The 243793-nt window shown below is 46.5% G+C and overlaps 5 protein-coding genes and 1 long non-coding RNA gene across 11 annotated transcripts in view; 2 read left to right on the top strand and 4 right to left on the bottom strand.

Annotated features, from left to right (window-relative positions):
* Positions 1–614: 614 nt before the first annotated feature.
* Positions 615–81441, bottom strand: LOC119383005 (B-box type zinc finger protein ncl-1). The gene is made up of 11 exons (XM_037650961.2): positions 81340–81441; positions 79860–80080; positions 69206–69538; positions 62365–62583; positions 52286–52495; positions 50745–51477; positions 33526–33804; positions 25614–25695; positions 16058–16253; positions 15392–15697; positions 615–9165 (listed from the first exon to the last, which is right to left on the bottom strand). Exons 1-11 carry the CDS (start codon positions 81353–81355, stop codon positions 8857–8859), a joined length of 2904 nt encoding a protein of 967 aa, XP_037506889.1. The 5' UTR covers positions 81356–81441; the 3' UTR covers positions 615–8856.
* A 570-nt stretch (positions 81442–82011) lies between these two features.
* On the bottom strand, positions 82012–121611 carry LOC119383006 (uncharacterized). Of its 2 annotated transcripts, none has more exons than XM_049412379.1 (19): positions 121426–121611; positions 120984–121174; positions 120715–120803; positions 120521–120627; positions 120238–120422; positions 120014–120140; positions 117980–118105; positions 113508–113643; positions 112541–112677; positions 111529–111630; positions 107909–108198; positions 106590–106713; positions 100092–100199; positions 99863–99970; positions 98410–98507; positions 96326–96488; positions 91089–91230; positions 90122–90267; positions 82012–83389 (listed from the first exon to the last, which is right to left on the bottom strand). In XM_049412379.1, the coding sequence occupies exons 2-19, from the start codon at positions 121169–121171 to the stop codon at positions 83210–83212; spliced, it is 2556 nt and encodes an 851-aa protein (XP_049268336.1). In that variant the 5' UTR covers positions 121172–121174; positions 121426–121611; the 3' UTR covers positions 82012–83209. The 2 variants fall into 2 exon arrangements, with proteins under 2 accessions (XP_049268336.1, XP_049268338.1); XM_049412381.1 differs by having other exon boundaries at positions 99863–99967.
* A 345-nt stretch (positions 121612–121956) lies between these two features.
* Positions 121957–154109, bottom strand: LOC119383004 (protein mothers against dpp). Of its 5 annotated transcripts, none has more exons than XM_049412376.1 (8): positions 154003–154109; positions 145985–146287; positions 145362–145533; positions 144234–144497; positions 143250–143345; positions 130654–130875; positions 130228–130388; positions 121957–128122 (listed from the first exon to the last, which is right to left on the bottom strand). In XM_049412376.1, exons 1-8 carry the CDS (start codon positions 154021–154023, stop codon positions 127883–127885), a joined length of 1479 nt encoding a protein of 492 aa, XP_049268333.1. In that variant the 5' UTR covers positions 154024–154109; the 3' UTR covers positions 121957–127882. The 5 variants fall into 5 exon arrangements, with proteins under 5 accessions (XP_049268333.1, XP_037506886.1, XP_037506887.1 ...); XM_037650958.2 differs by lacking the exon at positions 154003–154109 and adding an exon at positions 152679–152954; XM_037650959.2 differs by lacking the exon at positions 154003–154109 and adding an exon at positions 152679–152930 and having other exon boundaries at positions 145985–146300.
* A 20843-nt stretch (positions 154110–174952) lies between these two features.
* On the top strand, positions 174953–177722 carry LOC119381604 (RNA-binding protein FUS). The gene is made up of 3 exons (XM_037649379.1): positions 174953–175012; positions 176302–176699; positions 177184–177722. Exons 1-3 carry the CDS (start codon positions 174953–174955, stop codon positions 177716–177718), a joined length of 993 nt encoding a protein of 330 aa, XP_037505307.1. The 3' UTR covers positions 177719–177722.
* Positions 177723–184816: 7094 nt separating this feature from the next.
* On the top strand, positions 184817–194202 carry LOC119383003 (nucleoside diphosphate kinase). The gene is made up of 4 exons (XM_037650957.2): positions 184817–185307; positions 185889–185990; positions 188058–188170; positions 192923–194202. The coding sequence occupies exons 1-4, from the start codon at positions 185131–185133 to the stop codon at positions 193044–193046; spliced, it is 516 nt and encodes a 171-aa protein (XP_037506885.1). The 5' UTR covers positions 184817–185130; the 3' UTR covers positions 193047–194202.
* Positions 194203–211664: 17462 nt separating this feature from the next.
* LOC119383001 (uncharacterized) overlaps positions 211665–243793 on the bottom strand; it is a 160423-nt gene continuing 128294 nt past the window's right edge. The window contains exon 3 of the long non-coding RNA XR_005181593.2: positions 211665–211905. This is a non-coding gene — a long non-coding RNA (uncharacterized LOC119383001). The remainder of the gene's footprint in view (positions 211906–243793) is intronic.

Raw genomic sequence — 243793 nt, 5'->3', positions numbered from 1 at the left:
CCACTAGTACGTAGGTGCCAATTTATTTTTTTTTTTTACTTTCGACTGCAGTTTGTCAAAATCAAAAAGCTTTTTGTTTGCAAGAGCTTTTTGCAGTAGTCGCTTCCCTTAAAATTATATAAGTACCCATGTAGGCGGCCCCTTCTGGTGAATGAGCACGAATTATAGGTAAAGAAGTGGGTTACACTTACCAGTTACTCTCTTGTACCTATATAAAAGTCAACTCATGTCATCAGTGCCTAGATGCGTCTATTTAGCCTGCTATGAATATGCTTTTTGAACCCGAAAACCTTATGAAAATGCCTTGTTGGGAGGCAGGTGTTCTTTTACTTGGTACCTTGAGATTTGGTAGCAACTGGCAGACGCTGTTGCTGATAAAGCGACACCTGGCAAGTGGGTGTTTCACACAGAAAGCTGCCGAATTCAGAAAAAAAGAAAAGAATAACAAAGATGTGTACTGCATATTGCAATGTTTTCTATGACTAGGAAATAGGATCCCTTTGTAACTGACAGGCATATGCTCAATGCTGGAAATAAACTTGAACACACAGAAGAGCCAGCTAACTCTCCAGCCACCTCACCAACGGTGAGAGCAGCCAAGAAACACGAGTCTGAAACGGTTGCAACTGCCTTTATTGGAATTAACATGAAACATTGTTACAAATCATTTCCATTTAACTGCTTTCCAAAAATAGTACAAGTAAATGCAATATAACCGAGCATCTCGGACGCATGGTTCAGCAAATGCCCAGACAATAGTGTCTTGAACGCTCACGAGAGCCATGCACACGAGACGAGAAAAAACTGCTTTGTACCAACATATATATGTATATATACTTCAACTTGCTTTTTTCTTCTCCATCACCTCCACTTATGTAATGAACAGCCATGTAGGCACAAAGCCAGCGCGAAAATCTCAACAAGATCCAGCTTGGATGGCAAAAAAATGGCTGCTCCGACTTTTTTTATCATCACCTCCTATTCTCTCCTGCTCAGCATGGTAACATACTTGCAGTACGCAAGCTTGGGTGAACTGCACATCTATTTATTTTTTTTTTGTTATTTTTACCACTTTAAATTCTTGCCATTGTAAAACAGCACCAAAAATATATCAGTGCTCGTGTAAAATACATAAACATTAAACGTCTCAAAAGTGTAAACCACGGAAACATCGGGGGGATTGAAAAGAGGGAGAAAAATAACTTTTTTTTCACGCTTTTTCTTCGTCATTTTTTCGCAACACTTCAGAGAAACTACCACATGACATCACTTGCAACAAGGATGGCCCAAGGAATTTGGTCTACTTTTGGCTTTTACAATGAGAGAGTGAGAGACAAAGCAATAAGGAATCTCCTCCGCCTTGAAGTGCTGCAGTAGGGGATGAGTGAATTCAAGGAATGAGAGAAAAAAAAAGTGTGTATATATAGTATGTATATATATATATATATTTGTTTAACACCCGGAAGCACTGGAAAACGCTAGCAATGCGAAGTCACCCCTCCCCCCCTCCCCTAATATCTGCGCGCACTGCTGCACTGTGGCATGCTGCTAAAGACATTTGCCCCATAGCATTAGCAGCTCATCAGACGCTTTAGCTTGCCTGCCAACTGGCACACCTTTGACGGTGTCAACATTGCCACACCCTGTGCAATCACTACCACACTGTAAAACTTCATGCCAAAATGAGCATTTACTTCACGTCATGCTCAGCTTGTGGCCACGATTCTCGGGTACATTAGTTTCCTGGTAGCGCTACGAGCTGCCTTAGAGCTTGCTAGGCATGCCTAACGCTCTGCACAGTAAGAGTCGTGTGCCGAACTTCACTGTGTAAAACCTCAAACATCCCAGACAAACTGCGCGACTGATGGCAGCTCCGACAACTGCTACTTTCACATACAAGTAGTAAACAAGTTGACGGCACATGCGTAACAAAGAGTACCCTAGAATCATGGCAGCAACAACCGATACACTGACTTCGGCATAATGCTTTTTTGCAGTGTGGCCAAACGAGACAGCCGCTACAATGCCCAGGTGGCTTTTGTCTTCAATGCTGCATGCCATCTACGTGAGACTCGCCTCTCCCATTGCAAATGCCAGGACAACAAGCGTCCCTGATTGCAAGAACCAGAGAAATGGGAAGCAGAGTGGGGAAAACCCGGTCACGGCAGTGGCGGCAACTGTGCGGGTGGCGCAAATCAAAGTGGTTTTTATGGCCTGAAAAAGTGACTGCTCCCGGGGAAGGGGGCCTCGCTATGTAGCATCTAGCACGCCTCTTTATTGCTCTAGGATTATTTGAGTGTCAAAAGGGGGTGGGCGCTTGTCCTTTAGAAAGCGGGCGATGCCCCGCTGCAGAAGGAGGGCGCCGGGAAAAAAGAAACGGGCAGGGAGGGAAAGGATGCCACAACAGCAGCGAGCAAGACTGGGCCCCTGGAATACTGACTGAGCTCTTCCAGCAAAACCGCAGCGGCCAAACAGTGTTGCAAGCGTGTGCCACAGGCAAAATAACATCTTTGCATAGATTAAGAGTGGAAAAAGAAAAACACAAAAAATAGGCTCTCTTCCTACACACACACACACACACACATACACACACATGGCCTCTTGTTCACTGTGTGGTTAACTCTTGACACACCTGACACGTCTGATTTCTGCTATACAAGGAGGACCCAATGACAGACAAGGGGTGTAGTGCATGTGTGGAGCTACTGAGGTAAAAGGCAGTAAAAAATCAAAACAAAAACAAGAGGAATTAGGGGGAAGGGGGGAGGGGTCAGCACAGTGGTTACCGGTTCTCTCTCTTATCCCTAAATCTCACTCATGCAGTCTAAGTTTGTGTAAGCTTCACTTCATGCTGTCTCAATATAAATGGACTAGTCTGGTAGTACAAGCTGCGGAAACAGCCTAAGCAGTAAACAAGTGTCACAAAAGACAAAAAATGTATACATATATCTCATGAAGAGTGGGTAATGTGTGGACTGAAGAAAAAATGTGCAAGGAGAGATGGAATTCATACAGACTTTTCTACGGACTGCTCATTTTTTTTTCCCTTTCCAATGTTACGGCAAGGTGATTGGGGAGATAACGGATATACGCTGCCAATAGAAGAGCGATGGTGTGCATAGTTGATGAGTCGTGGCAATCGCAGTGAACAGCAAGTGAGGAAAATGATAAGCTGCACGAGCTAGTCTTTGCTCAATATCAACAGAAAGGCACTAGCAGATATGGTGCAAGACAGTACGACATGACCTTGCGAAGGTTAAGAACAGTAAATGTTGTGAAGCAGTGCAATGTACCCTAAGCTACTTGCCAACAAAGATTATGCGACAAAAAAAAGAGACACTAAAACAAATTTTGTATGGCTTGTAAAAGTATCGACAAGAAATAAAAAAAGGCCTTGTTTCATCAACCCTATCAAGTAGATGAGCGGCACGTTCTATCTACTCCACAAATGACTCTCTTCGCTGAAAGACACAAAAATAAAGACAGAATATTAAGGACCCTGCAAAAAAAAAAAAAAAAAACATTGCAAAAAATACTGCCCTTTCCCCAGAAAACAATCCCCATTGGGTAATGTATAATATACAATAGTATAATATTCATGTTGTACAATAATAATATTGGCAGACTACGTGCAAATAAAGGCTTGTCAGTTGGGGAAAAATGTCTCATCCCCGACAACTGAGAAATACAAAATGAGTGTCACAGTCTTGTCACAGCGATTTGTAAAACAAGCGGATTAAAAAAAAAAACGTATCACAACACATACACACAAGACACCATTGCAAAAAAACAAAGCCTTACAACAACTCTCAAGCTTATGAAAAAAAAAAAAAACCACACAGACAAGAAGAGAGAAGAAATTCTTGTAAATGTGAGAAGTTCTATTATGCTTCACTTTGTTCCTCCAAGTTGATACCTGCCAAGATACTTTTCCTTCTTTCTTTGTTACCGATCGGATACTTCCAAAGCATTACGTAGACATTTTTTGCTTCAAGCACGCATGACATGCTCCAACTTTTGGGGGCACTTGTTGCAAGCTGGCAAGAAATGCCCAAGGAAATGCCAAGCACTTAACAAAACAGTCGGTGCGCCCTACAAGGTAAGACACTAATTGCAAAAGCACTGGAAAAGCACTTTCCAGAGCGAGGTTCACATGCAGACACTGCCAAACTTTTTTTTAATAGGCGTAAAATACCTCAAATAAAAGTAACATCACATAAAAGAGCAAACAAGGGGGAAAAAATGTGGAAGTAATGATAATAAACCAGCAAAGCCAGAGGATCAGCTTCCAAAAGGAAAGCAGGGTACACTTCTTTCAAACTGTCAACACCTTTCTAATAAGCTCACACAGGGGGAAAAAAAAGAAAAAAAAAAAGCACACAAGTGCTCAAGATTCTGACTAGATGCATTTAAATGTATGCACACATGGATGCCTTGCAAAAATTTGCAAAGGAAAACAAGAAAGGCACAGAACGAGAGAAAAAGGCAAGGGCTCTTTAAAAAGAAGGGAGGAGAAAAAAAAAAGTTATTTTATAAAAATGAACACCGTGTAATATGGGTTTTGCCGCCACATGTTACTGGGAAAGATGCATTGTACTGTCTCTCAATCAAAGGCAACGAACAAGCTGATTTCCCCCCCCCCCCTACCTATCTGCATCGAGCAGCACGCCGCTAGTGGCAAGACTCCTCAAAACAAACATGAAGGGAAGAATGGGAAGTTATTCAAAAAGGACGAGGTTGTATAAGATCCAGTAAAAGAAGGCAATTTCCTCTCTCAACAGTTTCTTTAAAGAAAAATATATAGAGCGCCTAAAAAGTGGCTGCCGTGGAATGTTGGCGAAAAGCGCTCACACTTGGCTGCTGATGCTGCTTGCTGCCCGTACCCATCCCTTCATAATATTGCTGGCAACACACGCACGCAAAACTTTGCAAGAGCGCAAAGCGACAACGCAGCGCAGCACGTTAAGCGCCACACGGGAGTAGAACACGTGGCAGCAAACTCTCCATCACCATTAATAATAACATGGTAAGTATATGTGTGTGTGTATACATATATATGTGTATATATATATATACGTGTGTACGTAACATCAGGCACGCTAGAGATGCAAATGCACTGTGAATGAAGAAGAAAATGGCAATGAAAAACTGAGAGGAAAAAAAAGCTCTAAAGGTAAATTGTCTTTTCTTCTCAGAACGTACACTCGACAAATAAAGGCAAAAAGATTACTGCAGGCAGCACGCTACACAAGCCAAATGAAACAACACACGAAGACGAGCTAATTGTAAAATCACAAGACACGAGGGATCGGGAGAAATCTACACCGTCTCGTTTGCAATGAACGGCTGCATGCGGGAAGAACAAAAAGCAGGAAAGAAAAATGTATAACAAAGGGAACTGCGCTTCCACAGTTTGGGGCGCGTGCTGCGTAGCTGCACGATATCAAAATTAAGATGATGTAAAATTGAGGTATGCGTAGAAAATGTGTACACACCAGGCAAAAGTGTGTGCAGTATTTAACTGTGCCAAGCAAATGGGGCTGGAATAACTGCACAATGCGACGACAAAAAGGAGAGAAAAAAAAAGAAAAGAAACAAACAAGGGATTGGCGGGGAAAGGGGTCGCGAAAGCAGTTGAAAATGAATGAAAGTGCACATCTAGGAATGAAAAGTGAGCAGCGAAAGTCAGCTGGCTCGACAACAAAACCTCTGTGACTACGGCTCATTAATATGATCTCTTTTTTAAGGCGAAGGAAAAACCAAACGCATTGGTGCCAACAACAGAGAAAGGTGGTGCCAAATGCAGCCACCGCACTTCGTTAATGTTGCACAAACGGTGCACACACGTGCACACACACAAAAAAAGAGGAAAACCTCCGCAAACACACACACAAGTCAAGCCCCAAATAATGCAGCACATGAGAGACCACAAGTGCCCTCATGAAAAAAAATATATATATATAAAGCACAACAAGCTCGTCCCATGGACGAAAAAAAAAAAAATTATACAGGAACTTTTGGCTGCAAGTATTTCCCCTCCCTTTGCTCTCTGCACTGCGAGACGCAGTGCATACCACAGCCCACTAGACAGTGTCCCACCTCCGAAGACGACGCAATCGCGCAATGCACCCTCTTCCTCCACATTACTCCACCAGCGCAAAGCAGAAGCAGCGAGACTCTTATACAACGTGCTACCGTACGCGAGGAACCGCAAATCAGGACCACACCGAGCGAGCTGTGACACTCGTCGTACAATCACCTGCCCCACATGCAGTTCTAAAATCAAACAACCAACGAGAATGAGAGAGAAAAAGCAATGACGGCGACGCACACAACAAAGGCTCGAAACGCGAAAACAGCGACAAGACGCGGTATTGGTGTCCGCAGCGAAAGCGAGAAAGCCAGTGGGGTGAGAGACGACTGTAGGAGGAGGAAGGGACTGGGCGTGAGAAGACACAAGAGCCGCTTGAGCATCCGTTTTCCTTTTTTTTTTCTTTTTCGTTTGGCTCTCAAGGGTGTGGAGGGGAAACGTGGGAGGACGTAGAAGTAGTAGTAGTAGTCAGTACAGGTATATGAGTGCTCACACTGAGAGGAGATGAAGAAAAAGTTAAAGAGTGGAAAGATTGTGTGACAAATCTCCTCGGACGACAATGGCAATGCTGTTGCAGTGGTGGCGGCTGCTGCTGCTGCTGCTGCTTGTGTGTAAACACCGTTTCAGCCGTTAACACTCTTTTGTGATATACCTGCGAGTAATGGTACATAGTGCAACACATACTGTTTTTTTTTTGTTTTTCTTTTGCTTCAGAATAGAGCTGGGAGTGAACCCACATGGCACGTTCGCTATGTATGTATATACTATATATATATATATGTATAAAAAACCACTAAATCATAGTAAAAAGGACTAGGCACGAGGGTATATATATGTTGTGTGTATACATATATACTATATATATATATATATTTATATGATCCTTCTAGACCGTTGGTGTCTTCAAATAGTTGACGCTAAACCTGAGAATACCTAGCAGGAGTGGAAAGAAGGCCTAATCTGTATCCAATGTTTTCTGCTTTAAAATGTTAAGAGAAATTATGAGGGGGCTCGTGTCATTGAAGGAAAATGGCTGTTAACCGCAAGACTAAATAGAAAAAAGTAAAAAATGTTCCTATACAGGTTAATTTCTTTACCTTTAGAAGAAAAATATTTTTAAAAACGGGGGTGGGGGTCACGTCAGCAGCAGTAAAGCTGGATGCTCGTGATCAGGCTCGTGTAAAACCACCACTGCAAATATAGCAAAAATGCAACACACGCGAATGGTGAGCACACGAGGCTTCTAAACTGCTCCGTCTGTGCTTGCAGACTCGCACATAGCTGCTATAATGGTGAGAGAACAGCCATGTTAATAAACATGCTTTCGTTTCGCCCATTTTTCAAACGCTAAGTAGACGGCTACCCAGAATACTAACAGGAGCACAAAACAAGCTCCTAGCTAAGGCAGGGAATGTCGCGCCTCAACACGGCGACGCGCACTGAAAAATATAGAGAAAAAAAATCACTGAAGAAAAAAGAAACAAACGTTTGTACTGGAATAGCTTACAAGACTGTAATGCTCACTTACACTTGCAAAGAACAACTGGCCAGAATACTTCAGAGTAAAAAATGGAAAAAAGACGACTGAACCTTAAAGATGAGATTACAGGCCAGGTAAGAAAACTGTTTTGACGAGCTGAAAAAAAAAAAAAGAAAGAAAGAAGTGAAGTGTTAACAACACTAATTACACAGCAAAAAACATTTTAAGAATATCACAGTTAGCAATTTGTGTGTCTTCTCAAGCTCGTGTGCGAAAACAGTAGGTAGCTGGGAAACCGAAAGCAGGAGTGAGGAACGCTGCACTGCAACGCGACACCGTTCGAACACTCGCTCTCTCTTCGTAAATGAGAGGGTAGGAGGAAAGGAAAGCTAAGTTGTGTAAACACCAGGAGGTTATTACTTTGTGTGTCTTTGGGAGCCTAGCTATAACTGTTAACACACAGAGGAGGCAGGCGAGAGACGGGAGTGCAACTGAAGAAAACGGTAGTAAAGTTTAAAAAAAAAAAGACGATGACGTGGAATGACCGATACAGTGCAGAGCAGTTGCCAACCCATGAGGAAATGTTGGGGAGTACAGACTAACCTTTAAAAATAAAACATTTCATTAATGATTAATGAAGTGGGGGAATTAGGGTGAACCAGCTGTGCTGGTGTGCCTTGAAAACAGCACTCGTGTCGAGTCCTTCTAGAAAGAGTAACAATGCCCAGTAATAGTTCCAAAGGAGCTGCTGCTTCGCAATTCGCGAGGAAAAAAAAAAAACGAAATGTAGAGAAATGAAAAAAAGCGAGAAGCAGCCGAGCAAAATACAGGCAGGTGTGTTCTATGCAAAATGGCAAAAAAGGAAAGAGGCAGTGAAGGTAACAAGCAAAAAACAAAAACAAAAACACAGTATAAGGCACCTAATGAAATGAAGGACAATAACGCATGTGTGGCAAACGACGAATGATCAACCGAAGGCAGAGAGCCACGCTACGAGGAGCAGGCCTCCTCCCTGGTGCGGCCAAACACAGCCGACACGCATGCATCAAAAGGATGCCGGAGGAGGTCGGGAGGAGGGGGCAGGCGCGCAGCGAAAGTCAGGGAGCACATGGGAGGCTGCCCAGAGGTACTAACTGGGGGAGAAAAAAAATATTAAAAAGGAAAAAAAAAGGGGGGGGGATGCAGCCAGACAAAAATGCACCGCTTCGGAGGTAGGGCAGAGACAGTGGTGCGCACGACCAACGGTGGCAGCAGGTGCCAACGATATCCCATTCGCCAACCCCTTTCAGACAATGTAAAGAGTGTTGAGCACAAGCACATGGTGGTTGTTCTTTGCCAGTGTGACCACATAGCCCTCCGAGGTGATCTTGAGGCCACAGCAGCGGCTCACTTTCACGTAGGGGCACTCAAACTCGGACAGGAGCAAGCCGTCGCGCGAGAAGACCACAACATGAAAACGATTGCCATGGCTGTCCCCCACGAGCACGTCGCCTGCGTCGCTGATGTCGATCCCGTTGGGGAAGTTGGTCATCCCGTCACATCCAATCTTGCGGATGAAGTGACCTTCGTCATTGAACACTATGACACAGTGGCCCTGACGAAAAGAGAAGAAACAACACCTAAGGAGGGGTACAAGCTTCAATAATGAGGCCCTCATTAACTTAGAACATCGTGCGATTAGAAATTGCACTCCGGTCTTGGCAAGTGTACGCATTATTAAACGGTATCAAACTCTCATTAATGATGTCATATCTGGCCGCACCTTAGTTTGAAATGATCCTCGCAGCACACCGAGCACAAAGTGCCACAAGAGTAAAAACGATGCTAGTCCCAACCAAAGCTAAGTGGTGCAGACCCCGTTGTCATAGACATCAGTGCAAACCATATGGGGTCATTCCATGCCAAACGTCCCAAACATTGCGCTCGACCCGCTCCAATTGTATTCTAAAAAATTGTGGACGTTCATATCAGTGCACTATTTGCCCTCGGAAAGTATTTGTTGGAAAAAAATTTTTCTTGTCTGTTACAGTGATTTGAATTTTGCCGTAGTGGGTGAAACATAGGTTGCGAAAAAAGCTAAAAAATACAATACTTTACGGAACGCCTTAGACATCTGCTGTTTACTTGAAAAGGAATGGCACTATCTTATTATCGCCCATTGACGACCACTACTTTGTCTCACGATGTGCTTTGTGGTGAAGCAACGCTGCAATTCTGCGCCCATTTTGATTATTTTTTTAAAATTCTACGAATATTACAGACAAAATAGGACTATCCCACATGGCTGGATAATTGGCAGTAAGCATGTCAAAAAAGTATTGAAGTCGATGACCAAGTAGTTTCGAAGTGGAAGGGGCGCAAACATTGAAAAATGTGTGAAATGCCCCACATTCAGGCACATGTAGAGTGGTGATGCGGTCCAAGTAAAAATGCACGCTTGGTCTCGTTGGGAAGAGTAAACAAAGGAGATTTATTTGTGAAAGTTTAATCGGAGTGTTTTTTGTTTTCGGCAAGAAACAAAAGTTTATGTTGAGCGTTCGCGGCGTGCCTGGGCGCGGGCCCGTAAGTCCGTTTCACTGCGCCGCCACTGTTCCTTGGGGCAACAGAAGTATGCAGCGCCCACGCGGGTGGCACGATCGTGTGCTGTTTTGAGTTTTCACGTTGCTGAAAACTTGCAAACAGTGTATATGGCTGGCAGAATGCTTCGGAAGGGCACTAAAGGCTGCCGGTTAGTAGTCTGAGCAGAGCACGATTTCATTGCCACGTCACTGCATGCACACGTACGACAGGCGCAGAGCTTGGGTTGTGTTTTCGATCTCTGCGGAGGTTGCAGTTCTTACTTCCGTTGCCGACGTTTGGTCTTCGTCACTTGAAATACCTGTCACTGAGTAGGTAGTGAGCCCGGCATTAAGAGTGGTCAGTGATGATGGCACGAAATGGTGAAACGTGCGCGCACCTTTGAAGGAGATTGTAGACTCAAACCTTGCTAAGAGCTCAACTTTCTTTCACACTGCATGCGATACCTTCATCTTAGTAATCACCTTGCGATTACTAAGCGAAGGCAATAGATATTTAAAAAGACGAAGCCGAATTAAAGGTGGCTTCGTCCTTTCGTATATTTATCGTTTTCGGTTTCCGTTGTACAGGCTCTCCGTCTAAAATATGACACGATAGCAGTATACTCACTGTTCGAAATGTTTATCATACGCGCTTCCAAGGGATGCGGCTGAAAGACGAACCTTTGAGTGCCGCGTGCTCCTCTGCCGAAGATCCGAGCGTAAGAATACGTAGCACCATTCGGCTCCGAGGCACGAATGGCGCGGGTCACGTTCAAGCGAGCTGCCCATAAAACAGAATTATAAGTGTATTCCCGGTGCCTGTTAGCCACTTTTATTATATAATAATATATTTTAAACCAACCATCACTCGTTTTTTTCTGACACTTCGTCGGCAGCACTGCGGAAAGCCGAAGAATGCGTGTCGAAACGAGAAAACTCACAGCAGCACACGATCGTGCCACCCGCGTGGGCGCTGGATACTTCCGTTGCCCCAAGGAACAGTGGCGAGGCAGTGAAGCGGACTTATGGGCCCATGCTCAGGCACGCCACGAATGCTCAACATAAAATTTTGTTTCTTGCCTAAAACAAAAAACACTCTGATTAAACTTTCACAAATAAATCTCCTTTGTCTACTCTTCTCAACGAGACCAAGCGTGCATTTTTACTTGGACCGCATCACCACTCTACATGTGCCTGAACGTGGGGCATTTCACACATTTTTCAATGTTTGCACCCCTTCCACTTCGAAACTACTCGGTAATCGACTTCAATACTTTTTTGACACGCTTACTGCCAACTATCCAGCCATGTGATATAGTCCTATTTTGTCTGTAGTATTCGAAGAATTTTTTTAAAATAATCACAATGGGCGCGGAATTGCAGCATTGCTTCACCACAAAGCACATCGTGAGACAAAGTAGTGGTCGTCAATGGGTGATAATAAGATAGTGCCATTCCTTTTCAAGTAAACAGCAGATATTTAAGGCGTTCCGTAAATTATTGTATTTTTTAGAGTTTTTTTCGCAACCTATGTTTCACCCACTACGGCAAAATTCAAATCACTGTAACAGACAAGAAAATTTTTTTTTTCTAAGAAAGACTTTCCGAGGGCAAATAGTGCACTGATATGAACGTCCACAATTTTTCACAATACAATTGGAGAGGGTCGAGCGCAATGTTTGGGACGTTTGGCTTGGAATGACCCTATAGTAACATCAGGAAGGACACAACGCTATGTGCATATTCACATTTACCACCACATGCTCAAGATGCCTTCAGAACTGCGCGACTGCCATTTATATGATTGCATTTTTATAGATGTAGGGTGCATCCGCAGTGGTCGAGGCAAACAGTATACAGTTGACTCCCACTAGTATAAGCTCATTACAACAGACCTTCATAGTGAAGAGGATTTTGGTCTGTTGAAAAGGGAGTATGTAAAATCCAAGTACTGTTACAACAGGCTTTTATGTAAACAATGAATGGGTCTGTTATAACCAGAGAGAATTATGAGTCACAAACATGGTCTTATTCTTAAGGGTGGACCAAAAAAAAAAAAAAAAAGATTTTTGGAAAATTACATTTTCAATTCCTGTAGCCTTTTTTCTATCTGATTCCAACATATCTTCACTGAAAACTATGTAGAAGTGCTACAAAAAAATTTTTTTTGCGTATGCTGACTTGGCGAAAATTGCGGAAATAGCAAAAAAAAAAAAAAAAAAGGAGCGAGAGAAAAACGAAAAGAGAGGAAAAAAAAAAACGCATTTTTCAAGATTACAGCTCTGCAAGTCCTCAGATTCAGCTAGCTCCCCCATTCAGTAAAAGTGTACGAAAAGCACATGTTTGAAGTTCAATTCGAGGCCTCTGATTGGCTGCTTCTGCCATGATGCTCGCTTCGGGAGCGTCGTCAGCTGCTTGTGCACCGCGAGGTCATGGCTGTCGAAAATTGCGCTACTTAGTGGCACGTTCGCACTCATTCTGTGTTCACGGGCCGACGATAATTTAGAATATAATTACTCTTTAGTTTGGCAGCTGCAAGCGGAAGCTCAATTATCAGATTACGATAGCACGTTGCACTCGTCGCGAACTCATTGGACCCGCTGTTAGATGTTCTGCTTATCAGCACTTCGGAGGTTATGACGAAGACCACCGTGGGACAACTCTTTGTACTCGCGACGGAGCATGGCGTACTTTTAAACATTGAGCACTGTGGCCACGCACATCGCAACCGAGCTTTCTACTCGATGTCATGGTTAGGCCTAACTCCGCTCACGGTGCCGATGTACAAGACGAATCCGAACTTTGCGAGCAACATTGCGCTAGTGGACATGCGAAAGCCAAGAAGCCACAACGCTACAGCTAGGCATAGCCTATCATTGACAGACGGGAGATCGCCGGCCTTCTTTTTCAAATCGGTATGTCGACATCTGCGGCGCACTGTTCCCGTCCCAAAAGTATGCCAAGTGATGTTCGAAGTCGGAAGTTATTCAATTTGGGATGTCCGTGGTAGAAAAGTCCACTGTAAAGGGGTCCTGACCACCTTGCTGGCCTGACATTTTAGTCAATTATATCTGAATGTCCGTTGCACCAGAATCCGTTGTAAATGAAGCTCAATCAATAGAACAAATATGGAGGTCGGCATAGCGCCGCAAATTGGTATGTAGTATCCGGATGTCTGTTGTAAACAGATCCATTGTAACGAGGTTATACTGTACAGTAAAAGCTCGTTAATTCGGATTTCTAGGGACCGGAAAAAATGTCTGAATTAACTGAATGTCTGAATTATCGAATGGTCGAAATAAACACAATAAATGCAAGAGTTTTTTTCAACATACCTTTACTTTACAAAGTAATCGCGGATGTGTGTCTGTTTTCGAGCAGAAATTCGCGTGGACACAATTTTTCTGAGCCCTTCAAGGTGCTCAGCAGCTCGCATGCTGTCTGCAGTGCCAAAACGAAATTCTTCAAGGATGACGAGGGCCTCCGCGACTTCCTTCACAGTGCGAGGGGGCCCATGTGGCTCGTGGTGTGGCTGCTCCTCTTCAGGCTCTTCGTTCTCGGATTCGTTGCCATGCATCACTTCCTTGACGATTTGCTCATCAGTCAGACAGCCGGCAGTGGCAACGCCATCATCAATGCCGATATAATCCTCTAGTGTCACTGCATCAGGCATAACACTTCCGAAATCCTGCCCATCGTCGGCACCATCGTCCGCCGACACTTCTGCATCACTGGAGTTGGGTACAACAAAGCCACTGTGCCTGAAACAGTTGGCAATGCCGTGCGCAGACATGTTCTGCCACACATACGCAAGAATGCTAACTGCGCTCAGGAGACTCACGTCGTATTGTTTGCCGACGTCATGGCACAGGAGCAACTTCTTGTCGGCAGAGCGCATTTTTCAGGGCACGCAAAATTCCTACTTTGGTGGTGAAGTCCTTCGCCTCGTACTTGGGCCGCTTCGCCGGCTTTGCCATCGGCGGAGAGTGCGTTCACACGAAAAGTCAGCACAAAAGCACCAGCAACAATCAAGCTAAAGGAGCCGTACTGAATCGTTCCTCAATAAAACGACGTTCAACGATGCAGCACACCAATGGGAACAAAGCAATAAAATGGCACCGCCAACAACACACGCGAAGAAAAGGCATTCAACCAGTCTCAAGTCAAGCCAAGTCGACAATTGATGTCCATGGCGATGCTGTGTTTGAGCTTCACTTCTGTTCTGAATTGTTCTTTTTTCGTTTTCGAGCCTCGCCAGCGGCCCGAAAGTCGCCGAATTATCCGATTTGCGGTCAAATCTGTCCGAAATAACGAGCGCACAGTCTCATAGAGTGATGCGTATATTTACAGGGATCAGATGACGTGCCCGAATTAACGAGCTTTTACTCTATAACAAATTCCGTAACAACGAAATTTCCCCCACAAAAGATTAATATTTTATTCCCCATCAGCCTCCCATAGAAAATGACGAGAAAAATCTCTCGTCACAACAAATACTTTTCCTGGGTGCTTCCGAAGCTTTTCATGAGTGCTACCACATAAGGAAAAAGAGCTTGCCTAGGACTGCCGCAAAATGTCACTAGCAACTCGACGATTCGTAGGCTAGTGACTTCCAAAGGCATGCAGCCGCATTGCAAGATCAGTGTCTTCATCAAAGACACGCTTTCGGACACCACACGCACATAACGGTAAATTTTTCGCCACTCAGATGCTCGGCGACAGATCGCCCATCCACCATGATGCTGCTGGTGGGTTTGATGCGTGTGCACACTGCGGTAGAATCTTTATTCAAGAACTCCCGCCATGTTTTTTGACACAGTGCTCAAGACAAAACTATTGCTCATTGTCACTAGCACTGCAATTGCGAATGACAACCACAGGGTTATGAAGGCACATGAGCAGTCAGCGCGCACCTAGTCCAAGCCTAACTACATTCTGCCGCAACAGCTGCGAACACAAATGTGGTCGTGTCGCTGGCGGTGCGACCCTCCTAACACAAGTCTATACTAGCACTACGTGGGAACAGTAAAACCTGCCATGCAAGCAACAGTAATAGAACAATGCCCAGTGCAATATCTAAATAAAAACCTCAAAATACATCATACGGGCCAGCCTTTACAATGCTAAACTGGGGCATCCAAACAGAACAAGAGACATGTGCCGAAAAGAATCGGAAAAAGAGCATGAGTGCTTTGTGTTAGTCAAAACTGACAATTGCAGTGAGTCTACAGTGGCAGCAAGCATGGTAACAGAGAAGCCCACCTTGAAATCGCAGATGTAGTACTCCCGGCCACTGATGGCTATGTCCGAGGGCTCTCTCATGTACTCGCTGCAGTCGAACCACAGCAGAAGCTCGCCTGCCTCTGAAATGACGAATACAGTTGGCGACACACTGTCCACAGCGACTATCTTATTCTCTGCAGTGATGGCCAGGCCAGCTACAATGTCGATGTAGCGGATTGCAATCTTCTTGATAAAGTGGCCACCCTTGGTGAAGATCTGCATACGTGACCGCTCGTTCCCTCGATCGCAAATGACGTACTTTCCACTGCTCTTGATAACAGCCACCTGAAAAGACGACATCCAAACTTCGTTGGTTAGCGAAACATGCAAGCTGTTCAAAGCATAAAGACATCGTTCAGAGTTAGTCCTCCGACCATCCCCTATCTTGTCAATCCTAACTCCATGCCATCAGTGGCGTTCCGTCACGGCTCACACTGACCAATCGCGTGCAGCTAGACGGAACGGACCACCTCCGTTCCATTTTGGAACATGTACAAGATCATGCCACAGGTTCACAAGGTTACTTGTAAATGAAACTGTTTGGCCGCGATGTAAGAATTCTGTACACCAATACTTTTTGGTATAAAAAAAAGTGCTTCCCTTTCTAAACGATATGGAGTCACAAGTATGATATAAAAGCAGCACCTTTCGTGGATACCACAGCTGTCCTTCCTCCTTTCCGGCCACTCCAAAGGTGTACTTAAACTCTCCAGACTTGTCAAACACTTGGATACGATGATTGTTGGTGTCTGCCACTATAATCTCTTCTTCGAGGCCCAAGCAGAAGCCGTGTGGCGAGCTGAACTGGCCCTTGCTCGGGCCCAATTGGCCAAATTTGCACCTGTTGCAGTTGAAAGAAAGTCGGATGACACCATTACACCACCAGTCTGAGATTTGCTCTCAGGCTTATCGTACAGTCCATGCAACAGTTCGATTGTATAAGTCCACAAAATGAGCTCTGCGCACTTAAAGTGGGGAAAACTTCATGCTGAATTTAACGTAAGGGGACACCAGCCTGTGCTTTGTGAAACTCCAGGGTTACAATAAACAAGGGTAACCCAGTTCTATGCATGCATGTCACACCCTCCAATTTCTTCCAGTTGCTACACCAATGCTTGCGGAATGCAGTAGAATCTCGGTGACACGAATTTATGTGTGGTCCTGGAGAAGGGCAACGAGCCCACAATGTGCTAGAGTGCGGTTCTTAAAAACCAATTTTGATCCCACAATGTTTGATGCAAATGTGCGTTGCCTCTTAGACACGAAAAGCCAGTGCTACCTGCCAAGGCACAGAAGTTGAGGCAATCACACGGGCACAAAGAACTGAGAGCCGACTGCGTGAATATACAGTATTTCCTCGCATATAACCAGCACAAAAAAAAACAGAAAAGCATGTTTAAAAAGTGGGTGTGGGTTATATGCGAGAAAGTACATTTCTTGATCCCTCAAGTCTATTGGCGGCGAGATCGAGCAGAGTCGGCACCTAGCGGCGAGCGGACGAAACGCCGCGGTGTGGATGGCTCCTTGCGTCGTCTGCTAGCCACACCGTGTTTGCGTGTGTGCGTACGTCATGCGCATCCTCAGATTACAGCTTATTCCGTTGTGCTAGCACAGTATCGAATGCTTGTACGTATGCCTACACGACGTACATAAGCATTTCGCCTTACGAGACTTGTATGCACTCTAATAAGTGAGTACACGCCCGTGTCGGTATGGCGCTAGGTCTAACCATCGTGCCGTCCATTCGCCAAAAATCATTTCAATGTGGGTACCGCTTTCTCGTTCAAGCACGTCGCCTAGTTCATTCGGCGCCGTCCTAAACGAAAGAAAGTACTAAATGTCGAGGTGTGAATGCAGAATTTTAGTGACACCATCTCGTGATGTGTTGGCGATTTGGAAATCCTTGTGATACCTCAAAGCATGAACAAGCGTCTGCAGAGGATGGTAAGCGGTAAAAAAGACCTGAAGCCACGCATTTCTACAGCGATATGCGTATTCGTGCAACCAGAAAAGCAGAGTGCACAAAGTTCTACTTCATCTAATTACGCAGAAATAGAGGTTCTCTTTCTTTGTAGCCGCTAGAGCAAGAAGTAAATACTTCAATGTCTCAGTCACGCAACACAGCTTATATTGTGGTATAGGCAAAACACAATTAAAACACGTGCAAATGAAGCAAGAAAACACATCGAGCACAGGGTAAAACACGAACGTGACTGAAGGCCAGTATCCCATTGATTGGCAGATTGCACTTCTCTCACAATTAATAGGTACATTAGGACGGTTTCGTGCATTGATGTGGCAATGCGGGGCGCATACATCACCATTAAGGCTGCAGTCAACGCGCTTTACTCGCCAACAATCGACTCAAACCGCATACGGCGAAGCGCCGCTGCGTACATTTGTATACGCGCCGCCGACCGCCTATCCACACAAACGCGGCGACGGTGCTGCCACCTATAGCCCGATCTCGCGGCGAATAGTTTCACTGAGATTATAAACTGTATAACCAAAGCGTACAGAATAAGCGCGTCGAAACGTTGGAAGTGGTTAGTGCATTCCTGTGGATACTACCTGCATCTGCACATGACCGAAATTCCTAACTGCAGCCATTAGAAAGAGGATAGCCATGCACAACTGCATACGGCATTCAAGCCATCACAAAAGCAACCCTGCACTAATCTTGAGACAAAGCTAACATGGGAAAAATGAAGACATTTTGTGTGGGAGAGCACACGCGCCCATTTCCTTTCCTTAAGGCTGGCGCGATCGCGAACTGACGGTGGTAGCCATGGGACCACTAGGAGAGGAGCACCATCGCCCTTTCCTGCCGGACAACCCCTTCTTCCCCGTCACTCCGCGCGCCAATCCTCGCATCCCGGCTCGCGGGAAAGGGAACTCGCCCTGCGAGGGAATCAACCCTCGCGGTGGGGAGGGACACGGGAGGTGAACAAAACTGCCGACCAGGCAGGGAGACGGTCTCTCGTACCCTGCTGACCGGCGAAGGAACAGCTCACCGCCCCGAGACCCGCGAGCCGATCATCGACCGAAGGTGTAAGCCATACCCTTTGTTTTCTACGAGAGCGGACTATCCCTCTACGCGACATTTACGCGTTATTGCTAGCGTAGCAATAAAGTGTTGTTTGTTGTTCTAGCCTGTTGCCTTATTCGCCCGAACCCGTCGTAGCTGCGATGACGCGCGCTACGGGAAGGGGACGTTGACACGGTACGACTATTTGCGGCTGGGACCGGAGCTAGGCTTCTGCACCAGCCGTACGTAGAGCGGACACCCCCCTCATCTGGCGCCCAACGTTAACGAATTTGGCAACGCGGCTAGTTTTGTGGACGCGAGCGACTACCGACGCTCCGTCAACGTAGGACAACGGGCATGTCTGAATTCCAGGATTTGTTCATGTTGTCTGATGTCGCGTCGCAGAATGTCGATCCTATGGCTAACGCGGGGGCATTGTTTGGACTTTCCGACAGCGTAAATTTTGGTTGTTTCACGCGGGACAACCAAGGTGTTGCAGCGACCGCGTTAGGAGAGATTAGGCCTACGACGGAGAGCGCCACGCCGGGCACCCCGTCACCTCGCGACGCGAACAGCGAGATGCCACCACATGTTGCTTCGGCACAAGCCGCAGATGTGGTCGCGTCTTCGGGCAATAGTGTGCCCTCGAGCGAGGTACTCTTGCAGAATGCGCTGTCAGTTATGCAGAGCTTAGCCAGCGCATTGCAAAACACAGCGCAGCCTCCTTCGCAAAGTGCGGGACCACGTGTCAAGGTAGACATGCCTACCTACAGTGGCTACCACGACTGCAGGAGCGCGAATGAGTATCTCGACCGACTGCTCTACTATCAGCAAGCAATGGGGCTTCCCGACGCCGAACTTCTCGCGCGTGTGGTCCCGGTGTCGCTGACAGAGCAAGCGGCCCGATGGTTCCGACTGACCGGACATCGTGCCCGCACGGTAGAAGAGTTCCGCGAGAGCTTCCGCGACGAATTCCTTCCGGCGAATTACGAGTGGCGTTTGAGGAGGGAGTTGGAGCTACGCACCCAGCATCCGGACGAATCCTTGCTGGAGTACGTACGGGCGATGGACGAACTGTATCGCCTCGCTAACCCTCTTGCCACCAACGCGGAGAAAGTCGAGCGCGTTACACGGCAAGCGCACCCGACTTTTGCGGCTCACTTCAGGGGATGCAAGTTCGCAGACCTAGAAGAGCTCGCCGCCGAAGCGAAGCGCATACAAGGGGACATCCTCGCGGCGCGAGCGTACCGCCCGCCTCCACCCGCAGCGCAGTCACCCGAGCCTCGCTGCGCGTGGAACGGTGGCGCGGTCAGTTCAGAGGCGTTTAGGGGTAACGCGTCAGCATCGTTCGCTGATGAGCACGTACCGCGCGGTTGGGAACTGTCAGACCGCGCTTTGGACCCCTACGCTTACGCGCTTCGTACGGCCCGTGCTGCGCCTGCACGTGACGTTCCGCGGCAGGAGCACGTGGTCGAGACGAGCCCAGACGAGCGGCGCAACGCGGAGCGAGGCCCGCCGGATCGTGGCGACGAACGCCCGGGCCGGCGTGGTTTCCGCGGTCCTTGCTACCAGTGCGGCGCACCGGGGCACATCGCCCGCGAATGCGGCCGCACGCCGGTTCAAGAGCGAACGCGCGGTTCGGGAAACGGACGACGCCGCCGGTGAACCACGCCGGGCACCGCGCGGCGATCAGTAGTCCTACCGATGCGCTCGGATCACTAGCACCTACGGTCTGTCGCGCAGGTGATGCCGTAGACTCGCCCGCACCGTTAATCGAGTTAACAATAGCTCGAAAGAAGTTTGTAGCACTTTTGGATACTGGGGCAAGCGCTTCTTTATTTGGGGACGAGGTGTTGCACCATCTCTGCGAGAACAATATCCGCTTGAGACAAAGCAACACCACTTTCCGCCTTGCTTCGGGCACAGCGCAATCGAGCGGTGCGGCTAGACTTGTGATCCGCTGGGAAAGACGCGTGAGGCGACAACGCTTTGTCCATCTTCCCGGGTTGTCAATGCCTCTAATCCTGGGTCGAGACTTTCTCGCCAAGTCAGGGATTGTCATTGATATTGCAAGAGGAGGTTACCGAGAGCGCGACGGAGACGCGCTAAAGCTTTTCTCGAAAGCACCCGCATTGACAACGGCATGCCAATCGCAGGGAGCAGCGCGAGTGAGAGAGGAGGAAAGCGCGCAGAGTAAGCGAGTAACCCCGCCAGAGCAATGTGCCGCAGTACAGGGAAGGTCAGTGCACCCGCTTTTGGCAGAAGCACACAGCATGCCAGAAAGGGAAAAGGTGCAGCTGTCGTCGCTGTTGTACGAGTACGACGCGATTTTCACTGACCGCCCGGGCCGCACTACGCTGGTCAAGCACACAATCGACACGGGTGACGCACGACCTTGGAAATGCAATCCCCGACCGATTAGCTTGGCTAAGCGGAAAGCACTTGACGCCGCCTTGGACGAACTCATCGACACAGGCGTGGTCGAAAGGTCAAACAGCCCATGGGGTTTCCCGGTGGTTCTAGTTCCAAAGAAGGATGATACATATCGCCTTTGTGTAGACTACCGCAGGCTGAATGAGGTTACGAAGAAGGACGCATACCCTCTTCCATCCATTTCATCGTTAGTATCCAACCTAGGCGGGGCGAAGTACTTTACGACGCTCGATGCTAGTCGCGGATATTTTCAGGTCGAAATGGACGAGCGGGACAGAGAGAAGTCAGCTTTCACATGCCACAGGGGACTTTTTCAATTCAGGAGAATGTCTTTGGCTTGGTGGGGGCTCCCGCTACTTATCAGAGGCTAATGGACCAAGTTCTGGGAGATGCAAAGTGGCAGCACGCCCTCGCATATCTAGACGACATAGTGGTTTACTCGAAAACGTTCGATGAGCACTTGCGCCACTTAAGAGACGTTCTAGAAAGGCTGAGGTCTGCGGGCATCACTCTGAACCCGAACAAAGCTCAGATAGCGGCGACCCGAATAACATTGTTGGGATTCACGCTTGACGAGGGTCGCATTTTGCCGAATAAGGGTAAGCTTGAAGCGATAGTCAGCTATCCGTCGCCGAAAGACATCGGCGAGCTGAGGCGCTTTCTGGGGATGGCGAACTTCTATCGCCAATTCATTCCAGACTGCGCGGCAGTGCAGGCGCCTTTGACAAAGCTCTTGAGGAAAGGCGAGCGTTGGGCTTGGGGTCAAGAGCAGGAGGCCGCACTGCGTCGCCTCACTAAGTTGCTGGCTAACACGGCTGAACTGCAGCTACCCGATTTGAACAGGGAGTTTGTGATTCAAACAGACGCAAGCGACCTGGGCTTAGGAGCAATTTTGCTTCAGGAGCATGGAGGTGCCCTCCGACCGATTGCGTTCGCGAGCCGTTCGTTAACGCCGGCGGAGAGGAACTACTCGGTAACAGAGAAAGAGTGTCTCGCGATAGTTTTCGCTCTCCGTAAGTTTGACTATTACATAGACGGAGTGGCGTTTGTTATTGAGACGGACCACATGGCGCTCACGTGGTTGAGGCGCTTGAACGAACCAAGCGGCCGCCTGGCTCGTTGGGCATTGCTTCTGCAGCGTTACGACTTCACCGTACGCTACCGCAAGGGCAAGAACAATGCCGCGGCCGACGCATTATCGCGTGCTCCAGTCCGTCACGAGACTGACCCGGAACGGACTGTGAGCGAGACACTCGAAGTAGCGCTAACGGAAACAGTAGAACAAACGTCAGTTCAAGGCACGAGCGTGAACCACGTAGAGGCTGTTGTTAGCGCGGGGATTGTTTTCAGCAGAAGGGAGCTGTTAGAAGCTCAGCAGAAAGATCCGTTTTGTCGAAAGGTGTTCGACGGGCTCCGGGAGCCGGGTGGCGAGGCCACCGCGCACACGGGGGCAGCTGGTATTGCTGTCGGTGCGGAGCGCTCGGCAACAGCTGGTAATGCTGTGAGCGCGCTGGATTCTTATCTGCTGGATTCTGATGGCGTCCTGCTGAGGTACATCCCATCCGACGATGACACAAGTGAGTCATTCAAGGTCGTTATACCGCGCAAGTTGAGAGGAGCACTGCTTCGCTACTTTCATGACTCGTGCATTGCTGGGCATGCGAGCGGCCCTAAGACTTATGCTAAGTTGTGTCGCCTCGCTACCTGGCCAGGCATGAAGCGGGATGTGATTCGTTACGCCCGTTCATGCCAAGTGTGCCAAAGCGTCAAGCCCCGAGGCGGACGACCGCCCGGCCTCATGCAGCCGATCAACAGCCAGACTCCCTGGCAAATCGCGGCATGTGACGTAATGGGACCGTACCCCACAACTCCTAGCAGAAACAAATTCTTGCTGGTGATCACGGATCACTTCACTAAGTGGGTAGAACTTTTCCCCCTTAGAAAGCTGACGGCTCGTGTGATCTTGGATAAGTTGATGGAGGTTTTCACCAGGTTTGGTTTCCCTGAGCAGTTGATAACAGACAACGCGTCTTATTTTACTGCGAAGGTGTTTGTTGACACGTGCGCCGCGCTTGGCATTAAGCACAAGAAAACAACCACCTACCATGCTCAGTCGAACCCCACGGAACGAGTTAATCGCAACATCAAGCACATGCTTGTCGCGTTCTCTGAAAGGCACAAGGACTGGGATACCTACCTTCCAGAGATCGGGTTTGCGTTGCGATCGACTGTGAACCGCTCGACTGGGTATGCGCCTTCTTTTCTAAACCTGGGGAGAGAACTGCCGAATCCGATGGAGACTGTACTCGCGGATCGCAGTGGAGTGCCAGTGGCGTCATCAGCACGAGCTGAATACGCAGCGCAGTTGCGCGAGAAGCTAGCGGAAGTTTTACGTAAAGCACGCAGTAATCTCGGCACTGCTAGGGCACAACAGAAGGCGCAGTACGACCGCTCGCATCGGAACGTACACTACGAAGTGGGCGATCTGGTGCTGCGACGCCATCATGTTCTTAGCGACGCTAGCAAACAGTTTGCAGCCTCGCTGGCACCGAAATGGTCCGGGCCGTACCGAGTGCGAGAGAAGGTTTCCTCGCTTGTTTATCGGCTCGCGAACATGAAAGGCAAACCGAGCGGCGGACCAGTGCACGTATGCGACTTGAAACGCTACGTGTCACGGGAGGAGCATGGGGACGACTATCAGTCCCCCTCCGAGCCACAGGCGGCGGCTGAGAACGCTCGAAACCGAGTGAAAAGCCCTGAGCCGCGGTACTTCTTGCGAAACAGGCGGAGACAACTCTGCATGTTGGATAAGCAAAAGGGAAATAGGTGCCGCCGGGACGGCTTGGAGAGGAGACCGCCTCCTCACGGCGAGCCCACACCCACATTACGTCGTCGTCGTCGCAGCCCCACCACCACCGGCAAGCATCGGCATGGACGCCTGACTGGAGATCGACCGGCACATCACGCCGCCACTTCCACGCTACCCCATCGCCGCACCGCCCGGCCTCCACAGAAGAGGCCCGAAGACCAATGCCAACCCAACTGCGAGAGCCAGCTGCCTGTGGGCCGCAGCCACCGGAATGTGCCACGGTTGTGTGGACACACCGACGGCCTATGCTCCCTCAAGGCCATGGCGCAGTACGCCGAAGACCCCGAGCCCGAGCCCCGCCAGACCGGAGGAGCCCGAACCATGCTGGAGAAGCCGCCTGGAACGAAACACTTCGTTGACTCGCTGCTCTCAATCGCCACCAACGACCAGAGAGGCGGGGCCCAAGGAGGCGCGGTCCGGACCACGGGGCTGCAGGAGCAGACCAGACCTACCGCAGCAGTGACGGCGGAGGCGACGACTGGGGAAGCCATGACGCAAGTGGGCACGGCAGCGAAGACCGCAACGAGGCCGGTGGTGGCTACTTCGGAGGCAGCGGCGACGCCAGTGGGGGCACCGGCGACACCCACGGCAGAGGGCCGACCGCAGGAGGGCACGGACCTGGACCGATCCGTCCTAGCCTTCCTCGATGAGGAATAACAATATTACTTCATGGTGCAGTCTCTGTCGTCCGAGGGCTTTCTTAAGGGGAGGAGGATGTGGGAGAGCACACGCGCCCATTTCCTTTCCTTAAGGCTGGCGCGATCGCGAACTGACGGTGGTAGCCATGGGACCACTAGGAGAGGAGCACCATCGCCCTTTCCTGCCGGACAACCCCTTCTTCCCCGTCACTCCGCGCGCCAATCCTCGCATCCCGGCTCGCGGGAAAGGGAACTCGCCCTGCGAGGGAATCAACCCTCGCGGTGGGGAGGGACACGGGAGGTGAACAAAACTGCCGACCAGGCAGGGAGACGGTCTCTCGTACCCTGCTGACCGGCGAAGGAACAGCTCACCGCCCCGAGACCCGCGAGCCGATCATCGACCGAAGGTGTAAGCCATACCCTTTGTTTTCTACGAGAGCGGACTATCCCTCTACGCGACATTTACGCGTTATTGCTAGCGTAGCAATAAAGTGTTGTTTGTTGTTCTAGCCTGTTGCCTTATTCGCCCGAACCCGTCGTAGCTGCGATGACGCGCGCTACGGGAAGGGGACGTTGACACGGTACGACTATTTGCGGCTGGGACCGGAGCTAGGCTTCTGCACCAGCCGTACGTAGAGCGGACACCCCCTCATTTGTAATCTACTTTGGAAAGACTGTAGCAAAGAAAGCACAACACTCTCCAAGACAACTTGCACCCCCCCCCCCTCCATCCAATTTAACATAAGAGTGTTTTTATTAAACTGTTTTGTAACAAAGAGTGACTGCCTCTCACACCGTTTTCATGTGAAGCAGCGTGCAGCTCCACACATGTGTGAAGCACATTAATTCGCGAATTCTGCTTTCAGCTGCGCCTCCGCAGCAAAACAAAATGTGCGGTTAGTTACAGTTTAAGGCACAATTCTTCACAATGGCCAATCCAAAACAAAAATTCTTGATAAAGTAGGCCCCTTCTCCATCCCCCCATCCCCTTGTTCTCACTCCACTGCTACTAGTGTTAGTACTTAATGTTCTGAATTTACCATTTCAGGTTACTCATGCAAAAGTAGCACATCTTCACAAACACGTGCATGTTTCCCTGCCTCTGTTAGTCTCCTTATCGCAGCATCAACTTTGAGCGCACAGTCAGGTTAATGGCAAACGCTTCATGTAGCAGCACTGTGTTTGCACACCAAGCATATAAAACAGAATGGGACGCACACAAGTGACAGGTACCTTATCTGCATCGTGTTCAACTTCGTGCTGGCACTGCGTGGAGGAGGCACATACCCAGATTGCACTGGTAGTGATGGTGACACTGTAAGCAGAGCAAATGTGAACAAGAAAATCCATTAGCATGATTAGTCAGTCCATAAATACCGGGATATCTCAGCAATAGGCTTTCGCAGAACTCGAGCAGGTATTACGCACATTCCTGAGAAATTTTATTTGCCACTAATTTTCTTCCCAGCCTCCAAATTTCGGATACCAAGAAAATGTGCAGTCATGCTTGACCACCATCCTTCCTTTTCTTTTTTTCCTTTCCAACAACCATGATAGTACAAGCAAACATTAAATGTGCAGATGAGTAGACACTGTCGACTACTTCACTGGAAGAAAGAAGTGCTGAAAGGACTAATAATATGCTTTTCACAGAAATTTGAGGTGCAAAACCCATGCAGGGTCACTACTATCTCCACGATGGATCAAAGGGCTTCATAAGGTCCTGGGTCAGCTCACCAAGATGTCATAGATTTTGATGCCATCTGATGGGTCTGCAGCACACAGCATTTTTATTATTTTTTTTTTCCAGCTGTGGCCGCAAGAGTACAGTGGGTTATAGTTGAGTGGCAGATAAGATTCGCAGATATCAGATGAATTATCAGTACAGTGAAAGCTCGTTAATTCACACCTCATTAACTCGAAATTTTGGATAATTCGAAACGGTCGCCGCAGTCCGGTCGGCAGTGCATAGGAGACCATGTGTAAAACGATTCGTTCATTCGAACAGAAATTGCCGCCTCTACGGATAATTCGAAGCGCGCGCCGCCGAGCGTCATCATCGTCAAACACTAGTGGAAGCTTTTACGGCCGAACGATAGGTGGCACGACCGGTTTTTTCGAGCTTCAAGTGGCCTCCGAGCAAAGGGCGAGCAAAGTATGGCCTCCGAAATCCAAGGAGCAATTTTTTTTTTTCCGTAGCCCTCCCGCTATCTCAGCGCCTGGCGCCACTTGTATATGCGGGACCCGCGGGACGCTGAGGAGTTGGCGGAGTAGTCCTAGCAGTCCTAGGCCGCACCCGGCAGCGTCACTTTGTTCCTCGAGCACGTTGTTCGTTCACGCCGTCAAGCCGTCTTATTCCGCATCGAAGTTGCAAGATGCCGCGGGGAAACTACTGCGCGAAGACTGTCAAGGAGAAGGTGGAGATTTTGCGAGAGGTTGACCAAGGGAACTCGAGCAAATATGAAATTGCGAGGAAGCACGGCATACCTCCGAGCACGTTGTCAACCTACATACGCAACAGGACGGCCATTAAAAACACCTATGAAGCCGACGAGGATTTTGGCGCCAGTCGAAAAAGGCTAAGGACAGCGAAGTTCCCGGAACTGGAGTCAGCTTTGATTATCTGGGTTAAAGAAATGAGAGCCCAGAATAACGCATTGAGCGGCCCTATCATCATGGCCAAGGCAGCCGATTTCGCCCTGCGCTTGGACATTGAAGACTTTGTCGCCTCCGAGGGATGGTTTCATCGTTTCAGGGAGCGGCACAATCTCGTATTCCGCACGTTATCCGGCGAGGCAAAGGAAGTGGACGCCGAAACATGCGCTACTTGGAGAAGCGACACCCTGCAGCAGTACTTGGAGAGCTACTCACCACAGGATGTGTTTAACGCTGACGAGACAGCGTTATTTTTCAAGTTGCAGCCAGACAAGACGATCACCTACAAGGGAGACAGCTGTGCCGGCGGCAAGCGCAGCAAAGAGCGTGTCACTGTTCTGGTCGCCGCAAATATGACCGGTACGGAAAAGGTCCCCCTTTTTGTGATTGGCAAAGCACTCAAGCCACAGTGCTTCAAAAACATTCGGTCACTGCCGACGGAGTACGCCGCAAACAAGAAAGCCTGGATGACAGGTGACCTATTCAGGAAGTGGCTACTGAAATTCGACAGGCGAATGGAACTGGGCGGCAGACGCGTTCTTCTTGTCGTCGACAACTGTTCGGCGCACAAAGTCGACGTTGAGCTGAGAGCAACAAAGTTAGTGTTCCTTCCAGCAAATACGACTGCAGTGATGTGATTGACTGAAGCTCTTTTGGAGTAGGTTTTTGGAGCAGCAAAAAGTGCGTTTTGGAGCAGGTAAAACGGCTTTTGGAGCAGCCAAAAACGCGTTTGGGAGCAGGGAAAACAGCTTTTGGATCAGCTAAAAGCTCACTGCCAAGAGGGAAAATGAACCATGTCAAGCAAGACAGTCAAATAAGGAGGAACTGTTCTGAAATGAAAAGTTCTGTCCAATAATGGCTGTTTGCATAACACCATTGGATCACCTAACAGCCCCGTAAGCGTAAACATTGGACAAGGGTGTCAATGCAGGCTGCCATTGGCGTTGCGGTCTTATAATGGCTTAGAGTGGCCAAACTAACAATGCAGGTAGGGTTTCCCATGACCAGGATTTGGGGACATGTGCACGTAGCGCCATCTCTCGTCGGTGACTGCGGTGGCCAGCCATAACTGAGTGGGAAATAGGCGAAAAAAAATCATATCTCACGAAAAAAGACAGTTATCAAAAATGACTCCCAGTTCTATATAGCAGAGACTTATTTGAACATTCTGCTAAAACTACAGTGTCGCACTACAAACCGCCTGGCTTCCCAAAGTGTTTAAAATTTTACAATAGGGCCCCATGTGTTTCCTATGGGCGGTGTTCAATTACCCTGGGAAGCCACATGCTTTGTAGTGCGATACTCTAATTTTACCAAAATGTTTCAGTGGGTCTCTCCTGCATAGAACCCGGAGTCGTTTTTGATAACTAGCTTTTTTCAAGAGATATGATTTTTTTCGCCTATTTCCCATTCAGTTATGGCAGGACGCCGTTGTTGCCGCCGAGAGATGGCGCCACGTACAAATGTCCCCAAATCCTGGGAATGCCAACTACAGTAGAATCTCGGTGATACGAATCTGAAGGGGGAACAACAATATTCGTATCGCCCAAAATTTGGTATCATGCATCGAAAGACTAGCAAGACCTGTTTTCAAACCACGATATACACACAAGACATTATTTTTCTCTCAAAAGAACTCGCGTATGCCTTTCTGGGACACACATGAACGGACAAATGAGGGATGGCGCGGCTGGCTGCCACGAAAGCGCGCGTCAAAGCTTCGCATTAGGCCAACTGAAAACTAAGTGAAGTCCGCTCCACCATAGTGACAAGCGAAGATCGACATGAAAGCCGAAAGGCTGCGTGCCAGGAGCGTAGGCAGAAATTTTTGTCTTGGGGAGGGGGGGGGGGGGGCGGGGGGGAAGAGGTCGGCACCTTCTTTATTTGAAGTGGGGGCCGGGCAGGCAGATGTGGTCAAGTGTCATTTTGGGCTCCGTATGCCATAGCAAAAAAAAAATAATAATAATTTCGGGGGGGGGGGGGGGGGGGGGTGGGGGGGGAGGGGGTGTGTGTGCACCCCTCCTGGCTACACCACTGCTTCGTGCCTTTTTCTACGACTATATAGCCTTTAATCTACCGCTGCATTAGCCGCGTACCTTCGGAGCTCGTAGTCGCTATCGATGATCGCGTTGATAGCGACCGTGGTTTCGTGCGCGGCGGTTGCGGCAAATGGTAGTTCCGTTTTCAATCCGCCTGCGCTGGCTGCGCACGTGCCTTCAAAACTACGTTCTGCGTCGCCTGCATTGCTATCTATAATCGCATCTGCCACCGTTTTGTCCGCGGCGTTTGCGGGAAGCAGCGCCACTTGGACTGGGTGGGCGTTGGACGCACGTGCACTTTCGAAGTCCCGTCAGTTTCGTCGTCGCCATATACAGTCGAACCCACTTATAACGATCCCACATATAACGATCTATCGGTTATAACGACCATATTTGGGTGCACTTACGATTTTCGTATGCTAACCATTGAAGCTGCGTCCAGATATAGCGAACATTTTTCAATGCCTCCTACTTTTACAACGAACACTTCAGACGCGGTCGCGGTAAAAATATGGCGCATACGAAGCGAAAAAAAGTTAAAGCATGCCTTCTAAAGCGTGATCAGGGGCGCGCGCTCGCACGTGCCCCGCTCCCGTTTACTCGAGACTAAGATACCCAGATCGGCGAGCACAGCACGCAGATTTCGGACGCTGCGAGCGAGGTCGCTCACTTTCCAGGCGTTTCTTCAGTGGTAGAATGACAATGAGGAAAAAAAAAAAAAAAATAGTAGGCAGCATGAAGCCTTGCGGTCAGCTTTCGCACGGTGACCTTTCCTGACGCCGTTCTCTGTAGCCTGCAATGAATCAAACAATGCCTTGGAACGCAAGAAGGCATAAGTGCAAGAAGTGATAACCGCGATAACTTTCCATCGGAAAAAGGTTCACTGCGTCTCTAAACGTGTCGACGCCACAATGTGCTGCAAAAAGTCGTCCGTCTTTTTGGCAATGGCAGAGACCGGTCGATCGGTGATTACGACTTCCGCGCGATTGCGGCGATGCCTTTGCAAATAAGCATCAGAAAAGAACAAAGGCGAGGTGGTGGCCGTCGATAAACGTGCCGTTATGCCTATAGCCGACAACCTTATCACAGTCATCTGTAGATATCTGCTCGGCTGAACGTGTGGCGTACACCGTACCCTGCGGATTGACGGCGGTAAGAGCGCGCCATGCTTAGCCATGCTGCCGTTCGCAAGTTTGCCGCCGCCGCGTCGTGCGAGACCATTAAAGTGCGCGTCGCTTTGTAGAAACGAAAGTAGCTCGCTGTTGTTGAGCGGCGCGGGCACCGAGAAACGTCCATGCACTGACAGCGAGCGTATACTGCGTGTTTGACTAGGTGACAACTGAAGTGCGCCGCGCATCGTCGTGCAGGGCCGCGAGAGCATCGCGAAGACGTAGTGCGCGTTGCTTGGAAAATGCTTGTTTTCGCCGCGTTGACCGAAGAGGCTAGTCGCCGCATCCGTGCAGGATCCGGAGTGAAGCAAGCACGAAGAACGTACAAACGCGCGTTCAAACGCGCAGCAAGCGGCCCGGCAGTGACTCCGCGACCCGAGTAGGTGACGCGCTGCACGCAACTAGCCAGGGACGATCGGCTGCATGTCGCGGTACCGCGCTTCGGTGAAGGTGTCAGCTCATTGCAAAGGCGGTTAATTCACTCGTGAGCACGCAGCGGGCGTCGCTTCACGACGCGAAAAGGCTTAGCTTGTCACCGAAGGGGTTGTTAGCACTTTAATAAAAGTGCACAGAGGAAAAAAAAACGGCTTGGCCGCAAAGCGCACGTTTTTAAGGGCGAGTCCATATACAACGAACTACTGATATAACGACCACTTTTCGCGACACTTTCGAGTTCGTTATAAACGGGTTCGACTGTATACATAATAGTGTCAAGAGCGACTGCGGTTTCGCCCACAGCGGTTATGGCAAACAATAACCACAGTTCTGACAGTGTGCGCACTGACCGCGCGTGTACTTCCGAAGCTAACAGCATTCTGCTCTCGGCCGTCGCTCGAGGGATTCGGTACCAAAGTTCGTATCACCCGCCGTGACGCGGAAAAGTGTTCGGAACATCCAAATTTCGGCCCATTCGACACAGTGGAATTCGGCTGGGAATTTCACGAATTCGTATCAGCCGGTTACGTTTACGTCAACGCCTCCTAAATTGGTTTACTTGGGTTCGCAAAGAGCCTGGATCGGATTGGTTTACAATTTTTGTCATGTCCAAATACGTCTGATATGCAGGTCTTTGGAGTTGAAAAGTACACCTGCTGAATTCCGATGCGTCTTCGTGGCCTCAATGTGCCTCTTGTGTAGCATGTCGCTTTATCGCTGCAAAACCATGCTGTTATTTCTACTGTGTAGCTACCCCTAACCGTGGTCAGCCGTAACCATAGTCGGCTTAACCACGGTTAAGGTTGTCCGTCTGACAGGGGTATAACACTCGTTCGAGTAGCGGAACTCAAAAAAGGGTGCAAAAATAAGACAGGCGTGGACGTCGCTGTACTAACTGAAATTTTACTTCTATGTTGCTGCGGCGGTGCGGTCACACCAGCTCGCGGCGAGCCGCTCCTTCCAAGGTGCATTTTGTGGGGTCACGCCAATTTGCAGCAGTCTGGAGAGGGTTATGTCGGTTATGGTTATGTCCCCAGAAAGCGCCGGGCAGCGTGCCGAGAAAAATGATGCACGAACACATTCCTCTCGCGGCACGAAAATTTTGCCGCGCGGCAGCTTCGGAGTGTCGCGTTTTGCCGCCGGCGGCGCGCTGCGTACGTTTTTCCTAGTGTGCCTCGATGTGTGCGCCCCCCTTAGGGTGTTGCCATTCTTTGAAGGGGCTGATGCCGCCACGACGCCATTTTTTGCCCCGCGTCTCGTGCCTCTCAGCGCAGCTGCCGTAGAGGGGTGAGACGCCAGTAAGAAGCCGTGGGCTAAAATGTGGCAGCCGCGCCGCAGTAGACGCCGCAGATGTCCTCACCCTGCACAAAACGCGCATCAAGGCACCCTAGTTTTTCCGCTAGCGTGCTTATAGTTTGGCGCAGTTTTGGCGCAAAACAGCGGAGATGTAGCAGGATGTAGCAGCTTTCACGACTTGGTGCAGTTTGGTGCAATTGGCGCAGCTATCACATCACTGCGACTGCGGCCCTACAGCCAATGGACCAGGGTGTCATAAGGAACATCAAGTGCTTTTATAGGCGTCACATGCTGGAGAGAATGATTTTGTGCGCGGGCGACAGGAAGGACTTCGGCATTACGCTGCTCACTGCCATGCATATGTTGGTGCGCGCATGGGAACAGGTGACCGCGACCACAATCGCAAACTGTTTCCGCCACAGTGGATTTGCAGCTGGAAGTGCGCAGGATAGTTGTGACGTCGACGTGGATGGGGCTGAGGAGCTCATGCCAGTGGCATTGCGCGACACTTTTCGGGGCGTACGTTTTGCCGATTATGTTGAAGTTGACACCGGTGCATCGGTGTGTGGTGCCCTGACTGATGAGGACATTATCGCTCAAGTAGCCGGTGCGCAGCCTGTTGCTGAAGAGCCAGAAGGTGAGGAAGACGAAGATGACGAAGCGCCTGTGCGCCCGTCAGCTTCTGCAGTGATGGAGGCACTTAATGTGGCGCGTCTCTTCTTCAGCTTTGAAGAGGGTGAAGAGGATTCCCTGCGCCGCGTCCGCGTGCTGGAACAGAGAGCCGCAGCTGTGGCATTCAGAGAAAAGAAGCAGATGGTCATCACCGACTTTTTTGGCCAATAAATATTTTTCGTGCCCCCACTCCCGAAATCCACCCATTTTTGCTCACTTTCATTATTTCGAATTTTGTTTAATTCGAAATTGCTGAGCATTCCCGTGGAATTCGAATTAACGAGCTTTTACTGTGTCTTCACTTCGTGCGCCATTCACTCGACAGAGGTAGGGGAGAAAAAAAATCAGCACAAGAGGGAGAAGGTAGGCAAACCGGAGGGGAGATATAACAAACGAAAGGACAAGGTGCGAAAAAGGCACCGTAAACACTCAGTGCCAATACGTGTCGTGGCACTGTTCACATAGCAGTCCACACTAGTCAAACAAAGAGGGATGCACATTCACACCGGTGTGTGTGTGTGTGTGTGTGTGTGTGTGTGTGTGTGTGTGTGTGTGTGTGTGTGTGTGTGTGTGTGTCCCCATTGGAGAGTTTGCAAGGTGAATGCCTACCTACAACACAAAGCAAATCACTTGGTCAATGTAAGATAGCATTTGTCAAGAAATTCAAGGCTTTCAAAGGAAAGCAAAAAATCCCGGACTTTCAAGGGCTTCCAAGGACTCATATGCTCCCCGAGAAAAACCATTTTCCCTGTCCTCAGTGGGCCTAACACATAAACTGCAGACAATGGTCTGATGATGAAGTATCACCGAGAAGACTTCAGAGACAGTTTAGCAAAATGGTTTGCAGTAGTATAGAGCAACATGACTAAGGAGACTGACCGAGACCGCTGCCAGCTGCCAGGATGGGCACCCTTGGTCCCAATATGGAGCTGCCATTGACCAGGCTGTCAAGCATGGGCGATCCTCGGGAAGAGGTGCGTGGGGAGAGTGCCGAGCCATTGAGTAGAGAGTCCAGCAGCTGCTGATGGGAGCCAACGAGGCTGCCACTGCTGCTGCTGCTTGGCCGCCCAGAGGAGAGCAGAGGGGGAGGAGGAGACGTCTGTGGATTTGGCTCCAGAGTGAGACCTGGCACCACTTGGCCATTCAACATGATTTGACCTGGGAAAAAGAAAAAAGAAATATATATATATATATATGAAGCACGCTGCAGTGGGAGACTCCAGATTCATTTTGACCGCCTGGGGTTTACTTAGCGTGCACCGAAATTTAAGTGCACAGGAGTTGCTGCATTTCGATTCCATCAAATTTTGGCCACCGTGGGCAGGAAACTAGCACAGCGAAAGATTTAGCCTGAAAGACATAGGAACAGACCCCCCCAATACATTTTGCCTTGGTTTTCATCCAGTAAATATAGTGCTGTCTTGGGCAGTAAGCAGTCACTAGAAATGTTTTGCCAGTAGCCAGTTGCTCGTTTTATTCAGACGAAAAATTTGTGAACACGGGGTGTCGCTGGGGCCAATGTTTCGAGAAGCGGACTGTCTTCCTCAAGGCTGCAACCGCTTTCCTTACCATACATCGCTAGCTTATTGTATGGTAATGGCTATGTTACTCTGTTACAGTTACTTAAACACATACACTTGCGTCTAACAAATAATGAAGCTTTCAAAAATTCTAACCATGTCTGCGCAAACAAAATTACAGGTGCCCGTCACACAACTCATATTAAGGGTTTCCCTTAATGCTTTCAAAGGGTAATAGCAATTCAAGGCTGGGTATGCAGGAGCTCACGCCAGTCAGTGCGCTTGAGCTCCACTGCCAGGTCGAACACTCTGACACGATCACGAAGAAGTTGAGCATACCGGCATCAGTAGAGGTGCCAGTACGTAGCACTGCCCGCAAGTACGGTGGACTAAAATCTACAGTAATTCCTTGTTATAACGAAGTCAGCGGGATGGCGAAAAAATTAATTGTAAGTGGTATTTTGATATAAGCAACCACTCGAGAAAAGCTAAAGCAGTCGTGCTTTAATTGCATTGCAACAGCGACGAAGTCAGAACACAATGTATTCAGTGAAGCAAAACTTTGATCAGGTGCGAAAAAGGCGGTGAGGTTAGGCTGTTTCAAGTTCTTGCCAGGTGCGAGCGACCCCTGCTCCGATTTGACCAAGCATTGCACGAGGCCGTGGTCGCCGCCCATGCATTCAACATTATTTCGCAGCAGGCATAGATACTCCCACGTATGCATCATAGTTGGCATTTCACATGGCTCTTTGCCCTCGTCCGGGCCACCAACAGTATCAATTATCTCCACATCCGTCGTTGGGGCGACCACTGGAGCAGCAGCGTCAGCCAACGCAAATAACTCGAAGTCGTTTTCTACCTCTTGGCCAGCAATTTTATGAACAGCCTGGTAAACATCACTGCAAGTCCAGTCATCATCAGGCTGGTCATCATCAGGGTCGCTGACAATAGCATGGGAAAAGCCGGCGTTTACAAAGCAGTTGGCGACCTTCGAAGGTTTCTGCAACATCGTGCTCTTCACGATTCAGCCATATTAAAGGCAATAACTGTTGCCCAACTACAATGAAGCTATGTGTGGCTGCGCACACTATAATTGGCACAAATTATAAAGCCAGCATGCAAACTGCATGCTCGCCTGTTGTTTTTCGGAACATGGAAGAATCTTGTGAACTCGATCTTGGAAGTATCCTTGCGCGATTGCATGATGTACGAATGGTGTATGCTGTTAACCATTGTGGTGGCAAAAGCGCACAAGTAAACACCGCAAAAACTGAACACGCCGGCCAACACTCTCTTCTATGTACCAATGGTACATCACGAAACTTTATCAAGGCTGGTGGCTTCAATGGGTGCTGATGGGCAAAGTAGCGCGGCTGCTGGCACTACGAAAAGGGGGAGAGGGGGGGGGGGCCTCAGCATGGCTGCCATTGGCTGCTTTAATTACAATGCGCCGTCGAAGCTAGCGCCACGGGTGCCTTTAGTAATGGCCCTTCAGGCCGGGGCAAGATGGCGGCGCTTACGTCATTAACATGTCCCACCGGAGCCGCGGTTTTTCCAACCACCGGGGGAAGGCAGTGGCCGCTTTGATCGGGGGGGTTTGTGGACTTCACAGAACGTTACGAGCGTTTTGCGCTGGAAAGTGCCGCAAATGCCATGGCTTGAGTTTGAGGTTGTGTTTGTTGTGCTCAAAACAACACTTCACAGCTCACTGTGGGTACACAGCGCAATCGTGAAAACTGAGTCGTTTTGCAGAAGGGGCTTTGAATGATCACTAGGAGATTTCCCTCCTAAGACGCGCAACCGTGAAGTTGGCAAAACAAGTTTTTCAGCACCCCATCGTCGATGAAACTGCCAATTCTACAGTTCAAGTGTCGGGGTTTGCACACCGTCGTGCCCACGCCAATGAAAAATGTCTAGGAACAAAATTCTGAACTTTGCTCATGAGCACCCCATGAAATGCTGTGGCACAAGCAAGCCCACCGTCTTTTGGTCACTTTTTGGCATCCAAGTGACCGCGGTTTTCTGGCATCACAAAGCGCCAGGAAAACTTTATTTTCATGTAGATTCTATCATGGGGTACACCAGCGATGCGATTACGACCGAGATTAACAGTTCAGGCACGTTGCACCGTGAAATTTGACAGTTCCTGTTTGCTCTGCAGTAAAGAGCTGGGAGCACTCGGCACTCGCTTGGTACTCGTTACTAGGCGGTCATCGGTCGTGCGCTTGGTACTTTTGTGGCCTGTTTTGTGCCTGCATGAGATGTCAGCGGCATTAATGGGTACCGACATGAAAATTTTCAGTAGTAATCTTTTGGCGTCAAATTAAAGGCCAAGCTCTTAAGAGCCTAGAAAGTGTACTGCTAAGCGTGAGTGCACCCTGAAAAAGTAATTGCAGTATACTCTTAAAAGCTAATTTCGGTCCCTACTGTACCCTGACATCACATCACAGTATGAGCTTCTTGTCACGTGCTCACGCAATATATCGTGATGTTTCCACGGCCGCTCCGCACCATGGTTCCACTGGTGACGCACTAGCAGCCATTTTGGAAGTTTTGGTACCTGACGTCATCACAACTAGACAGACTGCTGCGTGAAGTCACGAGAATTAGTGCTGTAGCCTGACGTCAAGTTAGTGTCAACGCAGGTAGGTGCGCCATAAAAAAAGAGAATTTAATATCAAAACAAACTATCTGATCAACATTTGCGGAGCTTCACGCTTGCTCAGAGCAGTCTCTGTATACAGGAGATTTGTATGGCAGTGTAAACTCACCTACAAAAAATGGTGTCAGTACCCCTTAATTTGACACTGCATGCAAAGGGGTCACCTCCGCTCGGCAACGCCTCCACTTGCCATTTTGTTCTGAGCGGGTCAAACTATTCGTGCTTTTTGAATAATGCGGCTTAATATGCATGCGTTTGGGTCAGGACTGCAACAAATTTCGAATAAAGCGATATTTTGTGTAAACTGTACTTCAAGTTAACATCCATACGCCATTAGCAGCAGCTCAGAAAGAAAACAAGCTTGGCTTAGCCACTTGGACAACCACCAGTTTCACTTTCGGAAATTTTCCAATTAGCCTGTAGATCAACTTTACACGCCTGCTTCACTCATGTGAGCCTCGAAGCAGGCTTGTTGCAAAATAACATGGCTCATCCCCAGGGATGCAACAGCCGAAATAGGATTTGGAGCAATTTTTGGAGAAGGAAATGTTGCTTTTGGAGCACAAAAATCCATATTTGGAACAGGTTACGAAAAAAAAAAAAACTAAATTTTTTAGCCCGAAATCCCAAATTTGGAGCAACTCCGCTCATACTGAACGGATTCTAAAAATTTTTGCGGCGGTCGATTCCTGAGGCAATAAGTTCCTTCAGTGAAGCCATTCCATGGCTACTTGGAAAAGTGTTGCAGGGCCCCTGAAGCCACCGAGCTCCGAGTACCGCCAACGGTAAATGGTGTATATAAATAGCTCGTCGTTAGTAAGCAGAAAAATGTATGCTCTGTGGCCGAGTGGTTTCACGTTGCGCGCTGCGGAGCAAGGGGTTGTAGATTCGACTTCCGGCACCAGAACTTTTTCTTCTAGTTTTTTTTTTCTTTGCCATCTTTTAGTGTATATTGACGAAAATACGTCAGTGGAGCCATAGCAGACTCCGCCATAAAACACTTTCGTGTTAAAGAGGGGAAAGTGGTTGTTTAGTGCGGCATGTACCAGTACTGGGTGCACCAAAAGTGTACAGCCATTAAACTTCAGCTCCCAGTCTAACTGCACTATGTCACAGCTTTTGCTTGCTCAAACCTTAGCTGTAGGTACAGCAACGAAGTCAACGCCAGCAATGCAAATAGCAAACTGGTGAAGTATGCATGGCCAATGCCACTGGTTCTCTCAGATGAACGACATGTTGCTTACTCATAAAGCTAAGCACTACCTGTCTGAGACATGACAAAGCCCAGGCATGACAGAGTCAGGGTGGTAAGTACAACTAACACTATGGTGCTTGCCAAAACCACTCACAGAAGGTGCAAGATAGTATTTGTGAAATCAAGTTCTCCCATAATTCTTAAGCACTTACAAAACTTTTCTTGAGCCAGTGCATAGCGGCGACTGCAATTATGCGACGCCATAATGTATCCTGCTCGATTCTTAATTTGGGGCATGATGACACAATATAAATCATGGCTTATCATAAACAGAGGTGCCATAATTCAGGTTGTCGCCTTGCCTACATGAGATTTTAGACTACACCTCTTTTGTTTTTGTGACATGCGACGGTTTGCGACGTTGCGCATTCATCATACGAGTAGAGAGCAACTTGCTGAGTTCCATTAGCATGATAGCATCAGCATCACACCACTGCGAGCAACACCCAAGGGTTGATGACAAGAAGTGGCAGCAGAATAGGCGTGATAGCTTACCATACTGGCACAGTGCATTGGATCTGCATTTCTCTCCGTTTTACCCATTGCGTATGGGAGCTGTGAGGATCACGTCACTGGCACGGCATGATGTCATGGTCACCGGATCTTGGGCTCAACAATTTATTTTTATGCAATTGAAATTTTTTTTCTTATGGCTGTATTATCCGAACATTATTGCCACACTTTCCATGTACAAATGAATTCTTCGGCAACTATGTTTTGCATAAAAGGTAGAGTTTCTGTTGAACTCTACATGGATGTTTGTGTAAGTCACCCATCAATATTTGGCTGCCATGGCCTGGAATCAAACCCCTGTCCAAACTTAACAGCGATTTACCTTAGCCTCAAAGCAAACACAGCATGTGCCACTTCACAATAGAAAGAAAGAGTCGACAATAAAGCTCCAAGTACAAGGTGCCGAGTCTCGCAAAACATTTTAAGAGTAGGCTTATGTGAATAGTAAATTTTAGGTTCGAAGCAAATAGTGATTTGGTCAAATAACTTCTAATCGAATTCGAATAGTATATATGACATCATACCTGCCAACCTGGCAACATAGAAATTAGTAATACCCTCAAACGGGGGGGGGGGGGGGGGGGGGGGGGGGGGGAGCCAACTCACTTTTTTGTAGCAGGTTCCGAGGGTTTTGCCTGTAGCGACAAGCTTAATCATGTTTTTGCAACCACAAGTAAAATCGGTCAGAGAGTAATCAGCAACAACTCAATTGGGCAACAATTTATTTTTGCAGTGACTTTGCTGTTGCGGCGCTTCAGAAAGTTCTCGGTGTAGCTTTGCTCAAAGCAAGTTCCACTCTGGTGCCCTTTCACCATCAGCAGGCTCTGAGAGTTTTTCACCGACAGATGAGCGAAAGACCGAGTTTTGTTGACCCCCCCCCCCGCCCCAGTGCTGAATATTCTCTCACATTCCACATTACTGTGGGAAATGGAGAGAATGCCCAGCATAACCACTGAAATTCTGTGGAACCTTAGGGATCCATCAACACTTCGAACAGCTCCCAAACGTGCCCACTGTACGTCGCACCTGGGCTCCTTCAAAATGTCTGCTGGAACATTGTATGCTTGTAAACTAGTAAACTACACTTCGAGCTCATTGACTGCCTTCTCTTTTGATTCGCCACTTTGCTGTGGCAAAAGAGCAGGGAATGCAGCAATGAAATGTCGTACACTGCTGAATGAAGCAGTCTCCAATGACTGCACCTGGGCAACCTCGGCCATCTTGAGGTTGATGTCTTCCAGTGGAAACTTATGTCTAATATAATCACATGATGTTGTAACGTACAGATGTACAGCTGAAAAGAACTGCTCTTTCTCACTTGAGCTCAGTGTTTCGACAACAGAGCGGGTTATGCTGCCAATAACAAGGCCTTCATCACCTTTCTGGTTCTCCACAGCTCCATAGGAAACTTCCAGCAATGAATTGCATTCTTTGAGAACAAAAGGCCGCACAAATCTAGTGAGGAGGTCCTCAAGAAGGCTGTTCAAGAGGCCCCTTAGTACATGAATATGAGGAGCCTGTTCTTGAAGAAGGCAGTTCGCCCTCTCAAAAACCGGCACTACATTTTGCAAGAAGAGACAGCACGCCCTACTTAGCTCCGATGACAAGAAAAAAAACAGGCACTCTTCATGAGTGACAAGGCTGGTTTGTTCGGATTCTGTGGTCTGAAGCTTCATCTTTTTGGCTTGAGGTGCAAGATAAACGCCTTTTCTCTTAAAGGGACACTAAAGGCAAATAACAATTTATGTCAGAGTGAAAGCTCAATGTATGACAACTTCTAAGACGGCAATATTATCAACAGCAGTGCCCTATTTACCGAGAAATTAAGCTAAATGTATCACATGATGAGCGCCACGAATGGGACATTTTCGAAGTGATCCCGATGACGTATGAGAGTCTGCCTACAATAAATCACTAGTAATCAAACTAGCAGCAATAAAAAAAGAACCTTCCACGCATCAAAAGACGTATTAAAATGCCGTTTGTTCGTTTCCATTTGATTCATGGAAAAAAGAACCTCTGTGGCGTTGCCATGGGGAACGGCGCGCGTGGTTCAAAGGTTCCGTTTTCGCCGAACTACACTTCACCCGGCGCCCTGCTTCGCTCACGCGGTCACGTCTCAGTGGTAGTTTCGGGATCGTGTACTGCCGCGTGTGTTTTGCGCACTCGTGAAAGTCGCGCTGACAGAAAGTTCGACAAAATACCGCACGCAACGGCGCCGGCACTACGAGCCCTCAGCAGCATACCGCGTTCGTTGGGGCTCAAGTCGCTGAATTGGAGTCCAGCGTCGCAAGCCAATGTCTCATTGTCAAGTTCTCCGTCCACATCCATTGCGGCGATTGCAGCAAGCGTCGATGGCTTCGATGGCCGTTGTTGCTGCTGTGGGTCCCGCTACTTTCGCTCTGCTGCTACTAGTGTCGGCGGTCGCGCAGTAAAGGCGGGCAACGCTGGGCACTGCAGCAGTGACGTATGAAAGTCAGATTTCAGGCGGGTGATTTGAAGTGCGCTAACGCAATGCGGACCACTAAAACGTGATTTTATTTCAAAATAAGCACTTTCTTGGCATAAAAGTAGAACTACGAGGTTTCTGGACCGCTATTTCAACAATCAACGTTGACTTAATATTTGCCTTTAGTGTCCCTTTAAGTGGGACTTCGTCGGCATCGGTGCTTTTTCCAAGGCCTACAGAAGACTTTTGGGTAGGTGCAGAGTTCTTGGAGGTTTGTTGAGAAGTCTTTGGAATTCGGTAGGACTCCAAAAATAAGCTCTGCTTATTACACTTCTTCGCTTCACACACACAAAAAAAAACTTAGAAGTGGCTTCCACTGATCTAGAAGTCTCTTGAAACACTTTCCCAACGAAAGCCAACATGTTGGCGAATGCTTCATCTTCCTCACCACGACGTCATGCATTTCCTGAAACTCTTTGAATCGGTCTTTCCGCTTCGAACTTTTTTCAAGGTAAAAAAAAAAATGTCAATCAAAGCTTCATCAACCTTTACGGGAAGACATGGCGCTCCTTTTTGCACGGCCAAGTTTATCAGATGGCACGGGCAACCGACCCCAATCAAAGCTGGTTGAGCCTCTTTCAACACCGTTGACATGCTGTTTTTCTTCCCGACCATGACATTGGCGTTGTCCGAGGACATGGCCAACAAGTTCTGAGCAGGTAAATTCCGGGACCTCAACGCGTCCAAAATTAGGTGCCCAATCTTCTGCCCAGTCGCTTCGCCTTTAATTGTCCCGAGGCAAAGAAGGCGGCTTTCCACTCGACTAGTCTCTTTCACAAAATACGTCGCCACAATCGGGTAAAGCTGCGTGTCCCTGTTGTTGCTACCATCCACAGCGATTGAAAATACCTGCTGTTTGAGGGCATCCATCAAAGGAGTCTCGGCGTTGGTAGCCATTTCTCCAACAATTTCAGTTGTCTTTGTTCGGCCACAGGCGTAGCGTTTCACTTCACACTTGGGAAACATTTTTCTGAAAAGTGGCCCAGTGTGATCGCTGACACTCAGCGGAATGTTATGTTCCACTAAGAATGCCGTGAACAGACACTCTGCCCGAATAACACTGAAGTCACTGTCAGCACGCACAAAACTTGCGAGGCTTGGCTGCTTGTCGGCATCTCGCACGTACCCCTGGTGCTTTTTCGATGCGATGTGCACCTTGATGTCGGACTTTCCACCATGGGAAATGTTCACGTCACAGGCACACGTGGTGCAAAAACCAAACTTCTCCCCTTTCTTCGACGGCACGAAGCATGGGAATTCCGTCGTGTACGATTTCAAGAACACTTGGAAGTACTGTCGCGGCTTAGAACCTGACATTGCACTGCGAAGCTGCTACGGCTTAAACACAGCAGTCCTACTGCGTCCGACGCGGCAGCCGGTCATACAAAAAGCGACACAAACAGTGCAGTCCTCACCGCCGATCCGCGAACAAAGCTAACTGCCACATGCTTGCACCTTGCGCTTTCCGTACGCGCCAAGGAGGTATGGATTCGTAGCCACCCCCCGAGAAGACGACAGAAGTCGCTAAATGTTGAAGCTGCTGCTGATGATAACACGAGTATGTATTGTCCTCCCCTAGCGGCGGAAAGTACCACAACACCGCTTCCGCGGCCTCCGCGACTAGCTACGGCAATGTGCAGTAGCTGATCGCGAAGGCCACACTGTTTTAATAGATCTTTAATTTTTTTTATCCGAAATAACATATTTTCTGTAAAATTTCAGGTAACATTCGTAAATTCGTAAGCGAGGTCGAAATTCGTACATTTTACGGAAAATTCGGAAGAGTTGGCAGGTATGATGACATATTATATAGAAAAATGAGCATATTTGTCATGACCTAACTAACTTGCACAATATTTTTTTTTTTAACTGAAACAAGGCATGTGCAAATGTGATTCTTTTTGGTTCAAAGGAAGTGGAAGCAACTTTGAATAGTAGCAGGATTTGACTTTTGGTAGAATGCAAGTGATAATCTGAAAATATTCTAAATTTTAAAATTTACTATAATTAGAGCATATAAGCCGGTATAACAAGCTTTTTAACTTAAAAATTGATGAATCGATGTGAGGGTAATACAGTAAAAGCTTGTTAATTCAACACCCGTTAATTCGGAAATTTGGATAATTCGGACGGCTCTATTGGTCCCAGCCAAAGTGCATGTTAATCTATGGAACTAAACCTTCGTTAATTCGTCAGAATTGGGCTCTGCACCGCTTAATTCGGACAAATGCTGACAGCTGCCGCTACACAATAGTGCTGTAAAGCAGCGCTGGCACGACTGGAGCGAAATCGAAACCTAAGTGACATCGCCATCCTCATCAACTAGTGGGGGCGATTGCAGCGTCACCGAACGTCGGCGTCTTCTTTCTTCGCTCCACTGCGCCTCCGATGCCATTCTCCCTTGTGTTGTGTCGGCACCGTCTGTTCTTGCAGAGTTCTTTTTTTTTCCCCCCGTTGCGACCGTGTTTACATGTGAGGCCCGAGCATGCGGCAGTAGCTGACGATGGCATCCACGAGGTGTCAGCCGAGTCCACCGACGATGACTGCCCGACCTTCGATGCTGTCCTTCCCACAGATATGACCCTTCAGGACTACATCGCGACTGATGATTGGGTCCCCACGACTGGTCTCCTGCCCGATTAAGAAATTAATAATGATGTCGCGACCTCATCGCACCTCACGGGAAGTCTCGGAGGCGCTTATGATAGTATTAGAGGACGTTTGCCTGAGCACTTCTGACAGTTTGCGTGCTGTTGGCCATTTGGAAGAGTTAAGGGGGGACGCGGGTCTTAGAATAATGAAATATGGACAGAAAATCAGTTTTGAGAAAAACGCATTTTAGGCATGTTTGCACCCCTAAGCAGCTGCTCTCAAAATATTATCGTCGATTTCGCCCGGGAAATGGGTTAAAACTTATTTTTAAGATGCCACGGGAGCCGCAAATTGCATCTCAACAGGCAAAATTTGTTCAAACTTCCCGCGCGCGCCGCGGGCGCAGCAGCTGGCTGATCGCCGCCATCTTTGGCTTGTTTTGAAGCTGTTTTCTTTGTGTACATTTTGCGGCGTTTCAAAATGGCGTTGCTGCAACAGAACGGCCGCTATCGGCGCTTTTCCGAAGGGTGGTTGTAGAACGCTCATTGGCCAGAGCGCGCGCGCGCGAGGCGAGCCCCTTCTCTCGCGCCTCCCATTGGCTGGCGTAACCCGAGGCGGCCATTTTGATTTTGTATTTTTGTTCTGCGCTCACGGCTGCCGTGTTGCCGGTGTCGTGTGTTGTTACAAGTGTCATCTTCCTCTGCTTACGCTCGCGTTCGAAGACGCGCCAAGCATACCAGGGCGCGATGCCGAAACTACTTGTCGCTACTGGAGCGTCGAGTCTATGAGAACCGCCCGGTTCCCTTGGTCAAGCTGCAGCCATCGGATCATTAGGCAACGCTTCAGTGGCATTCGAAACCGCGTTCGTATGGCATACTATGCGGGACTGCCGAGTGCGCGGGAAATACGGCGACGGGAGGAGTGCTTGGCATCGCAGCGCGCAACGAAGCAGCGGAAGTTCAAACCGTTGGATGTTGGTGAACGGCGGCAAGGAAAATGGCACAGAATTTATCCGCGTGGACTTATCCGTGATGAAAACGTTCTTTGGACTTGTGCTTCGTTCCGAGTTCGGCTCAAGCAGTGACCTTTTTCAAGGCAGAGGGTATAGGCTGCTTTCAAAGCCTGTGCTTCATTATCATAGGTGCGACTCGCGCGAGGAGCGTTTCTCGTAGAAGGTTGCTGGTGATAGTGGTGCTAAGATAATTAATGTAATCTGAAGTGAAATGCATTAAATTAGGGCCACAAATACTGTCGACCAGGGTGCAACGGTAGTCGCTTCAACCACAACCTGACAGAGCAACACCGAAATTGCAGAGATGCCGTGTTACACTTTGGGAAATTGATTTGTGCTCCACAGCCTTGAGAAGGTTAAAAACTGACATTGGAAGTTGCAAAAGGAACACTTAAGTAGTGACACCAAGCACAGACTTTCAAAATTACACAAACCAGCAGGGGACCCAGAGTACAGCCCTTGCCTGCTGTTGAGCCAAGTGCTATTGCTGGACAATAATAACTGATTTTTGGTTTAATAAATAGCCCACATGCTTTTTAGACTTAATCTCTGTCTATTTTATTTGCCTGTTGCAAAGCCACATTCATAGACAAATTTTGTATTTCTTTAGCTTGCAAGGAATTGGTACAGGCCTATGAATTGCTAAAGGTGGAGTTTATCACTCTGGTACAGGGTGCACTATGTGGCTTTATAAGAAGTTGCCAGTACATTGGCAGATCATGGTCACATATTTGGTATGGCTGTTCTCGTGAAGAAGAAACCTATCAAACGATATAACCACTAGTGCTGTGGCTGCACTTCCACAAAAGTTACAGTTGTCTGAAACTTCAAATGCGTTTTTCTCAGTTTGATATTTTTGCTCAACGCACTCAGCCTTACGGGGTTTTTTTCTATGTTGTTGCTGAGTAAAAATCACAAATTTGGTATCATTTTACTCGTATTGAAACGATCTGGGGGGGTGATGCTATCTGCATTACACTAGCACCATTTTACAAATTTTAATTAAAGATACTAATGAGAGTGAATCAGAAAAAATAACCACCAGTGAGTGTTCATCTGTTTTCTGACCTTCACAGTGCTCTCAAGTGAATAAAAATAGCATCACCCCCTACAGCATGATCTGGGCATTGGGCCCATGCACTTGCATATTGGTTTTAGTAGGTCGAAATTGCTTAAAAGCCCTGTAAGAAGCAGGCACTAATTATTTTTTCGAACCTCAAGATCTTTTTGAACTAGTGCAGCTATTAAAAAACTAATTACAGATTTGAAATCAGCATAAAAAACTGGTCAAGACAGTGAAGTTTAGTTCATATTGACTCAAAAACAAAGAAAAAAATTTAGGACCCACATCCCCTTTAAAGGGGGACCCACGTCCCCCCTTAGAGGGGATGTGGGTCCCCCCATAGAGGGGAACTGGGCGGTTCTCATAGACTCGAAGCTCCGGTAGCGACAAGTAGTTTCGGCATGGCGACCTCGTACGCTTGGCGCATCTTCTTTACACGAGAATCTCCGGATGTGCCAGCACAAAATAAGATAACTGTGTGTCCGCGGGCCCCACGAACGGGAGCGTAAGCAGAGGAAGATGACACTTGTAATAACACACGAGCACACGACACTGGCAACACGGCAGCCGTGAGCGCCGAACAAAAATACAAAAACAAAATGGCGGCCTCGGGTTGCGCCAGCCAATGGGAGGCGCAAGGGAAGGGGCTCGCCTCGCGCGCGCGCGCTCTGGCTAATGAGCGTTCTACAACCACCCTTCGGAAAAGCGCCGATAGCGGCCGGCCGTTCTGTTGCGGCGTCGCCATTTTGAAACGCCGCACAATGTACACAAAGAAAACAGCTTCAAAACAAGCCAAAGATGGCGGCGATCAGCCAGCTGCTGCGCACGCGGGAAGTTTGAACAAATTTTGCCACTTGAGATGCATTTTGCAGCTCCCGTGGCGTCTTAAAAATAAGTTTTAACCCATTTCCCGGGCGAAATCGGCGATAATATTTTGAGGGCAGCTGCTTAGGGGTGCAAACATGCCTAAAATGCGTTTTTCTCAAAACTGATTTTCTGTCCATTTTTTACTATTCTAAGACCCGCGTCCCCCCTTAAGAAAAATTGTAATGTCAGCCGGAATCTGCGCGAAAACGCAGACGACCATTACAAAATACTTCAGCAAATAAAGGTATGCTTCTCCAAGTTGATTTTAATACTGTTTTTCCTGTCCATTCGTTAATTCGACATTCGGTTAATTCGGACATTTTTTTCCCGGTCCTGTCCGAATTAACGAGCTTTTACTGTACACTCAAACCTCGATATAACGAATTATCGGTTATAACGAAGTAAATGTAGAATAGTCTTGTGATAGATACAGTCTTACAAATAAACGTTTATAACAAATTTTTGGATATAACGAAGTTATTTTCGTGGCAGATGTGACTTTGTTATAATGAGGTTTGAGTGTATGTTCATTTAAGGGGAGACGCGGGTCTTGGAACGGTCAAAAATGGTCAAAAAATCGATTTTTCGCAAAGCGTATTTTCGAGGCGTTTGTACTTCTGAGCACCTACTCTCAAATTGCTAACGCTAAATTCGGTCGGGAAACGCGATAAAATCGGCTTTCAAAGCACCCCGGCAGCACTAAAATGTCCCCAAAAGGACGAAATTTGTTCGAACTTCCCGCGCGCGCCATGAGCGTTGCAGCGGGCCGAGCGCCGCCATCTTGGGCTAGATTTGAAGCTGTTTTCTTTGTGCACATTTTGCGCCATCTCAAAATGGCGTCGCTCAAGCAGAACGGCCGCCGTCGCGGGTTTTCTGAAGGTCGTTTCCAGGCCACTGATTGGCTCTCACGCGGCGCGCTTTTCAAGCGCGCCTTTCCGAGTCTCCCATTGGCTGGCGCGACCGACACGTCATTTTTTTTTTTCTTTGTGTTTGGTTCTCCGCCGTGGCTGTCCGTTTGTGTGCGCCTGCTTTTGCGATCGTGCGTGTTTCTCGACGGACCGTGTCTCTACTTTGTGCCGGTAGTTTTTCCACGCGATCGAGATGCCTGGAGACTCTCGTCTGAAACCATCGACGCAACGAGCTTTTGGAAGCCGTAAAAAACGGGCTTGGAACAAGAAGGCGCCGGCTACAAGTGCACCGTCGGCAGCGGAGTTGGAGTCGCGGCCGGACCCTTTGGACCTGCCGGGAACTTCAACTGACGACACCGTGGGACCAAGTTCGACTAGCGAAACACTTCGGGTTGATGCCGCGTACTACTCAACGGCGGAGCAGGCGCAGCGAGTTGAGAGATCGGCGCAAACGAAGACCGTTCTGTCTGGAAAGTCGGCTACCCAGCGCAAGTTCGACCTTCTTGGAGTAAGCGCGGAGTGCCAGACCGGTGACGCCGGGACCGATTTTTTGCTCGTCGATATGAAAGTTTTGAATAACTTTTTTGCACAAGCGAAGTGCGACAAATGCGACGCAAAAAGTCTCAGCGTGAGGAAGGCAACGGACAAGGAGTACGGCCTTGCGGTAAAGCTTATTTTTTCTTGCAGCAGTTGTGATTTCGAGAAGAAGCAATTTTCTTCTCCGAGAGTGAGCGGAACTGCCACCATCACTCCCTTCGAAGTCAACATGAGGGCCATGAAGGGGATACAGATGATAGGCAAAGGTGTTACTGCCCTTTCGGACTTTTGTGCGTGTATGAACCTTTCGCACCGAGGCTTGCACCACAAGACGTTTCAGGGACACCTAAAAAGTTTAGTGAAAGCCTGCGAAAACACAGCGACTGAAAGTGAAGCTGCTAGTGTGGCAGTAATAAAAGAGCTGTATACAGACTTCCTGAACCCCATAGGGAACATCGATGTTGTGTTCGACGGCTCATGGATGACGCGAGGTCGGAGCTCACACATAGGTGTGGGCTGCATCATTGAGCTCTACACTGGCCTTGTAATTGACCATGTTGTTTACTCAAACTTTTGTCTCGGCTGTGCCCTGGGACCACAGCCGCAAGACGAAGGGTACACCGACTGGCTGGCAACCCACGAGTGCCAACGAAACATCGAATGCAACTCTGGCCGCATGGAAGTAGAGGCTGCGCTGACCATGTTTCAGAGGTCCTGGGCCAAGCATGGTCTGCGCTACACGACTGTGCTCTCTGATGGAGACAGCCGCACTTTTCATGCCTTGTCCGAAGCCGAGGTGTACGGCTTTATCCAAATAGACAAAAAGGACTGCATCAACCATGTCCACAAGCGAATGGGTGCAGCTTTACGGAACCTTGTGGACAAAAAGAAGGCTCAGGGTGAGTCTCTTGGGGGTAGAGGAAAGCTCACACAAGAGAAGATCAAGAAGATCGCGAATTACTACGGATATGCCCTGAGGAGCAATATCAATGACGTGCCAGCTATGAAGAGGGCAGTCGAAGCTACACTGCTGCACATGACATCGACAGATGATGCACCAAAGCACTCAAAGTGCCCCGAGGGTGCTAGCTCTTGGTGCAAGTACAATAGAGCCTTGGCCAATGGGGAGAGTCCACCTTCACACAAGAATGCCCTGCCGGCTTGTGTTGGGGCTGCTCTGGAGCCAGTCTTTGCGAGGCTCAGTGATGAGAGCCTGCTGGCACGGTGCTGTGAAGGGAAGACCCAGAACGCGAGTGAGAGTCTTCATTCGGTCATCTGGACCCAAACTTCAAAGAATGGGAACGCTTCGCTGGAAAGTGTGAAGCGAGCTGCCGCTGAGGCTGTTGCCATCTACAACCAAGGAAGAAGGGCAACCAACGAGTCCATTGCTGCAAGTTTGGGCTATATTGCTGGGGATTGCCTTGTTCGACGAAGCCTAGAAAAAGACTCTCTGCGTTTACGCAAGGCAAATGCAACTCATCTGAAGAGCACCAACACAAAAAAGACTCTTGCAAGGAGACACAAAACGGGTGCAACTGAAGATTACAGTCCTGGACTACTTTGAAGGTATTCTCTCAAGCATAGCAACCTATTACCCAGGGTAACATGCTGCCTAACATCTAGAAGGTTCTTCCTAAAGACTGAAAAGACATGAGCAGCCAGTCGCTTGAGCCTCATACCCCATGGCTTTTCCAGAACCCCCCAGCCGCTTGTCATGGTGGGGTTTTGATCATGCTTTGCACATTGGAAAATTTTTTTAGATATGATTCCTTGGGTGGAACAAGACACTTTCTGTTTTGTTTTGAAGGGAAACAGATGGGGAACATGTGAATAAAATTTATGGTTAAAGGTTCCTTTTAGAAATTTATACAGTGCGTGTCAATCTTCAAACGCGATTTTCTCAGCTTCACATTTTTTGCCAACTTGACCAGCCTTACGGATCTTTTCATTATGTTTTTGTAAGGTAATTTTGATAAATTTTATACCGTTGAATTCGTAAGAAATAGGACTGTGGAGCTATGCTATTTTTTTGTGGCTAAGATGAACATATGAAATTTTGTGAACAATAATGTGAGCTAATTGCATTTCAAGATTACACAATGTCAATACAATTGAAAGTTCTTATATGATGATATATCTCAGTGACAATATAAATAGCATAGCTCCACATGGCAGGTCTTTGGCTACAGCTGCATCTTAAACAGAACCTAAAAATACTGAGGGAAAGTGTCTTAATGACCCGTAAGAAATTACCTAATTAGATTTCACTTATGCTCTCACAATTTGATAACTAATTGAAGTACATGAAAACTAATTATATTTTTGAAAATAGGAGGAAGAAATACATATACACACCCAATTTCATTACAATATCTCCAATAATAAAACTTTTCGTTTCGAGACCAGTGTCTCCCCTTAACCTTGAAGTGGGGCTTCGCGGCAGTGCGGATTTTCCCTGAAATGGTGTATTCACAATATAGCACCGCTTTACAGGGAGGAGTTACATGCGGACTAATATACACTTATTTGTTCATTTCAAATACTTCAAAATTTCCAATAACTTCAATTCAAATCAAAGCAAGTTCGAACACTGTAATATTCGTTCAAATATTTGAAGTGCTTGAATATTTGCATAAGCCTATTAAAAAGTGAAGACGCACCTGCATTGTTGAGCGACACCGAGCCAAGCTTGGCAAGGGCAGTCAGATTGTTCAGCACATTCTGTTCCGCTGCCGACACACCCAGTGAGGGGTCCAGCAGCAGGTCTGCCATTGTGACGGTACCATCAGATGACTCCGTGTCGTCGGGGCTCTCAGCCATGTTTGCCAGGCGTGCTAGGTTGTACTGTGCCGCTGCACTTGTCAGCAGACCAACCTCCAGAGGCGCTGCGGCAGAAAGTGCAGCAAATGGGTCTCCGGCTGCTGCTGCATCTTCCAACGACGGCGCTCCCGAGTGGTGAAGAGGTGGCGACAAACTGTCCCCGCCCGCTGCGCCCAGAGACGCACTGGCGTGGATGGGGGACATGCTGGCACATCCGACAACCATGGGTGCACTACTGACACCGCCCACGAGCGACGATGCTGCGGAATGCAGTGGAGACACGTTGCCTCCTCCGATGGACGAGGAGGCAGAATGGATGGGCGAGGAAGAAGTGTTGCCTCCGAGACAACCAACGGGAGAGGAGGAAGGAGTTGGTGATGCTGACAGAGGCGCCTGCTGCGCCGGCGGTGGTGGTGGTGAAGGTACGGATGCGGTGCGAGGCCGTCGCAGCTGGCCACACAGAGAAGGCAGCGCTTTCTCGAAACGCTCAATGTCAAACTCGAATGCCATTTCACCCGGCGCTTCCAGCTTCGGGGTGTCTGCGATAAGGCTCCTCAGGCGCGCGCTCACCACCTGGACAAAGAGAAAACAAACACTGCCGTTTAATGTCTGGAAGGTTATAAACTTCAGTAACGATTGTTGACAGGCTGGTTGGCAATGCATAACTTCGTAAGACTACCAGCGCCAGTAAGAACACAGGACAAAGCACTCTGTCCTGTTTTCTTTCTGGTCTTCATGTCTAGTCTGTGCTGTTAGTCTTACGAAGTTATGGAATATTATGCTGATGTCTAAACATCACGATGATACAGCCAGTGGTTAAAACCCCAGAAGTTGATACAACTGTAGCTCCGTGGCACAAATAGCACTTTTACACTGCGTTTGTACTGAGCTCGCGGAAGAGAGATCGAATTTAGGTGCTGAATTCTAGCCTACCGAGCTACAGTTTCAATACCCATTTGTAGCCACGAAACTTCTTATGGTCATCACAGCCTACATTGCAGTCTGGCTGGGTACTACTTTACACAAAATGGATGTTGTGCAGAAAGAACACTCATGCAAAAATATGTTGAGTAAATTATTTCATAAAACTATCTTCATTTCACAGATGTGTACTTGAGCACTCAGCAGTATTGTGAGAAGCATTCTCCCTTATGAAGGACAGCCACAGGAACTTTTTTCTTTAGGTTTCCATCCTCGCTTTCTTCAATGCTCTCATCTGAGCATACCCTTGCTGATCATCAGAAAACAGAATAGAGTAGACTTGTGTTGACTGTACGTTTGAGTGAATACATCAGCATTTCCCAAGAAGCCCCTCCTGCTTGGGCCAAAACATTGGCTTCCACTTTTTCTAAATAAGAGAGTAATCATAGCAACAACTTGCCTGTTTGAGAGACAGGAGCTCAACATCATTTGCGTGTTCCAACAGACGTTTCCCAAAGTTGCAGGCCTCTTCAATGTGCTCTGTAGTCTTCTCTGCTAGGTGCAGCGAGTCCATTATGTGTAGCTCTTCCTCGGAGTGCAAGCTCTCCAGTTCTTCGAGGAGCTGTTCCTGGCGTCGTTCTAAGAAAGACTTATACTTCTCGAAGGTCTCCTGCAGTTTGAACAAGACTTATGAAGCACAGAACCATTTTGCGCAGCATTAAGTGAGTTGAAATGATAGCTTTTGCACAGGGTCAACATTTTCTTGAGCTGTAACTTTAGTGGATGGGAGCAGGGGGGGTGGGGGGTGGAGGGCCTGAGGTTACTCTGAGAACAAATTTCAGCTCCGATTCTTTCACCTACTGCTACATGTAAAACAATCTCAACCTGTGTCACTGACATTTCATCCATGCCAACTATACAGGTTCAAATCTATTCTCCATTAAAATACATCACACAAAACATACACTTCTTAAATGAAGATACTTTCGATATAAAAGGTAACCTAGTTGCTTACGCAAAGTACACCTACTGTGCAGGTACATACAGGCTGGGACACGTAACAATGCCAAGTATGAAACAGACAACGCAAAGCTGTGGCAGTGACTGAATATGGCTAAATTTTAGGGGTGTGCGAATATTCGAAATTTCGAATATTTTTCAAATAGTGTTTGCTATTCGATTCGATTCGCACTGGCATTTTACTATTCGAACTTCCCTAAAATACAGTCAAGGTCCGATTGAAAGTGACCCCTTCAGATTTTCAATATGCTTCACCTCATTACACTCTCGTATTGCGGCAAAGCTGCCTTTTAATCTCCGTTACGGTCGAACTTAGCCAAGACAGTCAACGTCCGATTGAAAGTGGTCCCTAGATTTTTCAATATGCTTCACCTTATCACACCCCGGTATTGCGGCAAAGCTGTCTTTCAGGCTCCGTTACGGTCGAATTTTGCCAAGACACAGTCAACGTCCGATTGGAAGTGGTCCCTAGATTTTTAATATGCTTCACCTCATCACACCCCCGTATTGCGGCAAAGCTGCTTTTCAAGCTACGGTATGGTCGCAAATTTATTAACGTATTAACTCAAGAAAATGCTGATTCCAACATGGAGGTGAAAGATGTGGCAGAGTTGGGGGCTCAATTAATGCTGTTTTGGGCCTGAAATTTGGGCAGGAAGTCCGAAAAATCGGATGCCGAAGTTTTTTAGCATCCAAAATTTCAGATGTTCTTACATATTGATGTCTACAAGTGAGATTTGGAACTCCGGGCTTGAAGGGAGCACACACTTGTCCGCCACATCAGTTGGGCTTCCACAGAAGTTGAAAGACGAGGAGAGGCTGAGGAAATGGCACCTTTGCCTATCACGTGTGAAGTGTTGTCGACAACACTTTGTTTGCACTGCAATATTTTACAGCGAAAGCTGTTATGAGATCATTTCACCGGCCGTTTTTGGCGCCGTAGTTGTCCGCCGCCGCCGCCGGTGTCCGCAACTAGTATCGCTCGAAATAAGAAAAAAAAAAAAACGAAATAAGAAAAAAATTCCAGGATGGAACGAGGTTCGAACCTGGGCCCTCTGTGTGGGAGCCCAGTATTCAACCTCTAAGCCATGCTGGTGCTTGAAATTGCTTTGCAAAAAGATCCTATACAGGCTTCATGTCGGGAAGGAACCACATTAGCATATGCAATATAGCGTGGTAGAAGAGTAAAATAAGCACCAAGCGTCGCACAACGCGAATTCTGTAACCAGGCGTCACACAATGCGAATTGTGCAACGAGTAGGTTGTTGAATGCTTCCAACCCACTACAAAGGAATCTGCCATAATTCTTCATCGTCATCAGGCACAGCATCAACAAAGTGCGCATAATGCCTTACATGCGTTTAGCAAGTACCAATGCTCTGCGTAGAATGACGAAAAATGGCACAGTGCCTGCTGCCCTACTTCTCAAAAATTACAATGATTTATAGCGTAGTGGGTTCCTCGCAAGTGCACTTGTATTGGTTGCCAAGGAAGCCCATAAGCGCATGATCGTTTTGCTATTCGCACAGCTCTACTAAATTTTTAACTTCTTGTCGGTGCGCAAGGCACCTTTTTGTCTTTTGCAGCTATACAGTGAACTCCCTTTAAGGGGGGAGGTGGCGATCGAAAAAACTTTTTTGTTTGTTGACCTAGAGCAATGAAATTTGGCAGGCACACTGAAGAGTGTCTCGAATAGCTATATATGAAGTTTCATTGCGATATCTCGAGTAGTTTTCAAATTACACTATGTTACATAATCTGATGACATACTCTGCTGGTGAAAAGCCTAGCATTGTAACAAAACATGCCAGGAAGGTCCAAGTGGTTTTGATCTTTACTCAAAAGAACACTACACAGGATGACATTATTAAAAATTGTCTATTCCTTCTAGTTTTTTTACAAATAACATCCCCATCAGCTTCATGTATTGCATCAGAACTTCTCATGCACTAATTATCACATACAAAAAAAGACTATGCCCTAAGCAAGGTAAAGAATAATGTCATCCTGTCAACAAGACTTCAAGGATTAAAAGAAAAAAAAGCGGAATCAAAATCTGTGTAGTAGTTGCCAAGATATCTGCTCCACGAGCTGAGCAACATGCCAAAAAAACAGTATTGAGAAAACTGCGTTTAAAGTTTGGCCTTCTCTAAAACACCTAAAGATTCTGGTCTTTGTTTTTTTTTTTATGGTGTTTCACTTCTTGGACATGTGGCCTTTCTCCATTGTGCCTTTGTTCTTTTTTCATAACCTCCTTCTTTTTTTTATCTACAAAAAACCAGTATGGATTTCAAACAACGTTCTCTGTATGAAGGAGTGGTGTGATAGACATGACAGAAAAGAAGATATTGCAATCTAATAAGGCCATATACTGAAATAATTACACATATTTCTTGTATTTATGCTGTCATTAGCATAATTAAGTCTTGCTTATTGATTACAATTAATCATTGAATATTTTTTATAAAGAGAGAGGTTTGTTGTGACAGAAAATGGCTCACACCATGATAGCCGATGCCTTCATTCCAAATAACAAACAGTTATGGCCAAAACGTTAGTGGCACAGGGATTTTTGAGCAGTTTATTCAGTGACGCGAGTCGGGCAGATAAAAATTCGTCCCCCTGCTTCATACACATTCTTTTGCCATTCTCGCGTATGAAACGTATTATCATTCGGCCGATAGCGGCAACGCTAGTCTACGAGGTTTTCATTGTTTCAGAACATTCATAAACGCCTGCGGCGATACCAAGCACGGCTCCAAGCACGTCTAAATTACATCACTAGTGCTTATTGACAGCACTCTGACCGTGAAATGCTCGGCCGCGGGGTCCGTGGAGCCGGCGCGTGATGTGCTTGGTGGCGGCGTTCGGTGACGATTCGCGAATGCGAAGCTACGATGACGAAAAATCTGCGCGCAGTATACTTGGTCTCACATTTTCGGGTGCCAACGCGCGAAATTGCTACCGCTGCTCCGAGCAGTTCGTGGCCGTGGGGTCTGACGAGCTTGGCTGTGGAGTTCACTGCCGATGCGTAAAATGCCCATCCGCGGTTCCGAAATGCCGGCGAGCGATGTGCTTCTTCGCTTGCGAAGAAGCACATAGCCGCGGGTACGCTAGCGCGTTGTTCTTGCCCACAAGGTTCGCGGTTCGTCTCGCTAAACGGCGCCGTGAGCGGAGTTAGGCCTAGTGACGACTCTGAGCAGTAGGTGCGCAGGCCGTGGTGCCCGTTGCTTCGAAGTGCGTAATGCGTGGTTGTGAGTACAAAGAGTCGTCCCGCGATGGCCTTCGTCACGATGTCAGAAGTGCTGATAAGCAGAAATCAAAACATCTAACCGCGAATCCGACACTGAAGTCAACGCTACAGTCGGTCCGAGACGCGCGTTTGCGATGTTTGCTAGGAGCGCGGCGACCCATCGTAATCAGATCAAACTTCCTCTTGCAGCTCCAAACTAAAGCGTAATTATATTTTAAGTGATCGTCGAGCCGTGAACACAGAACAATTGCGAACGTGTCACGAAGTAGCGCGATTCTCGACAGCCGTGAACTCGCAACGTGCAATCGGCAGACGACGATCTCCCGGAGCGAGCATCGGACCAACGGCGAGGCGAGCTGGGGCAACATGGCGGACGCGGCCAATCGGAGGCCTCGGAACGACTCTCCAGTGTTTGCTTTTTGTGCGCTTCTTTCTGAATGGAGGAGCCCGCTGAAGCGGGGAATTTGAACACGGAGAAATGCCCTTTCGAACAAGCCCAAGAAGTTGGTTCGCGGTCACACCATCGCGGAGCTACAATTTTTTGAAAATCGCTCTTTTTTTGCGATTTCCACAATAATTTTCGCCACCTCGGAGGGCAAAACAAACTTTTCGAAGCACTTCTGGGTGGTTTTCAGTGTAGATATTTTGGAATCGGATAGAAAAAGGGTTCCAGAAACTGAAAACTTGATTTTCAGAAAATCGATTTTTTTTTGCCATTTTTCGCGATACGAAAGCCGCGTCCCCCCTTAAGACGAACTCGAAGGGACCATGAAGAATTGTTCGTCTTATCAGATGTTCGTCTTATCAGAAGCACCCTCGAAAAAAGAATTGGCTACATACCTAGGTGCATGCAAATATCTTAGTTCAAAACAAAGAATCAAGTACACTTACAGTGAAGGAAAAAGACACAAAAATAATTTATTTGAGGGAGTAACCTGATAGGCAACTGCGTTCAAGTGCTCTTGCTCGGCTTGATCCAGTCCATAATGGACGTCTGTCGCTGTTGTGCACATCGGCGAGCAGCCACAAATGACGCCATATCTCCTAGCGATCTCAAAAACACTTCAGTTCCTTCATGCTGCTCAAAACAGTTCCTTAACGAACTAATGTAGAGATCTGCAGCATCATTTGCCACTGGCGCAGGCCCCATGCTGGCATCTTCGTCATCCTCCGACGTCACCTCCGAAGGAACCTCTAGAACCTCATCAATCAATGTGTCCAATGTGTCCTCCCTGCATGTTGGCACATCTTCGTCGACAGTGACATAACTGCCTATGTCCACGACGAGCCCTTTATTGCCTAGCGAGGCAACGAGGCTCACCTCTTCCTCGTCCTCTTCGCAACTGTCCTGCGCCGAGCACTCGGGCACCACAAAACCAGCATGACGGAATGAATTTATTGTAGTCATGTCAGTCACCTGGCTCCAGGCATTTGTGAGGAGGTGATGTGCTGTCAGCAGGTCCACTGTGTACTGTTTGTCGCTCTCCATGCACAGTAACATTCTCTGCAGAAGAGATCGGCGATAGTGCCTTTTCAGGCTGCTGATCACCCCCTGGTCCATTGGCTGGAGCTTGGCTGTGGTGTTAGCGGGCAAAAACTCCAAGCGAATGGCCTGAAGGTCAGCGACGTGCCCGTGCCCAGGGCAGTTGTCCACCAGGAATATGACGCGTCTCTTTTCTTTCTGGAAACGGCGATCTATGTCTCACAGCTACTCCTCGAAAATCGACTGAGTCATCCAGGATTTTGAGTTGGCCGTGTAGGTCACCGGCAGCGTTTTAGCGTGCTTGAAGCAGCGCGGCGATCTTGATTTGCCGATGACCAACAGTTTCAGCTAGTCGCTTCCTGACATGTTTGCGCCAACGAGTACGGTAACCCTCACCTTGCTGTGCTTTCCCCCTGTGCAGTCGTCGCCAGCGAAAGCGAGCGTCTTCTGTGGAAGCAGCTGGTAAAAGAGGGCTGTCTCGTCGACGTTGTAGACGTCGCCGGGGTCATAATCCTGAAGGATCTCCTTCAGCTTGGTCAGCCTCCAATTGTTGCAGGTCACTTCGTCAACGGCGGCGGCCTCACCGGCAATAGATCGGAACACAAGTCCGTGTCTTTTTCTGAAGCGATCGAGCCATCTGTTGCTGCAGGCAAACTCGATGTTCATTCGTAGGGCAATTTCCTCCGCTTTTGCCTTCAGAACTACACCGTTCACAGGCAGATTCACGCTACGAGCACGTTGCATCCATGCGAGCAGAACATCCTCCAAGCCCTTGTGCGCAGCCGTCCGCATCTTCTTTCGCTTCGGCGCGAAGTCTCCATCGCTCAATGCAGCGGTTACCCGCACACTACAGTATAACCTCGTTACAGCGGATCTGTTTACAACAGACATTCGGATATTACATACCAATTTGCGACGTTATGCCGACCTCCGTATTAGTTCCATTGATTGAGCTTCGTTTACAACGGATTCTGGTACAACGGACATTCGGATATAATTGACTAAAATTTCAGGCCAGCAAGGTGGTCAGGACTCCTTTAGAGCGGACTTTTCTACCACGGTCATTAACTTCCGACTTCAAACATCGCTTAGCATACTTTCGGGACGGGAGCAGTGCACCGCAGATATCGACGTACCGATTTAAGAACGAAGGCCGCCGATCCCCGGTCTGTCAATGATCAGCTATGCCTAGCTGTAGCGACAAAAAAAAAAACGGCGCGCAGCGTGCTTGGTGTTGCGTTTGGGACGCTGACACGCGAAATTGCAAGCCGCTGCCATCGCTTCTCCGCGCGGTCGCTGCGCGGCGACCTTGGCCGGGGGGTCCGCTGCCGATGCGCAAAATGCCGATCCGCGGTTCTGAGGAGCCAGCGGGCAATGCGATTCGTTGCTTGAGACGAAGGACATTACGGCTTCTTCGCTTTCGCATGTCCGCTAGCGCGATGTTCTTGCCCGCAAAGTTCGGATTTGGCTCGTACATCGGCACCGTGAACAGAGTTAGGCCTAACCACGACATCTAGTAGAAAGCTCGGTTGCGATGTGCGTGGCCGCAGTGCCCGATGTTTCAAAGTACGTCATGCTCGATTGCGAGTACAAGTTGTCCCGCGGTGGTCTTCGCCATAAGCTTCTAAGTGCTGATAAGAAGAACCTCGAACAGCGGGTCCAACGAGTCAACGCTATTAGTCGCACGTCTGCGATGTTCGCGACGAGTGCGGCACGCTATCGTAATCTGATGATTGAGCTTCCGCTTGCAGCTGCCCAACTAAAGCGTTCCAAATTATCGTCGACCCGTAAACACAGAACAAGTGCGAACGCGTCACTAAGTAGCGCAATTTTCGACAGCCACAACCTCGCGACGCACAAGCAGCAGACGACGATCCCGAAGCGAGCATTAACACGTTTTGGCTGCTTCTGCGGTAATACCTCAGAAGCAGCCAAAACGTGTTTTTCGTACGCTTGTTACTGAATGGAGGAGCCAGCTGAAACGGAGAACTTGAACGCGGAGAAATGCTCTTTACGACGAGCCCAAAATGGTGGCGCCCAGTTGCGCCGTTGCCGAGCTATAATTTTGAACGCTTTTTTTTATATTTCCGAAATTTTCGCCAAGTCGGCAGACGCAAAACAAATTTTTTATAGCACTTCTACATAGTTTTCATTGAAGATATTTTGGAATCAGATAGAAATGGGCTACAGAAACTGAAAATGAGATTTTTCAAAAATCGCATTTTTTTTGGTCCCCTGTTAAAAATAAGACCATGTTTGTGACTCGTAATTCTCTCCTGTTATAACAGACCCATTCAGTGTTTACATGAAAGTCTGTTGTAACAGTACTTGGATTTCACATACTCCCTTTACAACAGACCAAAATCCTCTTCACTATGAAGGTCTGTTGTAATGATGTTATACTGTATCCTTCACGATGCCCGTTAGCGTGCTCTTCGCAATCCCGAACTTGCGTGCAATCTTGGTCTTCGTGAGCTTGCCAGCTCTCACTTCGGACAAAATTTCTGCTTTCCTTGAAAGCTCGATTGGCTTTCGTTGTACAGTTGGCTTGCTGGCCATTTTCAACGAGACAAGCGAAGCAAACAAAGCGCATGGAATAGAAAACGTGCGATCGCAGGCTCGGCGCAGAGAAAGAACTCGTTTCCTCGGCGATGGCAACAGCAGCGACGGCGAGGTCGGAGAGGGAGAACATCCACGTGGAGAGAGCTGTACGACGCGAGCTCACATGTTCCCGCTGAGAAACGGCATTGGTCATGAGAGCTGCTCTCTTCGCGAATAGGGAATCTCGGTCGTCATTTTGTTTTTTTACTTTTTCCTCTGCCTGCTTCTTCGCGGCCAATAACCGATCTCAAAACTCTTTCGCTCTCTCATTTTCTTCTTGTTTGCTTTGCCGCTCGCTCTGCGGGTCGAAGTGCGGGTGATGCCGCGGGCCTTTCTTTTGTCGCTGCCTCCCTCCCTTCCGCCGTGGCGCGAATTCACTTCGAGCCATTGCTGCTTTTGTATTTTCTTTCCCTCCGGCCGCGGGAATGCCCCCCCAAGATTGCCATAATCCCTCTGCAGAATCGCCTCGGTCTCCCGGTCTCCGCGAAAGTGTTCGTCTTAACAGAAGAGCAGGTGCAAGGCTGTTCGTCTTAAGCGGATTTTTTTTGCATTGGGTCTATGGAAAACCAAACAAACGTTCTTACGTTGTTCGGCATAGGCGAGAATTCGTCTTAAACGAGTCCGTCTTAACGGGAGTTCACTGTATTATGAAACTGTGCAATGTGACACCATTATCACACAGCTAGTGAATCAACCTACATTGACCCATTATCCAAACCTGAATTCGGCCGAATTTGCACATGCACACATACACGCACGCCCACGTGAAAAATACCAGGGCTGTTACAGCATAACCTCGTTACAACGGACTTGCTTACACCAGACATTCGGATGCTACAGACCAATTTGCGGCGTTACGCCAACCTCCTTATCTGTTCTATTGATTGAGCTTCATTTACAACGGATTCTGGTACAAAGGATATTCGGATATAATTGACTAAAATGTGAGGCCAACAAGGTGGCCAGGACCCCTTTACAACGGACTTTTCTACCACGGACATTCCAAATTCAATAACTCCTGACTTCAAACATCGTTTGGCATGCTTTCAGGATGGGAACAGCGCGCCAGATATCAACGTACCAATTTAAGAAAAAAGGCCGCCGATCTCCAGTCTGTCAATGATCAGTTATGCCTAGCAGCGGCGAAAAAAAAAACCGGCACGCAGCATGCTTGGTCTTGTGTTTCGGGGCGCTGACGAGTGAAATTGCGAGCCGCTGCCACCGCTGCTCCGAGCTGTCGCTGCATGGTGAGCTTGGCCAGGGGGTACGCTGCTGAAGCGTAAATTCACCCGCGGTTCCGAGGAGCCAGCGGGCGATGTGATTCGTTGTTTGCGCCGGAGCACATTATGGCTTCTTCGCTTTTGCGCGTCCCCTAGCGTGATGTTCTCGCTCACAAAGTTTGGATTCATCTCGTACGTGGCCGCCGTGAGCATAGTTAGGCCTAGCCACGACTTCGAGCAGAAAGCTCGGCTGCGATTATGTGGCTGCGGTGCCCGATGTTTCAAATTATGTCATGCTCGATCGCAAGTACATACAGTTGTCCCCGGATTCTTAGTCACGAGGTCTAAAGTGCTGACGAGCAGAACCTCTACTCGGGGGTCCGACAAGTCAACGCTATTACAGTCAATCCGAGACTTGCGTCTGCGATGAAAGAAAGCCGCACCCCCCATTAAGAATAAATCCGTTCTTTGACCACGTTTGTGACTCGTGATTGTCTCCAGTTATAACAGACCCATTCAGCGTTTGCATAGAAGTCTGTTGTAACAGTACTTGGATTTTACATAATCCCTTTACAACAGACCAAAATCCTCTTCACTATAAAGGTCTGTTGTAATGAGGCTATACAGTACTAACACTCTCAGAGCTAGATCTAGCTAATATACACAAACGGTTAAGACAGGAGAGGGCATCAGCTGCAGTAGCTCAATAACAGAGCATCAGTGAAGTTAGTTGAGGAGGAGTGGGTTTGACTCTTGTCTATGGCGAGTTGTCATAACACCCACTGTCATTTCCTGTTTCTTTTTTTCTTATACATTTCAGTTCCCTGGAGTCTTGTAGTCATAAACAACAAACCAAGCCCCTCAACTTCCCATGTTCTTGCCATAGGTTACATTACAGTAGCTATGTGTAACAAAATTTCAGCCTTGCACCAAGAACACATCCTCAAAAAATCTGTCCACACCTGTATTATTGTCTTGGCTGTGTCCCGCTGCTGCTGGAGGTCTGTAAGACCATTTTGCAGTAATTCGAGAGACTCTTCGAAAGACTGCAGGTGGTTCTTGCTTTCCGTTAGCAACGTCGTCAGCTCTTCCCTCTGTTTGGTGCCCGCCTCAGATGCTCGCTCGCACTCGTGATCGGGGGGTTTGTGCTCGCCCAGTGTGCACTCATTGCAGATAGGTACCTGCACAATGCAGCACAAGATGAATGCTCAACTTTCCAAGCAGCGCCACAGAAAAAGCATGTCAGAGAAAAAAGAAGGATATGGACTGCTCCAGAAAGAGTCAAAAACAATTGGATCCCTGTCGTTAGGGCAGCACCTAAGCCGCTGAAGTACAAAAAAAAAGGGGGGGCTCATCGATCACAGGGCACGATATATTGTAATGATGCCATTCCAATGTTTATTTTTTTCTTTTTTTGTGATGTACACTTGCCTTAAAGTACAAACTCACAATGTGTGCTGCAAGGCCTGTGTTATGTATGAATTGAAGCAGTGTTTCATGCTATCTGTAATCACGTATGAAACAATCATAGCTCGTTGTGGGCGCAGCCCTATAGGCCAACTTGCAGTAGCAAAGAAGAACCATACGGACATATCGCACTTGATGGTAAGTTTGGCCAGTTCTACATAGAAACAGACAATGTAAGGGCCACCCTAGCTCAAAACCTCCTAGTCACAGGTGGGACTTTCTCACTTCGTTAGCTATTACCATAGTCCTTCAATACTTTTTCTGGTCACGAAACTTCGCCGTCACGCTATGGGGGAGCTTCATATGTCGCACAAAGATGCCGCGCCGCGGCGCCGCTGCAGCTTATAGGCCACGATTCGCCGGGTTGTTTCTAGAGAGACCGCACATGCGGCCGGCGCGAGCAGAAAGTCTGCACGGGTGCTTTGTGTTTGTGATTTCTTTTCAGATGGGTGCCGAATTCTAGTATTGTACATTCGAAGCGGCACGTTCGCGTGACGATGCCTTTCAGGTGCTGTGTACCGGGATGCCGTTCCGGCTACAATGGCAATAGCGAAAAGGTATCGCTGTTTGGCATGCCGAGTGTTCGCGAACAGTTCGAGCAGTGGAAGCGAGCCATACCGCGGCAAGAAGCGGACGACTTCAGCTTCGATTCGAAGCATGTGCGTGTGTGCGCGAAGCACTTTGACTCATCGGACGTCATCCGTACGGATGATTTCACGATAAACGGTGACGCCGTGTCGTTGCCAAGGGACAAGCCGCGCCTTAGGCCTAACGCCATTCCCAGTGTTTTTGATGGCCTACCAGCATACTTCACGACGCCGAAGCCCCGACCACGGACAGTTCGACGGCCACTGAAACGGCCTAGAGAGCCGTCGCGTACAAGGGAAGCAGTCGAAGTTCCTGCGTTGCCTACGAGCACGTTGGGTACTGCGCCGGCAGACGACGGTACGTAATCTGCGCGTTTGCGCTAAGACGGCTGTTTGCATTCCTTGTGCGTGCGATTTACTTTGCATGGCGTGTATACTTGTGTTTAGTATGAAGTATGTACATACTGTTGCTGTTTCCAACATTTTCACAGCTGCAGCAGCCTGTGATATTGCCAGCAGTGACCAGAGTTGTGACTCCGCCTGCCAAACGGATAACGAACTCAGCTGTTGCTGCGTAGCGGAAAAGGCAACTCTGCGGTGTCAGCTTCGGGCCGTCAAACAGCAGCTTGCACGGTGCCAAACAATGCTCGCGAAGTTGAGGGTGCAGGCTGGCAGACAAAAAATGCTGGAGCAGAGCCTTCGGAAGCTTACCGATCGCGGGAGGCTTGTCCTAGATCAATGTGTGATGAAAGGAAGCGCGAAGTCTGCTAAAGCTGTCCGGTAAGGAACTTATCTAAATATTTAAATATAGTGTGCCTTTATACTCCTTGAAGGTTGTTAACCATTCCCCAAAGCGTCGACCCTTTTACTGCCTATATTGTAAATTATGTCAGTGCCTTTTCTATTTGTTTGCTTACTCGAAATAGTACCCTATATTAGGACGCCATTGGTCTGACACCTACGCACTTTAACACCTGTCAGTATGTTCATAACAAGGATCACAACAAAACTGCTTTACTGAGCACTGAAAGCAACAAATTTCTCGTAACTGGACCAATCGCTTGATGGATATTTGTAATGCTTGCACGTTTGGCAGCCTGGTTAGAGGCGTGTGATCTATGCAGAGACCTGTGAGTATATATATATATATATATATATATATATATATATATATATATATATATATATATATATATATATATATATATATATATATACTCGGGCATTGTGACATTCTAGTGATTTTCATTATATGGAAGCTGTCTTTACACTTGCAGCAAGTCTCCGCATGGTTCAGTGTGCATGAAAAGCACTATGATGATAAGGCTGTATCTATCGAAACACATTTCAACATGTTTTTAATGGAAAACATTTTTGCAACCTTTTCCCATCAGGTACAACAAAGATTGGCTGTATGACTGCCTTCTTTTGAAGATCAAGTCGACTTCGGTCTACACATTTCTTCATGAGAATGACTACCTGCCTTTACCAAATGTGCGTACATTGTACACCTACATGAAGAACCTTAAAGCGGATTTTGGGTTTGATCCGGACTTATTTTCCGTGCTAAGGGAAAAGCTGCTTGCTTGCCCCGAGAGGGAACGACGAGGTTTGTAACCACTGTGTCCATCACTTCATCATGCTTTCCTTATATTCCTTCAACAAGTTGATTTCATTTTTTTTTTCTTTTTTGTAGGAGTATTAATGTTCGACGAAATGAGTGTACGGAAAAGCCTGCACATAAGAGAGTCTGACATGAAACTCGTGGGAAAAGTGGATTTTGGGGAGCACACCAGACCATCAGACAACGAGCGAGATGCTGACCACGTGCTAGTTTTTCTATTCCGACCTTTCCTTGCAGGTTGGTCTCAGACAGTAGGCACATTTTGTACTTCGAGTGCTGCTCCAGGTTCAATCATTGCAAAACTGCTGCTGCAGTGCATTGTGAACTTGTTCAATTCCGGAGCTTTTGTTGACGCGGTGACGTGTGACAACTCAACAAAGCGGTGACGTGTGACAACTCAACAAGCAACCGGTCAGCTTTGAGATCATTGGGTAATAACTTAAGTGCATGTTTTTATCTAAAGTATACATGGTGAGATAAACTGCCTAACCTCATATGATATATGCTTTTTAGGCATATGCGGTGAAATGGGAAACACAAGAACATCATTCGAACATCCATGTGACCCTTCCAGAGTGATCTATTCAGTGATAGACCCACCCCACATATTCAAATGTATACGAAACAATCTACAGAAGGTTGGGAAGTTTTTGGTAAGCTAGAAATGAGTTTTGCCTGTTTGAAATGAAGTTTCAATGACTGTTTTGTACTAATAAAATTTGTCTGCAGCTCCCACAGGGAAAAGAAGTGTACCACTCTGATTATGCGGATCTTCTTGAATATGAAGAAGAACAGGGCGGTCTTCGTGCAGTGCCAAAGCTTACCAAGGCACACGTATCACCAAATGCCTTTCAGAAATTGAGTGTGAAGCTTGCAGTTCAGGTAAGAAACATTTCAAGTTTGTTCAGCCGAGAATATTTTTGATAATGGTATTTTAGCTAAGAACAATTTCATCAGAATAGCATTTCCATATTTCAGCTATTCAGTGAATCCACTGCTGCAGCAATGGAATTTTACAGTACACAGGATGGCTGCGAGAAGCTCCACAATTCCTCGGCAACATCGCAGTTCACAAGACAAATGAACAGCCTTTTTGACTGCCTAAACTCTCGACGGCCAGAGCACGTACAATATAAAGAAGCCGAGCATATTGCTGTAAGAAATCAGTTCTTTTCATTTAGCAAACATTTTGTTCTCGAGGCTGAAATGTTACCAATTTGCAGACAATGAAAGAAAACTTGATGTGGCTGGATAGCTGCTGCAAGTATCTGGATGAACTGCCAAAGCAGAGAAGAATCTGCTTCCTAAGCAAACCTACGTGCGAAGCTCTGCGGATAACTCTCCTCAGCACCATTTCTCTTGTTGAAAGCCTGCTTTCATATGGTTTTCGTTACGTGCTGGTTGGAAACTTCGGGCAGGATCCATTGGAGGTAAATAACTGTTTTTTTTTCACAAGTTTTCACTGATAACACATGCCTATTCTTCCAGAGATTCTTCGGCATAGTGAGGCATGTTGCTGGTGATGGAGGGCAGCCAACGGTGCAGCAGTTTCTGTTTATATACAGAATGCTCTCCGTTAACAACCTGGTACAACCACCTAAACGAGCGTCAGTGGCTGGAGATGGGCCACAGTTGCTGCTCAAGCTCCAGGACATTTTCAATCGGACAAAAGCTCCCATAAAGCATGTGAGCAAAGCTTTTTTAACAAAATGGCTCTTGGGCGATACATGAGTAGATAATTGTTACCATTTATGGGCACCCAAAGATTGCTTTAATTGAAATATAAAAACTCAGTCATGTCATACCATATTGCCCTACCTATAGGAGAACACCAAATGTGCATTTCTATCATTGTTTACTGTTTACTATTCTAATAAAATTGAGGTTTACATTACAGGCCGACTCTCTGGCCGTCCTCCTGGATGATGTCCTATTGGAACCTGACAACAGTGTGGAGGAAGCTTCAGATTTGTGTTCCCAAGAATCGCCAAAAGAGCACATTCTGGAATATCTTGCAGGCTACGTGGTGAAAAAGTTTTCTTCTCTGAAATGCTCCTCCTGTGTCGCAACGCTAAAGTCTGAACGAGTGCCAGCTGGCCTAATACTTGCAAGATCCAAAGGTCATCTTCAAGTGCCCTCTAACAAGCTGCTCACGCTCCTGAAAATCGTGGAACATCACCTGGAACTCTTCACAATTGAAAAAGTGGCATGTGCCAATGCATACATGAGCATTGTTGAGGGCGTTTTGCTGGACGACCGCACAGCTTCGGCAGCAGTTGGTTGCTCACTACATTTCATTAGCATCACTGCTGAGATCATTCATTTCTTTCTTAGAACTCGTCTGCATTTCTTTACCAGAGAAAAGAATAAGCGCATGCGAGCATCAGTGCGAACAACCTGTCCAGCAAGCGGAGGCAAAAAATCTGCTTGTCCGAAGTAGCAGGCACATGTCGCCCCTGCACTGCTTACGTAATTTGTTTTTGCTTGAATATTGCAAATCACTGCCTATTAGTACCAAAAGAACCCAAGCACAGACAAAAAACTCTGCTTTGTTGTTTGAGCAATAAAATATTTTCGTCCTGTAACCTCGACTGCATTCTCTGTGTGTCAGTATTTATAGACAGCAAATTATTTGCATAACCTCTTAGTTTCAGTTCCTGCATATGCATCTTGTATGCTGACAGCAAAAGCTATTGACAATTTTAACATTTCCTTAAGTTTACTACTGCAGCTCTGTGCTGCTTGCAAAAAGGCCATCCCACAGAAGTGATTTCGTTTCCTGAGCAAAGTAGGCGTTCAGCCGTGATAAATGGGCCATTCGTAACGTATGGCAACAGGAAAAAAAGAAGGTATAAGACTTCTGTGTCAATGCTGCTTTAACATTGCTGTTGCGCTTTACACTACCCCAGTGCTGAGTGAAGGCGAAAATTAGATGTTATTTCTCAAGCATCTGCACGGCCTCATTTCCTTCAACAAACAAAAAAAAAAACTCACTATTACAATCATATTATGCGTCTCAGTTCACCAAGGAAATATGGTACTGAATGCAATCACACGTCAATCCTCGTCACACTGCTCGAGCGAGTTAGAAAGAAAGAAAAAGACGTTATTTCTTCTGTAACATTACAGAAGGGTGGCAAGAGCACAAGGCACCAAAGCCTGACAGAGGCTCCTGCTCCGAATGAGTTAGAGATAAAGAAAAGAGCACACTACTGAGACAGGGGGCATATTAATTCACGAGGTTTTCATTGGGAATATTAACAAAAAAATCGTGTGAGAAAACTTTGCCGCACACTTGGACTGATACGGACGAAAGCTAGCAAAGCTTGCGAGGCCTGATTACGACAATAGTTGCCGCCAAGCAAGCGTTTCATTGAGGGCTACAAGCCGCAAATATACCTGTTCCAAACAGTGTGCCCTCAAGTGCAAGCTCACGTCCTAGGAAAGTTTATGTTGAGCAAAATTAGAGCCCGTCACCACTGCTGCAACGACTCGCGTGCAATCGGAGTTCCGAAATAACAGTGCATGACATTGAGCTCAGGTTGTCATTTACTGATAGCGCCTCTGAGCGTATCACAGTCGCGTCAAAAGTTTTCATTCGAGGCCTGTTGGGCCAACTAAACAAAGACTTCACAGTAGGAGAAGGTCCGTGCGCGTCGTCTGCTGGCACACTGAGCCGCCAGCTGACTGAGATTGTTTACTTTTTTGTACGCGTCTTGTCTTCGGTAAGCAAACATTCTCAGAAGTTCATGTTCAGTTAGTATGTTAGTATAATTGCTGCGAGAAAATATAATGTAAATAATGTCTAGAAGGAGCCGGACTTTCGGCCGCGACGTACCCGAGAAGAAAAAGAATGCAGGCGTAACCTGCGGCGGCCGCTCGGCGAGATGGCCTTTCTTTGACTGCAGCGCCCCTGGCGGCCGGCGGTAGCTCTATATTAAACTGAGGTGGCAGTTTCGTGACCAGAAAAAAGTATTGAAGGACTATGCTATTACATTAAAAAAGAAATTTATCTTATAGACATCACACACTGAAACAGGGCTGGCGTCTCACATTTCTCACTACAGCACATGAACCTGTCCAAGCCGATGTCATCGTTGAACAAGGGAAAAGCAAAGCACTTGCCTGGCATGTGACGCAGTAGTGTTTGAGCAGTTCGCTGGTGTGGGTGGCGCAGGTGAGCGGCCGGTGAACCTGAGCCATCTGTTCGGGGTCTGGTGCGCCTCCCAGCTCTTCAAAGGTCACCACAGCGTGGCTCTCGAAGCAGCGCATGTAGCGATGCGCGGTCACACAGTTGTTGCACAAAAAGGAGGCACAGTCGTTGCAGCGGGCCACCGCTGTTTCCTTAGCCTTGCAGGAGGTGCACACCATGCTTAGATTTTCCAGTGCTACACGGTCCAGCTCATTCACCATCACATGCTCCAGTGGGCAGCTGTCCACAACACCTCGCCCCGCTATCTGTAAAGGGCAGGGCACAGCTATTCTGACTGTTCTCTACAAGCCAGGCCAGACTTCTGGGTGCAAGATTACTGGACAGGTTATTATTATTCGATGTTCGCACATAAAGAGAACAAAAGTGAGAACAAAGAGCTGGCAACTGCCACTAGGTTGGGCGCAACACCTGTCAGCTTTAGTAAAGAAAAAGGTCAATAAGAAAAGAACAGAGAGTGAAGAATAGGAAAAGAAAAGGCAGAGGGGGAGAAAAACATGCATATGTGTCAGGTAAATATTTATCAAGCAGCATTCAACATCCGGCAAATTACTGAAGGAAAAATTAGGTGCTATACTTGCGGACAATCTTTTCCGGCTACAAGGACACGCCTATGTAATTTTGACAGCCCATATGACATTGTTCTTGAGAATAGTGCCACGAGTTTTCATTTGTTTCTTTTAATTATTTTTCTGGTGTTCTGAAAATTGTTTAACAGTAGCAGTTAGAGGCTGAATGTTGCAATGACCACGTCAAAATGACTTTGCTGCAACGAAATAGCTTTAAAATGTTTTATTGGCCGAAATAAGCCAACAGGAAAAAGTTTCATGCAGTACCAGTCATCGTCAGTCTCATTTAACCTCCACACTGTCAACACTTGCACATGCTAGTTCCGCGATTCCCACAACAGAGATTTTTATCAGAGACGCTCAGGAATACAAAGGCAGGTGTGGGTGCCTCAGAAGTGCCTTCATTTTTTTTTTTTGGTGGAGGGGTCAGACATGCAGCAGTCCAGCAGGCAACATGGCAGCGCCCAAGATCCCTTGTAGGAAATGTCTATAGTCAGTGTCTTCCTAAGTACTTGGCGGTGTTTGATTACGATACCTTGCGCTACTTCGACAACCTTTCGCATTCATTAATTTTCTTGATGTCATGGCAAAAATTCCAACTTCATTCAATATTAGCATCTCTTGGAGAAATATGTATTGAGGTTCAGAACCACAAATGGCATACTGTGCAGTGCTGGGGGTGCTAGCACTTAATTATTATGATTTTCACAGAATAATGTAGGAATACTCATGCTAAACTCCAATAGAAACTAAATCCAAAAACCTCTAAAACAAGGTGATATACCGTATTTTCCGGTGTATAAGACGCACCTTTTTTCCTAGATTTTCGCTGGTGCGTCTTATACAACGGTGCGTCTTATATACGCAAAAAGTCATTCTGCGAGACCAATTTGTTTCTATTTAATTTATGAGTACGATAAACAGAGCTCGAGAGCATTCGTAAAAATATATCTAATTTTGTTTTAACAATGAAGCGGCTGCGATCTTAGATGTCAGCTACTTGCTGTTCAAGCAGCGCGGCGACCACGGAGATTACGGCCGCGATAAAAGCCACCACTGTCGCGTGCCCCATTGTACTGTTTGAATTGTTTGTTCTTAAACGAAGAATTAAACCCACAGACCTGAGGCAATAAATAAAAAAGAGCACCACAACGGTCCATTGTAACGTTGTAGCGCCCACGATATCAGTTACAAAAGCGAAAGTACCACTTCATTATCATCATCAGTTTTCGTGTGAGACGTCGCTGCAGTCCAGCAGTAGTCGCAGTAGCCACCATAGTCGCAGCTTCCGGCTTCCGGTCGCCATTTACGTTTTGTATGCGTGTATGCGTGTGTAGGTGGTATCCGACGATCGTGTGATAACCGTGCGGCGCGTTCGTTGTTTATGTGTTCTCGCCAAGTCTGGTAATGCCCTAAAGGTATGGTAGCCACCATAGTACAGGCAGTGCCAGCGATGTGCTTCAAGGTGCTTACAATGCTGCGTAAAAGTTACTCAGAGGCTGACGACGGCAACCCAGCGATGCTGCCAACCGAGGCGGAAGAACTTTTGACAGTGCGCCGGAGGATGTGGCTTCAAATCCAGTAGACTAAATAGTGGTTTTCTGCGCCTTAATAAAACTGCTGCTTACAGATATTCAGTGCCGTGCGTGACTACGCATTTCGCAATCAATGTACTCTGCGTGGGTCATTGTGTTTTATCATGTCGACTGAGTTAAAAATAGATGCGTCTTATACAAAGGTGCGTCTTATATATCATTTTTTCTTTCAAAAGTCGTAAAAAGTAGGGGGTGCGTCTTATACAAAGGTGCGACTTATACACCGGAAAATACGGTAACCTAGTGTGGGGGTGGCACACCAAGCACCCCCGCCCACCTTAAAATTCCCATTCTGGGGGATATTTAGTGCAGTGTCATCTTCATATCCCCAACATTACGTATTGTCTTGCAATGCATGCCATATGGCTTGGATCGCAAGCCACAAGAACCCCCTGGCTCAAGTCAGCTGCATTTGCGTCAATGCACCTAGCCCAAAACAACGAACGACACCTGTCTGTGCACAGTTACACCCCCACACCACCGCAGATACACACCTCAAAATGAGCCAATAGGTCTAGCACCAATATACGGGAAAACCCGCACGTGCAACAGCAGATGCTACCCTGCCCCCAGCATTTCCAGCAACAGCAGGTTGTGTCGCCATAGCGCATGCATCTCTACAGCGAAGGATAGATACCTTGCACGTAATGGAATTCATCTGGGGGATGACCGCCTTCCTTACCCCTCACGAAAACTGACAGGACTATCACTTCACCTCCATGATTTCATATACACTCAAACCGATAAGCATTTATTTGTAACACTAACTATCATGAGTATTCTATTCTTCCTTTACTTCGTTATAACCGATAATTCGTTATATCGAGGTTTGAGTGTACTGCCACAAGTGCTGTTTGTGGTGAAAAGTTTTATCTAATGCAACTTTCTTTCCCTTAAATGAATGGACTGTTGGGCAAGTGGGCAATTCATTATAACATAGAGTGCTAAAAATGACAAACAAGATAGACAAATTTGACAACACAAGTGCTTCTTTTCCCCAATTTCTCACATGCTAAAGGCCCTGGCAGGGATGCAACCAATGGGTGTTGTTACATAATCTAGAATTTTTTTTTGTCTTTGGCTAATGCATACTTGATACCCACAGGGGCTTTCGAACTAAATTCCTCTTTCACAAGAAACAGTTCGTTAAACCTGAGCCATACTGAGTAGGATTTCTAATATTCCCACTGACAATCTAAACGTAACAAAAAACACAATTTGGTGCCTGTATCATTGGCCAACCAAGCGATGCCAAGTGTCATTGTATAAAGCACACCCAATGGCTAAACACACCTTTATGAGACAAATAATGCAATTCCCTTCATTCATCCCAAAATGGCAAAAAAGACTTTTTTAGAACCATTAACCAGCCTTGGTCAGACATCATCGAAGCCTGCCATTTCAAAAATAGCCATTCTGGAAATCCAGTGGTGCCACTACTAATACATTTCTGGCAGAACGAAAATTTTGTAAAATCGACTGATCAATGATGTAGCCAAACTTGGGTTGCCAATAAGTCCCCCATCCAGAACAAGAACAAGGTGAGAATATTTCTGCTCTGAGTAAAAACTTGTAAGTTTTTGCAGAAGTTTCCGCCAGTTAGCCAAAGAAGCCATAGCTGCCCTCACCATTAGCATCATCTGCAGCCTCTTTTATGTCCGCTACAGGACAAGGGCATCTCCCAATGACCTCCAATTTACCCTATCTTGTGCAAGCCAATTCCATTTCATTCTTTTTTTGACTTTGTCCTTCTATCTAACCTGTTGCTGTCCACGGCCGAGTTTCCCATACCTTGGTAACCATTCCATTGCTCTAACTGATCAATGGTTGTTTGTCTTATACGTTACATGGCTAGCCAAGGTCCACTTGTTTCCCTTAATGTCAATTACAATATCGACTACTCGTCTCTCCTCTGACCCATTCTGCTATCTTCCTATCTGTATCCTACTCTGATGAGTGGGCTTCCCAGTAGGTAATTGACCGAGGTGTATTCTTGTACAGACTGCCAATCAAGAACTTTTTTGCCATGCTGTTAAGCATTATCGTTTTCAACATATTCATCACTAGCCCTACCTTGAAGAGCCCCAAACAATCTCCTAAAATTTTTAAAGGGACACTGAAGAGCGAAACTATTTTTCTCGCATTAGTAAAGTAGTCTTCCACGATACCAAAAACACCACCCTTGCTGCAAGACGCTTAATAAGAGAGAAAATGTGCAAAAATAAAATACAGGTGGCGAAGCCACCTTGGAATTCCCGCACCATTTGCCGTGACATCACATATTTTTGACGGCGCCTGCTTGGGCCTACGTAGTTCCTAATCGGTTAAATCGAAGTACATTGTCCTCTGAAGGGGCACAGACTTGACATAACAAGTTTGTGGAAATTTCGTAGAGCCAGTGGCGCCAAGATACGTTAAATGCTCTTTGAAATCTTTTACGTCACGAATTACAAAGTTTGGCGCGAAATTTAAAAATGAAACTTTGAACTTTGTTTTCTCCTCTAATAATAAACCTATGGTGGTGAAATAAACTACACAAGAGTTCTCCGAGCACACTTTATCTATCTAAACCAATTCCTTGTTTCTCTTTAGTGTCCCTTTAACACTTCAAGTAAATGGACGCATTGAGTCCAGAAGGCCATCACGATAAACAATGCTAACGCAGCAGCGCGACGAGCCGCGGGCACCCCAGAAATTCCCAAGAAACAATCCCTTCTCCTCTCCAGGCCTTTCAGCAATCCTTAGGCCCTCAGCGTTCACAGCGGCGTCAACATTCCCGTCTGCTTGCAGGTACGTGCGCTCTTGCTCCTTGCACGGTGAGGAGGAGCACTCAGCCAGGAGGAGAGACAAGCCAACAAACAAAGCATAGCAAAGGAAAGAGCAAAACGAGCAAGGGCCTCTTCTGTATCATCAAAAGCGTGCAATTCCACTATTACGGCACTGTTTCAAAAAATTCTGACGGCTATGTGCTCATTGTAGACTCGTGCACAACTGCAACACCACAATCAAATTTCGGTCTCTTGGTGATTTGGGGGCCCTTTAATACTTTCTCAGTTTAGGTCTTCAACTGTTTCGCAATTTGTTGCCATCACTGCTGAAGAAATCTGCAAGCCGTAAGTTGCTTAGATAGTCGCCATTAATTCCTAATTCTTATTTAGCAACATTGGAGATTCCTATCTCTTTGTTCGACCCCTTTCTCAATCACAATTATTTTGCTTTTCTTGTGGAGAAGCGAGGTAGCTGTAGAGTATATGTAAGTGTTGGCTAAGGTATTTATAGTGTTTTTTTTTTGTAGACAATACAAATTTTTTTATAAAAATCCTATGACTGTTGGGTTTCTGTCATCTTTGCACAAAAACTCTACGTGAAGCTGGAAATACTTTCTCACACCTAAAGTGGCACTGCAGTTAGTAATCAACAAACACCTGCTAGATACATTTTTAATTGACTTGAGGGCTTTTGTTTATATGGAAAAGTTGTAGGATGTCAATACTTATGGCATACCGATTCTTTAGAAATTGCAAAAGTTGCATGCAATTTGAGATATTAATAATAATAATATTCTTTATTCTGGCATGTGTACAAAGACTGAATTTTAATGCCGATATTGAAACTGACTGTGCCGGCGCGCAGGAAACGCAGCTGCTCTCTTACGTCAGACTGGAACTACGTGTGACAAGGAAGTGATGAAATTTGAATCAAGGCGTGTCGCAGCAGAATCTGGTCAGGAAAAACGGGAAGTCGTGTATATTAAACAAGATGACCGGTCATTCTTTGCGTGCGAGATGTGGTGCTTTATCAGTCTTTTTTTTTTCTTAATCTCTAAATAGCTGGAAAAAACTCTTTTGCCTGTCTGCAAGAAATGGTGTCGCAGTGGCTGCCCATGAGTTTTACGCTGTACAGAGAAAGAAAAGGCGGATATTGCAGTTTTCTTGCACAGAGCATGAAAGAAACTTAGGCACCAAACATCACACAGAAAGGTAAGGCAATCCACCGGTGCAAGTAAGATGACTTGCCACTTTCAACGAGACACTGCCGCAATGTGCCTTCATTAAAATTTCCTCACTTCCTCGTCATGGACAGTTCTGATCAGGTAAAACAGCGTGGCCGCATTTCCTGAGCACGCCTGTTGAAAATGCTAATTCAACATCTTAGTATTTCTCTACTTCGTCATCACAGCTGGAGCATAACCCTGTACTACTATCACTTTATGTGTTTTCGTTTTATCACGATACTTGCTGCTCTTTCATTGATACTGCAGAAGCTGCCATAAAAAAATACTAATATTTTGCTGAACATCTCCTTGCTCCCTATGCAAATGGCTACTTCCAAGCTTTTGCCAAGTTCAGTGCATATGCTGAAGTGCAGTGCAGCGCACAGCCATAATGAAGCCTTTGTTACTCTTACTTAAGCATTGCAAAATGCAGCGTCTAACTTTTGAAGATGCGATAGGTCCACTCCTGGGTCACAGTGACAATCACAGCAGTGGGAGACCAATTAGTGTGACCAAGGTTACATCGAATCACATTTATGCACCTTCATCCTTGCAATACGCAAAGCACAGTTTCGGGTCACAAGCACTAGTGTGCTGTGTCACTGGTTCGCAGTAATGTGCAACTCCTCATGCTCATTGGCAATGCTCAAACCTGCCAAACCTTCCCATATAACGAACACGTAGCATAAAAAACTAAAAGCCATAATGACGACATGATGGATGCCTGTGTCATACAATCATGTGTCACTTAATTTTTCTGGTTGTATCCTTTTTCTCCATCCTTTCATCTTTTATACTTTCTTGCTATTTACCTTGTCAATAGGCTTGTTGATGTGCACTGCTGTAAACTCGCCAAAGTGTACCTTTGGGGGGGCACGCGCTAGTCAAACTGCTTCTCAGCTCTTTCTCCCATCCTTCCTCATCTTACTGATGAAAAATAAAGGACCTATTATTATTAAGTCACGCCATAGAGGTAGCTTTCATAGCCCACCATGCATGAAACTTGTCGGCATGCATTCCAGCACACACATAAAATGGTGGGGCCAGCACCAAAGCAAGGAGTTCTTTTTAGGGGGGTAGGGGGTTATAATGTCTGACGTGCCAATCAGTGGTGACGCCACCTCTGAGCCAGTCAGTCACGAAGTTGCCGGAACTGCTGATAAATATATTTCGAACGCCTCAAAAATGAGCCTTGTACATTCAGAATGCAGCGGCTACGTTTCAACACTTAACAATGAAGACAGACATCAGACTCTGACCTAAAGCTACCAGCTTTCACAAATTAGGTGCTTGCACCTTGGTACACGTGTATCAGCTAAGCTCCGCTACAGGTCACTCACTCAATAGTGGCCCCCGTGACTTAGCACTTTCGTGACCGCACCTATTCCCATCGATAGTATGTTATCGATGACTTCAAGATAAAGTTTTGGCACTCTCTGAGCGGTTCTGGACAGCTAACGCAATACAAAGCATCAAATAACATGTTTTTTATCAGTTTTGTTTGCGAGTTTGTTTTTTCCACCGCGGGGAGGTTTTTAAAGCTCGTTTGCAATTGGGTAGGTGAGCGCTCGTTGTTTCAGACTTCGCGTCGACGCCGCTCACGGGTGCTCAACAGAAACGGCGAATTTCGACGGATTCCGATTAATATGAGCGGGAATCTCTGGATGATGGTAGCACCACAGACACGGAAGACGACTTCGATTCGCCAGGCTTCAGTACGGACGGCAAAAGTGCGTCAAACCTCCCCGGAACATAAGCAGCTATCCGCCGGTAGGTTTCGTCTTCTCCTCGGGTCGTTTTATCGCTGCCGCGCGTCGATGTAAACGTATCCAGTGCGTTCTTAAAATAACAGCTGTTATCTGCAAGGTGTTAACTTCATTCGGGCGGTAGCATTTGGCGCTGGCTGCAGAAAGAGCGCAATTCTCTTCGCGAAGACGGCGCGGAGCGGACTTTGACCCAACGCTCCGGTGTGCTGCGCGGCGACGTCTTCAAGGTGTTTTTTACCGCAGAAGTCGTCAGAGGGATATGCAACCACACAGATAAGTATGCATGGATGCATACTTTCGAAAAGCCAATATACAGTGAGAGGGATGGATCCATGCAGGGAGGTTACTGAAGAGAAGATGAGCAAGTTCGTCTCACTCCATGTGTACATGGTAATCGTTCAAATCCCGCGCTTGCATTGGTGTTGGTGTCAACGACACATATTTCGAGGCCTTCGTCCACCGTCAGTGATGCCACGGAAAAGGTTCAAGGCTTCTTGAGTGTGTCTGATCTGAAGACGACGACCGTCGCATCCCACGAAAATCTTCACCACGTGTCTTCTCTATTGCAACACATGAATGATTTTTCTACGCTATCTTTTAACCCCGTCGGAACTTTTCAGTGGATGAGAAAATGGTGAAATGTGAAGGTCGGTATGGTATTCGGCAGTATATGAGCGAGAAAGAGGTCAAATGGGGTACAATTATGGATTTTTGCAGATTTGGAACAGGCTACACTGTTCATTTTAACAAATACACAGGAAAATTGAAAAATACCAGAACTGCAAACTATTCTAGGAAAGTTGAACAGAAAAAATTTTTTTTTTTTCCCGAAATATGCGCAGCCAGCCTTTGTTTCACTGCGTCGAGAACCTGCATCACGCGGTGGCACGATAGGCATTAGTGCCTATATTCTTGTATTATTTAAATAATCGTTGTACTTACAGAGCTTATATTTCCACTATTATTCTACGAGGGCTTTGCGTTCAAAACGTATATTTCAATTTTTTTATGTTTAACCTTTGCAGAGTAGCATTGATGTTTTTATGAATCTATCTTTCTTTTTGATGAATTTTTCTTTGTTTGATAATTTGTTTTATTATATTCGAAATAAATCCGTTGTTTGAAATTAATACTGTTGGAAAGACCAATTCTTCCTCTATCGTTTGATACCCTACACTTTAGCATCAAGTATATTCTGTGGCAGGAAAAAAATATTTCCTGGACTAGCCAAAAACAACCGATTTTTCCGCGGTCACGAGAGTGTTAGACAATGGCATGGCTAGTGTGTGCACTAGAACAAATGCCATGCACTTATTTGTCGCCCTCTTGTAACTACTGGCAGGTGTACAAAAGCTTACTGCAAGTCCCTCAAAAATTAACAAACAGTGCTAGTACAGCAGTGCAACATCCGACTTCAAAGTTAATCTTTATTTTAATTTCAGACCTGGTGGATCGTCAAGCCTCCTTAGAGTTTCAGAGTCGAGTCTTTGGCTACATTACAATACAACGTAGCCCATCCTCAGAAGTGAAGAGGTTGACTAGGCCTATGCAGGCAAAATACATGTCGTCATGACCAGCTGGTATGGGAAGTTGAAGGTGGAAACACCACCATATTCGGTTCTTGCATTATTTCTGGCTTACAAAGCATGTTCTTAAAAGCTGTTTCTAAATTTTGGAAAGGTACTGCTTTACTGATACATATCACATTAGTCTCATCTTTAGTGTGTAACTTTCTCTGCCAAAGAAATGTTCCCAGATATAAAACTCAGTGCCATCCCCTTCAAATAATGTGTTAATTCATTTAATGCAGTCCAGCATTCTATATCCGTCTTACCTAGTTCCTGTTTCTATAATGAACTGTTACCTACGCCTGAAAACACTCTGGCTCTATCAACCCCTTTACTGCCTTTTTTTTTTTCACTAATACTCTAAACATCTCGTGTATGTCATCTGAAAAGCAGTTAATACTTGTGTCCGTCTTGAAATAAAGAGCGTTTAAAGGGATACTGAACAAAAATTTGAAAAGGCTACGAAAACACTTGCATTCGACTCGGACGACACGACTGTTCCTATAAACAGCGTTTATTTCACATAATTTCGAACAGTTGGCCGTATTTTTAGTGGATTGTGAGAGCGCAGCGGCTGCACGCCAGTGCGCTTGTCGACGGCCGTGACGTCGAATGCTCCAGCAAGAGGGGGGCAACCGGCACGTTCTCTCCTGCCCTGCCACTTCCCTTTCTGCATCTCTCCTCGCAAGAACACCTTCCCGACCGTGAGAACACGTTTTGAGAGAGACGCGCGGCAGCGGGTGGCGGCTTGCGATGTCAATTGGTAAGCGATTTTGCAGCGAGTACGGTTGGCGAGTCAGTATCCGCCGAGTTTCGCGTCACTTCCTCTCTAGCTCGCGGCGTGGCCGCTAGACGCGCCAATTTGCGAAAAATGCATTAAATTCATTATTTTCTGCTAGTCTCTGGCTGAAATGAAGGTTGTTTCAACAAATTTCAGCACCCAATCTTTCAATTGGGCCATTTATCTCGGCGGCGAAAATTTTGTTCAGTATCCCTTTAAGAAGTGAGCCGCCATCTAGCAACAGCAAGCAGCATTCGCAGCCTCCCACACGTGTGTGCACTTGCGCAGGCACTTACTTTTGTCTTGTGGCCGCATTCGGGGCACTCGAGTTCGTGTTTCCCAGCACTGCTTTTGTTTGCCGCAGCCTGCTTTTCTAACGTCGACTCGAGACAGGCCTCGCAGTAGGTGTGCAGGCAGGCCAGTAATCTAGGTTGCTTGTAACCAGTGTTGCATATGGCGCAGAGCGGATCGTGCTCCTCGGAACCACCAAGGGGCGAGAGATTGCCGCTCTCCATCGCTGCAAGGCACACACACAAGCGCGCGCACAAGGCCATCAGTGCTTGTGGAGAGTCTCGCTAAATAAAATGGCATGTTCGGGCGGTCGCCTGAACGCAAGCAGCCTGGTAGTGTTACTAAGATGGTGAAAACCATCCTTCAAGCTGCAATACAAGTACGGCCAAGTATAGGCGTGAAAATTTTGCTAGCGCATAAAAAAAACCCTGCTTTGCTGCCTCTAACAATTCAACGTTCTCTTATGACAACTCTACAAACAGAGAAACCGACAATGTCACCTTTATCTTGTACAATGCGCCAAGCAAAACCTGTAACTCCATTCCCAGATTTCCGAGTCTTCCTGTAAAAGCTGCAGCCGCAAAGGGCGCATGGTGCAATTCACATTCACTGAAACGCGAAGCCGTGAGCTCTCGCGAGCAATGATTTGTGGGCTTTCCCGAAAAATAACACATAAGCGTCTGGTATATGCGTAAAAGCTGTATGCACAAACTTCATTTGTCAGCGTTTCCTAAGGCGGTGCTAATAGTGTAGACAATATATTTCTCTCACCCCTCCCCCCCTTTCATGCCATTTCTCATAGCCCTCTCTGCCAGTTTCCAGACGTCATAACACGCAGTTTATTACTTTTTAATGCAAAACACCTTTCTGGTAAGCACAGAATATTTGCACGCACTACAACAAAGGCGCGTGCTTCGCCGTCTGCTTGCATTGCTAAGTGCGCACGCTCAGCTACCAAGGAGAAAAAAACAACCAAGGCAACATGAGCGACATACAGCCTTTTCCGGCCAAGACAGCGCACTTTCTTGAATTCCTCTAGCATTTACACAGACAAATGGGGTTTAAAGCAGGTGATGTTGCAAAACGCGAATACTCAACACTGTACAATTCACGCCTTTCCGCTCCGAAGCATAGTGGCAATATGTGGGGCACCGTACTACGATGCGCATATAAGTGACACTACAACAGCCTATCAAAAAAAGCTTAACGCACTGCTCTTAATGCAGTACGCCAATCAACTGTTTCTCTACGTACCACGTGCACATTTAACGGCGCCTGCATTTGATACATTCCGCAAAAAATTTTGATGTCACCTTCGCTTAAGCCTAACAGAGGTCCACTAGCCCGCCAGCCTTTTGCGGATTGCTGCCTTCATTAGGCTAAAACACTAAACAGTAAATCAGCGTGCCGCAGCACATTATCGTTGGTAGCTAGTGCCGGTGCGCGAAAGAACGTAACGCGCAGAGCACGCAAATTTTTTCCAACCTTTTTCTTCCGTCATGGAGATCCTGCGTAAAGTACAACCGCCATACTCAAGCAAGCCAAGTAACTGGGCGACTGCGATTGGTTGCTGACCCAAGAAACTTCTGCTTGAAATCGTCGACGACAGCGCCACTCTATAAGCAAGCGCTCAGAACTAGACAATAAATTGACACACACACACTTTTCTTTTCCATTTTTTATGCCACGAAAAAAATATATGGCTAAATAAATATGGTACAGAATGATGCCAGGGCGCAATAAAACACTTTACATGGCTTTGTGCAGCAGCGACACACGGCAGACAAACGGGAAACAGAAAAAGACACCGGCGGAGGATCACAACGAAATTTTTTTTTTTTAATTGCATAAAAACAATGTGTCTCCAATCTTTTCTCAAAACAGCCAACGCCTAGCTGCCTTAATTCGGCATCGTCGACGTAGGTTGCTCGTTCACGCGGTTCAACGCCAAGTCAGTCCATTTTTGTTCTTGCTCCCTTAGAGTTTCGTTCACGTTGCTGTTGTCCGGCTCTGGGTCCGGCAGCTCCATCAGCGGTACGGCGATGTCTTCGTCGGGGAGCTTGTCTTCCCGCCACTTCGAGTCGACAACGTCGATCATTATCCCGTCACGAATCACGTCGCTGTCCATCGCGGACCTCCGCAGCGGTTTGCGCTGTTGACGGCACACGAAAGTCTTGATCACAGAGGCGAAAACAAACTGTACAACAAACCACTCTCAAATCACAATCATCGAGCGCCGCGATAACAACGTCGAAACGCAATAAAACCACACTCCCGGGTTTCGAGGAAGGGTGCACAATCAACACAAATCCCGTCCCGAAAACTTACGAAAACTGTTACCGGTCGCCAATTCGGTACAGTGTTGCCAACATAGCCACCACTTAGTGGCTAATTTACGCCTTGTTGTAGATGTGATTAGAATATGGCGGCCATGACGTGTTTCCGCCAAAATCGCGTCCAGCGCTTGCAGTACGCAAAAGCATAGACTTCGAAATTTGAAACAAGGACGACAAGGACACGGGGGAATCAATCGTCGTGGCCGATCCCCCGTAGTGGGTTGGGCTATTCCCCCAAGGAACCAACCAACCAACCAACCTGGGTGCGCGAGTTCTGACACCAGCTGTTTTGTGGTACCCTCCGGCATCATTTCTATTATTAGCTTGCCTTCGTTTAAAAATATGGGAGAGAATTAAAACACAATTGGTGATAAAAACATTCGAAGAAAATCTTTCACAGTGTAAAACACGCTCAACATGAATAAAATTATAAAGTTTGATGAGCAGGATAAAAACATATAAAAGCAGGCTCAACATAACAAGGAAAAGGAATGCCCTCCAAAGAGAAGAGGTAGAAATAATAGTGGTGTAAAACACTTTGGTTACAACTCGTGAAACTGAGTGATGTGTATGCAAACATGTAAAACAACAAAAAGATGACAAAATAATAAAATCGTGAAAAACAACAGATATGAAGATGCCATAACAAAAAAACCGGCATGGGCACGCAGGTCAACTGAATGAGCACATTCAGTTTTCAGGCAGAAATGTTTCACACAGTGTCCTGCATATAATACACGTGAACTGCATCTACCTTTGCTCTTCATGACACTAATCCATTACACACCACTAGGATCATAAAAAATCACTTACGAATAACAACACAAGTTTGTGATCATCAAATGCATCTGCACAAACTATTTTGCAACAAGTTACACAATCACTAAGTGCTGCGCACCTCTCATTGGTTTGTAACAACAAGGCACCTACAAAGGATATTTTGCTAAAAAATTGGGATGTAAATTACTCTCAAGCTTTTTGTAGGTGGTCCCTGTTAAGTGCTACTACCAAGACACGTGCTAGCTGGGCCTACTGACTTTTCGCAAAACCTCCGGAAGTTCAGTTGGCCGTTTTTTGGCTTTTAGGTGACGATGAAGGTTGATAACGATTTTTTTCACTGCTTTTCCGATGTCTTCGGCCGTTGAGCAACTGTTCTTCAGGACAGCCCATGTGTTGCAGTCCACACCAGGAGGAGGATTCTGCATAGGGTTGGTAACAACAATAAAAAAAAAAGGGTGAATAGAAGACTTTGGTTTTACGGTGTATGAGCTCTCTCTTATCTCCCCGAAGCACTCAGAACAAAAATGGCAACATTTTTAACTTTTTACATGAACCACAACAATAAAGTAGCGAGCTTGCATTTTGCACTGCTTATGCTAACCCGTATGCATCCCACAGCAAGCTGGCAAAGCTTGAGTGCATTTGTTGTGGTATAAAATTTGTATTTGAGTTTATTAATGTCACAGTTGAACCGTGAAATGCGACAACGTTCAGTTTCTTTTTTTCATCCCAGTTCAGCTTGAAGTGATCATTTTCGGAGGCCCCGTCTGGAAGTCGATATAGGCACCACTGACTGAATTACACAGCATCGGTGGAGAGCCATCACAGTTTCTGAATGCAGCAACCAGCACGATAAACATAACAAACAAGATGCCTGATGACGTGATGCGAACTAAATGGAACCAGCATTGCAGAGTGTCAAGAGCCCAGGAAAGGTGGGAAAAAATTATATTCTGGCGTTCCACAGGCCAGAACCATGATATTATTACGAGGCACACCATTCTAGGGGACCCCAGATCAAAACTGGGCAGAGATACTCAGAAAAGTATTCCATAATACAGATATCGAAATACACATGCTGGAAACCTAAAATAAAGATACTGAGATACAATTGTCCAGGGTGTAACAGGATATTCTCGAGATACTTTTGCAAAAAGACGAAAAAGTATCCTGGAATACAGATACAGGAATACTTTCTTTATTTCGAGGGTTCTGATACTCCAGAATGGCATTTATTAGTGCAGCATAATATTTTGAATAAACCCTTAAGCGGTGGTACAATTGTACACAAACTTCGGAAGCGCGTCACGCACGCGTGTTTATTCAAATGGCTTGAAACTCGGTGTGCACATTCATGCAGGCTTCCTGGATGGAAAACTAGCGGTCATTTAACTTCATTGTGCTGCATACTGTTGCAGAGGATCACACTGCTGGAGACACTACCATGTTCAACGATCGTTCGACAAGCCACGTTCCAGGACCAACAACAAGACTACGTATTTTTTTTCTTCGCTCGAAACGAATACTACAAGCAAAAAACAAACAAAGCATGCATTTTGGGCCTAATAGTTGAGTCTTTTTATGCAAGGATTGAAGCTGACTGATTGAAGAATAATTAGATATTTAATTAAACACTAATGAACATTAATTATTGAAACTCACACAAAACAACAGATTCCTTCATTTTCTTTCTTGGAATGTGATACTGAGTGCCCTGGAATCACGCCACGCGAATTTGATGGATTTGCAGACAGTGAATCATAATTCGCGCCTGAAAGGGCTAATGTTGCAGCACAATAGACCTTGCATGTCTAGCATATTGCACGAATCACTAACGACTGCCAGTGAATTAGCAAATTACACACAAGATATGTTATGTGGAGAAGGCTGCTGCGTAAATTGCACTTAAAGGGACACTAAAGGCAAATATTAAGTCGATGTTGATTGTTGAAATAGCGGTCCAGAAACCTCATAGTGCTACTTTTGTGCCAAGGAAGTGCTTATTTTGAAATAAAATCACGTTTTAGTGGTCTGCATCGCGTTAGCGCACTTCAAATCACCCTCCTTAAATCAGTCGTTCACACGACACTGCTGCCGTGCCTAGCGTTGCCCGCCTTTACTGCGCGGCGGCGTGCGCCATTCGGGCATCCGGCAACATCACATGCACGCGGCATTTTGTCGAACTTTCTGTCAGAGTGACTTTCACGAGCGCGCAAAACACACGCGGCAGTACGCGATACCGAAACTACCACTGAGACACGACCGCGTGAGCGAAACAGGGCGCCGGGCAAAGCGCAGTTTGGCAAAAACGGAACCTTTGAACCACGCACGCCGTTCTCCATGGCAACACCAAAGAGGTTCTTTTTTCCATGACTTAAGCAGAAACGAACAAACAGCATTTCATTACATCTCTTTATACACAGAAGGTTCTTTTTTTATTGCTGCTAGTTTGACTACTAGTGATTAATTGGGCAGACTCTCATACGTCATCGGGATCATTTTCAAAGCGTGCCGCTCGTGGCGCTCATCGTGTGATACATTTAGCTTACTTTCTCGTTAAGTAGGGCACTGCTGTTGATAATATTGCCGTTTTAGACGTTGCCATACATTAAGCTTTCACTCCGACATAAATTGTTATTTGCCTTTAGTGTCCCTTTAAGCAACAGCAGCTTTTTGAATAGGCTTTCTTCTAGACAGCGTCGGGTGGCCTCAACACAAGACTCGCGAACAAGAATGTCTCAACTGCTACAGACGAGCCCAAGTTTATGTTATAACAAACAAATTTTACAGCCTGCCTATAACTAACCTCCATACAACAAATTCCTTGATATTACGAAGTTTTTCTATTCCCCGCCATTACTCCATACAAGCACATGTATTTGCGACTTCTCTGTAACAAAGTGGCAGCTGGAGACACCCTCAATATAACGAATTTTCGCCGCCAACAACCTAGGAATTTTGCCCCGAATTTTGTTATTTTGGCACAAGCATGCATCTTCCGCGGTTGCCCCGGTGACGACGAAGCGCGAAGCCGTGGCGGCGCGCACAGCACGCTCGAAACCCCGGCGACTGCGAGCACTCGCGCGCGGCTGTACACGAGGCGGGCCTGCACCCCTCAAGCCGGTGCTGCCGCCATTCTTGCCACCGCGGGCGCATGCACGATGTGCCCTCCCCCCTCCCTTTACACCAAAAACAGAAAAAGAAAACAACTTTTGCCTTGGCAGCACTATTTTTCGGTCGCTGCAGAAGTCTCTGAACTGCACTTCGTTAAAGTGACACTAGGTGATGCCACTAAAAAAATTCTTGCTCCATGTCGTTACGCTTCAAGTTCGCGTCGCATATGTGGGGCCTTGCTGCATATGGAGAACACCTTTCCGAATAGTATTCCATGGTATCCGTGTCGTTTGCTCTTCGTTTTCGATGCCGTGCACGCGTGCGTAGTATCACCGCGCGCGCATGGAGTGACCCCCGATGACATTCAGCTTTGAATTTTTCTTTCTTTATGTGGACAACCGTGTGTCGTCACTACCAAGGAGGTGTCAGATAAGGTGCTGGTAGATAACTGTCTGATACCACGGTGACAACGATGGATCTTCAGAGGTCGATTCGTCTTGCCCCGCGCCGTGGGTTCGCCAGACTGTGGCCGTCACGATTAGCCATCGCGTTGCCAGAGCCAATCTCGGAGGCCACGGGTAGACGATGACAGAGCAGCTTTGTATTGATGTCCTACGGACGTTCAGTAGTGCCATCCCTCACGAACAAGCAATAGAGGAAAAAAATCAGTTTCACCGCAAGGGCGAAGTAATGAACGCGATCACAAGAAATTGTGATGTTATACAAAGCAAGGCTGGCAGCTAACTCTTTTGTATCCGATATCGCATAACTCTACAAAACGCTGGTGTCAGAGGATATGGCCACTCCAGGGAGAAATGCTCCTTTGCACAGTCTCTTGGCGTTGAGAGCGTAGCACGTGGAAGGGTATACAGTCGAGCCCACTTATAACGAACCTGAGAGTGACGCGGCATCCGTTCGTTATATGTATTCCGAAGTTCGTAGTAAATGAAAGACAGCTTTAAAAAAGTTGCAAGTGCAAACCAAAACTTAATTTTTTTGCGAAAAAGTCCGTGATGCACGTCTGTTTCAACAGTGCAGATGTGATAAGTACAGTCGTGAGTTTATTTAAGGCGGCAGCATGTTCTTCACCGTGGTCCTTGGCATATATAAGCTGCCTGAGGCTACTATGTAGCCAATTGCAACAGGCACGCTTGTGGGCGCTGGCTCCAAAGTTTCGTCGTTGTCGTCATCCGATTCCTCCGAATCGCTCTTGCCGCGCACTTCATTCACTATGTATCCGTGTACGGTTCTGCAGTGCCGGCATCATCATCGGCCGTAATGAAGTCCTCCCAGCAGATCTCCCGCTCTCCCATGTCGGAGTCAACGACGCGCTGCCACAAATCGCTGCCGGATCAGTCCTCTTCGGGAACTTCAGGCACGGCATCGGGTCCGATGTCAACGAAGCTGGCCTTGCGGAAACAGTTTTGCACGCATGTAACCGTCACCTCCGTCCACGAAGGCTTCAGCATCTCCAAAGCTGAGTACAAAGTCACCCGAAGCGGCAGGTTAGGCGCCTATAATAACTCTTAAATGTGCGAATGATGCCCAAGTCAAGCGGTTGCACTTTAGACGTGTTGGGCGGCAGGAAAAAAGCAGGGTCACTGCCGTCAGAGAGGCTTGTACGTGGTGCGCGGAGCAGTTGTCGACCACGAGCAGCACGCGCCTGCCTTGCTTGTGCGTGTCGCGGTCAAATTCGCTCAGCCACTCTACGAATAAATCGCGCGTCATCCACGTTTTTGCATTATGTCTGTAACGCACAGGCACATAGCCCCAGAAGCAACGCGGCTTCTTCGACTTCCCGATTATGAAGGGCACGCGTCGGTCGCTGCCATCCATATTAGTGCACAAAAGTGCTGTGACGCACACTTTACTGTGTTTGCCGCCAGCACACGTGTCGGCTTTCATGGCGCGAGTTTTTTCTGGCAGCAACTGATAGAATAATGCAGTTTCGTCTGTGTTATAAACGTCTCGCTCCGCATAGCTTAAAATGGTGTCTCGATTTGTTTCAAGCCACGAAGCAACGTCTTGGTCGCTTGCCGAGGCCGCCTCACCAACTATCGATTTGAAAACGATGCCATGGCGCACCTGGAACCGATGTAGCCAGCCATTTCAGGGGCAGAAATCGGGAAAGTCCAGCAGGAATGCTAAGTCTTTCGCTTTGGCCAGCATCATAGGACCACTTACCGGAATGTTCCGAGCCTGCGCGTCGATGAACCATTTTAATAGCGCATCCTCCACGTTCGCATAGGTGGCCCTCCGCTGACGCTTTCCGTCAGTCGAGTTGGCATCAGCACTGATGATCTTGTCCTTGTTTTTTAGGATCGTCGATATGGTTGACTTGCACACGCCGTACTTTTTAACCAACTCGCAGTTCTTCACACCTTGAGAGAGCTCTGTTAAAATGGCTCGCATGGTAGCAATGTCCAGTGCTTTTCACTTCATGCCACCGTCCGCCATTCTGACCACACGCTACGCGAACACCAACAGTGAGCAAGACACGCACGTGTGATAAGACAAGCAAGCATGCGTGTAACTTCTCTGGGCTCGTTTGTAGCCAAAAAAGCCGGATGCGGCAGCGTCGCCGAGCAGTGGAGGCTAGCGAAAGAGCTGCGAGGGAGGGTAGTTCGGGTAGCTTGCTTGGGAGAGTAGCCAGCGCCGGCTGTGCGCGTGTCAGAAAAATTTAGGGCCCGTTCACGCTCAGTCAGCATGCACGTGGAATGAATTGCGAATTGTCAAAGTCAGTGGGGATGCGTGACAAAGGACGGAGGGGTGCATAGCAAAACAACGGTCAGGGAGAGCTACAACTAGATGGCAGCGGAGGCAGAGTCGGCGTTTAACAATAGGAATCTATGGGCACCTCGCCGGTGGCTTATCAGTGCTCGAAAGTGGTGTTCCGAGAAGTCGATGGAGCGCCGACTCCGTTCACTGTAACCGATCGGCAGGGTTCAGAGATGTTCGTCGTAAGTGCAATTTTGCACCACAGAGATAATGTATATTTCCACGGTCACGCGGGCATCGTTCGTTTTAAGTGGGGCCGTTATATGTGGGCTCGACTGTACTAGCCGTGTACTGATGCTTGCCAAGACAACGCACGCGCCAGCGATCGTGACTGTGCCCTTAAAATCAAAGTTCACTGTCGCTGCTTGAGCAAGCATTGGCAGGGGCTGACAACACTGCCTCCGCAATTTTGCCGTCAGCGGCGTCGGGCGCTTTAGCACATGTGCTAATCTGTGCATCTAGAGAACCTTTTGCTGCCTTTCCTGTGTCACCGCCCGGTGGCACGCATTTGCTTGGCTTAGCACAAAAAGGTCTTCTTTTCCCCTTTCAAAACATGTCAGCTCATTTCCGACAAAAAGTAACGAGATGCCCGTGTCCTGCACAGTATCGTGATACAATCGATACATCATAAAAGTATTTCACTACTGAGATACAAATACATTTTTCAAATGTACACCCGTGAGCAAAAGTATACGGACCACGGGAGCGCATGCCGAAGTTGCGGTTTGCGCCATCTAGTGGCGAGCTGTCTGTTGTCGAGAGCATTGCTCTGGCAATTGCGCGGCCAGACCTATGCTCTCGACTGCAGACGGTTTGCCACTAGATGGCGCAGAGCGCAACTTCGGCAGGCGCTCCTGTGGTCCGTATACTTTTGCTCACAGGTGTACCTCGATACAGATATACAGGTACACAAGAGTATCTCTAAGATACTATCACGATACTCTTGTACCACAATAATGCCCAGCTGTGCTCCAGATTAATTTTGACCACCCGAGGTTATTTAATGTGCATCTAAATCAAAGAACACTGGTGTTTGTGTCTGAATATAGCACGAGCTTCAATTAACATTCCAGGAAAATTGTGCAAAGACAGAAACTAGCGTTCAGGGTCCTGCAGCAAAATTACGCAAACAATGTGGCACGACGAGTCTTGTCAATTTACGACCCCGCATCATCACGATGTGAGCACCGTTCTTATGCACTCAGATGCAAGGAGCAGCCCATAATCCAAAACATAAGCAAACAAATGGCTGTTCTTACCTCCCATATCGCATTCAATGCATTAGTGTCAACACCAACACCGGGGTTGAAATTGCCAGCAGCAGCTCTTCCAGTGCACACAATTGGGATCACTGGTTTGTCATTCCACACAAACTCGGCTACTCTTCTCGCTGTGTTAAGACCACCTATAAAAGAGAATGCACGCTGGAGAAGCCACTAAATTCTTCGCACTTAATACCATGCATTTCCCAGACTCATACTCACAAATGAAATATCTGTTGCTAAGTCAAAACAACAAAGTTTACAGTTCATGCGGAAAAGCGGAAAATGGTAATTACGTTTTCATTTCATTTTTACTACCATCCAAGTTCTAAAGCGCAGAAAGTAGGATGCTTATTCTTTCAAAACTGTTACTCTTGCTAAAATGGCTGCTTGGGCGAGTTGGTTCGTGATTAAGATAGATTTCACAGCACAAAAAAAGACGGAACATTTAGGAAGGGCACACACAGATGTGGCAGCGCTGTGTGTGTGTGTGTCCTTCTTAAATGTTCCGTCTTTTTTTACGCTGGTAAATCTATCTTAATCTTACTCTTGCTTCCCAATAATTCAAGCTAATCAGCAAGGTCCTGCTTTTGTGGATAAATATCTAGGGACAAAACAACTACAATTTGATTTGTGCGTAAATTGAACTTGGCTTTGATTGATATGCCATGCTTGTAGCATATTCAAGCTCTTTAAATGATCACTACTGCTGCATCACCAACACTGCAACAAGCCAGACTCTCGGTTAAAACAGATGGCAGAGCAACTACGTAAACCAGAAAATCTCAACCCTGGAATGGGCCAATTTTTTTTTAACAGTAATGGTTCCCGAGAATCCCATACTGCTTTCCTTTATAGTCCTGCCTTACTAACAAGAGGTCCAAAATTTCTTCCAGTTCATCAAAATTCCTTCACCTCTTGCAGATCTCCGAACGTCTTATCTGATCTATCAAAGCTGCCATACCTTCTATCAGAATGCAGACATCAAACACACGGGCAATCACAGCATCCCTCTCGGCCATGGAGCTCCCCACGACTTTCACTTGGCCATGAGTGATGCCACCGAATGTGCCGTCAGGTCTCTGGTAAGCTTTCTTGCTCCAGTCCTATGAAAATATAAAATGCACAAGATGCTAACTTAGCCCAAATACCTTGCCAGCTCTACAATGTGTAACGTCACAGACATCCAGCGACTTTCACAGGCAGGAAAAGGAAGCCACGAAGTAACATGGCTTGCCTGCAAAACAGCACCAAGGTGGAGCACCAATCAATGACGCAGAAGCAGCACAAACAGAGTGACTTTACAGGCACTAGGTCTCAGAGATGAGTGACATACTATTACAGTTAACCTCAACATAACAAAATCCTCAAAAAAGGACCAGATTATGCTATCACGTTCTACCCTTGAAGGGGAAACTCAAGCATCCTTCAAATTTTTGTGCCGTGCAATGATTTTCGATGTTGTGCATTCACCGGAGCTAATGAAAAGCAATTAAGTGGTTCAGTTCAGTAAACACAATGGGATCAGTGTCGCACCACTCCAGGCAACACCTATGGCTTTAATGACAAACCGTAGTGGCAGAATAGGAGCTATAGCTTCACTTAACCCATATTACCACAGTGCATTGGAACTGAATTTCTTTCAGCTTTACATGAACATACGGCCACTGTGAAGAGGACTTTACCGGCGCACCATCAAGTCATGGTAGCTAGAGCTCAGTTTCGAGAAAACTTGTTTTTTTATGTTATTGAAGTTCGTTCTTCGTACTGCCATTTTATTCAATCATTCTTCCAGCACTTTCTGTGCAAGAGAGAAAGCCTTTGGATATTACTCTTTGCATAAAAGGTTGAATTTCAATTTTACAAAATTTCTGTATAACGAAGTAAACTGCTGATTTTAGAGACTGTTATATCGCATGGTATTTCAGAAGCAAGAAGAACAATACTATTAAAACTAGGCTTGAGCGAATATTCTAGCACTTCGAATATTTGAACGAACACAGTCAACGTCCAATTTTGCGGACTACCTAGGGACCGCGAAATCGTCCGAAAAAACGAATTCATGCTTTTTTATTCTGCTCAAGAGTGAAATCGCCACAGCCACGTACAAAATAGCTTTAATGCCTCCTAGTACACTTGTCAGGCATTTTGGTGTGCGCCAAGGCTCTCGCAAGTAGATTCGGTACTTGCCGCAAACCCCGCTAAACTACGTACCAACTGCCACTTGCAAATTTGCGTCTCATGATGAGCGCTGCAGATACCAGCAAAGCGCGGAATAGATTACGGCTCTCCCTCATGGAGCATTTGAGAACAATGACGCGGAACACAAAGACTGTGGCGGAAGAGCGGATGACTCGTCCAGCTTTCCCCGATGCGTGTGCACACGTAAACAATGCGCACACATCGCCTAATCTCCGCCAATACGCAGCATGTGCTGCCGTGTGAAGCCGATCGTTTCTAGTTGTGTGCAGCACATCGCCAACTAAGCTGACACCGTCACTGTACTGTTGCTGTACCGTACGCACACATCTGTCATGAACGCATTCGTGACGACGCGTCTCTGCAGCGCACTTAGCGGTCTCGCACAAAGCTGCAGCATGAATGGCGGCGCGGCGCGTTTGGGTCCTTGCCTATTAAACACGTGCAGTACACAAGCAACAGCGCTAGGCCACATGCACTACTGAGCAGTTAACTGAAGATGCTTATCGTAAGGGTTGTCAGTGATTAAGCCATACTGGCGCGTTTGCCACCTGCCGCCATCACGTCTCTGTGCATTTCCGCTGCTTATCTGTAAAGACGTCGCCGCACGACGCTGTGATAGCGGACCTTTTGAATTTCTGGTCTGCTTCACCCCATAACACTTCAGCATTGCGGCAAAGCTGACTTTCGGACTCTGCTACTGTCGCAAACAGATCGACTCGCGAAAGCGCTGGTTCGAACCTACGAGATGATAGATGCAGGAGAGGTGGGGGCTCCACTTAATGCCTCTTGGACCTGCAGTTTGGGCAGAAAGTCCGAAAAATTGGACGCCAAAGAGTTTCAGCGTCCGAAATTTCGGACGTTCTTATATATTGACGTCTATGGCGCTGATCACGGTGCCTCGAAAGCGTCCGAATTTTCGAGCATGTCCGAAAAATCAGCAGTTGACTGTATTACAGTATTCGAATTCGCTTCGACACGAATTTAAATTATCCGAAATTTCAAGGTATCCAAAACGAACAAATAGACATAAGCTGCATGAAACCCCCTGTTAGATGGTTTCACTGCAGTGGAGGAGTGCTACACCGTGAATACACCTATCCAGGGAAAATCCGCATTGCCACGAAGCGACACTTCAAGGTTAAATGAACATATACCCTCACATTGCTAATAAGGTGGCAATAGGGGCTAGTTGGTACGTCTTCATGCTTGTGATGCGCTGCAGGTGGACACGGACTAGGTGGTGGTATCAACTTTATTTGACTAAGAGTCAACTGTCTGATGCCTCAGGGTGGCTCCACGCGGGAAGCGACTCTTTCGGCCCAGGAAACGATGGCCAACTGCTTCTCCTGGTCGGGAGTTCTGATAAGTTCATCCCACGTTATTTTTGAGGGAGCTGGTAGGAGTGATTTTGGAGGGGGAAAACCTCCGCATCCCCACAAGATGTGATCTTGGGTAGCTAGTGCATTTTGACTACAATTTTGACAGTTTGGATTGAATTCTTTGTTCGTGATAATTGCCAGTATATGAGGACTGATGAAAGAGTGCGTTTGTATGCGGCGTAGGATTGTGGCCTGCGCACTCGTGAGGTCGTCATCTGGCGGAGGGTAAAGCCTCCGTTCGTTTGTGTAGTACTTTGTGACGTTGTTATAAGAAATCAGTGCCTCACCCAGGAAAACAGGGTCCGAGGGTCGCACCTCCCAGTTTGTTAGACACGGACTAGAAAGAACGAAAAAACAACACAGGGTGATGCGCAACACCCTGTGCGCATCACCCTGTGTTGTTTCCTTGTTTTTTCTGGTCCATGTCCACCTGCAGCACATCACAAGCATGAACCGTCACACTGATTCATCATTAAGTTTAAAAGCTTGTTATACCAGCTTATATGCGCTAAATACAGTCAATTTTAAAATGTAACGTATTTTACAGGTTATCACTTGCATTCTACCAAAAGTCAATGCTGCTACTATTCAAAGTTGCTTCCATTTCCCTTTAAACCAAAAAGAACGACATTTGCACATGCCTTGTTTCAATTTTAAAATAGATTGTGCATGTTGGTTGGGTCATGGCAAATATGCTCATTTTTCTTTAGAATATGTGATGTATATATACTATTTGAATTCGATTAGAAATTATTTGACCAAATCACTATTAGCTTCGAATTCGCTTCGAACCTAAAATTTACTATTCGCACAAGACTAATTAAAACCCAGTGAAGCAAAGGCATAGCACAAATGAATGGGGTTCACTGCATAGATTAGTCCATGAGCAAAGTATAGAACACTTCACTATGGCATTGTGCGTACAAAAGCCAAGTCCTTCTCAAGCCTTGCAAAGCCTTCAGTTTTCTTGCCCAATAATAGAATGAGTGTGCCCCTGAAAAAAAAAAATTCGTGGTTACTGTGCAGATGTCATGTTGATACAAAACATGACATGTTGCTTAGTAACAACATGTCATGTTATTATGTTGGTAGATGTCACGTTACAAAACAAGATGACATCTGTGCAGGAGCCAAGAATACTTTTTTTTCAGTGGGGTAAGGGGGGGGGTGGCACACACTCATCTGGGCAGTGGGGGCTAGAGCACTGCACGGGCCCGGGCCGGGCAGTCCGAAGCGTTTTTCGGCGGGCCCGGGCTTGAAGCCGCGGGCCTGAGCCGGGCCCGGGCCCGTGTTTGAAGCCGCGGGCCTGGGCTGGGCCCGGGCTTGAGGCTGCAGGCCGGGCCGGACTCAGTAAGTCGGGCCTTCGAGCACACGCAAACGTTATGCATTGCATGGTCTAAGGTACACTGTGCCAAGCTGAAGTGACACGTGCAAAGAGCTGGCTCTTAGTAAAGCTTAGCAATAAAAATAGAAAAACAGTTGAAGTGCTATTTCTTTTTCACCAGTATAGATATAGATTGGCACTGTACATTTTCACTAACGTTCCGTCTGCTGGACCAGACTTTGTCAAAGTAACAAGTACATTGTGGTGGGTTTCCTTATAAACACGCCAGATCACGTATATATATATATATATATATATATATATATATATATATATTAACAGCACTAACAATGGGCCAGATCACGGTTGTTCCCATGGGAGGAATAAAGATTTAGGTCTTTTATTCTAGGTTGACACATACGGTACATTTCATTTATATTCCTTGGTATTACGTGCCAAAACCACGATATGATTACGAGGCACGCCGTAGTGGCACCGGATTAATTTCGACCACCATGAGTGCTCTAACGTGCACCTAAAGATAAGTATATAGACGGGTGTTCTTGCATTTCGCCCCCATCAAATTGCGGCCGCCGTGGCCGCAGGAATCGCACCCGCATCCTAGGACTTAACAGCGAAACAGATTAACCGCTGAGCTACCACCGCGGGCAAAGCAACATTTCAATGCATGTACACACCGGATTTTCCGTCCGATCGCCCGCTACAAAGCACACGGCATCATTAATAATCATCATCAACAACTAATATCCTCTAGCAGGCCCGGGTCGGGTCTGGTCATGAACAAGCGCGCCCTGGATTAGTTTAGTGATGAACGCCCGGGCCCTGGCCGGGCCCAGGCTTGGAACCACGGGCCCGGGCCGGGCTCGGGCTGGGTACAGTCAAGTACGCCCGGCCCGGGCTTGGAACCACGGACCAGGGCCGGGCTCGGGCTGGGTTTGGTTATGTACACCCGGGCCCGGGCTGGGCCCGCGCTTAGAACCATGGGTCCGGGCCGGGCTCGGGCTTCATAAAGCGGGCCCGGGCCGTAAAATCCGGCCCGTGCAGTGCTCTAGTGGGGGCTGCAACAGGATCACATTGTCTTGCATCATCCTATGCTAGGTATCCTATCACGGACAGAATTTTTTTTTTATCTTGACCTTGGGAATTACACCAGCCACCAACTTTAACTTTTTATATATTGAGACCTGGCAGCACATGTGTTTTTAACCAATCAGGTAATGAATAGATTTGTCCCGAGCAAGAAGCAAGTTTGCAAAAGGAGCCACACACACGCACCTTCTTGTCTCTCTCGGGCACAACATGAAAGACCCTATGAAAGGGTTTCTCCGTCAAGGATCGCTCTTCACAAAAGCTCCTTGCCACTTGTTCTTCAACACCGAAAAAACCACTCGTACAGAGGCTGACAAACTTCAGTGAGGCAAGTTCCTGTCCAATGGCACTGTACAGAAAATATAAAAATAAACTTAAAATTTGTTACTTTCAACAAAATGTGCAATGAGTATGGCTTAGTATTGAACTGCAAAGGTAGTTGGCATCGGGCGTTTATTTGGGATTCTAGTTCTTGAAGGATAAATAAAATGAAGAGGAACCGAAGGGCTTAATTCCTTTCAATTGCAACCATAATGAAGCTGACAGACAACGAGAACCAAGGAAAGATTTGACAAAATAACTTCATTTTACCTAACTGATAACAAAGATATGATAAAGGAGGGGAATGAAAGTGAGCAAGAGAACAACTAGCTGCAGGTGGCCACAGCTGTGGATGTGAAATGTCATTGACCCTTTCAGGGTCAATGACATTTCTGCAACAGGTTATATGCTCTGTCCAGTACATTCAGTGGAGGTTGGCTGACACACGTCTCGCCCTTTTTTTATTGACTTCTACAATCTCTCATGTTAGCTTGTGATCATTTCCAAAAACAACAGAGGCACCTAAGAGAACAGCTTCACACCTGCATTCATGACAGTGTAGTGCAAGATGAGAATGTGTGGTACCCTTCAGCGAGCTACGGTGCTCCCCGAGCCAAACGTTTAATAATAATTAGAGCTGTGCGAATAGCAAAATTTTGGGTGCGAATTCGAATATTGAAGTGTGAGTGCGAATCGAATCGAATAATTTTCTAATATTTCTCGAATATTTTTCGAATACTTCGAAGTGAAATTGCAGAAAAAAAAGTTAGAGAGGATTCCTAAGCGTATTCTTATAAGATAGCAAGATGAAAGTGTTTCTTTTCGCTAGGTTCAAGCGCAATGTAGAGGCCAAATTGTATTTATGTACATGATTTGGTGCAACCAAAGTGTTGCCGACAACACTTTACACGTGATAGGCAAAGATGCCATTTCCTCAGCCTCTCCTCTTCTTTCAACTTCTGTAGAAGCCCAACTGATGTGGCGGACAAGGGTGTGCTCCCTTCAAGTCCGGAGTTCCAAATCTGCCTCGTAGACATCAATATATAATAACATCTGAAATTTTGGATGGTAAAAAGCTTCGGTGTCCAATTTTTCTGACTTCCTGCCCAAATTTCAGGTCCAAAACAGCATTAATTGAGCCCCCACCTCTGCCACATCTTTCATTGCCATGTTGGAACCAGCGTTTTCTTGAGTTAATACAGTTGCGACCGTAGCGGAGCTTGAAAGGCAGCTTTGCCGCAATGCTGGGGTTTGATGAGGTGAAGCGTATTGAAAATCTAGGGACCACTTTCAATCGGACGTTGACTGTGTCTTGATTATGTTCGACCGTAACGGAGCTTGAAAGCCAGCTTTGCCGCAATACGAGAGTGTAATGAGGTGAAGCATATTAAAAATCTGAAGGGGGCACTTTCAGTCGGACGTTGACTGTATTTGTTTTTGGGAAATTCGAATAGTTCGAATAGTAAAATTCCAGTGCGAATTGAATCAAATAGCAAACACTATTCGAAAAATATTCGAAATTTTGAATATTTGCACACCCCTAATAATAATATAATAATTGTTGGGGTTTTACATCCCCAAACCATGATATGATTACGAGAGATGCCATAGTGGAGGGCTCTGGAAATTTCAGCCACCTAGGGTTCTTTAACATGCACCTAAATCCAAGCACACGGGCCTCTAGCACTGAGCCGAACGTTTTAACACTGGCCCGTTTGTCTGCTGTGACACCTTCCACGGACAAAAGGAACGTTATGCGCAGCCCCCTCACCCCTTTACAGGAAAACAAACTACATCCCATATTTTGTTGTGCATTGAGTGTGTCTCACTCTCCAGGCGTTTTTGTAAAGCTGGCTAGTTCTCGGTTGGAAAGACTGCACTGACTTCAAGTTTGGAGGCCGTCTTTTTGAGATGGCCTAAAAACCCCTTAGCATACGCGTATGACTAACCAGCAGATGCTCTCAGAACGTTTGCAAGACAGATGTGTTCCACCAGTGACGTAGACTCTGTAGTCCAACTGTGGCAGCTCTGTCAGCAGCTTCTTCTCCTGCAATGACATGCACAGTCACAACATCTTGAGTGAGGCAATCTATTGTACTATAAGCATTTTGAAGCACAAGGTCGGACGCCTAGGTAGCATCCCACATGGGCAATAAAAAGTAGAGAAGAAGGAAGGAAACACGTTCTCCTGTCCTGTTTCAAATTTTGCGCTACGTGATCAGTTATGATTTACCAACATGCCCAACTTCATACTCTTACAACAACATTCCATGTCATTCCCTCTTATCACTCTAAGAAGGGAATTTGTGGAGTGGCAAGGGCAGTGAAACACGGTCGCCCCTACGCGGGTTGTTTGTTGAGCAGCCCGACGAATTACAAGGCCATTCAACGAAAAGGTTTATTTGCACCCTTCAACAAGAATCAAAAGCTTACTGCACATGCGGAAAGAGGCAGCTTGCAAACGTGCAAACGCAAAAAAGAGGGAAAAGGGAGAAGTGTTTCGTATGGACATTCGACCGGCGCAGGCAAAAAAGCCAGAGGCGAAATGGCGGCCAGCACCTCTGTCGTGCTTTGTAGTTGTAGTGATCTTTCTTTGTTGCGACGGCTTCTATTTGGAGTTCATTGAAAAAGCACAGAAAAGAAAAACGAAACCCAATAGAATTTCAACTTTGATGCCACGCCACGATCACTTCTAACGTTACATTTATCCAATCATAGGCTGGCGCGCATCGTCGTCATTCCTGCCCGCAATAGTTCTGGTGAGCGCCACTATGCACTATGCGGTCAGCAGCGATGTAGCGCCTTTATTGCATGATTGAAATACTAAATCATTTGATATCGGTGCTTAGACCTATGCTAGAATTATCCCCAGCCATCAGTCTACGGAACCTGCAAGTAAAAAATGAGGGGTTGAATAGTGTTGGAGGGCCCCTTTAAAAGTCCGTGAAATCTATGAAGCTTTTGCAATCAACAAGAACGGAAGCATGTGTCAGTGAACCATCGGTAGTTCTTCTTGGAAAAGAGATTGTGTACTCGTCACAGTAGTTAATGCTGTTTTGACACAAGGCAAAAGTGATGTTGCTGTCTCCCTTTATCAATGTGCAGTTAATTAGCCATGTCCTTTCTTTCTTCACCTTTACTTCCTATATATTTTCTTGCTGAAATAAAGCACACTCAGTAATTAGTCAGCGCTCGTGTTGTGTGCCTCTTTTCTTGCGTCCAGTCTATGCGCTGATTTTTCCCTTCAAAGTAACATGTACCATCTAGCCCTTCAACAAACCCTACCGCAATATATAAACACTTCTGCTATAAAACATAGGTTGATGAAACATTTCCACAGCGAAATCAAAAATATTGAAACATCTACCCTATGGGAAAGGAGCAATTGCAATGTAAGCATACCAAATATGTTGTTTCTTCTAAACTTGCATCAAAAACTGGTTTTTCAGGTTGCTTCAAGAGTCTGCCAATCCTTTCAAGCAACTGGCACTCCCAGTCGTCCAATTCCTGCTACGTCATAAGAGAAGACAGAAGGTGAGACAGTGCGTACCCTCCTAGTTCTAAATGCTTGAAAAAACATGCCTAGATTTATCACTAGACTGAATGCCGAACATTTCATCACTAGACTTACTTTGTTCACGATAGTTGCAAATTGCAAGCGTTTCTGGATTGATATAGGCACTTCTTTTTCGGTGCAGCCCACAACTACCACTTTTTTTCGCAAAAGACAGTAGCAAGCCTGTAAAAACACAAAAGAAATGAAACACAGTGAATCATTCAGTAAGTCGGACAAATCCAAAGATCCCATTTAGAACAAGAACCGGTACTACAGTTCCAACCCACTTATATAACGATACTGGTTTTAACAATATAATGGTTATAACAATGAAAAACTGCTGCACCGTCAACTTTTGTATGTTTTCTATGGTGAAATAACCCGCTTACAGCAATGCCCACATGCCGCATTATCGGTTATACAGTATAGACCGCTTATAACGTAAGTCGCCGGAGTCGCGAATATCCGCACTATAAGCGGTACCGCACTATAACCAAAACAACCTTCTTCAAAGTCTGCACTTGCGCAAAACGTGTTGAGCATGTAGCCTCGCGTGTCCGATTATCGACATATGCGATTTGGGGCGCTTACAACCACTTAAATCTCCGAATGTTCAAAAATTAACCGCCAAAGACTCGCATTGCCAACGAAATGAACACGGGGGAAAAAAGCAAACAAAACAAAGTGCCATCGCGGAAATTCGCCGACTACGTTTCAGGCCACCTCGAGGTATGCGCATTACACAGAAACCATGTCGAATCGCGACCGAAATTTCACGTGCTGAGCGGTACCGATCGTTCGATTTCACGGGCGCGCACGCGATGCCCAAGACATTGCAATCGAATCCGGAACCACCATTCGAGAGTTGCATGTGCCAACCATGCCCTCGTTTTCATTAACGATATGATTCCCTTCCCTTCAAGTGCAGCCATCGGAAAAAGTTTCGTTGATTCCGCACCAAACCGCAACTTTTATCGCCCGCGACCGCTACCGAAAAGCAACCAACGTTGATTAGGCCTAGCCTGCGGTTCAGCATGTTGTCGCGGGAAGTTTGTCCAAGACAACAAGAAGATCGGAGGTCGAAAAGATCGCACTCAAGCACTAACCCAAGAACAGCGCGCGTGATACGAAGTATGTGTTCGCGGCCGGGAGATCAACGGCGACAAAAGCCCGCCAAGCTCGTTTAAGTCCGCGCACTGGCAGAAAAGGCGAAAGCTCGCGTCATGAAGCCGCAAAACTTTTCAATTTGCGGACGAGGTAGCAAACGCGATATCTGCAGAAAGTGTGATAAGTGTGATAACGACGAGTCGACGGCGCTTTTCCCGACAGGAAACTTACTTTTAAGTGCACTTGATGAGGGCGCGATCGTACGTTCCACGCGGAACGCGCTGCCGGCAAGCGGCCGCGGAGCGGCGGAGCCTTGCCGCCGCCGGTGCAAAGGCTACTCCGTCGCCTAGGCAACCACCATCCTTCCCCACTCGGCGAGCCCGCGCAGCGCTGCCGCCGTCTTTTTCCTCCCTCCGCCCCTCGTTCGTTCACTGTGCGTGCCCTCGCCCTTCGTAACGACCTCGTCGCTCCCTCCCCAGCGGCGTACCTCCTTTGAGAACCGCACTCGCTACCGCGTTTGTCAGAAATATTTTCCCGCAACCGCATTATAAACGGTATTTCATCTTGGGGGACTGCACAATAAGCGGTATGCGTATACATGCGGTTCTATGGGAGGGTAAACGGGAGTCGAAAAAGACCGCATTATAACCGGTCCTGCACTATATGCGGTTACGTTATAAGTGGTCTGCACTGTAACAATGAAGTCTGGCTGCTAGATGTCCGTTCTGAAAGGTAATGGAACATGAAATCCTTGAAAAGAAAGAAGAAAGCGAAAAATTCGCGCTGGTACACCCTCACCAATGGCTACAGCACACTCATACAATAGCAGCCATCCTGCAGCCTTCTCAGAATCAAGCCCCGCCACGGTGGTCTAGTGGTTATGGCGCTCGACTGCTGACCCAAAGGTCGCGGGATCGAATCCCGGCCGCGGCGGCTGCATTTTCGATGGAGGCGAAAATGTTTGAGGCCCGTGTACTTAGATTTAGGTGCACGTTAAAGAACCCCAGGTGGTCGAAATTTCCGGAGCCCTCCACTACGGCGTCTCTCATAATCATATGGTGGTTTTGGGACGTTAAACCCCAGATATTATTATTCTCAGAATCAACGGCCTTGCGTGCCTCTCCCGTCACCCTTTCACCCCTACAAACATGAAGGGCCCAAACACGAATGGGCCTCCTCAAGTGCACTTCCTGTGCTGCCTGCGACCAGTCAGCTTGCTCGCCCCTCATTCTGCGCAGTTCTGTGAACTTCGAGTAAAACAAGCAAGGCTTATGGACATGGGATTTTCTCGTGCCAGGCAGTGGGAAGCACGTGGCTTGACACTTATGGCGATCTCAACCCAGTATTTCTTAAGCCGATATGCTGCCTCTGCAACCTGTGTGCAGCACGTCACCTATGAAGGTCACGCCGTCACTGCCGGGGCGCTTGCTGTATCGTACACATGTGTTTGGCGTGGAAGCGTTCATTATGGCACGTCCGCTAGGTTCCTCTCCGCACACGGGCGTGGCGATGGCGAGTCGTTTTTGTTTGTAAAGGCAACGCGTCCGTGCAGCACGCTTAGCGGCTTCGCACAAAGGGGCAGCTTGAACAGCGGCGCAGCGCGTTTGGGTTATCGCTAGAGCTAACGAATCGAATATTTTTTTAATACAGTGAACTCCCGTTAAGACGAACTCTGTTAAGACGAATTCTCGCTTATGCCGAACAACAGAGAACTGTTTGTCTGGTTTCCCATAGACTCAATGGGAAAAAAATTCGCTTAAGACAAACCGCCCAACTGTACTCTTCTGTTAATTGCAGTTTTGGTGGAGCATTCAGGCGACCGAGAAAAAGCAAAAAAGCAAAAAAAAAACGCTTCCCGGAGCAAAGATGCGAAGCAAATAGCGATGCGGAGGGCGCGAGATAAATGCACGAAATTTCAAATATTCGCACACCCCTAGTTATCGCCCATAGGGAACCCAAGCTCAAGTTTGCGGCGCGATGACAGCGCCGCGCCGGGTGCACTGCGGCTCTGTCGGAAAGCTCTGAACCTTATGCGCGGCCGACTCAGCCCTTTTCACGGTAGCGGTAGCCCACGTGCGCACGCGTTCTTCTTTCGGTGCGGGTAACGGGGGGCCGTCAGCTCGGCACGTTGAACCGAGAGGCTTGCTGTGCGAAGCTGCGCATTTCGGCGATGGCAGAAGCGACCCCGCGGAAGCGCAAGCGAGGTCCGAAGTATTGCAGTTTAGTGGCCTGCCACAACAGTGCAGACAACTCCAAGGCACACGATTCACGTGTGAAAGTGTATCGGTTCTCGGGCGTGTTGCACAAGAAATAAAGGCGGCAAGCGTGGATAACCGACAGCGCTGTCTCGCCTTCTATTTTGGCTGTCTGAGTTCATCGCTTTCGTTCGTTCCGACTACCTGAATCGGTAAGTAACGCGGCGCATGCACGCAGCGACTACAGTAATGATTACTTGCTGTCTTCTCGCATTGTGAAAGTCCAGTTATGGTTGTAGGTGAAACAACTTTGTGTTTTGATTCCCCGTGCTCATGAGACCTACCCGTCGTTGCTGAACGTTCACATTCGTGTTATACCGTTAGCGTTGCGCGGTTGGTTGAATTCAACTGAACTCGGCACATTGTCAGAAGTTCGGCGCCTGCAATTCACGCGTCGGGAAGGCTGCTTTATCTCGCCGGTACGGACGTCCGTGCATTTTCAGCAAGCTTTGACATCGTTCTGCAGGTTTGCTTTGTTTTTGTCACTTTATTAGTGTGATATATATTGAAGCCGCTAAATACAACTGGCACTTAATACATGCTTTGCAATTCCAACCTAGAAGTAACCTTCTGTCACCTTCTGACTTTGTGCGATTTTGTAGGCGCGTTCGCGCAGCAGGTTTTATACGCCTGTCAAGTCGATATCATAAAAAGAGACTGCAAGCATGACACGAGAGCCGAAAAAACGAGGCGAGCAGTTCATCTTGCTTCACAGTGGTTAAAGCTCAGCTAGCTGCCTCGCGTCTTAATCGGCGGGTGATTCTCCAGCGGCACGGAGGACTTGACTCTAACCTTCCCAGAAAACGGGGCCATGGCCGTGTAATTTCTTTTTTTCGCACGCCGCAAACGTTTGTTCACGAAAGTACACGGCTGCTACTGTTAAGCATGCCATATCAAAACAACAATCATATGATTCGTAGTACACACCGCAGAACATCCACAGCGTGTACGGCTTCATTTCGGAGTGCACGTGGACCATTATTCATCTATAACACGACAGAATGAGACTTACCTCGAGGTATACGCCCTACACGGTGTAATCATGACTTGGGAAATGAATTTCGCTTTGAGTCGGGCGTCGTTGTCGTCGATCGTCTGCTCTTCACCGTTAACGTGATTGACGAGCCTTTCTCCTTTTATCAAGTTCGCTTTTCGGAAGTGCTTGTCCAGTTGTGAGATCTTTTTGAACCCGTACTGCAGGCGGTACATTGTGAGGCGCCGCGAGAGCTCTGCACGTGCAGAGAAGCGAGCAGCAACGCGGTGGAGAGAAGGGAAAACGCTCGCTGCTTACACTCCAGTTTCTCTTTTTCTGCCAGTGATGGCGCTGCCTGTCAGGAGCAGCAGCGCCGCTAAGCGTTGCTTGGGAAGCCTATTACAAAAAATACACGAAATTTCAAATATTCGCACACCCTTAGTTATCGCCCATTACATGCATGCAGTGCATATACAACTGCACTACGCCACATGCACTACCGAGCAGTTGGCTGAAGATGCTTATCATAAGTGGTGTTAGCGATTAAGCTGTACTCCCACGTTTGCCACCTGCCGCTATCCCGCCTGTGCACATTTCCGGTGCTTATCTGTAAAGACATCGCCGCAACTGGAGTGAAACCTGGCAAATGTCTATTAATTTCAAAAAGACTGTAGCCATGACCTTTTCAAATAAGAAGCTGCCTCTTAATTTTATATATACTAATGATGGTGTCAGTCTAGCTCGTGTCACGGATTTTAAATACCTTGGTGTAACTTTGACAACAAATTTAAAATGGCACACGCATGTCGAGACAATCTGCAACAAGGCTTTTCGAAAACTTTGGTATCTCTGACGTACGTTAAGCAACTTGACAAAAGAATGCTAATTGACAGCGTACAAGACCTTGGTCAGGCCTATACTCGAATATGCGTCGGTTGTTTGGTCACCTCACCACAAACATGACATAGCTACGCTACAATCTGTTAAAAAAAAAGCAACAAGGTTTATTTTTCGTCACTACGACTGGCGGTTCTCGCCTAGTTCGCATGCGCATGTTTTATCGCTGCAGCCTCTTGAACATCGGCGCACTTGTGATCGAATCATCCTCCTGCATAAGATAGTTCACACCGGCTTGAGTGTTCTAGCACCCATTTCTTTTGTTGCAGCTTCTGCACGCCGTACGCGACGATTCAATTCCCTAGATATTATGCCCTTTAGAGCTAGTCTTGATTGTTTTAAGTTTTCCTTTTTTCCGCGGACCGTGGATCTATGGAATGAGCTTGATGGGTCTCTGCGCAGACTCGATGCTCAGCAATTTGAAAAAGAGTTGCGAAATCATTTATTTTGTTAAACTGTATTTTTTTCCATTGTGTTGAACATCTGTATCCACTCCTGCTATGTCTCAATAACTGAGACAGAAGTATTTGTAAATAAATGCACCGTGACAGTGGCTCCTTCAGATTTTTTTTATTGGCTTCACCCCATTACACGGCATTGCGGCAAAGCTACCCTTCAAACGGCCGCAAACGGATCGGCTCGCGAACGCGCTGGTTCGAACTCACAGACGCGGCAGAGCTGGAGGCTGCAATTAATGCCGTTTCGGACCTGCAGTTTACGCAGAAAGTCCGAAAAATCGGATGCCGAAAAGCTTCAGCGTCCGAAATTTTGGACTTGCTTATACAATGACGTCTATGGGACATACAAGGGTGCCGAGAAAGCGTCCAAATTTTCAAGCATGTCCGAAAAATCGGCAGTTCACTGTATTTTGCTTTTTTTCATGCAACCCATTTATAAAAATTATCGGTTATGGTTATAACAATGGAATCTTCATGGCACTTGAATATACTGTTACAAGTGGGTTCGACTGTAGGTCTTCCGAAACAAAACTTTCGAAATGAAATCATATCAGCTTAATCAGCTTAAAGGAGTACTAAAAGGTCATTGTCAAAATTACTTTGTTGTGTTAAATGAAGGAGGACAGTTTCTTAACCATAAACACGCCTATCCACCACATATTACCGCTCAACACATTGTTTAGACCAATCAGGCGCCAGGTATCACCACACAACGCATTGGTAAGACCAATCAGAAAGCTGCACCATGCAGACTTCCCTTACAATGCACAATCTGTGCCAATGCACAATCTGTGCATGCCCCTCTCATTTAACTGTCACAGGCGCAGCAACAAGCAAACCAAGAAAACATTCTAATGAACACAAGGAAGAAAATATAAGTGACCTGCTGTTGAGATGCCTTGGATTCCAGATAGCTTTCCGAGAGAACAATAATAACCACTTCTGCCCGCAACACCTGCTTCCGAAACTCATACTTCCGATTGCTTTCCTTGTTTGACATGCTGTCACTGTCTGGAAGAAAAAGACAAATATATACATTTCCATGAACATACCAGTTTTCACAAGCAGTATTTGCAAAACCAACACATTTGAATAATTGTGTAAGCGTTTGCCTGTTGAGAAAGCTCATGGATTGCAATGACACCTTAGGTGGTGCAAAAACTCGACCTTCTTGCTCTATAACATTCCGAATGGATTACTGTAGTACCAAGAAGTTAATCAAGCACTGAATTTTGCAGCAGCATCGAGTAATTTTTTTCCAGTTATGGGATCAAAGTTTTGTATTCAGCTATACTTTTTAAAAGCAAGCCGTGCTCTTAATACTGTTTTGACCTGCTGCTTTTTAATGAGTCACGTACTAATGTTCTGTACAAAAGGAAAACAAAATTGCACAAAACGAAACATACAGCTGAATTTCATGTTTCAGTGTTGTGACATGCCATACCAGTAACTCAAGGCAATTTGAGTTTTGAGGGTTAATGGAAAAGAAGCCAGTGAATTTTTATAAAATGTGGCGAATGGAGGCTGACCATGTGAACAGTGCTGAATTTGTTGGTTATCTCAAACTACAATCACAGCTGCACGTATCTTTCAAATCTTCGTCTCTTACCCTCTCTATCACTGCTGGGGGAGCCTTTTGCACAATACAGACTTGTAAATACTAACTAGAAATAGTAGCCAGGACGTGCTATGTGCACAAGGTCGTTGAACTATTCCTCCAAATCTACTGATCAAACAAATAGTGCATTTATATGGTCTGCTATATTCTTTCTTCCCATAAATGATACGGGATCGACCTCAGCTGGGGTGGTCGCATGTCGATGGAGGCGAAATGCTAGAGGACCTTCTATTGTGTGATGTCTGTGCACGTTACAGACACACTTTTGAGGAATCGTGAAAAAAATAAAGTTTTCGTTTCCTCGGCATGCAGTGTTAATGCGTAACTAAAGCCTATTTCTGTCGCATACTGGAAGCACAAATATGCACATATAAAACGTTACACATTTGGCAACGCAAGTTGTAGCTGTATGACAGTATGATGTGCAATTATTCCATAGGAGGAGATTATAGAAAGAAAACAACTGTTTAATAAGACGGGACGGGCGAGACATCTACATGTGTGTCACTGGGGTAACATTGATAGCGTTGCCTACTAAGCATAAAAATTAATCGCAGCTCAACACGGAGTGCGAAGGCAGTCACTTGCCAACAGTGTCCATACTGCAAGAAAACTGGAAGGATGGAATTCGAAGCAATGGAGGCGGCCGTGGTTGCCCGTGCCCCATGCTTTGTGAATCTGATGTGCCTCGACTGTCCTGGGATCCGAACGCTGGCACGGAAGAGGGCAGGGGCGTGCTGGGTGTGATGGTGCCCCCGCTGCTGGGACTGGACGCACCACCGGCGCCCGACGGGCCCGAAGGCGTTCCCAGGCTATCCAACGAGCACCAGGCCTCGTAACAGTTGCGCTCAAGGAGACACTGCAGCCGACAACACTGGTACAAAAAAAAAAGGAAGGAGAGAATAATAACCGTTTGGGTTTTACGTCCCGAAACCAAAATATGATTATGAGGGATGCCACAGTGGAGGGCCTCGGAAATTTCGACCGCCTGCAGTTCTTTAACATGCAGGTAAATCTAAATACTACACAGGCCTCTCGCACTTCGCCTCCATCAAAATGCGACCGCTGCAGCCGGGATTCGATCCCGCACACTTTGGGCCAGCAGACGAGCACAGGAAAGACAAGAACACGCCTCAATTTGGCGAAACAGTTGAAGCTTTGACGTAACAAACACCGATATAGTCGTGAACTGCCATATTTAACTAAACAAATATATTTTTAAAAATTGAATGCCCACGCTTTACGTAAAAGGCTACATGCCTGCCAATTCGTGAACGTAAAAGTTACAAAGAAAGAAAAGCTCTGCTGACTGGATGACAAGGAGGGGTACTAGTACTGGCGTTCTTCTGACCTGCAGGGGCATATATATACCCTCACATCGATTTAAAAGCTTCTTACACCGGCTTACATACTCTAAGTATAGTAAATTTTAAAACGTAACATATTTTAGAGGTTATCACTTGCATTCTACCGAAAGTCCAATCCTGCTACTACTTAAAGTTGCTTCCACTTCCCCTTGAACCAAAAAGAATGACATTTGCATATGCCTTGTTTCAACTTTAAAAATATTGTGCACGTTAGTCGGATCATGACAAAGACGCTCATTTTTCATTATAATATGTGATATATACTATTCGAATTCGATTAGAAATTACTGGACCCAAATCACTATTCGCTTCGAACTTAAAGGGACACTAAAGGCAAATAACAATTTATGTTAGAGTGAAAGCTCAATGTATGACAACTTCTAAAACGGCAATATTATCAACAGCAGTGCCCTACTTACCGAGAAATTAACCTAAATGTATCACATGATGAGCGCCACGAGTGGGACATTTTCGGAGTGATCCCGATGACATATGAGAGTCTGCCTACAATAAATCACTAGTAATCAACTAGCAGCTATAAAAAAAGAACCTTCCATGCACCAAAAGACGTAATAAAATGCCGTTTGTTCGTTTCCATTTGATTCGTGAAAAAAAAGAACCTCTGTGGCGCTGCCATGGGGAGCGGCGCGCACGGTTCAAAGGTTCCGTTTTCGCCGAACTGTGCTCCGCCCGGAGCCCTACTTTGCTCACGCGGTCGCGTCTCAGTGGTAGTTTCGGGATTGCGTACTGCCACGTGTGTTTTGCGCGTTCGTGAAAGTCGCTCTGACAGAAAGTTCGACAAAATGCCGCATGCATGTGATGTTGCCCGATGCCCAAATGGCGCACACCGCCGCGCAGTAAAGGCGGGCAACGCTAGGCACGGCAGCAGTGTCGTGTGAACGACTGATTTAAGGAGGGTGATTTGAAGTGCGCTAACGCGATGCGGACCACTAAAACGTGATTTTATTTCAAAATAAGCACTTCCTTGGCATAAAAGTAGCACTACGAGGTTTCTGGACCGCTATTTCAACAATCAACGTCGACTTAATATTTGCCTTTAGTGTCCCTTTAAAATTTACTATTTGCATGAGCCTACTGGTTTACACTCCTAATGTCGGCTAATTTTGGCTGAATGATTGCTTACTATTGGCGAACGCCAGCTGGTGTTCGCAAAATGACAGTTATTGTTCACTGGTGTAGGCTACCCAATCTTAGCAACAAGATTCTTTTTTTTTTTTAATTAACTCAGCGATGCTCTCGCACATACACAGAAAACAACTCGAGTTGGTTCTGCATGAATTGGTTTTCTTTCATTTGCCTCAAGCACACACCTCCTGAAGGACACATATGAACTTCTCTGACAATGATTGAATACACTTTACAACATACAGCCCACAAGCAGTGGCAAACACGAAATAGCAAATAGCAACACGTCAATTTGTAGAAGAGAGCGGCGTTTCTTTTTTTTTCAGCAACACTGCTGTGGCTGATTTCACTTGCTCAAAGCAAGCCCTTTAGACATCCCTTTAACATGACGAGACCTACAATGAAAGTTTCGAAGTGCAACAAGCGAAACTTCGGAGTTTATTTTAGCATAGCTCAATTTCATCAACTTGTGAAAAATTCGGAAGAGTCGGGAAGCACATGACTGCTGTACAGCTTTATAGAGGAAGTGAAAGATACAAGACAATACTAGACGCACTGAAGGAAATACAGTAAAACCTCGGTGATACGATCATGGCTCGCACGAATTTCCGGGTGATATGAATTTTTCTGTGGTCCAGCCAAGGCCCATTATCCTGCAATGTCTTGGAGTACGGTTGTTGCGAACCGATTTGCACCCTGCGAAGTTTGATACGAACGTATTCTAGCGCACAGGTACGAACAGGTGCTGCCCGCGCTGCCGCGAAAGACCCGGCAGTCACGCGCGGGGGCGGGCATGCGCGCTGCGCGACCATCAACGGTGCGTCATTGCCTCCAAGAGAGTGCGTGCGAATCTTGGAGGCCTTTAGGCGCCTTCGCGTTTAGGTTACAGATGACATTGACGTCACGCTTTTTCTTTTTTTTTCCGACGCGTTGACTCGTGCTCCTGTGCTCAAGGCAGCAGCTTCTTTGTACTGAGTTAACATCTTTGTAACGTGTTAACATGCAAGCCATGTCCCCGCAATCAGACGTTCTATGAAACAAGACAAACTTGGGCTGCGGGTCCGTCATGAAGTCCCATTAAAGGTGGACGAAGACTCCAAGAGACGAAGCGAAGGGTCTTGGCGAAGGAGCTTGGCCTCTATCTGTTGTGGGCAAAGCGCTTCTTAAATCACTTTCGCCGCAGTACTCTGGTGTCCAGCAAAAAAGCGTAGTAAGATTAGGAAGGGGCTACTAGCGGTCATGGGGCACAACACATCTGGTTCATTAATTACACACGCGCGCATGCACCGTATATTTACGAGTACAAGTATGATCGATGACGTCTAAAAACTTTACTGGCTATCATTCAGAGCTGTTCATGACGTCACTGCAGCCCTTAAAAACACTAAATCAAAGCGTATGCCAACTTTCTTTTGCCGCATATTGATTTTCCATGTTTTCTGGTGATACGAATTTTGGATGATACGAATATGTTTGTGAACCCCGTGAGATTGGTATCACCGAGGTTTTACTGTATATTTGTTTGCTCAATGCTAAGAGTATGTATTCTGGAAGGGAAATGTTGAAAACTCGGCAAGAGAAACTTAAGATGACACATTCTTTCACAGTAGTTGGCGTCTGAAGCCCTGCAGATTACGTTTTCTTTCTTATTTTTTTTAACCATTTCTTATACAATTCATGCCAGCACTCACAAAGTCTTTGTCCTGGGGGTGAGCACTAATCACGATGAAAGGCCGACGATCTGGGCAAAGTAATGGCGTGGCGCTATCTGCTTGTGCAATGAGGGCCCGTGGCTGAAAACAAGAATAAGAAGCATGTTAGCACCAGCTAGCTAAGCTTTAGGTCTGAGGGACATACAAGGCCAGCTTTGATCTTAAGCCAGGCAGTGTCTCAACCCTGCAGTGAAATTTGAAACTCAAAGCCCTAACCAAGGAGAAGATAGTTAAGGAAGCTAAAGTGAACAAACTTTATCTGGAGAGTGAATTGCCTCAATGTCTTAAATGAAGATTAAGTAGGTCAGTGCATTTCTTAACACATTAGAAAGAAAACAACCACTTTTGTGACTGTTTAAGCAGAGCTATACGTGTAGACTATACATAAACTTCATAGCAGTGTTCACAAACTTAAAAAAATTAAAGCAAATGATATGAACTCCAGCTACCCTTCTTAGAGCCTAACCAGGCGAACGCTAAGAAAGCAGGTTCACTTGTTTCAAGCTCAACGTGGTCAGTTTTGCACTTTGCGTTAAAACACCCTACAATGTTTGTAATGAAAAGGTCGTTGGTTCGGTCCCCACAGTTGGCAAATTGCTTTTCAGTACACTTTCATTCCCCATTGCCTCAAAATTACACTTTAGCTAAAAATTTTACTGCACCCAATGCTCTCCGTGCTCGCCTCAGCCTCAACGTCTCTTGGCTTCAACAGTCATGTCAACCAAAAAACAGGCCCCTAGATCTATTCCCCCTTCTTTACTCCCTGCAATGTTAGTGTTTTAAAAACACCTCCAGGATTTATACTGTGCCAGAACATATGGTGCATATAGTCTTACTTTGTAAAAGTTGCCGCATTGTGCTGAAGCTGGAACCAGAATGATTTACTTTATCTTTAAGAGCAACCATGTGCCAAAAACAGCGCAAGTGAAGTTTTTTTCCAAACTCTCATCCTTCAGGCCATGTGTTTAAAAAAGAGATGCAATAGACTTACATTTACCGCAGTACTGAACGCCACTTGCTCCTTGCACTGCCTCAGGATGCTGTAGATATCATTGGCAACACGCTCTACAGAGCGGCTCTCCCAAGTTCGAACGCCTTCTTCTTCTTCATTGTCGCTTTCACGTGCACCTGGCAGTGTTTGAACGTAAGGAAGTGTTAGTCAACAACTGAGAATCTTGAGACGGCTGGAGAATTTTTCTGACAGCCAAGCATGTTGCCTGCCGATGACAGCAGCCTATCTGAGACAACGTAGAAGAAGGGGATCATTACTAGCTTCTTATGACGACAGCCCGACACTATACAGCATTGTCGTTAATGGCTACATGTTAATCATATGTACAACAAAGCTAGACATGTCTCTGCTAATAAGAACAAGCTCCTGTGTGGGCATTATTAGGATGAGCTTACTCTGTAACACAGAGCTCTTATAGACACAACTTCACTGTTCCAAAGAATTATTTGACAGGCCAAACTATACCCCTCGATTAGAAGTGTGGATATTTGGACATGTTGATACGGCTGCCACAGCAAAATATGTAGTGCAAATAAGCAAAGTGCAAAAAGAAGCTGCCTTTTTTCCTAGTGCACTTTGTTACACTAAGCTGATTTCCAATGGTATTTCTCTTATCCTGGTGGCTACCAGCCACATTCCATGATAATGACAAAGACTATTTGAGACAGTGAGGTGACAGCAATGTTGCACTAAAGATGACCCCTTTTGGAGCCACACTGGCATCCCAGAATCCCCTTCCTCTTGGCTCTCTAAAAAAACTACACAACATTCATAAAAAGAATTACTAACTTAAGACATATTGGTGGTCTAGTTGGCTAGTCATAATGGGAGTGAAACAAGGACGATACTGGAGAATAGATAAATTCCAGCATTCCTGAGTGTCCATCATCTAGTGAGCCTACCAGTACAGTAGATGGCAAACAGAACTGAGCGAATGGACGCATACCTTGTTGCACCTCGTGTGCTTTCCTCCAGTCAATGTACTGTATAGAAGCAAACTGAATGGCAAGATGGTTAGGAGGCCAAGACTTCATGAAGTTCACAGGAATGACAAATTTGCCAATGTAGTCAGCAAGCTTCACCTGAATAAACGAACATTTACATAGTGTTAGAGAAAGGGTTCACAAAGAAACCCTAGGCACGTCCACACTGCAGACAAGATCAACATCTTCCACATAAATTTTTTATATTGGCAAAACATAGCTGCATTTAACTTTTCTTTAGTCAGACTGTGGCAAGTTGCACAACTTCACTCTATGAGCTGAGAGGTGGTCATTATTGGAAAAAAAATCAAAAAGTATCATTTAACTAATCACCAAAATTTATGTAATCAACCTTTAGCACTTTCCTGTCTGCGCCTATACCCATAAATAGCTAAAGTGGATGCATGGGCATGTTGGTACGACATAGCGGAAAGAAAACGGTGCAAAAGATGGAGCAGTGGAAAAAAGGAGGACACAAACAACAGCGCTGTTCTTTGTGTCCTTTTTTTCTGGTGGGTTGTTTTCTTTCTGCCCATCAATAGCCCGCTATCGATGACTTCAAATTCGAATTTTCCAGGTCTCAAGCATGCCTGGACCACTAATGTCGTCCAGCATGTAATCAGAACACTGCTCTTGCCGTTTTGCTTGGTTCTGTTGTTGTTCCGCGGCGCGGGGTTTCTTAAAGGGGCATTGCAATGCTTTTCCAGCATGGTAAGAAAACGCTGCCAATCAGTAGTCGAGGCTACCGAGAACACGCAAGCCAAACATTATAGCGTAGCATGCGGCCTGAAATTTACAATTAATTCTCCAATTCAGCTAGAAATCGCTCCCTCTTCTCTCAACAAATGATGCCATAAACCAAAATTATCGCACCGTAAACACAAAGTCCACAGCCACTGGCTGAATTGAGCATCGTGAGCTGCATAGCTACCACGGCCGCCGCCATGTGCCCATGCGCGCGCACAATTACAACGAAAGCAAGCAAGGCGTTCGAAGAAAAAAAAAAACACAGTGCTCAAGGTCATGACGTGCACTGAGGAACGGATGCACCTTCTTGCCCCCTTGTCATCCTCCCCCCCTCCCGTGTAGCTTTCAGCGCGCTTGCTGGTAAGAAAAGGAAAGAGAAAGTACTTGAAGCATGAAATCTGCACTTTTATGCTGAAAAGCATACACGGAAAGTGCTCACCACATAAACCAGTGACAACACTACAAGAGCGTCCCTTGTGAAGATATTTGCAATGAAAACTTATGAAAATGACAGGAAACGAATACATTTAACTGATCTAGCCATATTAATTTTTTTAAAAATACATTCACGCAGAAACAATGATAGAAAACAAGATGTAAACAAACCCTCGCATCATCAGGAGGCGCGGTTCTTGGTGCCATTCTTAAATGGCTTCGATCGCTCATACACGCTCGCCACTGCAAGATTTTGCTCCTCAGAGTGTAGTATTGTTTAGTAATGAAACCACAAATCGTTTTATTGCTTGATTTACTCTAATATACCCCCTTAAAGCACTACCGAAGTCATCCACCGCAGTTCCCGACATGGTCTCAATGCCAAGCGTGGCAACTTCATCAAGACTGCACGTTTCAACGAAGTCCGGTGCACCTGCGCATAACATTTTCGATACTAGCAGCATCAGTAACCCCCAAGGCAACTTCGGATTGCCAGACTTCAGTAACACCAATATCGAAAGTAGGTCAAACCAGCTGAGAACGTAAGCAGGCGCTCTCCAGCAAGTGTCGCTTCCCTCCCCAGACCGTCTCACTGCTGCCCCGCGCTTATCTCGACATCTCCAGTGTGTTCTAAAGGTCAAAATTTTGATCTGCCACATTTCCACGTCACTTGCTGGTTACCACACAGGAAGTTTTATTTTTCGCGAGAGGGTGGCCAGTTGTTGACCTTCACGTCATACCATCGATCATTCTCCGGTGTGTTACAGCATGGTTCGCAAAAGTTGCTCATTTCTTCCTGTTGTGCACAGAATGCATATTCGGAATTTTTTCGTTATATATTTATAAAGATACATTGATGCTTCTCATGTGTCCTGCAGTTTTTGTGAACTTTTTGCGTAAATAATTTTTTAACATTATAATTAATAAGTATGTTTACCGATTCTAATACTGGTGGAAAGAAGATTCCTTCCTCTATCAATTGGTACTATACACTTTAGTATGCCACATGTTCTACTAATGGCATGAAAAATATTTACTGGACCACCCAAAATGGGCTACTTTTCCTTTGGAGAGGAAAGTGTCAATTGCTTTGTGGAAACATTTTACAGCTTATTCAGGGTTTATTCACTCGGGAACACATTCTGAAAATAGCACCAGTTTTGATAACTGCATTTTCAAAATGTTTAACAATATATCAATACTCCAGTTATACTGCGCTTCAATGTCTAAATCTTACAAAGGTGTATTGCTTAAATTGTTAACAAAGCAAGTATACCAACAACCTTGAGTAATTAGTAGGGGTCTGCGAATATTCGAAATTTCGAATATTTTTAGAATAGTGTTTGCTATTCGATTCGATTCGCACTGGAATTTTACTATTCGAACAATTCGAACTTCCCAAAGACAAATAAAGTCAACGTCCGATTGAAAGTGACCCCTTCAGATTTTCAATATGCTTCACCTCATTACACTCTCGTATTGCGGTAAAACTGCCTTTCAAGCTATGTTACGGTCAAACTTGGCCAAGAGACAACGCCCGATTAAAGCGGTCCCTAAATTTTCAATATGCTTCACCTTGTCACACCCCTGTATTGCGGCAAAGCTGCCTCTCAAGCTTCGCTACGGTCACAAATGTATTAACTCAAGAAAATGCTGGTCCCAACATGGAGATGAAAGATGTTGCAGAGGTGGCAGCTCAATTAATGCTGTTTTGGACCTGACATTTGGGCAGGAAGTCCGAAAAATTGGACGTCAAAGCTTTTTAGCATCCAAAATTTCAGATGTTCTTATATATCGACGTCTACGAGGCAGATTTGGAACTCCGGACTTGAAGGGAGCACACCCTTGTCCACCACATCAGTTGGGCTTCCAGAGAAGTTGGAAGAGGAGGAGAGGCTGAGGAAATGGCATCTTTGCCTATCACGTGTAAAGTGTTGTCGGCAACACTTAGGTTGCACCAAATCATAAATACAATACAAATACAAACATAAATACAATTCGGCCTCTACATTGCCGCATTCTTGATAGGACAACTATGAAACACCACCCCACCAGCGCTTCATCAACCTAGCGAAAAGAAACACTTTCATGTTGCTATCTCATAAGAATATGCTTAGGAATCCTCTCCAACTTTTTTTTCTGCAATTTTGCTTCGAAGTATTAGAAAAATATTCTAGAAATATTCGAGAAATATTTTTCAAATATTCAATTCGATTTGCACTCACACTTCAATATTCGAATTCGCTTCGTACCCAAATTTTTCCTATTTGCACAGCTCTAGTAATTAGTCAAAAATCTATCAGTGAAATTTTGCTGATTTGTCATGTTAACAAAATTCAGTTTGATTTCTTGAACAAGTAATGCCTGCCAACTCCATGTATATTGCGCAAGAAGCATACCTATCCCAACTGCCACAGGCGAACATACCGTTAGAGCTATAAAATTCAAAAAATAAATCACCTGGTGCATAACAAAGTAGTAGTACACACAGTAATGACCTTCAGCTGTAACAATTCATCAATTACATTATTCTAAACTAGTTTACAGAGGTACCTGCTATCAGTGCAGAAACATCTCCCACACATTAAGAAAAAAAAGGGGGCCAAAACAGGGTAAAACCAAGATCTTCAATAAGGCATTATATAGTCAGTCAAGTAATCTACCACATGCAGTGTCACATGCAGTAAAGAACTAGAACACGAGAAGACTTCAGGGGAACATGGAGGGCTGAAGCAATGAATATAGTTGAACAGAGAATGCCACTGGAGGCATTGTTTGGACAAGAGGACTTGCCTTCATAAGGGTGACCCTGATGAATGCCCTGAAAACAAACCATTTTAGAGCATATCTGTTATGCTTGAAGTTTGCCGTGTGTCATAGATAGAAATTATCATCATGCACTGGCACGTGCTCTCTTTGTTCTCCTCTTCATCTAGAAGAGGAGAACAAATAGACAGGTGTGAGAGTAAAAGCCAAGCCAAGCCAAAACCAGCTAGGTGCCCACCAGCTCTGCTGTGACCCAGCCTTGCACGACTTAGTGCAAGCTGCGGTAATTTTTTTCATCACTGTAGTAAAGAAGGAAAGCATGTTAGAAACAGATGAAAGTACCCTATACCACCAAACTTGCAAGCTAACAGATGTGAACAACTTAACCAACAGAGGAGCAAGCAAGTTTGAGGAAAAGCAAACTGCATTTCACCGCTGAACAGAAAAAGAAGTTAGAAAAGAGAAATAAATTAACACGATCACATACCTCTTTGTTGGTATACGTGGTGTTTCCATATCTCGCAGTAACCAAGGGAACAAATATTGTACAGTTCTGAATGGCGTCATTCAGTTTGTTCTGCCAGTCATCACCGGGTACAATGTCATCTTGGTCCTTTCAAAGAGATATTATTGGAATGATTGTTATTGAGCTGTGCAAACAGATAACAATTATCCTGATCACCTGGTGCCACACATTTGACACAAATTACTAACAGCTTGTAGATATCCAAGTTCAGTCTTTTGAAATATTGCAAAGGAAACTACAGCAGCGATGCTAGCTACTATACCACACTAGCTCTTTTAATGGGGTACGAAATCAATTGCTGTAAATTACATGAGAGTATAATCTGTAACGGATTATTCAGATATCAACCTGCTTTTATTATTATGTTTGTATAACAAAGATTAAAGAAGGCATTCTGAGAACCAGTTCTCTTAAACGGACACTAAAGAGAAAAATTATTTCACCAGCATTAGTAAATTACCCCATCAGTAAAAAGCCAAGACATGATTATGAGGCATACTGTAATGGAGTACTCCCCTAATTTATTTCAACTACCTGGGGCTTTTTCAAATGCAGTTCAATCTAAGTACACAGGCGTTCTCACATTTTTGCCCCCCATCAATATGTGGCTGCCATGGTCGGGAACCAAACCCATGCCCTATTGCTTAGCAGCGCAGCAACATAGCCGCTAGGCCACTACCACGAGTCGATGCTAAACGTAGCTACTGCAAGAAAAAATGAAGCATAACTGCATGTGGTTCATCAAAAATGTAAAACTGAAACAAGAAAATTAACACATGCAATGTTACATAAAACAAAAAGAACAAAAGCTATCGTGCAAGTTGATCAGACCTGCACGATAGCTGCTGCTGTGGAAAATATGCCGAGTGTAAAGTTTCACCAAGCGAAAGTGTGCAGTGAAAATATAGTGTGAATCACTGCTGACTACTTTCCAAGCCAAGCGGCAGCTAGGACATGGTATAATTTTCATGACTTTAGAAGGGGGCTGTACTAAGTGTCTCCAACTCTCTCGTGTTGGCGAGTTGTACGGTTTACAGACCCGCTAGCTGTAAGGTAAATAAAAAAAACATTTAAAAAGACCCTGAGAATCATGAAATGGAAAATATGCACACTAGTTTGCATTCATGCAGAATTAATTAAAAAAAAAAGGCTGTCAGCACCAGTGAAGTGGCATCTCCTTGTCTAAGTGATCAAAACGTCAAACATGCGCAATGTTTACCATTCATTGTTTCTTTCTGCAATGATAATCACACCTAACAGCTCCTCTAGAGTTTCCTCTCATATTAGTACTCAAGATGACTCATTGCGAGCTCGAAAGTCTTGAAGCAAGATAGTGTACATCGTTCACAGCAGTTTCTTTGTGCCTGGTGGCAATAGCCACCCCATTTACCCAGACTGTTTCCCATCTAAATTGTAGTTCCTGCAATTCAACATGTTCGAGGTTGTCCGATTCAACTTTACTTGCATAAATCTAAAACTTGCGATACAGTGTCATCTTTTTTTGTCTCGCTGCTCAAGCCATAATTCTTTGTTGGTACGAAAAGTAATCCAATAACTGTAGTTTTTTATTTCACAAATTGAAGCTTACGACTGTTGAAAAAAAAAACGCAATCTGAGTTTGGAAAGAACCAGGAGCGTCGGCAGGATTTTGTCTTGGGGGGTGCAAAGCAGTGTTGCATAGCGGCTGGGGGAGGGGGAGAGTACTGGTGTAGCTTGGGTTGGGGCAAGTGCTGGTGTGGCTTGAGGGGGGCAAGTGCCCCCTTTTCACCCCCCTGCCGACGCCCGTGGAAAGATCCCACAAAGGCGATGAAGTGCATTTCATCGAGTTGTTTTTATGGCCCCGAAAATTTTCGTAGACTCAAGGGCATGCAAGGTTTTCAGGAAGGTCTTTGAAACTTGCAGCGCAGCATCCTTTGCACAATCAAGCAAACAGAATTTCAACACAGATGAAACACAAACTAAAACACATGTTTAAGCAATGCTTTTATGACATACCAAAAAAACTTGCGCTCCCAAAACCTCCAGCTGCGCTTTGAGCTTCCTCGCATGTTCATCAGCTTCGCTACGTGCGTAACTTATCACAATGTCCTTCTTTGAGACCTCCTGTATTGTGAAGCCAGTACTGCAAGTCGAAAGTAGCGTGAGAAAAAAACGTCAATACAGCAGGAAATAGATGGCCGGCGAGGAAAAGATGTTTTACTATATAAGCGTAAATATACCTGTGCTTCTTGCGCTTTCTACAGTCCTTGCCCCGTAAGTGAAGTGGCGTGGTGACCTTGTTCTGTGGCAGCTGAATTGTTACGACGCCTTGACAAATCACATCCCAAGCAAAGAGCACCGGCTCCTGGTTACTGAGCACAGGCCAGCCATTCCTGTCGCAGAAGGCGAACTCTCCATCTAGAAGCTACGTTGACATGAAAACAAAAAGGAAGAACATTCCAGCATCAGCTGAAAAAGTACCACAGAAACAACAGTGGCGCAAGACCACAAATCAACACTTGCCTGTTCGTTTATCTCGGAACGCAGATCTGTTACACTGAGGTTCCGATCAGCAAAGACAAAGCCAATAACAGACCCGCCAGCTTTCTTAATTCCGATCCGCCATCGATCTGAAACAGAGGAGTAGAATATATGCGACGTCTAGTACAAATGCCGATCGTCTTAAGTTGTGCCATGATAGCAACGCATGTACTTACCAAAGTTCCTCGTAATAAACAGAGCGTTGGTACCCTTCAAAACATCGACGGCGTTTATGTGCTCTTCTTGATGCTTCAACACGGGAATCCTAAAGGAAGACAAGCTTTTTTCACTGACTCTCAAACTGAAGCGCCGAGTTCTTCGCCGGCAATTGCTTTGTGATGGCGCAAGAACGATGCACAATTTAAGCATTCACGAGAAACTTAATTTTCCTCCCTTAATTTAACTACAATGTAAGCGCATGTGTGGAAGGGTGATGCATACGCACCTTTCTTGAGTCAGGAACAGAAAGTCGCGGTGGAATGTTGGTAGCTCATGGCCCATAAGTTCCCTTACATCTTTGAGATTCACGTTCACGTCGGGCAACCTAATCACACCCAGGACATCGCTTTTCTGGTTAGATTGATTTATGTCAGCTTCCCCAATCACGTGAACTCCAACCAGAAGGGAGCTCATGATCTGAAAGAAAAAAAAAACGCCCGCGATCACCAACTTTTTTTACGATAAGCCCACGACTGTGTCCATTAGTTAGCGCGGGCCGCTAAACCGGAACCTGCTTTATCACATATCGAGAACGGACAAAGTTAACTTTGATTCACGAGTGTCGGTCCAATATTGCATTATCGCGCGCAAAGCTTCGAGAGAACCGAGTCAATAGGCGGTAAAGAACGTGTAAGATGCGCGTAACGTCGATTTATAGGAGCTCTCACCGGGTCAAATGGTCCTCCTCGGTGTCCAGGGTTATCGTGGCGGGCTCGTTACGAGCACCAGCTTGGGCTAACAGCGCACACAAGTGATTGCGGGCACACCGGGCTGCCAAACACCGGCAACACGCGCTCGGCATACCACGGACGATCACTCTCGTGCGTGCGTGCGGGTTCAGGAAAACGCTAACCTGTGACGTCACGCTTGTAAACACGCCAACGTTGCCAGCCCCAGGGCGGCGAGAGAGGCGACACGTTCAGGATTTCAGCCGATTTCAGCCAATAGAGGCATTGTTTCTCCATCAGCAACGGGCGCATGCGCACGCGCGGTGACAAGGGCCTTCGCGTAGTGTACTTACCCTCCCCAGCGGCCTCCGTACAGGTTTTCCCACCGGATTTTCCCGGACGTCTCAGGCCCGTTCCACTCTGAGCACGCCAAACATCCCTTTCATCAGTTGAACCAGCCTCTGGCAACCGACGGTTTGGCGCACTCGCACGTATCCCACAAAGCACCAAGACAAAACGTGCAGAGAAATGTTTTATTTTCTGCTACAGTCAAATACGAAAGGAAGGGTACCACACACACACACACACGCACACACATCGCTCTGCACTCAACTGCTTCAAATATAAACTGTACAAAGCCGCCAAGCTTGAGGACACGAATGTGACATGCTCCTGCAAAAAAAACGCGGCTAAGGAAAAGTGAACCGTAACAAACTGTTCACACGGTTGGCTAGCACCGAATGTGGCTGTGTTCAGTAGCAGCACGCAAAAATGGCACAAAAAAGTGCGGCACTGAATTGGTAAAAAACAGCTCTTCTTGCTGAAGGCACGTAGCAATAATAATCTCATATAAGCTTTTAGAAAAGAGAAGGCATATCAAAGGCTGCTCTTTGCAAAATCATTTGCTGGATGGAAGAATCCACACAATGTAATGCTCAAGCGTAGTTTGTTTTCTCTGCATAGCACCTCTGATAAACAGCAAAAAGGAGCGGGTATGTGTGCGCAACAACAATGAAGTTAAACTGAAGGCATGCTTTTCTTGTGCCCTCAATCACATTCATGGAAGAAGATTAAAGAAAAACTTTGCGAAGACAGGCCACGCTACAAGGCTGCTCGGGAATCTGGAAACATTTACAAATGATAAGAAACTAAAAGAAAGGCAAGGTCACGCACATTTCTCCCGCATCTTGGTGTGTAAATGTACGCTACACACAAAATGTGTACGACGTGTGCTACATATATATCCATTGTGCTCAGCACCAGCACAGTGAATGACTATACATACGAAAGAACACCTCCGACCACATTAGCACATATGGCAACAACGACCAGCATGCAACAACACTTGCCTTACTAATGCAAACTTGCTACACAGTGTGAAAAGTACACGAGAGCAGTATCAACGCGCTATCGTTAAAAAGTTAAAATGCTACATTGCAACGGAAAAAAAAATGCAAATGTTTATGTGCTATATTACATGCATAAACTTTTTTTTTCTTGTCACAAATGAACAACTGTAGATCTTGTTCAAACATATTGCAGCAAAGAAATCTGACAAAAAACTGTATAATACAACAATAATGCAGCATTCAAGAGTAAGACTTATTGCATCAACCTTCACTTTGTATAACAATGGAACCAAGAACACACACAAACCGAAATGCTCAGTACAATTGCTCAAAGCAGCTCAATCAAAGAGGCGAGGAAAAAATGCCAATGTGAAAGCTGCTGTTGCTGAAATTGGGCCTAAAGCCGAAAATTGTAGTGGCACCCTCGGAGAACATCCACGACAACACATACCCAAAAGTGCGACCCCGATAAAAACTGTGCAGTAAAATATCTGTTGGCAAGGAACAAAACTGTAGCAAAAGCTTGTGCATGTAAAATGAGTCAGGAAATGCGTCAACACACTGCTGTAGGCAGGTCACTTGATGTATGCAAAGCAATGGCCAAAGCCAGGCACCAGATAGCCAGAGTGTGCGTTATGTTTGTGAAAGCCAGCCTTGTCAATTATGTCGAGACCTTGTCAAGCTTGCAGCAATGCCTGAACAGAATAACGGCAAGAATCAATTATTTCTCTGATTAACAGCTTTTTCAACGTATGCCCGCCCACCAATTTGACTAATAATCAATGTTAAAACACACACATTCATTTCACTTCGATGCTAATCACCAGCACTACTGGAGTCGAGAGCTTGTCAGTAGTAAAACGGTAAAATTCAAGAAGTGACTTGAGTTTGTTTTTTTCCAGATGCCTTGCAACGTCTACCTCAGCTCCCCAATCCGGCTATTAATGAATGCTGAAGCACGCAGAGTAACTTTGTTCAATACTAGTCTTTACTATGCAAGAGTTATGAACACTGTTTGCGCAGAAGCATGGAACAGAAAATTGAGAGTACACCGTGCAAGCAAAGCAGGCGTTCACCTCGAAAACAAGGCAAAGTGCCAATCAGATCAGATGCTTCCAGAAAAAAAAAATGGCAACAATATTTACTAAGGACCAAGCTTGTTTTCCAAACGCACTAAACCCAAGGATGGTTACGAAAGAGGAAAATTTTCGACAGGCCTCGCTTCTCCATCCACTACCAAGAGTTTAAAGCCCAGATGCAATGGTAGCAGCAAGAGACGCCTACAGCTAAAGTCACAGCCCTAAAAATCAAGTTCACAGTAAAAGTGCCCGGGTGTAGCAAAAGGGAGAGGTATACAATAGAACCTCACAAAAAAGAAAAAAGAACGAGCAATCCTATCTGCTTTCACAACATAAAGAAAGACACGATAACAAAACTATCTGCTACTGTCACTGAACATGACAACAGTCGCTTGATCCTACGATGTTCTAAAGTAATGTGCCACAGACCTATGTTTTTTACTTCAAACGCATGCTACCAGTGATGTGCACTAGAACCGTAAACATGTTGCTGTCTGGAACAGGAGCAATATTCCTTGGCTGCCACATTCAGGAATACTGCTGCTTTCGGTATTCTTCCAATGGATAAGTCGGTAAACAGAACATGCCTCCTGGCTCCTATGACACACATTCACGCTGTTTGCTACGTCAAGCAAAAGTGAAATCCCAGAAGTTGATTAATCGAAGCCATTGCCGCTGCCGCATTCATTATATCTTGCAACCTTGAACCAGCACTCTCACGCGCCAATCCACTAGCACCTGTAGCAGTTCCCAAACATCAGCTTTGTTGCAATGAAGAACTCTCAAGTGGTCAAGCATATGAAACATATTGCGGTGAAGAACATAACAAGAAAGGAAAGGGGACGCTGTCACTGGAAGTACGTGTTCTATAAACATACACGCATGAACCCATAGTGTCCTGTCACTGTGCAAGAACTGGTACACCTGAAATTGGCTCTGGTCTTCAGAGCTATTTCGGAGGTGGCTGTGGCAATTTGACCCTCAAGGCAGTAAAAAGGCATGCATTTGTTTATCACATTACCCGACTTTTAAAAAAATTTCCTGATCACAGGGGAGTTTGAATTTGAAATACGGAACATTAGCTGTAAATGGTGCCCCATCACTTTAACAGCCACAAAAGAGCAAAATCCTACTGCAGCAACAAACATGTTCCTGCATTTGAAGGGCTGTAGACCGCTGTGGTCCACTTGTTGAAACAAAGCAGTGTTGCCCAGACATACAGTAATGCTTTTTTTCAAAGCTATCTCAATTTAAAAACTGGCAGCTTTCTAGAACCAATTGAAGAGAACACCAGTGTTAAAAGGCGTACTCGAATAAGCAACCTTTTTTCCTTGTTCCTGCATATTCAAGAAGCATAGCTCGCATGACAGTATTAGGAGCTCCAATGGTGGTGGTATACACAGAAAGCTCTGTGGACACCTAACATCTGCGTCACGACTAATCATCTAATCCAAACCTGCTCGCCATTAGCCTTTACCCTTGAAGGCGGGATTATCAGTTTGGCATAACTATGACCAGTAGTAGACAGGGGTGAGTGAAAATAATCTAAGCAAACTTTTTCACACCTGTACTCAAGTGAATTTTCCAAAGGAGAAATTTCAACACAATTACTTTCGGTGATGCTTCGCATATCCCGGCTTACTTTAGCAACGGGCTCCCATTTACATCGCAATCTTTCTGCCACTCATTTTGTCCACGCACTCAGCTGCTACTTGATACAAGATAGACGTCAACAGAAAAGTCTGCCTGGGTGCACAAATTTCTTTCTCTATTGTCCAATCTACTAAAACTTATGCCACTGAAAAAATCACTTCTTTTGGAGTGTGGGTCCTGGCTGCTAAATGTCTCAGAAATGGCTTCCACTCAGGCACCCTGAACAATGCTATTTGCGAAGTTGCAAACAATTTCAGCACAGCAACAACAATAGCAGCGTGACAAAACAAAGTAACCTTCACGGTTATGAGGGCTTCCTTGATTTTTTTTCTTTTTTCGCTTTGCACTCTGAACTGCACAAAGAGAGGATAAAAATCATTGGTCGATGTAGAACCTCCCTAAAATGCAGACACAGGTGAGCATAGATGTCCATGGCAGGCAGGTTTAAAAGAAAAAGAGAAGCTTGCAATACAAAAAAGGATGCAACTGTGAGGGTTACATAAACAGAACAGAGTGCCCAGAAGTTGTCCGTGGGCAGCACTCGGGGTTTTTAGGCCTGCAAGAGGGCAACGAAACCAATTCCACAAAGCCAAAAGTTGGCCTCCACGATACCACCAAGAAACGTGGCATACAAATATTGTGTACCAAGTGTACACAATGCATAATTGTGGCTATAGTGGGCAACAAAACCGAAACAGACCAATTAAAACTCTGCACTAAGATCAAGGAAAGCCCATGGTGACAATATGTGGGTAGCAGCAGCATACAACTACTCGAACAAAAAAAAGATATATGTATAGTATATACAGGGGAGGGGCAGGGAGGAGTGGGGGTAATAAGTGGAAAATATGTGACAGACGTGCAATTTCTAACATTGTTTCTTCCACACCATTTTTACGCACCTTTTTAAAATTCACACTCACATAATTACAAGCAGCATCTATCAAAAGTCGACAATAAGCTGGTGCAAAAAAAAAAATGCAATAATGGTGTGACGGGGAGTGCGTAATCCTTAGCACCTTTACACTCTTACACATGGAAACGGTAGTACAGAATCCCATCCTTGTGTTCCTTGTATCTTGTGCAGATTCTTCACACACATTGCTTGTTAACAAACAAGCAATGCTGGAGACGCATGGTTCAGCACGGCATTTGATACGACGTGCGGGATTCTTGGGAACACCGCTACTCCCAACCTTTAGAACCAGCCCGAAACTTGTTGGATGCGGCTGTCAATACCAGTTGCACAGTTGCATGCAAAACCGTACCACGCGTCCCACTCATGAACCTCACCATGTGAAGGTCGCGTAATCATTTACCTAATCTTAGGTTATAAAACTTTGCTCGGTGCTTCGAGAAAATAAATGGTGTTCGTGGGGCAGCCTCTCAACTTGTCAAAGCTGAAAGTGTCTAACCACGCCTCCTAAAGGCGGTTCACATGTACCATCTTTCACAGGGCACAATCAAAGCGCATCTCACATGAAACTGTTTCCCGTTTTAAATTATAAAGCAGGAGAGAGAATGCTCCATGAATAGCTACCTTTCCTGTGCTAATCGCAACAACAGGCCGCAACAGACTATCCAGCGCTCGTCTTACCAGCACGCACCTAAGACAAAGTCGAAAGCGTTCGCAATTATGGCACTCCCGCTACTCTTTCATCCTTGTCCTCTTTCAATAAACGTTGCTATGCTTTGCACGTGTACTCCGGTCTCTTCTTGGTTTTGTCTGTGTCCCGTCGTTAATCCGTTAGCACAAGAACGACGGAACATCCACCAAACTGCCGTTTTTCGCAGCTTCACATATGTACCGGTGTATGTGCCAATATACTACCACACAGAGAACAATCCTTCAAGGCTCTTCGCATACGTAAAAGAAAAAAAATCCACGTAACACATATGTGCACTCAATCAATAGCAGATGTGACACGAGTCCCCGCGCAGTGGTGAAACCCCCGCGAACTGCGCCTGTCGCTCGGCCTGCGTGTGTTGAGTGCCATGCGTTTGTATAACGCACGAGGGAGCTTGCGAAAAGAACAAAAATTGTCACGGTGGAGCCGAGGGAACCACACCACCACAGACAGGCATCTTGCTTTACGCTCACACTAGCACCCCGAGAGAATGGCACCGACCTGGAGCCAAGTGGCGCAACCAGAGGACACAGTTTCCAGCATACGTGCTGTGCAGCCAACTCCAAAAAACAACACGACACAAAGCATGCCAGAAGAAGAAACGAGACAAGGCGTCGCTCGTGGGAGATGCGTAGGTTCTTGAGACTGCTTGTAAAACATGGAGGGTGGGAGGGGATCTGTGAATGGCAGGGACCAGGTGACGAAAGGGAGTACTGCCGGTAGAAAAAACAAACGAGAAGGGGTCTTGTCACGAAACTGACGAGATGGGGTTGTGCGGTGAGCCCATTTGCGTGAGAACCTTGTCAAGCCATTGCAAGGGCCCGGAAAGGTGCACTTCAATCCAGCATGGTGTCGAGGTCACATCCTGGCGGTGGTACTCGGCACCCCAGCCCTTGACAAAGCTCATGCGGATTATGCACATTTTGGTCAGCTCGTACACGGCTTCGAAGCCATTGTTGACGGCCATGGTCAGCAGTTCGGCGAACTCCTGCACAAGAAGAGTGAGGCAAAAGAAAAGACAGTTGTTATGAATCTATGGCTCATTTCACCTAGCTGAGTTCACAGAGCCCAACATGACAAATGCAAGTACTCGGAGCAACAGTACAGTGCTCCGGATTAAGTACCGGTGCACATACAAATTTAAGTGAGTAAGTACTCACGCAATTTGCCATTGTCGGAACAAGACCATTGCAGAGAGCTATCCAACCCATAAAGTTCCCAGCAGCACAACATCACAAGGATGGAAGATGTTTTAGAATGCGAGGGACAGGTGGCAAGACTGCCAAAGAATTCAGTAACAGCTTGACTTGACGTAATAGACTTTGACAGTGCCTACCGTAAAAACGGAATACAGTAGACTCTCATTAAACGGAACCTGAAGGGACCAGGAAGATGTGTTCCATTTAACAGAAGTTCCATTTACTGAGAGGTGAACAGGGGTGCAGAATACAAGTACGAAACCAGTCTTGTCAGACGCACTTGTTCCACTTAAGCAGCAGTTCCGTTTAAAAGATTTCCGTTTACTGAGAGTCTACTGTATAGGTAGAATTTTTTTTTCAAAAAACAGCCCCTAAAATGTCGACCCCCTCTTATATACCGGTCATTGGCAGAAAAACTTCGCAAGTCTGGCCACTATGGGCAACTGAAGTCAACCGCCTCCACCACCATCACAATCATCGGCATCGCTTTGTTTATCACCAGCCTTGTACTGTGGGCGATCTCATTTTGCGTTTTTGTTGTTGTCTTGTGAATCTATTTGGGCTCCAAGGTGCTTTTTTTTTTCTTGTTCTCGACCAGTGGCCGACGACAGTTCACCGTAGCATTCATGAAAACAGTGATCGAGTTCGCGAAGGCACGAAGAAATCTGGTCTGAAGTGTGTGAAAAGTGTGTTGGGACGCTAGCGCACGTGAACGCGAGCGGGAGCCGTTAGTCACAAACAATAACTGAAAGTATTGTTGCACGGGTGTTCTCGCTTTTCCAATCTCGCCGGATACTGTTTTTTTGTTGCTTCCTGCGATGCCGGCAGCTCTAGTTACAGCGGCTATGATCAGCGGGCAGATCAAGTGCACCACAGAAGCATTCGCTACCGGTGGACGCTGAAGGATCACATCACGACACACAGCGTTCAGAAGAAAACTGTTTCGGTACCAGACCGCAGTGTATCTAGAGGTGGATATGAAGGTTGCACAGTTTAACAGGAAGCCGCACTTGCGTCGTGATTGCTACCGGTGACCTCTAAGTGCATCCAAATTAAGGCTGTCAAGACGGTTGTGACGTTTTACGAAGGAAATGCTTGAGCCCATCTTTTGGCTTTCTGCCATGTGGAACTTACGTGCAAATAAATGGCATTTTCACTGTGCACCATTTCAAATTGCATTTGTTACACGGTAAAGGTGTGCGCCTTCTGATACTTTGGCTATTGCACATACTTTTTTTTTCGATTTTCAGTAGTTAGTAGAGGGGGGTTCGACCTATATTCCGGTCCGACCTATATTCCGGTATTTACAGTATATGGGTTCAAGGTAATTGTTTATAAGAACTACACTGCGCTATAAAGAAAGCCAACACTTAAACCAGCAAGTTTACAAAACTTCTCTGTGCTGAATCTGCCCAAATAGCATGACATACATAATCCAAACAAGACGAAAAACACGGAAACTGAAAGCGATCATAAACTGTTGAACGAGGAACTTCGTTGGAGCTAATGTTTCGACAAGGGAAGATTGGCTCCAGCGTCTGCTCCTTGTCAACAAGGGCATTGGCCCTTGTCGAAACATTGGCTACAGTGAAATTTCATGTTTAAAGATTCCTAATCATGACATATATATATAATAAAATCCTGGATGTCACACTGACATAAGATATTTTGTCTTTTATATGCCAGATAGCTACAGTTCAAAACAACCTGGGACACTCAAATTTAATCTATGCACTGTGGGTGCTGATTGTGACAGATGGGAAATTATTTTGAGCTTACAGACGTAATATCATGCAGAATTAACATGGCGAGGTAACAAACTCTTTAGAACAGAGAACACCTTCTCTGAACTAGAACAACTTTAACCGTGAGAGAAGACGTGCGTCCGACTTACTCTGTTGTTGAAGATCTTCAGGCTGCAGCCCGACGGTATCTTGCAAACAGTGGTTGGATGGAACTGGTGAGAGTGGTTGCAGTTCCTACTCTGTACAAAGATGGCACTGTCACTGAGGCATTCAGCATAGACTTCACCTCCAACGTAGTACAGGTGAACGCCTGCAATCGAGAAACATTGCCATAGTGTGTCATCAGCACACAAAACACATGACAGGCATTTCAGACTACGACTTAATACAACTTCAGCCCAGTCTGAAACTTATCATCTGACAGTTCGTATGTCAGCTGTCAGCGGTAGTAATTACACTGACACAGAGAATATAAAAGGTCACGGAACTCACAAGCCACACTGAAGCCTGTTTGATAAGGTAGCGTGCCACAACCCCACAACTATGTGTTCTTCTCTGCTCAGTCAATGACTCACCTTTCCCAATGTGCCGCCGTGTGTTCTCAATTGTCGAGTTGCGGTTGACGTTGGACAAGAGGCCAAGGCAGAAGCGGTTGCTGTTGTTTGACGGGTCGGTGAAGCCATCGATGACAATGCTGTGGCTCTGTGCGTGGAAGATTTCACCCACCCTCGAGTTCAGCTCATAGTAAGCAATGGTGCACCAATACTGCGGTTCTTGGTAGGTGACCGGGGACACGTCTGTTAAACATGGGAGAAAAAAAAAGGAAACTAGGTGTCACACACACACATGCACAGAGAGAGAGAGACAGAAAGGTAAGGATGGGGAGGGGGGCGGGGCTACCACTGCTGTGTGACGGCTAGCCGCATACAGTAAAAGTTTGCTAATTCGACCTCTGTTCATTCAGGAAATCGATAAATTAGACGAGTTTTCTGGTCCTGGCAAGCATGTGTATTGTTTAATAGCATCAAACTCCCGTAATTCAGCCATATTTGGCCACGACACGGCTAATTCGGACGATCCTCGGAGCATGCTAGGCACGAAGCGCCGCAAATGTGCGACACAAAGGAGCAAAAGCGGCATTCGTGAACAACCGAAACAGCCGTGGGCCTTCAGAAAGGCATGGTTGCCATCCACAATCTTACCACAATCACGTTATCAGCAACCAAGGCTTCAATGGCTGCTTCAAACTTGTTTAATTTTTGTTTTACTCGGCACATGTGAACTGCATGGGTATCTATGATCGCATCGATAGCGACTGTGGTCCAAGCTGACAAGCAGTATTTTCGCTTTCGCCACATGCCTTCAGAACTGCGTAGTCAACATCCTTTTGATCATTAGCGAGCCAGGTTTATTCAGCAGCCAATTCGCTGGTTTTAGCTAGGAGGCCGAATTGCCTAGCAAATTATGAGAAATCCTGATATAGGTGTTCAGTAGGCTTGTGTGAATATTCGAGCACTTCGAATATTCGAACGAGTATTACAGGATTGGAATTCACTTCAATTCAAATTTAAATTATTGGAAATTTCGAAGTTTTCAAAATGAACGAATTGGTGTATATATTAGTCTGCATGTCATCATCATCATCAGCCTGTCTACGCCCACTGCAGGGCAAAGGCCTCTCCCATGTTCTGCCAATCAACCCGGTCGTGTGCTTTCTGCTGCCACGTTATAGAGGGAGACAGGGGGAAACGCGTGAGGGGGAGACAGAAAATTAGGTGGGTAGATGAGATTAACAAGTTTGTAGGCTGCATGTAAACCCCTGTAAAGGTGGTTTCACTGCAGTGGAGGGGTACTATACCATGAATACACCTTTCCAGGAAAAACTCGCACTGTCACGAAGCCCCACTTCAAGGTTAAATGAACATATTACCCTCACATCGATTCATCATTTTTAAATGCAGATCATTTCTTAGCAAACCTAAGGCACTGTGAGCGTTTCTACCTAGGCATCCATCTATCAATCTATCTAGCCGCCTATGTCTGGGTGCTCTCGTGATCGCCTCCTTAGCTTGGTGTAGACCAAAATTGGCGCGGGAGGGCAAGATGGTTTGACGAATATGACCGTCTGGTCATGATATGAATAACATGAAAATCCTGTCGCGTACGTCGTCAACCCCTTTCGTCTAGACATGTGTGGCACATACCTGTATATGACGGGCCACGGTAAGTGGGTATGCGCCACAGGTGATTGAAAGTTAATATCTTCGCAGGAACGGCGAGAACAGACATTGGTAATCTAAATGCGAGAGCATAAAGAAAATCCAACATCGGCAGCGTTAATACGACGAATGCAAAGAATAAAAACCAGGATCCTAGCAGGAATCGAACCCAAGCATTCTGAGTGGCAATCAAGTACATATTCTCATTAGAACTTCTTGTTGGGCTAGTTGGTTACTCGTCATTGGAAGATACTTAGCGCAACTACCACAGAGCTACGCCACGCCTCGAAACTGCTTTGGAAAAAGACCTTATGCAAGCGTAACGTTGATGCAACGTCGATGCAACGTCAATTGTGGTTGCAGTGCTGGCTATCTAATTTTATAACAAAGCAATAAACATAACATATGTACTCCTGTGATACGGGCGTCATGTCGGGTGAACGTCAATCGTGGTTCCAGTGTTGGCACTGCTTATATAGCAGTCTATTAAACATTACATTTGTATTCCTATGATTCAGCAAGCTATACTCAAGCGTTACTTGACCCAGGAGAAATGCGCTAACGAAAGTTATGCATGATATTCCCATCATCACACCGTAAAGTGCCCTTCGTTTCAATAATACTGACGTCTGTGCTCTAAAGTGAGTGCTGACTTCACGTCAGAACATAAGTTACCCTTTAAATGCCAGTGTAGTCGACGTGCCTGGTAAGGCCACGATGTGCACGCAACTACTACGCTTACAAAAATATGTCAATCCACCTCGTAACGTTAGGCTCAAAGCCAAAAAAAAAATGCAGCATAGACAACTGCAGCAATATCAATGAAGCCAAAAAGCAGGAATACTGAAGAGATAAACAAGTTTATTAAAGTAGAGCTGATTTGTTGCTCGCTGCTGAGGGTATTATGGAAAAAGCGCAACCATGCACATCTTGCAGATGAATAGACACTTGCTGATTGCTTCACATGAAACAGATTCCCACAAGGTATGGGACCTGCCAAATTTTTTAAATTTAAAAGCTTGTTATACCGGCCTATATGCTCCACGTATAGTGAATTTTAAAACGTAACATACTTTACAAGTTATCACTTGCACAGGGGTGCAACAGCCGAAATAGGATTTGGAGCAATTTTTGGAGCAGCAAAATGTCGCTTTTGGAGCACGAAAATGCAGATTTGGAGCAGGTTACGAAAAAAAAAATACCTGGATTTTTTCAGCACAAAATCCCAAATTTGGATCAGTATAACAAAGAAGGCTTACTTTTAGAAAACATAAATATGTAAAAACCATTCAAGATCAGCTAATCCATGCACGGTGCACGTGAACACTGCTATTTCAATAAAAGCAGTGTATTGAGGCACCCTACAATGAGAACAATGACTAAGTCCACATTAGCATTTGCATGGTCTGTCAAATATTTCGACAGGCACTGCAAATGCTAATGTGGACCTGCGAACCTGGCAACCTCGAAATTTGGGAGATTCGTAAAGCAGGAGCAAGTTGGTGTGGAGAAAAAAGAAAACTGGCGTACGTTTTTGTCTTATTTGTTTCTCAAGGTCGCAGAAACGCCATACACAGCAGCTCCAAATGATAGCGAATAATTTTTTAGACGGCAGCGATCATACTAGTACTCGTAATTACACGGCATGTGCACAAATGAGTAATTAAGGAACAAAATGTGCTGCGTCCCTGACAGCTAGTACTAATAGCCCCTTCTAAATCTCAGTACACTTTTCTGCAGGAGACCAGTGTACTGTGGCAAACGTGGCCTAAAAAGCGTTCTGGGCTCAATAAAGCAAGCATCAGGAAATTTGAAAACCACTGTCCTTTTTTATTGCGATAGCAATTATATGGACACTCGACAGGTTTTTGCCGTCATGTCGTGTATAAAGTCCAAATTGATAACATCCCCCCGCACATATTATGTTCTACCGCGGGTAAAAGCGCGCGAGTTAGGGTGACGAACGCGGCTGAAGCAGAAATCAAATGAGTCAGCCCATCTCCATCTCTCGGAGGGCACATGCGATAACACCACTCCGCTGGGAGGCCTGCCATCGAAGCAGAGAGGAAACGACCCGTCCGTCTTGAACGTGCATGAAAAGATGTGAGGGGAGTGTCGCTCGAGCAGCAACCTTGAGCTTTGGTTCTAAGGGCTCGGCAGCGATCGCTATCTCGGCAGCCATCAGCGTGCTGCGCTCTCAATGCGAAGACACTGTGCAGAAAAAGCATCTTTTACTGGAGCAGCCGTGTTGTCTTACACCAACGTTTTGTAGAGTTACGCGAGATCGGACACAAAAGAGTTTGCTGCCAGCCTCAATTCATATACATAACATTACAATTTATTGCTATCGCATTCATTGCTTCGTTCTTGCGGTGAAACTGTGACTTTTTTCTTTTCTTTCGCTGAGGGGTTAGGGTTAAGGTCTGCGCATCTGTATTGGATGATGATGCCCACACTGCAGATGACCAACGCGGCCTCCATTTCTCGCTAAAATTTGCACAACTGAGAAAATTTTGAAGCTGTTCAGGCATTCTGGCGCAGCGTGGCGCAATTTCAACAAATTTCACGGTTTTGGCTCACCTTGGTGCAAAAAAACGCCAGGCCTGCGCTGAAACCGCAGCACAGTCACAGCGAAAGCTGGAAGAGCGGCAATTCTAGAGCCCGTTGTAAGCTCTCTTGTGGATACTTAAACAAGTACACTACCAAGGCACCCACTACGCCATAAATCAAAATTTTTTTGAAGTTGGTAGGAACCTACTAAGCCATTATTCGTCATTCTGCGGAGAAGCGAGGCACCAGCTACACGTCCGCAAGGCATTATGTGCACTTCATTGATGCCACGACTGATGACGATGAAGAATTATGGCTCAGCCCTTTGTAATGAGTTGGAAGCTTTAAACAGCCCACCAGTTATGTAATTTGCATTGGGTGACGCCCGGTCGCTATTTCCCTCTCCCGTCATGCTGTATAACATACGTTGACGTGGGAGAGAGACGGGGGGGGGGGGGGGGGGGGCGAAGAACTTTACTGAGACCCCGAGGAAATGGATCATGCGCTTATGGGCTTCCTTGACAACCAATACAAGTGCACTTGCGAGGAACCCACTACGCTATAAATCATTGTAAAATATAATTTTAATGAGACCCCGAGGAAGTGGATCATGCGCTTATGGGCTTCCTTGCCAACCAATACAAGTGCACTTGCGAGGAACCCACTACGCTATAAATCATTGTAATTTTTTAGAAGTGGGGCAGCAGACACTGTGCCATTTTTCGTCATTCTACGGAGAGCGTTGGTACCTGCTAAACCCATGTAAGGCATTATGCGCACTTTGTTGATGCTGTGCCTGATGACGATGAAGAATTATGGCAGAGTCCTTTGTAATGGGTTGGAAGCATTCAACAACCTACTCGTTGCGCAATTCGCATTGTGTGACGCCTGGTTACAGAATTCGCGTTGTGCGACACTTGGTGCTTATTTTACTCTTCTACCACGCTATATTGCATATGCTAATGTGGTTCCTTCCAGACATGAAGCCTGTATAGGACCTTTTTGCAAAGCAGCTTCAAGCACCGGCATGGCTCAGAGGTTGAACACTGGGCTGCCACGCAGAGGGCCCAGGTTCGAACCTCGTTCCATCCTGGAATTTTTTTCTTATTTAGTTTTTTTCTTATTTCGAGCGATACTGGTTGCGGACACCGGCGGCGGCGGCGGCGGACAACTACGGCGCCAAAAACGGCTGGTGAAATGATCTCATAACAGCTTTCGCTGTAAAATAAGGAATTGTATCAAATTGGCGCAATTGGCGCAACTGTTGCACCCCTGCTTGCATTATACCGAGAGTCAAATCCTGCTAGCATTCAAAGTTGCTTCCACTTCCTTTCAACCAAAAAGAATGACATTTGCACATGCCTTGTTTCAATTTAAAAAAAATATTGTGCAGGTTAGTTGGGTCATGACAAATCCGCTTATTTTTCGTTATGTGATATTTACTATGTATTCGAATGCGATTGAAAATTATGTAACCAGATCACTATTCACTTCGAATTCGATTTGAACCTAAAATTTACTATTCGCACAAGCCTAGTGTTCAGTCAAAGATTACATTATGGCCTTGTTTATACCTTTGTGAAAAAAAGAAAAAAAAAGAAAACACAGCAAAAATAATGTCTTATCCAGAAAAACGTACAATCACCGTATTTACTCGAATCTAACGCGCACTTTTTTTCCGGTAAAACAAGTCCAAAAATCGCATGCTCGTTAGAATCAAGTACCGAAAAAAAAAAAAAGAAACTCGGTTATCGTATTGCCATCGGCATTTTAAAATGGCTGCCTCCTACGCGCCTTGGCCATTTCTGCCATTATTGTTTCAGTTCGTACGTGTGCTGAGGAGATTGTCATCCCGTTCTGCGTTCGCATCGACGGCATAGAAGTGCCAACTCTAAATGCCCGACGAGTGCACCACGATGCAGCACTTAAAAGAATAGTTATTACATGTGCTGAGACGGGCGGAAATCGGGCTGCATCGAGGTCGTTCGGAGTTCCCGCAACGTGCATGCGAGACTGGCGCAAATAGAAGCACAAGATTTTTTACATCAAAGCTTCACGAAAAGGTTTCAGTGGACCAAGGCAGGACGGGTTTCCCAAAATCGAAGACCTTTGACAGCGACAAGGAGTTGTCCGACAGCGACGAGGACTGATCCATCATGTGACTCGTATCGCCGCCGTAGTGGTGACAGCTTTAGCGGCAAGGCCTGCTTTTTGACTTTGTGTTTTACTTTTTTGAAACTTTAGTTCTTTAAAACCCAAATACTTGTTCTTATGAATGTGCGAAGTTTGACTCCTACGGACTTTTTTGTTCTTTTCTCTCACGAAAAAATGGGTGTGCGTTACAATTGATGTATTACCTTTTTTTTTGGTGCGCAGAAAACGGGTGCGCATTACAATCGAGGGCGCGGTAGAATCGAGCAAATACGGCAAGTCTCTAAAAAAATCACAAGTTTCACCTGAAAAGCAAAGCACTAATAGAGAAACCATATTGGTGTTATTTATTATTGCACAAAGTTTTAGGCAAGTACTTTTACCAACAGCGTGAATTGCAACGTGAGCTTATTCGCTAAAGCATGTTGTAAAGCACCCAAAGACAGGGGTTCACTCGATGACCACAAGCACTAGTCGTCACGACGTTGGCAGCGCCAGGAGCTGTGACCACTCGTGCTGTCCTTTGCTTCAATATTTAAACTACGCCTTGTCTTCAGGCAGGTAACAAATATATACACTCAAACCTCATTATAACAAAATCACATCTGCCATGAAAATAACTTCGTTATACAGTCGAAACCCGCGATAACGAAATCCCGAGGGAACGAAATTCTCACCGCAACGAAATATTTTCGGAACACCGGCGAACGCCCATAGGAGTCAATGCATTTCGTAACTCGAGACTACGAAAGATATTCATACCGCAGTCTCTCATTAACGAAATTTTTTAAACACGAGTGCGCAAATAATCTACTCTTGCAACATTACCTACACTCGAAAACTGCTGAAATGCATTCATGCTACACTTAAATTGCGCAAAACTATCGCTACAGCGCACTTGAGAAGCAGCCGCCGTAATTGTTTACAAAAAAAAAACATAAAACTGATGTCAATGATGATGATGATGATGGCTTGCCGAAACACCTGCTCGTTATCGCGGACTACGCAGCCAAATCCGCATTCCTCATGGAGTTTCGTTTGTTGGCTTGCCTCTATGCTTGGCTTTGTCGGCTTTGTGCACACATTGTCGCGTGTGTGGAGCCATTTCTGGAGCGTTTGCTTGGTCGCTTAGTGCAACGGGAACTGTGTGTTGCGATTTCTTCATCCGATTTCGCTTCCTGCGAAGATTCCGCCTCCAACGAAAAAGCGGAAATTCATTACGCTGGAAGATAAGACTGCAATCATCAGTGAGGAGGAAAAGGGAAGGAAGAAATGGACATCGCCGAAGAATTCGGCGTTGCGTGCAGCTCGCTGTCCACAATTCTGCACTGATCCGCGCTGATCCAGCGGAGCCGGAAGAACATTCGCTTTTAGGCGCACTTGACGACGGTACTGGTGACAGCGCAGTGCTGCCGTCACTGACCAGTGCATGGGGTGAATTTTGTGCCATGGCAAACGGGATTCCCGACAATCGAGAGGCATGAAATTGCTGCATGGTAAGGCCCGACAAAGCAAACTTACTGGCCTTTTTGTGTGTTTTTTGTAAATTCCATATATTTTCTGCTGCATTCTCGCGCCAACGAAATTCCCGCAAGAGCGAAATTTTGTGCTTTGCCCGCCGATTTCGTTATTGCGGACTCAACTGTATCCGAAAATTTGTTATAATAAACGTTTATTTTTAACACTGTATCTACTACAAAACTATTCTTCATTTACTTCGTTATAACCGATAATTCGTTATATCCATGTTCGTTATACAGTCGAACCCGGTTATAACGAACTGGAAAGCGTCGCGAAAAGTGGTCGTTATATCAGTAGTTCGTTGTATATGGACTCGCCCTTAAAAACGTGCGCTTAGCGGCCAAGCCATTTTTTTTTCTTTGTGCACTTTTATTAAAGTGCTAACAATTCCTTCGGTGACAAGCTAAGCCTTTCCGCGTCGTGAAGCGACGCCCGCTGCGTGCTCACGAGTCAATTAACTGCCTTTGCAGTGAAGCGACAACGTTTCATTGAACCGCAGTACCGCTACGTGAAGCCTATCATCCCTGGCTAGTTGCGTGCAGCGCGTCGCCTACTCGGCTCGCGGAGTCGCTGCCGGGCCGCTTGCTGTATGCCGTATGCGTGCGTTTGTACATTCGCGCTTGCTTCACTCCGGACCGTGCACGGCTGCGGCGACTAGCCTCTTCGTTCAACGCGGCGAAAACAAGCATTTTCCAAGCAACCCGCACTCTACGTCTCCGCGATGCTCTCGTGGCCCTGCACGACGACGCGCGGCGCACTTGAGTTGCCACCTAGTCAAACACGCAGTATATGCTCGCTGTCAGTGCATCGACGTTTCTCGGTGCCCGCGCCGCTCAACAACAGCGAGCTACTTTCGTTTCTACAAAGCGATGCACACTTTAAAGCTGTCTCGCACGACGCGGCGGTGGCGAACTTGCGAACGGCAGCATGGCTAAGCATGGCGCGCTCGTACCGCCGTCAATCCGCAGTGTACGGCGTACGCCACACGCGCAGCCGAGCAGATATCTACAGATGACCGTGATAAGGTTGTCGGCTATAAGGCATAATGGCACGTTCATCGACGGCCGGCACCTCGCCTTTGCTCTTTTCTGATGCTTATCCGCGAAGGCACCGCCGCAATCGCGCTGAAGTCGAAATCACCGATCGACCGGTCTCTGCCGTTACCGGAAAGACGTATGACTTTTCGCGGCACCTTGTGGCGTCGACGAGTTTAGGGACGCAGTGAACCTTTTTGCGATGGAAAGTTATCGTGGTTATCACTTCTTGCATATATGCCTTCTTGCGTTCCAAGGCATTGTTTGGTTCATCGCAGGCGATCGTAGCTGCAGAGAACGGCTTCAGCAAAGGTTACTGTGCGAAAGCTGACATCAAGGCTTCATGCTGCCTACTATTTTTTTCCCTCTGCCATTCTACCACTGAAGAAACGCCTGGAAAGTGAGCGACCTCGCTCGCAGCGTCCGAAATCTGCGTGCGGTGCTTGCCGATCTGGGTATCGTAGTTTCGAGTAAACGGGAGCGGGGCACGCGCGAGCACGCGCCCTTGTCACGCTTCAGAAGGCCTGTTTTAACTTTTTTTCGCTTCGTATGCACCATATTTTTACCGCGACCGTGTCTGAAGTGTTCGTTGTAAAAGTAGGAGGCTTTGAAAAATGTTCGCTATATCTGGATGCAGCTTCAATGGTTAGCATAGGAAAATCGTAAGTGCACCCAAATATGGTCGTTATAACCGATAGATCGCTATATGTGGGATCGTTATAAGTGGGTTCGATTGTATCTAGGTTTGAGTGTATACATATAGTTCACACCAGTTAACTGGGGTTCATCGGAACGGAAGTTAGTGTGCCCATCTAACTAGGTATTACGGAGGTTAAAGGGGTCATGAACCACTTTTCCAATTAATGATCTAATGGCCTCAGTATCGGAGTGTACTGCCTCCCGAATCGATTGCCGCAAAAATTTCTCGAATCCGTCAAGAATCAGCGGAGTTACGGGGGTTTGGCGCACGCTCCCAGCGCTTTCTCTCTTTTCTCGTGCCGACGAGCGCACTGGAAGCTAGACAGGGAGGGATGGCATGGGGGAAAGAAGTTACTCCAGCGCGCGTCATGAAACGCGATCGCTCTCCCGCTGTGATTCGCTTGCGCGAGTGCGGCTACCGTGTACTGAGGAGTGCGGCGCCGGCAAGTGGCGGCACCCCGCGGCAAGAAGCGCATCTGATCCGAACGCCGCTCTCGATTTACGTCGGCTATCGGCCAATAAGCATGCTATGTCTCTTGCGACGTACAGCGGACAGACGCCCCGCCCACCGACGAGAATGAGAACCGGCCTCTGTTTGAAAAGAGGGTGCCTGGGGAAACGGCAACTTCGCGCTCCGCTTGTGGCCATTACGCGGCGCGCACGACTGTAATATTTGGCAGAGCAGTTCATAGCCGTGTCAGCTTTCCGCAGGATGTGTTTTTTCAATCAGCCCAAGGGGTGCTTCATGACCCCTTTAAAGGGGTGATGAACCACTTTTCCAAGTAATGATCTAATGACCTCAGTATCGGAGTTTACTTCCTCCCGAATCGATTGCCGCAAAAATTTCTCGAATCCGTCAAGAATGAGCGGAGTTACAGGGGTTTGGCGCACGCTTTCGGCGCTTTCTCTCTTTTCTCGTGCCGACGAGCGCACTGGAAGCTACACAGGGAGGGATGGCACGGGGGAAAGAAGTTACGTCAGCGTGCGTCATGAAACGCGATCGCTCTCCCGCTGTGATTCGCGTGCGCAAGTGCGGCTACCGTGTACTGAGGAGTGCGGCGCCGGCAAGTGGCGGCACCCCGTGGCAAGAAGCGCATCTGATCCGAACGCCGCTCTCGATTTACGTCGGCTATCGGCCAATAAGCATGCTATGTCTCTCGCGACGTAAACAGGCAGATCCGCGACGTCAACGGGCAGACGCCCCCCGCCCACCGACGAGAGTGAGAACCGGCCTCTGTTTGAAAAGAGGGCGCCTGAGGAAACGGCAACTTCGCACTCCGCTTGTGGCCTTTACGCGGCGCGCACGACTGTAATATTTGGCAGAGCAGTTCATAGCCGTGTCAGCTTGCCGCAGGATGTGTTTTTTCAACAAGCCCAAGGGGTGCTTCATGACCCCTTTAAAGGGACCCTGCAACACCTTTCTTTGTTATATTGGAATAGTCCCATTATTGACGTATGACTCTTCACGAGCCATATGCCGCAAAAATTTTTCGAATCCGTCAAGTCTAAGTGGTGTTACCAAATTATAGAGATCACGTTCCGCAGCTTTCTCTCTCAACTCAATGCAGCGAGCGCGCGGAAAGCTGCGCGCGGCGTGAGGGGAGGGAGGGAGGGCGGAGGTGCGAGGAGGCGACGTCAGCGCCGGCGGCATTTTTTTCATTTTTTTCTCTCTGGCGTCTCGGCGCAACCACGTGGTCTGTGCCGCCACTTCCGGTCGGCTTGCGTCGTTCTCGTCGAGCGAAGTCGATCGCACTGTGTATCGCGCGTGCTTGAAAACTGCGCGTCGGTTTGGTAATGTTGGGTGTGCACCTCGAACGCCGTAGTGTTTTCATCGCTCTGCCAACCATGGAAGCAAACGTGCGCGCTCGTTTGGAACGAATGACAGCTGAGATCGGTTTCGGCCCATACTCCAATACACCGCCTCGTAATACGGCACTGGCAGACGACCCCGAAGCGCCGCTATTACCGGACGCCAGCATTGTTATCGGAGACATGCTGCACGGCTGCATCGGTCGGTCGTGAGAACGTGCCGACGATGCAGTTCTCAGCTGACGAGGCAACACTCGAACGGCTGCCACTCTCAACGGCAACCGGCGATGGTCAAAAGCACAGAAATATTCACGTTTTCGGCACTGCGCATGGCGAAGAAAACGGAACCACACAACTACGAGCAGACGAGCTGTCGGTGAGACCGGAAGTGCTAATATTAATGTTTGTTCGGTGTTTTTAACGCGATAACAGAACATAAACATACATATTATCTACTTATTGAACTCAAAATTAACAACGATAGTAATAATGAGGGTGTTATCGTGATTATAACATCAGCCAATGGTGGAACTGCCGACAATCGCGTCATATTTTGCGGAATAATACATCATTTGTCGAGAGAAGAGGGAGCGATTTTCAGCTGACTTTGAGCATTTATTGTAATTTCCAGGCCGTGCGCATCGCTATAATATTTGGCTCGCGTGTTCTCGGGAGCCTCGACTACCGATCGGCGGCGCTTTTTGAGCATGCTCGAAAAGTGTTGCAGGGCCCCTTTAAGGGCAGGTTCCCCGTGGTTTCGTGGGTGGGGCTTCTACTGAATTCTTTTGATGTAAGCTAGTATACTTTGATATGCTGGTCATTTGATATGAGGGATACAGGCCTCAGGTAGTATGTTTCACTGCACAAAGGTTCTTACTGCTATCGGTATGCTTCACTGCATTACGGAGACGCCTTGCAGCAGGGTTCCTAAAGCAAATTGGCCATCTTGAAGCGCAGCTAAGATCCCTGCTGCATGAGCCATACATATTTTAAACATGCACATTGTTCATTTATCCTCCAAAGCATGCAACTGCCTTCAGAAAGAATGCCTTATTTGGCAGCATCAGCCAAAAGGGTGCTGTTTCGATGGCCTGAACATTGTCGATGACATGAGAACTGATTCAATGGTTCACTATATCGCTTAAAGCAGAGCCCACAGAGTGAATACCACCAAGAACGAGCACTCACCAGGAGGAACAGTCGATGTGTCCATTGATTGGGGCTGGTCATCAGTGGCAGATTGACTGTCGTCCTGAGCTGAATAAGCTGGCGGAGGAGTGTCTGCTGCACAGGAAAACAAGCACAGAAATGTGTTCGTCAGCCATGTCCTCGACAAAACGTCAAGCGCAATCGTCACTTCACTTGTCGCAAGGCATAATATCTGAAGTACGTTTGGTTGTCAGGGGCAGCCAGACAATCTTTTTGAACCAACAGCAATATGCCCTCACTGCTTAAAAAACTATGGAAATCACTAAAATGCATCTAGGTAACGAGAGTGGCGAGCAACTTCAAAGCCATGCCTTGACCATATGTAACAGTTTTAGCAATTTAATCTCATCTGACTCAAACCTACAACGATTATTACATGAATAAAGATAAGATGCCATCATCATTACTGACCTGTTTACAAAAGTTATGGCATTATTCAAGACAAAATTAGAGTGCTCAAAAATGCCCTCTTGAAAGGAAATATGAAGGCCCAAGTGGGTGACAATGGCAAGTAGAGAATGCACAGACATAATGAACTTTGCAAATGCTGTAAGCACATATGACCGTATGCAATTTTTGGAAGCCTAGCCATTTTTATTTGCATCAGTTCCAATAACAAGTGCAGGATGAGGAGCGGAGCTCTCCTGCTCCCGCTACACAGATCTTCTTTTAAGTGACAGAGAAGATATCTTATTGAACCTCTGCCCGTCCAACTCTTCTTCTTTCAGACACGCTTATGTGTTTCAGTGCTTAGTGGTTCGTTTCTTCATTATTGTTGCATGCCTTTGTACAGTTTGGTTGCCCATATAGATGTTTCAGTTCTTGCCAAATAACCTCAGGAGCCAGACTAACTGTTCCAACTTTACTGCTTCGTGCTGTCCCATCCACACATTTTTGACGTGCAAGTGCAACCCAACTAGCCCAGAGACATGTGTTGTGGAGCTGGACGTGGTCCCCACTTACCAGGCAATCCAAACGGGCTGTTAGGAGCGGAGCTGCCAAGGCTGGGGCCTGGTGAGGGAACGCCTGCAGCTGCATTGGTTCCCACTGCAACTGCTACCCCCGTCGTGGCAGAGGATCCCGAAGTGGCTGCACTGAAGCCTTGTGCAGAGAAGCTGACGTTGTGGGGCATGCCAGACTCAGCCACTTGTTGGAAAACCGGGGGAATCATTGTGTGGCCCCCCGGAGGGTACTCGCTGTGACGGGGAACCAGCACCGGCGGCAGAACTGCGCAAAAAGTTTGATCAGTCCTTGTGCGGCATGTTTCTTGACAGACTGCGGAAAGTTTGTTTTGGTTAGGCTGACTGCATGGATTCCGTAAAACATGGCTAGACACAGCAACACTAATGGCACATGGGACAAATGAAAGGAAGAGATGAAACATTCAAAAGTTGACAAACGCACTACTCTCTAAAGAAAGCAGGCTTCTTTCACAAGTACGATCAATGCCGTAGTCAAGATTAGGAGTAACAAGAGTACTGAAGGAGGTCACACGATCTCCAATACAGACACGTAAACTACGGTACAGAATATGCGTAAGCTCCAAATTGTGTACCGTAAAATCCCGAGCAAACGCTCATACTCAATCAAGCTCCCCTTCTTCTTTTCAGATTTCAAATATGCGCCAATGAACGAGCAAGCCCCCCCCCCCCCTCTCGCTTTTTTTTTTTCAAACCATTCTCCGCTACAGAATCCTGCAGCAGTGGTTCCTGGGAACCCAAGTTCTGAGAGTCTTTAGATGTGTGCACGACTTTTTAGTACTTGTACAGTGTGGTGCTTCGGGGTTACATTCTGAGTTGTCACAAATTGTCGGAATATTTGAAGAACGTCTTTCCCCCGTTGACACATCAAATTTCACACGAGGATTCCCTCCAGTTCAGTAAGAACAATAAATGCATGCGCATTAAATAAAGCATTTAATTAGAAGCACTTCTTAGCAGCTCTTTCACTGCCATCTTGAATTTTGGTCCGCGACCGAGCAAGGGCCCACATTCTCTGATTACCTTTCAACATAGGGGGGGGGGGGGGGCTTGCTCGGGATTTCACGGTATATCCACCAAAACAGTGCAGTGAAGGATAGAAGACACTCACCCGGACTTTCAACCCTCTTGTAGTGGTAAGGATTTATGCATACTTCCTTCTGTTTTGCTGAGAAGGGGTATTCGCAGCACTCGAGGGGCTTGAGTTCATGGTGGCTTTGCAGGTCTGGCCATCTCCAGACTCTACAGTAGATAACGTGAGGAAGGCCTTTTCGATGTGAGACCTAAGAGAGCATAAAACATAAAATGAAATTATTACCTAGCAAACAACTAATGATAAGGGTGAGAACAGACAGCCACAACAGCACATGCGAACACAGCCTCGATGGCTCTCTTGCAAATTGAGCTGTAGTACTAGCATTTGCTGGTGCAGCCCTACAAACTCACAGCTAGCTTACAACGTGGTGCCAGTATAAAGCGATGGGAAAAACCAAAATTGTGGACAACTGCTTCTCTAAACATGTGCAAGTAATTCGATTTCTACTTGAATGAGATATACAAGTGGTAACATTCATGTTGTAATCGCTGATCAGTATGACATAAAGCAAGTTCACGGCTTCACCTGCTGTAATGTACTTACATTCGACATCGACTACACCACTTCAGAGAAAAAACTGTGGCGGAACTCCCCTCTACAGTTTTACCATTAAAGCAGATAGAACATGCGCAGCATACCTGCAGCCTTCCGTCCAGGGACCGCGGAATAGTGACACACTTCGATGGTTGACCCGGGCAAGACAGGGCCTTCTCAAGGTCTTCAATGGCCCCCTTTCGCTTCTTCAGCTTCTTGACGAGTGAGTCGACTGCCTTCTCGGCCCATTTTTCCTCCTCGTCACCCTGCTTCCAGCCTAGCAGCTTCTTCACGGCGGGGCTCGTGAAGGAGAACAGGCTGTTCAGGGTTGACATTGCGTCCTCCAGTTTGTCAAACGTACTGCCCCCGCCGCTGCTGGGGCCACTGTAGCCGTTGCTCACCATGCTCTGCAGAGAGAAACTGCACACATCATTCATCAGACGTACACCATTAACCTTTTCCTTGGCGGACTTTTTACACTGTCTAGCCAATGTTGCCACCCGAGCCGCTCGTGTGGTAACAATTTCAGGTGTGGCATACCAAAGAATGTTGTATCGAGACACACTCACTTCCAGGCACTGAAGTACCGTAATGGTCTAGCGCCTGGCTAGTAGCACACTTGAACTTATTTTACCAGCAGTCGCCCCAAGGCAACTCTTAGTCTGCCTTCCACGGTCGTGGTGGATGCTCTACCAGAAGACCATCCAAAAGCGTAAGGGAAGACGACCGCAACGGCTGTTCGTCCGTACACTTTCTTAGCCATTTGTGTAGATATGTACACCAGTCTAGCCAAGGAAGTCAACCTTCACCTTCGCTAAATCAGCCTTTGCTAACACTTCTAAGGCTAGATCCAGTGCACACACACAAATGCCTAAGAAATTAGCTAAATGGTGGAGCATTGCAATTGCACGCAAAATGCCAAATATGCGGATTCATCTTCCACCTACAGCACCTTCTTTTCATACACTCCGCTACCATTTCCTATGCGTTAGTTTTTAATTTAAAAGGCCAGTTAACTTCTTTCCCCTGCTTTCCTCGGCCTGCCTGCACACGTTAACTTCATGTGGCTGGTTTGCTAGTCGAATTGTTCTGTGGAAGACAGCTACAGATTAAAAGATAAGAAAAGGAAAACTGTGACACTCAGTCATGAAGATGCCACTAGTAAAGCCTCCCTGGTATTTGCAAACTTAAAATTATGTGAAATAATTGTAGAGCGGTTCACTGCGGGAAATGTACCACTGTTGCACCATAAAAATGTTATGCATGGTTAAAATGTTCCATGCGTTACTGCAACATTATGCCACATCTCAAACAGAAAGCGCAAGGTGTCAAATGCGTTTGTACTTTTTCCGGCGCACCTTCGGTTATCTGAAGTCTTGCAATGTTATAACGGCAGTAAACAGACTAGACAGTTGACCTACCTGCACTTTTTGTTAAGCTTCTGAGAAATAGAGAACAGGTGTAGGCCAAAAATAGCGTTTAGGTGAAACAACTCTTAACCTTAGCTATAGGGAATGAACAGTACAAGAAAGCTGCCCACGAAGAAAAAAACTTTGATGCATTATGACAGTACCCATTGCATGCACGCACCAATACATCATGGCACGAGGGAACAATGACACACGCATCACTTCATCATTCTGTATGACAGCGAAAGGTATGAGGAGCCATCACACATTGAGGATGCTTGCACAGTCGTTTAGTTTGCATGCTTTCCTAAAGCGTTCAGATTCTGAAGTGGCCACACACAGCCTTAACATTGCACGCTCAAACAAGACCTCACTTCAACCAAAAACTAGCAAAGTGACAAGGTGCACTGAGGGGATCAAAAGTGGTCGACGAGGGATGTAGTCTGAGCAAATGTTTCGATAAGGGGCGCCCGTCTCGACAAAGACAAATTCCTCTGTTCAAATTTCATCTCCAGCTGTTGTATCACCGTTCAGGATGCCGTTATCCTGTGAACCTTTGTCTTGTTAAAGGGTCCCTAAACCACCCAGAGGTCGAAATTTAGTAGTGCTGCAGTTGTGCACAAGTCTACAACAAACATGTAGCTGTGCGAATATTTCCGAAATGGTGCTGTAATAGTGGAGTTACACGCGTTTGATGATCAAAACGTGGCCCTTGCTCGTTTCGATCTTTCCTTCGCTAAGCTCTGTTCAGCGGTTTGTCTCTTCTCCTAGTAGATCGCTCTTCGTCACTGTGCGAGGAGGAAGAGCAGGGAGTGCACATATATCTGCTGCAGACAAACAGGTTCCTGTTGGTGCTGACATGACAAGATGCGGGTGCGGCGGTCACGACCACAATGGGGAAACCGAAAGGCCTGGAGAGGCGTGCAAATAGCTCGCAGCGATGCCATGTTTGGCATTGTTGGTCGTGATGGCATAATATAATAATAATAATTGTTGGGGGTTTTACGTCCCAAAACCATGATATGATTATTAGGGACGCCATAGTGGAGGGCTCAGGAAACTTTGACCAACAGGGTTTCTTTAACGAGCACCTGAATCAGAGTGCACAGGCCTCAAGCATTTCGCCTCCATCAAAATGCGGCCGCCACGGCCGGGATTCAAAACCACAACCTTTGGTCAGCAGTCAAGCACCATAACCACTACATCACGGCGGCGGGTTGGTCCGGATGGCATTGGTCATGCGGCCGGTTGGCCGTGACAGCACAGCTTACTTGACGATGACCATGCATCCCTACTCTTGGTGCTCAGGACAGTCTGCCCCCACAACCTGCCAACTGTGGTCATCACAGGTTCCAAATATTTTTCCTAGGTAAACAATTTTGCAGGCCTTTGCAACAATAGCATGTCAAATCTACGTCAAAAGAAGGTCTGTTTCTGCTTTAATGTAATGCGGGGGGGGGGCCCTCAACACCTCACTCCCTTCCTCACACAGAGATGGACTGCATACTTATTACGAACTTTTTTTTCTTGTTATGTAACCTTAGCGAATAGAGCATTTTCAAAAATGCTTAAGTAGCCTTTCCTGCAAGGTGTTTTCCGACAAAAAGGCCATGGTTCACAGACCACTTTTCAAGCCCCAAGTGGGTTTGCCCCTCCTCTTCCCAGTGAAGGCGCAGGGGCCCCCAAAGGCTTTTCAAAAATTACACTGGGAAAGTCACACCAACCATTTGCAAAAATGCAGAGCCAAAAGTATTTTCTAACCAAATAACCTAGGCAACACACTAGCAGAAAGAGCTACTGTTTGCATTCAGCACTTGTTGCTGCCTGTAGTTTCTCCCCTCTCCACCAAGGTATGCACCTTGTCAACAAAGGCTCCCTGGGCTCCATCATTGTTGCTGATATTCAGTGACCCTCCAAAAATTCACTGGGAGTTGAAAAGGTCTATAGAGGGTAACTGTGAGGCATGACATTCTTGCAGTTGCTTGTTTCGAGGTGGCATCAAAGGCCGCAACATTTTGACAAAGTTTTCGTGGGAGTACCTTCACAAATAAATTTTTATTTTCATGCTAGACACCAAAATACTGCTTTAAAAAGTCTGGAAATTTCAACTCTCTCCTTCCAAAGCTATAGAACTTTTCACAGGAGAGAAGAAACAGCTCCTTTCAGGACTTAGGCACAGGAGTACAAAGGCTGATGTTTTTGGGGGGTCACAGCTATTTACCACTGTCCAGAGGGTATTATGGCAGGCTCAGGGAGCCTTCTGCGAATATAACCTTTAATAAGCTTGACAGTTACACAAGGGGAGTGTTTTCACGACCTACTGTACTCCTGACCTTCCCAGATAGCGGGGGTCCTATGGCACTTCCTATAACCTGTTCGTCTGCTACTCTGCGACCATTTGGACAGCACTGGAGTAAAAATGCCTGTATTATGTGAAGAACTGCCGGCATTATGTGACTGTTTCTGCAAACTTAGACCGAGGGTCAAGTAAGCTATTCAGTGTGGTTAAGCATTTACTGTGCACTGGCTGACTAACGTGAGAAGCCGTAGATTTGCATAGTGTAGGACGGCTGTGTCCTTTTAAATACAAAAAAAGTTCTAATTCACTTTCCGTATTTTTATTTCAAAAGTATTTTGCATTTATGCATAATAATTACACGATATGAGCGCTCTGCGCTGGCGAAACATCACCACGAGCGTTAAAATTGATGTCAGCGAACAGGTGCTCACTAGCACCACAACGCTCGTAGGTTACGTCCCTAGCGGCAAGAGGTATGAACTAGAACGTGGGCGCTGGAGAGGGCACATCTGGGCAGGTCAGGAGTGCTGTAGGTCATGAGTGTTTTAACAGCTTACATGCACTTGAACATGAAAATAGTGGACTCACAATAAATGTTTCTCTCACACATTGCAATAACATGATCTGTTAGATTTAAGTGCTTGTTTTTTTTTTTGTTTGTTTTCTTCTTGGGGGCCTCAAGTGATTATTGGCACTCACTTTCCCATTACCTTGAGATAGCAAAAAAAAATGCTGCTGGTGGCATCAAAAGCAGCAACATACTGAAGAAGTTTTTGTGCAAGTACCTCCACAAATAAATTTTCATTTTCATGCTAGGTCCTTTTCTTACTCATACTACACTGCATATAAGTAACAGACTGTCCTGAAACATAAGCAAGAACTAGAAAATTTGACTGACGGTTACAATCTCATGCAGTGTCATTATGTTTTATCATGTAACTAGGTGAAATACACAGCTCAAGAATTTTAAATATTTAGTAAGAAATTTGCTCATGCTTTCCTTTACAATAGAAGGGCACTGTAGAGCAAAATTTATTCCAAGACTGCATGTTTGCAGCAAGACTATACACAGCAGGATGAAAAGATAAGAAAAACGATTTGCTTGGGGAAACTTGAAATACAAAGCAGTACCACTAAAGTTTCACAATACAGTGAAACCTCGGTGATACGAATTTCATGGGATCACCAAAAATATTCGTATCATCCGAAATTCGTATCACCAGAAAGCATGGAAAATTAGCATACGACAAAAGACAGCTGGCGTACATTTTCATTTCTTGTTTGTCAGGGCTGCGGCAACGTCAGGAAGAATCCTGAATGATTACCAGTTAAGTTTTTAGATGTCGGCAATCATACCAGCACTCGTAAATATACGGCCCGTACGCGCGCATTTAATTAATGAACCAGGTGCGTTGTGACCCGCGACACTCGGAGGCCGTGACGCGTCTCTGAAGGTTTATTCTGACCGTAAGAAAAGTGTTTTTCTTACACCGTGATGCTGACGACTTGGCAGTGTGGCGTGCATGCTCACGCTTGCGTTCCCGCGCTTGCACGTGCTTGGCGCGTCTTCCGCGACAGCACCTTTTCGAACATGGGTGGTAGCGAACGTTCGTATCAAACGTCGCTGGGTGAAAGTCGATTCGCAACAACCGTACTCTATTACATTGAGGCCAGTGGGCCTTGGCCGGGACCAACGAAAAATTCGTATCACCCCAAAATTCGTATGAGCTGTGATCGCATCACCGAAGTTTCCCTGTAGAATGCTAACTGCCACAAAATGTTCACAGTGTACAAATATGACCCATTGTAGCTCGAACACAATAATGTGTTCAATGATTTATATGTCGAAACTGTAAACAAACCCTCCCATTGTAGGTAAAAAAACAACAAAAAGGAATATTTCGCAGCTGGCATTTGGGCCAACAAGACATTTTCCTTCGCAAAAGCAAACAGGTGCACTGTTCATTTCCACTCCTATGTATAAATGGATAGTACGGCACCGCCCCAGAAGAAATTAGCATACATTTACATAGGTTGCACGGAAAGCTTAATGTCCAGACAACTCTATACCTACCACATTAAAGAACGGATCGGCCATTACAGGTCGGAGCGATGTAGAATTGTATCAACACGAGGTTTCTGTTGGAGATAAAACTTAGTACAACACTCCCAACCTTGGGTGCTGGTAACACACCGGAAGAGCAATGACTTTCTAAGAAGCTCTCCGCATTCGCGGAGTTCTGAGGGCGCAGGTCAAAAGCTCGCCTATGGTAAGGCGTTTAAAACACACACACGTGATCGCGTCTGACGCAAATGAACTTATGGCTCAAGCTAAGTGCCGATGACTACATACAGCATGACCGAGTCACGGGACGAGGAATTTCTCACGAACCAAGAAACACGTTACATGCCGTCGCGTAACAGCTGCATTAGAAGGATCACAAAAAAACACAAAAAGACACTCGTCGTCATGTTCCGCTCTTCGGAGAGGTCGATACTGGGGAGAGAAGTTGCGCAACACTCATCATCGAACGCTGGCGGGGAATTTCCCGCGAGTTGTGACTCATAATGGCAAATCAAGGCTCGGGTTGGCGCTAGGCTGGCTAAACATAGCGCGGCAAAGGTGTACCGAGCGTCCGTACGGCAAGCTTGCGGAAACAGCAGCATTACCACACGGTTCATCGGCGATCCGAAGGACGCCAGAGAATTTAAAAGGTTTCAAACGCGCCGTTACAGGGTGCCACTCAGAGTAGAACAAGTCGCGAAAACCGTTAACAGCTGGACAAAAAGCCCGTTTGTCGACGGGGAAGCAATTATAGGGACTAGCGACGGAGCCAATCAGTTCGTCTCTTCCCCTTCGTTACGCGTAAACCGGCCAGTTAGGTCACTCCTTCAAGGTAAAAAAGTACTAACGCCTCAGAAACTAACGCCTTTCAGCGACACGACGACGAAACGAACAGCAGATGATGACGACAATCTACGTCGTGCCGAAGTGGCATTGCAGCAATAGAAGTAATTGACTATTTCTCTTCAACACGTTACGAAAATAAGCCTATTTTCAAGCCAAGGCAAGTAACAAATGACACCCACCTGAATACATTACAAGAACAGCGGTCGTAAACAGGTGATCTTATAGCGTTAATTCCATTCAGAACAAGTTAAAAAGACGACGAATTGGGGTCACAATGTCCGAATAACTGTAATACCAGTCACAACACATCAACAATTTGGCGTCGAGGAGGCGAGCGTTTGTTGTCGTACTACTCCGCGCCGAATGACGTTGATACCCCGATCAAAGCGGCCAGATGGACCCAAAGACGATTCATATATTCCTCGAGTGAGTTACATAGGGTCTGCAATGTTGTCATAGTACAACTAAACAAGCGACACAGCGCGAGAGAGGCGCTGCACATGAAACTATTTTTTTACGCGGAAGCGCCACCGTCGACGAAACGGAGAAATGTGGCCTTGCTTGGCGTCAGCAAGTCTTCCCTCCGCGTCATGCCAACCGCAATGTAACCTTTCTATCTCCGCGATCGGAGACCCAACCGTTATGACCCTGTCTTAAGCACCGTCGATTTGTATGGTGACGCATAGCAAGGTTGGGTTAATTTTTGGTCATTTCAGCTACTGTTCTTTGTCACGAATTAACGACCCCGTCACAGCTTACGCTGCACAAGCGGGCATAAATCTAGTGGAAGCGCTCGTTTCATTGCACCTTTGAGTGAGCGCTGAATTACCGGAAACATATGGGAGCAACACTATATTATTTTGACCTGCTGGAAGGCAACGTTGATGAACAGTTTACATACAACTACAATCGGCGCATCCCAAGCTTTGGCGCCAAAAGTCAGCTTCAGTAACGTCGGGTTGTGCTCATCAACTTCGCGAATTTGTCAGAATATCGACGACAGTAGCCATGGTGAGCGAGCAGCAGATGAGTAGTCGGTTTTACTTCGCCAGCTTTTTGAACATACCTTCAAACACATACCTTCAAACACGGACTACACCGCGATTCGAGCGGTGGTTGCGGCGGAACGGGTGGGAGAACCGCCTCTCCGGACATTCTCGCCCTTTATTTCTTACACGGGCAGCGCGTGCTCTCTTATGACACGAGGCCCGCTGATAAAAGCCCCAGCACACAAAACGAAGGCTGATGAAACACTCGCATACTTTCGCGTGAGTAAAAGCGGAACAATAACGGGGCTTCGAGTCCGGCACAGCACAACCCAGGCGCCCGTTTGACAAACGGAGCGCGATGGTGGTGAGCCCGGCAGGTTTAGCGCATCTCGCTCACGAACATTTTAAGTGTTCGGAAATTGCCCAACCCTACGGGTAAATCGAATACACCGCAGCATAGTTCCACTATGAACGAATACATAACGCGAAGTTTGGTTTAAACAAAAAAACTTGCCTGTGTCTCCATGGACGTCATGTCGTAGGGGACGCCGGCGGTGCCAGCCAGCGAAGCGGCGGTCCGAGGTTGGGCGAGGGCGCAGTTCGACCGGCCCTCGGCGAAGGGTGGGTGGAGGTCCGAGGAGCGTAAAAGCTCTTTTGTGTTCGCGGCTGGGAAAGGGGGCGGAGGGGGGCTGAATTCGCGAAAGTGTGCGCGTTTCGTTCGTCGTCTTGCTGGTTTTTGCTACTGGTGCCGTACGTGGGAGTCGGGGGTTTCCGAAGGGAGGAGAAAGGAACCGATCCTCGTTTCGGCTCCTCCGGGATATTCTGTCTGCGGGTTTTGTTTGTTTGTTTGCCAGCGGCTGACCTTGACAGTGGACTGCTTCCGCTCTCTCTTCGAAAGGTGTACAACGTTTCCTGGTTGTGGTACTCGGAGCCCCAGCGTTTCGGCTCGTCATACAACATCGCGGTGATGCCTCAAGTGGAGATCGAATTTTAGGCCATCCTTCTGCATATCGTGACTTGCCGGCACGATGAGCCTGTTCAATGTCCAGTTTGTGACTCAGTCGTGTTGTTTATTTCTGGATTGAATCTCTTCTCGATCCAAATAAACAACCACCTACCATGAACCGTATTTTTCCTTGAAGCATATTTTTAGGTCATGGGTTGCCTTCGTTTTACTTTCGGTCAATGACTTTTTTTTTTTTTTATGGTGCGTGAATATCAAGAATTTCACGTACGATTGTTTTACTATTCCAGGCGTAACTGCTATATGTTCGATTTTTAATGGTCGTTAATTCTTGTTCGTACACGAGGAATAAAATTCCTTATTATATTTCAACGTAGCATACACACATTTATCAATTAATGAATGTTTATTCGTGTGGCAGAGCACACGAAACAGTGAGAAATAAAGATCATCGCTTACAGGTATAGTTTGACGGTAGCGCCATATTGCACCCTCCCCCCTCCCTCGCTTTCACTTTTGTACTTCGTTTCTGTTCGGTAGATGAACTTCAAGCAATTCAAATATTATGTTCTCAAAGATAAATTTCAATGGGGGTGGGAGACAGTTGCAAGGGGTGTCCCCTTCAGCTTGAACACAAGGTGTGTCAGGAGCCCCGACCCTGACTCTTCCTATGATTTACACCACTGCATATTAGTAACATCGAATAATTTTATATTTTTCGGATAATCAGCACCGTCGAAAAAACCCCACAGGAACGAAACGTTCGAACAGTGAGGGATAATTTTCTTGTTTTAATCATTGAAACACAAATTTAAGACAAATGCAGCCCAATTAAGCGTATACGGGACTCTCGCAAATCCACTATCATCATCACGAGAAGGTAGGGACGGCTGCACTACGCTAGAGTAACTCAGCTTCAGAAGCGCAGTTTTTGTACATGTTTACATGAATAACAACAGACGCAATGTTGTCTTCGTGTAAATTGTTCTTTCAGGTACAGCACTCAACACTGATGTTCCTGCTTACGGTGCTAAGGGCCATGCTGTAACTACATGGTTTATTTGTTTCATAAGTACATTTAACTTTATGTGTGGTGTTCAGTTCAGCATTCTTTAAGTTTTATTGAAAACCTGGTGACAAAGTACCACAATTGAATACACTGTACTCACTGCTATACTTCAACCCACAGACAGACAAACATAGAACTTTATTTGGGTCCTGAGAAACGCTACTCTTTAGAGCAACGCCGCGGGCCGCTCCCACGTGGGGACGGGGAGGCCTAGCCTCACCGCCGTGTCATGAGCTCTCTGGACAGCCCGTAGTTGTGGTAAAAGCTCTGAACTTCGTAAGACAGAGTCCCAGTCCCGTTCTGTGAGCCGACTTAGACCCCGTAACGAGGGGCACCGTCAGAGCATATGTTCAAAGTTACTGACCTCCCCGCATGCAGTCAGGGCAGGTAGACTCGAAAGCCTCCGAAGAGACAGACGATGCTTAGGAAAGATAGACTAGGATACAAGACCTACAATTCAAAAATATCTCGAAAGGTCCACTCCCTGCTGTACACGAGCTTACCTCAGTTTACATAATTGTGTGTGTGTGTGCGTGCGTGCGTGCGTGCGTGCGCGCGCGCGCGCGCGCGTGTGTGTGTGTGTGTGTGTGTGTGTGTGTGTGTGTGTGTGTGTGTGTGTGTGTGTGTGTGTGTGTGTGTGTGTGTGTGTGTGTGTGTGTGTGTGTGTGTGTGTTTTAGTGAAGACCAGGACCAGCGACGTCTGGTGAACAGGGCCAAGCTGTCAGCTCAAGCCCACGGCATCCCGGACTAGGAACACAGTCCACCTTGGGCGACTCAGCCATAGGCTCGATCTACTGAATAAAGTTTATTCCTCCTCCCCCTTCTCATTTAAAGAGGCCGTGCAACACTTTTACAAGTGACCATCGAGTGGCTTCATTAAATTAGGAGTTAAATGCCTCACGAATCGACCACCGCAAAAATGATTTAGAAAAATATCCGGTACGAGCGTATAGTTATAAAGATTTGTAGCACGCTGTAATTGCTTTCTCCCTTCTATCGTCCCGGAAGGTAAGCATGCAGAGAGGGATGGCACGGGGGAAAGAAGTCATGTCACGCGTGCGTCATGACCTTGAGCACTTTTTCTTTTCTTTTTTTTTTTTCGAACGTGGCATCCACACAACAATAATCGTCATCTGACTTGCTCGCGTTTCCTTTCTTAAAGGGTTTCTTAAGGGGAACCACTTTTCCAAGTAATGGTCTAATGACCTCCGTATCGGAGTTTACTGCCTCCCGAATAGATTGCCGCAAAAATTTTCACGAATCCGTCGAGAACGAGCGGATGTTACGGAGGTTTGGCGCACGCTTTGAGCGCTTTCTCTCTTTTCTCGTGCCGATCGCGCACTGGAAGCTACACAGGGAGGGATGGCACGGGGGAAAGAAGCTACGTCAGCGCGCGTCATGAAACGCGATCGCTCTCCCGCTGTGATTCGCGTGCGCGAGTGCGGCTACCGTGTACTGAGGCAATGCCTCCTTGACTAGATTAACTATAGATGCCCGCCGCGTCGCTCGCTTTCCCATTGCGGCGGCGGTTCCCTTAGTTCACCACAAAATCCGTGAGGCAGCGCTCGTAGCCTGACCGACTTCCGGCGGCAGCGGAAATATGCTTGCACCTTCGAGACTGTAACAGGCGTGATGGCAATCTCGGAGGCGGCAGCACGTGACCTTTGTTAGTAAGTAAGTAAAAGTAAGTAAGTAAGTAAGGTGTTTCTATTCCTTTTTAACACAGGACAGGCGTTTTAAGTGCCGCAGGAGGAAAAACCCGTTGCATCCGGTGCAGGCGTGCGCTATAGGGGGTGCTCGTGGCCTGACCGCGGAGAAAAAAAGAGGGAGAGGGTACGGAACCGGGTTACCGGACCACGCGGCGGGCATCTAGTCAAGGAGGCATTGACTGAGGAGTGAGGCGCCGGCAAGTGGCGGCACCCCGTGGCAAGAAGCGCATCTGATCCGAACACGGCTTTCGATTTATGTCAGCTATCGGCCAATGAGGATACTATGTCTTTTGCGACGTGAACAGGTAGATCGCGACGTCAACGGGCAGACGCCCCGCCCACCGACGAGAGTGAGAACCAGCCTCTGAAAAGAGGGCGCCTGAGAAAACAGCAACTTCGCTTTCCGCTTGTAGCCTTTACGCGGCGCGCACGACTGCAATATTTGGCTGAGCAGTTCATAGCCGTGTCAGCTTTCCGCAGTATGTGTTTTTTCAACAAGCCCAAGGGGTGCTTCATGACCCCTTTAAAAACCCGGCCCTCGTCACTTTCCGATCAAGAATGCTATGTCACGCTGATAACGCGCGCGCCGTTCGTGACCGTGAAGTGCCAGGACCACAGTGATAACGCGAGGAAAGTACGCGAGGTGGATGTCGATTATTGCTGTGTAGCAGAAGTACTCCCCAAATGTTTTTTTTAACGTTCACTGACATATAATAATAATATCTGGGGTTTAACGTCCCAAAACCACCATATGATTATGAGAGACGCCGTAGTGGAGGGCTCCGGAAATTTCGACCACCTGGGGTTCTTTAACGTGCACCTAAATCTAAGTACACGGGCCTCAAACATTTTCGCCTCCACCGAAAATGCAGCCGCCGCGGCCGGGATTCGATCCCGCGACCTTCGGGTCAGCAGTCGAGTGCCATAACCACTAGACCACCGTGGCGGGGCACTCCCCAAATACTGGATTTTTTCTTAGTGTGGAAGATTTTGAAGGAGAGATAACTTGTGGGATACATTTATGTGGACGTACACACATGCATCATCTACAATATTGCCACGTCCACTTCTTGTTTTATTTTAATGTATTCGGGTTTGACCAGCAAGCACGCGTTATCAACGCTCGACGCTGTCCGCGCCGCAGTGTTCGAGAAGCTTCGCGATTGTAGTACATTGTTTTGTTAAGATTGCGCGCAGGACGCGAATAGTCTAGATTATTCCAGAGCTTGCGCGACCACCAGTGATAAGACTGGAAAGTTCGATACGTGATGTATGAAGACGGCGCGTCCCAGGCATGAGCAGTTTTATCGACGGCCGACGCCCTGTTCGCCGCTATCAGTGTACAGCGTGTATTGCTGTAGTTTGAGTTTTCATTTCCCGGCCACAAGTTCGACCAAATAAACAGTTTCATCTTGAACACGCCGGCTGCTGTCTTCGTCGACGTCACGACCACGTGACAATATCAACGGCTAATGTAGCCCAGACTATATATAAAATAAATTTCAAAGTGCGTGTCGCGCAACTGCACGCGAAACGCCCCACCGCACGGCATCGACACCAATTGGGTGTCGATGGGTTCCAGTGTAAACATGCATCAACCACCTAACTTTGTGTTGGCTGCCATGCTCCTTTTTCCTAGGAGACCTTTTCTACGGAGAGAGGGAGCATCTCCTTTATGGACTTGCACAGAAGTACAAAGGCTGACGTCGTTGACCTCGGCAAGAAGAAATAGACTTTATTGTACAGAATGGACCGGCAGTTTGGTCTTGGTGGCCTCAGGTGGCGGTTCGGAGTCCCTGGACTCGGGCGGCATCCTCGGCCTACCAGATGGCCCGGAGCTGTTCGTTTTAGCTCCGAGCTTTTGAAGGCCACCTCCCGGCGGCTCCCGCAGCCGGGGCGGCGGCGGGAACGAGTGATCAAGAGACAGAGCGCAAACACGGACACAAGAGAGAAGTCAAGACACCACAAACGCCGTCGTTTGTGGTGTCTTGACTTCTCTCTTGTGCCCGTGTTTGCACGCCCTGTCTCTTTCGAATACTTACCAACTAGCTCAGCTCTTTGTTATGGGAACGAGTGAGCTCGAGGCTTCCTGGGATCTGGCATTCGAACGGCGGCGGTTTCACGACCGTTGTCGCCGACACATTCCCAGAGCATGCATGTGGCGCTCAGCGTTGCTCTGTGCCCGCACGCTTTACAAATATCGGTTGGGTAAAAGTTTGGGTAGCAGTGGCGTAAGACGGCCAGGCTATAGGGTATGAGTGTGTTTGCAGTAAGCGGTAGATTACGGCGTCACGCCTGTTTAATTTATCGTGCGGTGGCGGGAATTTACGTCTTGTCAGTGCGTTTTTTAGGGAAGGGCGGGAGGGGGGTGGGGGTGTCACGCATATTGACAGATTTCCCAGAATGGATTATGGCGGCTTCAAGTGAACCTTCGTTGAAAGGAGTGTTGTCAACGGGGTGCTCACTGCTTTATGTGCTCATGCCAATTGTGCTTACACAAAAACCCCGCTGGGTCGCGTTCACGGTGGTCGCTCGTGTCTCGCCGCTCTCTGAAACCGAAACTGCGACAGGACTATTTTACGGATCGGTTTCGAAAACTAAACGAACAGTGCTAAAGTAGACGCATACGCACGAAAACGGTCGAGTTGGTGCATTCGACGTTTCATATGACTTTATTGATTCCCGTCGCAATATACAAAAGTATAGGTAAACGCTAATTTAACAGCCCAAATGGCCGGCGCCCATGAGTCTTATGTAAAACCGCCTTCCAAATAATTAACCGTCGCGCGCTCGAGCAAGTGAGGTTTCATGCCGTAAAAAGTCGGTCGCGAGCTTACTTACTGCAACAGAAAAAAAAAAAAAACAAGGCGTAAAACTTTTCTCAATGTTCCTCCCTAAAGATCTTTACTGCGAGAAAAAAAAAAAAGACTGAATTCCCACGGTGCTGAGCGATGATATTGATGATATCGTGCACCTGCGTTTAACCACACAGGTATAGAGTCACTGGAAAATTTTCAGAGTATCGCGTCTGTTTTCCGCGCGCCGCCACCGAAGCGATTGGCTTACTCGCATCACGTGACCTCTCGCCGCCATATCCCTTCCAAGCGCTTTGGGTGCAGGCGCGTTCAGTGCAGAGTGTGGCCGGACATTTAGCAGTACCATGGTCTCTAGAAGTACTTCGTCGCATTTTTAAACGCGCCTTGCAGACAGGGGCGTAAGAAATTTTTTTCGGGAGGGGGGGGGGGGGCACCTCCTTGATTTGAAGTGGGGGCCTGGCAGGCAGATGTGGTCGAGTGGCATTTCGTGCTATGTATGCCACGGGAAAAAATTTTGAGGGGGGGGGGGGGGGGGCACGGGCCCCAGTGTGCCAACCCCTGGCTATGCCACTGCATGCACATTCCAGAAGGTAGCTCACCAGCAATCGAACGTTACTGGTGAGCTACTCTGAGAATCTCGTTAATTTTTGCATGCCGTGTGGGAAAAATTAAATGTCAAAGAGCGCCGTACTACGTGGCTGCATATAGTTGGCCGGAATGAATTCGCCCCCTCGAAGAACACACCCTCCTACAGTGAACTACACAAACTTTGCTGGAAAAGATCTCATGCGACAGGATACTTCACCTTTTCGGTTCGCTGTGGTCAGCGATATTGAAAACAATACATACCTTTCTATTTGCTTTATTATTAGATTTAATAAAATAATAACTGTTTACTGGTATACCTTGAAGGAAATTGTGGCATGATCATTTGCCATTGCACAAAACAGAAGCGTGGAACTCTGTTGGTAAACTTAGTATAAGGCAATGTTATTAATTGTATTTTTAAATTAGTGGCCAAAAAAATGTTGCTAATGCTGCATTGCGCCGAGCGTAGCCCTAAAATACTGTTTAGTCGGTGAGAAATGAGTTCAAAAGTGTTGCTTGTTGGGCAAGTTGGGCACTGTCTCTGCTCCTGCCTCTCACTTTTCTTCCTTTTTCGACGTTTTAGTGGCTTTTGTCGAATTTAAGGGTGAGAAATGGTCACAGCAAAAAAAAAAAAAAAAGCAGATCCCACGCATTTCGGAAGTCGATTTTATGCGAGCCCTATGTTTATACTATACGTACTGTGTTGCAGAAGCTTTAAAAATTTCCCGGATGTGCTATTTCTGATGAAAAGAACATGAAGCACCGTGCCGATGAAGTTGTAATAAGAGTGCATTATGAAAAAAAAAAGTGCATCAGTGCAGAAACCGAACCCCAGCTGTTTACGCGCTGGCCACGCAAAAAAACAAAAAGAAAGTGTTTGTCGGAACACAGCAAAACATTTGCAAATGCACTGCAACGTTGGGAATATTAAGGAGAAAAGAAATAGTAAATGAAACAATTAAGTATAGTGATGTCAATCATATTCGATGGCCCATTTTCTACGTATTGCAAGATAACACGCACCTTACCTACCGCACACCGATTTTCCCATGCGTTTGGCTGCTGGCGTTCCGAATCAAGACATAAATGCGTCGCGCACAACTTACAATTACCGTATACACACAACTTCTATTACACATAGCAACCAGTTGAACAGCGAGCATCGTGCGCAAGCAAGGTATGCGTCAGCGATCAGTCGAAGGACGCAATGTTGAATGTTCTCGATGTCGTTCGATAACGTTCTCGAGTGCGGTGAACCTGAACACCGACTGCAAAGCTAGCGCAAACAGTCAAGATTCGTCAAATGTCGAAGTAAATGGCATCTCGCACAATGTCACTGCGCTAATGCAAATATGTTTTCAACTCCAGACCTAGCGAACACATCCGGGCGTGACACGAAAAGAGACCGATGAAGCCATGAAGCGAGTTCGCGAGCACATGGCAGCATTCGCCGCACGTTTCATTAGTTACACCACTAACCGCGCAGTCGATCCATAACTGTCGATGACTCGAAATCACTTCTAATATCCTCTTGAATAAACACACACGCATAATGCCGTTCCGCCGAGCGTAACACGACAGTGAGGCGAAGAGATCGGCCACTTCTCGACACACGATAGCAACGCGCCAGACGGTCTGGAAGGGAAATGGCCGCCGCCGCTCAATGTTGCTCGCGTGCAGCCTACGTTTGCGGTACACGCTCACACGCCCCGTAGGAACCACGGCAAACCTCTGTTGTCTCTCTGCAAGCATGTACAAAACAGTACATCCACTGAAGGCTTCGTTACGCTGCTCAGACGTGTTTCGTGGTGCGCGGACGACTGCTCGTACCCCTTTTTGAGCAGTCTTCATCATACTGAAGCGGCGACAGATACATCGGGGCTTTCACAAAAGACGCTATATAGGTGTGCGCTTCAAGGCACCGTTTTGAAGCGCACGCCTATATAGCGTCTTTTGTGAAAGCCCCGATGTTCAAGGCACCGCCTTGAAGGCACCGTTTTGAAGTCAGAACTCTAATCCTTCTTTAGTCGCACGGTCGCCCGAACGACTGACAAAAGCAATTTTTCTGCGACGTTAATTCTCCTGTTCTTGCGAACCCGTGGCGCTGGTTAATCTCAGCGTCACGGACTCGAACAATGTCGTTCCGTGAGGAGCGCGCGGGCACCAAGGCACCTTAGTTCCGTGACACGGATGGATGCTATGAGCGTCCCCTTTATAACGGGGCGGTGACAAGTGTGCCACCAGGCTCGACAAAAAAAAAAAAAAAAAAAAAAAAAAAAATCCTTCACTCTTCTTTTTCTCAGTGTTGGCCTAGTGTCTCTACTTCAATTAAATCTACTTTACTACAGGGGGAAAAAACCTTAAATTCTCAGCCCAGTTCTCTGCCCTTTACGGCAGAATGTCCTTTTTTTTTTCAATATTTATTTTTGTCATTTCTCTCTAATTTTCTGCCACCAATACTCTAACCGTCGCTTACTCATTTCAATCGCGGGTGTGTTCAGCTTTCCATTGTCGTCTCTAAAAGCCAAGGCTTCATGAAGGCTCGTGCCCAAACGTACACCTGGGTGGATATCTCCACATTCAATCAGAACATGCTCCGCCGTTCCCCTATCTTACCCGCAGCATGTGCATTAATTGTTCTTCTTCTTTACTGAATCTCGCTTTATAACTACGCGTTCTAAGGCAACCCGATCTGGCTTCAAACAGTAAAGCGCTTCCCCTTGAATTATCGTAAAATGCCTCCCTCCTTATTTCATTTTTGCCCTTTCGGTAGTTCCTCAAAGCCGTTTTTTTTTTTTTCTCCATAGCTGCCGTCAGTAAATCCTCTCCGCCTCACTACCAGCCGTATATTTACTAGTGGGCCTCCTAGTTCTTTTTCTCCACTGTGTGTCCACACTCTTTCTATTGGCCGCGAGGCCCACCACTGGAAACGCCGGCACCACCGTCGGCGTGACGTGCTTGGCAGGATCACGTGGTCTCAGCAGCCGCGTCGGCTGCTTGTGAAGCGCTGCCGCGTGCTCTGTAAACGACTTTCAAGTTCCACCTGCGTTGCGGCCTGTTGAAATGCGGAGGTTTTCCCCCGTAAGGGGTGCCCAGGCCCCTTCAGGACCTTTAATAAAGTTAATTATCTCTCTCTCTCTCTCTCTCTCTCTCTCTCTCTCTCTCTCTCTCTCTCTCTCTCTCTCATTTTGAACACAAATGAACCCATTTTAATAGGAGTGGCTGCCTCCGAAGGCGACGAACATGCTTCTCGGTGCCGCAGTTACGCAACCCAGCCGTGTGTCAGCCTGCACTGGTACCCGCGGGACAATAAACTGCGCGAAGCGTGGGTTGTGAAGCTAAAAACAGGCAAGCAGCCATTATTTACGAGTCGTACAAGCATTTCCGCGACGAAGACTTTAGCTCAAGTTTGCGCAGCGCCGTCCGCCGCCCCAGCGGAGAGAGGGGAAAGCTCCGGTAGCTCGGACGGGTCGCTCTTGCTTGGTTTTCCCATTGCGCGCGCACTCGAAAGCAGGCATGCAGTCCTGCTGCATTGTGAACTGTCACAAAAGTTTAAAAATGACGAAGAGCCGAAAACTTCCTGTTATGTTCTACAGTGTGAGGAGCAAAGGCACCAAGAGTGGATTATGGCAGTTCGCCGCGATGCTTTCGCGGTGTCGTCACCTTGAAACAATTTTTGTCGTACACAGTATTACGAACTATTAACGGGGAGAAACGCGATGATCGTGCTCATTTGAAAGTGAAGTGCGTTTGTGAACCCAAGCTACAACAAATAGACAGCCGCTGTACGTTTCGGGATTGCACGCTGGTTTTCCGAGTCAGCCATTTGTAATGTGACAGCAGCGGAGCGTGTGGGCTTATTACACCACAGTTTAAATAACGTAGCGTGAGTACTAAGTGTTTAATTCAGCTGATTGCGGTACATTTCCCGTCGCGGTTCCCTGTAAACAGAATTAAGCTGCATGTTTGCACTGAGCGTTTGTATGGGCCTTGCATGCGACACGCCGTGATTGCTTAGCAGGTGAAGTGTTGCGCTGCTAAGATCGTGGTCATGGGTTCAATTCACGCATACGACAGCTGCATTTCGATGGGAGCGAAATGCAGTAACACCGGCGTACGTACACGTTAAAGACCCTGTAGGTGGCCGAAATTAATCCGAAGTCCCCCACCACAGCGTGCCTCGTAATAATGTCATGCATGCGGCACGTAATATAAGGCCTTGCATGCGCGTGAGCCGCGGGCAATGTACAGTTGCCGCTTTGGAAACGAGCTGAAAAAAGAACCAAGGCGGCAGTTAAATTTTCGATGGCTTCGCGATTTCAGATGCGCTTATCATCAGGCACAAATCTCGGCATAATCATAAACATGCACGATCCCAGTGGGTATTGTATAGTATCAGGGGCGTAGCCAGAAATTTTTTTCGGGGGGGGGGGGGGGGGGGGAGGTCCAACCATAATTTATGTATGTTCGTGCGTGCGTTTGTATGTGTGCGTGCACATATACGCAAGCAAAACTGAAAGTTTTCGGAGAGGGTTTGAGGCCCACAACCCCCCCCCCCCCTGGCTACGCCCCTGTATAGCATGATGCGGAACAAGCGAGCTGTCGAAACAATCAAAGCGACATTCGAATAAGCGAACACGGTGCGTGATCAGGCGCCTCTGCAAGAAACATGCATGGTCGAAGTGGGCATGAATTATTATTGTTTTTTTGCGCGTATCATTATGCTGTCAAAGGGAGCTCTAAAAAGATCCAAGGTGACATTAAACTTGCGACCCGACTTTGTTATCATTCGATGCAAACCTCGGCAAAAGTGAAACTCCCACGAAACTGAACACTGCGCATTGCGATGCAGCCAGTGACTCAACAGGACAGATGTAAATTTATGCTCTTCACACTGAGCTCATAATAAATTTAAAGCTGCACGACAAACTTGGCATCCAAGCAATCGAAAAGTTATCAACAAAAACGCACGCGAAAGCGTGGTGGACGTTTGCTGACAGCTCCGAGTAGACACGACTGCCGCAACGAAGGTGCGTTTCACCGGTAACATAATTACAGAACTCGCGCAGTCACCTCCCTATTCATGTCAAAGAAATGTGCCCGTTCAGCATCGGCACGCACATAGCGCTCGCACAAACAGCATCGTCCTTGACGACCTGCTTGGTCCCGAAAAGGTGGTCGATCAACCGTCCTCGAGGCTCTGGTGAGATTCCCACCGTGAAAACGTTTTTTCCATCTCTGGGATCTTTCTAAACCTTCAGAGCAAGCGACACGTGAAGCTGCACGTGCACGGCGAGCAGAAAACAGCGCGTGCAGGGTGCGTGAACGTCCCGAGACAGCGCAGTCAAAAGGCAGGTGCGGGGAGAGGAGCGACCGGTTTTTGCAAGAAAGGCGGCGAATGGATGGACGGATGGATGCTATGAGCGTCCCCTGGCCCGAAAAAAAAAAAAAAAAAACCTTTACTCCTTTTTTTTTTTTAGCGTTGGCCTAGTGTCTTTACTTCAATTAAAACTATTTTACTCCAGAAGAAAAAAAAAAACCTTAAGTTTTCAGCTCCGTTCTGTGCCCTTTACGGCAGAATGTCCTTATTTTTTTTCCCAATATTTATTTTTGTCCTTTCTCTCTAGTTTTCTGCCACCAATACTCTAACCGTCTCTTACTTATTTCAATCGTGGGTGTGTTCAGCTTTCCATTGTCTCTAAAACCCAAGGCGTCATGTAGGCTCGTGCCCAAACGTACACCTGGGTGGATGTCTCCACATTCAATCAGAACATGCTCCGCCGTTTCCTGATCTTCCCCGCAGCACGTGCATTGTTCTTCTTCTTTACTGAATCTCGCTTTATAACTACCCGTTCTAAGGCAACCCGATCTCGCTTCAAACAGTAAAGCGCTTCCCATTGAATTGTCGTAAAATGCCTCCCTCCTGATTTCATTTTTGCCTTTTCGGTAGTTACTCAAACCCGGTTTTTTCTCCATAGCTGCCATCCAGTAAATCCTCTCCGCCTCTCTGACCTTTCGGTTTACGCTCTTTGTTGACATACTGCTTACACTACCAGCCGTATATTTACTAGTGAGCCTCCTAGTTCTTTTTCTCCATTGTGTGTCCACGCTCTTCCTATACAAGTAACGGAACACATTCTCTGCCCATCTACTCTCCTTCATATTCCTTAGCCTTTCTTCGAACCTTATTTTGCTCTGAGCCTCCCTCGCCTCAAAACCTGCCCATCCCATATCGCCCTTTACAGCCTCATTTGTCGTCTTCCCGTGAGCACCCAACGCGAGGCGTCCCACAGTCCTTTGATTTATATCCATTCCCGATTGCACCTCTGCCCTCATGCACACCACTGAGTTGCCAAAAGTAAGCCCCGGAACCATTACACCTTTCCACAGACCTCGAAGCACCTCGTACCTATTGTATCCCCACAATGCTCTGTGCTTCATTATTGCAGCATTCCTCTTTCCTTTTGCTGCTGAGGCTCTTTCCTGTACCTCCATGTACCTGTCACCCTCATTTATCCATACTCCGAGGTACTTGTATTCGCTCACCCTCGGTATTTCTTGGCCCTGTATTGACACCGCCTGATCACAAGGGTCATTGAATACCATCAATCCACATTTTGTTATACTAAATCCTAGTCCTAGAGCTTCCCCTTCCCTTCCGCATATATCCGCCAGCTGCTGTATATCCTCTCGACTGTCAGCAAATAAGACAATATCGTCAGCAGAAAATAATCCTGGAAGCTTCTGCTCAATCATCACGCCGCCCTGTTTGTGTGACAGATTAAAACCAGAGTTGCTAGCTTCTAGCGCTTTTTCCATATTCACCATGTACAGCATGAATAACAGCGGGGACAAAGGACATCCCTGTCTCAGCCCCTTGCTAACCTCAACGTTCTCTTTGCTACTCATTCCTTCCCATTCTATGCAAACAGTATTTTCTCGGTATATCTCCCTCAAAAGCTGTATACAGTCGTCGCCTATGCCCATTCCTTTCAATATATCCCACAAAATTTCCTGATTAACGTTGTCGTACGCCCCAGTGATGTCTAGAAAAGCCATGTACAAGGGCCTATTTTCTATTTTAGATATTTCTATACACTGAGTGAGAACAAACAGGTTATCGTCTAACCGCCTGTCGACTCGAAATCTATTCTGGAGTTGTCCCAAAATATCGTTGTGTTCTGCCCACTTTTCTATTTTCATTTTTACTGCTTGCATCGCCAACCTGTATAGTACCGATGTAATGGTTAGTGGTCTATACGAGCGAATGTTATCCTTTTCTCCCTTGCCTTTATAGATTAAGTTCATTGTACATTTTCGCTAACTATCCGGTATTTACCTGTCCTTTAAGCATTTTTCTACAGCTTTCAGCAGTGCTTCTTTAGTGCTATTTCCTAGTTCGTTAATGAGGCTAAGGGGAATCCCATCTAAACCCGCGGCAGTGCGCTTTGGAATTTTTCCTTCAGCCTTTTTCCAATTGAAATTCTCCAGCACTAGCTCTTCATCGGTTGCTCTCTCCGCCACACTTTTACTCACCGGGGAAATCCCCTGGACGCTCTTTTTAAACGAATCGGCTGATACCTTTCGAATGTAACCTAGCGCTTCGTACCCTTCCAATTGATTTCCTCCTTCATCGAGAATATGTTGTTGCGTTGTGACAGACTTCCTACCTAGCGCCTTTATGTGGCTCCAAAATATCCAGCCTCCTTTTTTTCGTGAATCTCTGTCACCGAGCGTTCACTTTCGCCTTTAATTTTTGCCTCGACCAATTTCTGTACAATGGATTTTTTTCTCTAGATATATTTCCCATATTTCGTTGACTTCGTCCTGCGGTCTCTTGTCCTTTTTTTGCCCTTCTATGATTCCGTGATGCTTCACGCCGCTTCTCGATCGCTTCCCGGATTTCCTTGTTCCACCAACTTTTTGGCTTCCTCTTTCCTTTCCAGCAAATAGTTTTCTTCTCTCTCCCTATCTCTTTAGTCATTAGATCTAATAGCTCACTGTACTCCCAGTCCTTGCCTGGTATTTTGCCTACTTCTTCGTCGACTCTTGTGGCTATATTTATTATTGCGATAGCAATTATATGGACAGTCTCGGCTGGAAAATGTCCGTCCACGTCGCCGTCATTCACCGTACATGTATAAGTATGTATATATATAGAAAAGCCACAAAGAAAATTAAGTCACAAATTCTTTCCGACGCGCGGAATCGAACGGGCGCCTTCTCGCTTTGCAGCCCGCCGCGCTAGACGTTAGGCCCCGACAGCACCGTCTTTCAGCCAGCTAACGGCGAGCTATTTATATACACCATGTAATTCAGCGTACTTTCTTAGTGGCCACATAGATGGCGCGACGTGCGCACCGCTGCTGCGAACGCCGTTGCTCTTCGCTCTACAGGGCGTGGTCGCTTTCGTGCGCTTATCTCGAGGAAAGAAGGGGCGGCCGGTGGGGTGCTTCGCTTCGCTCGCTGCAGCGGCCGCGTTTGCGAAAGGAGCGCGCTGTTTAAACAGAAATAAGTAACAACTGTGACAATTAGTTCGCGCTCGTCTTGTGTGTACCTGTTCGTTCGTTTCGTGCGTCCTGCTTCATGTTTGAGCAACGCGCTGGCAATTTCGAGCTGCTTTCCGTTCTTCGCGTTACATTACAATTTATTGCTATTGCATTCATTGCTTCGACGTTGCGGCGAAACTATGACTTTTACAGCGAAAGCTGTTATGAGATCATTTCACCGGCCGTTTTTGGTGCCGTAGTTGTCCGCCGCCGCCGCCGCCGGTGTCCGTAACCAGTATCGCTCGAAATAAGAAAAAAAAACGAAATAAGAAAAAATTCCAGGATTGAACGAGGTTCGACCCTGGGCCCTCTGCTTGGGAGCCCAGTATTCAACCTCTGAGCCATACCGGTGCTTGAAACTGCTTTGCAAAAAGGTCCTATACAGGCTTCATGTTGGGAAGGAACCACATTAGCATATGCAATATAGCGTGGTAGAAGAGTAAAATAAGCACCAAGCGTCGCACAACGCGAATTCTGTAACCAGGCGTCAAACAATGCGAATTGCGCAACGAGTAGGTTGCTGAATGCTTCTAACCCATTACAATGGGCTCTGCCATAATTCTTCATTGTCATCAGGCACAGCGTCAACAAAGTGCGCATAATGCCTTACGCGTTTAGCAGGTACCACGGCTCTCTGTAGAATGACGAAAAATGGCACAGTGCCTGCTGCCCTACTTCTCAAAAATTACAATGATTCATATCGTAGTGGGTTCCTAGCAAGTGCACTTGTATTGGTTGCCAAAGAAGCCCATAAGCGCATGATCCATTTCCACGGGGTGTCAGTAAAATTACAATGATTTATAGCGTAGTGGGTTCCTCGCAAGTGCACTTGAATTGGTTGCGAAGGAAGCCCATAAGCGCATGATCCATTTCCTCGGGGTCTCAGTAAAATTACAATGATTTATAGCGTAGTGGGTTCTTCGCAAGTGCACTTGTATTGGTTGCCAAGGAAGCCCATAAGCGCATGATCCATTTCCTCGGGGTTTCAGTAAAGTTCTTCGCACCCCCTCCCCGTCTCTCTCCCACGTCAACGTATGTTATACAGCATGACGGGAGAGGGAAAAAGCGACCGGGCGTCACCGAATGCAAATTACATAACTAGTGGGCCGTTTAAAGCTTCCAACCCATTACAAAGGGCTGAGCCATAATTCTTCATCGTCATCAGTCGTCGCGTCAACAAAGTACACATAATGCCTTACAGACCTGTAACTGGTGCCTCGCTTCTACGCCGAATGACGATTAATGGCTTAGTAGGTGCTTCCCAACATCACAAAAATTGTGATTTATGGCGTAGTGGGTACCTTTCTAGTGTACTTGTATTGTAGCCCCAAGAGAGCTTACAACGGGCTCTAGAAACGCCGCTCTTCCAGCTTTCGCTGTGACTGTGCTGCGGTTTCAGCGCAGGCCTGGCGTTTTTTTTTATTTGTTTGTCATTTAAATACGAGGCGCCGGACTTTGATTCTATGCTCTCATTTCCAGTTTTATATCCCATTTGTAATGGTATTCGTTTATGAAACGCGTGCGACGCAGCGCCCCCTGGCCGAGCTTGGGAGGCCTATGAGACATTATGACCTTCTGAGCAAATATTCTGTAGATATCTGCCTGGTTGCGGGCACGTGAGTTTAAAGGGAATGAATATACTCCTACCAGAACTTATTTAAATATCCCCGACGTGTAGTGATTCTCGTCGGAGATATTTAAATAAGTTTTGGTGGGAACTCACTTGTCCCCAACCAGGCAGATATCTGCCGAATGTTTGCTCAGATCTAGGTACATCTGCCGGGGGGGGGGGGGGGGGGCAGGCAAGGGGGACGCTAGCCTCCCCACTGCGGAAAGTAAGGGGGGCGAAGGACCCCCCCCCCCCTTTCACATTCGAAAGTGGTCAATGTCGGCTGCACACTGGGAAACTAAATGACTGAGGCGAAGTTTTCCTTAAACAGAATAAGCATGTAATTATATAATGAAATTTTATAACGTATTTTTCCGACGCTTCTGCTGTGACGGTTGTGTTCCGTGTCTCACGACCGCGCACTGCACGCTATCTGCGGTGTGGGCCGCCCATGTGACGCTATCGCGCCATGCGCTCCAGTATTGCAGAGTAGGCTACTGCTGAGCAGGGGTGATGTTAGAACACTCTGTTATGGTTTTATTCTGCTCGGACTGACCTGAAAATTACATCACCGGTGACACAAATATGAGCGGGGTGCAGCAAACATTTTATGGACTGATCAAATGCGCTTCCTGTTTCAGAAAATTCATCTGCTTTCTTCGAAAACGCACAGGATCGCCGCTGCTCTATATCCCAGCTGCAGTGAGTCGATGAGTGTGCAGAAATGTTGAGTGTTTTAGCCGAGTCACCAGAGCTGAATAAGCTTTCCGCTTTAGTCTCCGATTAACCTGTTTCGCCTTGCTTATGATATGGCTGCTTGCAGCGATCGCGACTGCTTGCAAAAAGGTTATAATATAAGGCAGTCGACTCGAGCACACTAGGAAAGCCTAGCTTTCAATCTTGCCCTGCAACTTGATCGACCGGACCAGGGAGATGGTCAGGGTCCACTCGTTTCGCCACGGTCCGCGCGCACGGTTCTCTCGCTGCGATGCGGTAGCGCACGAAAGCAGTCACGTGGTTTTATTTCAGATTTCGCGGGATTACTTTAAACGCCGGATACATTCACCACGCAGCACGTGCATTGCCACACAAAGTTGGATCGGTCGTCACAAAGTAACGAAACGCACTTGGCTCTAAAGTAAACATTAAAGATGTGCATAATTGATCATAGTTAATTAACTAACTAATTAGCGCAACATAAGAATTACCCTATCGGGTGGCCACACGACGGCAAACCATATGCCATCGGTTTCATTAAGTTGTGCTTAACCGCTTCTTTTTTTTTTTTAATCCTTGGTTCCATTTACGTGAAACACCCGGTACAGCCATTACATCCATCTGTGTACATATGTAAATAGCTTTCCTGTATTCTCTCCTTCTCTTCCTGCCCTTTCCTCCTCCATCATTCACGGATGATCGCCTTTTATGTATCAGCTACTCGAGCTAGACAGTTACAGTGCGGTCATCAGCAAAATTTTCCCTTGCCTTTTTCCCTTTTATATATATTTTCTCAAATAAACAACCACTTAAGTTTTTAGGCTCTTTTGCACGGATGTTTGATACAGTAGAGCAGTGGTTCTCAGCCGCCGATGTGTCGGGGAACCCTCGTGGACTAGTCGAAGTGATGGCGGACCCCTTGATGTGATGAAACGAAGGGGGGTGCAGGCTTAGCTTTTACTTGAGGCGTTGGGGAAGCCGAGACGACCTTGTTCAGAATGTTGCGGCAGTTCCTGAAGTAGGACCTGGAACTGGGAATAGGTCAGAACTCGCCTCCAAAAACTATTTTTTGTTTCGCGGGCGATGGCGTCGCGGAGGCTCCGCGGAATCCCATTTGAGAACCAGCTGCAAAAGAGCGTTAAAACAGCAAACAATTTTCGCGTAATTACCTCGGTTATAGGCGCTCCTGGCGTTTCTCGTCGTAAAGGAAAAAAGATAGAGTCGCATATCGTGGTGCAGGGTTGGCATGTTGATTTTGAATGATCGTGTCAAGTTACCACAGTTATTCTTAAAGGGGTCATGAACCTATTTGCCAACTAATCACCCAACGACCTCATACCGAATTTTATTGCCTCACGAATCGATTGCCGCAAAAATTTCTCGAATCCGCCAAGAACGAGCGAAGTTACAGGGGTTTGTCGCGCGCCTCAAGCGCTTTCGATCTCTCCTCTCGAACTAACGAGCGCTACACAGGGAGGGATGGCACGGGGTAAAGAAGTTACTTGAGCGCTCGTCATGACCCTGAGTGCGCGTGATGAAACGCGATCGCTTTGTCCCGTTCTGATTCCTGCGCGCGAGTGTGGCTCACTATGTAGTGTTAGTAAACTACAAAGCGCAGCCCCCCTCCCCCCTCCTTATAAAGGCCTCACCAGGGCGGAGGAGCGCTGGCTTCTCCGGCTCTTCACCAATACTGTACTGTGCCGTGCAGTAATTCTGCGTTCTCGGGCGCGTGCCCGCACTGTGAGGAGGAGTTTTCTGACACCTATCACACACTCTAAGAAAAATAGGTGTCCTTTGACTCTCCTTTGCTACACATGTGACTCTCACGTATAACTCTCTTTAGAGAGTCACGTTGACTTTCTCTTGGAAAGTCGTAGAGTTACACATCCCACGACTCTCCCAAAGAGAGTCAACGTGACTCTCTAAAGAGAGTTATACGTGTCAAAGTCCCATGTGTAGCAAAAAAATAGTCAAAGGACACCTTTCTTTCTTAGAGTGCATGGTGTGGGCATGCACCTACCCCCCCCCCCCCCCCTCCCACCTCACCCGAGAGGACAGGGGGCTGTCCTGCTCGGTTGCTCCGACGAGTCCGACCTCCAAGACCGACAGGCATTGATGGCAGAGCCTGGGCCACCGCGGATCCCTTACGGGTGGGCCCTTACGTCTCGCCCCATCCGTAACTCTCAGTGTAAATACATAAATTAAAGTTTTCCACAGCCAGGCGGCTCCCCATGGTAAGAAGCGCATCTGATCCAAACGCTGCTCTTGATTTATGCCGCCTGTTGGCCAATAGCATGCTACCCGCTGTTCGACGTCAAGCAGCGGGCGCCGGCAGCTCCGAAGCGAGCGCTTCTGTATGAAAAGAGGGCAACTTCGCGCTCCGCTTGTAAGCTCCCATTGCCGCACACGAGTGCATGATTTGGCTGAGATGTTCATAGCAGTGTCTGCTATTCGCAAGACGTGTTTTCTCGCCAAGCCCTATAAAAGTTGGTTCATAACCCCTTTAACACACTACACGGGTGTTTTTCACATCCGACGACACAACAGTGTTAATCAAAGGGGTGCCAATTTTTTACGATATCAGCGGAAATACTTTCCCGACAGAAGGGTTCTTAGGTGGGCTAGTTAACTTAGCTCATGAACATTATGGCAGATCAGTCAGCGCTGTGTCCTGTGTTCTCATCGTCCCGTTTTCTGCGCTGTTCTGCCATAAATATCTTGACGTTCCGCATGCGTCCGCGTGTATCGGACTGTACATCGCAGATGAATAGTTTGCGTGATCGGTTTCGAGTTGATCCTTGCTGGTTACACCGGGGGATTGAGGAGGACATCCAAATGCGACTGTTTTTAACATCGACTCAAACTTCAGTCGAATCGTTCCTCAAGGCGATTGTCGTTGCTCCCTTTGAAGACGACGTGGAATCGACGCGTATGTGTAGCGTGCCAGCTCCTTCCGCAGGAAACAAGTGAAGACGCCAGAGAAGAAAGAACCGCCCGGCCGCGACTTACATGCAAAAGCCTCGCGAAATGGTCTTCCGCCATGGGAAGTGAGCGTGTAAACTGCATCCGCTTCCCTGTACGGGGCCTTTGCACGAGCACGCAAGAGTGCTGGGAGTTCGCGCCTCACGGCAGCCGCGCCGTTACGGCTGGAATACGCGCGGTCTTTCTTTGGCCAAGTGGAATGAACCGTATCGAGCAACACCACGCGCGCGCAGGCACGAACGCGCACGCGAGCACTCGAGGCGAGTTGTTAAATAGTGTGGTGGCGCGCGAAGGACCAGTCAATGGCTGACACCCGTTGGTGACCAGGTCGACGCCAAAGGCGTCCTCACCGAGACGCTCTACTTAAAGCTGACGCTGCCGCGCGCCCGCGTTTCGAATAGGGCGCGGGGAAAACACCCGCGGGTATCTCGAGGAATCGGTGCGAAGCGCACGCGGCGAGCATGCCCGGAAGACGTGGCGGGAACAGCGGCCGCTGGCGCACCTGCGCGTTGCTTCTGCAGGTGAGTGTTCGGACGACAACGTGCACGATTGGCAATTATATAACCACGTGGGGGCCGATATGACGCGATCGCGCGATGTTTCGAAATGCAGATGCAACAGCGAAAATATAGAGTCGTATTATTGCACACCTGCGCGTTATAACAAGACAGCTTTAAAATATAATAATTGTTGGGGTTTTAAGTCCCAAAACCACGATATGATTATGAAGGACGTCGTATAGTGGAGGGCTCCGGAAATTTTCGACCATCTGATGTTCTTTAACGTGCACCTAAATCTAAGTACACGGGCCTCTAGCATGACGCCTCCATCGAAATGCGGCCGCCGCGGCCGTCGGGTCAGCAATCGAGCACCATAACCACTAAAACACCGCGGCTGTTACAGCTTCGTAACGAATGGGTGACAAGGCTGATGGAAGACTGAATTGTCCAAGGTATAATTCTCGGTGATGCGTAGATACTTACCATGGATTCCGATGAAGATCTACTTCACGAGATTTAATTAGATGCAGGCTTTAATGACTGTTTTGTGTTTTTGTAATGTGTTGACGGGCAACGATTGACCTAATTGTTTAAAACAGGTCTTATTAGACGGTTAAACACAGGTTAAATATTATACGCATTATGGTTTTATGACACAGCTGAGCCCTACAAAATGACCGCGCTATTTCACCGACCGAACACACTACAAGCTTTACCGCATAATGCACAAGCGCTTTGTGAAGCCACCTTTACAGGCAACTTAAAGCGATAAAACATATTTGCGACTCGACGCGTGGCTTGCCTGTGGTAATAAACAAGAGCTTCGTTCCTATGAAGTCAATAGATATTGGTCATATCACAAAATATAAGCTAGCTACGTCAGCTCAAGACTAGAATGCGAGGTGTATAGAGTAAGAAAGCACAAGAACTGTTGGCAGGGCTGATTTTGCGAAAAAGAAAAAAAAAAGTAGAGGAGGAACCATTTCAGTTTGTAGTGCATGTATGTGCAAGTGCAGCATTGGATTTTCATTGCATGGAGACGCTGTCGTGGTTATTACAACGGATACTATATATTAGCCAACATCGGCTGACATTAACCATCGGAAGCCATCACTTTGCCAACATACAGAATTCACTACCCGAAATTTGCCATTAGTAGGCAAGTCCTAGCCAACATAAGTCACCATTAAGCCATAATTAGCCAACACTAGGCGGCATACCGGCACAGATCGCGGGTGGGGGGAGCATGAACTCATCAAAGTCAGATATTCCGTGTGAGATTGGACACAACCGGCATGTTTCACGTGCAGGTCCTCGCCGCTACGGCAGCTACGGTCGCAGACGCAGAGTCCACCGTGAGGTCACTGACCAACGAGGCCAGCCAGCGAAGAAGTACCAGCGACGCGTCCGGAGACCCACATCGTCAAGGTTTCGAGGCACTAAGACTTCAAGACACGGTGGCAGCACTTCCGTCGGGCTTTGAATTCGCAGAGGCTGTTGCCTACGATGCGATGAACGCGCCTCAAGCTGCTGGGGGCGAAGCCAGGCTCGGGATTGGCGTCCCGTCACAGAAGCTGTACCAAACACAGAATGGTGGCGCTTTTTTGAAACCCAACGGCGAACGGTACCATGCCTCGGCTACGGACCACTACGGCGGCCTCGGAGGTTCCGGTGGTTCAGGCGGATACGGCTTTCCAGATGCCATGAGGTCAGTGCACGTTCACGTACTATTAAGGCGAGAGCCTTATATACCTCATCAAACGCGAAAAGTGACCGTCGGCGGCGTTCACACGAGTGATGCAAAAAGTCATCATCGTGCGATGACGTCACATGTCGCCGAATTTGTGACGTCATGACGTGACGTCACATAATGACATCATCACATGACATCGTCGTTTTGTCAAAGATCACGGAGGCACTCTAAAGCCCCGTGAAATGCACAAAGATTTTAATTCATCCAATCCCGGAGGCACTGCGAAACCACGTTGGGTGGGAAAGCTTTCGGGCGGGATCAATACAATTTACTGAACAGAAAAGAGAAGATGGCTTTCGCCTTCCAGTCGTCTTAAACAAATGCATGAGGGACCGAGTGGCTTTCTTTAAAATTATGTCGCGACATAACATGGTTCGACACCCTTAGGAGCTGTATACTCTTACATTTATAGTTTCAGTCCAATGCACTTTCCTCGCAGGTACTACCACTACGGCTCGGGTCCGAAGGCGTACAACACCGAACACGCGTACGCCTACGAGAAAGTTTACCCGGAGCGCACCTACAGCACCAACCACGCCACGTCTTACGAGAAACACTACGACGATAACGACAACAAGGGCGGGCCGTGGGCTGGTGGCGGCTACGAGTCACGCTTCAGTAGCAGCTATCCCATCAGAGGTGGCGGCGGCGGCGGCGGCTATGGCTACCGACACGGCGACGGTTACGGAAAAGGTAGCGGGAGCGGCTACGGAGCGAAAGGCTACGAATCGCGCTACGACTCCCGGCCCGCGGCCGCTTCGTCTACGAGGAGCCGACGAAGAGGCGGTGCAAGAGCTGGTCCCAAGATCAAACGCTACGTCTACAAGAACCCTTACGACAAGAGTACCACACGCGTTGTGGAGATGCACTCGAGCCGAGGGCGCCCTAGCTGGGCTGCGTCCAATGAAAATCGGCAGATCTGGAAGCCGGACGACATGGAACAGTTCGTGTTAGGACTGATGCGCAATGGCTGATGGGAATGCGTTGCTTACCTTGTTTCTTTCTTTTCATTCGAAAAGGTAAAATGGTAACGCCCTTCCAGGGTGTGCTTTTACATATATTAAAACTGCGCAGAAGACAGGACAAAGACGAGAGACTACAAGAGACAAGCGCTGACCAGCAACTGAATATTTTTTTATTCAGACACTTTATTTTATTCATTTTTTTCTTTGCGATTTGACTGGTGTAATCGAAGGCAATCGGTTGGGAATTGCTGCCAGTCGAATTAAGGTTTATTTAATACCACTTTCAATCCGACATTGCCCTTAGAACTTTTGGCAAGATGCGTTCGCGTGCTTTATTTTACACATATAAAAAGAAGCTTTGTATTTTATTGCACACCTTTCAGGACCTGCGCAGTTCATCTGCAGTACATACATGATGTGTGTATGCAGTTGTAAAAGAGTGCTGAGTTGTTGAGGGATCTACAGGGCTATACTCCCTCCTATGTGATTTTTTCTTTCTTGAGGGGGAGGGGTGATGTCTTGTATACAGACAGGCGAAACATATAAGAATGGGCCTAGAGAACACGATGATGTGTACATGATGGAGACATGTTCTGTGCGGACGGTATGAAGTATGAAATCGGACATTGGTCGACAAGAAGTCATGGGAGAGTCTCTGCGGATCGGCACAATCTTTGCGCAGCTGTCCTCACCTCGGATGCTTGCACTTGCAAACTACAGGCGTTTGTGCTACAAGCAATAACAGTGTTAGTAGAGTCACTTAATCCATAGTGACTGCTGCGAGCTTGGGTAATTAAGATATAGTACCATAAATGAGGCATTTCGAAGAAATAAACTGATTACAACCTCCAGAGGCATCTTGTAAGTTCAATTTTGAATACTTCGTCAGTTTTGCGTGTTCAGTGGAAGCAGTATTTTTACGAAAATCGGCTTGCGCAAGGTGGTGGGGGTGGGGAGGGGGGGGGGGTGCTCGTCCCGCCCCTTGCGCACGCCTATGATCACAGTCACACTAATGCGAAATATATGGCGCCAGTCTATTTGAAACTTTTCTTCCTGTCACCCAAGGCTGGTTATATGCATTAGGCAGCCTGTTCCACAAACAAAAGCGAAGTCAGGCAGAGGAAAAAGATAAACAGCGCCTATTTAACATTTCAATAAAGAAATGAAGGCAACCACTGTGTGCTTCCGGTCCGATGCACCTAACATCAGCGTAATGTGCGACGCATTGACAAGTGAGCAGGGATTAGGTACAGCCAGCTGATACTCGCATTTGTGAAAAAAAGGCACAGGGTCCCTTATGCATTCGCCTAAGACGACTGGAAGGTGAAAGTCATCTTTATTCTCTTCCCAGGCGATGTACTGAACATACCACGGCCCCCTCAGAGATGTTTCTGCACCTAAAGGGGTATTCAGACGGGGGAGGAATGCTCGGGGGAGACGGGGGGGTTGCGGATCACGTGACCACGACGTCACGGATTAGCGAGTGGGCGTGACCCCCCCGCACCTCCTCGGAGGAGACGGGGACGTTTTCCCCGAAAGGACAAACAATCCCCCGGCGGTGGGGGATGTGGCGGAATTTCTGGCTCTTGTTTGGCCACATTGTTGCACTTGCTCCTGCAGAGAGCGGCAGTGGGTGTCCAGTCTGCAGTTGGGGTCATCTGTAGCTGGGGTCATCGTCGTCAGCAGCTGGTGAAACGGGCGGTACAAGCCGCAGGAGTAGTCTGGTAACACTGGTCTCCCCCTCCGTTCGCCCCGTCCGTGTGAGTGGGGGGCATTTGTGGCGACTTCTCCTCGCCAGTTGACGTCACTAGGCTCCGCCTTTACCCCCCGAGCATTTCTCCTCCGTCTGAATACCCCTTAACGTGGTTTTCTTACTGCCTCAAGGATCGGAGCCACTGCAAGCTTTCTACATATCAGCTGGTTATGCACCGCCTCCCTGATCGGCCCACTTCTGACTAAGCGGAGATGTATGTGATGACGTCATCGTGTAACGTCACGTTATGTGACGTCATGATTTTTGGCGATCAGTGACGTCATGATGATATCATAAGATGAAGTCACCACATGATGATTTTTTTGCATCACGTTGACGCCGCTGGAAGCCGCCGTCGGCCAATTTTCGCCTTTGATGAGGCATCTAGGGCTTTCGCCTTAATAGCATGTGTGTGTGCGCGTAGTGCGTGTGTGTGAATAATCAGAAAGCATAATTCAGAAACCACAGCATCAATATCCTACACAGTGATATTGCATGTTTCAGTGGAATAATAAAAATTAAAGATATACGTCTATAAAGGAGCATTATAAACAGAAAAAAAAAATATTGAAAGACGAATAGCTAAAAACGGTCCACAATAATACTCAAAAGAGCGAAAATGTCGGCTCTACTAAAACCTAATGCTTTCCTTCGAAGTTTTAGAAAAGTAAAATGCTTTCACTATACGAGGTCGGAGTAAGTATGGCAGCATGTCACATTATAGTTTATTAGTAGCACCTGAATCGGTCGCCATAAAATATCGCGATTCCTGCAGAATTTCCGACGTCCTCAACGGCGATTAATTTATTGCTGCAAATAGTTTCACAATATTTACTGTTGTTGTCTTAATAATTAAATATTGTTGGTTGTCCTAACCGCATCTTCATGGTTTCAGGTCATGCATAAGACAATCTCTGCATAGCACATCTTACTTTGGTGCCCAACATATAAAGACGAGTGAAAATTAATTACATGACGAAAACACAGAAAAGCTCGAAAAATTAAGCCCCCTTGACGTTGATACGGATGCTGGTTTTCTGGCCTTGCCCATCGAAACAACGCAAAGCAGTGAACTTGTCTGCTAGTGTTGAATCTATAGGTTTTCTCTCCGATTAGTGACTTTTCCACATAGAAAACGTGTGCGTGTGCGTGAGCGTCCCTTTTTTTTGTTTACATTAACTGTCGAGACTATACCTACCCTCTTCGCGTAACAAATTGTCGCAGCACCTCCATCTTCCTAATTTACATATTCTTCTGCCCATATCTCCGTAAAGCACAAAGGCTTTCCCCCTTTCCATCTCATTCCATCAAGTAAGCGATTATACACTGCTTTTCAATAAAGTCTAAAGAGCTCTCCTTTCTCTCTCTCTCTCTCTCAACAAGCATTCTTGCGTCGGTGTGACGATTTCGAGTTGAAGTAAAATTTCACGACCATCACATCGGCCGGCGCATTGGGTACTTCCCTGTAACAAAAGCATGTCGCCCAGGGCCTAACTTACTGGTTGTGTGGTGAAGTCGCTAGGAAGCGCACCGGCCCCTCTCCAAGAGCTTCAGCGGACGAATGTACACATATTTGCAAACTCCCAAAATTTAGTGAAAATGCTGTCCGAAACCGAAACTACCTCTTTGCGAACGAAGCCAAATAATTGCTAGTTGGCATTTAGAAAACACGGTAAGTAATCACTCCCAATTTTTTTATTCGTGCGCATCATTAATAAGTTCACAGGTAGTTCACAACCAGTAAAAACAAAAGATTTATGTAAGCGCGCTTGTTTTACTAAATCCGGCGCGGACCAGTACAAGTGCGCGTTGTTGTAGGCCACGTTGTGCCAAACCGTGTGTATTCGTCCGCGCACTGATGCACGAGACTAAAAAGCCACCTAAACATCGCCCAATGTTAGCGATGTAAGCATGTTTCATGTTGGCTACCTTGTGCTTCCGAGCAAAACTAGCGCTACTAGCGCCTTGGTGTACCCAGAAATTCCCTAGTCAAGTTGACGAGAGTGACGAGAGGCCGAGTTAAAACTTGAAGTTAGAGGCACTTGATGGCGTGTCTTTTTTAAAGATTTTGTGTATCTGTGTCATGCTTTGTTGTGTTACCTCGCGAGTGTTCGCTTAGAAGTGACTGAGATTGCTAAGGCTACCAGCAGCCTCAATTACGACGTCATCGACTCTGCTGTCAGTTTGGATGAAGTGCGAAAGACAGGAACAGAAAAGGCACGCATACAACCACACATACTGCGCTACGTGTGGGTTTATGTGTGCCTTTTCTGTCCCTGTGTTTCACGCTGCTCCCTTAAGTTATGTTGAACCAACTAGCCGACAAGTTCACTCTTCAAGGTATCAGTTGTGTTCCGATGTGTGCCTTTTCTGTCCCTGTCTTTCGCGCTTAAGTTATGTTGAACCAACTAGCCAACAAGTTCACTCTTCAAGGTATCAGTTGTGTTCCGGTGTAAGCGCCTGGTGTAACTCAGTGCGCTCCAGGATGAGGGATTTGCCTTGTTAAGCTTCACCGCTGCACAGTGGCGTTATGCGAAGAAAACTAAACGTCACGCTGTGAACCTCTACCTCTTCGTGGCCGAGAAGGGTTCGCTGCCGCAAAGTGGTTGATAAAACATTTACGGCTTCGAAACAACTTAAATGAATCAGTCATATCTCATGAGACTGTCCGAGACGTGTGAATATTAAAGTTTACAGGCGTATTTTCGATTTGTAATAATGGATATATCGAGTTATTTCGCGATCCCCTTCGAATCCGATGTGTCCGACGGTCTTCAAGTGAGGTGAAACATGAGGCACTCGAGAGCGTGCGTTGCGTTAAAATGTCTGTGTATGCCCTGCTTTATGTTACCTCGCGAGTGTTCGCTTGAATTTATACAGATAGTTAAGACTATCAGCAGCGCTAAGAAATTAATCTACCATTGCGCATTTATTATTTGACCTGAAATGTAGCAGCTGGCGTTTGAAGTAGAAATCCGTAGCGGCGCCTCGTCGCAATTGTGCAGCAAGTTCACTATGCGATACGCTTCAGGCCACCTGATTCATTGGTATCTTGTAATAATCTCTGTTGGCATAATTAAGTTTCTCCATGACACTATTCCAAGCTATTCCAAGAAGTGGCTTGGTCTGTTCTCTAATGTAGAGGTTTGCTGCTAATTTGTTTGCGTGGCAGGTAGATGAATTGAAGAAACCTTTGCTATGCACAATTGCGCATTTATAGACGTTTGGGTGCTCGTACGGTGACTAGACACTGCGTGGGTGCATTTTTTGTAATTAAAGAAGACAAAGCATCAGGTAACGTATGTGGCAGTTACGATTTCCCTGCTGGTGGGCTTCGCTGCACAGCGAAGCGTCGATGCACAGTACATGCTCTCTGGCATAACACAGCTGCAATGCCATAAAGCTCACTATAGTGAATCTGTCATCTTGTAGCACGTATATATAATGTAAATATATAGTGCATTGAATCCAAGGGGCAGTGCAAGCATGGCGTAAACAAGCAGGGTACGAGTCAAAATATGGGCGGCGTGCACAGCACAAATTTCTTTGCGCTCCACAATGAAGGAATTGCTTTGTAAGTTTTACCGCTATACAGGGGTGTAATGCGACGAAAACTAAATGCCACGCTGTGAAGCTTGCTACCTGTGATTGCAATTAGTTGCCGGAAAGATGTATCGCCAGGTTGCTTCAGTGGCGCAAAGTGTTGTCTGGTCCGATACGTACACGTTTCACACGAGCAGGTTGATGAAAAATAAGTAATGGGAAAACTTTAACGGCTTCACAGCAGCTTTAGAACGAACAATTGTCTCGAGGGACAGTCCGAGACGCATGAATATTTTTTTATATATACTGAGTATGTGCAGCACAATGAAGCGAAGACAGGAGAAGACACATAAACGACATAGACTGGCTATGTCGTTTATGTGTCTCCTCTTGTCTTCGTTTCATTGAGCTCCACATACTCAGTATATATCGAGACATGTACCAACTATATTTAAGCTTCAGACAGGCATTTTATGCATTTTTAATTACGGGTATGTCGAACTATTTAGCGATGCCCTTTCATTCCGATGTATGCGAGTTTTACTGTATGTACACTTAGCCGGCAGTGTGCATTTGTAACACATTGGTCGGTTCAGTGAAGTATTATGTGGTGAGGAGCATTGATTTTCCTGGCGTAAACAAATACTTTTTTTTCATTATATGATATTTAGGAGATGTTGGTGCTTCTGTATACACCAGCTACTCCTTTTCACTGATGATAGGATATCGGTTATGAGGATGGCCTAGATCCATCACCACGATGCGTTCGGTAGGCACCGGGAACTCCACTGATCTGATGAGAAAAAAAGCAATTGCATCACTGCGCCTAGTAAACACATACTGTGCTCCAAGTAGGGAGGCCGGCTTCGGCGTGACGCTCGTTCGCGTGGTGGCTCGATCGCCACAAGCATTCGTTTAAAACAAGCAATAATATTGATTATTTGGCGACTATCACGGAATATTGGAGCCAGACGTTTTTCTATGGCACCTTTTGGGAAAAGCTGGCTTTTCTGGAACCACAAAACAAGGCCCAAACAGCAGCTCATATGAATATATAGCTCCGATCATGTCTCAACGTCTCGCACGCACGCACGTAGAGCCACGGGACTAGGCTAGGTACATCTCGCTTGGAATTTCCTAGGGACAGCACCAAAAAGTGGTCTGGCAACGCGGGCATGTTTTGGTGGCTTTTTAGTCGCAACCGATTTTTTTAATACTTTTTAACGGCGATAAAGCTTCGTGGGCCGTGTAACTTTAGTTTCGATTGAAGCTTTCGGGAGATGTCTCACTCACATTCGCCGCTGCATGCTGCAATCGACATTTTTCTGCTTTACGGCTCTCTGCGCTGAAGTACGGCAGCAATGAGCTGAAAAAGAACGTGGATACAGGTGTCTCGCCATTGCAAGTTGAATCAGCGCGCGACCACGGTCTACGGACTTTGCTTCGAGCTGCAAATCTGTCAAGGGACCTTTGGGCCAGCGAACGGAGAAACTTTGGTAGGGAGTGCCTAGTAAAAACCATGCACAAACAGGTGGAAATTTTAACTGTTATCATCCGGACCACCTGCACAGACAACCGTACACTAACACACGGCTTCACGCACCAAAACACAGCTGATGTTCTCTGAACAGCGTGTAGCTGGCTTAAGTTGGTAGATTAAAACTGATTACTACCGTCAAATATAGCGAGCATCTCAGGGTCTGGCAACGTTGGCAACGATCGTTTTGTTCCATCATGGCGGAACGCATGCGGTTATAGGTTTCAATGCATGGGCCCTATGGGGAGCTTTTCCTCTAGAGTCAGTATATTAACTCTATGCTTTTTAGTCGCTCCCTTCGTCCGCCCCCCTTGGCTGCCTTGGCAGTTCACTGCGTTGAATGCCTAATTCCTTAGATTAGACGTTGCATCTGTGGCTATTGCAGGCTACAAAAGCGACACTCAAGTGCTGTATAATACCTATTGCTTGTATATTGCGTAAATTTATGCACTACATTTGTGCGTGCAGTTCCGTATCCGCGCGCACGCACGCACGCTACCGCGCCGGTCTCTGCGTGTACCGACCTTCGACCGGAGCGCTTAATTTGTGGGCAAAAATAGCGCCAATAAAAAGAGACACCCGTGCCAAATGGTAGTAGGAATACTCCTCTCTCTATTCGCATCCATGTCGTCCGCCGTGCAGGCTTTCCGCGAGCGCACGTTCGTTATCGTCAAACCGGACGGCGTGCAGAGGGGCCTGATCGGCCGAGTAGTCAGCCGGTTTGAGAAGAATGGCTTCAAATTAGTGGCTATGAAGTTCCTTCAGGTTAGTAGAACGGTTTGCTCATAGATACCGACGCTGTAGTGGTAAACTGACCCAGCTAATTCCCCTCCGCATGATCGCATGCCCGGCGACTGTAATGCATGGTTTTGGATTGATCTTGCGTTTCCGTTCGGTGATTTTATCGTCCCTAAATTATCACTGTTTGTTCTGTTCGTTGTACACTAAGCCAATTAGTCGGAGAACAAGCAAAGCGGTACAAATGCGTTGCTAGTTTAGTTTAGGATATGTCGATGAGTACAGTCGTACACCGTTTTTTCACGTGTATCACAAGCTTAATTGTCGTTGTTCACATGAAAGGAAAAAAGCTTTTCCTCGGAGCTTGAGCGCACTGGGAAATACGAGATGTCGAAGCTAACGGCGGCTACGAGACCCCTGGTTCCGCGACTTCTGTCGGAAAAACGTATTAGGGCTGCGAGCTGCAACGAGATTAGCTGCCGCCCCCCTTAACCTCGTAATTATAGCACTGTCTTAGTAACAATGTATTATTACTATCGCATATTCCTTGGGCACCTAAACTATACTTGTGTCGCTGTTTCATAATCGACTTGCTTTCGCAATTGCAGGCTACCGAAGAAACGCTAAAAAAGCACTATGAAGAGCTCGCTCAACGCCCGTTTTTCCCCGCCCTCATACAATACATGCAGATGGGCCCCATTGTGATCATGGTAAGGTGTTCAAGATGTTCCATTAACTTTGAAAGTCCGCAATGTTCTTAAATTTCTCGTTGAGCAGTGGCATTCGTGGAATTGTGAAATACGTGCCTCCTTTATGAAATATTAAATAGTTCTGATTAAATTAATATTAATGAAAGGGAAAATTCTCATTCGCCAGCTTGTGGCACGTTTCCTTTTACAAGGGAAAAGTGCTGGTCAGGGTTTTGAGCTCCTGACCAAGCCGAAAAAGTCATCCATTGCGAATGTGGACTTCGGTTGTAGCTTCTTCGGCTTCATGCACCAAATGGGTAAATGGGATTTTTTTCATTTCATGAACCTTATGCCACCTTGTGGGATCTTGCAGAACCAATTGCATGATCGATGTTCGTATGGTTAAACTTGGACACAGTAGTGGAAAAATAATTTGTCATAAAGTGTGGTCATCATGTGTGCATTGAAATTATGATGCGGCAGCGAAGGTTAGAAGGAAGTTCTATGTCTAATTTTGGGCCTCCAATAGTATACAGTTCATGTACCGTTAATTAAATGTGAGAGTCCTCATTCTCAGCTTCACTTGATCCATAGGGTGAAGAAAAACAAAGCATTGCCTGCCACTGTCGCCGTAATTTGAACTCTTATCTCTGCGGCAATGTGTAGTTTAGAGCTGGGCACACTGACCGCCAAGTTATCGTGTAGCTTTTGGTGCTCGTGTGCTGCACAGACTGAATGTGGTGGCATTTGTGCATAATACGTTTTAGAGGCTCCATTGGGCGATATTGTACAGTCAGAAGCTTTATGACAGCATTAGTGTTGTCAATGAGAGCATTCTGGTTGTCACCTTACCACTAGAAAAAAAACCAGCTCTTCGAGAGAGAGAGGGGAGGGGATACTTATACAGGTGGTTGATTTATTTCAGAAAAAAAAATGCAATGTCATGTATTGTAATGTTTGCCTAGTGAGAAGTCAACATAATGTACTGTACCAAAAAAAACAGAGTTAATAACGAACTGTTTTTTTTTTTTTGGCATAAAAATAAATGCCATCTGCATATATGCTGTCCACTCGGGACAAAAGAACCCCCGCAATTTTTATTAGTACATGTCGTCCACAGCCAGGAGCCAGCTCTCGTTCTCAAGTTGTCTCCAGTATTTCAGAACAGACATTGACGTAATTCTCATTGCTTCGAAGTCGGATAATTTACGCTCATGATGCAAGAACGTAACCTCTGATGTTCCTTTTTTGCTCTAGTTAAATAATCGGTGTAACTGGAGGGATCAGTTCACGTTTTTATGGGCACAAGATAGAAATAGGTTGAAAATTGCGTGAGAGTTTTGGTGACTGATGAAAAATACTTGGTATCTTCGAAGTTTCTGAATTTAAGCTTATAAAATGGAAATAAGATAAATAATCGCGATACGATAAGCAAAAAACCGGCCAATGATGGCCGGTCTTAGGTGCGGACCGGCAACCGTCCCACTGTATACAAAACCGGCCCGGCTGGTCTAAAACGGGCAGGTGGCAACCCTAGACAGCAAGCATGTAGCTGTGTGCAGGGGCGTAGCCAAGGGGGGGGTTGGGGGGGTTCAAACCCCCTCCCCAAAATTTTTCAATTTTGCTTGCGTATATATACACACACACATACGAACGCACGCACGAACAAACATAAAGTATGGTTGAACCCCCCCCCCGAAAAAAATTTCTGGCTACGCCCCTGGCTGTGTGCACGCAGAGCATTCCAGTGAGTGGCTGGTGCTCTGTCTTGGTTTGTATGTTGACAAACATGTTACCCATTGAACTGCAAGGATTCATGTAGTGAAAGCAGCATTTGATGTGAACTTGCTTGACCTTGGTATCCTGTTTGTGTCAGGATACCAAGGTCAGTATCCTAACAGTAGAATTCCACAGCCAGTACCACTCGTCTGCTAGTGAATGATGCTGGTAGCGAAACCTGTGCAGTGCCTTTGGCACCATGTAGTGAAACTTCTTATATGTTTTGCTGCTAACAATACACGTAAAGAAGACCTGTTTCCAATAGTTGGTGTGGACAGAAAAGTAAACTGTCCTCGTATGCTTCTCCAGGTATGGGAAGGCAAGGACATTGTCAAAAGGGCACGAGATATCATTGGTGCCACTGATCCACTGAAGTCGAGCCCTGGTACCATACGAGGCGACTATGGAATTGCAACTGGAAGGTAAGAAGACTGTTTTGTCTTGCAAGATTCAACTACAGATAATATGAATGCCAGCTCACAGTTACACATGCTGACCCCATCACCCGCTGGTTTGAAGCACTTCCCATCCCAGAAGCTATAGCTGTGGCTTTTGCAGCCGCTTATATTAGGAGCCGACTGCCTTGTTTCAGCTGTCACACTTTTGTTGCCACTGACTGTGCGGGACAGCTTGAGTCATTCCTTTTTGCTGCTTTCATGGTTCTCTTGGGCATGCACCACGTACATATCACCGCCTACCACCCTTCTGAAAATGGCATGGTAGAGTGCTGCAGCTTATGGTCGCAGTTCAAAAACACTAGACGGCACTCACAGTAAGGATCTCAGTAGAATCATTAACTTCTGTCCACAAACATGCCACTTGGCATTCCACACCTACAAATCCTCTACAAAGGTGAGCACTGTTATGACGAGCATGTGGAAGATGACTGTGCTGACACTCAGTTTCACCACCACCTCAGCCCTCCTAGTGAGGAGGAAGGAGACAGCATGAAGTCTTTATGACATATGATAAAAAAAACCGATTGAATTCTGTGGGGATTGAGGCTTGCCCGTCGCCATTGCGCTGGTTTTTCGCCTGTTTCTGCCATTCCCATGTCCGATCATATGACGCTCCCCTCCTCCGCCGTCTTACGGCGCTGGGCGAGCGGGCCGTCGGCTCCTCTTTTGGGCTCGCTCGGACGGAACTCGCTAACGGTGCCTTGCGCCAGCGGCGAGCGCTTACCTTACGTTGTCCTTTTCCGAAAGCTAGGCTGAAGAGTGGTGCGGTGCATTCGCACGTGGTCATACTACGCCGAAACCATACTTATCGAAGCCAACGCGAGTGGAGTTTGCCCTCACTCGAGCGATCGGGCCATGTGGTCGCGGATCGTAAGAGTACGCAGCATAGTCGCGAGGGACCCGTTTTCCCTCGGCGGCGTGTCGCCGTGAGCCCTTTGCCCGCGGAGACGTGCTAGCGGCACCCTTTGTGTTGTATTTTCGCCCGTGGCGTGGTGAAGCCTGTTTGCTTCTCCCGCCAACTTTGGGAGCGGGCGTTGTACAGCGTTTGTGGTGTTGCCGCAGGCAATAAACTGTTGCGGATCTCGAGAGCAGTACTGTGTACTTGCCGCGTTGCGCTCGGCGCCTTTGCGCTCGAACGTACGTGTGCAGCGGCGCGCTAGTTCACGCGAGGCGACTGCAAACGCGGCCCTGTGGCTCGCTAAGTCCGAACCCACGCTAGTGGCCGTACTCCTGTGAGGTACGTGCACACTACAATTCACAGCGTTTCAAACTTCATATCTTTCCGTTCAGGTCCTGACACACGCAACCGTATAAAGTTGCACTAGTTTGTTTGAGTTTACTGTTGTACTAACAGTGCAACAGAGGCCATAAAGCAAGCCAAATGGTGCAAATTTGATACTAGATTGTTTGTTGCCTGCATAGTTTTGTCCGATTTCCTGCACTGCTATTACACTGTTGGAGAAGTATTTGAACTGTAAATGTTAAGCTTGTTTGCTTGGCTCTTGTCCATGACCTTACTTTTGCTTTCTGTAGCACACATACAGCAGCAGGCATCCAGCAGCTTCTCATTTGTGTTTCGTACTTTCTCCTAAGACACATACTAGGCCTTTGGATGGTAATTTCAGAGGCACACTGGTATTTAACGCTACAGCTTTGTTGAAGAGTGTAAGTCATCCACTAAATCTTAATATGTGTTTCTTAGTGTAGTGAAGAGCTAGTGGACAAATTGTGCTCAATCTGTTATGGCATTCCAGTTGCAGTATGCGCTTGCGAGTTCTGTCACTTGCCTCTATATAGACCTCGTGAGCTGGTATGGTGGCGCTACTGCTCTCACCCTCTATCGGGCTAGCGGCGCACTGTTAGGATTGTCGCCTACGGGCCCGTCTGCATGTTTCAAGGCGGCGGCTATGGTTGCGGCGGCCGCTGTTCTCCAAGAACGGCCACCGTAGTTCTTTTTTTTTTTCTGTCTGCATGTGCAAATACGCTGTGCTAACTTATGTGTATTTATGTTTTTCTTTCTGTCTCAAAAACCTCTCAAACTACAGCCGTTTAAAGCTGTAGCCGAAAAACCAGCAGGCAGCGACTCTTGTTAAAAAAAGCATTCCACAAAACTTCGTCCCCTATTCGCCTCAAGCCATTCGAGAAAGATAGATCCCTCTCAGACATTCTTTTCACTGAAAACCGAACTGCAAGCCCAACCAACAAAAAAAAATGAAAAGAAAAAGCCGACAAACCCAGCTGCTTGCGCCCGAAACAAGTTTTTTTCCATCCCTTGGGCAGCACGCGGGGAACAGTAGACTACCCCCCCCACACACACACACACCAACACGCTCACGAGTCACAACGTGCACACACACTTTACAGACAGTGAGACTGCAAGGCAGTGCAAGCGCCCATCAGCTCGTCACTGGTTGTCGTCTGCTAGGGAAGCGCATCGCCGCCAGCCCGCGCGTGAACGTGAGGACAAGACGCGACGATCGTCTGTTGTTCTGCGGTTTCCATAGGATTGAAATTGCAATAACGTGCGTTTCAAGAGGAGTTCTTGGTCGCTTGGTACGAAGTTGCACGCGAGTGGTCAGTGTGCGGTCTGAAAGAAGAATTGATGTGCGCGATGGAATCTTCCGACATTATTGGGAAATGCAGAGTGCAATCGAAAACCGTGGACTACGACGTACGAGTGGAGGTGAGCTTTTGATTTTTCAGTGCTCTACGTGTGCTGAGCCATACCGAACTGTTTTCGTTCCCAACGAAGAGGACGCGGCAAATTTGTGTCTGATTTCGCACCGGCTAACCCTGCTCGCCGCTCTGGCTGGCAAGAAATCACGCGTGAGAGCAGAAGACGCAGACAGGCACATTGCCCCTCTAGGTGGCCGTTGTTAGCCTGCTATCTTCCTATTTCTTTGTGACCTTGTAAGCTTGTGTGTACATTTAAAATAAATAATAAAAGGCGAAAAAAAAAACGCAGGAGAGTGGGGACTTAGGACGGAATTCGAAGCGTTGCTTACGCAGCCCCACACAGATGCGGTAGAGTTGTCTTTCATTTTCGTCCGACTTCAGAGGTAACCCGCAGAATTTTAAAGCTAGTTGCTTCCGAACGGTGTTCCTACAGCTGTTGTGCCAGCCATGCACGCAGAAGTACGAAAAAGTACCGGACTACTGCGACGTTTTTACGTCCTTTCGGCGAGGAGCCATGCGTTTCTACCGTGACTGCGGGCACGGGAGCAACAAACGACAATCCCAAGTTTTCAGCCGCGGCCGTCCGGTGGCGCTGCCTGTTCAGTTCAAAGCTGCAGCGCACTAGGCCTGTAAAGGTCTCACACTTTCAATTAGTAGTGCGTTCTTTTCTTGCTACTTTCTTCAATGTACTATGGGCTTCACATATATCACTATGAATATGTCTGAACTTGTTCAACTTTCCATATTACTGCAGTGCTGCTGTATTTAGTGAGAAATAACAATAATAAGAACCCTCTCTCTGCTAATTTCTTTTTTATAAAAATCATTAAAATGTAATAAAATGAATTTGGACAACTTTTCATGAACAGTTTAGGTTATTGTAAAAGTAGAAACTAATTTGTTATATTTTCTGTTGTATTATTGGCAATTTTTGTTGCTTTTTTTAGTTGCAGATATGCATGGCAGAGAGAGGCTGTATGATGTTTGAAGCTTTTAAGAATAAAAATGAATCATGCTTTTGTTGTCTTTTCGTGGGACGTCTTATTCCTGGTTCTACGGGGAAAAGAAGTCAGAGACGGGCTGGTGGCCAAGCAACTTTGCCGAGTCACGTCCAAGTAAAACAGGCCACAAGAGGCTCGTACGCTTGGATATGGCAACTACTAATTTGGAGCTCTTGACACGATGCCCTGGCGGTTTCCAACTGTAGTTGTTTACTCGGCCTAAAGAAACATCCGAAAACACCACAATCGCAACATTGAGAAAGTGAGGGTGTGGGGGTCGTTGCCACTACAGTAAACCAAGTGTTTGCTGCCATCCTTAAAACCTAAGGGAAAAACTTCCTTGCATTTCCACCAACTGCACTCAGAAAAAAATTTGTTTGCCGGGAAGCTGGTGTTTTCCACTAGAGCAGAATTTGTATCGAAAAGAAGTGAACCCCAAGCATACAAGGTGCTCAATGTTTCAATGGAACTCCCTGAGTGAGGGAGACTCGTCTTTGACATAAGAAGGCTGGCACAAACTGTATTGGTGTAGTTCAATTCTTAAATGGCAGATAGACAATGTTTATTGGCAACAGAGCTTCGGGTGTACCAGGAGACAATCTAAGCAGCTCCTTCTTACACATCAGAATCCACGCTTTTTCCGCTCATGTTGCAATAATGCGCCTTGGTGGGTTAGCTTGTGCAAGATGCACACTTATGGCGCATTGGGCTGGTCGTTTTCGAGCACTTCGGCAACGTGCGTCACGTTTATTAGCTGGTTAAGATCGATCATTCTGTACACATATACTAGTTCTTCCAAAGCACTGCACTCCAGCTCGGGGTGCTCTGAAGTGCTCTTATTTTTTACCTCTGAACGTGATCGAGATGTAGGAGAGCTCTGATTGTGTGGCTCTGTGCAGAACGGTTGATACATAGTTTGATTACATTACATACCGAATGTTTGGCTTCTAGCCTGAAATTAAAGCAAAAATAAAGTAGTAAATGTGTCCCAACCTTTTTGTCAACTTACGATGCAATTAATTTGTACTTTTAATTTCAGGAATGTTGTTCACGGCAGCGATTCCTTGGACAGCTCGAAGAGGGAAATCAACTTGTGGTTCAGCAGTGCTGAGGTCATACCTTGGCAGCAAGAGCTGGATGACTGGCTGAACAAGGAGAACTAAGGCATATTTGCTGTGACACTAACCATTTACCTCCCACACACAAGCTCTGACCCAAAGGTTGCGCGATTGAATCCTGGCCGCGGTGGCCGCATTTCGATGGAGGCGAAATGCTAGAGGCCCGTGTACTTAGATTTAGGTGCACATTAAAGAACACCAGGTGGCAAAAATTTCCGGAGCCCTCCACTACAGCGTCTCTCATAATCATTTTATGGTTTTGGTGTGCATACGAAATATATGTCCATGCAATTCGTATGCACAGGAAGCAAGACATATTTAGGTGTTCAAACTCTGCTACTTGTAGCAAGCGAACAAAGTCATGCTCCGGTGGGTCAATCATCATGCTAGCGGCGGACAAGGGAATTGCAGCGGTTTTGGATGCAAAGGAGGCTTGTCACGTGTGTTGCTCTTGTTCAGCTGCATGCCACTGTGGAATCTGGCCGTTCGCATTTCTTGTCTTTGTTTGGGTACAGCTGCCAGTAGGCGCCGCTACTGAATGCGCCTCTGTTGGCACATACTATATTTGTGACATTATCTGGTCACCCACGCACACCCGCGGTGATGCGAGTTTCCCCTCCTCTATAGTCTTGCTCTGTGACCAGAGAATAGCTGAGGTCGTCCACGGCAAAATGGCCTTATTTCGCTTAAGATGATCGGAGCAAGTACACATGCATCTCTTTCATGCACAGATGGTGCTGCAATACCGTAATACCATTTTCCACTCCAGTAATACTAGGAAATCTGAGTGCAAGCTGTGCTGGGAAGCCAGCTTTCTCCTATACTTAACTACAAAATTCTGTGTGTTCTTTAATGCATAATGTTAGTTTTGAATGCATTTTTAATTATGTTTACTTGTGCCAATTATCTAGAGCATACAAAGAAAAATCGGTAATTTGTGAATGTTTCTTCAAAAATAACTCGGGAGGTAAAGGTGTTAAGTGTATGAGTAATTTTTATACTTATGTTTCTGGTATTTAACATATTTAATTGTCTATTAGAGCACTGCTGCTTATTTCCACTTTTGTCGCATTTACATATTTTGAAACATTTCTTTTTTTGTTGTTATTCAGTTGTTGGAACCAATATTGTATTTTTTTTCTTCCATCTGAAGATTGTGCTCCTCTTCGGTGCCATTTATAAAAAGAATTGTGTGCAAATACGTCTTTGCAGTGTGTTCTTTATGGCAAAGCTGCTTATTCTTGATAATCACTCCTTTCTCTTTTTGCTATCTTTAAATTGCTGTGTATATATCATGCTCTTGTGTATTTTCAATCTGCCACAATCACCAGAAACAGGCAAGAAAACAGAAGTGCAAAACTAAGGCTACTATGGGGCAAACAAATAAACGGTGGTGGTGTCGGAGCCCATGTATGCAACTGACTTAATTTATTAATCAACCCAAAGATGGCGCCACAGGTACAATCATGTTGGCGTGGCGCACGGAAGCGGGAAAACGAAGAGTCGGCCTGACTGACTGACTAAACGTGCATATCTGAACAAACTGGAGAAACAGTTCGCGTGCTCTCTTTGAAATTGGCACTAAACAATCCAAATCGACTTGGGAAGTTTTCATGGTGCCTCAATGTGGTGCGTGCGGTTTGAGGCGTCTTGTCACCGGCAATGAAGACGTACCAATTGGCGATTGGACCAGTCGGTAATGGCTAGAAGAAATGTCATTTAAAGTGGACTACGTTTCCAGCTGGCAGGTTGGCGTCATACCAGAACGTCGCGGTTGTCGAGTGTTGAGCTTACGAAAGTCCAAGGACACTGCGCTGACGGTGCCGACTAATCGGCCACCGTAACTGAAGTATCTGCGTTACGGGTACTGCTCGGGCGGAACGCGAAAAGAAACTGGTGAAACTGAAGGATTACAGAAAAATATGAAGGGCGGTTGAAGCATCTGCACGAGGAATTTTCGGTGCGCGTTGGAAAGCGGCAGCGGTCATCGCATGTGCGAGAACCGCAATCTCGGAGGCAAATTTGTTTCACAGAATATGAACTAGATGGCGCCAGCTTACTGCGACCACCTACGACACTCTTCGTGAGCGGAGTGTGGTAGGTGGTTTTCTGTGGGTTTTCTTAGAATTTATCAACCGCAGGAAACCATTGAAGACGATCATCATTAAAAATAAAATAATAAAATAAAATAAATGCTGGCGTAAAAAAAAGGACGGATATGAAAAATTACATACGTGGATATTAGAACTTGCTGTTCGGCTAGTTGGTAAGTCGTCATAACGAAGTAACAGGCGCAACTTGGCAGTCTCTCGCGCTGTTTGTGGGGTGTGGCCTGAGTCAGGGGCGTAGCCAGGGGGGGGGGGGGGGGTGGGGGGGTTCAACCCCCCCCCCCCAAATTTTTCAGTTTTGCTTGCGACTATATACACGCACACATACAAACACACGCACGATCATACATAAAGTATGGTTGAACCCCCCCCCCCCCCCCCCCGAAAAAAATTTCTGGCTACGCCCCTGGCCTGAGTATATGCGTGCGTGGATGTGTGCGTGTATTAGGGAGTGCCAAGTTGCACCTAGTTACTTTAATCTTACATACGTGCAGTACACTTCCCTTTAGGACGAACCCGCTTAATCCGATATTACGGATATTGCGAACTATGTGCGAACACTTGCTTATGGTGGTTGGATTGTCAAAGACCAATAATAATAATAATAATAATAATAATAATAATAATAATAATAATAATAATAATAATAATAATAATAAAACGTTCAATACGAGCATCTACTCAAAGTCCCGCGGTCATCCTCCAATGACGCCTGCTACTCTGCATAGCGAGTTGTATGAGAAGGCACGTTGTGTTTCTGCAACGCCATTGCCAGCTCTATGCCCTGGTCGTGGTGGGAGTGGCCGGCTTTTACCTTGCACAGCCTGCATGCGCTCCGCGCCATCCTTGAACAGCGCTCTGTGCGCGCGTGTCGTCCTCTTTTCAAGCGAAGTTTGTTACGACGGCGGCGTTGTACGCGAAAGACCCGCCACCGGCGAGTGTCGAGAAATGCGGCCCTCGATGATGCGCCGCGGCCACATGCGTATTTTTTTTATTTGTGACGTAGACTTGCCCTTAAGGCATAATATTTATTTGTATATTTGTATTAAATGTACGTATTTGTACGTGTCGTTTTCCAATAATTGATGCTCTCTCGATCGCGCGCTTGTCGGCGATAAGCCGTTTCCGATATGGCAGTGTGATCATATATCGAGGGGACTTGTCATTCCGCGTTGCCACATTTCATCGTTGCCTGGATATCTGACCGTCGTCGTTGCCGTTGCCTGTAGCAACTGATGTGTTGCGCTCCTAAGCACGCGGATGAAGGTCCAATTACCGGCACGAAAGAAGGAAAAATTAGGAGGGAGCATTGCGCAATGCGATAGCAAGAAATAAAGAGAAGTAGCACATCAGGTAAGCACACGCAAAGCTTCGCTTGCCCCGCTTTTCCCGGTAGGAGAAAGGCTCCCGAATTTTTATCGTCTCCAGTTCGACCACAATGCGCACATCATGGAGCGTAGTGTTATAGTATTGAGTGCGATTACATAGGGATGTCCGGGTCCAGCCTCGTAGTTTCTGAGCGAAAGATAATTGAGAATGCGCTCAACAGTCTCATTCGTATTGTCCGTATAATCTGCGCCGTGAGGACACGTCGAAAATTACTGAGAATCCATACCACGACTCCTGCCAAATGATTTAGCGGTATATGCGGCGGATCGAGCGCTCTCGCGCGTTGCAGTTTGCATTCGGCAGGTCGAAATATAACGCTCGGAATTAAATTCTCCCATTTCATTCAAAGTGCTCGGAGCTTCCGAGCGCTTTCAACCGAGATTCGGCAGCACTTCCATCTCGTGCCTTTTTCGATTACTCTGGGAGCAACTGAACGTTCGACTTGGGCATGCTTTCTCCAACTCTGCATCGCGGAACCCGGTAGGAACGTGTCGAATGCAGCAGTAGTGCTCTGTCGCGGACACTACTATGTAGCTGCGTAACGAGAAATCTTTTTTTCGGGGGAAGGGGGGATGGTGTGTGTGTGTGGGGGGGGGGGGGGTTCAACCATACTGTATGCATGTTCGTGCGTGCGTTTGTATGTGTGCGTGCACTTATACACAGGTAAACTTGAATTTTTTTTTTTTTGGGGGGGGGGGGTTGAGCCCCCAACACCTCTGGTTAGGCCACATGTAGCTCTCCCGACCCAGGCAAAGACCTCAACTAGGACGTGATACGGAATGTTAGCAGCAGGGAGGCATGCATGCACGCCGCTGGGTAGGAAAAATAAGGGGGGTGAGAGCTAGGCATGATTTAGGAGAACCCGTGAAGAGCTGTGCTAATGAAACAGCGGAGGTGCGGAATACTGTATTTCCTCCGGAAGATTGTCACCAGATTGCAACTCCAACTCTTGCAAATCGATCTTCGTGATAACCTTCCCGTATCTATGCCTCTAAAAAGAGATGCACAGGCTCTCTCTCTCTCTTTCCTGGTGCTTCGAGTGCGCCGACATTGCACACACCGGCCAAACGCGCGTGCGTTCGCCCGCTTCGCGATGACACTCGTCCAAAGTCGGGGAAGAAGCTAGGGACAGTGGCGCGAAACGCAATTGGGCAACCTGATAAGTTCGCCCGGATTATCCGCGATCGATGATCACACGCGCGCAAGCTCCCGCGTCTCCGCCTTCCTCGATCTCCTCGATCTCCATCTTGCCGTTGCACCGGGAGAAACGGAAGGAATGGAGTTATAGGTGAAAGGCGAGGGAGCAGAGGTCCCCATACATAAGAACCGTCGCCCGCTGCCAAGGTGGCCCTAATCCACTTAGCCCCAAATCCACAGACAAGATTCGTAGTGTCCGGGCGTGGATTTCTCGGGCATCTTCGGAGTAGGCGGGCAGGATTGCCTACTGTGTTAATCTGGTTTCGGCGCCTGCGCTCACTTGGAGTATTTAGGAGTACGTAGAGACTCTGTATGTGTTCTTGTCGCATTCAGCAGCCCTGTGATCGACGCTGTTGCCTTTGGCGCGAATCAGGAAGGCTGGTCTTTCCTATAGATGGCTTGCGCTGACGTCACCGAAACCGCCGTGTCGGAGCGCCAGCATGGGGTTACGCAACGTTTGCGACGTCACATTAACGTCATCAAAACGTGACATGCAGGTTCGTTATTCACGCGCAGAGGTGTTCTTGCAACGTCGTTATCACATTGAAGCAGGTTAACCGAAGTTTGTTTGTCATCAAAGCCGCCATCGAGGAGTGCCTGTACGTTCAGAAGCTGCTCCCACGACGTCACGTGCAAGCTATCTATACGCACGGCAAAAAGAGCGATACTACGAATTCGCTGTACAGGAAAGACGAGGGACGCATCGAACGCCGGCTTGTGGCGCACAGAAGTTCATGCAGCATCATCGAACACCCGAACTTTCGGCCGCACGATCGATACAAGCAATATCATCAAGGTGATGACAGGGCGCGAGTAAAGGTTATTAAGTTGAAAGGTGTTCTTGAAAAAGTAAATAAGTGATCGCTATAGGGAACTAAACGAATTGGGAGAAGACGTAGATGAGCGTGAAAGATGCGAAGCGTATCCAGGCCCCAAAGCTGTCATCATTTGTAACATTCAGCGTCAGCAAAAGGTCTCTTTTTTGGTCTGTCTAGGCGCTTCCTTTCTGTTCTCCTATTTGTATTTTATTTGGTCAGCGAGAGTGCGAGGTCGCGTCTGCGTAGTGACTGAGACGTCGCAGGAGCTGTCGACAACCGGTGGTATTTCTGCACTGGAAGAAAGAGAGTTGCCAGCGGGCACAAATAACAGACATTTGCGAAGCCACTTCGTCAAAGGAGGTGACAGTTACCAATTTTCTTCGCCCGTCCGGTTCATTTGCGTCGGTCGGGTGGCGCAGACACGATCGGTGCGATGGGTGAGATCGCTCGAGCCTCCGTCGCTGGCACACGAGTGCCGGACTTCGATTTTGTCTTGTCAGCACAGTCAGCAGCGTACTGCTTGCAAGCGTTGATCGCAGGCAGCGCTGCCTCTTCGATGGCACGCGGTTAAGGACTCGCAAGAAATTTCTCGTCTCCTGCGTGTAGCAGGTGCTGCCCTTTCCGTGCCCTCATCATGGAGTGCCCCAAGGCTTCAGCTTGCTTAAGTGCGTAACAAGTTTACGCCAGGCGGACATGTTCCTTTTTAAGGCGAAAGCCTTAGATGCCTCGTCAAACGCGAACATTGACCGTCGGCGTCAAAACGAGTGATACAAAAAGTCATCACGTGATGACTTCACCATATGACGTCACCATGACGTCACAGATCGCCTAAATGTGACGCCATCATGACGTCACTTGGACGTCATACGATGACGCCATGAAATGACATCGTCTCTTGGTCAAATGTGGGCCGATCACAGAGGCAGTGCAAAACCAGGGGAAGTTCAGAAAGCTTGCTATGGCTCCGAACCTGGAGGCAGTGAAAAACCGCGTTAGGTGCAGAAAGATTTCGCAGGGGTGTGGGGGAGGATGAAACATTGACTGACAAGAAAAAGAAGATGGCTTTCGCCTTCGAGTCGTCTTAGGAGAATGCATAAGGGACCTTGTAAGTATTTATTTAACAGGTTGTTGTGGCGTACAAGATCACCTAGATCCGTGGGATATAAGCGTAACCAATTCGCCCACTCATCCGCTACGGTCGCTCGACTACCACCAACGCACAGCATCAAAAGAAGTCCGATTACACAATGAATGTCTAGCTTTAAACGTACCTCATTCGCGCGTGCCCCGACATGGCGCTACCTATACATGCGCCGACAAAGAGACCACATTTGTCAAACAGAGCGCCTGGTGAGATGGCCCGACTACCAGCCACCCATGTCACGCTGAATACAGCGGTTCTCGCTATAGGTCACCGAACGAGAGCAGCGCTATGCATCGTCATCAGTTGGTTTAGAAAGGCAGCCTTGGAACCGGATGATGCTTTGCTTCCCTTTTACTACCGAGTATAGTCCAGGCGTACTTGTGGAGTGAAACGGTTACCCGGTGTCTGGGAAAGGATACGTATTTCTGTCGTTTTGGGTTGTGACACGATGACGATACTGTTCGTTACGCGACATTCCTCGCACAGATTGAAAGCTTTGCGACCGCAAAATACAAGGAAGATACCGTGGCCGCTGTCCTCACCTACTGACGAGAACACCGACGTAATGCGCGTAACAAATGCGATGCCGCTGCACGCTGCGTAACAAAAATGGCGACGATGTCACTTAAGAGAGAGAGAGATAACAAATTTTAGATAAGGATCATGCGGTAATATTTTAAAGAAACCATACAAAATACAGATATCGCAAGCGTGATAAATTAAAGTAGGAAGACAAGAAGGAAAGCGCGAGCATAGGCATCCTCTTTCCCTCTCTTCCTGTGGCTTTGTCGTCTCCCCTGCGACGTTTCGGAAACGAAAATAAATTAAACCAAAAACACACACACGCAGAACGAAGATACACTAAATCGGCTTAGTGCCAAAGCTCTGCCATAACACGTCGACTCATTGACAATCGCTGCGGAGTCGGAGCGGAACACGCTTCAAACGAAAGCACTCCGCGAAATTGCATAAGAAGCGAGCCCGCTCTCCGCACCGTGCGCACACAGTACGCGCAAACGAGGGGCTTGCAAGAGGCGCCGGAAAGGCCACTTAAGGCGCGACTAACTTAAAAAGCCGCGGCTGCGAGCTAACGAATCTCCTTGCTGCTCACGAGCGCCGAACTCCCAGCAGCTTTTGTGAAGAGAGAAGGGCGCAGAACCTTTCGGAACACTTCTGCTGAATTCCTCATTCGCAGTAGCGGCTGCCTCTTGAGAATATTCGTTTATCGAAAGCGGGCCGCAGAGAAAGAAAAAAAGAAAGAAAGAAAGAAAGAAAGAAAGAAAGAAAGAAAGAAAGAAAGAAAGAAAGAAAGAAAGAAAGAAAGAAAGAAAGAAAGAAAGAAAGAAAGAAAGAAGTACTGGAAGCAGCAGATAGCCAAAGATAAGCCAAAGAAGGGCGCACGCAGGCGGTGGGTGTTAAGATTTTGTGCCCATAGATGACACCGTGGGAGTACGGCGGTCAGAAAAAAAACAGACCTAATGAGATACAAGCCTTCGCATACACTTTAGAAGCCGCTTCTTCAGCTTATTCTCGGTCATATAACGGAAATCGTTACTTTAAACTCCACATCCTCCTCCTCAACTATTTTTTTGTGTGTATTCCTTCCTTTCTTATCGTCGGCTCTTCTTTCTCGCTTTTACGTTTGTTTTCTTTTCTCCGCTCTTTAGAGAACAATGGCGCTCTAATGCATACACTGGCTGACTCGAATTACTCGGATTCGTTCGTTTGTCGAGCGTAGAAACTGCTTAAGCCCGCATATCTTTCGCTATGCTTTTGACGATTAAGTTAAAGTGAAGACAAAACTGGTCATCGCTTCTCTGTTTATCGTGATGCAGCCATTCAAGTGGTTATGGAAATGACGAAGCGTAAATTTGCTCCGCTGACATGTCTGCTTTCTTTATTAATTTAGCAATTAATATACTAGGTTCTCCCGCACAAAAAGAAAAAAAAAACACACTTATTGACTAGTTATAAAGATTGCATTGCCTTTCTACAGGTACTTATCGACTCTGTCACGAATAAAAATTGAACGCGAAAAAAATTTTGAAGCGGTCGTTCTATGAAGGGGCATGTGGGTGACCTTGTGTGCAGCGAACTCGAGTGAAATCTGAAGAAAAATAGCATGCAGATAACAATGAAGGAAATGAATTCTTCGTTGGATTTTCGTAGAATTTACCTAAATTACTGCCTTTGCTCTTAATTTTTGATAAAATCGTCCTCACGTTACCACGAGCTGCGAGTCGTTGATATAGTAGAACCAAGAGGGCGCTGCTCCTAGGTTTATTGAACGGAACAGCACAACGTTTTTATCCGTTCTGAAGTTAATTTTCGAGACACATTGAAATGGCTGCAGTTGTAGTGCTCTGATACTGTTCTGTTGATGACGCGGTGTGCTTTGCTTTAGGAGATGGTTTAAACAAGAAAACATCGCTAAATGTCACTGTAAGATTGATGAACAGCAGGCGTGCTGTCAAATGTGTCTTTGAGCTTCTCATAAAGGGTCCCTTTGCCCATTTCGCTCGCGCTAATGTCGTAGGTGACAGCTTATGTATGTACGTACCAAAAACCTAAACGTAAAGCTGGCTTTACAACAGTAAGATTCTACGTGAGGTGAAGCCCGCTTGTGGAAGTTTTATATACATATATTGAGACGTTACCAACGGAAATACTAATGGTAATTATATATGTACGAGTAAGTGGATAAATAGATGGATGGATAGACAAGAGATCAATTTATTTAGTGGTTTCTGGAATACAAATGAACAGATGGCATCGACAGCGTTTCAAAATGCTGCTCGCTACCTTGCTTGTATCCTGTCATGCTTATTTGCTGCGTCGCTGTTAACTTCCTTACTGTCAGCTTGCGATAGGCTGGAAAGGGTACTAACGCACGCATTGACGCACAAAAATTCTTAAGTATAAAGCGTATCTTTCCATGATAAAGGTTTCGACGAATTTTTTAACTTAAATGAAGGCATTGAAATGTGAACATAATTTCCCGACTTACTGCGCGTGATTCATTCATAAGCACGCCGCGGTGGAACAGTGGTTACGGTGCTCGGCTACTGACCCGATGGTCGTGGGCTCGATCCCGGCCACGGTGGTCGCATTTCGATGGAGGCGAAATGCTAGAGGCTTGTGTACTGTGCGATGTCAGTGCACGTTAAAGAACCCCAGGTTGTCGAAGTTTCCGGACCCCTCCACTACGGCATGCCTCATAACCATACTGTGGTTTTGGCACTTAAAATTTCAGATATTATTTGCAAACGAGTTCTGCGGAATTCCTTATTGCTGCTGAAGGGTTAAGAAAAGAAAATCGACAACCTCCCGTTTGTAGCACGAAGCCACAAGGAAATCTACGCGGATTTCCCAGAAAGGAAGCATCTTAGCTGCCGAAAAATTCGTCCTGGTCCGGAGATCGAACCCGGGACGAACGCCTTTCAGGGGTGGTCGCTCTACCGTAGAGCGACCGCCCCGGGTTCGATCCCCGGGCCAGGACGAATTTTTTGGCAGCTAAGATTTCTGAGAAATCCGCATATATTTCCTTGTGGCTTCGTGCTACAAATGCATGGGTGGTTATGAATTCCCCTTCCCAGATATTATTTATACTTGATTTATTCACGGCTTGAGCATATTCACCGTTTTTAGAGATGCGTTATATTCAGCAGCGCCTCAGCAGAGCCAACTAGTAATGTTTCCTGCGTGTTAGGTTAAACGGCTGTTCTTGTTCAGTCGTTGTTCGTATTTGTCCGTGTCACGCAGCTGCTGTAAGGCGCTGAGCGAGCGTTTTGGTAAACTGCCCTTTGCTCTTTTTTTGTTTGCCACGCTCTCTGAGACAGGTTGCTGTGCGCGTTCAGCGCGGTCAGCGAACGTGCCTGGCGAGACAAAGATCGCGAGAAGGGTGAGACGACGCAAGACGTGACCGTCGGTTGCGCTCAACGAGCGTTTAATATAGCTAACGACATCGCGTCGTAGCTGTCGTAGAGAAACCGGCGCACGAAAACTATTCATCACATTGCAACCAGTGTAGAAACAAATAGAGAAAAAGGAGTGGCGATGTTATGTCGAGCAAGCAGATAGCAAACCTTTGGGAGACACGTCCTTGGAAGCCAGATGATAGGGGAAAAAACAAGAACGTCAAGAACACGTGACTACAAGTAAAAAGCGCTGAAAGTGATGCGGGGTACAAAAAAAAAAAAAGAAACAGTTATGGATAGCGTTGTTGGGAAAGTGCAAAACACGGGGTACGCAACGTTAGGGCAGGTTGAGTTTGTTTAACGTGTGTTTGTTCACTTGAACCTGTTAAAGAAAGATATCTTTAGTTTAATGTGATGGTTTTGGCAAAGCGGTAACCCGTGACGCCGACACGTATTTTGGAAACGGCTTCTCTGGCGTTGACGCCTTGTAGGGCAGTGTTCAACAAGAAGTTGTAACATTAGTTAGAACGCTGCGCGACTACCTTCTGGTGCGATAAAAAATTAAAATTTAGATTTGGACAGGTGAGCTGTGGCCGAAGCCCTTCCGATACTAAAGGATGCCTGCTAAAGAAATATACACAAAAAAAATGTTGCAGCAGAAGGATTTCATTTATAGTGACTTTACTGCTCTTTGCCTTTCATCGAAAATGTGACCTTCAGAAACTTGGGGAACCACGTCCATATGAGGGACATTTGCGGATGCACACACACTATCAACGTGTAATGGGAGGCTGCGCGGATACAGGCTTTGTGCTGTCTGCATCCCAGTAGTGTAGCCAGAAATTCTTTTCGGAGTGGGGGGGGGGGGGGGGGGGGGGGGGGGGGGGGGATTCAACCATAATTTATGTATGTTCGTGTGTGCGTTTGTATGTGCGTGTATATACACGCATGCGCCCCCCCCCCCCCTTTCCCCCCTGGCCCCCCTGGCTACGCCAGTGCTGCATCCAACACGGACTATGAGCTTACGTACGCCATTATATAACAAGTGTTCAAGCTTGCTGACGCTCAAGCTACTCAAGTCCTCACGGAAATATATCGCATGTTTGAGCACGAGGTTTGATCTAAGTCCCGCAAGAAAAAAAAAAAAAAAAGACGATGTATCGGCCCTGGCATATTAACTTTTAGAAGAGGTCACTTGTTATTATTATTATTATTATTAACAATACTGCCAATCTCTTCAGAGATTATAGCAGGGAAGGCACATGAAAAATACTATATGTTTGCACAAGATCATATATGGTTAAAATCACAAAAAAAGTCAATATTACATACAAAATTATGCATTATACATTGCGATAGAAGAACACACAAAAACATTTTTAGTAACAAAAACATGGGCGAGATCATCGCCAAAAACAACTGCAAAAGGATAAGGTATACATTTGTAAACATAGCGTAGGATCAGCGAGTACACATTACTATTGAGAACATTGTTCAAACAATTTTATGAACAACAAAATAATCGAAGAACATGTCACTTAAAATATTACATTCGTATAGGCAGTAGAGAAAAACTATGTATTAGTAATATGACACAGACTCATCGTTAGCGGGTTTACTGATGTTGTAATGTCGTTAGTGCTCTTTGAGAGGCAATCAATTCGCTTTCAATCGCAGTTGTGAACAAGTTTATGGATGATTCGGTCGTTAGGGTAGGCTTCAGTGAATTCCAATCTTTAATGGTTAGAGGGAAAAATGAATATTTGAAGCAATTAGTGTTGGAAGAGTATTCGGCCAGAGTATGGGAATGGTTATGACGGGTTGGTCTGCCTTGAAAATAAGATATATACCTTGAAGTATCTATTTTTATTATGTTGTGTAGTAGTTGAAACATTAATTTTAGTCTTGTTAGTTTCGTTCGGTTTTGTAGTGTTAAGATGCCAGCATTATTAAGTAGATGTGTCGGTGAGTCTGTCTGTCTATACTTGTTAAAAATAAACCTTATTGCTTTTCTTTGAACCGCTTCTATTTTATTAATTTGTTGTTGGGTAAACGGGAACCAGACAGGGCTGGCATATTCCAGTACAGATCGGACGAGGGTTGTATATGCTATTAGTTTGGTATTCGGTGGTGCGTGCTTAAGGCGTCTTTTCAGTAAAAATAGTCTTTTAAGGGCTGTGCCAGTAATGTTATCAATGTGAGCATCCCATCTCAAATCGTTTGAAATCGTTATTCCTAAATATTTGTGGTTAGAAACTGTGATTAAGGCACAGTTGTCAATAGTGTAAGAGAAGTTGGACCTGTTTTTTTTTTGCGGGTTATTGCCAAGGAAACGCATTTACCAACATTGAGGGACATTTGCCATTTTTTGCACCACTTGTGTACATCTTCTAGAGCTCTGTTAAGGATTAGGTGATCGGAAGGAGTATTAATTTCTTGGTAAAGTACGCAGTCGTCTGCAAAGAGCCTGAGTTTTACATTAGTTGAGAGGGGAAGATCATTAATGAATATTGTGAACAATATTGGTGCTAGGACACTGCCCTGTGGCACGCCTGACGAGACTGATGTTGTTCTAGAGGCGGTGTCCTGTAACTGTACAAATTGTGAGCGATTGGTTAAGTAATCCTTAATCCAGTGAACAATTGTACTATCTCCAAGAGTAACTTCTAATTTACTTATTAATTTTGTATGTGAAACCCGGTCGAATGCTTTCGAGAAATCTAAAAAGATTAGATCAATTTGTTTATGGTTATCAATAGACTGGGCTGCATCATGAATTATTTCTAAAAGTTGAGTAATTGTTGAGAGTCCCTTTCGGAAACCATGTTGTACAGGAGACAGGATATGTTTTTTTTCTAGGTAAATATTGATGTGTTTCAATATCATATGTTCTAATAATTTACACACAGAACAAGTTAGTGATATTGGTCTGTAATTTGAGACCACGGTTTTGCTGCCTGCTTTATGTATTGGAATAATTTTGGCGGTCTTCCATATTGCGGGGACAGTGCATAACTGCAGTGATTTATTAAAGATTATACATAAATATTTCGCTACCCACTCCGCATACCATAGGAGATGAGCACCGAGTCAGAAAAGCTCGTTAATGTTTGTTACCAGTGTTTCTGTGAAAATCATCACTGCGTAGTTGAAGACTGCAGTTCTGATTCTTTCGATACGTGAGCTCATGTTGTTCGATGTTTGTTCGATGTTTGTTCGATGTTTTTTTTTAAAGGCGAAGCTCCTTATGCCGTGGGTCTGTCCATCCTCCGTTTGTTTGTTTGTAGTAGCCACCTCTAGTTCGTGAGAAGCGCGCGTTCCGGTATGCAGTAGAAGAAGAAGACGACGTTGACTAGTGAGACTCTCGTGCGTGTTCGCCTGTGTGGCGTTCTTTCTTCTTTACTGCGTCTCGTGTTTTCAACGACGCCTGAAGACAATGATTTCAGAAGTAACGCGCAATGCTGAACGAATTTCAACGTCTAGACCAACATCGACTACCCACGTTGACGAAGCGGTACCTCTGAGCCCTGCAAGAAGACGTTGACTCTACCAACGAGTTTACAATTGCCCTCCTCAACGTTCGATCTGTGCATGCCCACGTAGACGATGTGGAACGGGACCCCATACTTACTGCGGTGGACGTTCTGTCTTACCGAGACGTGGAACGCCAAAAGACCGTATATCAAAGGATACGTTCCAGTCGTGTGCATCGATGATGCAGAGCGTCCTGCAGGTGGTGTGGCCGTATACGTAAAACAAACAGAAAAGGCACAAGATCTGAAACTACTAAGAACGACACAGAGTCACAACGGTGAATATGCTGCCATCGATTTTGATGGATGCATCATCATGACCATGTACCTTGCACCCAATTTGTCGAGTGGAATTGTGTAATTATGACAAGTATAAGAATAGACCACTTGTGTTAGTCGGTGACCTGAACGTCGATATTACCGAAAAGAACAATGAGTGCTTAATACAACATATGGCAGCCAAATATGCTCTCACGTGCACGTCCTTTGATCATATGAAACCAACGACCATCCGAGGGACGTGTATAGACCTGGTATTTTCAAATTTCCAGTTGCAACCCGTACAGGAACCGCTATCCCTTCATTTCTCGGACCATAAAGCCGTGATAATGAAGGGACAACGCAAGCCAAGCATTATCTAATTAAGAAAAATAAAAGTTTGATGTTTGTAATATACACACAGTGTTTCTCACTCTTTATATGATGATTGATGGGGTGTTACACAGAAGATTCACGGTTTACCGATGATTCCCTCTGGAGCTTCGACCCACTCATCATCATTCACCACGTGGATATGCTGTGAATTTTGTTTGTTTTTCGAAACTCTTTCCTGACCCGTTTGCACACAATGGATGTTCCCTCTACATTTTACCACCCAAAGATGGGCGCTTCACAGCGAAAAAAAAAAAAGTCCAGTCTTATCAAAACTGCGGATGGCAAACGTATCAGTAACGTGACTATCCGTATCTTCTCTCTTTCCTTCTTTTTATCCCTTTATCTCCGACTCCATGCGTATACGATAGCAAACCGAACGCGCGACTATTTGGTCTTCTCGCCTTTTCTTTCTTCTCCCTCTCAAGAGAGCTCTCGTTTGAACTGTTCTGTTCGTGTTACACTCATCAATAACTAACAGGGATATTATGGTTATTAATAAAGAAGAAAATATTCTAGAGTGACTATGCCCGCACAGTACTGTCCCTAACAAACTACGGAAATGTGCTTCCACGCGCGTACTTTCTCTCTCGCATCTTCTTACTTGTTCGGAACGCGAACCACATCCGATGCGCCCCACAGTCTGCATCTCTTGTCGGGTTCTCAATCAGGGTGTCCGTTCTGCCGGAAAATAAAGCGACGAGTACAGCGAGCACTGGAGATAAAATCTGAAAAAAAAGAAGAGAAAGAAAGAAAAACGAGCGAGGTAAGCCGATGAAGGAACGAAGAACAAAACGGCAGTAATGCGAAAGCAGCGAGAGGGCAATGATGCCGCAGGGCTTGAGAACGAAGGGGTTGGGGGAGGACCTCTCTGTTTCTCTCACTGAGACTTTTTCCTTCTAATCCAGTGTTTCGGCTGCTGGCGGTGGCGTACTGCGTGACGAGTGCTGCACGGCGGCGGAGGCTGGTGATCTGTTTTCACTGCCGAGCTTTAATTAATTGAGTACGCGTATAATTAACGCTGGTCGAACCAGCTCCTTTCTGCGCTTGCTGCAGCATCTGCATGCGAGTTACCCTGAAGTGCCACCAAATGCGCGCGCTTCCGGATCGAGGGCACCCATCAAAACTTCATTTAGACAGCGTAAAGAAAGTTTACTGAGCACTTTCTGGGAAGCACGCAGAGTGACTGCACAGCATAGGCTCATACGTACTATGTTGGCTACTATCCGTACAACTTGGCGGATTAGTGCGGTGTCCCATTTAGTGAGTATTAGTAGTAGTGTGCACAGGGTGTTGAAAGGAGTGCTCACCCCCGCCACTCTCCGAAAGCTTTCTGCTCCTAACGTGGTTTTGCACTGCCTACGTGAACGGCCCACCTTTGACCAGGCGGCGATGACATACAATGGCGTCATCATGTGACGTCACAGTGACGTCATGGCGACGCCACAAGTTTTGGAGATATGTGACGTCATGATGACGTCTATGGTGATGACATCACGTGATGATTTTTTGCATCATTCGTGTTGACGCCGACGACGACGGTCAATTTTCGTGTTTGATCAGGCATCCGTGGCCTCCGCGATTGGCACCGGGCGCGTTGCCGGTGCCAATCGCGGAGGCCACGAGGCATCTAAGGCTTTCGCCTTAAAACATTAACGCGATAGCGTTAAAGAGCTTGTTTAGCAGAAATTTCGGTGTCGGTGTCGGCGTCGGCGTCATTGGTTGTGAGCGAAAAATCAGTGTTGTCCGTGAGCGAAGCATCGAGAAAGATGCAAATAAAATTAATAATAAAAATCCTAGGTTCGAGTGAGAATCGAACCCAGGACGTTTGCATGGCAAGCAGGTGTTCTACACCAGAGCCACGCCATTGCTTGAAACTGTTTCGAAAAAAAAAAAACACTTTATGAGAGAGAGAGAGAGAGAAGGAATGTAGGAAAGCCAGGGAGATTAACTAGACAATGCGTCCAGTTTGCTACCCTACACATGGGAAGGGGGAATAGGGGAGTAAAGAGAGAGAGAGAGAGAAGGATAGACACATGTCACATCATACACACAGTGCCGGGTTTCACAGGCGGTCGCTCAATAGGGTTCTTTTCAAGTACCGCAGGAGGGCTCGTGTGGCTTTCTGGGCTGATATGCTGCGCGACCAGGTTCCTAAGATCTTTGCTTCATTAAAGGGCCGGTCATCCAGGCTACCGAAGGCACACTGGAGAGTCCGGCGATCTTCATCAAATTGGTCACAGTTGCACAAGAGATGTTCAATAGTCTCTATACAATTGCAGCTTTCGCACATGGATGAATCGGCCATGTCAATGCGATGGCTGAATGAGTTAGTAAAGGCTACACCGATCCACAACCGGCACAGCATTGTAGCGTCACGTCGAGAAATCTTGGATGGCAGTTGTAGCTGGAGTAATGATTCAAGGTTCTTAGGGCGAGAATTGGAGTTAAGCGGAGAATTCCAGTGCGCAAGCGTGGCATTATGTGCGATGCGACGAAGTTCTCTAGTTGCATCTACTCTTGACAAGGGTATGAACAGTGTGGGCGCACCATCGTGGGCACATCGGGCAGCGTCGTCAGCGAGGTGGTTACCACTGATGCCACAGTGACCCGGCAGCCATTGTAAAACAATGTCGTGTCCTTGATTAGCGGCGCGATGACAAATTGCATTGATATCAGGCACCAACTGGTGGTAGTTTCCACGTCGTAGACTTCGCACGCATTGAAGGGCTGCCTTGGAGTCGCAGAATATGACCCATCTACTAGGGGATCCTTGCATAACAAACTCCATAGCGGCTTGAAGAGCGGCGAGCTCGGAGCCCGTAGATGTCGTGACGTGTGATGTCTTGAACTTGACGGTGATTGATCGAGATGGTATCACAAAGGCACCTGTCGAACTTCCCGAGACCGAACCGTATGTGTAAACATGAATTCGGTTAGCATACGACAAATGCAAAAGGTCCAGTGAGATCTGCTTGAGGCCTGCAGATGACAGGCTTGCCTTTTTAGATATCCCCGGCACTTCAAGGTGCACAGTGGGCCGTTTCATGCACCACTCCGGAGATAGTGGTATTGTTGCGGGCGAGAATCTCCATGAGATGGAATGCTGGTTAGCCGCAACAACCTTGGAAAACGCCGCCTTTGGTCTTTCTAGTGGCAAGCTAGCGAGGTAGTAGTCAGGCACTCTGGATATGTAACGGATATGTGCCCGGAGTGTGTCGACAGTTATATATGTAGTGATCGGGTGGTCTTTAGCAATAGCAATCGTTGCTACTGTGTTAGCACACCGAGGTAGCCCCAAGCATGTGCGGAGTACTTGGCCTTGAATGCTTTGCACGACCCGGATGTTAGTTTTTCCGGCGTTGGAAAGCACGGGCGTGCTATACCGCAAATATCCCAAGAAGAACGTCATGTAGCGGTAGGAGCCTCCTTAACGGATGTAATATTGCGTGGCAGAAGCGTAGAATCGTGCCAGGCGTCAAAACATGTGAATTGCGCAACAGTAGGTGCTCTAAAGGCCCACTCATTACAAAGTGCTCAGACATATTTAATCATCGTCAGCAGCAAAAGCATCAGCAAAGTGAGCAGCTACGTTCGCGTGTTGTCTTACGGACACATAGTGGGCCCATCGCTGATTAGCAAAAGGAAGAATTATAGCGTAGGAACTCCGCAACTTTACTTGGCATTCCAGCAGGCCCGTAGCCAGGAATTTTTTTTCCAGGGGGGGGGGGGGGGGCACTTGCTAAAAACCTTGACTATTTAAGAAAAACACTTGTTTTCATTATTTATTTTGGGTAAAAACACCTACTTCACCAAAATTTCGGGGTGCGGGGGGGGGGGGGGGGGCTAGGGCTACGGGCCTACATTCCAGGATAGCTTGAAATGCACAATGGTACGCGCACAGACGTTCGTTTCCTTGCAGCACGGTTGAGGCATCCACCGAGAACCGAAGCCACGTTAGCATTTGAGAAGGCGATGCGCACGGGGCCTGACATAAGCTATAGCGTTCTACTTTTGAAGGCGAAGCTCAAGCGTCCTCCAAGTTTTTTGCGACAATCCCTGGATGACTATTGTCTCCTTATTCCAGGAAACCATGGTTCTTTGCCGACAGCCTGATCCGGTCCAAAATTGCGCTGTTCGAACGCACCTGCGAAAAAAAAAAAAGTTTATCAGAGTAGACGTATCTCACGAAAGAAGCAGGATAGTTGCCAACAGTGGCCCCTGATAATGAAACCATACACGCTTAAAAAAATTGTCGCCCGATAAGAAATGAACAAGTAGGCAACTTATGTATTTTATGCATATGCAGTGTGACGAGGATCCTGAAATAGAAGTCGTGACAAGGATAAACGGCAGCCTGAAACTGTCACTCATGGATAATCGACAGCCACAAGGTGTATATAGAAAAGATGCAATTTGTAATTTGATTCATGCAGACTGGAAAACAGCATAGACATGTCTTGCTATTCTTCTGTGGCCTTTCTCTACAGCGCTCACTATATATATATATATATATATATATATATATATATATATATATATATATATGGAGCACCAGCATGGAGGTACGCGACGTTTTCAATGCCACATTAATGTTGTCAAAACATCGCATGTATTTCGCATTTATTTGAGGTTCGCACGGATATAAGTGAACAATTTGCGGTGTTGTCTCGCGTTGAATGCGAAATGTATGCGCAGATATATGACTGAACGTTTCGCTGTGTTCGGCGCGCATACCTCAGTGACGACTACTTGTGGCTTCGATATTCACTCATTTATGAAGCGGCGCTCTTCGTATTCTCCGGGCTTTTTTTGCTTCTTTTTATCCCTTTAATCCGTTCTCGCTGCGTGGGTTAGTCAACCGGAAGCGCGTCTGGTCGACCTCCCTGCCTTTCCTTCTTCTCGTCTCGTTCTCTCTCTCTTTCGTGTCGAATCGTTATTTGCGTAGCTAATATTATTGCATTACCTAGAGCACGTGCCGGTTTGTTGGCATACCTTACCAAAGAGTTTATAGTGGTGGCAAAATAAAAGAAATAAAAGAAACGAGAACGAGTAAACGCTGGCAAATACGTCTAAAGCAAGTTGTGTCTGACGCAGGGGCCATGCATCGTTAAACAATTTTTCTTCGCGTGCCCTGAAGAAACACACTGTGTCGGGGCTGCGGGTTAAGATTTCGCGCGGAATCGCGTATACCGTTCGCGAACAGTGCCCGTTGCCGCTTGGATCAATTAAGCGCGTTACTCGCCTCATTAGAGCGCTTTGGCGTCTCTATTCAGCTTCTCGCTATAGTCGCTAACGAGATGAACGCAAAGGGGGAGTGCACAGAGCTCACAGTTTGTGTCTGGGGGCGCAGTGAAGTTGCACGGAGATCTCTGTCGAGGTAAATACACCGACACCGTCGTTTCGACCGGATACGAAGGGGGTCCGGGACGCGACGAACGCGTGCTTTGCGTATAACGTGACGAATCGGATAACAACGCTGCCGCCACCGTGGCGAGCGTATCGCTCGCCTTTTATATCGTATTGAGCATGGGTGTGCGGGAAGCCGATACCGCCGCTTCGACTACAAGATAGCTCACTGCCAGGAGGAAATGTCCAAGGCGGGTACGGATGGCTTGCATTGACGTCACTGACACCGCCGTGTTGGAGCACCAGCATGGGGGGACACGACGTTCACAATGTCACGTTAATGTTGTCACAACATCGCATGCAGTTTATCTCTTTATACAAGCACAGAGGCGTTCCTGCCACGTCGTTGTCACATTGAAGCAGGTTAACCACAACTTGCTTGTCATCAAAGCCGCCATCGTGGAGTGCTAGTATGTTCAGAAGCTGTGTCCATGACGTCACATGCAAGATGTCTATACTGTGACGTGATCCACGCGAGCGATCATTTGCGGACGGGATTTGAACGCGTACCTTAGTCAAGACGTGTTTACGAAGCTGTCGATAACGGTGGCTGACGATAGCTGCATGTTTGGTAGTCCGCTCGAACTTGGTGCTTGGTGCATGGACAGACGAGTGAATCAGTCTGAGCACCACGCTTTGTGTGCGCCTGTTTTGAATTGCACTGGCGGGTGCTTATGTCAACGCGCCAGGAGCTTGAGCTACAGTTCAGTTTGCTCTATGACGTGCGCGAAGGAACACAAACTGCATGCGATTTAAGTGCACATACACTATTAGTGGTGCTTGCACCCGGGCAGTCGTGTTTTCATGGCTTGATAAATAACGTTACTTTAGTTCATAGACTATTTTAGGTCTCATCTTTACGATCTTGGAAACTGGTAGTCATTTTTTTTTTGGTATGATGGCTTACTTAATGAAAATGTGCTTGTAAAGCACAAATCACACGTATGTATTCCTGTTTGGATCGTGCGGCTGCGATACTGCGACACCGTGTCGGACCTTCTCAAGCCGGTTGTCACTCACCCGCCTTACGAAGTTCCTTAGTCATATGGAAGCACTTCCTTGCGTCACTTTCAACTCCTTTCATACACGCGTTTCCGCAGTTGCGTTTCTTTGTGCTCACACCGGAATCCGTAATGAGCTTACGCCGTAAATAAGTCATGCAGCGCCACAGCGAAAAATACATAAACTGCGAGGGGTGCGTCTTTACGGCGAATGTCGCAAACAGGCAAGAACAGGCCTACAAGCCCTACAATTCTGCACACTGGAGCGCTTCCTTGAAATCATTTACAACCACATCACCGTGCAGCTTGTGCACTGGCGTGGTGCGACAACGCAGCGGGTGAGGCTCGCTCCTTTGTTCACGCTTGAGCAGCCCAAGTTTATCCACCACGCGTATGCATACACGCTCCACTCTCCGGCAGGCGCACCATTAGTGACCTTTCCTCAAATTAACAACGGTACTGGAAAGGGGGGGGGGGGGGGTGTCGCGCTGCGGGCCGCAGAGGCCGCGATACGTCAACAAACACGTGGTGCTGGCGTTCGCGAACATTCGACGACGTCTGTATCAACAGTTTCCTACAGGCCTATGCGCCCCTTTAGCGCTTCAGCTCTCCTATAGATACATGCATCGCGAACACTCTGGTAGTTTCGGGTGGCAATCAACCAACGGATAAAACGTGCCACTCGCCGCCTGCTCCTTTTGCGTGTGCACTCAGCCGCGCCCTTCGAGCTTAGGCAGCAGAGCGGGGAAGGACCCACTGAGGGTGCACTGGCCATTATGTACGAGCAGTTAAGCCATGAGTTAGTGGCCTGTGCGGCAGTGAAACAGGAGGGCATCCGCGGCGTTCTACGTAGAGAACGAGGCACGTTCTCATGCATATAACGACCGGAGTATAAGTTCGGCCGACACAATGCTCTGTCCCTCGCGCAAACGAGCAGTTTTGTAGCGAATGTTTGCATTTAGAGCGTATAGCATAGATGCCAGTATTTCTCTGAGGTTGAAACGACTTTCACGTGCTTGTAAAAATGTGAGGGTGATCCTAAAAATAAAAATTAAGGCTTGCAATCAGGGGCGTAGCCAGAAATTTTTTTCGGGGGGGGGGGGGGGGGGTTCAACCATACTTTATGTATGTTCGTGCGTGCGTTTGTGTGTGTGCGTGTATATATACGCAAGCAAAACTAAAAAATTTCGGGGGGGGTTTGAACCCCCCCCAACCCCCCCCCCCCCCCCCTTGGCTACGCCCCTGCTTGCAATGACCACGAGCGTATTCGTGAAAGCGACTTTTTTTTTCGAAACGGCGATTTCGCAGCTGAATCGTTTGAACGGCTCGCGAATGATGCGATAAGCAATAATCTATTCAAGGAAGTGCAATATCCACTTAGTTTATTATCGTGGCACTGTTGCGACGATCCTGTGCAATTTCGCCGTCATGGTCGGTATAAAGCCCAAGAGCCGCACGCGCTGCACGCAGCGAGCGCTACGGCTAGAGTGTGCCGAGAAGGAAGGTCGCTTGAATCGCGCCTAATGTTGCATGTCACATGATCAAGCGCGAGAGGAGGAGTGGGGGTCGCGTGGGCAACCCCGCATAATGGCTACTCATGGAAGTCTAACGTTGGCTAAATAAGAGCTAATAACAGGTTGGATTGCTATATGTTGCTTAAGCGACGCAATTAGGAATAATGCTTACGTATTATCTGACAATTTCCCAGCAGAGAGTTCCCGCCAAGTTTTTCGTTTCACACGATGAACGGTAGCTAATATATGGCACTTTCTCCGCCATTTGCAGCGTATTGAGTGTACTCCGGTTCGTTTTTCTCTTCATTCACAAAAACCGCAGTTAGCCGGTCATGTGGGATGTTCTCGGTTCTCCTAACAGCTGAAATGTCGCTGTCATTGAGGGATATTCCTCTAATGCATTTGTCGGTGTTTCACGGTTTCAAGCATATTAAAACATTAAAAAACATTAAAACTTTAGAAACATTAAAAAACGTTGTCCTTACTGCGGCCTACGCTTGACATGAACTTGCGGCTCACGTCGCACAGGCTCCTTTATCAGTGAAGGCAACCGCAGATTTTACTGCTGCAATGTGGCACGATGCGCAACAGCTTTGCAAAACATGGCCGGCGGGGAAAACGAAATGAAAGACGAAGGCCACCGAGCCTTTACGCTAGTCGCATCCACACACCCCTTGTGTGGATGCGAACTACTACACCTAGGGTGCCACCTCCCAAACCTCTTTTCTCCTGCTCCTTGATTAATGGAAACAATGTTGTGAATGCCGAAGTATATACTGTCGGTGATACACAAACACACAGCCAAAATTGCACTGCGGTTGTCAAAAAAAGAAAAAAAAAGAATGAGACATAACTCGGACGCTTCGTGTACCGTACATTAACCCTAGCAGCTGTAGCTCGCTTTGTATACAGAGCACACGCAACACGCTTACCACGTGCGTTGTTTCTGTGAACGAGCTTCATTTGTCATTCTTGCGCGTGCGCTGCGCATTGTGCGCGCCATCTGTGCACGAAAAGCGGGCCATAGCTCAAAGCGGTCAGTCTCTCCCTCCGGCAGTGCAGTTGACGGCGTTGCCATTGCGGAAGGGCCCGCATCGAGCACGTCTGGCGCAAACGACTGACTCGGGGGTATATTTCATCACTGGCGCTGCTGCGCCCGCCATCATTATCCGATTAAACACCGCGCGCAGCGCACCCGTGTTCTCGTCGACAAATTGCTTGCTCCTTCCGTGGCTCCATTCCTCACCGTGGAGCGTTGGAGCCACGATCGCGCTAGGGGCGCTTTAGTACGAAGCCACGGAGTTTCAGCACGGGCCACTAGCCTCGTTCCGCTGTACCCCCGATATTTATAGTTTCGTTTTTGCCTTCTCACGCGCTCTTCCATCAGCATTTCTCGTCTTCCCCTTCCCCGCTTCTCCCAAAGAGACGCGTGTTGCGACAACACGGGCGTGGAGTGATAACAGAGGGTTAGTGATTTGACGAATTGCGTGGTTGATGACGAGCAGCTTGCTGTCTCTCTCTTTCTAAGATAGATAGATAGATAGATAGATAGATAGATAGATAGATAGATAGATAGATAGATAGATCGATAGATAGATAGATAGATAGATAGATAGATAGATAGATAGATAGATAGATAGATAGATAGATAGATAGATAGATAGATAGATAGATAGATAGATAGATAGATAGATAGATAGATAGTGTAAAGGAAGAGAACAGAGACAACGCCCTTGCTGCAGGCCGGCTGTTCTTATTCTCCTCGTCTTTCCCTTCCTCGTGCTGGTCAAGCACGAGGGCCCAAGCTAGGCTGCCGCTCATCGTCATGACAATAGATAGATAGATAGATAGATAGATAGATAGATAGATAGATAGATAGATAGATAGATAGATAGATAGATAGATAGATAGATAGATAGATAGATAGATAGATAGATAGATAGATAGATAGATAGATAGATAGATAGATAGATAGATAGATAGATAGATAGATAGATAGATAGATAGATAGATGACCGCTTTGAGCTATGGCCCGCTTTTCGTGCACAGGTTACGGTGCTCGACTGCTGACCCGAAGGTCGCGAGATCGAATCCCGGCCGCGGAGGCCGCATTTTCGATGGAGGCGAAAATGCTTGAAGCCCGTGTACTTAGATTTAGGTGCACGTTAAAGGAACCCTGGTGGTCGAAATATCCGGAGCACTCCACTACGGCGTCCCTCATAATCATATCGTGGCCTTGGGACGTTAAATCCCAACACTTGATTGATTAATTAATTCATTACTGTCAACGAAGAGCTGCCGCAGAGCTGCGGATCTAAAGGTGAGGGAACGCGAAGACGATGCCATACGTCGACGAAGAGCGGCGGACCCAGAGTTGAAGGAGAACGAACACCGTTGTCTTTCGTGTTTATGCACAAGTGCGAGGAATAGTAGTACGTCAGGTGCAACCTTCTCTTACTCCCCCTTTCTCGACAGGGGAAGGAAGGGCTTGTAACTTTTTTATTTGCCTCTCTTGTGCTTGGACGTTCCATTTTTCAAGAAATTGTGGATTTCAGTGTCATAGAGTGAGTGAGTGGGTGAGTGAGTGAGTGAGTGAGTGAGTGAGTGAGTGAGTGAGTGAGTGAGTGAGTGAGTGAGTGAGTGAGTGAGTGAGTGAGTGAGTGAGTGAGTGAGTGAGTGAGTGAGTGAGTGAGTGAGTGAGTGAGTGAGTGAGTGAGTGAGTGAGTGAGTGAGTGAGTGAGTGAGTGAGTGAGTGAGTGTACTGCGTGTGTGCACTTCCCAGCTGTAGTCCACCTTGGGATCTGAAGCAGGCATGTCAAGTTCTTATATCTTCGGTCCTCGTTTTATGTGCGCTTATAAGCTTTGTGCTTCAAAATGAATGTTCACCAACTAGCCCATCTCACCGTCTTGCTGCAGGCATAGCTCTGCCTTCGTAGAACGCGAAGGCAAAAACCTATTACGTATAAACGAAGAAAGAAAGAACACGCCCATTTCCTTCGCGTGGTTGGGAACACAGAGGAGGCAAACCTCGCGAATTCGAACGAAGCGGAGGTCGCAGTCTCTCTCGCTGGTTTCAGCTGAAAGCCCGAACTGCTTCGCTGGGATGGTTTTAAAGCTGCTCAGTCAGCTCAAATGACCCGTATGTGCTGACCGCCTTTGACAGCCGACGCGTTCTTTTGATGGAAGGCCTCTCCAAATGTTCGCGATTTCTTTCCCGCTTTGACTGTGTTTCCACCTGTGTGGAAACCTTTCAGGTCGCCTCTGTCTCGGTGTGAATGTAGTTTTCTGCTGTAGTGCTTTAAACAAATACGCATAACAGCAGTTTATAAAAAATCTTGGAATAAAGTGATTCTGTAGCGATACCTTCTGTTAGATTACATGCCACCCCTGTTCCTCTACGGTTCCCAGCCGGCTGATTACATTGATAACGCAGGAGATACTTCGCTCTAACCACTGAAGAACGTTAAATAAAAGTTTAATTAAATTACAATGTTTTACGCGCCAAAATCACGGTATAATTATGAGGCACGCCGTATTGGAGGACTCCGCAATAATTTTACCCACCTGTGTTTCCTTATGTGAAGCTAAGTACACGGGCGTTTGTTTATTTATTTATTTTAGACGCCATCGAGATTCGGTCTCCGTGGCCGGGAATCGAACCCGCGTCCTCGTGCTTAGAGGCACAACGCCATAGACGGCAATCCACGACGGCGGGTACTGGAAAATGGCGTCGCTACAAATTACGGCTCAGCTATTATACCGCAAGCGAACACGTTGAATATGTTGTTCAAGTAGACGTCCGAACAAACCTCTGGAGTGGACGGAGTGCGCGACGGATTAGAACGAACAAAAGCAAATAATTGACCGAGTTTTTCGTGCAACTAACTTGCCTACCTTTCTGATGCACATGTACCGCCGTGTAGGGCGACTGATCTGTATTCCTTTTTAGCGTCTTATCTCGTCGAAGAGCCGTACACAAACGTAACCGCACGACCACCTAAGTTCAGTTCCGCTGAGCCTGCACACGCCTACACGCCCATGGACCAAGTGGGGATCATCAATTTCATAACTGTGTACACACGTTGAGATATATCTGGCATGAGGCAACGATGTATCACACACCTACTCTCCACACCTCCCTGCCTCGTTTGTGAGTTATACCTGCTCCCGATGAGCAAACCCATATCATTTTTTTCCCCCTATAGCACGGTTTTCGTCATCAGTCCTCCGGGAAACGTCATTCGTGCAGAGACGCTACGACGGAAATGTGATCAACGGTGTATTAATAAAAAACATTCGCGCATATCTATGAGATAAATTAAGATAAATCCGAGCCGGGGACGGAATAATAAATTGACGAACGCTAACACGGAAGAAAAGGAAGAGCTTAAAGAAGGAAGCGGGTTATGGGTTTCACGTGCTATGCGTCATCCATACGCGTTTTCTAAAGAACGAGAATGTAGTGAGTGAATGAAGAGGACGGGGAACTCTCAATAAATATTATGCGGCTCTTATAGAGTGAATACGCTTGCGAGTCCGCGCGCGCTCGTACGGTGCGCATGTTCGACGCACAATTACTCGAGGCGCGTATACAACGTGAACAAAAAGAAGAGGCTGTCGACCCGTGTCCCAGAGGTGCTCCATCTTCGTCAGATCGCTTGTCTTCGATCGTCTACATGTACGTACGTGGCGAAGCGTGATTTTGGTGGACGTTCTTGGCAAGAAGGGGCGAGCTCTATGGTTGTGTCGGTTATTCCTTAAGTGATGTATAACCCTCGTTTTTTGTTGTATTTTTGATGAACGTGATGTGTAGCTTTGTGAGACTGAATGACTGAAGATGTGTTCAACAGTAGAAGGGGCGGGGGGAGCTGGAGTAGGGGGTTGGGGAGGGGGATGCTTTTCACTCTCCGCCTCCCACTTTTTCGATTCGGGCACGTGGGAGGTTCTCTTTTTGTTATAGGTAAATATCTTTTTTTTTTTGTTAGGGTGATATATTCAGTATCCTAGGTAGATCACTGTCGTCGGCTCTCGTTCTACCTGTTGCTTTTCCAGCACCGTTCTTTTAGACGACTTTTGTTATTATTTTTCAATCTCGTCGTGGTAGAGTATATCGAACGTCTCGAGTGGTGCTTACGTTGTAGGCACGTGACGATTTAAAATACATCGTGCCGCATTACAACAAAATATACTACCTATATACTTGAGCCGACAATATGTAGCAGCTCATGCGGAAAGAAATAAAGAAGAAGCCCATAGTCGTATTTTTTTTTACATTTAAGATCTAACTTTGAACTTTCTGAGAGGATTGAAAAAATTGTTAATTTGTTGTCATGATTATTATGTTATTGCGTGCTAACGTTTCTGTAAACCTTGCTTCATTGCGCATTGCACGTCCAGCCTGCTACTGAAAACGGCTCGGCTAGCAGTAACGCATAAATGAAATAGAAATATTAGTATGCGGAAAACGCTTCGATATACAAGATATTTATTTATCTAGGGCCAATAAGGTTAAAATAGCTCTTGTACGCAATATTTTTGTTCTATTTTTTTTTTTAGTGATACTACACGATTTCTAATCTTGAATGTTTTCTCTCTTGTTTAGATCCCCCTGCCTTTCTCTATACGGGAGAAAAAGACAACAAAGCGAAATTTTCGAGCACTCTCTTTGGTTTAGAACAGCAACGGCACGAAGTTGCGATGGAATCAGTGAAGAACTGCACATACACAGTGTCTCCATAAGATAGACACAACAGAAAAGCACCTACAAAACAAGAATAGCAATACTGTGACGTGAGTCTTGGTGCTTTGCTTAGAGGCAGTCAAGCGAAACGAAGGATTGATCCACTCCCTTTCATCACAGTTTTCGGTGTGGCGATATCAGTAAGGGTTCGTAATAAACACTGTGACCATATAGACGCTTCATACGCGCGCGCCGGGACATGCGCTATATATGTATAACGCTTGTAGATGCGGACACGCCGGAAGGCTAGCGAAGGAAACAAGTACTATGGGGTTTTATGACTGCAGCGTCTACGTCCGCAGCAATTACTAAGGGGCCACAGTTGATGAGAACCCGGATTTTCTTTGCTCATGTTGAAAGATGATGCGCTGCTTGCAAGGCCTCTATGGCAGCAGCATATCTGAGGTGCAGAAAGGAAAGCAAAATGTTTATTGCTCAATTACGTAATGGCGCTTCGAATAGATCGTGTCTGATGGGAGCACGGCGAGGATCTTCGTTATGGAAAGATATGAGGAACAAAAAAAAAAGACAAAGGAGCAACACGGAAGTGGTCAAGTGCACTTCGTACTGTATTAGAGCTCCAAGAGTATGATTACCGAGATATACACCACGCATCGAAGGCGCAGGAAACAGTCAGAGCAGATCAGTGAATGGTGTTCTGACGATGAGTACAGTAATCAGAGATTCGATTCCTCGCCGCGGTGGTTGTATTTCGCCGGAAAACGAACGCCAATACTAAAGTTGCTTAGATAAGGTGTACTAGACTGTCTCGCGGTGGAAGTTGATCTGATGTCTTCCATTAGTTCACCTTCGGGAGAGCTCCCAGCATCGTTAAAGAATGTGTTTCTGATGTGGTCCTTGAGGAGGAGGAGGAGAATGTAACGCCATCTCATGCAGCCCTTGCGGGAACACGGCTCAGCGCCTAAGCTGTCTTCGTGATTAAGGAGAAAGTAATAATGCAAGAGCATGCGCGAACACAGTAGTTTACATACTATAGTTTCAGTAGTATGTAGTATCAACGCGCATGCAATAACGACAGTAATTGCTTCTGTAACCATGAAGCTATACATATCTATAACATATTTATGTATAAAACTGCGCATTCAGTATGGAGAGCGCCCGCATACTTTGCGACGGCTTTGAAAAGACCACGCACTTAGGAGGCCGATCAAATATTCATCAGAAAGAGCGTCCCAATTCCCACGCCCACCGTCAAGTTCCCAATGCCTCGGCTCCCGCAAAACCACCAGCGTATCGGCCGCTAATTGAACCTATCCGAGGCAGCAGTGAAAGTGACCTCCCTCTGCATGGATTTCAGTCATGCTGCTGGATGTCAGTGGTAGCGCCAGCCGTGACCTTCTGGAGAAGCATATATATATATGCTTCTGGATATATGCTTCTGAATATATATATATGCTTCAGAAGCATATATATGCTGCTGGATGTCAGTGGTAGCGCCAGCCGTGACCTTCTGGAGAATCATATATATATATGCTTCTGGATATATGCTTCTTAATATATATATATGCTTCAGAAGCATATATATACTGCTGGATGTCAGTGGTAGCGCCAGCCGTGACCTTCTGGAGAAGCATATATATATATATATATATATATATATATATATATATATATATATATATATATATATATATATATATATATATATATATATATATATATATATATATATATATATATATATAAATATATGCTTCTGAATATATATATATATATATGCTTCAGAAGCATATATATGCTGCTGGATGTCAGTGGTAGCGCCAGCCGTGACCTTCTGAAGAAGCATATATATATATATGCTTCTGGATATATGCTTCTGAATATATATATATGCTGCTGGATGTCAGTGGTAGCGCCAGCCGTGACCTTCTGGAGAAGCATATATATATATGCTTCTGGATATATGCTTCTGAATATATATATATATATGCTTCAGAAGCATATATATGCTGCTGGATGTCAGTGGTAGCGCCAGCCGTGACCTTCTGGAGAAGCATATATATATATGCTTCTCCAGAAGGTCACGGCTAGCGCTACCACTGACATCCAGCAGCATGACTGAAATCCATGCACTATATACAGGGTGTTTCAAGAAATGTGTCCAACCTTCTAAAAAAATCAGGAAAATGCGATATTTGCTCGGGGCTTTCAGAATTGCTTTTTCTGTAGTGCCAGGAATCTTAAGGTAGTTAAGGAGATCATTTAGGACAGTAATTAAGAAAGTTACATTAATTAACTTTTTAATTAGTGGAGTTAGATGATTGTGTCAAATGGGAGAATTGAAGTTGTTCATGCGAGGAACCCATCTGAGCTTTGAGATTTCGAAAAAGCGTTCTCTAGTAAATGTTGTGGCGTAATGAAATTCAACAAAATGCAACGGCTTTCAACAGCGAAAGCTATCGAATTCGGTTGAATTTCATTACTTCGTAATTATTACTAGAGGCCGCTTTTTCGAAATCTCAATTTTGGAATAGTTTTCTGGCACGAGGAACTTCGATTCCCCAATTTGACACAGCCACCTAACCTCACTAATTAAAAAGGTAATTAATTTACCTTTCTTAATTACTGTCTCAAGTCATGTCTCTTACCATCTTAAGATGCCTAGCGCTACACAAAAAGTCATTCACTCATTTTGGACGTCTCAGAAGAATATGGCAGTTGCGTTCCTCCATATTTTTGTTTAGGTTTCGCCATTGAATTTGATTGAATTTCATTACTTCGAAATTATTACTAGATGCGACTTTTTCGAAATCTCAAGGTTGGGTTGGGTTTCTGGCATAAAGAACTTCAATTCTCCCATTTGACACAACCACCTAACTCCATTAATTAAAAAGTTAATTAATTTAACTTTTTAAATTACACTCTCAAGTAATTTCTTTAACCATCTTAAAATCCCTGCCACTGCAGAAAAACCAATTCTGAAGGCAGCAATCAAATATAGCATTTTCCTGATGTTTAGAGAAGGTTGGACACATTTCTTGAAACACCCTGTATATGGTTGCTGGCTTGGAAAACTCAACGTTCGGATTTTCATGGCCAGAAAAATTCATGGCGTCTGATGTTTCCAACCACGCTGCACTGGCACGAAAGGAGTTTTGCTAGGATATGGCACGGGCCATACAAAGCGTCTGGTCTCTTGTCACTAGAGAAGTGCTGGGCGCTCTTAGTGCCCAGTTACCTATTGATGATAAAGTTCCCTATTGATGAAGTTCCCTATATTAAAGAGACACTTGCATCTATATAATGCATGCGAACCTGACAAGTTAACGTAACACAAAATTAATAAGCGTGCCTAAAGCAAATTTCAAGTGCCCCTTTAAGCATGGTCAGAAAACACTGCCGATCGGTAGCAGAGTCTCCTGAGAATATGTGAGCCAAATATTATAGCGCGGAACGCGGCCTGCAATTTACAATTAATTCTGAAAGTCAACTAGAAATCGCTCCCTCTTCTCTCGACAAATGATGCCATGTACCGAAACGACCGCTCCATAAGCCCAAAGTCCATGGCCATTGGCTGACTTGAGAAACGTGAGCCGCATAGTTACCGCGACCGCCGCGGGATGTCGCCACGTGCCCGCGCGCTCGCTCGCGATCACACTGAAACTAAGCCGCGCGTTCGAAGAAAAAAAGAAAATAAAGTGTTCAAGGTCATGAAGCGTGCTGACGAAGGGACGCATGTTCTTGCCCCCTTGTCATCCCCTCCCTGCGTAGCTTTCAGCGCGCTCACTGGTAAGAGAAGAGAGAGAAAGCGCTTGGAGCATGCGAGAAATCCCTGTAACTCCGCTCGTACCTGACAGATTCTAAAAATTTTTGCGGCAGTCGATTCCTGAGGCAGTAAGCTCTTTTAATGAAGCTTTTGACGATTACTTGGAAAAGTGTGGTAAAGACGACAATGGTACGCCAGACGTGTTACCAAAGTTCAGCTGAACATAAATTCGTATTTGTATTGGTTGTTGCAAGGCTTAAAAGGTTACGAACATTAAGGAAATGAAACATAGGCTCCGCGTCATCAATTAGTACTTTTATTTTGAAGCCTGACAGCAAGCGGATGCTATGAAACGCCTACGTATAGGAACGTGCTCGAAAAATAAAACAATGAAAAAAGTCTAACGCGACTCGTTGGTTTCAATGTCTGCGTGATTCAGCTGTCGTTCTAACACACACGACGAAATACGGACGTTACAAATAGAATGGAAAGACTTTTGGTTGCTAGAAGTTTCCGCACTAGTATAATTATTAATAGTTTATTGTTTCCAGTTTGCGTCGGTATTTACGTGTAACTGCAGAACTCGTATTCTGCAAGTATCCTAAATATTTGCGTAGACGCTTTGCGCCATAAGCTGCTGTAAGAGCGTACTTTCGCGATGCTTCCACGTCGACAGCACTAATGTAACGAACTCGGTCGTGTACGCAGGCTTGCGAAACGTCTCAAAACTACATTGCGCTAGTGATCCTTGCAAGCGTCGGTGTGGCCAACGCAATACAATGTGGGACTCAAAGCTATAAATTGGTCAGACGCAGAGGCTTGCCGAGGCCAACTAAAGGTGAGACGAGGATTAGCTCGGTCGCAACCAAGGAGGTTTCGGTTGCAACCCTGAGGGTGTTATTCCCACGATTACACAATTAGCTGGAAAGCAAACCCCGAAATGCCACGCCAGCTGCGATTTCATCACGAAAAACTTTCGCGTTAGCTCTGTGGCCGAGTAGTTCGAGCACATTACGTCGGCCGGATGGAGTTTCAGTGTTCAGCAAAACGTTTTCACAGGCGTTGCTCAAGTGTCTTAAATCGGTACTGACACGAATTTTCGAAGGTGAGTTTACTCTGCCATACAAATCTCCTGTATAAAGAGACGGCTCCGCGCAAGTGTGAAGCTCAGTAAATGCTGATATTTTATTTTGACATTAAAGTTCACTTTCGCATGGCGCGCCTACTGACATCAACACTAGCGTGATGTCAGGCTGCAGTGTCAGTTCTGGTGACTTCACGCACTAGTATGGATAGTTGTGATGACCTCATGCACCAAAACATTCAAAATGGGTGCTTGTGCGGCACCAACGGAGCCAGTAATGGAGCGGCCGTGGAAACGTCACGATATCTTTCTTGCGCGAGCACGTAACTAGAAGCTCATACCGTGTTGTGACGTCAGGGTACAGTAGGAAACGAAACTAACATTTAAAAACATACTGTAATTACTTTTTCGGGGTGCACCCACACTTACCAGTACATTTTCTAGGCTCTTGAGGACTTGGCCTTTCGTATGACTAAAAAAAAAAAAAAACTGAAAATTTTCGTCTTAGTACTCGTAAAACGACGGCATGCACGTGCTGTGGCCGTTCGCAACAGTAGCAACGTGCTATGCAGCGTTGATTTTCGACTGTAGACGTTGGCGTAATTCCAGTTGATGAGGTTATTGTGCGTCTAGGTGTACCGCGCGGACGAGCTTATTGTCCAGCCACTCACTGGTGATGAGCCCATTGTCCTCACATTACGAGCCCATTGGGCTTGGTTAGGACACATCGGGCTGCGGCTGATGAAGGCTTTTTCTAGATCCTAATCTTAATATTATAACGTAGACAATGGTGCGTACAGTACTAACGAATTGAAACGCGACATCGTTTTTTTATGAGCAATTGCTCATGATAACAGCGTCAGGTCGCTGCAAAGCTGGCCGCTATAGGTAATGGTGGCTCTGATGTAAGTGTCCGAGTCAAAATTAGGCCGGTACGACACGAACCGTGGACGGTGGAAAAGAAAGCGGGTGCATTACGTAGCCCTAAATTTTCGTGTTTCAATCCGCGAGCTCTGTACAGTGAAAGTCCTTGCGAAGCGCACTTGTTCTCGCCGAGGTTAGTTGAGAAGGTTTCGTAGTGTTTTCCAAACCAAGTACTTTTTTAGCCGCTTCATTAGTAAACGTGCGGAGGTCAAGAATTGGGGGACGCTGAAGCTTCGCCTTTAAGAGTTGAACGCGATAGCGATATCCTGCCCCTAGTGCGTACTTCGACCACTTAGAGCATACTTCTTATTGTATGCTGTTACTCGAGAAGTTCAGATTGTGCATTGCTGCAATGTAATTGACAAAGTACAAAGCCAGTGCCTTGTCAATGCTAATAGCATCATAAGTACACTGAGGCCCCTGTCTCCAAACGAGTACAAAACGCGATCTGTTTTGTGAGTGGTATTTTCTGCAGTTGAAATGATTTCCAGCGCTGATCATTTTCTAATGCGTTTTGAGTTATTTCATTTGTGAGCTTATCTTAGAGCCCTTTGTGTCTTGTGACATCTAAGTTGTTACCTTTCTTTTGTTCATTGCCGGCTCCTATAATTCTTTTTACTGTATGTATTCGTCCTATGTTAAAAGACGTAGGCGGTGCTTTCTAAAACCGTACACATCTGATATATCATGTACCAAAAAAGAAATCGCGATATATGAACGCAAGCTTTCACTTCCGGTGTGCAATAGGTTCTACGCCCGCGGCCTGAAAGGTGTCAAGCCCATAGAGTAATTTTGTATTGTTATGCACATGGATGAAACGAGACAAAATGAGAAAGAGCACATTTTAATCGCGCAGAGAAAAAACAAGGGGGAAAGAAAAAGAAAGAGAAGAGAAGTGTTAAAGCGACTCGGTGCCATAATTTCCGACACAAAAAGCAGCGTCTTTCAATATTAATCTTCCCATTGTCCGACGAGGCTTCAAACAAAGGCTTCAGTGCCAACGAAGCTCCTCTGAGTGAAAAGACCTCGTTATAGAGTTTGCCACCTCGCTTCTCCGGTTTTATCCGCGTCATTTCCCCGGCACCTCCATGTTTTTCATATCCGTTAAGTAACCCATAAACGAGGTCAGAACGGCGCAACACGAACGCTCACAAAAAAAAAAGGAGACCCCGCCCATTCGCTTTTGTTGCACGCATCGGTCACACTTCATGAAACGTGAGGGACGTACACCTTATACTCATTGCTGCTCTGCCGATTATGCTGCTTTCTACTGATTAGTTTGCTTTTTCTTTCTTTCTTTCTTTCTTTCTTTCTTTCTTTCTTTCTTTCTTTCTTTCTTTCTTTCTTTCTTTCTTTCTTTCTTTCTTTCTTTCTTTCTTTCTTTCTTTCTTATTTTTTTACTTGCGGATGAGTGAGTGTCGGTGCACGTGATATTGTGGGCATCTTTAATCGTAGTTCGCGTTTGCTATCACTATGAGTGAGGTAGAAGTAAAATTTATCAGGCACTTCCGTCCTAACCCACGGATGGTCTTCAGGTATATTCGTCTTTACAAAGTAAGCTAGCCTCAAAGCGCGAGGGCGAATTGGCGAGGGGCGCCGAAAATTGTTGTTTTACGCGTCTTCTGTCTACGGGCGCAACCCGCCAGGATCTAGCCATATGCAGCTTCGGTGCAATAAAACTGTGCGCTTACTCACCCCTTAGATAACTCTCAAATCGGATTTTGGGCCGTCAGCTCAGCTGGTGACCCACCTTCACAGGGGAGAATGACACTGAGTTTTTTAGGGGCGAAGCACCTTAGGGTCTCGGCTTGTCTGCGTGTCATGTCGTAGTCATGGTCCATCATAAACGGGTATGCGCCACAAAAATAGGGCATATCCCACTATTCGCCACCGGTCCATACTATGCATATTATTACTTAAAGGTTCGTCGTTACTTCCTAAAACATTATGTTTGGCTTAGCAGCGATGTCAGAATCCCCGACGAAATCTACCAAGGCGCTCAAGTTTCTTATACAAAACCAGAGACACAAACGTGGATTTCTACGGTAAAGTCGTCTATTTGAAACGATAGGTCGGCAAACTCACTCATGAGTCGACTTACTCAGACTCACTCCGACTCAGATAGAGCCTTGAGTCTGAGTCTGAGTGATTCAGAGTGAGTAGTAATTAGGTGAGTTTAAGTTCAAGTGAGACCAACTGAGAAAAATTTTAGTGAGTCTGAATCCGAGCGAACCTGGCTGAGGAAAATTTTGGTGAGTCTGAGTACGAGTGAGCACTAATGGCAAAATATATTACATGAGTGAGCCTGAGTGAGCCCCAGATTTTTTGCCGACCTATGTTTGAAACACCACTTCTTGAAACATACCTGCAAAGTGATGGTGCTTCACTCGCCACCGGTCCACTAAAAATGAAGAAGGTTAGCCCAACAAATAGCCGACGACGTTAGTGGAGCTGAAACACCCTTCCCTACATGCCGTAGGTAACTGAAACCGGGCACGTAGGGAAGAAGAAGAAGAAGAAGAAGAAGAGAGAAGAAGAGGAAACACCTTAGGGTAAGCTGCATTCCGACGCCGTTTTCCGACGACGTTAGTGGAGCTGAAACACCCTTCCCTACATGCACGGTTTCAGGCTTGGCACCACTAGTGTCTCATCAAAGAAATCTCTCTCAAAACAACGCGGTGAATTACCTTGTTTGTTTGTTTTGCCTTCTGTTCTATGGCACGTACCCACTCTGGGGGATGGGCCAAGAATATGTAGTTGAAGCTTAAAATCTTATTCGAAGAATGTAAAATGGTTAAAAAAAAATTAAGAGTAGAAATGGTAATAATAAATAAGACATCAAATTAATACTTCAAAAATTATGCTATTGCGCTCGTATTTCAGACAGCCGTATTAACCTGATCAGAGCAATTTGGTGAGATTAGATATATTGAACCGCATTTTATTAAAGAGCGTTTTTGAAGGAAGATTAAAATGGTACACGTTTAGTGGTTTGCATGAAATTACACACGGCATTGAAGGCATCCCTATGGCAGTATCCCAACCCTGAGGCTCCGAAGCTTAGTATAATTTCTTCAGTTAAGTTTAAGCCTATTTTTAACAGCGGAGTAATGAGCAGTCGTGATCTAATAATTGAATATCTTCGGCATGACAAAAAGAAATGTGCAATATTTTCTAGTTCTCCGCAGAATTGACATAGGGGCGATATCGTCAGACCAGCTCTGTGCAAGTATAGATTTAATGGGGGGACACGGCATCGAAATCTGGTGATCGTAACTTCAGATTGTCTAGATTGGCTCCACTGAGACTTCCATGGGAAGTTGAGATGTTTGTATTCCGTCCACATTGTTATTGTTTCCATCCTATCGGTGTGAATTGCCAATTTTCTGTATCTGATTGCGGTGAAATATTCTACCACTGGAAGAACCTGGATTATTGGGAGATCTAGCGATGCGCGCGCTAAAGCATCAGCCATTTCATTTAATTTTAAGCCACAGTGACCTGGGACCCATACTAGTTTTAGGTGCTTCAGCTGAGACGGAACTAAAGATCGAAATGTCTTGAGGGTACGAGAGGTATGTGGAGCTGTAAGTGCTGTGCATACTGAGAGCGAATCAGTTATTATTATCGCCCTGATCTCGTCTGTCGGGAGTTTTCGCAGTGCCATGATGACGGCCATGAGTTCAGCTTCGAAAACCGGAGTAAAATCGGGTAACCTCACAGCGAATGACCAGCCCAGCGACTGGGAGACAATTCCTACGCCTGCCCGTTCTTCGTTCACGGAAGCATCAGTGGCTATTACGTTTCGTGTTTGTGCATGTATCAGAAAATCCTCTAACATGTTCTCTAAGAATTTTTGGGATTGAAATTTAGATTTTGGAGGAAAAATCTCTTCGTAATCTATCATAAGACCCTGATTTGAGCTATTGGTTACAATTATCTCTCTGATGTTGACGTTTATAATTTCCAGTTTCTTTTGTACGAAGATTATCTGTGGTGTGTGATATCGTGGCCAATGAGCGAGAAAGAAGGAATCTGAGTCACTGATAAAAACATATTCCGCTCTTCTTACCGGCAAGCTATAAAATTTTAGAAATGTCTGTACTGTTAAAACACGGAATCGACAGAGCAATGAAGGCAGACGTGCTTCCTGATACATAACAGTAACTGCTGCAAACCTAGGGAGCCCCATACACAAGCGCAGAGCTTCCCGCTCCAAGATAATCAACGGCTTAATTTTGTAAGCTGGTCCACCCGAGAACAACACACATCCAAATTCTAATATTGGACGCATATACATCTTATATACCATTATCATTGTGTCCCTACGTACACCAAATTTGCGATTGCTCATTCTGCGCAATAAGCCCAAAGCCCGTTGCGCCTTAGCGGCAATGTACTCGATATGTGGACTCCAGTTAAGTTTTTCATTGTATAAAACACCCAAATATTTTAGAGAGTCTACTTGCGGAATCGGTTCCTGTTTATATGCAATAGAGAGTGAAACCGACCCTGCTATAGGAAACACCAGGAGAGCACTCTTGTTTATATTTAATGCCATTGATATCGACTGAAGCCATATTTCCAACATGTTCATGTAGATTTGCAATTTTTGCTGTAGAACATAAATATCACTGTCGGCTGCAAAAAATGCTATATCGTCTGCATACACATAGACATAGATATTCTGACAGGTTGGAATTGAACTCATTAGTATATTAAATAGTAGTGGAGATAGAACCGCTCCTTGGGGAACTCCGCGACTCTGTTTGTATTTAGATGAAGAGCACCCATCCTTGACACAATAAAATTCCCGTGATTTTAAAAATTCTCCTACCCACGCCGTCATATATTGTGGAAAATCTAAGACCTGTAGTCTGTTAAGTAAAATGGAATGCTCAACGCAGTCTTTAGCAATGTCGAGTGTCACTAATGCGGCATATTGTCTTCGTTTTCGAGCAAGTTGTATACGGCTCTCTAAGTCTGCATGTGCACACCAGATTGAACAATCGGATCTAAAGCCAATTTGCTGAGCTTTTAATATTGACTTATTTTCCATCCAAATAGTTATTCTGCCATGCAGGACCCTCTCTATGAGTTTGACCATGTTTGAAGTCAATGATATTGGTCTAATATTTTCTATGTTGAAACCTGATCCCTGTTTCTTAGGTATCGGAATTATCTTCGCTAGTTTCCAATCATAAGGGATCCAGGCATAATTTAAAGAATAATTTATAACATTAAGAATTTCACTAGGAGATAACTTGAATAAAATTTGGATCATTTGCACTGTAACTCCATCGTGGCCTGGAGCTGAAAAGGGTAACTGCTTAATCACGTGGGATAGTTCGGACATGGTAACTTTATCAAAATCTGTCGTGATTGTACTATTTTGCCAATTATTTGGTATAGTCGATGTGAATCTATTCTCCAGTCCTGTAGCAATTAACTCAAGAGCAGTAGTCATTTCCGCTGTCGATAGGAGTTCGTAATCCGAATTCACTGGAGACGGCAGTATTTTCCTTGTTCTCATGTATCTAAACAGTGCTTTTTTATTTTTAGGGTTAGAGAGGAACTCGTAGTGTCTCCGATCGTAGTCCTCTTTTGCTTGGGCAACGGTGCGTTTAAAACTAGCTGCTATGAATTTATAATCAGACCAATTTTTAGGGGATTGATTATGAATGAGCTGCTTCCAAGCTGCCTTGCGTCGACGGTGATCTCGTGTGCATTCTGCATTCCACCAAGGACTATACGGTGATCTATTGGCAGATTCGACAGTAAATTCAGCTCGTTTGTAGGCTCGTTTAATAACCGCGTTTAATTTCATCGCTTTGAAATCGTTACTCTCTTGAGAGAGAGATGATAACGCTGATTTCAGGTTATTTTTAAACTTATTATAATTCACAAAGACTCGAACTTGAGAACAAGGTGGGGTTATTGGGCAAGAAATCTCGAAAGTTATTGGAAAATGATCACTGTTTGTGGCACAGTCCAGCGCTGTCCAGGACGAGCTAGAAATAGCCGTACTTACGAAACTTAGATCTAAGACCGATCGGCACCGATTGCGAATAAACGTGGGAGTTCTCGCGTTTAGGCACGAAAGATTATTGTCTGTTGACCACTCCCACAATCGTTTGCCACACTGATCAGTTTTAAAACCCCAGCACGTATGATGGGAATTAAAATCCCCGACTAAAATTTTTTCCTTGCACCACGAACTGATTGCAATATCTAACCGTCTTGTGTCTTGGACACCCTCAGGAAAGTACGCATTAACTAGCGAGAAAGGTTGGCATCCTGGTAATGTAATGTCTATTGCGAACATTTCACATTCAGGAGACATATACTTGTAGGAGATTTTCGCCTTTATACTAATTCTGTTTGAGATAAAAAATGCTAAGCCTCCACCTCTCGATGGACGGTCTAGTCTAAAAGATCGGTAACTGTTTAAATGAAAAACATTATGTACGGAGAGCCAGGTCTCCTGCAATGCAATTATATCTGGTGTGAATTTAGAAGACAAATATATTAGATCTGTTATTGACGAGTGAATAGAGCGACAGTTCCAGTGGAGAATTTTGAGTGACCCTATTTTGTCGAAAGAATTGATTCCGAGACCGCCTTGTCTAAAATGGATTCTTTTAAGAAATCTACCTTAGAAAGGGTTTCCTTGTCCTTCAGGTATTTTTTGTTTTTTGAATGTTTCGGAGAGCCTGTTTTCTTCGATAGAGGGGATCTAGATCGTTTTAGCGATTTAGGGTCCAAGTCCATGTCGTCAGGCTCCTGGGTTTCATCATTAATATCATTATTTTGGCACTGGTTGCCAACTAGAGAGGGTCCTGCATGGTCAGCATACGACGGCGTGATTGTAGGTGCTGTGTCATTCAGGGATCGTGGAAGCTCTGCGGTTTGTGAAGTTATCCCATCATCCCCCGGCATTCCCAATGTGCGAGCCATCTGGTTGGCTAAAATTTGTGACAGAGACTCACAAATGTGTGCAGCAAGGCGCTCCATAGCCTTTTCTATTGCTCTTTCAACCACGTCCGCTATGGATTGGGAAAAAGCCGCTTCCATTGATGTATTACGGGCTGCAACACCGGCATATCCCTGACTCCTGTTCTGAATTTCAGCTAAGGCCTCTTTCCGGGAGCAGCGTCTACGATCTACAATTTCGAGAATGCGGATTTCTCTTGCCTTTGCAGAGCAGTTGGGATTGTCCGCACTGTGCGCTTCATCACAGAGACAACATTTTTCTTCTTTGCTTTGGCAATCACTTGCACTGTGAGGCTCACCACACATTCGGCATCTGAGAGCAGATCTGCACCCTTTCAGCGTGTGGCCATAGCGCCAGCATTTTACGCACTGCAGGGGTCGAGGCGAAAGCGCTTCAACGCGGTAGATAAGAGGCCACGCCTTAATTTCCGTTGGTCGATTCGACCCAGCAAAAGTTACAATCACCGACTCGGTAGGGACTTTAGCCTTATCAATAACTCGCCCACACCTAAACACTGAAATAGCACCAGCCTCTGCAAACATCTCTAATACCTCCGACGGAGTCATGTTGACGTCAACACCACGCACAAGTCCTTTCACACATGCTAAGTGAGGTGGGATGAATGCGCTCACCGGATTGGAAGCGAACATAGAACACTTCAGTAGGTCCTGAACACAAAGCTGGTCAGACGAAAAGCAGAGGATACCTCCCCTGCCGAACTGGCGGACCTCCGAAATGGTCTGAAAGTGTGCTGTGGCGGCTCGCAGCTCTGTGAGGCCCTTCTTCTTGTTCTTTTACTTCTTCTTCTTCTTCTTCTGTCTCTCATTGCCCATTAGCAGCAATTTTGCTTTGGGAAACACCGGCGCACAGTGCATGTTTCGCCCCTCCCCTGGTTTCACGCCAGTGGAGCTGAACACCCTTCCCTACATGATTCGCCCCTCCCCAATTTTTTCTCTATACCACGTTGTGAGGTATAGAGAAATTGTAGACGCTGGATTGCACTGCGTCCGGTGCCGACCACTTGTGCAAGACAAGACAGCTCCTACCACAAACATACACATATCCAGATATTGACTGACAGAGCGGGTGATAGCGTCCAGCAACAGTCACGCCAACGCCAGCTGAGTGCTGTCGTCTCTTGAGCCAGCATTCGTTCTTCGCTTGTGGACAAACACTGCCTACGCATCTCTAGCAACGAAGGCCCTTGTAACCTTCCTCAGACACAGTGTCTGAATGAGATACTTTCGTTTGTCGAGTTTCGTGGTGTGTTGTGTATCTTGTGCATCTGTCATGCACTAAGCGTATGATTTCGTATCTTGTCGTACCACCTTAAGTGGACGAAATGGCTCGTTTTTCTTTGTTAGACACAACCTTAATGAAAGCCAACAGACAATGAAGCCAAGGAAGGCATAGCGGACGTTACGTTACTTGTAATTCTTTAGCTGTATTGTAGTTATTATGATACAAATGTGCAAAAAATAAAGTGCACGCAAAGACAACTTGCCTCCGGCAGGGACCGCATATGAAACCTTCGGATAATGCGTCCGATGCTCTATCAATTGAGCTACAGCAGCAGTCATCCTCCCGCCCACTTTATCAGGTACTTTTGAGCATGTAAACCTGGGAGTCTTCTGCAGTAGACATGCGAAGACATCTGAAGTAGACATGTCGCAAAGAAAACATATCCAGTATTCCTTCAAGAACCTCCATCTTACCTCGGAACCTCTTCTTCGGCAAAAAACTGCAAATTGGCACAAATAAAATTCGAGTGAGAAGCCCATCTTTTATTGAAAGGGCATGAAAACAATAACAGAGTAATATCGAAGAAACGCAGCGTCGAGAAAAATCCCTATAACTTCGCTCGTGCTGGACGGATTCTAAACAGCTCCACTAACGTGAAACCTGTGGAGAGGAGAAGCATGCAGTGTGCGCCGGTGTTTCCCACAGCAAAATTACTCCTAATGGGCAATGAGAGAGGGAAGATTAGACACAGAGACGCACAGTCCGCTTTTAGTTAACGTGACGCTGCGAATCTCTATTGTTCAACTACGCACAAAAGAAATCTCCCACCGGCACTACATTGCAGGTCAAGGTCCAGTGCATATATATACGGGGTGGCCGGTGAACGGTTGTGCAGCGCGAGCAGTCGCTTTTTTTTTTCACGAAGAAACTCGCTGGCAGACGCTGCCTGCGTCGGCGTTGTCTCTCGCGGGCGAGGGCGCGTTCTCGTTCTTTGCGAGATGGTAGTTCAGTGGTCATCGCAGAAGAGCGGCTTCATAGTCAACTCGCGCCGTTCGCTCTCTCTCGCCACACGGCGAGCGCTGAGGCGGTGGCGCCCTCTCTTGCGCTCAAGCATATGGACAGCAGACGACGATGCACGCCGACACGCCGAGACGTTAAGGTGCTTCATCCCTAAAAAAAAAGTCACAGTTTCGCCGCAACGGCGAAGCAATGATTGCGATAGCAATAAATTGTAATGTAACGCGAAGATCGGAAAGCAGCTCGAAATTGCCAGCGCATCGCTCGAGTCCAAAGGACGCACGAAAAGAACGCACACAGGACGAGCGCGAACTAATGCGTCACAGCTCGACACTTGAAGCGCACTGCTCAAACATAAAGCAGGACGCACGAAACAAACGAACAGGTACACACAAGACGAGCGCGAACTAATTGTCACAGTTGTTACTTATTTCTGTTTGAACAGCGCGCTCCTTTCGCAAACGCGGCCGCTGCAGCGAGCGAAGCGAAGCACCCCACCGGCCGCCCCTTCTTTCCTTGAGATAAGCGCACGAAAGCGACGACGCCCTGTAGAGCGAACAGCAACGGTGTTCGCAGGGGCGGGGCGACGATCTTTAAAGCGCGCAACACGCGCGCACGTCGCGCCATCTATGTGGCCACTAAGAAAGCATGCTGAATTACATGATGTATATAAATAGCGCGCCGTTAGCAGGCTGAGAGACGGGGCTGTCGTGGCCTAACGTCTAACGCGGCGGGCTGCAAAGCGAGAGGTCGCCCGTTCGATTCCGCGCGTCGGAAAGAATTTCTTAATTATTTTTCTTTGTGGCCTTTCTATATATATACATACTTATACATATACGGTGAATGACGGCGACGGGGACGGACATTTTCCAGCCGAGACTGTCCATATAATTGCTATCGCAATAAAAAAAACGGTCTGGCTTACACTAATACGAGCAACTGCTCTGACACTGCGGTGCAACCGCATGATGCTGATGGCTGAAACTGCGAAAAGCAGTTCGCCGCGCGCACGACGGCGCGTTGAAGGCGAATTGAATCCATGTGGTGGCGCATATGGAAGGTCGACTCAATGGCGTCTTCAAGTGCTTGGCCTTATTGCCTCCCTTTTTCCACGCATGCTCACTTTCTTTCTGCGCGTACGTGCACGAACGAATGAATGGTACGTCGGCGTTATTGTCTAGAAAAAGTGGGCAAAGACGCGTTTGCCAGAAAGCGTCAGACACTCAACAGACCGTGCGTCAAAATGCGGCGCGTTTGCCCCAAGGGAGGCATACTCCCTTGGGGCGAAGAAGAAGACGAAGAAGAAGCAACCAAATCTAAACTCGAAGAAAGAGGAAGTTTAGGCAAAGGGAAGATGAGCCACTTTCCCTACGCGACAAAACAAAACAAAACAAAACAGATGAGCGACTGAGCAAAGAAGTAGGTGCGATATAGAGCAATGCGCATCAGCACATGACAGCGAAGTTCTCTGAATTTCGTTCTTCAGGGAACTTCTTTTACGGGTTCCGAGCCACTCTTCCTGTCTGCATAACTTCAGACTCAAGGTTACGGACGAAAAAAAAGAGAAAGAGTAGAGCTTAGAAACCAAAACAAGTACAGAACGTGGCTGCACAAAAAAGACAAGAAAAAGAAAGAAAAAAAGGGAAGGAAATGGTGCTATGAGTGAGTCGATAAAGGTTTCATCCCATTTAAAAGGCATCCAGCGGGATGTGGCCCAAATCGCCCGAAAATGGAGATGATGAACAAAACAGAAGAGCCTAGCGGCAATTTAAAATTTGCGTAAGAGGGCTAGCCCGGCGGTGGAGGCACTCTCCGGTGATAAAATTGACATCAAAACGTGCTCGAGCTTTCGCCGCTTCCGCAATTTTCTATTTTTCTCGCGACCGAACGCTTTTCCAATTTTTTGAGGCCGCCTCCGGTGGCTTCGTTATACGTGTCGTTCTACGGTCACTCGTTTCTCTTCCTAACTGCCTCATTTCCTCACTTCTCACATCTACCCCTGCCTTTGTTTCTCTTTATGCGCCTTTTTATTTTTCTTCATAGAAGAAAACGGTGGGGATCTGCACTCTGCTAAGTTCGTGACCTATTCATCTAGTGTCTACAGCAGGGGTCTCAAACTCGCCTCAGCTAGCGGGCCGCAGTCACGAAATTGTTTGCCGCAAGGCCGGGCCAATGAAGGAGGTTGGTGTGTGTGTGTGTGCGTGCGCGCGTGTGTATGCGTGGGGGGGGGGGGGGGTGTATTAGTTTGAACAATATGCCAGCTAACGTTGCCATTTGAAAGAACACTTTTTCCATATCCCACACATGGGCCGTTTCTGAAGGGGATTTGGCGTCACGTATCGAGAAAGAAACACATCGATACTGCCTCACACACAAAAAAAGAAAAATGCTTGACACCAGTCACGTTTGCATAGCGCATGAACATACCTATATATATATATATATATATATATATATATATATATATATATATATATATATATATATATATATATATATATATATATATATATATGGGACGAGGTCAGTCATGTGTGGGCCGGACCACTAACAAGAGGTCCGCGGGCCGCGTGTTTGAGACCCCTGGTCTACAGTTTCTATTCAAAAACCCATTTGAAGAGAGAGAGAAAAAGAGAGCAAGGCAGTTCACCCATTTAAAAGTTCGTGGACAACAAGTGGGCCAACGGAGCTGGACAAGTAAACTACTCTTTGTGGCAGAAATGTTATATAATAAGCAATCCAAACCAGACAGAAAGACGGAAGTGTAGAGGAAGAACCAGGCTTGAAGTGATCAGTAGTCGTTGAGCAAGGAATGGCGCTGGAGCCAACGTTAGAAAGAAACACTCAAGCAACGAACCAAAGTGCACTTCGCTTCTGAGCTGCGAACGTGCTTATAGCACAGCTGATGGTTTTTTACAAGTTACCAAGGACATTAACATGTCGGCCGATCACGAATAACAATACCACGAAGCCACAATGATCTGGGAAGATGGCTATGATCATTCTGCCTGCTGCAACGCACAGCGCTACACGGCTTTACTTTGAAGTAGTGGTAATCAGCGTAACATTAAGCAACGCTGCTAAAGAGACCAGCAATCCGTAACAATGTAGAAGCGTAGACATTTGGGCGAGTTGGTATGATTCAGTTGCGGGTATGTGCTTGTTCGCGTATGTTCTTTCTTCGTATCTTAGCGTTGCGCTACCAAGTCATACAACTCAATAACACTTCCCTTCTTCAGCAACTCAATGTTGGCATCTCTTATGTGACGGTACTGCAGCGATGTACGTTCGAGACGCCAAGAAATGAACACGAGCATCTCATGGACATTAAGCATTAAGCATTAGGATGGCGAAGGTGGTCGCGCACTACAAGACGCACGCACAAAAGGACAATAATGCAATAATTACTGTGGTTTAACGTCCCAAAACCACGATATGATTATGAGGGACGCCGTAGTGGAGGGCTCCGGAGATTTCGACCACCTGGGTTTCTTTAACGTGCACCTCAATCTAAGTAAAAGGTCCTCGAGCATTTCGCCTCCATCGAAATGCAGCCGCCGCGACCGGTATTCGATCCCGCGACCTTCGGGTCGACGGTCGAGCACCATAACCACTAAAGCACCGATGTGGGTGAACAAAAGGACGAGACGGGACGGGTGTTCGTGTGTCATAGTGCGCTATCACCTTGGCCATATGTTCAATTACCAACATGCCCACTCGCACGTTCTTTCAAGCACACTGTAAACCACTTTACACCCGTATAGGTGTAACTTGGTGTCTATAACTCACACCCCTACACCCCAAAAAATAGGTGTACCAAGCAGGATTACACCTATACAATGGGTGTAATTTCGAACTTTCACCCAATGGGTGTGGTTGGGTGTAAAAGCATATTACACCCAAATGAAAAAAGGGTGTAGGGTGTAAAAGCACATTACACCCAAACGAGAAAAAGGGCGTTGGGGTGTTTATGCACAATTACACCCAAACACCAAGGCAAAAATTTCCATAATTCGAGTGGTTCCCCCCTCCCAGTTGGCTCCCATTGAAACGCTAGAAAGCTTACCCTTTAGCTAGTCCTTTCAAGGGCGCATGACTTATTGTAGTGGCTCCTGCCACAGAGGGAAAATCCTGGCAGCAGCACTGATTTTATGGTGCATATGAAGCACGGCATATATGGCCCTTACATATACAGTGCAATCGTGACTGAATACAAAGTCATTACTTAAAATGTGTTGACACATATTGCAAGATGTTCACACAATTATCCAATAGTACAAAATAAAGTCAAGCTTTAATAAACACAGAGCTCGTACATCCGAGACAAATTCTATGGTATTCAATGACCTTTCTCGAGTGTGCAGAACGGCATCGCGCATGCCGCCAAACAAGGAGCACAAATGACATGGAGCACGAATGACCAAGGCGTTTGTGTCAAAATATGAAGCAAGGGCATTATTTCCACTTCATAAAGAGGAATTCAATTTAACATGCTTCATTGTAACACAGCCGTTTAGTGCAGTATGGGTCTTAGAACAAGCGACACCCGTGCGAGTGGGTTGTAATATATAAAAACGCCCTCGAAAAGGTAGCAGTTACAGGGAGAAGCACAAATGAACCTTCTTCCCTGTCAGCCCTCTTGGGGCACTACAGACACCTGGTCCCTTTGGGCGCACCCAGAATGAATTTTCCCGCTGTAGTTGCCCTTCCCAAGAAGGGAAATATTGGTGCTACTTCTTATACCTGCACTTTTGCAGTTGCCATCATCTTAAATGGGCTGCATAACATCAGTGTATGTGTTTGGAATCAACTGGAACACACAAGGTACGGTCTGATCGTTCTCCTGTTAAGGAGATAGTTCAGAAATGTGCAATCCCTTGATGAGAAAGTGGATTGATAAAGTTTCAAAATTCCAGCAGTGCCCACACCACTGTGCATGTTGTCGACTTTCTTAGTAGGGTAAACACTGCCATCACACAGCTGTAGCTGATACACGAGCAGGGTATCAATCCTCCGTGACAACTCGCGCAACATTATAAGGACTCAGAATATCGTTTTCCACAGCAGGCCTCCATATTATCTCTTTTCTGGGAAAGTACATGAGTGAAGTAGAAAACTGTGCACATTGCTGGAATTATGAAATCTTTCCCACTTTCTCAAAAGCAATAGATTGTGGCTCCAGCACAAAAAAGTGAGCAATCGGGCCATGACGCGCACGTTGCAGCGCATGCTGAATGCGGTAATATGCAGGAAATGCATGGTAATAGGGACGTTATGACCACGACAGCACTGCAGAAGCATTACCTACATAAAAACAGTAGAATCAAATTTTACACGGGCATGTTCAGAGAAATTTAAAGATTATCCCTTTCCAAGCAAAGACAACAGAATCATTGGTAATTGAATAAAACGAGTATTTATTTTCTTTTAAAAATATTGACAAAACTTAAAGCTTGTCATATAGCTCAAAAATAAATTTTAAAACAATACTCGATGCACTGATTTCACTGACAAGTACTGGCAGTTTTGTTAAGCTAAAGTTTCAATAGCAAAATATCTCAATTATTAAAACTACTGCAAAAAAAGTCACAAAGTCCTTTGAATATAAAAACTAAGCCAATAAACACAAAATGGAATGACCTGCGAGAACATGTTGAAATCGGCAGAGACAAAATGGCTTGTATTAAAATGTCACAAAAAATGAGCAAGAAATTGAAATGAAATACTAGTATCGCCATAGTATTCGTTTCGGTATAATGTAAAACAAATAACTACTCGTAACCATATGAAAATTAACTTTATGGCTTAAGCTCTAATTAATCACAGGTGGCGACATACTTTAAGCAGAAGATAAGGCCTATTTTCTAGACTTTTTTGAAAATGTTCAGGAGCTTTACTACTTGTGTCCTCGGAGTCATTACCCACTGGCCAAGAAGGAGCCATTCAACAGCGACGAGAACGTTGAACCCCTTGTGATGGCAGTCGATATTTAACAGCCAATGTGCTTCCGTGAGTGCAGCTACTCATTCTTCGGCATTGGACACACTGAAGAGCAGTTCTTTGTCCACATGGAGGAAAAGCTTGCTTGCATATGGAAGATCGGGGCCATCGTACACAATGCAAGGTGTTATTGGAACGCTCTCTCCCTGCATGATAAAAAATAAAAATATCATTGTCTGGAAAGCACTACGCAGACTTCAATTATTTGTTTCAGTAAATAACAGTTTCTGTGCCGTGTACTATCGTGAGTAATATGAGCTCGAACATGCGAGCACATGGAAAATAGCCTCAAAACTGAGATAGGGTGATACGTGGATGGCGCTGCCGAAACTGGAGGGGGAAGGGGGGCGCTGTTCCGCTGACTGTTGGTACTCCCGCCTCGCTAGCGTTGCTGCGAGATGACGGCTGATTGCGTGTCAATGACCGCTAGCAATGATAACAAAATAAATAAATGAGGCGCAGCAAAATCCTCAGCCGACACCACCGAGATACCGATGCGCAAGCATGGCCTGCGCATTGTGCCAGGCTACGTCACAGCCGATATCTCAGCAGCTACCTAGTCTGATGTGGCTGTTCGCATTGATGGGAATTCATATCACCGCTAGCGGCCACTGACACTCTCTGAGATGCTGTTTCGCATCAACAATATCGAAGCGGGAGGGTCAACAGCTAGTGGAAGCGCGGCGCCCTTTCCACTTTGTTTCCGACAGCCGCTGCTGCGAATCAACCGACGTAAGGTTCAAGGCTGTTCGCCACGCGCTCGCGTGTTCGAGCTCATATTGCTCACGATAGTACCATCCAAATATGAAGTTCATAACATGCCCCATATGTAACTGGAGAGAATTAACAGCTTTTCTACGTGCAATTAGCTTGTTTGGGAAATAGAAAGTACTATTTGACAAGTATCATCCGCATTTTTAAAGAAAAAGGAGCATTCTTTAGTGGCATGAAGGATTCCTGCACATCGATAAAAAGCATATAAAACAAAACTATGCACAAGGACTTCTCTTCAAGGCTGCAAGTTGCAGCCTTGAAGATGATTGGAGAATTTAAAATATCTGTTAAATCGTTAGGCTTGTCTTTTACCAAATAATATCATTGGAGATGGTCGTACAAACTGCGTTTTTTAATGTTTGTACACGTAAAAGTATTTACCGAAGTTACAACGCCAAAGCGAGACGAGGCGCATGTAACTCTTAATAACCACAACAAAATAATGAAAGCTAGACATAATGGAAACAAACAGAATAAAATAAATGGTGCTCGGGCACTCAGGCGTACGCACGAAGGGGGGAGGGGCGGGTGCGCCCCCCCCCCCCAAGGTCAATTCAGACATAGGGGGGGGGGGCGCAAAGTCTGCCCCCATACTTTGACTTTTTAGTA

The sequence above is a fragment of the Rhipicephalus sanguineus genome, chromosome 2 (assembly GCF_013339695.2).
Source record: "Rhipicephalus sanguineus isolate Rsan-2018 chromosome 2, BIME_Rsan_1.4, whole genome shotgun sequence".
In the NCBI taxonomy this organism is placed as follows: domain Eukaryota; kingdom Metazoa; phylum Arthropoda; class Arachnida; order Ixodida; family Ixodidae; genus Rhipicephalus; species Rhipicephalus sanguineus.
Note: the sequence above shows the minus strand (reverse complement) of the source record. Positions and strands in the feature narration are given on the sequence as shown.

Bases quoted from the DNA above. Each gene is read 5' to 3' on its own strand.
- LOC119383004 (XM_049412376.1), bottom strand. From the start codon at position 154,023: ATGACGTCCATGGAGACACAG. The intron at 144,498-145,361 runs GTGAGTGTCTTC...CTTTTTGCGCAG, and splicing joins CAAGAGGGTTGAAAGTCCGG to TTCTGCCGCCGGTGCTGGTT. The intron at 130,389-130,653 runs GTGAGTCATTGA...TCTCGATTGCAG, and splicing joins ACGGCGGCACATTGGGAAAG to GCGTTCACCTGTACTACGTT.
- LOC119383003 (XM_037650957.2), top strand. From the start codon at position 185,131: ATGGTAGTAGGAATACTCCTCTCTCTATTCGCATCCATGTCGTCCGCC. The intron at 185,308-185,888 runs GTTAGTAGAACG...TCGCAATTGCAG, and splicing joins TGGCTATGAAGTTCCTTCAG to GCTACCGAAGAAACGCTAAA. The intron at 185,991-188,057 runs GTAAGGTGTTCA...ATGCTTCTCCAG, and splicing joins TGGGCCCCATTGTGATCATG to GTATGGGAAGGCAAGGACAT.
- LOC119383006 (XM_049412379.1), bottom strand. From the start codon at position 121,171: ATGAGCTCCCTTCTGGTTGGAGTTCACGTGATTGGGGAAGCTGACATA. The intron at 113,644-117,979 runs GTATGTGATCGT...TCGTTTATTCAG, and splicing joins CCACGTATACCAACAAAGAG to GTGAAGCTTGCTGACTACAT. The intron at 106,714-107,908 runs GTGACTGCCTTC...TCTTCCAGACAG, and splicing joins AGTATGGACACTGTTGGCAA to TGACAGCATGTCAAACAAGG.
- LOC119381604 (XM_037649379.1), top strand. From the start codon at position 174,953: ATGCCCGGAAGACGTGGCGGGAACAGCGGCCGCTGGCGCACCTGCGCG. The intron at 175,013-176,301 runs GTGAGTGTTCGG...TTTCACGTGCAG, and splicing joins CCTGCGCGTTGCTTCTGCAG to GTCCTCGCCGCTACGGCAGC. The intron at 176,700-177,183 runs GTCAGTGCACGT...CTTTCCTCGCAG, and splicing joins GGCTTTCCAGATGCCATGAG to GTACTACCACTACGGCTCGG.
- LOC119383005 (XM_037650961.2), bottom strand. The intron at 52,496-62,364 runs GTGTGGACAGAT...TTCAAACTGCAG, and splicing joins CAGCCAAGACAATAATACAG to GAGACCTTCGAGAAGTATAA. The intron at 33,805-50,744 runs GTGCGTCTTCAC...TCTTTTTCCCAG, and splicing joins GGTGTCGCTCAACAATGCAG to GTCAAATCATGTTGAATGGC.